Source organism: Protopterus annectens, chromosome 1.part0, assembly GCF_019279795.1.
Source record: "Protopterus annectens isolate FY-2018-M chromosome 1.part0, PAN1.0, whole genome shotgun sequence".
In the NCBI taxonomy this organism is placed as follows: Eukaryota; Metazoa; Chordata; order Ceratodontiformes; family Protopteridae; genus Protopterus; species Protopterus annectens.
This window is the reverse complement of record NC_056725.1, coordinates 1,668,000,528-1,668,288,885: the sequence shown is the minus strand read 5'-3', so window position 1 is coordinate 1,668,288,885 and position 288,358 is coordinate 1,668,000,528. Positions and strand designations below refer to the sequence as shown.

The 288,358-nt window shown below is 40.1% G+C and overlaps 1 protein-coding gene across 2 annotated transcripts; it reads right to left on the bottom strand.

Annotated features, from left to right (window-relative positions):
• Positions 1 to 57,244: 57,244 nt before the first annotated feature.
• On the bottom strand, positions 57,245 to 182,086 carry LOC122801826 (C-C motif chemokine 20-like). 2 transcript variants are annotated; one of them, XM_044071473.1, is made up of 3 exons: positions 181,845 to 182,086; positions 154,127 to 154,253; positions 57,245 to 57,707 (listed from the first exon to the last, which is right to left on the bottom strand). In XM_044071473.1, exons 1-3 carry the CDS (start codon positions 181,900 to 181,902, stop codon positions 57,536 to 57,538), a joined length of 357 nt encoding a protein of 118 aa, XP_043927408.1. In that variant the 5' UTR covers positions 181,903 to 182,086; the 3' UTR covers positions 57,245 to 57,535. The 2 variants fall into 2 exon arrangements, with proteins under 2 accessions (XP_043927408.1, XP_043927398.1); XM_044071463.1 differs by having other exon boundaries at positions 154,127 to 154,256; positions 181,845 to 182,079.
• Between the last annotated feature and the right edge of the window lie 106,272 nt (positions 182,087 to 288,358).

Below are 288,358 nucleotides of genomic sequence, written 5' to 3'. Positions count from 1 at the left end.
TCAGGAGAATTATCTCAGCACACCACTTAGGAACCTGTAGTTCATTGCATCCAGCAGCCTAAAATCTGTTACAGTAACTGCTTCAAAGTATTGCCTCTACTCTGTATTCCTATAGTGTAGCCAATTGAAACAAATTTATGTGAAGGTAGCCAGACTGGTACAGGTGATGCCAAAAACGTACTAGTTCTTGCCATAAGATATTAAACTCCATTCACCATTGATCAGCAGTGGTGTGCAATGCCAACCTCCACGCAAATACTGAGGACAAAAAGTGAAGGCTTTTTGATGGGACATTTCTGGTCACATGTGTTGCCTGTTATTCTATTTTTTAACCAGATTAAATGTGTGAAAAGGGGATGATAGGACAGCGATGAAAATGGGGGGAGGATAGGGAAGCAGAGGGTAGTACGAAGGGGAAAGATTACAGGAATTTGTGGGATGGTGGTGGAAGAGCACCATAGCTATCCACGTCTTCACAACATAAATGTAGAATTTTACACAGAATTTCATGACTTTGGCAGGTCACCATGCCAGGATGGGTGATAACAGCAGAATAATGTTGTATAGCCAGTTGAACCAAATCATGTTTGTCAAGATGACATATAGGTGAAGTGGAGAGCTATGTAGAAGGTGTATTTTTTGTGGGATAAGTGTCCATTTGTGCTTTTTGGAGAAGCTGGAGTTTTGGGGAAGGTACTTATGAAGAAGAGGGTCAGGTAGATAGGGTAGGTTAGGTAGCAGGCACAGAAATACAGGACATACAAGACAGACAGGAAAGGTGATGGACACAGTGATTAGGTATAGATAGGGAACATCGGAGGAGCATTCACATCCAGACTGAGAATGATGAGAATCTTGTCCTCACCCTCAGGACTGCCATCACTGGCTCCTGTTACAGTTGTCTGGGTCAGTGCCAGACATTGCACTTATTTGGCAATATTGCACAGACTTTTTCAACCCTGCCAATTTAGGCACCAAGACCATTCTCCATTATGCCCTTCACCAGCTCAGTCAGTTCATATTGGGTGAAAAAATTGCCACCTCTGCTAGTATTGTTCATGGACGGTACTATTGCACCAGCAGCTAGGGCACATTTACCTGACATAGGTGAAGCAGGTAGGGCAGGAATGATGGAGGTAATGCTAACAGATTGTGACTCAGGTGTGCTGGCTATCTGTGCTGCCTGTGGTGGTGCCACTGCAGCCACATGTGGAGGTATGGTGGGCCATATAATGGCAATTGTTCTGAAATGGGACACAGAGAATGATAAGAGGTCATTCTTAGCAGAGTATATGCACTTATTCATGACATAAAAGTTAAGATTATAATGTATTACTGTCATACTGCATGACTGTGAGTTATGGATAAGTTGTCCAGGATATATGATATATATATCCACATTAATCATGTTACTGCTTTTGTGTTATTGCATTATACAAAATGTCATATTTTACAACATCCATAGCACATTTTGTTATTAATAATGAGAAGAGATGAGTTTACAACACCAATAACTTTGTAGTATTGATTCACATGGACTACAGGTAAGGTTTTTAGCATTTATTAGAGACTTTAGCATGTTCATTTCATATACAACATTGGATGTCAATGTATAGTCTGAATTCAGTTATAAAAATATCTGCAAATTGAATTTGAACCCTGCATTGTTTCCTCTTTCTCTAAGCTCACTGCAATAATATCTTGTGCCACAGAGACAGTTAGCTGACAGGTGAATTTCTTCACTCAGTACTGTCCAGAGTTTTGACAAAAGTGCACAGGCACCAATCTCAATTGCTCTACTGAAGTCATTGCAAATTAAATTTGTTAGTTTTTACTTTAGGAAGTGAAGTCTCATTTATTGCTTGGGACTGCTGTCCGTCAAGAGTGTACAATGTTAAACAGCATTCAAAGGATTTAGAGAGAGAGAGAGAGAGAGAGAGAGAGAGGAAACATTATAGAACAAGCATTTAAAATGCACATTTATGGTGTTTCCTCGGCTTTGTTGTCTTGTAACACGAATATATGTTCAATAAATGTTCAAAAGCAGACTCCACGGGTTTAGTGATACGGTAATAAGCAGCTCACAATAAGGCTCCAAGCTCAAATAACAAAAGAATTTATTACAACGCTAACGCCAACAGTATATTACAAACGTTTTCATCAATAATGTGACTTCATCAGACAAAATCAGATTGGGTCCCACAGATATAAATACTCAAAACACATCACTTAACACTAATGAAATAATTGATGAATCAAGCTTAAAGACACAAGCATCCAATCCACAAATTCAGTATAGATATATTTGAATGCATCAAACCCTCTAGGTTAAAAACACCTGTTAAAATCATTTTACATAGCATAAAATGTTGTCAAGATCTTTAAAATATTTTGTGACCATAATGTTTATTAAAAATATTATGTATTAAGACATTCTTGATATATTACATATAAAAAAATTGAAAAATTAGATCCTGTCAGATTTTAACTTTAAATATGGGACAATGGATATCGCTTCATTGAGCCCAGGGAATCTCTTAGATTCCAAAAGAATTTGCCAGTGTGTCTCTCTATGGGATAATATTACCTCCCATGGTCCACCCCTGTCATCCTGAGAAACGGAATCCAAGACAAAAAAAGTAAAAGTTGCTTCGGGGCATACAGTAAGATGTTTGTAAAGTGCATTATTTCTGTCACACTTCTGTATGTCATAAAGGTGCTCATACACCCTTCTGCGGAGTTGTCTTTTGGTCTTCCCCACATAAAATGCCTGGCATGACTGGCACACTGCCAGATAAACAACCCCATAGGAAAGACAATTGTAAAAACTTTTTGAACTGATTTTCCTGTTTCTACTTTCCAAATAAACAGACTCTTTGTTAAACATATGTTTGCACTGAGAACACCTCATACCTTCTCTTTTTTAGAAAATATTCATCCTAAAGTACCCACCATCTTTGGGGTGCCTAAAATACACAAATGTATTGAAGATCCACCATTACGACCCATTGTGGCCGCACAAGGCTCGAAGACCCATTCAATAGCAACATTTCTAGATTGGAAGCTTAAACAGGTTTGGGGGAAAGGGTCTTATCTCATCAAAGACTCTTGGGAATTCTTGCGGAGAGTAACCAATGAGTTGTACAGGCCTAATCTCACGTTTTTAACAATAGACGTAGTGGATCTGTTTTCAGTAATCCCCACTGATGTGGGATTGGAATGGTTAGAGGAGGCTTTATGGGAGTGCCCTGGGATTACTGGTAATGATGTAAATATGATTATGACTCTGTTAGAGTTGGTATTACAAAACAATTACATATGTTATGCTGGTGAATATTTTAAACAAATTACTGGGGTGTCAATGGGGGCTAATTTTGCTCCAACCTACGCAGATATAATCATGGCCGTCTGGGAGAAGAAATTTGTCCACAAGAGTGGTTTTGAAAAATACTGGAATCATTATTCCAGATTCCTGGACGACATTTGCATTTTTTGGGTTGGTCCGATTGAGACCATTCAGGAGTTTATCACCTACATAAGAGGTACTACCACCTTTTTAAACTTTACTTATGAGACATCCGTGGATTCCGTCCACTATCTTGATGTGACTATTAATAAAGAAACAGCAGGGTTTACCTCTACAGTGTATAGAAAGCCAACTTTTTCAAATAGTTATTTGCATTTTTCAAGTTCACACCCAGAGTTTCAAAAGAGGGGTATTATCAAGGGACAGTTTGTCAGGGCCTCACGAATGACATCCCAGGACCACCAATTCAACATTGAATGTGACAAGCTTACTAAAATGTTTACGGACAGGGGGTATCCTGTAACCATGATTAATTCAGTTAAGGAAGAAGTTTTGAAAGGTAGACTTACAAGATTTAAGCCTATTTTGGGGCAAGAGTATTCAGTCACCGAGCAGGGCAATAGCAATTTTAATGGTGATGGACACCAGTTATTGTTCATTACAGAATATAGTGGCAATGTTGGAATGCTTCGTAGGATTATTGACAGGGAATTTAAATCTTTTCAGGAATTTACAGACCTTAATGGATTTAAGACTATAACCCTTAAAACTGTATACAAAAAAGGTTTTAACATCAAGAGAATTTTAGAGAAGGGTTCTACACAACACCAACTTGAATACCCCCGTAAGGGTACTTACAAGTGTGGAAGGTGTTCTCAGTGCAAACATATGTTTAACAAAGAGTCTGTTTATTTGGAAAGTAGAAACAGGAAAATCAGTTCAAAAAGTTTTTACAATTGTCTTTCCTATGGGGTTGTTTATCTGGCAGTGTGCCAGTCATGCCAGGCATTTTATGTGGGGAAGACCAAAAGACAACTCCGCAGAAGGGTGTATGAGCACCTTTATGACATACAGAAGTGTGACAGAAATAATGCACTTTACAAACATCTTACTGTATGCCCCGAAGCAACTTTTACTTTTTTTGTCTTGGATTCCGTTTCTCAGGATGCCAGGGGTGGACCATGGGAGGTAATATTATCCCATAGAGAGACACACTGGCAAATTCTTTTGGAATCTAATAGATTCCCTGGGCTCAATGAAGCGATATCCATTGTCCCATATTTAAAGTTAAAATCTGACAGGATCTAATTTTTCAATTTTTTTATATGTAATATATCAAGAATGTCTTAATACATAATATTTTTAATAAACATTATGGTCACAAAATATTTTAAAGATCTTGACAACATTTTATGCTATGTAAAATGATTTTAACAGGTGTTTTTAACCTAGAGGGTTTGATGCATTCAAATATATCTATACTGAATTTGTGGATTGGATGCTTGTGTCTTTAAGCTTGATTCATCAATTATTTCATTAGTGTTAAGTGATGTGTTTTGAGTATTTATATCTGTGGGACCCAATCTGATTTTGTCTGATGAAGTCACATTATTGATGAAAACGTTTGTAATATACTGTTGGCGTTAGCGTTGTAATAAATTCTTTTGTTATTTGAGCTTGGAGCCTTATTGTGAGCTGCTTATTACCGTATCACTAAACCCGTGGAGTCTGCTTTTGAACATTTATTGGGTTTATTGGTCTTTATTTCTTCCTTTGCCTTGTGAACGAATATATGTTCCTTAAATATCATTATGTTCACACAAACAGCACCGTCTCAGGATTTAAAGCATCAAACTATGGTATTAAAAGCACACACTTCAGATTATTATCACTATTTGCCACAGACATATACTAAGAACAAGAAAAACTGGATTACATATAATCAAGATGTGACACTGTATCAATTTACATTAAGGATGTAACAGAAACATGTTCTTAAAGCTGTTGTTTTGTCATTTGCCAGTAGATGTGTGGATAATTAGGATATTGGTAGCAGCTCAGCTATTATTTCCTCACACAATAGTAAACAAATATTTGCAACACTGAGCTGTTTTGTTCTCTTTATTTTGTGAGCAGCATTCCTTATCTATACTTCTTTAACAGCAATGCAATCTCATTTGCACTGCTTCTGATAGCTCCTTCAATGAGTAATGGACTTCCCTAGAATTACAAACCAATTTTTACTCAGATGCACAAAGTAAGGTTATAAACAATTCATAGATATGTTTGGAATGTTGCTAATCCCAGACTTGTAGGTAAGTCTCTTCTCCCTGACACCCTTGGTAAGTTGTCATTAAAGAGAACACACTGTAAAACACTGTTTGCTCCTGCTGTCAGACTAATGATTTCCACTTGCAAACCCTTAGCAGGTAACATTTCTCAATGCTCATCCTTGCAGCTTTAGGACATGTGCTTATAATGATATAGATCCTTACACCATGTTTACCTGGTCTGCACTTAGTGCAGATTGTGGAATTCATAAATGATGATGTCACACCTCATTTGTATATTTACAGTGCTCAGACAGATGAATCTACATCAAGGTAATTGTGTAGGTAAAGAACATGTATCATAGGAGGGGATACTGTTTGGATCCAGAGTGCTTAGTACTGCTATTTACTTTCAAAACTTGTTTATAATTTAACAACTGACTTGCTGCAAAGGTATATTGCTGTTTTTTACAAAATGTTTTATTTTAACACTAATGCTAAATTGATTTCACAATACACCCATTGGTTTACTGACTGTACTGTTTGTCCCTTACTCTTAGTATAGCCATGTATATCAGCTTATTTATTTATTTATTGGTTTTGTTTACCAGAAAGGCAGTTATACAAGATTAATATAATAAATGTACAGACATACATACATAGAATAGCAACATAATGACAGTTAATCAAAAAAATAATAAATGCTCATACATGGAATAGTAAATGAATATACATAGAGCAGTAATGATATGACAGTTAATAAAAGCATGGCAGTTAAAACACAAATACATTAAAATATTAGTTAATATTAAGCTTTTGTCAAGTTATTTTCATGTGGAATCAGCTGTAAATAGATATTAAGTAGGAGACAGTGAAGGAATTAAAGGATGCAGATGGTTACAAATTATGAAGGCGTATTGAGGCAAACCAGGTAAAAGGAAGATAGAGATAACAGTGGAGAGGGGTAGATGATAGATAGTTACAGATTGTAAAGAAGTAGCTGTGTTATGGACAGTTACATACAAGAGTGGTGACAGTAAGGGTTTGGTGATTATCCAGGAACATCACATGTAGAGAGCCAGCAAATGAGTAGATATGACTTTAGTTGAGTTTTAAATTATTTTAGAGAGTGTTCTTGTCATATTGCTAGTGGGATGAAGTTGCAGGATTTAGAGAGGTGGTGGGAGAGTAGTGATTTGCCAGCAGAAGTTTTTGGTTTGTCTATAAGTAATAGGTATTTGCCTGATGATTGTAGTGACCTGGAAAGGATGGGTCTATATCACAAAGTCGAGCTTACAAAAGTTCGATCATTGTAATATTGAACCGTTATGTTCAAAACCCAACAAAACCAAAAGCACAGAACAGAGATTTTTTTCCCAGGGAAAAAAATTGCTGTTCCGTGACAAAAAAACAAAAAAACAAACTTAACCTTCAACCTAAACTGAAGTGGGGGCCTTCGCCCCCACACCCCCAATGTGGGTTGCTGTGCCCCCCACACATCCCCTATTTAAATATATCAACTCGGAGATCACACCACACTGGAGGAAATAACAAAGCCCCAAAAACGGCCCACTGATTTTTTTTTCACTGGGAAAAAAGTCGATGTGCCATGGCTTTGCTATTTTCTACTTTCGGACTTCAGAGTTCGATATTACAACATTTGAACTTGTTTTAGTTTGACGTTGTAATATAGACCCAGAAAAGATATATATTTGTATGCGGTCAGAGATAGATGAACAGTTGTTAGGTTTATATACAATGTTATGGATTTATGGAAGTTGTGAATAGGTTAGATCATGCAAGAAGTCCAGTCAGTGTAATTCCCTTAGGGTAGTACAGTGTTTGGAAGGTTGGCCATGAATTATGCTATTTTGTAGTAACATTGCTCAAGTTTGTTTAGCATGGTCACTTGGATGTTGTTAAAGATGGGTGCAGAATACATTACAGTAGGTAAGAGGAGGGACAATGTGTTTTCTTATGGAAGGGTTTGGCTCTATAGAGAGAATGGAGTTTTGGTATAATTTTTTCACTTTACTTTCAATGTGTCCATCAGATTTTAATTGGCCCTCTAAATAGTTGTCTAGCAATTTAGTATGTGTGACAAGTTCACTTTTTGTTTTGTTGGATGAGGTAACTGAGAAGGGTGCTTTGCTGATTGTTAGCTGTTTGTGACTAAATGGGATTAATTTGGAATTACTTGGGTTTAGAAATAACTGGACATATGTCAGACAAGCGTCTAGAGGAGACAGACTTCTGGGAAAGTTCTTGTAGTTTTTTTTTTTTTTTATTTTTTGCGGTAGAGAAAACTGTGGCATCATCTGCATACTTTATGAGGGATGCTGTTTTACAGGCTTTATGTAGGTTATTGATGAAGATGTTAAACTGTATAGTTACCAGGATTGATCCCTGAGGTACACTGACTGGGACAGAGAGGAAGGATGAGATGTATTTTTGCCACTTGACAGCTTGAGCTCTATTTTGTAAGTAGCTACAGAACCATGATATAGCAGTGGTGTTGAGTTCTATATTATGGAGTTTGTGTGAGAGAATTTGTCCATAAATAGACTTAAAAGTAAAAGTAAAAGAAAAAGTCATGGACATTCAGAATTGTCATTTAGCTGAAACACCTGATATCCTTAAATGTTAATTTGCATATATCCCATGTTGCCTCTGATACAAGAGGTTTAAGGTATCATACAGTGGAAAGTCTACCTTTGCTAGATTTTTCTTTTTGTTTTTTTGTTTTTTTAACCAATTGGTTTACCTATGTGACCTTTTTACTCATTATTTTAGTTTGTTAGCTGGGATATTTTATAGAAACCCTAATGTTTATGGATATAATTTGGGTACGACAACCCTATGTTTCCAAAAGTTAAATATTTTTCTTATGCTGTGCTGATGATACCATAAGAAGGTAGACACATGCATGGCTGCACTTATCAGCTTAAAAGAAGATGTCACAGGCATTTAAAATTGCCATATAGCTGAAACACCCGATATCCTTAAAGGGTAATTTGTATATATCCCATGTTGCTTTTCATACAAGAGGTTTAAGGTATCACACAGTGGAAAGTCTACCTTTGATAGATTTTTCTTTTTGTTTTTTTTTTTTTTTAACTGGTTGGTTTTCCTGTGTGACCTTTTTACTCATTGTTTTAGTTTGTTAGTTGGGATATTTTGTAAACACCCTAATGTTTATGGATATCAGTTGGGCATGACAACCCTGTGTTTCAAAAAGATAACCATTCTTCTTATACTGTGCTGATGATACCATAAGAAGGCAGACTCATGCATGTCCACAGATAGAGTGTTAGGCTTTATTGGCCTGAAATTGTCCATAAATAGACTTAAAAGTAAAAGAAAAAGCCATGGATATTCAGAATTGCCCTTTAGCTGAAACCCCTGATATCCTTAAAGGATAATTTGCATATATCCCATGTTGCCTTTGATACAAGAGGTTCATGGTATCACACAGTGGAAAGTCTAGCTTTGCTAGATTTTTCTTTTTGTGTTTGTAAAAGGGGAATTTTGAAGAAGTGATGAGACTGACTGAATACAATTAAAGTTGAAAAAAATCAGTACAGTTATTTACTGTATCTGACTGAATGAAATGAAAGTTGAAAACATTGGAGCAATTATTTCATGTAACAGAAAGAAAGTTATTTCTATTACAAATGCTTGCAAAGAATGTTACCTGGCATTATATAAACTTTTCCTGGAAATCTGACCAGTTATTGCAGGAGAGAGTTTTATCATTTATTAGCAGGGTCAGAAGTTTTACATTTCCAGCCCACCAGATTTGTTAAGTCCATCATATATATCTGCATGCCCTCCACACAATGGGATCTCCAAAGAAAGTTTTATCAATTCTTACTTGAAAATTGTCAATTCTTTTTGATAATTCTGCAATGTACTATAGAATTTCACAAGTCTTGTCCTCCTGACATGCTTTTAGCATTGTTTTTTATTTCTATTATTTTTTTGGGAGGGAAAGTTCTGTATTTACTTCTGCATACTCACAGGGAGCTTTACTTTTTCAATTATTTTTTGCATGATGGATGCATACATTCATATGTATTTGTTTTGCTAATAAGCATTTGTTGCTTATCTTTTTTTCTTTTATGTTTCATCTCATATTGGGCTATGGAGGACAAGAAATCTTCACTCCATAAACTGCTGTACGGTGACACAGAGAATGAAGTTATCATCTAAGCAGTACATTGACATGGCTCATCCCTGTCAGACATGTTGTTTTAGTGTTGCTTAGAAATTATTTTTATTGTCAATGTGTTTTTAGGTGGATTGTCATTGCATTCCAGAGTTTGGTGACATGATGGTAGTATAATGGGCCACCAGAAGAGATTCTGGGTTTAGATATAACCAGGAGGGATATCATGTTGGACAGTAGGTCTCTGTGGTTAGTGTATGGTTTTAGTAAATGTTGTAAGGATGGATATCTGTCTGGGTGGCATATGAGATTGTGGGCTATTAAAAGTTAAGAGTAGGACAAGTATTGTGGACATTCTAGCCAAATTAATTTTTTTAGTGCTTCGGAATGATGTGTTGATTGGGTAGTGTTTGCTGCAAATGTTGGTATTTTGTGATAACATGAGTCTAATTTGGCTCTAAGGGTATATAATAGGGAGAGGAGTAGATTGGTCTCAGCAATTGCTTTTCTAGTGTTGGCTTTGAGGAATTTTTGGGACCTGTAGAGGTTACCTAGCTTTCTGTCCATTTTCTTTATAGCTTAGAGTATGTGTGGTTCATATTTAACATTATTGTTGAGTAAAACTAATAATTTGGTTTGTAAGGTGGTTTCAATTTACCTGACAAGATATGTAACATTTGTTTTTGTTCCGAGTATCATTTGGGTGCGAAGGGCATTAATGTGGTCTTTGGGGATTTAGAAGTAGTCTGATTTTGATAGACAGGATTCTATTGAAAGGAAAGTCTGCTGAATGATATTCTGCAGGTCCTCTAGTGTTGATGCTGAGCAGATGAGGGTAGCATCATCTGCATATTGGCTACATTTGCATCTTTTGAGAATGTATGAAGTTTGTTAATAAATATGTTAAAAAGGAGAAGACCGAGGACCGAACCATGGGGTACTCCAAATGTGACTGGAAGGAAAAATGAGAAGTCACATTGCTATTTTAATGCTTGCTGTTTGTTTGTTAGGCAGCTCTGAAACCAGGTAAGTGATCGGTTATTTAAACCTAGAGAGGAAAGTTCACAAAGGATTTTTTGGTGTGATACTGTATCAAAGGCTTTGGCCAAGTCTAGAAATAGGGGTGATACTAAGTTTCCATTATTCCTATAATGACTGACCATGTTGGTGAATTTGAAGAGGGCACTTATGGTGCTGTGGCCTGTGTGGAAGCCATACTTTGTGTTAGATACTAGGTTGTGATCAGTCAGGTATTGGGCTAGTTGGTAGTGAACACATTTTTCAAGGATTTTTAATAGGGGTAATAATATGGTGATTGGACTGTAGTTTACTAGTTCTGGGGAATCCACTTTTGTGGAGTGGTATGATGAAAGATTTTTTCCAGACATTTGGGACATGTTTTTTCAGTTAAGGATGTATTTATGAGGATGGATACAGGATATGCTATGCTTTCAGCTGCAATCTTTAGGTATTCAGAAGGGATGTTATCAGGAGCTAAGGTTGCTGGTTTATGGTTTGCAAGATATTTGTTGATTACTGAGGTGGGGACAGGTCTGAGGTTGAATTGAGGTGAATTGTTATTCTGGGCTATTGAGATGATGGTTGGTGAGTTGTTTTGATTGATAAGAGACAGAACAGATGTCACAAAGTGGGAGTTGGATTGGCTAGGAATATTCTCTGAATGGTTAGTGATTGAGGGAGGGGGAGTTGGAGTTTGACCAGGATGGAATAGCTTTTGTATTATGAACCAAAAGTATTTAAGGTTATTTTGACTGGTGGTCTGTAAGTCAGAGAGAAAAGATATTTTGTTATTATTAATGTGATGTTTTGCAAGGTTTCTCATGTGTCTAAAGGTCTGTGGGGTAATGTGGTTCTTGCTTTTGGACCATATTTTCCAGGAGTGGTCTCAATGTCTAGGTAGTTGCTGGGTTGATTTTGTTAACCATGGGATAGGGTTACTGACTTGTTTATTTCTGAGGGGAGCATATTCATTTAAAATGTTTGAGAAGACTTAGTTGAATTGGAACAATGCATCATTTAAAAGCATTGCTTTGAGGAAGTCCCAGTTAGCTTTGTAATTGTAGGCTGAAACAGTCAGAGTAAAACTTGATTTGGTTGTGAACTACTTTATAAGTCACTTGTTTGATGGTATTGTTCTGCTGTCAGACTACAAATGTTGCCATGTGGTCATTAATTGTATCAGGTAAGCTCATTAGTGTAGGTCAGCAATGTTTATGAGAGTCCAGTCTAATGTGGATTCCTTGTGTGTGTGTATGTGTGTGTGTGTGTGTGTGTGTGTGTGTGTGTGTGTGTGTGTGTGTGTGTGTGTGTGTGTGTGTGTGTGTGTGCGTGTGTGTGTGTATTCTAGTAGCAATGTGTACCATTTGTGTAAAACCATATAGGTTTAAATTTGTACACTTTCAGTCGAGATTTACATCCCCCATGATTATGGTCTCCTGACTAATGTTAGTGTTTAGCCATTGCAGAATTTCTTCCACAGTGGATGTATAGCTGAAGTCTGTAAAGACATAAAGCCAAGGCACTATAGAGAGAAACTTATTGAATAAAACTTTCTTTGGATTTTCTGGCTTTGTGGTTTTTAGATGTATTGCTACCTAGGGGAATATAAAGGCTAGTAATGCAAATGTTTTTCCTGATTTAATTTTTAGGTGTGTTAGCAATATTTATACATTTTGAAATTTTGGGGGAGGGTGGGGATAAATGCTTATATTGAGGGTGTTTTTGAAAATAACTGTTATTTCACTACCCTGGTTTTGTTTTCTCTCTAATCTAAGGATATTGGAGCCAGGTGGTAGTATTTTATTATCTTTGGATTCCTGTTTTAACCAAGTTTCTGTTGCCACTACTATTTCTGGAGAGTAGTGTGCAATGCAAGCATGGAAGTCCTGAACTTTATTATAGATGCTCTGAAAGTTAATATTTAGTAGTATATATGTTTCATTTGTGTTTAGGTGAGGGGGAAAATGGTGGGATGAGTGTATTAGGGATTGGAATAGATTGTGGATTGGGAACAGGTCCTGGGTTAGTGTGAATCTCACCACTAAGTTTAAGTCTTGTATCCAAGCATTTGAAGAGGTAAAAATATTTATGTTTAGAAACTTCCTTTAGGGTGTTATGATGAGTTGGACTGCTGTTTTTTGCATATTTATATTTATGTAAGTTTACTGTTGTGTTTGGTGATATGATGAATTGGATTGTTCGGTTTTACATATTTATATTCATGTAAGTTTACTATTGTGCGTTAGCACAGTTCTAGTGATATGGTGAGTTGGTCTGCTGTTTTTTACATATTTATGTTTATGTAAGTTTACTACTGTGTGTTAGTACAGTTCTACTGATATGATGAGGTAGCTGAGTTTTTGGTCAGAGTTTAATGGGGTGTGGGTTTGTGGGTGAGGTGTTATTGGATATAGCATAGTTTTGGAAGGATGCAATGTGTGCAAGAAAGAGAAAGAGTGATGCTAATATAATGTGATATTTAGTTATTTTACAAAAGTGATGCAGGAGATATATTGTGAGAGTTAGTATAATCTGTACTGTAGTGGTAATTTAGGTAGGATAGGGGAGCTATTGGAAGAGAAAATTTAGTCTAGGAGAAGAAATATATTGGATTAATGTTATAGAGGCTGAAACAATAAGTTAATTGGTGAGAAAATGTTATCTGCATTGATTAGTAAGCAAAGTAGATATTTAATTATTGTTTATTGCTATACTTGTGCAAATGATGCTACCATTGACTTACTGGTTCATATACAGTGGTAAACTGAAATGCTTGATGCGTAGTACTGGGCAAACATCAGTCACTGACGTTACTGTACACACAAAATATGTTTCATCTTGAGGACATATAAGTATTTACATATGAGAGCAATCAGTTACATATCTCTTTTTTTCATAAAGGCTCCTATTAATACTGTAGTTACAAGATACGTCCTTTTAGATTGTTTTGGTCTGATGTTAAAGGAACTCAGTCTTTACATGGTTAAGTTAGGGTTGTGGACTTTTGCAGGCATCACTTTTAATATTTGTATGTGCTTAAGCTCCTATGTTTTCAACTAGATAGTCAGTATGTGTCCTGTTCTTTGTCTCATAGCCCAAGACATGGCATATTCTGCATGCTTAGCTGTCCCAGCACCATCTGCAGCTGATTGCACTCCCTCAGACTCCTCATCTCTATCTGCTGGAGCTGCAGGTCCTGCCTGTGGCCCTGGAAATTGTGGTCCTGTCCATTGTTGTCCTTGTTGAAGTTGTTTCCTGAGAATTATGTTGTGTAACATTGCACAGACTGTGAGTATTGGGCAAAGATGACTGGGTCATACTGCAGGGTACCTCCTACTGTGTATAAGCCAAAGAACCCTGATTTGAGCAAGACAAATATACATTCTAAGATATTCCTAGTTTGAGCATGTGCATCATTGTAACTTTGTGTGGGTTTCTCATATGTGTCATGCCCTAGTGAAAAGTCACTGCTAGGAATCTTTGTGTGCAGCTCACAGGTGTGCCATATATTTGAGTTGCGAAAACTGCCTGGGTTACCTGCACAGACATTGTACATGTTGCTTTGGGCATTACAGACCACCAGAGAGTTTATAGGGTGGTATCCATTCCTGTAAATGTACCTCCTTCCCTGCTCATTAGGTGGGCTTTTATTTCTATGCATGTGCAATCTATGGCAGGCAAAACTTTAGGGAATTGTGCTATTGCATGCAATTCATGCATTGTTCCTGCCCACTCCTGTGGAGTATATGGGAAATAGAAATGTTCCCTTGCAAGTTTTATTTATGTATTGATTGATTGGTAGATTGATTGATTGACATTTGATTACCAGTAAAGTCTGACTAGCTAGGGGCCCATTTTCAGCAGAGAGCCAGGAAGAAAAACTCCAAAGTATTACAAAACATTTTAAGAACAATAATTTTACAGTCTTTAAAAATAATACAAAAACACAAATGAAGTTTAAATAATTATACCAAATTAAACATAATATGAAAACGTTGGTTAATAATAGATGCACATTCTATGACAATGATTTAATAGTTTGAGAAAGTTTAGCCAGTTTATAGAGAAATTAAAGATAAGCTGGTATAATACAAACAGGAACTGCAATATGAAGTGAGAGAAAAACAGGCATTTAGTATATTTAGAAAGAAAATAATGGAAGAGAAAATGATAGAAAGTGAGCGAAGAAGGGAGATTAAGGATGAGTTAAGGATGTTAAGGTAGGAATAGGTATTTGTCCACGTTTAAGGATATAGTTTATTCTGGTATTGAGCAAGAACAACGCCAGCTTTTGGCTAGGAAGTCTTTCGGAATGTTTTGAAAGATGGGAGGTTGGGAAGGTACTGACATGATGGATACAGGTAAGGAGATCCAGGCCTTAGCAACATGGTAGGAGTACAGACAATGCCTGGCAGATTTGATAGGCTTGTGGATGGACAGGAGTTTTTGGTCATTGGATCGTAATGACTGACTAGGGACATATTTGTGTAGAATGTTATTAGTGTTGGACAAGTAGATGGATTCTGGATAATTTTATAGGTTTTTAAGAAGCTGTGTATATGTTACTTGATGGTAAAAAGCCATGTATATGTTACACAGATTTACAAATTGTAGCATTACATTTAGAAACTGATGTAATATTCTAGAAGCTGAGGCCTGTGATACCACTAATATACCCCCTGTATACTAGGTGTAGGTGCTGATAAATTTTTCCCAGTGTTTTTATATGATAGGTATAAGATTAATCATAGTGAGGTATTATATTTGGTTGTGCAATATAATGTATGTCCCAGTGATATATATATATATATATATATATATATATATATATAATGTGGTCAACATGTTTTGTCAATGCAGGACAAGAAATTAAAGCATTTCATTACCTACCTAAGAAAAGTATTGCATGCACATTATAAGGATGATACATGGGAGTAGTCGGATAAATGCTAGAGTTATATACTCTTGCAGACATAATGAGTGTGATTATATGTCATCTGAGGATTTTCTGCTTGTCAAAAATATCAGGCTAAAATGTGCAAGATTCAATATTGCACGTGGGAGAATGTTGTTTATTTCAAACAGTGTCCATGTGGATTCTGTTATTTTGGTGAAAAAAACAGTATTTGCAATTAGGTTAAAAGAACACTGCAGGAATATTCAAAAAATAAGGAATATCACTTAGTGGAGCATTTTTTGGATTTTCCCTATGAAGACTATAAAGGTTTAAATGCTGTGGTTGGATGTTATTATAAAATGCATAATGTATATTGAATGATGTGAAATTGAAACTTAGAAAAAAATAAATATATTTTATATTGCAATACAATGCACTCTTATGGTTTTACTAAAGACTTATATTGGAATGCTGTGGTTGATTGATATAACACTGTCATAATGTAATTATTTAATTTGATGGAGTGCTGTTGGTTTTAATGTTTGCATTTACTGATGTGTGGTTTGAGACCTTACTTTCTGTAAAGGCATTTATGCTGATGCTGCAGAAGATCAATAAATATACATTATTTTGAGGCTTGTTTTATTTTTATTTATATATATATATATATATATATATATATATATATATATATATATATATATATATATATATATATATATACATACACACACACACACACACACACACACACACACACACACACACACACACACACACACACACGCTAGGCCACTTTGTTCCACTACAAAACTTTTGGTTCAATCTGTTAAAGCTAACAACCTATCTGGAGAATCTTTGTTTGCAAATTCAGTAGGCAAAACCTGGAATTCGCTCCCATCTGACCTTACTCTGAACCCCTCCCTTAATCAGCTCAAAAAGAATCGAACCCAGTATTTTAAAACTCACTGGTTATGTCTTTGCTCTAACCCTGACTAAAGCCTAATCTACTTCCATATCCCTGCAATTTTTTATTCATAGTGACTTACCTCTTACACTAAAAGGTTTGAAAAGAGAAACTGTAACATCTTTGCAGATACTCTGTATATAGCTGCACCTATAGGTTTGATAAGAGAAACTATAACATATTTTTATATATTTCTGAATATAAACTGTATTCTTCATAGGCTTGAAATGTGAGACTGTAACTTGTATGTTAATCTAATATCCCCCGGATTTACAAAGCCCTGTAGAACGTGCAAGATTAGTCTAAGAGCTATTTTCAGCAATATGGCCAACGTGCAATCCAGGAACGAGCTCCCGGGACATGCACGTGAGCTCTTAGACCAATCATGCACAGACTGAGCTCCTGTATGCAAATTATCCTCATTTGCAGGTGAAAACCATGCAAATGAGGGTAATATGTGATCCAGGAAGCTGGCAGCTGTCCATGCAGGACGAGTGTAGTGTGCAGAAATGTACTTGGTTAGTAACCGAGTATATTTCTGCAATCTACAAAACAGAGCTATGACAGCTCCAAATAAAGGCTGCATATCATTGAGGAAGCATGCTAATGGCCAAGTAGAAGGCCATTGGCATTGCAAACTGTTTAAAAAAAATAAAGAACTTTTATTTTTTTTTCGCCAGTCTCACTTGTTTAAGCATAGGGCAGCGGCACGCAAATGGGATTGGGGAGAAAATAATAAAATAAACCTAAAATAAGCATTCTAACTAAAATCAGTATTCAGCCATGCAAGTCAATTGCAGGCAGAAGACAACATGGCCAGTGAGTAATGGTTGCTAAGGGGGGAGGCTCAGTGTGGGACATGTAACTATGCATTAGCAGGCAATCCTATGCAAATGAGGGAAAGGTTAGTGAATCCCAGATTTTCCCAGGGTATGAGGCAGGTCCCAAGAGTGTAAGAGTATAAATTGCTGGGTGCAAGACTAGGACACAGGTGACATCATGGAGGGGTGTGTCAGACATACTTTAAGTGGATTGCAGACCTGTGGCTCGGGATTGCTCCTAGCTTAGCACAGCTAAGCTAGGGGTGTTTCTAAACCTACCTAGCACTCTTTACAAAATGAAAGCAGGTGTGCGTGCCACGCACTGGGTTTTACAGGAAGAAAAAGGAAGTTAAACCAGGAAAAAGCAGCTCTGTGCACATTTGAGCATTCCGTTTGCGTGGCCCACACATGGGCTTAAACAGGGAGGCAATGGGAAGGGAAAACAGCAGTAGGAAGGTAATCAAGGAGAACTAGCTTAGCTGACAGGTGAAATGTATCAGAATCAGCCAATTACACAGGCAGCAAACCAGCCCAGCACACCAGTATAAATTATGCAAACACCTTTCCTCCTTGTTTTTCCCAAAAACTCTGCACCACCGGTGTATACAGATGGGGAAATTTTACAAAATGAAAGCAAGAGAAAAAATGTTAGGGGCTGCTTTTGCTATCATAAACCAGCATGTGCAAGAGGCTGAGGGTGGTGAGGATGTGAATGCTGCTGAGCAACCCACAGTGAGGAGATGGAGAAGAGTGTACAGACCCAGGGTAACCTACCAAGGGCTACATGAGCTGGAGATAGTGGAGTGTTATAGGGTGGACAGGGACCTCCTACAGCAAATTGTTGAGCTGTGCCGGCCACACCTGACACACAGAACTAACAGAGGGGAACCCATCACAGTGGATACCAAGGTATGTGTAGGCTGAAGAATACTAGCGACAGGTACCTTCCAAAGGCCAACTGGGGATATGATGGGGATTTCACAGGCATCAGCATCCAGGGTACTCCACCAGTTCCTGGATGCCATGTCAGCACATGTTGGTGAGCACGTATGTTTCCCCATCACCCGTGAGTCATTGACCAGCAATATGCATCTCTTCCACCAAATAGCAGAATACCCTGAGGTAGTGGGTGCAATAGACTGCATGCACATATGCATTAAAGCATCAAATGGTGAGTGGGGTAGGGTCTGCATCAACCACAAGGGCTTCCCCTCCATCAACTGCCAGGTCATGTGAGATGCCCAGGGCATAATAATGAATGTGTGTGCTGGCTGCCCTGGAAGCTACCACGATTCCCACATTTGGCATCTGATGCAGCTGTACCAGACATTTGCCAGTGGGGACATCCCACATGGTCCTAGTGGGGGATGCTGGATACGCACTGGAGTCATGGCTGATGACACCCATCAGAAATGCACACACACCCGAACAAGAACGCTATAATGAGGCACATGCACAAACATGAATCATAATAGAGCATGTGTTTGGGATGCTCAAGTCATAGTTCCAGTGTCTGGACACATCCCTTGGAGCCTGTTCTTGTATGTGCCATGCTACACAATATGATTCTGTGGAAACAGCTGCAGCAGGAACAGCATGGGGCAGGGCCACAAAGCCCCCCACCAGTGCCAAGGCCTGCACAGGCGCAAAGTGACACAGAGGAGGAACAACCTGAGCCTGCCCCAGTAGGCAGAAGGAGGCATGCCCAGTATGCCCTGGCCTTGGCAAAGAGGCAATGCATAGCACATGCACTGACACAGTAGGGACCCAGGGAATGACACCTCTCTCCGACTTGCACATACAGTAAAAGGGATGCCAAACATGACACAACCTGTGCTCAACCATGTATAGGGAGTGTACTATGTGCATCCGACATAGGCAGCCATGCAGCCCCACCCTGAATACTAGGACACCCACAAGGTAAGTGACTCACTCACACATGCCAGTTTGGGGGGGGGCACATACCCAACAACAGTCACAGCCAGCAGGATAGGTGTAGACAAACACAATCAAATGCTGTACTGTGGCCTCTGAATGAGGCCTATGGGTAACCTTGCCTCCAGGCCTACACAGACAGACTACAGCAGGCTAGACAGTTGGATGTAAGTTGTGAAGGCTAGGAAGTCAGAAACGAATATGTAGGTAGTTAAAGCTAAGATCTGTAGTGCACTGGTATGCCTCTAGCCAGCATGATAGGTAAGACTACAGACTGAAATGGTGTACCCGACATACCAGTACAGTCCTAGCAAATGTGTAAAAGTGTAAGGCGTGCCCCACCATCCTACGTACACTTATAGTAACAGGTGTGCCCCACCACCCCTGTGTAGAAATGTAGAAACAGTAAGGTGTCTCTCCCCCCGCTATGCAGAAATGTATCAACAGTCAATGCCAAATGACCGATGTATACCCTGCAGACACAGCATGCTACCTGTCGGTGTACAACACAAAGGTCAGCACTGCAGTAAAAACTACCTGGACTTGATCCAATATAGATGGCCATACTGAGCATGCTCACACACTTAGAAGAATGAAGGCAATGTCAGTCAACAACATACTGAAAGGCCATACTGGGCATGCTCACACACTACATGAAGGCCATGTCAGCAAACATCAGTGGACCAGACATATCTGGCGGTTGCAGTTCTTAGTGCAGGCACATCAGTTTGCATCACTCCTGCCTTGCACACACAGTGGATAGGAATACAGACATATGTGTAAGGACAACACACTATAATAAGCCAAAAGCAGATGGACATAGATGTGTGGAAGAAGGTGACCGTGACAAGGAGCCATCTGGGCCTGTCCCACCCAGCACACAGCCAAAGGGCCCCAAATACATGAGGTGCAGATGTCACTCACTGCAGGTTCTAGCCACCAGTATCTGTCAGCATGACAGTGTGTTGCACGTGCCAGCTGTGCAACATGATTGTATAAGGAAGTAGTCACCTAGCAGCTGTATACATGTAGCTGTGGCATATGACCCATGTGTGCCCGCATGCAGCATATCAACCCCTACATGAATGGGTTACGACCCATGCACACACTGCCCTCCTCATACCGGTATCATGACAAGCCTGCTGAGGTCATCCAATTTGAAATACACCTTTGGGGGAGCTGTAGCTAAGCAATTCCCATGGTGCATCCCATAACTGCATACTGCTGTAGTGATAAACTAGTTAGGTAGTAGTCCTAACCCCAGACATGGCAACTGTGTGAGTGTGTGTTTGTGTGCATGACTCTATGTCTCTGACTGTGCAGAGAGAAATGCTTTTTAGGCTACTCACACTCCGTACAGTTCATATACACAACTTTGGCAAGGCTGCTGATGTCAGTCACATAGAAATACACCTCTGGGGAAATCATAGCCTAGTAATAAGAGGTTCATAGGTTCATAGGTAGGTACTAGGCTATCGGCCCAGGGGCCTACGTAAGCCTAGCCAACAAGGTTCCCTGACTTACACCACCCAAGAAAGTTATTTTCCTGTGCCACTGTTGAGCAGAGACACAGAAGTGATCCCCGGGGTGTATTTCCTATTTCCCATCCACTCATCAAGATTTTTCTTGAAGAGTGCTAATGAAGAACTTTGCTTGACATAGATGGTAGCCTGTTCCAGAGTATGGGAAGTCTCTGGGACAGGAATCTATCCCTCCAGCATGTCCTGTTTATTGTGGTGACAAGGTTTAGGTCCCTAGAGCATGTAGCTCAGAGGGATTGGGATTTCTTTAGGTGGAGCATGTCCAACAGCTCTGGGTTTGACATAGCTTTATATGTTAGGCAGAGATCACCTCAGAGTAGGCGATATGCTATGGAGTAAAGCTAGTGTTTTTTGAGGTGGTCAGTGTAGGGCATTTGTTTGAGGTCAGTAATCCTCTTTGTGAGGTACTTCTGTGGCCTTTCCAGCTGCTGTAGATGTCTTGTGAGGTACATTCCAAAAGGGGTGTTGTACTCTATAATGGGTCTAATGAGTGTCGACTAGAGGGGAACAATGACCTCTTTTTTCCTGGATGAGAATCTTTTTATGATGAGGTGTGCCATGTAGAAGGACTTCCTGACTACTGTGGCAATGTGACTATCAAAGGAGAGACTACTGTCCACCTGGGTCCCAAGGTCTCTTATCACGCATTCAGTGTTATGTAGATTGCTGCCTATGTGGCAGTTCATGGGTACAGAGTTTTTACCAAAGGGAATGACACTGCACATTTTGGCATTGAGCTTAACTCCATGGCTCTAACACCAGGCATCTGTCTCAGCGAGGCCCTTCTGTAGAATGTCCACATCATTTGGGGACTTGACTATGGCTCCTAGTTTGCAGTCATCTGCAAACTTTGTTAGCCAGAGGCCTTCTGTGTTAGCCTTTACTTCAGAGAAGTAGATGCCAAACAGGAGAGGTCCCAGGATGGAACCCTGTGGTACTCCACTTGTCACTGCTTTGAGGTCAGATTTGGAGTCTGCAACTTTTACAGTGTGGGTTCTGTTAGTGAGCCAGTTGGCAACCCATCTTGTGATGTGGGGATTTATACCTAGATTAGTGAGTTTAGCTATAATTGCAGAATGGGGGATGGTGTTTAAAGCCTTGGCAAGGTCAAGATAGGCTGTGTGAACCACCTTACCCACATCTACGGCTTTAATGACTGCCTCAAAGAAGTTGATCAGGTTCAAGAGGCATGATCTGCCTTTCACAAACCTGAACTGGGTGGGATACAGAGTTTGGAGGTTACCAATGTCTTTGTTTATGAGTTCCATGATGATACGTTCCATGGCCTTGCAGACCAGGCTCATCAGGCTAATAGGTCGATAGTTCCTGCGATCAATGGCGGCTCCCCCTTTGTGGAGTGGGATAACTGTTGCTATGTGCCATTCAGTGGGCACAAAGCCTGATGCAAGGCTATTATTGAACAAGTGGGGAGCCAGTTCGTTCTGAAGTTTGTGTAAAACGCAGTCTGGGATGTTGTCAGGTCCCATGGATGCTGTGTTTTTGGCTATAGAGAATGTAGCTTTTACCTGCGTAGTTGTGATTACAGGGACTCTGCATTCTTCCTGTATAGATATGGGCCCTTTAGGGGGTGAGAAGGGGGTAAAGTTAGCACTGAACCTATTTGCCAGGATGTTGGCAATATCAGTTGGTTCTGTAATTTTCGTGCCTTTGTGCTGTAACTCAGAGCAGATCTGGGTGTTGCCATTGAGATTCTTGACATAGCTATAGAATGCTTTGCACTTGTCCTTGGAATTAGTGCTGATTTTGTTTTCATAGCTTACTTTGGAGGATCTTATAATGGATCTCAGCTTCTTACTGAGACTGACCAGGGAGCTCCTCCACTCATGGGATTTTACTCTCTTTTGCAACAGTTTCTTCCTTCTGTTGTACAGTTTGTTTATGGCAGGGGAATCTCTGTAACATGACCTGTAACTGTGTACTACTGTAGTGTGATAAAGTAGTTAGGTAGGTGTTCTAACCCCAAACCTAGCAAGTGTGTGTGTGTGTGTGTGTGTGTGTGTGTGTGTGTGTGTGTGTGTGTATGTGTGTGTGTGTGTGTGTGTGTGTGTGTTTGACTGAGTATAGAGCAATGCTTTTTAGGCCACTCACACTCTGTACAAGTCATATACTCAACTTTGGCAAGGCTGCTGATGTCACTCACCTAGAAATACACCTCTGAGAAAATTGCAGCCCAGTAATCGCCATAGCATGCCCTGTAACTGTGTACTACTGTAGTGTGATAAAGTAGTTAGGCAAGTGTTCTAACCCCAGACCTGGCAATTGTGTGTTTGGGTGTGAATCTGTGTATGTCTGACTGAATAGAGAGCAATGCTTTTTAGGTCACTCACACCCCGTACAATTCATATACCAACTTTGGCAAGGCTGCTGATGTCACTCACCTAAAAATACACCGCTGGGAAAATCATATCCCAGTAATCTCCACAGCACGTCCTGTAACTGCATACTGCTGTAGTGTGATAAAGTAATTAGGTAGGTGTTCTCACCCCAGACTTGGTAACTGTGTGTGTGTGAATCTGTGTGTCTTTGTGTCTCTGACTGAGTGATGAACAATGGATTTTAGGTCACACACACTCCTTAGAATTCATATACCCAACGTTGCTGATGTCACTCACCTAGAAATACACCTCTGGGAAAGTCATAGCCCAGTAATGTCTGTAGCGGGTCCTGTAACAGTGTACTGCTGCAGTGCGATATAGAACTGTGGTAAGGTTCCATCACCAGCCATGGCAGTTATGGATGCTTTGTGTGTGTTTCAATGTCTGTGTATGGAGCAATGCATCATAGGCTACTCACTCGCAGTGCATTTCAAATACCCTACTGTGCCAATCCTGCTGATGTCATTTATTGTGAAATACAACATGGGGAGAAAGTTCCCTGTGGTGCAAGCTATAAGTGCTCCATGCTGTAGTGTGATAGAGGCCTTGGTCAGTGGTTCTATACCCACACATGACAGTTGTGGATGTTTTGTGTGTATCTCACTGTCTGTGTAAGGAACAATGCATTTTAGGCTAGTCATTTGCAGTGCAGGTGAAATTCCATGCTTTGGTAATCCTGCTGAGTTCAGTCACTGTGAAATACACCTTTGGGGAAGAAATGCTCCAGTAATGTCTGTGGCATGTACTATAACTGCATAGTGCTGTAGTATGATAAACTAGTTAGGTAGGGGTTCAACTCCCAGACGTAACAGGTGTGTGTGTGTGTGTGTGTGTGTGTGTGTGTGTGTGTGTGTGTGTGTGTGTGTGTGTGTGTGTGTAAGTAACTCGTATCCTGTGTAGAGGTGAGTGTGTGACTCCTGTGGCCAATCTGAATGGGGTTTTGCTAATTACTTTTATGGTGGCCCTACTATATATCACAATGTCAACCATACAGGGATAACAGATGTAAATTAGCTGGGAGGCTGGGGTGCAAAGCCATACCCATACATGCGATATCAAGGCCAGCCAATCCAATCCAAATTAGCAACCCCACTATTACCCAGAGCACACACTCAACCCATGTGTCATATGCACACATGCCTAGGCAACAGCCAATATGTGGGTAGCACACTGCATATTGGCCACTGATAGTAACTATGCAGTGATGGCAGTGGGCTACAGAAGGCATGTCACCCTGCCCATCTGTCCAATATGCACATACATGCAGACAGTGCACCTTCACCATATTCCCCAATGGACACTTGCACCACCTGTGGTGCCTTCACATGTGACTCACAATGGACATACTATGCCTGACAACATGCCCTGATGCAAATGACACTGACATCAGGGAATGCTGTTGGCATGCTATCAATGTTGGTGAAGGGTAAACCTGCTGCCCATTAACAGTTCCTGCCACAGGTGGGCAAGACTGGCACATCTGATGATAATCTGTGTTCACAACATGGGCCAGACACCCCAGGTACAATTCCACATGTCACTGTACATGCATGTGGGAAGTGTGCGCATCCCAGACACCATCCATGTCATGGACTAAGGAACACATACATGGCATGTGGTGTACAGCACTGGCCACATGCAATAGTCACCCAGGTGACTAGATGGGGGATGCAATACCCACCTGTGTGGGCAAATGCAGTAACTACAGGCCTGAGCCACAATACAGACCATTGTCATGTGGCCTGATGCCAAGGTATACCCATCACCTACCCTTGTACAGCCTGCTGGCACAGCTGACCACCACACACCTGTGTAGACATGCACCCATGCATGCCAGAACTGGCACCCTGTGTGTTCATGTGTGTGTGTGTTGTATGGTGCATATGTCCACATCCACACTCACTACAACCCCCCAGGGTATACTGAAGCATGCTGTCTGATGTCTGACATCTCCTCATACTCTTTGCCCATACTGCCTCCATATGACCCGTGTGGTGCATATGATACCTGCACATTGATGTGTTGTGGCAATCCCACTACTGATGAGTTGCACTCCTGGCCCTGCCAAGTGTGTCAATGTGTGTGCGTCCCTGTGTGAGTATGCCTGTGTTGACGCTGGCACCTGTTCATGCAGATGTCACTCACCCTCACTTATTTGTTCTGAGTGCTCCACATCAGGTAACCCATGTGGTGCATCCAATAACTGCATCGAACTGTGATAACACTAGATAGTTGTCAGGAGTTTGATACCCTGTGCTGGTAGGTGTGTGACACAAACATGCTTCAGTTTTACTCTCCCATCCCTCCCTGACATGTATCTGCCTCTGTCTGCCTCCCCCACTCCCTCTCTGGTGGATGTTGAGACCCACACCTGCCTTCCTTAGGCAGCAGCATGTGTATTTTACATGATGCTCATGATCAGCTGATAGCCTCTGTACAAATTGCAGCCCTCCCCTCGCTGATTGCATGTGGAACAGCTGCAGTAACAATCCCATAGCCAATTGCATGGAAACACACTCCAATACCTAGGAACATCATGGTGGTGTTGGGCCTTTGCAGTCACTGTGAGCAGGAACTAGATCTGATATTTGGCAAACAGCATCCCAGATGGATTGGAGATTTACCTCTAACAACATACACTGTGGAAAGAGGGCAACCAACAGGAGGGGGATGTGCCTGACCTGACTACAGACTGTAAGTGCTGCTATACTGCATTTGGAGTAATGTTGGTTTTACAGTGTTTGTATATGCCTGTCGTACATGTCGCAATACCTCCCATGTCAGTTCCATGTATATGAGGAATCCTCATCTGCAGGGTCATCTGCAGACTGGGCAGTGTTGTGCCTATGGTTTCATTAATTAGCCACAGTGGATCAATCTGTGGAATGCAGAAAGTAGTGTGAGGATTGCAGTTTGTAGATGGTGAAGGCCATGACAGTTACTGACTTCATATCCCTCATAGGACATATGTTGCAACAAACCCTGTTACAATGGAAAATATATGAGGTTATCACAGCAACATGTCTATACTGGCCCTGTGTATGTGCTGTCAGCCACACCTCTGTCAACCTTTGTACATATGGTGTGCATGAAGTGGTGCATATGTGCTGTACACCATAAATACTGTCATCATATCTGATAACAAGACAGTGATATACCAGATTGCTACACGTCATGTACAGTAGTGGTTATATTTCATGACATAAGCTGGACATTCTGTGGATGTTTGTACAGTACTGAGATCTGTGTAATGGTGAGTGTATTGTTAATATGTAGTTCAGCCTGTGCTCAGACTGTGGTAGATGTCATTGTTCTAGCTCCCCTTCTATCAGATGTTACATGCTGCCCCACTGTATGGTACCATTTTGCCATGCATGTTTGTAGGGCCATACACACACATGTCCCATATCACAGACAGCCATCATACCAAACTGTGTAGCAGCCCAGTATATGTAGGGTCATTCTGTGAGTGGCACAAATGAGGATGGTGTAGAACAGATAGTCCATATACTGTAATATTATGCTAGCTTACCATATGTGTCTGTGGCTGTGTTCACATTGGCTGTGGTTATGCACTGTCACACAGGTGTATCTTACCCTGTGCTGTGACATGGCTGTTGAGCCTGCTATATATGCAGGTACATGTGCATTCCCCCATACGAGATGCAGGCCAGTGTTGAGCCAGCCTGCCTGTAGCCTGCACAGTGCATTGTTACATGCCTAGCAACTTAGTGTACTTAACCAGTGGGATGTTATGTGCAGATACTTGCCAGATGTACTGCTGCTGGGCCTTCCTTAAAAGTCATGTATGTCAGGCAGAGCAGTGGGATGCTGTACACATGTATGTCAATAACTAGTGGGTGGTATGTGTCCATGGCACCCCTATACCAGCAGTCATTATGTGTCAGGCCAGACAGGAGTGTGTGAATCCAACACCTATGGTGGCAAATGTATACCAGTTGTTATGTGTTATACCCATCTAAATGGCTGTCTACATCCATATTGTCAGGCCTGGTACACATGTGGTGCACTAAAGGATTATGTGTATACCTCTGGACTGTAGTGGGTTTGTCTGAAGTTCCACATATAGTGGCCAATATCTCTGCTGCACTCCACAGGGGCATTACATGCTAGCAGTGGTACCTTACAATGATTCCCTTAGGATGTCTGTCAGTAGCCAATGGCACACATGTTATAAGCAGATGTCAGCATCCACACACACCATGTCTGTAAAGACAATCCCAAAGACAGTAGCAACAGTCTAGTAATATACCTGCTATACATACCTGTCATCCCCTTGCACTACGACTTTGGGACTGTAGGGACTGGTGTACGTCTACACTCCATGTCCAGGACATATGGTGGAAATATATGTACATATACTTATCCAGATAGCCATATATATATAATTACACATGTACTACATTGAATTACCACTGTCATGGCAACCACCCACTATAAATCCCTACAGCATGTGGGCATGGTCCCTTTACATTTCCAGTGTGATGGACATCCTTCATGTGTGTGGGCATCAGTGATACAGGCAGCAGGTAGCAATACCTCTTACAGGAGAACCTGCACATTCAGAGTGGCCACATGTTTGTAGGAGGATCAGGAACTACAGACAGACTGTGGGTAGAGTTGTGTAATGCTTTGCATAGTACTGGTGTTACAGGGTGTGTGTGTGTGTGTGTGTACATACTAGTGTACCTTGGAATGCAGTCTGTCCACTACTGTGGGCCTAATATCTTGCTGGACAGAGGTATGCCTATCATGTGTTGTCCATCCACCACACAGGTCCTATGTCAGATATTACACTGGCAGTGTGTGTGTTGCGTGCTATCAGTACATGGTTACATCCATGTCTATTTCTAACCATGATTGCCTGACTAAGGGTATGTTGCAGACTATCCAGAAACTCCACCAAACTCCACTACTCCACTTCGTCACCAGTAAAAAACAAAAAGAAATCCGCTAGCTTTTACCATAAAGGGTATCCTCGTATATTGCTCGTGCCACAAAGCAAGATGTATACTTCTCCAAAAGAGCAAATGAATCGTTCAGTTGATAAAAACGAACATTTAATGAAACACCAAGACCAATATACAACACAAACAAAGGATTGAGCGCGCTTTCATCTATTCCTTCTAGACTTCATCAGAATCCAGACCATTTCACATTGCTATCTATGGATTCTGATGAAGTCTAGAAGGAATGGATGAAAGCTCACCCAACTTTTTTGTGTTGTATATTGGTCTTGGTGTTTCATTAAATGTTCGTTTTTATCAACTGAACGATTCATTTGCTCTTTTGGAGAAGTATACATCTTGCTTTGGCAATAGCAATATACCTGCTATGGTAAAAGCATTTTTCTTTTGTATGTTGCAGACTATCCTGTAACACCAGCACCTTGCTTAGTGTATGGCAACAGTACCCCACATATGTGACTGTGTTCCAGCCTCTGTCCCCCATCTACATACCTAGCTTTGCACATATGTCATGCTGTTGGGGGTTTTCTGTAGAGGGTTGTGAGTATATCACACTGATTTTGCTGCCATTAGTCCACTGATGTTGTATCCCCCACACATACAGTGGGGCTGGGGCCATATATATATGGGTGTCACCTACACAATACATGTGCACCCTTATGCACTGCAGAGGCCAGTGTATGTAACAGTGGTATATGGGCTTGTATTATTGAGTCTAGGTGGGCAGCACCATAAATGACCTAGGCTGTTACAAAATGTGGGGGTATCAGGGGTGAGCTGCCACAAGGTATGTGGATGTACAGTACCGTATACTCCACCTATAATGACATTACTTACATGACTTGGGGTACTACAAGCCTACTGCCTCCTGCCATACAGACTGCTCTGTGCATTATGCCTTATGTACTGGGTACAACCCATTTGATCACAAAATGTCTTTGCCTCCTACAGAGTTTGTACAGAGTGTAGATAGAGGCTGGTGAACTACACACCTGCAGTACATACTGTTGATTGTGTGGTACCCTGTGGCCCAGTCTGTCTGCACTATTGTACATTCTGAAGGGCTTGGCCTGAACAGCAACAGTTGTGAACCTTTCCAGACTACTGTATTAGTGTAACTGTTTCACAGTTGCAGTACTCCAATTATATGGTTGTCAGTATTTGAACAGCTATATGATATGGCATATAGAACTGTTATAGTACACAGTTAAAGGATTCCTATTTCTGCAAACCTGTGTGTGGTGTCTTTCCTATGACCTTTCTTTGGGTATATGTTGCAGGCAACGATTGACATTAGTATGTGTCACCCATACAGTGTCCAGTTGTTCAGGTGTTAACTATAGGCATATTGGCTGTTCCATATTGTGTGCACCTCCTACATATGTATCTTACTGTACATATATCTGCATGTGTATGTGTAGTCACATGTATATATATATATATATATATATATATATATATATATATATATATATATATATATATATATCTGTATCTGCATATATGTGTCTGAGTATCTGTATCCTGGGGGCATTGATGGCTACCACACATTACATGTCCTATGGGAGGTAGACTGTACTTGGTAGTGTACTGCAGGACGCATGTGTTTGGCTGTGGGGGGATGCCTATTCGTACAAGACGTATAGTGTGTGGGGCCTCTCAACCCCATTAATGGTGCATGTGGACATAGGTGTATTTGTTAATCTGCAATTGCTATCTACAGATGTATGGCCATATATACCTATATAGATATATTTATCTGCTAACAAATATATAAGTATATGTGCATAGATAGTGATATATATGTATATAGAGTTAGTAAAACAACATATATATATTTATATATATGTATATCTATATATATATGGATATGTTGTATCCATTAAGGTTGCAATATAGTTACACACGCAGACATCTAGATGTTGGTATACATTCTCTGTACTGTTGCATGACAGGACTGGCTGATATGTTTCTGAAACATTGAATATCTGTGTATCTGTCATGGCTTAGTGGTACATCACTTTGTCTAGGGTGTGCATGGTCCTTGGAAGAGCTGTTTATTTTGTTGCTGGGCAGAACATGACCCATTGGATAGAGAGTGATTAATGTACCTTAAAGCAGTTGTAAGCAGGTTTGTGCAGGTTTGCGTGGTGCTAAGCACTGCCTACACAGGTTGTGCAATTTAGAAGCTAACTGAGTGTATGAAAATGTAACCAGCGGTTAGCAGTGCTTACCATCACGCAAACTTGAGCAAACCCACTTACAACTGCTTTAACGTGCCTTACGCACTCTGTATCCAATGGGCTGTGTTCTGCCAAGCAACAAAATAAACAGCTCCTGCAAGGCTCGAAACCAGGACCCTGCAGACCATGCACAAAGCTAACACATCATAAACCAGACATCTTATCCATCTCAGAAACATGGTTAAAGCCCCATATAAAAGACTCATAAATACTCCCACTGAACTATTCTATCATCAGAAGAGACAGGTCCCATAAAAAAGGTGGAGGAGTAGCTCTTCTCTACTCAACCTCCCTGCCAGTTACCCCCTACAACAAACCCACTCCTCAATTTAATAATGCAGAACTACTCATAACACTACTTCAAGTTAACAAACACAAACACATATGTATAGTTTCACTCTACATCCCCCCAGGAGATAATGTATCCACACTGGAAGACATCCTCTCCTGGCTTACCAACAACATTAGTAATGAGACTATAATCTTAGGTGACATGAATATTAACTGGATCTCCATTCAGTCTCCCACAAACCCACTTAACATCAACCTACATAGATTCTCACAACTAATCACCTCTATCACACACCCATCAAAACATCTCTCCACTGGCAGTATCCTGGACTGGATCTTAGTCTCTCATCCCCACTATTTCTCAGACAGTGGAACTCTTTCCGACCCCCTTGGTGACCATATACCCATCTTCACTCACCGACTCCCCTTAATCCAACATCATACCCATAACTATATTACAACACGTAATCATAAAAATTTTAATCCATCAACCTTTACTAACTCCCTAAAAACAATAAACTGGAATTGTCTAAAAACACTACCCTTAGATAACGCTGTTGCTCACTTCAACACCACATTCCTAACACTACTAGACTTCCATGCTCCTCTAAGAACAAAAAGAATAAAAACTAAAACTGCCCCATGGCTCACCAAAAACACACTAGCTACCATGCAGAAAAGAGACAAAGTCTGAGCAAAATGCCAGAAAAATAAGACCCCCCTCATCCATAATGAATATAAAACTCTTAGAAACAGGGTAAAAAAACTTATCATCTCTGATCATCAAAATTACTTCTCCATACTTCAAAACAGCAACAAAACAAATCCGCAAAAATTCTGGAAAAGCATCTCCACTCTACTTCATCCCAGTAAAACAGTCACCCCAACCCCTGACCCTAATGCCACAGATATAGACTTAGCTACTCAATTCAATTCTTTCTTCATTGAATCTATTTCCAAATTAACCTCTTCCTTCTCCAACAACACACACTCCAACTCACCTCCATCCTACCCCTACTACACTCAACCCAACACTATATCCAATGCCACACTCATATCTACTAACTCTTTACCATCCACCTCTTCTCCTACTCTCACTCCCTCCTCATCTTCTCCACCCCCTCTAATATCCACCTGCTCTCCTACTCTCCATTCCCCCTCCTTTTCAACCCCTAACACCACCTCTGCACACCCCCCCTTTTCTCTAAAACCTATACCCACATCCACCATACAAAAACTCCTTCAGAAACTAAAACCATGCACCAATGCTCCTGATGACATTCCTTCTTATTTTCTCAGCTCAGCGGCTGAAGCAATTGCCTACCCCATTAGCATACTAATCAACTGCTCAATTCAAGAAGACATAGTTCCCCAAATCTGGAAAAAGGCCTTCATCATACCTTTACATAAAGGTGGCAATAACAACAATGTTTCCAACTTCTGCCCCATTGCTATCCTATCTCCCATCTCTAAACTCCTGGAAAAGTGCATCCAACTTCAACTCCTACCATATCTCATAGATAATAACCTACTTTCTCCTACACAACATGGATTCAGACCAAATCACAGCACTATGACAGCACTCTTCTCCTTCCTTGAAACTGTAAACAAAGCCAGGGATTCTGACCTTATTGTCTCCACCCTTCTACTTGACCTCTCTAAGGCCTTTGACACTATATCACATAGTCTGCTTCTAACCCAACTCTCCAAACTTAACCTATCTTCCTCTACTTTGAACTGGTTCTCTAGCTACTTATCTAATAGATGTCAAGCAGTAAAATGGAAAAGGCAACCTCCTCATTTCTTAACACCCCAACTGGTGTCCCCCAAGGATCCATATTAGGTCCCCTCCTCTTCAATATATTTATAAATGATTTCCACAAAGCTATCCCTCTCTCCAATATCATACAATATGCAGATGATTCAACCATTATCTAAGCTGCCTCAACTATCCATACTCTCATAAAGCTAACTCAAGATGCCTTTTTGACCATTGAATAATGGATGAGAACAAATCACCTAGCACTCAACACCTCTAAAACCAAATTAATGATATTCACCCCTACTAAACTCAACTCTCTCAATACAAACACATTCTCTATTACTAGTGAGAATAACATTCCACTGGAACTAGTGACACAGACCAAATTACTTGGAGTCCAAATTGATAACCAACTAAAATTCAACTCCATCTACAACTAAACATAAAACCCATCAAAACTAGGGATGCTCTATCGACAAAGCTCTACTTTACAACTGCCACTAAAATCACTCTCTACTTCCTTTCTTATTCCCTGCCTTCTGTATGGAGCTCCACTACTAACTAACCTACAAATCTCCCTGAAAACACAAATTTCCTCCTGCTACAATAAAATCGCCAAGTTTGCTACCAACCAAAAGTCTTCCTCCCACCACTGCTCCTCTCTCCAACAACTAAAATGGCTAGAACTACCCAATAATCTCACCTACACACAACTATCCCTTGCACATAAACTAATTTTCAAACCCTCCCTCTGTCCCTCCCTGTCTTCTGTGTTCAAAATGCACATACCTGATAGAATTTTATGTTCCAACAACCAAAATATATTAGACGTGTACAAACCAACCCCTCCCCCAGGCAAACATCTTCTCTCACATGGCTTAGCATGTCTCTGGAACTCTCTACCTCCATCTATCCGTTCTATCTCTAACCATTTCATGTTCAAAAAATCTCTTCATTCACATCTACTTTCCCAGTGGGAATGCTCTTGCTCCCACCCTACTTAACTACACTGAACATCCTCATTTCCTCCTAGTCGTGCTTATACCCTTGATTTCTCTCTCTCATTATACATACCTCTCACATTCCTATTATTACCATAGAATGTGTAAGAATACTCTACACTCTACCTCTCACATGGAGAACTCTCTTTATGAAATAACTTTAGTACAATTTTAAAATTAGAATTTTGAATTTATGTATAATCCTTTTTAGTTTTAACACTGTTAAATTAATTGTAATTGTTGTGCATTGTATTTGAATTTGTCTACTTGAAAGTTTTATAATGTTTAAGTATGTATAATACCCACTGTAATCTATATTGTTCTGGAGCTTTTCTCCCCAGGACTCCATTGAAAACGGGTTCATTTTGGCTCAATGGACTATCCTGGTAAACCAACTGCAAATAAATAAATAAATAAATAAAATTACCACCAAGCCATGGCAAATATGCATAATCATGATGTTTTCACATACATATCATCCAGCGCAAGTATACAACACTACAGGGAATGTATTCCGTCATGTAGATGTATTTGTGTGTGTGTGTGTGTGTGTGTGTGTGTGTGTGTGTGTGTGTGTGTATATATATATATATATATATATATATATATATATATATATATATATATATATATATATATTCATCTTTAAATGGATATAACATATCTATATATGTAGATATAGGTATAGAAATATATGTATATATGTGTGTGTGTATATATATATATATATATATATATATATATATATATGTATATATATATATATATCAGCCAATAAATACATATAAACATAGATACGCATACATCAATAGATATATATATGCATACATCCATATATCCACATATATACAGCACCAGGAATGCATATATGTCAGCATATATATGGCTCACCTTTCAAAGGGAGAAATCCATGCGTCCGAAAGTTGGAAGGCCAAAAGTATGTTCTCAACATTGCACAATGTTGCAATACATGCATTGAATGTGCAATGAGCGAATGTCAGTATGCATTCACTCATTGCACATTAGGCTATTTGGTTGTGGATGGCACTATAGTGGGGATTGGGAATATTTGCCTATCCCCACTGTAGTGCAAACTAGGAGTTAGTATATCACAATAGGGGTGTTGTGGGGGGGCCCAGACCCCCAGGTGGGGGGTGCAGGGGGGCATGCCCCCGGCATTACGATATGTATTCCAACTTGCAGTTCGAGAGTCAGCGAAAGTGCCTTTAGAACTGCTGTGTTTTGAACTGTGGTGCAGGAAGAAATGATGGGTTTGTCCTTTTGGTTTGCATAAAGGGCCGTTCAAAGAAGTGATTGTCTCCCTGTCAAAGGTGAACACATATATATCAATATAGGTATATATGGACATACATCTATAGATGGAACTGGGAACGTAACCACAACATATATGTCCACATGCACCATTGATGGGTTTGAGAGATCCAAACAACATATATCTGGCATGGATAAGTATCCCCCCCAGCCAAACACGTCTGGCCTGCAATACAATACCAACCTTAGCAGATCCCATAAGCAGGACCCTACACAACAAGGGCAGTACATGTTAACAGCACTCCAACCCACCTGTAGGATGGCAGGCTGGCATTACTAATATATCATGTGGTACAGTCAATGATGTGTCATGCTTGGGGGAACCCCCTGGGCAGGTGCAGTAAGTAGCTGGGATCCCTCATACGATTCACTAGGACTACACCTGACAATGGATTCACCAGTGTTGGCAAGGATGATCACAAATCCACCTTGTCAGCTGGGAACTACCAACATGTAGCCTGATGACCCTGGTCTGCAGGGACATGAAACATATCAACAATGAACCCATGGCCAATATCAATGGTAATCGTAACACATGGGGCCCCGCCAATGTTGGACTTGTCAAAGGCAGAGAATACAACCTGAACCTGGTATACCACCTTTACCCAATCATGAAAGGTGTAGATGAGGGTTAGGAGGTGCACAATGCCTATGTAGATCATAGCAGGCTTTTGCACACCATCCCACATGTAGGAATGTGTGTAGTTGTTAAGGGATCTAACACCATTCACAGAATATGTTTCCACTAGGACTGCTTGGCATATGCCAGCATTCCACAGGTGCCATCCCATGGACATACAATCCTTCACAGGTCATAGATGTGTTAATGCCCTCCTCCACACTGTAGAGGTGTGCAGCACTACTGGGGTTGCTATAACTCACTGGGTGTGGCTGTTGTGGACACAACCACCATTATTGCAGTTACTGTTGCATCTATCCCCCCACATAGCTGTCTGTAATACTGTACAGTGTATGTAATCAGGTTGTTAGTTGTTGTTTACACCATTCACAGTAGTTGAGCACCTCACTCCCTCCTAAGGGTAGGGCTATGCCACGGGCATTGGCACACACATGTTACTTAGGTGAGGATTGCAGTAGAGTGGGGAGAGGGACATACACCCTGCTGTTAGCATGTTCAATGTCATCCACATTGCAGACTGCATATATAGCACTGTGTGGTTGTGCCTATCCTGTCTTGGTGTGATTACATGTGCAACAGATGTGTTACCTGCATGGGGACATAGCTCCATGTGTACAGTCTTGTACCTGTACTGCATCCAAACCAAAAGCTATGTGTGTGTTGTACCCAGCCATGGCATGTGCACCACCCACTACACTTACTGGTGTCCACTGTAGAAGGCCTGCTAACACCACTACACCTGTCAGCCATATGGCACAATGACAAACACAACACAATCAGAATAGATACTGGTGGCAACAATACAACATTGTTAATTACAGCTATGATGCATCATGGCTGCACAGCTACACCTTCCAAGATATTAGCATTTCACTTTACTGTTGAAAACATGATTCACATCATTCCATTGCTACACTGTTGTACAGTCACCCTGTGCATCAGCACCATAATAGCGTGTCCATGTATATATGTTACAGATGTTAGGGAGTGTCACAGGTATCATATGCACAGGGTGTGTTGTTGGTTTGCCAGAGGCCTAGGCTGAGCCATACAATTGACAACATGTATGTGTGTGTGTGTGTGTGTGTGTGTGTGTGTGTGTGTGTGTGTGTGTGTGTGTGTCTGTCTGTCTGAGGGGGCTGAGTACTGTTATGGGCCACTGGTGATGTCACGTGTGCAGGTATGTGGTTGACCTAGGTTTGTTGTTTATGTGTGTCTGTCTGCATGCACACAGTTCCTCCATGTGGCTGCCCTATACCAGGAATTGTGAGACAGCTGCAGACTGTACCTGGCAGGGTTTGCAGTTCACCATCTCCGGCAATGGACGGGGGACTTGTGCCTGTCAGGGGTACTACAGACATTATCAAGTACAAAGCCAGATTGAGTACTGTCTCCCGAGTTTGACAGACATCCACTGGATCCAGGTCCCTCCTGAGACTGGCCAGGGCCACATGCATGTGGTCTGCTAAGATGGTCTGTGGACAGCACCCCCCACAGTGCTGGGGCTGGTACTGCCACTACAGGAGTGGCTGTGACTGGTTGGATGTCCATGGCGACCTCCAGCTGCTGGTGTTGCTGGCATACGTCCACGTGGCCGTTGCAACCATCCCACCCTATCCGGATGCATGGACATGACATTGTGGATGACATCCAATGTCTCTCCCCACCATCTATCCATGACCTCGGATGGCACCTGCTAAGTCATGGATGCTGTCATTTACAGAGGTGTGATGAGCCCTCTGCACCCTTAAACCCTGCCTGGTCTACTGTTCCATTCATGCCTGTGCCTCCATGACAGCCTGGAGCATGCATGTGGTTGAAATAGATGTGACACGTCTGCCAGGGACATAATGACCAGCAGTGCTCCGATGAGCACCCCTGAACATCTGCCTCTGTGATACCCTTCCAGACATCTGGCTATGGCTGCTGTGTCCTGACACATGTGACATTGATACTACACTTTCCTGGCCAATGCCAATCGTAAGCTGTCCCTCAGCTAAGGCCAATGGTGATGAGGTATGTAGAGGCAGTGTGACTGTGTGCGTGGATGGGGTGGATATGTGTGGGTTGTCAATTGCTGGCCCAGCGGCAGCCCCTGACAACCCTTCCTGTGCCTCAACACACCTATCCTCATGGTCACTGTCTGTATCAGGGACATCAGATTCCCTGTGGGGGGGGACCCACCTGTGAGGGGAAACAGGGAACAGACTGTAAGACCTGTACATCACTGCTAAACAGTACATGCACACATACACACACAAACAGACACACACACACCCACATACACACACACACACACACACACACACACACACACACACACACACACACACACACACACACACACACACACGTGTGTGTGTGCAGACATGGCCACACACACAGACATACACACATGCAGTCGACATACATGGCAACCCATACACTCCACCAGACAGCACCTACAGACAGCTCCCACACCCCCATAACACACACAATAGCTGTTGATGGTGCAGTACAGTATCACACACAAACCTGTAATTACACACATGTCAGCATGCAGGACATGTGGCACTCAACAGCATGCAGTGCAACTGTAGTCAATCCCCGTTACCAACATTATACATGGCTGTGATGCATGGCTTCTGTTAGTAGGTGATGGCTCTCCCCCTGGAACTCACTACACCCATGTTCACAGCATTGCTGTGCATCTGTTCAGCACCCTGGCATGTACTATACACCATACCTCACAGGTATACACACCATTGCAGGATGTATATCTGCGTGTCAGTTGTGTTTCTGCTGATGCTCACAGCCTCTGTGTGTTTCTAGATCACATGTGGACATGTGTTTAGTGAATGCTTGATGTGTATTCACAGATATCATCATCAGTGGTGCATGTATGAGTGATAGACTACCATTAGACCGACCACAGACACAATGTACTGTACCTATGTTGAGTGTAGAGACCATTATTGACCATGATTGAGCCCTGGCTGATGTTGCCTGTGGTACACATAGGTTCATAAGTGTGTACTGGTCTATTGGTCCTGGGGCCTACATTTGCGTAGCCACAGGGGTTCCCAGACATGCACCACCCACTAATGTTATTCCCCTGTGCCCCTGTCAGGCTGTGGCACAGACATACTACCCAGGGTGAATTCCCCATTTCCCATCCAATTGTCAAGTGTTTCTGTAAAGAGGGCCAATGAGTAGCATTGCATGACATGTATGGGTAGTCTGTTCCAGAGTGTGGGGATTCCCCTGGACAGGGCCCTTTCCCTTCAGTATGTTCTGTGTAATGTATTGATGAGGTTTAAGACCCTGGAGCATGTGTTTGCAGAGGGGGTGGGATGTCTTTATGTGTAGCATGTTCAGCTGCTCTGTGTATGACATAGTTGTGCATGTTGGGCAGATGTCAGGTGTGCCTGGGCAATGTGCACTGGAGTGTAGCCACAATTGTCTGAGATGGACCGTGTATTGCATGTGTTTGAGGCTGGTAATCCCATTAGTGAGAGGTGTGCTCTGTCAGTGCACATGTACAGTATGCATTATGGATAGGTGTATTAGATGTGTACATGGCCTACAGCTTAGCTATGACATGCACAATGAATTGCCAAGCATAACCTTAAACCATACTTACCAGCATCCGGCCTCTTCCTTGCTGGTATCCCAGAGGTACCTACATTAAGATGGGATAGAGTTGATGTCAGTGGCCACAGCTGTGGCATTGTTACATGGTGGCTGCAATATTACAGTACAACAACATCTGAAGTCCACAACACTACAGATTATGCATTACTGCTTATCAGTACTACACAGCAACATACACCCCATCTCACATATGCATGATCTACCTATACAGATGCATACACTACAGTAGTCTACTGATATGTCCTGGAACCTTACCTGCATGCTCCATGTATTGTGTGTGTAGCACCCACCTCCATGACTGTATAAGTCTGTAGCTCTTGTGGGCAGGCAGGTGCTACCTGGCTCATGAGCAGCTCCTCCAGTCTGGTGATGGGGGGATGGATGTTATGGCCCCCACCTATTGCAAGGTGGTTACCCCGCACAGCAGTGGCATGGCGATGTACTTGGCGGAGCAGGCCACTACAGTGGTGGTGGACCTGCTCATATGTATGGCTGTGCATCCCCACCTCATTCACCCTGTGGACCACATCATTCCACATGGCTGTTTTCTCCTGCTGGTCCTGGCTTGTCCATGAGAACAACAGCTGGTAGTTGTGGATGAAGCTGGTGATTATAATTTCATCCTCAGCAGCACTGTATGCAGGATTCCTTGGGTGTGCCATACTCCCTGAAAGACATAATGATGGAAATATGTCTGAGCAACTCGTATGTCAAGTTTACCATAACACAATACACATATCAGTTTCCCGCCAGCATATCAGCTTCAACATAATGTTCACACAACGCTAGTGGTATGTGTCCGGTATATGTACCATTGATTCATATATTGCATTGTACAACACTTTCTGCTATGTGTTTATAGACATGCTCCCTGAGGGGACACTAGAGTTGCTGGGCTGTTACAGGTTATTTCACCTGCATGCCATTGTCACTGCCACTATGTTTCCACATATACATGTGGTAGGCCTGCTATGTGATTGCTGCACATCTGCCATTCTGTGATATTGGGGATATCTATGCATGCTGTTGGACATGTTCTGGGATTGTGTGGACTATTACAGCCCACATATGTTCCATAACAGTTACACACCAGTATGTGTAGGAGTTATTTGCCAGCAGGAACACAACTCCAACCTAATGTGCACATGTTACCAGTCCACATCACAGCCGTGACCCACCATGGAACCTCATTATCTACTGTTCCATCACTACGTTCATGTGGAACCACCTCAGGGGATGGTGTCCCCCCATGGAGCACACACAGACATATGTCTGTCACCCAGTTAGGTCGAGGGTCTTGTGCATAGGGAGCTCCACAAAGACATGGGGGTATGTGCTACATCACCTAGAGGCATGCAGTACACATACCCAAGTTTAAACATACATGTCTCTCCTGCCCAACGCGCAGCCCAGGCACCTTTATGTCCATGTAGATGCTGTTGTGACTGTCCATGGGTGGGCACCATGTTCCCTTTGTTCCCATGTGGGGGCTCAATGGTCTCCACATTCCAAATGTAACTACCCATCCACAGTGTTTAACCACCACATGTGTCATATACCAGCCCTGTATATTGTCTTGTTTGTCACCCAACCAGACCTACATACCAATATGTGCCTAATACCCTTCACCAACATATATATCCCACCTTCTCATACAATTGCGATGTGTTCCCAACATGGGTTACACACCACACTCCACACTCCATCTTGCAGCCATGTACTGATGTGTAGATATGTTATGTATTGATGTGTGATGTTTTTTCACATATGTCATGTCAGGGGACATTTATTAACATATATATATATATATATATATATATATATATATATATATATATATATTTATGTATCTATACATATATATATGTAGACACACACACACACACACACACACACACACATATATATATATATATATATATATATATATATATATATATATATATATATCGCCTACTCCGAGGTGATCTCTGCCTAACATATAAAGCTATGTCAAACCCAGAGCTGTTGGACATGCTACACCTAAAGAAATCCCAAGCCCTCCAAGCTACACGCTCTAGGGACCTAAACCTTGTCACCACAATAAATAGGACACGCCAGAGGGATAGATTCCTGTCCCAGAAACTTCCTATACTCTGAAACAAGCTGCTCATCTATGTCAAGCAAAGTTCTTCATTAGCACTCTTCAAGAAAAATCTTGATGAGTGGATGGGAAATAGGAAATACACCCCAGGGATCACTTCTGTGTCTCTGCTCGACAGTGGCATAGGAAAATAACTTTCTTGGAGGGGCATAAGCCATGGAACCTTGCTGGCTAGGCTTACGCCCTTGGGCCGATAGCCTAGTGCCTACCTATGAACCTATGAACCTATACATATATATATATATATATATATATATATATATATATATATATATATATGTCTGTGTATATATATATATATATATATATATATATATATATATATATATATATATATATATATATATATATATATATATATATATATATATATATATATATATATATATATATATATATATATATATATATATATATATATATATATATATATATATATATATATATATATATATATATATATATATATATATATATATATATATATATATATATATGGATAGATAAATATACATATGTGCATATATGTGTAGATATCATTTTGTGTTGTTTATATACCTATATAAATGTATAACTGTCTGAGGTTCTGTAAATATACACAGCTGTGAATATGTATCACACATATATGTATCTGCATGTGGGGTGCATACGAACATCTGGACCACACTCATGTACCCTCTTTATTTTATAGCTGAACTGTTCTGCCTTGCTGCAACACAGACTGGTGTCACATGTGAACACAGACAGGGGTCTATATGCTGACAAACTTTAGATAAGCATATTATACTGCTATGGCAGTTGGGCATGCTATGCTACACTTTAACATGACTGTCCTGCAGGTGGTGTGGTCTCTCACCCATGTGTCTATCATGGCAGTATTAATAACCCCACTAGCCATTGGCCACAGTAATTTACAGAACACAGATATCATGAGTCACATCCTTGCCATTCACTGCTGGTCTGCACATTTGACAGGAATGTCTCACTGCCCACAGGGACTGACACTACTGTCCAGTGCAGTTGTTAAGCAGAACATCATTACAGGAACAAGTACTGATGGCACATATACGTCCTTTCACAGTATGCATCCTATTATTCTATGCCATATACTACATGCCAGTAAATGCATATCTGTTTCACATACATGTTATGTTTTTTTCTGTTGTAACACAACCCTGAGCTTTGTGACCTTTCTTGAAAATGTTCTTTTTATTTTCTCTCTCTCTCTTTCTCTCTATCTCTCAGTCACTCCAGTAGAGTAATTGAGCTGGTTTGAATAGATTGCAGCATGCTTTTGTTGGTATTGCACATGATCAGGTGGTGGCCTCTGCACCAGTCAGTGTCCACCAGTTGCTAATTGCATGCAGCCTGCTGTGTAGTACTTCAGATAACCACTGTCATGGCAACCCTGTACTATAAATTGCTGTCTTCTGTCTGCGTTGTCCTTTCACCTTTACAGTATGGATGACATCCTTCCTGTGTGTGGACATCAGTGTTACAGACAGCAGGTAGCAATACCTCTTACAGCAGAACCTGCAGACACAGGCCAAATCCACATTTGGGTAAGGTTCCAGACCTACAGGCAGCATGAGTAGTGTTGTTGTGTGCAATGTATCTTGCTGCTCTTACAGGGTTTCTATGTACATGGTACTTTTTCATGGAATGTTGTCTGTCTGCATAGCTCTCAACTGTGGGCCTATCCATATGATACCAGGAGGATTGACTGTTAGGTTTTGTCTGTGCACCACACAGGTATTGTCCCAGATATATCTGTGGCATTCTGTCTGTTGAGTGCTATCAGTACATGGCTACATCCATTTGTATTTCAATGTCGTATCCCTGCATAAGGGTATGCTGCAACAAATCCTGTAACACCAGCAATTTCTATGGTGTGTAACAGCAATAATGCAAATATGGCCCTATGTTTCTGCCTCCGTCCTCCACATATATGCCAGTCTTTGTCCTGCCGTGATACAGGAAGTGTTGTCAGGTAATGGCCTATCATTATTTACCGCTAGCATTACTGCTATCATCCCAGTCATGTCATGGACTCCCACACCAACTGTTGGGCCAAGTCCATATATATGGGGCAACAGCTGGAGAACACATATGTGCCCTTGTACATTCCAGAGATAAGTGTGTGGTACACAGTGTTCCTTGCCCTTGTACAGCCTTTTATGGGGGGGGGTTCTATGCCATTAACCTAGGCTATGGCACCTTTTCAGGGATATAACTGTTAAGATGAGGGTCATTCAGTGTGATAGTGAGATATTAGGTTAAGCAATGTTATGTACAAGATACTATGACATTAACACAAATGCTACTTTTCCACCCTAGGGCTTGACTACAGGGTGTAATTGGAGGCTGCTGAACTACATCTGTAATTGTTGATTGTTACATATCTTGAAGGCAAATCCTGTTTCTACTGTTGTACTAATTAAAGGCCTTGGCCTGGACAGCATAGTATGGTATATATACACATTACTTGCATCTACTGTTTTGTGTGGACCTTGCATTCATGACTGATTACATATTTTAATCCTTATGTGGTGTCAGTACTGGCATACATTATTGTATAGTACACGAATAAAGGTTATCTGTGTATGCATACCTGTGTGTCATGCCATGTCATTTGAATTGTGGGTGGGTATATGTTTAATGTCAGTATTCTCATTTGTAGGAAAGATTGCCACACTACACATTTCACAGTTGCCAGTTGAAGGGCTTGTGGCTGTGGGATATACTTTGCATCCAGTACTACCACAGTATTTCTATATATGTATGGCTACTGATACCTTTTGTGTATGTATATGTGTATATACCTATGTTGTTGTTGTTTGTCTTTCAGCTTTTCCCAGTTAGGGGTCATCATAGCGGAACTCTGGTCTGCTAATGATTGGCAGTAGATTTTCACGAATGCCGAGGTGCCAGTTCGACGTCCAACCTTCAACGAAGGCACACCCATTTACGCATGTCTTTCAAATGCCCAACAAACCGCAGGGAGGATATGCAGACTCCACACAGAAGGCACTCCCCGCACTCCAGCCGAGAATCGAATGGGAGAACCTCTTGCTGTGAGGCAACAATGCTACCGCTGCACCACTGCGGATGTTATATGTGTATGTACCTATATATATCTCATATGGCAATATCTATATAGATCTGTATCTATAGATATATACATCTGTGTGTGTGTGTGTGTGTATATATATATATATATATATATATATATATATATATATATATATATATTATATATATAAAATTACATATATATATATATATATATATATATATATATACATACATATGAACATATGTATCTATATACAATTGATGTTATATGATTATTTGTGAGTCATACATATATATATAATATATATATATATAATATATATATATATATATATATATATATATATATATATATATATATATATATATATATATACATATAGCTGTCTATCTGTCTACATTTACAGATAATATATCTGTCCATATGTCCATGCATGTTCGGCTCATATTTTGGCCTGTTCCTCATACACTTGGCAATTGTCATGGATGATTGCAGCATTGAAGTCAGTAACTAGTGGCAACACTTTTGTATTTCAGACTTCATCTCCTTCTACATATGTGTTCTAATGCATATAACTGTGCAAATAACAACATTTTAACTGTATCAGAGCATTAGTTGACATATATCCCTATTTGTACCCACAGTGTGGCATACTTTGTCCAGACTTCTTGCATTAACAGGTTGTGTGGTCTGATAATAATACATTTCCTGTACTGTTGACTGATTGTGCTCCATGATATATTTGTGAAAACTACAGGTTATGTGTATCTGCCATGGTTTAGTGGTAAATCACTTTGTGTATGGAGTGCGGGATGCTGGGTCCGAGACTTGGAGAGGCAGTTTATTTTGTTGCTGTGCAGAATAAGGGACGCTGGATACAGAGTAATTAAGGCACTTTTAAGCACTTGTAAACAGGTTTGCACAGGTTTGCAGATGGTAAGCACTGCCAACTTCTGCTTATGTTTTCTTACAGTCAGTTAGCTTCAAATCTCTCAACCTGTGTAGGCATAGCTTACCCCCGCGCAAACCCATGCAAACCCACTTACCGCTGCTTAACAGTGCTTACTGCCGCTTACCCCCACGCTAATTCCTTTAAAAGAAAAGAAAAAGGGGTTGATAGGAAAGTGGTGAAAAATGGGGCACAAAGAGGAAAAGGCAGTAGGGAAAATAGCTAGGCATGTGCAGGAATGGTATAGGAAAGGTCCATAGCTGCCCATTTCTTCTACAGCAACAACTGTGCATATACACTATATTTGCAAGTACATCTAGACCCTCAAACCCCTGGGAGAGTTGTGAGGACAACATATATTCATTGTGATGCTAATTAGACCAGATTACATGTGTCCAGGGGACACGTGTGCAAAATGGACAGCTAAGTATGGGGCTAGATTTTTTTGTGAGAACAGATTGCCCTTTTTTTTTAGGTGAGAGTGGGATGTTGGGGATGGATAGTAGGTATATTTGGGGAGGTAGGTTGGGTAGGTTAACAGACAAGACACACAAGATGCATACAGGGCCGGTATATGACACATGTGGGGGTAACCACCTTGGAAGTGGAGGGGTGTTTGGAAGTCACAAGCACATGAGCCCCCAACTGGAAACAGTGGGACTGAGGTCCCCACCCATGGGCAGTCACCACTATACCTTCATGGCCCCGAAGGTGACTGTGCTGGGGGCTCTGTAGTAGGGGCAGGCTCACCCTTTAATAGCACCACTTGGCCCTCAAGCTGCTGTAGCCACTCTCGATACTCCAGATTGAGCTCCTTATGCACCACGGCCTGGACCTGTTGACTGGTGACAGGTTCCCCTCTGCGCCCACTCCAAGGGGGGGTGAGCCCCATCCCCTGCAGTGGTTCCATCTGAAGGTGGCGCAGGGCCCACAGAGGAGGAAGTCCCAGGCTGGGCCCAAGATGTGCTTGTGCCCGGTGCCACGGCCAGCTGAGGTGGGACAGGTGGGTCCACTGGGACCGGTCTTCCCATACGAGCTGTGTTGTCACAGGTTTATGACAGATATGGGTTAGTAGCAGTCAACAGCATTCAGGATTAGTTATAACAGCATGTATAGATATTCCCATTAATGCAACACACCAGATTTGACACAGTTGCAGAGCAAGCAGAGCACATGCATATATGGAACAACAGCGGCCATTACAGGAGCATGCAGGTTTCATTGATGGCAACAAGCCACCATTATGGGTGTATTTTCACATGGCACATGCATATAAACAAATGTGAATATTTATAAACCATTAGGACATATGTCCCAACAAAAGTTTGGAGTACACACATACCAGTTGAGGAGTGTCATTGGGTTATTATGCACATATGGTAGGGGTGAGAGAGAGAGTTCAATTAACAGCTAATATATCCTTGTAGTTTTCACAACATTCTTAGTCACTGCAGTGGTCTTTCCCTTACATGTATTATTACACTACACAATGGTCTTATATTGTACACTGGTATGTTTATAAATTATTATATACGTGACCTGTGTCTTACATACAGGCGTGACAGGCTGCATGTGTTAATGCAACATATGTTGAGAATTGCTGTCATAAACTTTGGGTGAGGTGCTAGAATGACAGGTTTGTTTCCATATACATTCTCTGACTATGTACACATTTGACTATCAGTTATATGTTATTGACAGCTGCCTACATTTCTTGGATCATCACACTGGATTTTCAGGGGAACAGGGTATGAAGCTGGTGATATTGGCCATTTAATTGGACATGCTGGACAGAGTTCAACAATTGTGGGGTATGAATATGCATACAACTTACAATTTGAACATTCTAGCAAATTCTGTACTGTTTTGTGTAATTATGCATACAGCTTTCTATCTGAACATTGTATCAAAATCTGTACAGTTGTGGGCTATGATTATGCATACAACTTAGTAGTCCTCCCAGGATTCAAATCCCTGCTATGTGTGACAAAACATTACAGCTAACATCACAGTACAATATGCTATCAGTGAACTGATGTAAAGCTTTTGACTGTTTTCTATCTAAGTCTCCCTAACTTGTACAATATAACTGACCTCTTGGCACTTCCAACATTGTTATGCAGGACTTCATGCCCATTTTATCTGCATACCACGGTGTGGGTGACACTGCTTAAGATATAACAGTACTATTTATAGTATGGAACAGATCGCCAAAATATGAGAGAAGAGTAAACAGAAGCACTCCAGGGGTTATACTTTTATTCACAGACTATTGCACATTTATTTCTACTGGTACAACACTTTCTAAGACTCTTATATTTATTTGTTATGACAGTACATGCAGACTGATTACTAACCTGCCTCGCAATGCAGCCTTTGCAGCCTAGCATCATGGGCTTGCTGGTTCACAGCCCACTCATCTGCAGCTGTCAGAGAAATGAAGTGATATTTAGCCATACCTATCCATAGTATACACAAGCTAGGCAATTATTTACTACTTAGAAGAATGAGTACTTACTCAGTACTGGGGCACTGGGCATCTGCCAAGACTCCTGGATCCACTGTTCCAGTACACCCCCCTCCACCACTTCAGGTCAGCATGGTGGTGCCTAACCTGCTCACCAGTCCGGGGGATACCTGGTGAGGTCACGGGCGAGACTGGCCCTGCAGTAGTCTCTGATCGTGGTGTTTATACCAGGAGCCATACCATGATTTTTGACTCCTGGATGCCCCAGTGCTGTGTTCTAAATCGAGTGCTTTCACCCACACCAGCTATTCTGCCTGTAGTAGGAAGCTACAACCAGTTATGGGTAGTATTTCCACTTGTGAGGTTTAAATGCAGCCATTTTCTCACACTTCCCCATGATTGGCCAGTTTTGAAAAGGTTAAGCTATGGGCAGACCTGCTTACATGAGGTTGGCACTGCTTAAAGAGGTATACCACTAGGCAGATTGAATTGGCTCACCTACACATTGCTTACGCTTACTAACTTGAGCTGTACTGCGGTTAGCATTGCTTAATAGTTAATTAGCACTATATTTGTCATTTGGCAATGATTTATTCTTCATTACAGGTTATATATGTGTCTGGTATCCATGATTCATGTGTACATACACTGTATGGGGACCTGGGGACTTTTATACTTTATTACAATAACACTTCAAATCTATGCTTACTGCAGTACTCCAGTTCACATATTTATGTTCTGTGGCGGGTTATCCAACATCACACTGTACATAGATTCAGTTCACATGTTTGGTTTGATTTTCCTGTGGTGAGGATTAGTTTGTTGATACCTCATTCATATCTATGACTATGATGGCTTGGTGGTTAACTACTGTGACTGTGGTGTACAGGATCCTAAGTTTGATCCTTGCAGAGGCAGTTTATTTGTTTGCTAGGCAGAACAAGGGCCGTTGGATACAGTGTGATTAAGGTACTTTTGAGCAGTTGTAAGTGGGTTTGTATGGGGGTAAGCACTGCCTACACAGGTGAAGCAATTTAGAAGCTTACTGGGTGTAGGACACTGTAATCATAAATTAGCAATGTTTAACTTCGCGCAAACCTGCACACACGGCCTTAAACTCGCTTACTAGTGCTGACATATGCTTACTACTGCTTCTTGCTGCTTAACCTAATTACTGCTTTATGCATAATGATACTGACACCTCACATGTGCATTTCCTGCAGTACTCTAGTTTTATATATATATATATATATATATATATATATATATATATATATATATATATATGAAATGTCTTATGTGGTGTCGGTGATTTATAGTTTATATATATATATATATATATATATATATATATATATATATATATATATATATGTGTTATTCCATGGGTTATGCAACATACATATTACTCATAACATGCTTTGCCATGGGAAATGGTATGTCTCAGTTACCTTCCTGTTCTCCCCGCCTTTCTCGCTTACATTCATAGGGTGGTCCCATTAGAATGGGTCCGTCCAACCCTGGCACTCCTTGACCCATAATGTCTTGCCCATCATTCCCTCCACCCCCTCCTTCCTCCACATCAATCATCCTTTCTACAGGTTCCATCCGAATCTCACCACACCACTACACATTGCCCACTCTCTACTTCTTGGGATCCATCATGTAAGTTGTCTCATCCCATGGATCTTCAGGGTTCCCACACATTTTGTCCACGAACATACATATCCTTCTTTGCTTAGCTGTAAGGCATGATATGTTACCCCAAGGACTCTTTTTAGCACCATTTTTGGGGTTGTCCTGCTAGGGATGAACATACGTTTGTTTAAGATTAGACTTTGCAGGTTGACACTGTTTCTCCATCTGGTAGTATCCTGCCAGTAGTCTGGGTAGCAGTGCTGTGCAACGCTTCACGGTGCTTAATATTCGATTTGCTTGATATTTGCCCTTTAGCATTGATGTATTCTTCATTGCTCCAGTACTCCAGTTCACATGTTTATGTTATGTAGCAGGTTATACTACTTCACACTGTACATAGATTCAGTTCACATGTTTGGTTTGGTTTTCCTGTGGTGAGGATTAGTTTGCTGATACCTCATGCATATCTATTGCTGTGATGACTTAGTGGTTAACTACTGTGACTACAGTGTACAGGGTCCTGAGTTTGAGTCTCGCCGAGGCAGTTTATTTTGTTGCTGGACAGAACATGGGCCATTGGATCCAGAGTGATTAAGGCACTTTAAAGACGTTGTAAGCAGGTTTGCACAATGGTAAGCACTGCTAACCTCCGGTTACAGTTTCTTACACTCAGTTAGCTTCTACTTTGCTTAATGTGTGTAGGCAATGCTTACCCCTGTGCAAACACACTTAGACATGCTTACTACTGCTTATTTGTGCTTAAAGCTGCTTACTAATGCCTTATTCATTATGACACTGACACTTCACATGTGCATTTCATGCAGTACTCCAGTTCACATTTAAATGTTATTATGTAGGTTATATGGCAAAAAGATGTAAATATATGTTCATATACAGTTTTCACATGGAAAAATATATGTGTTGCAGTGGGACTTAAACCGGGAATGCATGCTCATTAGGCAGATGCTCTAACCACTACACTATTGCTGTGCTGCTTCATTGGCATATATATTCCTTGTTATCCTCTTCAGCCTTTTCAGCTGCTTTAACCGTAGCTAAGCAATGGGCAAGCCCACGCACCTATGGTTAGCTGTATTCAGGGTTTTAAAAAAAATAAATACAAGGGTTTCTTCATTTTATTTCAATGTACTATTGCTGTTGAACACATGGGGACTGTTGGTGGGGATATGCGGACACCTATGAGCAGTTTTGCTAATTTATTTACACTTTTGTCTGTTCAACTTTGCAGGGGCGTGTTAAACTGCCGCTTCCATGCAGGACTAGATTAGTTCTAGACGGAAGATTAGTAAATCCGGGGGTATTTTGTGCATATACTGCAACTTGCTTGTCTTTATCCATTTGTAAGTTTGGAGCTTTTTTCCCCAGGCCTCCCCTGAAAATTGACATGTATCCAGTCGGACAATCCAGGTCAACAAATGTAAAATAAAAAATAAAATTAAATAAAAAAAAAAAAAAAATATATATATATATATATATATATATATATATATATATATATATGTATTATAAGACATATTTTGCTGTGGTTTAATGTAAGAAGCTGTGTTTAAAGATTATAGTTTCCTTATAATTCTGGTATAGGGTACGGCATGAAATGCTTTAGCTGGATTAAAGTATGAACAACTTAAGCACTGTCAACAGGTAGTGTGACCTTCTCAAATAAACTAACAAGGTTTATCAGGCATGATCTCACTTTGACAAAACCAAATTGCTGGTGGTCAAGCTTCATGAGATTTTTTAATATCATAATTACTGAGATTGGTTATGATATCCTCCATAGCCTTACAGATCAGACTTTTAAGGTTGATTAGTCAGGTCAGACTGTAATTCCCAGATCAGCGTTAGTACCAGTTTTGGGAAAAGCATCACCATAGCAGTGTGCCAGGATTTCAGTATGTAGTCTGTGGCTAGGCATAGTTTAAACAATTTAAGGAGGGTTTAGGTCAGAGCTTATATGACACTGTTTGAAAAAGCACTCAGATATGTTATTAGGATGCACAGATGAAGTGTTTTTGGTTTTTAGATAACACCTTAAGGACATGTTCTTTATTAATGTTTTGGTAATGCAGGGATGTAATGGAATCTGGGATGAGTAGTGTTGGAACAGATGTTAAACACCACAATATATTCATCAGGGCATGACTTTAATTGTATGATAATCGACAAAAGAGCTAAAACTGACAACACAACAACAATATAGTAAGTTAGGTACAGACACAAGCGCACATAATAATGCTTTCACCCATCTAAAATTTTAATGAGAATACCTTAATAGGGAAAATTTTTTGTTACAGCAGTTACTCTGATGAAGTGAAACTTTTAGATATGTAGTAATATATATATAGTTCGCCTTTTATATATTTGTTTTGTTGTGCTCCTTGGTCATCACATTATTGGTGGTTAAAGAAAAATCGTGGTCGTGAGTCAATTTGGAATTATTTTTCAGTGTTGGAACAGATGTTTCTTGGGTGAAGTTTGCAAAGAGATCACTTTTTAGTATATTTGCAATGTTATTTGGGTTGAATTGGAAGTTTCATTAAGAAGTGCAGAACAATATTGAGTGTAATTCCTTACTATACTAACACAGGATTTTTAGTTCATAGATTAGTACTAGGCTAACTGCCTTTGTGGGCCATTTTAAGACTAGCCAATTACCGCATGTGAGACTCAAATCCTGCACCTTGTGTCTGTAAACACCATTATGCTAACCTCGCACCAAGCAAATGCACCTGACAGGATTTAAACCCATATATAACTCACTCACAGTCTCCAAACAGAGCATCATTTAGGTATGCCATTGCAACTTGCAGTTATCCTTTGCTTTAGAAGCTAATCTCCATTCATGTGTTGCTTTACTGGTCCTGATGTTTTTTGAGTAATATTTTTACTATCATCATTTTGAAGATTTCTCGCCTTGCTAGACAGTGTAAGGATTTTTTTTCTTGTTATGTAGTTTGTTTATGTTGGTTGATCACCTGTGGGATTTTTTTATGTTGGTTGACCACCTGTGGGATTTTTTTTACATTTCTTATTGTACTGGGCTCTAGTTTGGACTGAGAGATCTATGTATAAGTGAGCATAAAGCTGCATAATGACGTTGGTGGATAGTATTGTGTTAATAGCAGTAATGCCATAGGTCAATTTAGAGAGTTCCACATATAATTATAAAATGTCTGCTATGAAGTAGTTAAATATGGAGTTGTTGGTTACAGGGGGTTAGTGGTTTTGAGAGAAAATGTTGCCAGTTTATGTTGTCACATAACTGGAGAAGGAGTTATGAGAGAATGGGACAGGTAGAGACAATATTAGTGAAGACCAGCTCCAGAATATTTTAGCCACTAGTGAGTTCACCAGCTATTTAGTCCAGGGAATTACTGTTTAGAAAATCCAGAAATCTGTAGGCATATCCCATATTAGAAATATAGATGCTCCAGTCTTTGGCTGGGTAGCTGAAACCACCTAAGATTATACAACTACTGCCTGAAGGAATTTCTTTAAAAACTTCCAGAAATCTAATATGATCATCAGGAGATATAGAGGGGGTCCTGTAGCATCCTTTAAGTTGGTACCTTGTCTTGTCTATGGTAAACTGAAGTTCTAGGAGCTCAATTACTGGGTCTCTGGCTATCACTCTAGAAGGTATGTGGGCCTTGACAAATATGGAAACACCGCTGCAGTCCCCACCTGGCCTGAAAGCATGGTAAATGCAAAGCCCATGTATAGAGAGTATGTTTTCTTTACATTTACAGCAAATCTTTGTAACTACACATACATGGACATGGTCCAGATACTACAGCATCTCAAGAGTAAGCAATGTGTTATTGAGATTCCTGATGCTGAGAAGAATCACGTTATTGTGATCTAGTATAGTGTTTAAAGAATTTACTAAGTTGAGATGTCCATTAGATGGACTCTTGTCTAAAAAAAAGGCACTATGAGGGCACCATTGGTTTTTGCCAATATGCAGAAACCCTTGCATGAGAGCTGCAGGCCATCCTTTGCAAAACAAATAGAACTAGCTGTCCTTTCTTCCTAGACTGATGCTTACTGGATTTTTTGGAATAACGCAAGCTATTAAAGCAATTGTTAAGCCCAGTTATCCTCTTTATTTCTAAGCATCTTTCTTGGTGAAGGAAAGATTCCACTCAGGATAAGAGTCTTACCTGCAACAATCACATTCCTGCAGAGTTTCAGCATGTCTCTTTGTATATCCCTCAAGATTTTACATCCCAGGTCATTCAATTCCATACCTCTCACCTGTCCAGATTTTCGCAGAATGTCCAGATTTTTGCATCATGTTTTTGGTGTGTTCCTCATAAAGTTTGTGGTTTTCTGGCAAGTCACTTAAGCCTTTCATTACTAAACATTTGATTTTCAGGCTTCATTTTCCTCTGAAAAATGCATGCTAATACAAAACCTGTTGTTCTAATAGCTTTCTAAATTTGTAAGAGTAATATTTAAAATCTGTCCCTATTTCTGGGCCTTTGTACCACCCCATTATTTTTACCTTTGTCCAGATTTCTTGTTTTAAGAGGTTGAAAGGTTTGCTCACTTCCACATGGATCACTACCAAACCATAGTCATACCTATTTTGAAAAAGGTTCCTGAGGACCCTTGTACTGTCTGTGATACTGTCTTGTGAGGGGCAGCTGACAGAAACCCTATCCTTGTCTAGCCTGGGGACTGGAAAACCAGTATGCCTAGCAACTGAGTGACCAATTACTAATGCATTCTCAGTAGAACTAGATTAGCATTACTTGATTGTGAGCAATAATGCTGATGGTGACTTGTTGTGAGTATGCATGGTATAGGTAGGTTCAGGAACTTCTTCTGAAGCCTGTTCTTACAAGTCCTAGTAGATTTTATAAAGGATATTTTAATTAACATAAGTTTTCGAGAAAATAAGGTCCCTTTAGTCAGTCAGGAAACAGCTATTTCATATTTGCAAAGGACTAGTTCCAGTACTAAGAACAGCTGTTTTGACCAGCTGTCTGCCTTAACCTGTTGTTAACAGTTATAGAAAAGATGATCCATAAGCAATTGTTGGAGTTTCTGAATGTGAATAATTTCATATTGGACTTGCGGCATCAGTTTTGAATGTGGAATAACAAACTCAGCACTCCACTCATTGGTCCTTAATCCCTCAGGTTAGATCTAAATGAATTTATCATTGGTGCTGTCCTCTTTCTTGACATATCAAATGTTATTGATGGCATCCCACATTATCTTGTAGTGTACAGGCTTTTGAGACAGAGTGTGGAGTAAATGTATGCAGTTTTAGTGGTACTCATTGAAATGGACGGGTGAACTCTCATTTCTGTGATGGCTGACAGCTTACTACCCAGAGCTGTGCTTAGGTGAATATGGATAACCACTTTGGCACTCTTTATGCACAACATTTCAAAGATTATAGTTGCTTGCTTTGTACTAAGGTTAGCCATTCTGCTGTTCAAGCTTTTCTCTACTAAATGGAGTTCAGTGACTAGAAACCTAACTTTTGAATCTTGAACTTCTTTTAAACATTTCAACAATCAAAGTCATATTTTTGCAATAAAATATACAGGTCTCTTTGCATGAAGTCTCTTCACTTTAGCGGGTGTAATCCTTATTACAGACTCCAACAGATTATGTTATCTTCTACATTACTATCCTATTAAATCTACAAGATAAGAAGCTGTATAAGTAGCAAACTGAATTGTAGGAAACCTGTTTGTGTTCACACATCCTGTAGTGACTAGGAGTAATCTGGTTCAATCCTCATTGATTTTCCAGTTCCATGTTGGCACCATTTAAAATAATGATCTTTTCTATAATAATGTAATGACCAAACTCGAGCAGGTGTACCACAAGCAAGCCATGTTGTTGTGCTAGACAAAATGATTCATTCATTCATCCGTTAACTTATTTTTCATCACACGCCTCACCTTGTTGATCAGTTCAGAAAACAGATGCAAGGGTGGACAGACAAATGGAATATGGAAGCTGAATGCAAGGATGAATAGACACATACAGCATGCACCACTAAATAACCTTGGAAAAACATTTGTGCAGAGTTGCATATCAGATTAAATCATGAAATTAAACTTCATTTAAGAGTACATTTTATGATCTTGTACCTTCAGTGGGGATATATATATATATGGGTCGACTTCAAATTAATGACATTTCACTTACTTTTAAATGAACAAGATGATAACACAGAACTTGCATTTAAACGAAAACTCACAACACCAATATTTCCACCAGGGAAAGGAGGCAGTCGGCAAGCATTTGGGAGTTTGTTTTTTTCCCCACTATAGTGCAATCTCCGAGTTGGTATATTTGGTTAGTGGGGTGTGAGGGTGCTTGGATGGGTTTGATATGCTTCAGTTTGGTTTCTTGTTCATGTTGGCTGACTGTCTCCTTTCCCTGGTGGCAATATCTGCATTGTGAGTGTTCGTTTAAATACAAGTACGGTGTTATCATCTCGATCATTTAAAATTTGGGTAAGTGAAATTTTAATTTGAAGTAGACCCATAGATATATATATATATATATATATATATATATATATATATATATATGTGTGTGTGTGTGTGTGTGTGTGTGTGTGTGTATATATTTTTTTAGGCTTCAAAATGGCCTCTTCAAATGTTACCTTGGCTGAACCTACATTAGTCTTCTGCAAGACAGGAGAAATGAAAAAAAGGAAATTGATATTTAAATGACTAGCTAAATCGTAACTCCCCAATCATTGGTTCTACAATTGTGAGAAAATATGATCTCACCTGAAGTAGTTTTTACAACTGTCTCCTGATCACACATCATCTAATTGACATATCATCTAACTGACAGTATTGCAATATATGCCTATACTGCTCTGCTTTGAAGTATGGTAATATTGCTGGTTTTAAATGTTTTGTATACTTTTTGCCCTCATATATGCTGACAATCAAACTTCACCCAATTCTAGAGGGGCTTTCATTCGGGTCTATGTTATATGTTCGAACATCCAAAATATCGAACATTACATGGTCGAGACCAAATGTTTGACATTTGGATGTTCGAACATCAAATAAAAAAAAAAGTAAAAAAAAGAAAAAAACACTTTAACAGCATAGGCAGGGGGGCAAGCAACCCTGCACCCCCACACTTAAATATACCAACTCTGAGACCGCACTTCAGTGCAGAAAAGGGAAATTCTCCCTATCTGCACCATACGGTGCCATTGAAAATCTATCTTCGAACACTCAAAATTTCGAATGTTTGGTCTCGACCATGTAAAGTTTGATATTTTGAGCGTTCAAAGATTTGTCAGGTACCCTTTCATTCAGGGTGCCATAAGGGTTATCCTCACTGGTTTTATATTTCATGATTTCAGGTGTTATTTGTAGACACGTAACAAGGGATTATATCCTGTAAAAAATATATAAACCACCAAAAAAAAAAAAAACAATGCCAGTAACCAATGGTGGTTTATATATTTTTGGTGGTTTATATATTTTACTCTATTTAAATCACTATCACTGGATGTTTCTTATTTATATTTTTGGGGGATTATATCCTACACATTCATGTGTTTAACTGTATTCCAAAGGCCCTTCAGGGACTGTACACATGCCTTATTAAACTCTATTTTCTCACCAGACCTCCTCTGTAAAATGGGCAAACATTATTCATGTGACCCAGAAACCAAAACAGAAATAAGTAAGTAAACAATTTCACTCATATTCTTTCGGACAAGTAATGACAAAACAGCTTACAAAAGAATTATACAATATTTACTTGTTTTATTTGGAAAGTAACCTAAGCAAGCTCAGCTAACAAGCTTCATCAAAGTGCAAATATGGTTTGGATAACTTTTGTATAAGCTGCTCTTTTTAGCAAGCAATAATCTACTTTATGGGAAACTGAATCCTGAACAACATCATGAAGTTGTCATGTGGCATGAAAATTACCACTCATGATAAACAACAATTTCAGCGTGAACTCTAAAAAACAACTTATTTATCAGATTTAAGTCTGCCATTTTGATTATTGCAGATCTATGTCATGCACCTTTTTTTGTTTGTGCCACTTTCATTTCCTTTTTCTTTGCCTGTTTTTTTTTAGGATTTCCACAGAGCTTTGTGTTTTTCTTCTTTTGTAAACGTTTCATTGCTTTTTCTACCACTTTATCACTAGGATCTCCACAAATTTTTTTTCTGCGATTTGTGACGAATCTGTAAAACAGGAGAATAACTAAATGTTAAAAAGTAATTAATTCTGAGTAGGCTTTATTTTATTTGTTAAACAGTATGCGGATGGTGCAGTAAAACCTTTCTTTCAAGGCATACTCCATGGACAGAATCATGATAAAGAAACAAACAATGAAATTGTGTAAATCTGTGTCATGGGGGGTGCTGAAAGTGTAGGCACCACAATATGTATGACTATTTGGAATAACTAAGTTACAAATATAGCATCCTGCTGATATAATCATCCAAGCTACCAGTTACAACAATTAATTAAATCATGTAATGAAAATGTAATTTAAATTGCCTATTTTAAATTTTAGTATATAATGAATCACCTTGCTTGTGGTATATTTCATCTGTACCTCTGTCATAGCCTTTCCTCTATTCAGGCATACCTCTCTCTCTCTCTCTCTCTCTCTCTCTGATGTTCTTTCAGTGTCTGTTAGTATGCATATGTGTCTCTACCTTTATCTATATCTGACTATATCTATATTTATATATATAAATGTATCTATCTCTGTCTATGTATATATATATATATATATATATATATATATATATATATGAGTATACATTACAAGAGTGACAGACCACAATACGGAACTTCAAAAGTTTGAAAATCAAATCATTAAACCGTTTTTTTTTTTGCTGGTTGCTATTTTTTTCTGGGGATCAGAAGTTTGCATTTTCCCCAATGTGGTGTTATCTTGGAGTCGCTATATATATTTTCCAGGGGTATGGGTTGCAGGGGGGCTTGCCCCATGCAAAAAATATTCTGAATGCATCAAAAAAGCCAGTTTGATATTATGATTTTCAAATGTCTGCACTTCAACATTGATGTCTATTGATCTTCTAATCTTCTAACATAGACCCATAATGTATGTACATACCCTTCAACTTTACATATACACTACCTTCACTTCAAGATCACACAACAGTGGGAAAATTGCATATCTCTAACATTTGCTGTACTGCAGTCTTGCACTAGAAAGTAAAACAGAAACTAAAGACACATTTTGATAAGATGTGCTTTGAAGAGCGCATCAATAATTTAATTTTAATTATTTTTGACTTTGATTGATTTGGAGTGTGTGTGTGTGTGTGTGTGTGTGTGTGTGTGTGTGTGTGTGTGTGTGTGTGTGTGTGTGTGTGTGTGTGTGTGTGTGTGCACTTTTAATATGGCTCCATTTGTTTCATGAAATTGCCAATTCTCTGAATGGCAACTCAAAAAAAAAAGTTGACAACCCTCTCCCTCCCCTTCGAGACACATGTTAGTGTTAATTTCCTAAGTTTGCAAACCTTGGAAGTCAGTGATAATTGAATGATACCACCCACCCCCATCTTCACAGGATCTATGTGTTGTTCTAACAATGGGGCTTAAATTAAATGCTTGAAAGTTTAACATAGTGACATTTGGTAAACCATTCCTCGCCCTAGCATATAACATAGAGAATACCCTATTCTAAAAATGAGAATGTTGTTTGAGACCTTGGTACTTGGACTGATATTTCCTCTTATTTGATCATCACATAATGACAATAGTGGAAACATAACTTCTACTTAATGCAGCTGATCACCAAGGGGTATCTTCCAGATACAAAGAGGTCATTGTCCCATTATATTCCACATTAATTGGGCCACTTACTGAATATAGTGTTCCCTTTGGGATGTACCTCACTAGAGCTATGAGACAACTAGAAAAAAATGCAAAATTTCCTAACTAAGATGATCACTACCTTAAAAACCCTAAGCTATCAGAAAGAATGAAAGCACTGTTCCTTTAACATCTTGTAGACTCCTGAGGAGAGATCTATGCCTTGCCTTCTGAGCCACTGGGGACCCAAATGTTCAGGATCTTTTGTATCTCCAAAAACTGAATAGTCACACAAATACCAGAAAAAGCGATCTAAATCTTCAGCAGCAGATAAATAAAACAAGGAAAAGAGATGTGTTTATCAAACAACCGTGTGTTCCTCTTTTGTGGAATAGACTCTTATCCCAGATTAGGTAATTCAATGCATTATCTTCCTTCAGACTGGAACCAGACATTCACAGATTCACCACTTGCTTTACTAGCCTGTCCCTCCTTGAGAGGGAAGGTTCAATCTGAGTGTGGTTATTGGGAAGGCATAAATGGCTGCAAGTCACAGTTGCATTGCTTTTCCTATGATCCTATGATGTTAGAACTCATTCCGTAGGCTCATTAGATTGGGTTTTAGGGGTTTTGTTTTGCTGAGCTGCTGAATGAAAAAGTAACTTAATGGGTAAATATAGACTATATATCTATCACACACACACATACACACAAACACACACACACACACACACACACACACACACACACACACACACACACACACACACACACACACACACACACACACACACACTAGAATTCATTTATTTGATCATTTTCACCCTCAAGTCTTTATTCAGATAACTGGGTGTGATAAGTGGTTATATTCTTAGCCACTACCAGTATTAAGTAAATTAGGTATTACAGCATGATCTTTACATAAAACATGTCAGGAAATGAAAATGTCTGGGCCCATTTATTTGTTCCTAGCGCTATGACTGTTATGCTTTAAAATGGTTGAGAGTTACAGCAGTACTGTACTTCAGCTGTTCTGAACTGTACAATCAATTTATTTTTATTCTAAAAATTCCTTGGCATCAACTCTATACTCATTCAATGGAAAACAATTAATTTTATTCTCAGCATCAGCCAAACATTTCATGGCCAAAATACACAAACTGACAAGTTACTTTGCAAAATGTTTCTGCCTCCATTCAATAAATGCATTTGTCACTACTTCACTTTTCACATTTTTCTGCCAGCAGTTGCTGGGGAATCTTGAACGCTCATCTCCATGCTGTATTTCTTCACATTGCCTATCTCCAAGATAATGCATCAGTATAAAGTGGCTCTTCTTCAGAGAATACCCGCAACAACATTTTGTCATGTAGCCTTCCTACAGCTGCTTCCATACTATGCAGCTGCAGAGATGAATTCTCATCCTCTGGCACAACCACAAAAAGCATTAGTAACAGCCTCTCTGCTTGTTCTGTCAGCATTGTCAATGTCATCCACCATCCTGGATCCTTTCTGTTTTTTTTCCTTTCTTCTGTATATTACTCCCAGTCTCTCATCTTTCCTCTAACTTCATCTTTCTGACTTAACCAGGCTCATTCTACCCCCCAGTACTCTTTCTAGGTAACTCGGCGTTCACTATATCCTATCCACATCAGTTCCATCTTTCTAAACTCTCTCATGTAACATCTTATGTTCATTTAGTCACTAATTAAGTAATTAATATGTTATGTTAAGCTCATGAACTGTGAAAAGCTTTTTTCCACCTAAGTATTTTCATTTCTCTGCTTATTATTGCATCATTATTACCTGTGTAAGATTTGATATTGTTTTGTATTTTCTTTGGCACCTGTCTAACTTGTCTTGCATCACTTATGGAGCTTTTCTCCCTGGGCCTTCACTGAAAATGGGTCTTGCAACCAGTCAGACTTTTCTGGTAAACAAATGTCAAATAAACAAATAAAATAATAAAACTAAATTTCTCAGAGACAACATTACTCTGAGTAGGGGGAATTTTCCCATTGCCCTGCCTAAATTTGCCTTAGTGATTCAACTGGTCAACAAAGTATAAATCAATTTAAAAAATGGGCTGACTGGGTGAATTGGAGTGAGGCTTGATGGTCAAACACTGGGGAAAAAAAAGTTAAAAAAAATAATGAAACAAAGAAATATGTTTCAAAGGAAGGTATTAGACAAAGCAGTACTTACGTATTATCGCAACCACATTTTTGTGATAATAACGGTTGCTTCCCGATGTTTACATCTAAATGTTAATGGTATCACAGTGTCAGACAGTGGGATTCCTTGCACAATGAAGGTTGTTTTGGGCAGGGTTATCATTAAAAAATGATAAAGTTAATGCTGCTGTTTTGGTATACACTTTGCCGCCAGCATGTCATGTAGCTGGCAGTAAAGTGCATACATGCTTCAACTGTCAGGGCTGCTGTCTTACTGTCTGCAATTGCTAACCCCTTTCCCCCATATAGAAAGGCACGGCCACAGGAATAATGGTTTTACTTCACTTTTTTTTTTTTAACAATTTGTTAACATATGTTCAGGTCCAAATTAAAAACCTGCCACATTCTACAAATGACAAGAAGAAGCACTTCATCAGCCAGTAACATGTTTTCTTTACCGTTTATACTATGTGTAATCAGGACCCCACAGTTGCCTATCAACATCATCAACCCTGACTTTTTAAAAGCATTACCATCCCTGATCTTTCACATCGCAATGGTTATTGTGCATACAGTATATTTACATTTTTTAAAGAAAATATTACTTTCCAAAAATCCTCCTTCCTGTGTGTGCATTTTCCTTGTTCATGACTGTTCACATTTTCCATTCATCAATAAGAGAGCATGAATGGCAGTTCAAGCATGCGTCTGTAATGCACGGCAAACCGGAAGAGGAATTTGAAAAGTTTTGCTGTCCCTGAAGGTAGTCCACAGGTTTTTTTTACCAGTAATGAGGAGTCTGAACAATATTTTAGTGTTTTATGTGCTCATCTGGATTCAATGATGCGAGATTCACAACCACGAAAATGTGGTTGCGATAATACATAAGTACCAACAAAGCAGCTCACCAGTTATCAATAAATAAGTAAATAATAAGTGAAACAATACTAAGCAAGCAATGCATCATATTTACTTCGACAACCTGTCTAATGAGTAAGGGAAGGCTAACATTATGCTACAGCAGAATGGAAAATAAATGACTGAATTACTTAAAAATATTCTGCTGTATCTAATACAAGGCATTATTAAATGAATAGATTGTACTATGAACAGGTAACATAAACAAAACATGTTCCACGTGCATTAAAAATAAATGTATTTTCCCAAACACACACTCAAAGCACAATACAAAAATCCCATCTACAACACAAAAAGCAGAAAACATGACACATATCCACATGCAATCATACAACACAACATAAAAATACCAAACACAATGCAAATCCAACACCAACCACAAGATACACACACATATGCACACACATACATCTGCATATGCACATACATACACACAGACATATGCACATGCACACACACTCATACACATGCAAACACACAAATCATCACTGTAAATGAACATTCAAATAATACTGTAAAGCATAACATGTACTTATACAGAAATGCAAATTAAATCCACATCTATAACACAATACCAAAGTACAGCAATATATAAATCACAATAATAAGCAAAAACAGTAAATATACACACTGCCAAAACATATGTAATAAAATACGTATTACATTAATACATGCATCTGTATTCACACTGACATTATCAGACATGTATGACTAAAACAAGCAAGTAAATAAATGAATAAAAATCCTATCAGCACTAACCACTATAACATCAATAAATCCTAAGCATGCAAAATAAATAAATAAAGAAAGAAAGAAAGAAAGAAGCAAATGTGTATGTAGATATATATATATATATATATGTGCGCACACGCACACACACACACACACACACACACACACACACACACACACACACACTTGCGTGCACACACACACACACACACACACACACACACACACACACACACACACACACACACACACACACACACACTGCACTAGAAACAACAATGCCAAACTATGAATAACTTTCCAGTACCAACTCTTTCTACTAAATCAAGCCATTGAAGCCACATCCACAGACAAAAAGGTCAGAAAACACTGCTGACCGTATTGCAATACCAAATTGCTGAATCTCAAAGCTGGTTAGATCCCACGCATGTAACCTAAACCTTAAACCTACTGATCCTGCTCTAAAAGTTCTTAAAATAAAATTGAACATTTACCCACAATATAATAGACTTAACACTGAAAAAATACCTTAATTTATTAACATCGCCATCATTAATGATAGTCATTATACTCCAGCTCTGTGCCAGAAACTAAAGACAAGCACCCTGATTAATCCAGTAACTAGCTAAATAAATAAATAAAAAATATAATAACGTTCCTAACTATAATGATAATACGTCTGTCTATGCAGAAATCCCAAAACGGTGATTCAATATTACATACATCAATCCATCAAAATCAATAGAAAACTGTATTGTACACACAAAGTTACATAGAAAAATACATACACTAGGGTGATATATGGTACTTAAATATGATAAATGAAATTTCTGAAACTCTGGCATATAAGAACTCATTTCATGGTTCGTGGTCTTGTCTCTAATTATGAAACTCATCCCAAAACCTAAAGAATTAGGCACTTTATTAATTATACCCCATACCCTATATACGGTATATATAATAAAAGTATATTTAATATGCAAGCTAAAACTGAATCCATAGTGGAGTTACATGGGATTGATTTGATCCTTCTCACTGAGGCACAAATTGTCAAGCATGAACAAATAAGTAAATTATAGTAAAAGAACCACAAAAGACTAACATTAAAAATACACTAAAATCAATGAACACCCTCAATAATATTAAAACAAATTCAGATACTGACTCTTTCTCTGCTAAATAAGTTAAAAGTCATCTTTAACTTAGCTGTCTGACTGTAACATTTAGTATCTTTGCATTTGAACAGGGCATCAAATTCCCAATGAGAACAATAAACTCATTTACAGACCATTGTGTAAAAGTTGTACAATTCATTTCTCTTTCCCTAACTTAACACTCAATATGACACCTGGCTAAGAATTTCCACAGTGCAAAAGCTATGGATGATAATGGGGGAGAGGGAGTACAGCCAGATATATTGGAAGAAATACTTTGCATTAAGTAAAAAAAAGGTGTAGAAACTAAGATCTGGCTTTGAATGTTGAATTGCTAGATAAATAGATATTGAATCTTGCCAAAAGACACTATTTATTAAAATAGTGAAAGAGGTCAGTACAGAGACTAACAGAGGAGGTCCCATAGTTAAGAATGCACTAAAGTAAATGTGTGTAGACTGAATAAGAGAGAGACTCAAGTCTTATTCTGAAGGAAAAGGGAAGGAGGTAATTCAGCATTATGTCATGGTTCTAGCAGCTACACCAAAGCAACCAATCAGTCAGAAATAGTAGTAGGACTCTAACCGTGAAGAATGTAGTACAACTACTGAAGGTGAGAAAGGGATATTACCAGTATGTTGGCACAAGAAAATTCTTTTTGGAATTAACTATATTGCAGGATGCACTAAAGCTGTACCAGTATTTACAGGTGATGAGGCCACAGCCTCCACTTCACATTAGAACACTGACAAAAATGATCCTGATCTGGCTGTCCTCCAGGTTAACCAAGTCACTTTTAAGGCAGCAGGGTAAGAAAACAACGTACCAAGTAGAGGTAGAAAAAATAATGTAAGAGCAGATGGGGAAACAAAGGAAAAGAACAGTACCAATTAGACGTGGATCATGGTCAAATGGGTCCCTAGGCAGGGTAATGGACTGCTCCCCCAGCATCATCCCCTCCCCTGCAGCCATTCCAGTGAACCAATATTTACTTGTCTGTTTCTCCCCAGTTGCCATAAACTTTGTTCCAACCTGTCGGTGCACATACTATTTTCATCTTTACTTCTACAATGGTTACAGATATTTGGATTTAATTTAAAAGTTTTATTTTAAATTTTATAGCACAAACACTGACAGAATTTACTAAACAAAGCAATACAGTTTCACAATGAAAACAGACAACATTAACAGAAAACTTTTTTGCCCTTGAAATACATATTCAAAGAAAATGCATCTGGCCAGTTGTGAATAAAGTTTACCTTTGAGCTGTCTTCAAAGCATATGCCCCTTGCACCCATTTTAGGACCATGCATACATGCATGTGTCCTTTGATTCAGCTTCCTGATTGTATTAAATTATATTCCTTGTATAATGCAGTACCACTTGCTATAGTGTGTTTTAAGTATGTAGTTTTGAACATTTTCCAGTAAACAATGAAACAGAACATATGACCCAGTAAAGATAAAACTGCCCATTTCAGGACATTTCATAGCCATAAAAGGCTACTCAGACTTCTGTCATTACAATCCACCAATATCAGTCAATATGCACAATCTCTACAGAAGTAAATGCCACAAATAATCCCACATTAAACAAACCTGTAATTAATGAAGATGCTGCTGCTAGCAACCTTCATATTTCAGTACTTCATCTACAAATGCAGTGCCTGCTGCCCTAGAAGAATAACTTGCCTATGTTACATTAACAACATTAACTGGTAAACTGGTAATATTGCAACAGGGAATGGATGGCAAACTGACAACCGATTCATAGTCATTGGACATCTCATCCAAAAGAAGACACACTCAGGACTGCAACATCCCCTTAAAGAAAAATACAGTATCATGAAACTCATCTGTTTGCTGTGGGAGTAGACTACACAGCCTACTGCATCAAAAGTAAGCATGCTATGTGTTGTGCTAATAACAGTGCTTTCATGCTTTATAGCGTAATAGTGATGACCATTTGCTAAACAAAACAGTTGCATGTTGGAAAGACACAGCATGAGCAGTAGCAAATTTTTTCTACCCTTGAAACTCATAATACCTTGAAAATGGACTGAAACTCAGTTCCTTGAAAGTTCACTGAAGCTTATTTTTTTAAGTAGTCTGGTAGTTGGTGAAGTCGATTCAGGCTCTTGTTTCCTTTAACCAAGGTACTGAGTTTCAGCCTGAGAAAATTAACTAACTTGCTAACCATAACTAGGGCATTTTATACACACACACACACACATATATATTATCTGTGCTTAATTTCATGGTGGCAGCAACAGAATTCTTCACATGGAAAAAAAGAAGCAACCAACCAACTTGTGTTGTGGAATGCAGAAAAGAAACAAAGAAGCAAGCAACGGTACATATGTCGACCCATGCAGGGATGCACAGATGCAGATACGTTCTTAAAGAAGAACACCCTTAAAGAATACATGTATTTTATTTTAACTAAAAAAGTAAATGTTGTGGCTACCACCTCCCAGCCAGCAGGCCCTAGATAACTGCCTAGATTACCTAGTGCTAGATCCAGCTCTGGCTCCAATTCATATTCATACATTGAACTAAGAAAAGACCTGCTGTCCACACTTAGCCATCTTGGCTGGTCTCATACTAGCGGGTTTTTGTTTCCTTTCCAACAGCTCCTTGATGTTTGTACCTCTACTATTGATAAACCTAGGGGACGCCCCTATTATTTTGGTAATATATTCAGAAAATATGCTAAACCAACCTGTTTCAATAATTTCCTTATAATTTCCAGAATTTTCATTGTAAGGTAGTATTAAACCTACATAGAATTGTTAATTGTGTACTTTTCCTTGGGAATGTTGACCTTTCCAAAGTTAGTATCAGACAAAATAGGTTTAAAATCTACATTTCTTCTAAGTAATATTTAATTCTTGGTCAGTATTATTAGATGGCTAAGTGTGGTAAATGCAAGGCATGTAAGTTTATTTACGATGGTCCTTACGTTACAATTGGGAACTACAAAAGAACGATAGCAAGCCCTGGATATTGTAATTGTAACACTGGTATGGTTGTTTATGTGGCAACCTGCTTATCCTGCCCTACATTCTATATAGGAATGACAACTAGAAAATTAAGACAAAGAATACTTGAACATACAAGAGATATAAAGAACAAAAAAACAACACATTCCCTAGTTATTCATAGTCAAAGATGTGTAAGTTTTAATAAATTTATATTTTTTGTTATAGATAAGATTTACACAAGAGATTTTGGGGGTGATTATCAGAATATGTTAGAAGTAAAGGAGTGCTTATGGCAAGTTAGATTGGATGCTAGTACAAAGCCTGGCATCAATGATGTTGTCTCTTTAGCCTGTATTTTAAAACAAAAGGCTTTGTTGGTATAAAATTCTAAAATCCTAAAAAAACACATTGGGATAGTAGTTTCTCTATCTATCTATTTATCTGTTTAACATATAATAACAGTTTTTTTAACGTGTAAATTTGTGAACATTTTACACAATGATATATTTTGCAAAATGATACATTACAACACTTAGTGTAGCATTATTGTGAAGGGTTAATATGTGGTGAATTAAGTGAATAATTATTGATGGCAATTATTTAATTGATGCTTATGTCTTATTGGTTATTGTCAGGTTACAAATTTCTTTAAATATGATCTGTAATCATGAATTAACTGACTCTGAAGATGCCCTTGGTTGGGTGAAAGTGCTTAGTCAGTTACAGATGATGTTGTTTTAGACCTTGGATGATTAAAGTCGTTGTGAATTTTACTTTGGGCTGCATTGGTATTTTCTTTTTACCAGTTCCTTCCTGCTTTCGATTAATTGAGCAATAGTAGTTAAGTCCTGGTTTTCTGAATGCATTTAATTCAACTGCTAGCCTAGTTCTTATGATTCCTTCAAGCTCATCCATCTCCACACAGTCCAGAATGATAAATTTAAAACCAGAAGGTCTGGGTATGCTAATAAGTGTTTGTATAAGGCGTTCCTCTGGTATTTACATCTGATGTCAGAAAGATGACCTGAAATCCTTCTTTTTAGTTTATTCATAGGTTCATAGGTTGGTACTGGGCTATCTGCCCGAAGGCATATATTAGCCCAGCCACATTGTGCGGTATTCACCGCCCCTTTAGTAGTTCCCTAGACCCTTGTACTAGCAGCTAGTACCCTTGGCCCCTATCTAGTAGTGCTGTTGGTGTGATCCCCGGTGTGAACTTTCTGTTACCCATCCACTCATCAAGGTTCCTCTTGAAGAGTGATAGTTACGGGCTCTGTCTTATGTAGATTGGGACCCTGTTCCATAGTAAGGGAAGTCTCTGCGAAGGGAATCTATCCCTCCAGCATGTTCTATTCATTGTTGTGTTGAGGTTTATATCCCTAGAGCGTGTAGCTCAAGTAGATTTGGTTTTGCTAAGATGGAGCATGTTCAACAATTCTAGGTTGGACATGGCTCTGTACGTTAGACAGAGATCGCCTCTGAGAAAGCGGTATGCAACAGAGAACAGTCTTAGCTTTTTCAATCATGCTGCATAGGGCAACTGTTTGAGGCCAGTAATCCTCTTGGTTAGGTAGCTCTGTGGTCTCTCCAGCTGCATAGTCTTCATAGTCTTACCCCCATAAAATGCAGGGCAGTCATTACACATGGCCCTATATACAACTTTTTCAGTATTACAGTTACCACCTGCTGAAGATTTCACCATCTTTTTAAGATAGGGGTACTCACATGAGTCACACTCCAAGTATTCACAGACAGTGCAGTTAGGTGGCCCACAGATTTTAGTGTTCATGTCATCCTGGTGTTCCTTACTTTTCTTTTTCACATAGCTACGTATGCTTCTGCTCTGTTTATGTAAAAAAGTAGGGTGATCTCCTAAAACCCTTACAAGCTGCTGATTGTCAGTGAGGATGGCCCAGCTCTCCTTAATAATGGCTTTAATTGTATTGAAATCCCAAGTGTCTCTGCCTCCATGTATGATTTCCCCCAGAAATTCAGGACCCAAGCTAAGAAGCAGCAGTGACTGCAAGTTAAGCGGGTAATTTCTTTATTTGTTTTTCAATCGGGTGCACCCTAATATAATGTTCAGGTCACACCCTTTTTTAAACTGTAAAGTGAAGGTAAGCAAATATTCATTTTTTTTATTAAGAAGTCAAAAACGTTAAGCAGACAAAAAGATTTTTTGGGCTGGTTGCTGTTGTTGTGGCTGGTTGTTCCAAGGAACTACATTGTTAGTGATATGGGCATACCTTTCAACTGTACCTGATTTTGTAGAATGTTTGAGTCTCTCGCAAACCACTGTGGATTATAGTCAGTCAGTAATGTCACACATTAGACTTTTATCCTTGAAAATGTACGTGATCCATGACTTGTCCTAGAACCATTTTTCGTGGATGTAACTTTTGCTACTGATATAGGCATACATCTCATCTGTCTCTGCTTTTGTAAAACATCCCTATTTTACCTCATTTGTTTCCTGTCCCTCATAAAAGTTTTGATTTTCTGGTAAAATATTGAGGATTACAGTCTGACACCAAAACAACACCCAACACAGCACATATAGACACTCCCTTTGGAACCTCAACTACAAAGCCCATATGGCCAGCCAACACATTACTCAGAGACATTACAGAGCTCTTGGACTATGTGTCCCAGGCTGGTACGTGTCTAGCATTGAGCTGCAGTCCACCTTCACAAAGGATAATGCCACAATATGAACAAAAGATGATTGACGTCAATAATTAGTTTAGTTTCTGGTGTTATTCCAAGGGGGTACGATATATGTCAGCATAAGAGGATATGGTCAACAGACCTAGTTGTCTTGCCATGGATGGTCTGCATCTGTCCCCTCTAGGCTTTTGAATATTGGCTAAAACATTATCCTCTACAATAGTGCCCTTTTGTCAATGCCAAACTGACAAACTTTCTGACGTAGCAAAACCAACCCAATAGAATCTAAAGGTGTTACTGCTCAATGCCAGGAGCCTAAACAAGAAACTCCACTCCCTCCAGGCTCTCCTCACCATGGGAATGTGGACATTTGTGCAGTTACTGAAATATGGTGTTAAGCCATGAAGAGCACCCCTGCAATGTAGGATTACAATGCCTTCCACACAGTTATGCCAGCTATTGCACAGGCAGGGACCAAAGGTGGAGATTTCTCAGTCTATATCAACAACAAACTCACCTCAAAGCTAGTCAAACTTGATATGCTCATAGGTTCACAGGTAAATAGTAGACTAGTTGCCCTTATGGGCCATTTTAAGCCTAGTGAGTTTCCTTCAAAGGTGAGATGATGCACATGAGCTTCTCTGTCTCTAGATTTCCACAGGCAAAGTCTCATATCATATCCTTGCAAGTTGTAGGTCACCCTCTATGACCCAAGTAACCCACAACTTGTACTTGGACTTATTGGAGGCCCTCACAATTCAGACCAATACCATATTCATGGGTAACTTCAACTACCCAGCTATAAACTGGGATATTTACATGAACCCAAACATACAGGCCCAAAGATTTCTAGACTTTGTCAACACCAACACCTTGGGTCAGACATGTTTTTATTTTTTATTTATTGAAATTTGATTACTGGGAAAGTTCAACTGGGTAGAAGCCCATTTTCAGCAGAGGCCCAGGAGAAAAGTTCCATATTATTGCAAAACATTTTAAGAACAATAATTTTACACTCTTCAAGAATAAAACAAAAACATCAACAGTTTAAATAAGTATTACAAATTAGACATAATATAAAAACATTGGTTAAGTCAATATTTTCACTAAGCTTGCAAACATATTCAATCTGGTACTCACAAACATGGGAAAATGCAATACCCCCCCCCCCCTTGTAGTGTCCTCTCTGATAATGTCAGATAACAAACCTGTCTCCTTTATAATCAAAATTAATTATGTGACCCTGGTTAACCCTATAACATTTAGGCACTATTCTAAGTCAAATTCCTACTACTAAGTCATGACCTGTCAAAATTTCAAGCCTCCCCCAAACCCTGAGAGCACAGCTGACTATGCAGAATTGTTCACAGAAACCCTGTGCAATCATGTAACTAAATGCATAGAAACAGGTGTGTCTACCAGATATAATCTAAGAACTAAGTCAAAAAACAAATGACTCTGGTGGAATTCAAATATAAACAGATTGTACAACAAAATATAAAAAGTCATAGCCAAGATCAGGAAGTGCTATGCCTACCATGATAAAAACATTTTCATCAATCTAAAAAAAAAATAATTAAGAGGTGAAATAAAGTTTATTAAAGCCACATTTATGATAAAGATAGCCTTCCAGGCAAAGAACAACCAGAAGACTTTTTAGCTATGTTTAAAACCTCAAAGATAGCACATAGCAGTTTGCAGAACTGGCTGTAAGTAGAGCTACCTACATGGAGCTGGAAGATATAGCAAATCTGCTGGCTGACAAATTCAGCTCCAATTTTCCCCCCTCTCTCCACCAGCCACATCCTAGAAAATAAAATGAAACAACCCCCCAACTATCACTAGGGAGCAGGTACAAGCTGCACTCTCTAAGGCCAAAAATACTGCATTGATGGCCCCAGTAACATCCCAGGATGCCTCCTAAATAGCCTGAAACATGAACTATTGGGCCAGTGGAGTCACTGTTTAACTGTAGCCTCCAGGCATGTTTTGCCGTGCAAGTGCAAATCTACAACAGTCACCCCTCTGCACAAGGGTGGGCCATCAATAGACCTTAGAAACTACAGACCAGTAAGTCTAATTAGTGTCATTGTCAAAGCCATGAAAAGATAATGGAAACGATTAATAAAGACATAGGAAACCTTCAAATACTAGATCTGACCCAGTTTGGTTTCATCAAGGGCAGATCAAACCTATTCAACTAGGTGGACTTCTTTGAGAAGGTCACTAAGGCAATGGATGAGGGCAAAATGTTGCATACTGCCTACACTGACCTGGCTAAGGCATTTAATGCAATATCCCACTTGGTCATTATCATCAAACTCATTGATATAGATATAAACCCCTATCTTACAAGCAGTATAGTCAGCTGACTCCCAGCTAAGAGCCAGGAAGTTAAGATAGGAGAGACCACCTCCATGAAATGACAGGTCACTATTGGAGTCCTCAGGGCTCTCTGCTGGGTCTCCTCCTTTTTAGCATCTACTTCTAGGAAGTCAAGGCCAATGTCAAGCACCTCTATCTGTCCAAGTCTGCAGATGATTGGAAAATGGGAGCAGTCATAGGATCACTCAAGACAGAAGCATCCAACAGGAAGTACTAACACAGACAAATGACTGGTGTCAAAGCCATAACTTAAACCTCAATGCCAAGAAATGCATAACAGGTACCCTTTGGGATATCAGCCACCCTAGGAAATTACCTCATTGATAGCACACCCCTAAGAGCAGAACCAGTAGTCAGGGATTTGAGTACGCATGTGGATAGTAAACTGGCTTTAGTAAGGAAATCATTCTACATTGCTCAACTTACAAGGGATGGCATGGCATCTAGGTTCAAGGAAGTCATTGTTCTAATGTATTTGTCCCACATCGGGCCCATCAATGAGTACAGTGCCCCCTTTAGTATGTATCTGACTGGGCACATGCGACAGCTGGAGCATCCACAGATATTCATCACAAAAAGAACATTGGGGATAAATAGCATGTCCTATTCAAATCGCCTCAAAGCCCTGACTCTATACTTTGTTTCCTACAGACTGTTGAGAGGCTATCTGTGCCTGGCATACAAGGCATCCTTGGATCCACTATGATAGACCCTTTGCATATCCACAAAATGAATAGCATCAGAATTACTGGAGCTAGGGATCTGACCTTTGCTTGGAACATAAATATAACTTGTTTGACTTCAAGGGATAGGTATGTGTCTCAGAAAATTCCTCTTCTCTGGAGCAGGCTTCCCAACCATGTGAACCATAGCTCTTTCCTAACCCCATTTAAGCGAAACCTGGACCAGTGAATGGAAAATCAGAAATACACCCCAGGACTAGCACCTATGTCTCTAATGGACAGAAGCAGCCTGTAAATCTTGCCCTACCTTACATATACCCCTTAAAATAACCTCTAAGGCACAACAGACTTGTGGGATACAATTGGGATGCTTCGCTAAGCTTATAAAGGCCCCAGTGGTTGTTAACCTATGAACCTATGAACAACATCAGCCATTAGAGAGACATGCTACTGAAAATGCATGCTGATGAATGACCTAAAGTTTTTCAAAGGCATAGGCATACAAAAGTATTAGATATTAGTGTTGTATATTTCTGAAAATTCATGTTGATGAATAACTTATGATTAAAGTAACTTTTTTCCCAAGGCTGTGACTTGTGTTAAATGATATGGGTGTACCTAATGTCAGACATTAGTGTTTTTGGATCAGTGTATGTGGCTGAGAGAAACACGTAATCATATAGAACTGTGGTCATCATTACTTTCAGTGTCACTGCAATGACAAAATGGAGGTGCACAAAGAATGTGGCTATGTTTTGGGGGAAAGCAGTTTATAAAAAAATCTGACTTTATTAACGTTGGCATTTGTATGCCTTCGGTTGTTGCAATCATAGGCACACTAAACTCATCACTGAAGCAACTACTAGTTTCAGGTATGTCACTGTCTAACATCAGAAATATAGTCAGAAGGTGATCATTACATGTGGTGGGGAGACCACAGGGCAGTTTCACGCTGTATGGTTACCAATAAATGGAACGTTATGTGTGACATTTTATGCAGAAAAAAATGAAGGTTAATTTTGTCTTGGTATGTTATTTGAAAGCATTGATTGTAATAATTCTATTAAAATGTCCTGAATAAAACAACTATCTGCAGTTCAGAATTCTGTAACCCGTTTCTTTGGTTGTTGCATGTAGATTTCTACATTTCAGCAATGGCCTGATCATGTTTGTAGACTGCTAGGGGTGCAACTGTCAGCAGCCTTTCCTTTTAACATTCATGGATGCACATCTTCATTGTCAGTGGAATAGTGTACAAGATCAGTTCAAATATATTTGTGACTCGGGTAGCTGAGGATTACCATTAGAAAATGGCTTAATATGGACTAGAAGATGAGAAGCGAGTGGCTGTTGCCAGGTCACCCATACTTGGTGGAAACAATTAGTTCTGGCTTACTGTTTGAGTGACATTTGGAGGCACTAGAAGTTCCAACTGCATAGCTTAAGTCTGGACAGTATGTGCTGCGTTGTGGCCAGGGATTAAAATGTGCAAGGATGCATTCATGTGCACCCTGGTTGGCAGGTCTAGCAGAGTTCTGTTGAGTCATGTGGGGAGTTGGGGAGTCCAATGAGAGTCTGGCATGTTCACTATCACCTCCCTCTCCAGAAGAATAAATCACCTAATTACCCCCTCCAGACAGGGAAAGAATGGGCCATAGGGATCTTACCTGAATAGAGCCCTTGTGACTGTCATCCCTGAGAAAGGAATGAAAGGCGCAGTCATGCAAGGGAAGAAGAGACATTTGGCAAGACCTACTTGACAGGGACCAAAACGTAATGGGGGGCAGGGTCTGAATCTGTCTTGTCAGCAAATGTAATTTGGATAGTCTAAGACAGAGAGCTTTTATTCTGTTTTCATGTATAACAGCTGCCATTGCAACAATTATCTCAACTTGTGCTTTTATTCAGAAACATTACAGCCATACTCCACCTCTATACCTGATCCTGTAAGTTGGCATTTCTCAAATGTGTTTTGAAGATAGCTGCAGTAATAATATTTTAATACAGGTTGTATTTACTTCTCCTGCTAGGATGGTGGAGTCAGCAATGAAAAGGAAGCAGTCATCTGTTGCCCAACAGAGGAAAGTAAAGCTTTCATGACAAAAGAGGCTGTTAATCTCTCTGTAAGTCTGGTCTCCTTCCTGATTCAACAAGTCTAGCCTCCTGCTTGATTCATTAAGTACTCAGTATGTTAACCAAGCTGTAGGTAAACTGATGGACCATACTGCTAACTATACCTGTCAACCTCTTAGCTCAAGAAATATGTACAAAGCCAAAAATAATGAGGGGATAAAGGCCCAAAAGTAGGAACAAACTTTAAATGTTGCCTTGTAAGCTTAGAAAGTTGCTAGAATAAAATATTTTGTGTTACCGTATATTTTCTGAGAGATATGAAGTATGAAACTCAAATGCCTGTCACTATTTAGGGAATCTAATGTTCACTAATTTGCTAGAAAATCACACATTTTATGAGAAACAGACCAAAAATGTGAGGCAAAAATCTGGGCATTCTTCGAAAACCTGTACAATTGAGAACTTTGCTACTGATAGTAGGTATTTATGCCATATATAATGCATTTGTATATTCCTTTTAGAAAAAGCACACCTTCCTGCTGTCATTGATAGACCAATAAGCACTGCCATCCATAAAGTGACAAGTTATATTGGACATTGGACAAAACCTCTGCAGTTGCTCTCCTTCCCTGCCCTGGAACAAACTTCCCCTATCTATTAGAAATATAAACCATCGTCAAGAATTTAAAAATGCTCTCAAAGAATTCCTAATAAACCCCTGGACTTGCAACTGTAAAGATCCTCCTTGAACTTCTTAACTGTATCTCCATCCAGCCTACCTTCATCCCTGACTCTGCTAACACCCCTTTCACAACGCAACACCTTAAAAACCCTCACTTCTCCTCCCTTTCCTCTCTCATCCTTTCTCTCTATACTTCATTGCCCCTCACTACTTATAAACCTCCCCTCATGCTTAACATCACCCCTGGCAAGTGTTCTATTATGCCCAGGACACTGCCAGAACAAACAAATTTCCTTCTTAACTTATATCCTTATGGTATCTAAAATGCTACTTTTGAACCAGGTGACAAATGGATTGTATTATACTCAGGACACTGCATGTACATACACAGCTGCTTCTAAACAAACTATCTGTTCTCCTGTTGTACATATAAATGTATCCTGTAAATAGCTTTGACAAACTGCTTTTGCCAAAATCTATGGATTCAGTTGTACAAACTGATCATCTGTCTAGCCTTGTGATGTAACTCTTGTTTTTTTTTTATTATTATTAAAGGGCCATGTACGCTCTATATTTCTTAGTACGTTAAACTATTGTATATGATTGTGGAGCTTTTCTCCCCAGACCACTGCTGAAAAAGGGTACTAGCTCAGTCAGACTATCCTGGTCAACAGATGTCAATTAATTAATCAATCAGTTAATTAATTAATTAAAAAATACAGCATACATATTTGTACATAGTAATATTAACATGATGTTATTTTTTTCCAGTCACAATATCAGATGCACTTCTGCTGCACCAGATGACCTACAAACGCCATCTTTAAACTGGTATTTTTTCTGTCTATTACTTGTCATGTAATATATCATAATATATTATGGGCAAATATTTCTTTTTCCCTGCATATTGATGTGACATGTTGCAGCTGTGATAATCAGATCAATTTTGGCTGCACCACCAAATTTTTCAGAAAAATCAATGACCACCTGGTAAGTCTTTTAAACATTGAAATCATTGTATTATTAATATGACCTGCTACTGATACACCATATAGGCAGTTCTTTATGAACACAGCTGAGCCTTGTGCTACAGTTAGTATGTTTTCTGTGTTATTTGGAAAAAGGGTCAACAATTTAGTGCAGTTCTTCTGACTGATCTACAAGTAGAACTAGCTGTAGTAAGCTTGTCTCCTGGTGAAAGAGCTATAGAAGAAGAAACAATTACTACTGAAGGGTAATTTTAGAATCCTTCAGTAACAGGAATGCTCTTGATGGACAGTGTCCCCAGGAAGGGTTGATGAATGTGATTATCAGCTTTGTAATACAGATAAGGGGCTTTGCAATTTCACGAGTGATCCCTGCAGAAGGATGATGGTGATACACAACTGTTTATCACACAAGCTATGGTGACACAAGGTTGTATATTACATAAGCTATGATGATACAGGGATGTGTATCACACAAGCCATGGTCATGCAGGGCTGTATATCACACAAGTCATGGTGATACAGGGCTGTATATCATACAAGCATCTCAGATACAGATAAGAAAAGTATTTTAAAGTACAGAGCAACCACCCAAGCATTTGCCTTTCCTAAAAAATATGGATAGTGTATGAGTGGAAACATTTTCACAGGTGTAATCCATAGTTGCTTCATGAGTTTGTCACATGGTACTCAGTGAAATTAGACACAATCTTCTTTGGCCCCTGTTTTGTATTCAGCTGTTCAAAGGACACTCTGTTGGTCTCAACACCAGAGGCTGACTGGTCTAAAGCAAGAAAGATTTTGAAGAGACAACAAAGCTGAAGAGCAATACAGTTGCCAGTTCAGAGGCATTTTTGGAAGGGTGTGATGGCAGAATGAAAATAATGTTGCACTCCATGGCATAGCTGAACAAACAAAAGCCTGCAAGAATGCAAATTATATGCCTTGAACCAAATAGTGAGGCTATTTGTCTTGTGTGAAAGGGAGAGCATTTGCAATTTTGAAGAAGATAAGCAGAAAGTGGGATCTTCAACACTTTGTTGCAATGACTTTGCACGCAGGTAATCTGCATCAGGTGCCCAGAAATGCTCTTTGTATTTCTTCACAGATTCAGATTGAGTAGTTTCAGCTCACTGACTTGCAGAGTCAATGACATGTTCTATACAGGGTGAAAGAGTTGTGGCACTTCAGCTTAACTGCAGATGACATATCAGACATCTCTCCACAAGGAGTAGATTATAGTGACTCTAAGGTATGTGCACCATAGTCAGGGGAAGGTAAAAATTCAATAACACTTTATTGAGTTTGTAGAGGCTATGGACACCATTGTAAAAGCTTTGGCAGATCTTTTCTTGCAGTGACCCATTGCACGGGGTGTGGGCAAAGGATGCTTGCATGGGCAGGGCAATGACTGAGGCAGTTACATGAAATAAATTTTAGTGGAGTTCAAGCAAGAATTTGTGCCATCTTTCTGAAAGAGCAATTACTAGCATGCAAAGCATACAACATGAGCACAGCTACTGCACATTCCTGTACAATGCATGAAACAGCCAACACACTTGATACATATTGGAGGGTAATTGCTATTTTAAATTCATCTGCATAGAGTTATGATGTGTGTCTGTCTCAGTTAAAGGGATTTACAAGTCTGCATCAGACAAAAGTACTTCTCTATGGGCAATGAGGTAGATGAGTAAGTCTAACTGTCGGCATGGATGTAAGATGAAATCTGTTGTCATTGACCACAGTTTGGAAGACACTGCAGAATTTGACAAAGAGGCAGATAGGTACCTAAATTATGTTCATAGGTGTATACTAGGCTAACAACTACTGTCACCTTTATAAGTCTAGGCATGCAACCTAAATACATCCCATAAGTTATTGTGCCTTAGATGTTATTTTAAGGGGTATATGTTAGTTAGGACATGCTTTAATGGCTGCCTGTGTCCGTCAAGGCCATAGGTGTCAGACCAGTGGTGAGTTTCTGATTTCCCATTCACTGGTCCAAACTGCACTTGAATAGGGTTAAGAAGGGGCTCCACTTCATATGGATGGGAAGCCTATTTAGGAGAATGGGGATTCTCTGAGATACATGCCTGCCCCTTCAACGTGTCCTATTTAAGTCGCAAGTAAAGATTAAATTCTTAAATCTAGTAGTTCTGTTGCTATTCATTTTGCAGATATGCAAAAGGTTCATCAGAGTGGTACCCATAAATAACCTCTCTGAAGTCTGTAGGAAACAGAGTATAAAGATAGAGCTTTGAGGTAATCTGCATTGGGTATTGTGTTTATACACGGTATTTTTTGTGAGAACCATTGTGAATGTTCCAGTTGTTGCATGTGCCTCATCAGGTAAATTCCAAATGAAGTATTATACTCAATGATGAGTCTGGTCAGGGCTGAGTACAGTGGTACAATGACTTCCCAGAACCTAAATGCCATGCACTTACTTATAAGTTCAGTGTCAGAATGATTTCCTTGCTACCTTAGACACAGGTTGGTCAAAAGCCAGGTTACTATCTACAAGAATCCCCAAATCCATGATTACTGTGCCCACATTTAGGGGGTGTTTTATCAATGACATCTTTTCCTCTGGGTGTCCAACTTCCCAAAAGGTAATATTATGCATTTCTTGACAATGAAATTTAAGCTGTGACTTTGGCATCAGTCATTTGTCTGTGTTAGACCTTACAGTAAGATGTTGGTTTCATAGGGGGTTTCTATAATTGCTCCTAGCTTGCAATCATCTGTAAATTTGGTAAGACAGAGGTCTTTGACATTGGCCTTGACTTCTGAAAAATAAATGCCAAAAAGGAGACGACCACTAGTGAATGGCCTCTTTATGGAGGTGGTCTCTCCAAACCTAACTTCCTGGGTCATGTCTGTGAGACAGCTGGCTATCCAGTGAGTTACACAGAGGTTCATGCCTAATTCCAAGAGTTTGTTTACAATGCCTGAATGGGGTATTGTATCAAATGCCTTAGCTAGGTCAGGGTAGGCAATGTGCACCATTTTGCTCTCATTGATTGTCTTGGTGACCTTCTTAAAGAAATCCATCACGTTCAGTAGGCGTGATGTGCCTTTGAGCCAAACTGGGTTGGATCCAGTGTCTGAAGGCTTCCTATGTCATTGTTAATCATTTCCATGATAATTATTTACATGACTTTGCATATGAAAGTAGTCAGACTAATCAATGGGTCTGTAGTTCCTGGGATTTGTTGATGGCCTTAGCTTGTGCAGAGGGATATCTGTTGCAGTCCTCTGTTCTTGTGACATGAAGCCTGTGTGAAGGCTGTGGTTGAATAGTGACTCTTGTAACACTGAGAGGTTGTATTTCAGGCTATTTAGGAGGCATCCTGGGATATAATTGGGGTCCCTAGATGCTTTATTCTTGGCCTTAGAGAGCACATCTAAGACCTGCTCCATACTGATAGAATTATGTTAGGTGGAGTTTCCTGGGACGTAGTTTTGGTGAGAGAGGAGTAAAGTTTGAAGTGAATTTGTCAGTCAGTAGATTTGCTATATTTGATGGTTTTTGAATGTCGCTCCTTTTGCCAACAGTTCAGTATACTGTTGTGTGCTGCCTTTGAGATTTCAGATATAGCCAAAGCAAATCTTATGGCTGTACTTGACCTGGGATGTTATTTTTACTCAAAATATTTGGACTTAGTTGTCTATTCAGTTTGTTGAAAGAATGTTTATATTTTTTGGTGTTACACTCATTAAGTTTAGCTATGACTTTTTTCTTTTGTTGTACAACCTGTTTAATTTTGGATTCTACCAGGACAGTTTGTTTTATTTTTAATTAGTTTTCAGATTATTTCTGGTAGGTACAGTAGCCTCTATGCAATCACTGACATGATTGTACAGAACTGTGAATAATTCCACCTATGCTGCTGTGTGGAAATTCTATTTTATTGTTAGGCTGATAACACTGGAACCTGTGCTGGGCATCATAAAACCTCTTCATCTTTACCTTCAGCATGAGCAGATTGATTTGGTACAGGCATCAAGAGTAAAGGTTATCATAAAAACTGTTAAAGTATAAGAGGCAATGCTAACAGCAACTTCAAAGTGCTGTATGAAGAAGTAAACAAACCCGCAGGTTATGCCTTCACTGAAGAAAGTATATCTAGTATATGTGGCAGGGAAACCATAAGGATCAAGATCATTGTTGTAGATCCAGAAGAGTTTTACAGAAGGACCGCATCCATACCATTCTTGGACCATGTAATAGCTGAACCGAATGAACAGCTCATGGTTCCTGACACAAGATTTGATGCCCAGTTCATTGTCTATTCTTCAGGATGATGGCAAAGTTGTTGAACTGTATGAGGTTTACAAGACTGACTTGTGTAGTCTATGCAAGCTATGAGACGAACTGCAAAAATGGACAACAAAGTAGAATACACCACAGAACCCACTCCTTACCACAATTGTTCATACACTGTAGCAGTATATCAACACTGCATTAAGCACTCTGATGGCAATGCCAGTCGCATCTGCAGAGACAGCCTTTAGTGCCTTGAGAAGGATAAATACATGGCTCCAACACTGCATAAGTGAGCAGCATTTAATGGGATTGATGCTGATGCATATGCATGATATAGACATCGATTTCAACCTGGTTCTGAGAGATTTCAGTTCATGCAATGAGCAGCAGAGAAATTTGATTCCAAGGTGTTTGTTCATTGCACTGAGATGCATATGAAGTGGTCCCAGTTGTGTGTGTGTGTGTGTGTGTGTGTGTGTGTGTGTGTGTGTGTGTGTGTGTGTGTGTGTGTGCGTGTGTGCGTGTGTGTGTGTGTGTGTGCGTGTGTGCGTGTGTGCGTGTGTGCGCGTGTGTGTGTGTGTGTGCGTGTGTGTGCGTGTGTGTGCGTGTGTGTGTGTGTCTATGTGTGTGTCTGTATACGCTCATACTAGAAGTAAGATTCTAGCTGGACCTTGTGATTATTTACTTAGGTTGAAGAGCTATAGCTGTCACATGGAGGTGTGCAAATACTGTGCTTGCTTTGGTAGACAGTCCTATATACTGGATAGAAAGCTTACTAATTATTGCCTGATTACTTTTTTGTGTAATTTCTGGAAAGTCACTGTTTGTTGTGAACATTTTTAATTTTTAATATTGTTAATGAACCAGAAGTAGAACACCAAGCAGCTTAAACCATTACTTGCAGCCGTTGTTTATAAAACTTTTGCTGAATGCGATATTCAACTGTAGCCGGATACTTGCTTCAGTAATCATTTTCTGACCACTTTTCCCGTTAAACTAGTACCACAGTATATAATTGACCAAACTGTTTTGCAGCCTGATATTCCATTAGAGTTCAATACTTGTCTGACCACAAGTTGATAACTGGAAGCAGCTGTTTTGTTGTAGATGTTTTACATTCTTAACAATGTAAGTTAACAAAAGTAATGCATCAGACAGCTTAAAGCAGTGCTTCTATTTCTAGTTACAAAAATATATCAGAACCTGATGCTCTACTGTGCTTGTGTATTTTCTTCAATGATTCTCTGGAACTGCCCTTTTTTCCTGTTTTTTTATATACTGGAAAGTAGCTGTTTTGCGGAACATGTTTTTATTTCATGACAATGTGAATAAACCAAATGTAGAGCAACATATAGCTTAAATCAGTCCATGTGTCCCTTGTTTACAAAACTTTTTTTACTGTGATGCACTGGATCTTATTTCTACTATGTTTCCACTTTTCATGAAAGTGGCTGCTTTGTTGCAATTTTTTTATGTGGCTAGCAATGAAATAAATCAAATGTAGAGCATCAAACAGTTTAAGTCAGTGGATCTATACATGTGTTCTCATACTAGTAGCTCATTGCACATTTGCTCGCTGCCACATGCTTGGAAAGGCAAGTATTCTAACTCCCACTAGCTCAATCTTACTTTACTTAGCCCTCCCAGCACCTAGCCTTATTAAATTGTATAGTCCTATTAGCGCCCTAACCTTAACCCTAAAACTCCACTTCCCCTTCCCTAACCAAAAATTTGATAACTCCTTAAATCTAAAACTCCACTCTCCATCCCGCACCCTAATATCCCCAATTACTCCTTAAATCAAAACTCCCCTCCCACAGCCTAAACCTAAAACTACTTTGCTGCTCTCTAAACTTACAATTTTCTCCCACTCCCTATCCCTAATGCTCCTCTCACACTCCCTAACCTAAAACTCATTTCCTGCTCCCTAACTGTAAAACTTCCCTCCTACTCCCTCACCATAAAACTCCTATCCTACTTTCTAACCTTAAACTCACTGCTCCCTAACACCAAAAACTCCCTTCCAGCTACCTAACCCAAAGTTCCCCTTCCCACTCCTTAAATCTAAATTGCCTTTCTGATCACTGCCTGAATCTACAATTCCACCCCCTCCCAACAAATGCCATGCTTACCTCAGTCTAACTCAATCACCAATTAAGGTATACCAGAGATCTATTCCACTTCTCCCAAAACACCCTCAATGACATCCTGAAAAAAATAAACTGGAGCTCATTGAAATCCCTCCCTCTTAATGAAGCTGTGGATTTCTTTAACTCCACATTCCTTAGGACTCTAAATAGTCTTGCTCCTCTCAGATTAAAAAGAGTCAAAGTTAAACATGCTTCCTGGCTAGCTAAGAACACAAAGCAAGTCATGTCATCCAGAGACAAAGCCTGGAAAACTTGGCAAAAAAACAAAGCCCCCACCAATCTCATGAAATATAAACAACTTCGGAATCAGGCTAAAATATTAGTTGTTAAAAACAAAAAAGAATACATACAAACCTTCCAAGGTCAGCATAAACAAAATCCACAAAAAATTTTGGGGAGCAATTAACACCCTCCTCCACCCAGGAACAAATTGTACCCTATGCCCAAACCCAAAAAACCTTCCTCTGAACTAGCCTCACTCTTCAACACATACTTCATTGATACCATCACCAAACTTACAGCTACCTTCCCTCTCACCAATACAGACCCATTAGGAACACCGCCAAATCTTAACCCTTCAAATCCCCTAATGACATTCTCACTATCACCCATTCCCACAGCCACCTTTCAGAAGCTTCTTTATAAACTAAAACCCTGCACAAATGCCCCTGACAACTTACCTGCAGAATATTTAAAAATGGCAGCCTCCTCCATTGCTTATCCATTCAGCATTTTCCTAAACAGGTCCATTAAAGAATCATGTGTACCAGATATCTGGAAGAAAGCTTTTGCCATCCCTCTTCACAAAGGAGGCAATAACCATGACATCTCTAATTTCTGCCCCAATGCCATTCTTCCCCCCATCTCTAAAATATTAGAGAAATGCATCCACTCCCAACTCTCAAGGCATCTAGTAAAACATCAATTGCTTTCCCCCACTCAACACAAATTCAGACCTGGACACAGCACAAATACAGCCCTCATATCCTTCTTAGACAGAGTAAACAGAGCTTGCAATGCTGGCTCCTTAGTCTCTGCTCTCTTTCTGGATTAATCAAATTTATCAAATGGCCCATCTCCCACTCTCTACTAATTACTAAACTCTCCAGCCTTAACCTATCTCCCTTCACCATACAGTGGTTTACCAACTATCTCAGCAACAGGCAGCAATGCAGTAGGTGGCAGCACTCCTCCTCCCCATTTATTAATACTAAAACAGGAGTTCCTCAAGGCTCAATTCTGGGTCCTCTCCTTTTCAGTATATTTGTGAATAACTTTCAAAATATTCTTACACACAGTACAGTCATCCAATATGCTGATGACTCTACCATCATCTACTCCTCAAAATCTGTCACAGAACTATAACATCTTGCCCAAGAAGCATTTACCTCCACAGAGCACTGGATGTCCCAGAATCACCTAGCCCTTAATCCCAATAAAACAAAACTATTTACCCCTACAAAATCTAGCCCTATTAACAAAACTCAATTCAACATAAGAGCCCAGAATAACACTATCATTGAAGTTGTCCCTAGCACCAAACGGCTAGGGGTCATCATTGATGACAAGTTAACTTTTGACCTTCACCTCCACAATAACATAAAAAAAAACACATCAAAGACTGGGTGCCTTATATAGGCACAATTATTTCCTCAGTCTCTCTTCAAAAAAAAAACCTTGGCCTCATCCTTCCTACTTCCTACCCTTCTATATGGAGCCCCTATCCTCACCAAACTCCAATCCTCCTTAAAAAAAGAAGTTGGGCATTTGTTACAACAAAGTGGCTAAATTTGCTACCAGCGCAAAATATTCCAACCACCACTGCTTATCTCTCCATAAACTAAACTGGCTTGAATCCTCTCACCACCTTAGTTACATACAACTAACTACAGCCCATAAGATAATCTTTCAACCTGAAACCTGCCCTTCCATCGCATCCATACTGACCACTTACCACCCAAATCGCCATCTCAGGTCTGAAAACAAAATGTTATTATCCATTCAGAAACCTAAACTCTCAGCTGGCCAAATGCTGTGCTCTCATTCTGTCTCCTAGTTATGGAATAATCTCCCGCCTCCACTCAGATCAATCAATAATCCTGCTTCCTTCAAAAAATCCCTCAAACTACATTTTTCTTCTCACTGGCTATGCCCCTGTACCCCACCTAACAAACCCAACACCTGAATTCCTTCTCTTACTATATTAACAGTTTAACTGTTGCAATTCACTAAAGATTTTTCTGTGTGCACTCCACCATAATTTCCCAGCACATAACTTCCTTCCCAAACTTTACAGTTTAACTATCACAAATAGTAGGAATCTTTTGTATGTAATTAGTGCAATTACTATGTCCTTCTTTACTCAAATTCTTTTTATGATAATGTAATTATAGCAAAGACAATGTCCTATTTTTTAATTTTTCAAATTATCCTATTTTTTAATTTTTCAAATTATCTTCTACTCATTATATGTATCAAGATTGTTTCTTTTACTTATGTATGTATTACTATTGAATAGTAATTATATAATTCTGTGGAGCTTTTCTCCCTGGGCCTCCACTGAAAATGGGCTCTTCTTGGCCCAGTGGACTTTCCCGGTCAACAAATGCAATAAATAAATAAAAATAAATAAATAAATAAATGTATGACAGAGCTGGGTAAAGTGTGTGTTAAGGTTAGAATAATAACCACCAAGTTGTAATATAGAGATGCAAACTTTACAAATAACCAAAACTGTACCTGACTGCAATCGAACACACACTCCAAGGTGCACCAGTAACAGTCAATAGTTTGAAGTAGTTTATTGGTTAACTGCTTTTGTCTCGGAGACTTCATCAGAACTGAAACTGTAAAGCAATTGCCACTTTCAAAATCTAAGCACCAAGTGGATTTGTAGATCACAAGTTACATCACTTCTTTTCCTTTAAGGGAGACCAAACCAATGTCCAAATGCTTAAATAAGTGTAAAAAAATGTTGTGAAAGTCAACAACCTACAACCAACAACAACAATACATCTCAACAAATGCATATACATTTTAGACACATTAGTATCCTTAACTATAAATGGGCGGCCACGGTGGTGCAGTGGTTAGCATTGCCGCCTCACAGCAAGAGGTTCTCCGGTTCGATCCTCGGCTGGGGTGCCTTCTGTGCGGAGTCTGCATGTCCTCCCTGTGGTCGCGTGGGTTTCCTCCGGGTGCTCCGGTTTCCTCCCACATCCCAAAGACATGCTGCAGGTGGATTGGACACTCTAAAATTGGCCCTAGGTGTGCATGTGAGTGTGCCTTCTGTGGAAGGTTGGGCGCTGGGCTGGCAACTCGACACCGTAAAACTCCACTGCCAATCAATGTGCGGACAAGGTGATCCGCTGTGGCGACCCCTAACCGGGAAAAAGCCGAAAGAAGAAGAAGAAGTATCCTTAACTATAAATACTTAAAATATGCATATCTTAATAAGTAATAATAATAATTCATAAAAATGCTTCTAGTCTTTGTCTTTCAGCTTTTCCCGGTTAGGGGTCACCAAGAACCTCTGTAGGTTGACCACCCAAGGGACTGTAACAAGCTGGTCAACATACAGAGGTGCATAACATAAGGAACTAGGCCTGCTGTACTGATATGTACATGTACTTTACTTTCTTGTACAGCTTTTGTTAGAGAATATCATACAAAATCATACATAATGAAAAGACAGTAAAATCATACGTACAATATCATACAAAATCAATACATTTACTGTTTTTTCATGGTTTAATCATTCTTTCAGAAAAAAGAGTTAATCTTGGTCTGTTTCTTATTCTTATTACAAAGGTAAGTGGAGGAAGCACTCTCAACGCTGGCTAAACCACTCAACATACCTGGGCATTTTTCCACAGCAATTGACATCAACTGCATTATCAGATGCCTGACATCCTCTTCTTTTGGAGTCTCTGCAATTTCTGTGTCATCCTCACTTGCTTCTTCCACTTCATCAGCTGCTTCATGCACTTTTATGCTGGTCTGCACTTCGGTCAGTATTGCTTGGAAAATTGCTTCTGGGTCAGGTTCATTACAGGTTGCCACCTCATCATCCATTGCAACAAAACCTTCAAAATCTACTCCTTTGAATTTTGCCAAGGGGAGATGGACTGTCTGATATGGCCAAAACACTGTGCTCTTGGGTTGTGTCAAATCCAGTTTTCTTGAAACACTTCTGTATCATTTCTGGCTGAACTTTATTCCAAGCAGAACTGATCCAGAGAACAGCATCCTGAGTGTTAACTGATGCAGTGAATGAAGTTGCTTCCACAGGCGAACCGCAGATTTGTGAAGACCCACTGCAGGAGCTGAGCTTGGTAGTGCATTTTAATTGTTTTGATGATGCCTTGGTCAAGAGGTTGGATTTTTGAGGTTGTGTTTGGAGGCAGAAATTTCAGTGTCACATTTGTTAGATGATTCACTTGCGGGTGGCCAGGACTGTTGTCTACTGTCAGGAGAATAGACCATTTCTTCTTCTTAATTTCTAAGTTGATACCCCTTACCCACTCCTCAAATAGGGCACCAGTCATCCATGTGCATTTGTTTGGTCTCAAAGTGATGGGGAGGTCTTCGGGCTTCAGGTACTTGAATGTGCGTGGCTTTGTGGATTTACCAGTCACCAATGCCTTTAGTTTCTCTCTGGCTGAGCTAGCGCAAAGCAGTACTGTGAAATGTTCTTTGGAAAGTTTTTTGTTGTTACATTTGTCACCCCTCATGACAAGGCTCCTGTCAGGCATCACCTTGAAAAAGAGTCCACATTCGTCAGCATTAAAGATAGCATTATCTTAGAAGCCTCTGGCAAAGTTTGGGAACTTTTTGATAAACTCTTCCACAACTTCTACTGGAACTTCATTGGACTCACCACATAAGACTTTCTGGGAGATCTTGTGTCAAAGTTTAAATTTCTCAAGCCAACCACTTGATTCTTAAAAATCTGCCACCCCAAATTCTTGTGTGAATTTTTTAGCAACTTCTTGGATCATCGGCCCGAAGATTCAGGCATTAGCTGCCCTCATTTGTTTGAACCAGTTTAATGTGGCTTTATTTACTTCAGTAAGGGAAGTTTTCCTCCTTTTCCACTCTAGGTCTCTGCTTTCCTTACCATATCTCTCCAAGTTCTCAGGTTTACATTTTTGGATGTTGATAACTGTGGTCTTGCTAACACCAAAATGTTCCGCCGTCTTTCTTTGGCTGCTGCTTTCCAGAAAATGTAGAAGATCAACCTTTTCCTTCAATGTCAGCTCTTTGATTTCTTTCCTTTGGGCCATCATGTCTCAATTAACTGTAAAAATTTTCAGTAACTGCAGGATGTACCTACAGTTCAGACCAGTCCTTCACATTGAAAAAAATTTCAGCAACACATGATAACCAATAGGACAATAGGCTTAATCCAACACGTGATAATAATAAAACATGAAAAAGATAACTTATACTAAAAAAAAATAATACAACTAAGGGGCAAAGCCCACACCTTCTACCCCTTGGTGTAGAGTGGACTCAACTAGCCAAGTTATAGAGAGCAAATTAATATTGTGTGTCACAGTCCAAGTGGTCAAGATACAACTTACAGAGGTGGTCACTATAGAGAGGTTGATCTTCCATAGAGTACATGTGGTACATGTCTGGTCTATGAAAATTAGGTCAACTTAAGGAGGGGGTCAGTGTAGGGAGATGGTCAACTATGGAGGTTCTACTGTAATTAAAAAACTCACTAAAGAGTCACTGCCCTTAATTTTAATATAGGTACTAGGGAGACTGCTTCATTTAATCCAGAGGGGGGGGGGGCTACATGTATTTAACCTTAGCTGCCAAAGCAGCTCTCTATATTCCATCAAGGTTTCCCATTGTCTACCCCTCAGATTCTGATCAACTTCTTCAATCATCAAAAACAAAATGAGCTAGACTTACAACATAATGTGTATTTATAAAGTGCATTAGTTATTAGCCACTTTTTAATATCATAATTATGCTCATTTATTTGTGCTTTCAGGGCCCTTTTGTTCTTTTCCACATAATAAAAAAACATTCTGAACAATAAACTAAATAAACTACTCTTTTTGATCCTAAGTAAAGTGGTAAATTTGCTCCCCAAGCCGTTAAGAACCTCATTTAACACTTCAAGTACTAAGGTGGCAGCCTAATGTCCCCCGTAGTCAAACTTCCATTTTCCACAAGGACATTCTCAAACCACAACATCCCTGTGGAGTGGGGTATAACATCAATTATATCAATAGTAACAAACAGGGAAGAGTATCTGAGCACATCTTCAGTTAGTTTAGTAAGAAAATCCCCAGAATCTAGTAGAATTTGTTTATATTTTTAAACTCAACTTCCTAGTCACTCATGTAGTTAGAAGTTAGTATTTTTGAGCCTGCTGTGGCCACTACTGGCATTAAGGGAGAATCTAAGAGTTTTTTATGGATTTTAGGCATTCGAAAATAGATGGGATGACTGGATCAGTTACTTTCAACAAATCATATAAAGTCCTATTTATTACACATTGCAACAGGTTATCTTCCATTATCAGGTCTATATTCCTATAGGCCACATTAGCTTCATTCCTGGAGACCTAGATGTTTCTAGAATCACTGTGTAAATGCAGTAATATTCCAGCCAAATAATCTCAATGATCCATTATAACCAGTCCTCCTTCTCCCTTATCAGGCTTCATAACTCGGACATTTTTATTTTGTAATAACTCATATTCTTTCTTACTCCAATTAAAAACCTTCTTATTGTTTTTTATACATTGCTTAATGTCTCCCTATACCAGTGCTTCAAAATACTGCAGAATGGGGTGTGGAGGGAGTTAAATACACTTTTCTTCCATATAATAACCCCTGTATCAACAAGCACGTCAATGTTGTATAAAGCCTGCAGGTTCAATTTTCACACAAATAATTTTAAATCTATTAGTGCATCACCAATGTCAATACTCTTTGTTGGTACAAAAGCAAAATCTTCCTTAAAAAATGAAAAAGTATTTATTGGTTAGCATTAAAACACTGTAAGTGAAAATATTAAAGTTATCCTGCATGTGTATAACACCGTGGATGGTAATGTTATGCTTGTCATTAATAGTAAAATTCTTGACTTGGGGGATAATCATTTCAACCTTCTCATTCTCCCCTGGTGAGAGTGGTGTTTTTTTCACTTTGTGAGAGCCCTCCAAGTGCAGTCACGAATAATTCTGCCAGTTCCACAACCTTTGTGAACATCTCAGTAGCAGAAATTCTAAAGGGTCATTCAAATCATAACCATCCCCTTCATTGGTACTGCACCCATCATTTTCTGCATGCAAATTTTCATTTTGACCACAATGAACTTCAATATTAACCCCATAGTTCATTGTTTCTACACTATATTTATTAAAAATTCTCCTCGTGCTCCCCTTGGTCTTAGGGAGAGGGTAAACTCTATTCTCAGAATAGTCTTTCCTATCCCTTTCCAGTTTAACCATTTTCTACTTTAATATATTGTCATCGTTACTGTCTACCTCTTTAATAATGTAGTAATTTTCATCTTATACTCATTAATTGTAAAAAAGCAAGTTATCATAAACTGAATTATTCAAAATAGTTATCTCGTCATATAACATTTCTAACTGCAATTCATTATTTTTTATCTGTCTCATAATGTCCAAATCACAATTGTTAAACACCTCAATCAGTTCTTTGTGGTATTGCATCCATTCTTCCACATTATTCGGATATTTGTAAACTCTCAGTCCCATTGGTGCCTGTTTTTGCACAATACTAGCCCGAGGAAATGAATTGTCCAACAACAAAGTATGATAACTAAGCATTTTCTGCTTTAACCCGTGCAACATACCTTGGAACACGGTACCATTGCCCCATGTTCAATGCTGCAAATTCAATTTTGTTCTTTAACCAGTCTTTAAATCCACATGGGCATATTTATTACAAAGTCTGTTTGGCCTGGAAACCAGATACCTGTTCAATGGGATTGAAAAAAGTCATTCAGTCCATGAACTGGCATTCGTATACAAAAATGTCAAAGGTTGGTCAACCATCTCTGAACCCTAAGAAGGAGAAGAATTTACCACTGTACTCCAAAACTGCTGAAAGCAAGGAATATAATCTGCTACATTCCCATCACTTGTACTATGTGTTCCCTCAGTTTGGGAGAACAAGTTAATAAGCTTCATTAGTTTCTCTACCAAATTAATGCTCTCTTCGGTAAAAAGGTACATTATCCGAGGCTGAATCTTGAGTTGTCATCACAATTACAGCAAATAAAAAACAATAACCACAAAGCTATAATGTAGAGGTACAAACTTTACCAATAAAAAAAACTGTACCTCAGTGACCACAATTGGACAAAGACTCCAAGGTGCAGCAGTAACAAGCAATAGTTTGAACCAGTGTGTTAGTTAAACGCTTTTGTCTCAAACACAGACTTCATCAGAACTGAAATTGTGAAGCAATTACCACTTTTAAAACCTAAGCACCAAGTGGATTGCTAGATCAAATTACATCACTTTCTTTCTCTTAAGGTCTTTCCCATATACATTCTGAACAATAAGCTAAATAAGCTACTCCACAAGTAAAATGGTGACTCTGCTTTACACTAGGTAGGTATGTTCAGAGACTGCAAATTGAATCTGTAAGGGCATTGTTTGCATAGTCCACACCTGAATGTTCCTCTCTATTTGGAAGTTCCATCAATGAAAGGTTTATGAAGTTTATAAATATTTAAAACATTTCTGTATTTTTACTAAAAGTATTAGAATGTGAACCAAAGAACTGTAGGTGGAATCTGTTTAATCAATTTAATGTCAGTTGTTGATTGGCAATAACTGTTTATTGCATATTTATGTTTACCATTTCAAATTACTCAAACAATTACTTTGCACATCTTCTACTCCTGTATTCAGTATCATACTACACTGAGCATTGGGTGCACTTTTCCTGTCACTGATAATTAGTATGTAGTCGTCTTGAGCTGGCTGAATGGATGAGTATACAGAAAAGAAACAGAGCATGGCACAAGCTTATGGGAGTCTCAAGTTTAAAATTTTTAAGTTACTTGTGTTATGGAGCTCTGTGGTGTTTACTGGTACTTGAGATTACTTGGATAATGTAGTGATATGTCTGTTTATCTGGTATACTTTTGTGGTGTGTGTGTGTGTGTGTGTGTGTGTGTGTGTGTGTGTGTGTGTGTGTGTGTGTGTGTCTCATGTAAGTCATGTGTGTCATGTGTGTTGTGTATGTTGTGTGTATCTGTGTGTCTGTGTGTCTGTGTGCATGCATGTGTATTTGTATGTGTTGTGAGTGGACATCTGTCTGACTGACCACGTTCATGTGATACAGGGGCTTGTTGTGGTTCAGCAGTGTGGTTTGCTACACTGCAACACTATTACAAAAAGCCAACTCCATTGGAGTTAAATCTGGCTGAGTGTAAATGGGAGTGTACTTTATGTTTTTCCACCCAAGGAAGATGCATCTTAGGACTAAAATGTCCTTATATGTCATCATGTAAATATTTACCATCCTGGCATATATTTGCCAGTGAACATTTCAGAGAGTAGCAGCAGTGTTGTGAGGAGACATGGCTTAGAGGCAGTTTTTAAGGTGGTGGGAAGAAAGCAGCAGCATGTGGATGTAAGACTGTAGTCTGCAAGCTATGAGTACTAATGTGAAAATACTGGCTACATCCCCTAACTTGTGTTTGTCTAATTTTCAAACTGTTTACCACAGAACTGTCAAACTTACTGCAAATTACATACTACTTACTTCTGTAGTCTATAGACTGCAGTCTAGTTCTAATTTGTCTTAACTGATCTGCATTTAAATATTATCCTATCCCAACAAAGCTGCACATTTCAATTATTAACAGGCATTGTTTTCCCTCACCTCAAGGTATTGCTCATCATATCTCAGTGTATTCTTGTGCTAAATCAGATTTTGCAAAACGTTTCCACTTCTTATGGTTAAAAAATGCTTTAAGCCGCGGTGGTGCAGCGATAGCATTGTTGCCTCATAGCAAGAGGTTCTCCCGTTCGATTCTCGGCTGGAGCGTCTTCTGTGTGGAGTCTGCATGTCCCCCTTGCGGTTGAGTACTGTTCGAAAGACATGTGTGAATGGACGTGCCTTCGTTGAAGGTTGAGAGTCGAGCTGGCACCTCAGCACCATAAAAATCTACTGCCTATCATTAGCAGACTGGAGTTCCACTGTGGCGACCCCCTAACCAGGAAAAGCCGAAAGAAAAACAACAAAAATGGTTAAAAAATGCTTTCAATCTGTATTAAAGGAAAACTCTACCTTATAACTCAAAAACATGATTTTTATTGCATCTTTGTTTTCTGACTATTTCATTGCCTCAAAATCTCTCCAAGTGCTTCTTTTACAAATGTAATGTGCTTGCATCAAAATAACAGATGATGGGGTCTGCCTTGGTAGCATGATCTTGTTTTCATACCTTCTTCCCAGAAAACATTTCAACTCCTATTTATATGAGTAATGCTAGAAATATGGAAGTGATGTTTTCTCATGCCATTAAGATAGAATGGCAGGACCGTAAAGCACTGTCATCTAAACACACCTTCTGTAACAGAGCTACTTCTATGTTTTCCTGACAGAACTTCATTTATATGTCTGTCAGAGCTTGTTCTATGCTATAAATAGCTGTTAGCTAATTCCAGCAAAAGAAAGCAGGTAAATAGCAGGCTTTTGTAAAGGAATTATTTTGTAGTTCTAAAAGAATTGACAGATCTTCCCCACACTCTAATGCTGAGGTGGGAAAACTCTCACAGCAGTAAATGATCCTTGCTATACATTTACAGGTGACAAGTAGTCGGACTTCAAACTAAGTCTATATGCAACTTCCCATTGCCTTCAGTGGGACTTTTTTTCTCTCTCATGAATGATGCAGAATTAAAAAGTGCTTTACTTGTTGCTTAATTATTTCTGCCATGTTGACCCCCATTTTTTTCTTTTTCATATTTATTTATACTTTTGTAACCAGGAAAGTGAATTTGTCCCAGGACCATTTTCAGCCACAACTCAGGCAAGATTGGCAAAGCTAATAATAAGTAATAAATGCACTTGGCAATACAAACAAAAAAAAATACTGACAAAGACATTGACAAGATTGCATGTGTAACACATAACCAATGTATGATTGTGATTAAGTAAAACATTAACCAACATTTACTGGAATGTATATATTAATAATACTTAACACTACTATGTTAACTTTATTATAAATAACAAATTGTATGCACCCATATTGCATATATATATATATATATATATATATATATATATATATATATATATAGTATGTATGTGTACATGGTTAAGTACTTCTGATTTTCTTTTCTTAATGTTTTTAATGCAAGAGCACATAGTAAATATATGTTAAAGTAAATTCAGCTGTATATTATGGTTGCCATCAATGGTCATATTTCCTTTGTGGACTACAAAATGCTCATGCACTCTACCACTGCAAGGACTGACTCAGAATCAGTGGGAATCTCTTACCCTAGATCTGCATGTATCAGATATGCATCCCCCTCTGGAAAGATGTCACAAAAAAAGCATAAAAGGCCTTTTTATGAACATTATCATTGCACCTAGTTGATAGTGTTGCCACTTGTCTCTCTTTCTGCATTTATGTGCTGTGTGTGTGGGGGGGGGGTGCTTGAAAATTGTAAATCTGTTGATACTTTACAAGAAAAAATATTTTCTGACTTTTCTCTAAATGTCACAGAAATCTTTGATACTACATTTGTTATCTTAGCATATAAACTATTATAAATAGCCACCATTTAAAGCTTAACATTTCAATACTATGTTGCTGCTTATGTAAATTTGTCAGAAGAGGTGACGCATGCCTTTAAATCCTTGACTGATATAATTGTTTTGTTCTGCTATAAAAGGGGAGTGTTAAATTCTCCTTCTCTCTGCAATAAAAAGAGTGGAAAACAGTTCCACAGCTTTCTGTCTTTTTATAGCAGCTGCTGTGCTCCTGACATTAGCAAAATTAATTGCCTAGCTAAGACTGACATCAGCATCTGAAAGAATGAACTACAGATTGATCTGTGTCTATGGTATGTCATGCAGGGGGAAATGAATTTCTCTGCAAAGTATATAAGAAGTTAAGCTTAAAAAATTAGGTGGGCTTTCACTTCTTTTGATTCCAAGGCAAAATACTGAAAGTTTTAAAAAGTACAAGCAGGTGTCTGGTACTTACAATATACTGGAACCATATTATAGGGAGAAAAGAAACCTAAGGATTGAGTTAAACTGTAGGGGAGGGTGGAGCTTTCTTTTAAAATACAGGGGATGGCTCACAAAAATGCATTAATGGTAATGTAAATTTTCACAAAAAAATGTACACCCTCTATTTTGACTTTATTTAATACACAGATTAGTGGCATGTACCGCTAAGTCTTTTCCACCTTAGACAGTATTCTAGAGCATTTCAGTTTCTGTCATTTCTTTCAGCACCAGCTCAGGCTGCAATACATATGACATTGCACAAGATTTATGGAGCACGGGGCTAACAGTTTTTTCTATCTTACTTTTGGTCTTCACAATTTGGGGTCTATATCAGTTCATCAAATGTTCATTTCTGTGAACCTTTGTTCATTGACCCTAATGGAGCGAACATTCACATCAGCAAATGTTCAATTCAATTAATGACTTACCTAGGGAAAGGAATACATTGCCCAGCAGTTTGACTGTAACAGAAAGCACAGTATTTTAAACCCACCCATCTGAGGGAATTCACCCATACACACCCTTTACTATATTTACCAACTCCGAGATCACACTACAATGGGGAAAAGGGCAAATTTCTTATGATGGCCAACTTGTTTCTTTCCCTTGGTAAGTCGTTCATTGAAGTTAACATTTGCTGATGTGAACGTTCACTGTATTAGAGTTGATGAACAAAGGTTCTCAGAAATGACCCTTTGACAAAGTGATATAGACCCCACAATTTGTAATGTTCTAAGTTCTGTGATACAAGCTTGCTTCTCAAATGCTAGCTGCTGTAATAGCATTTAACAATTGCACTGTTGCTATCATTTTGTGCTGGTGAACTTGGCGTCATAAAAAATATAATTTCATTTTTTATACCCATTTTATTTGGTCAGGCAGTGGCAACCTTCTGCTGTTATAAATGCACACGTCTACTGTTAATATTGTATCACAGTGAAATATATATATACTTATACATTTTCAGCCATGCATAGTTTATGTTTCTCACAGGTTGGGAGGGTGGCCTAATGGTTAAGGTGTTTGCCTTGCAAACACCATGTGCAGGGCTTGAACCTCACAAGGGATAATTGGCTAGGCTTAAAAATGGCTCACAAGGGCAGTTAGCTTAGTACTAACCTATAAACAGGTGCTGGAATTTTTTGTATCCCCAGGGCATGCAGTTTTCTTTTATCTGTATTTCCCATAGCGGAACACCTATGTCCATGAATTACAGCAGTGGCTTGTCAATTGATTTAAGCCATCACTGACATTTTTGGCTTTGTGTACAAAATTCCCATTTCTGAGAGGATGCTTGTTACTGAGCTGATGTGCAAGTTCTGGAGATTGCACAGTAACATTTTGGTGGAGATGGTGTTGGAGTGTTTCTCTATACTGTGACAATAGAACTGTGGTCACTCAAGGGTTCTGACAGTGCTCTTGCACTAGTGATATTTGTTGTCTGCTTCATGACATTCTAGGCCAGAATGTTCTTAATGCCACTCTTTTGGTCCTTTGCTGGTGTGGTGATCAGCTGTGAAAAGGCTAAGAGTTCTACTTAGTAATCAGATGTTTGACTATGTCTGTTCAAAGGAACATTAAAGTTATCCAAGAGGACTACTTGTTTTGAACAATTGTTAAATCAGTTAATAGTCTCCAGAAGTAATTTGCTCCTTTTGTCTGACTTTTAAGTATACACAGCTAATCACAAGGATCTTGTTATTTCATAATCGTTATATTCATTAGTAATGCTTCTCAACCTTGAAATATAAGGAGGCTGTGAACTGTCAAAGGTAAATAGCAGACATATTTATACTAGGATCATAATCCTTCCCACTCTGTTATATTTTCTGTTACTTCTGTATATTTTATATTCTGGTGGAGCAAATTCATGATCCCCTTAGATGAGGTTTAAGCCAGGTTTGAGATACTGCTAGCAAATGTGAAATTTACGCATGGAGCAGGCATTATAGACAATGCTGCATCTGCATCCAGTTCAGTTTTCAGCTTTGCCTCTGCCACCTGTAGGTAAAATATGTAATTTTCTCTATCTATGGTTACATTATATAGTTCCAAACATGCCAGATCTTTTCAGATTCTGTTTTATCTCCACTTTATGTGCATTATTTGCCTTGTTGTTACTTATCTTCACTTTTCTTAGAGTCTTCTAGAGACAGAATAGAAGGTAACCGAGTTACTGTGAAAGGGGAGAGTGTGCCATTACTAGGGCTGGTTAAACTGATGGTGTGTAATTAGGCCAGGGAACTGGAGAAGGGATACAGCAGATTCCTATGAGATTACCAGATTACCACTAGTAATTCTTAACTGTTAAGGGTGTTTTTTTCCTGAGGCTCTAGGCTATATTAGTTTATGTCAATGAGGAGTAGAGTGTCAATCTCTTTTTTTACCAAAACCATCATTATTCTCATTATACCGTTACATAAAAGGCATGTTACAGTAACTGGTGTGTAGTTATGGTTATGTTACACACAATGGTGACAGCATTTGTTTTTGTTTAAATAAGGCACCAAGGGATTATACAAAGTAGGTGCAGTCCATTTAATGCAAAGCATGCAATGGGATTACACATTGCTCTTCAGGTAGACAGGCACTGAATCTTCTCAGCGTACCTCCTATACTGCAGTCAGTTACTAAAGGTTAACAATTATTTTGTCCTAAATTCTGGTAATATACTTTGTTACAGAAGAACCTTTCATAATGCACAGGGCATTCCCACTGAGGCAAGGAACATGGGAAGCCGCGCCATATTGTGCTGCATAACCTCTAGAGTTCAGCATTTAAGATCATTTACCACAGAAGAGCTGATGACAAAGTCATGCTGCCTGTCACCCCTTACTGTTCTACCTCAAATTTTAGGTCCCCTTGAGCAGATAGCAACAACTCATTTGCTATTTATCCTTGTATGAGCAGTCATACCTCTCAACTTCTTAGAACAAGAAATCTGGACAGAGCCTAAAATAATGGGGGTATAAAGCCCAAAATAGGGACAGATCTTAAATATTGCTTTTATAAACTTAGAAATTTGCTAAAATAACAGGATTTGTGTTGACATACATTTTTCTGAGGGATATAAAGTCTGAAACGCAAATGTATGTCATTGTTTAATGAAGTCACACCTCAGTGATTTCTAGAAAACCACACATTTTATGAGGAGTAGACTAAAAATGTAAAGTAAAAATCTGGATAGTCTGCAAAAATCTGGACAGTTGAGAGATATGCATGCAGTGGCCATTTTATAAATTACAGGGTCTCCCTTAAACAAGTTATTGTTACTTTTACTGTTACATTTTATCTTTAGAATGCAGATCAAGGAATGCAAGTTAACATTAAGCAATTTTCAGAAAAAATCAGCATACAACATACGTAATGCCTCTACATATTTGAGCATTCCTATGCATTCCAGTGCTAATGGACATTTTAATGATGGTCATGAAGGGAGGAAGTATGATGCTTGATGAGATCGGTAATCTCCTCTGGTCTCTCTATATAACATGGTTAATTAAAGCTAATTTTATACATAAACAACAACATTTAATGCAGACTAGTAAAATTGTTAAATGTAAACATGCTGCTGGTCAAGTGATGGCAGAAAATATGGGGAGTTTTTCTGAAATGTGATTTAAAGGAAGATGTGGGTAATGAGATTGTAAATTACAATATACCCCACATTATCTACATTTTACAGGGACACTCAGTTTGTTCTTAAATTTTTATTCCATCTCTACTAAAATCCGAAATTGGTTTATGAAGTTCTAAATTAATTATAGCAGGATTTTAAAAAGTGCACCTAATTTGGGACCATTTCTCTAATTATTTTTTGCTTTGTCCATAATTCTGGAGGTAAAAGCTAAGAAGTATGAAGGAATGGCTGACACCAAAGCAATGTTTGCAAATGCTAAGAACATGATTTAATTCAGTATTTAAAAAAGCAACAAGGTGTTTGGAAGAGATAAATCTTGGTATTTAGCATATAGCATATTAACTGGGAAAACTACTCATGTACCAACACCTTTGCCCAACGGTTCTTGGAATTCATAAATTCTAATGCCCTGGATCAACTAATCCTTAGTCCCACCAGGGGCTCCAATATCCTAGACCTGGTCATTACCAACATGGGAAATCGATGCTCCACACCTATGGTCACCCCCTTGTTGGTCAGGTCTGACCATAAGCTAATCACCCTTGACATCCACATCCCACACCCCAGTAAGGAAACCTCCGTAAAAAAACTTCTCCAAAGCCAATTTCATGTTACTCAAGTCAGAAGTGACAAACTTCATGGCACCCATGCAGATGGGAACTGAATGTTCGACTGCTGAATCCTACACTAAGGCACTGTACGAGTAGATCCACTCGTGCATGAATCGTGCCATCCCCAATAAAACCAAGATGCTCTCCTCCAAAAAAAGGAAGCCAATCTGGTGGTCCCTTTCCATAAACAAACTTTACAACAAAAGGAAAAAACTGTTGCAGAAAAGAGGAAAATCCCAGGATGCAAAAAACTCCCTTACCAGCCTCAGTAAGAAGCTGAGATCCCTCATAAAATCCTCCAAAGCTAGTTACGAAAATAAAATTGCCAAATATTCCAAAGACATCCACAAGGCATTCTATAGCTATGTCAAGAATCTAAATGGCAATGCTCAGATCTGCTCTGAGCTACAATAGAATAGCATTAAACATACTGACTGGAAGGATATTGTCGATTCACTGCAAACTTCACCCCCCTCTCACCGCCTAAAGGGCCCATCTCAATACCAAAAGATTGTCAAATTCTGGTAATAACAGCCACACAGGTAACAAACACACTCTGCAAAGCTAAGAACACAGCATCCATGGGACCAGACGACGACATCCCAGGCTGTGTATACATGAACTAAAAAATGAATTGGCACCTCACCTAAGTGTCATGTTTAATCACAGCCTCACCTCAGGCTTTGTGCCCACTGAGTGGTGCACAGCTACAGTTATCCCACTCTACAAGGGGGGGGGGGGTCCACCTTGGATCCCGGAACTACCAGTCTGACGAGCCTGATCTGCAAAGGCCATGGAACGTATTATCATGAAACTTATAAACAAAGACATTGACAACCATCAAACACCGGAACCCATGCAGTCTGGGTTCGAGAAGGGCCAATCTTGTCTCCTGAACCTGATTGACTTCTTCGAGTCAGTTTCCAAAGCAGTGGACAAGGATAAGGTGGTCCACACAGCCTATCTGGTCCTCACCAAGGCCTTCGACATCATTCCCCACTCTGGAATCATACATAAACTTACTAAACTGGGCATTAATCCCTATGTTACTCGACGGGTTGCCAACTGGCTTACTGACAGAACCCACACTGTAAATGTAGCAGACTCCAAATTCAGCTCCAGACAAGTGAAGTACCTCAGGATTCAGTCCTAGGACCGCTCTTGTTTGGTATCTACTTCTCTGAAATACAGGCCAATGCTAAGGGACTCTGGCTAACAAAGTTTGCAGATGACTGCAAACTGGGAGCCATTACTGAATCCTCAAATGATGTGGATATTCTACAAAAGGGCCTTACAGAAACAGATGACTGGTGCTAAAGCCATGGGCTCAAGCTCAATGCCGAGAAATGTATAGTTATCCCCTTTGGGAAAAAACATGTACCAGTGAATTACCACATAGGTGGCAGTACACTAAACACTGAAAGTGTGATACGAGACTTAGGGACACAGGTGGGCAGTGGTCTCACCTTCGATAACCACATCGCCGCAACAGTCAGGAAATCCTTCTATGTGGCACACCTCATCACCAAGGGTTTTTCATTCAGAAAAAAGGAGGTCATTGTCCCACTGTACTGATCCCTCATTAGACCCATTATAGAATACAACAACCCATTTTGTAAGTACCTCTCAAGACATTTGCAACAACTGAAAAGACCGCAGAAATGCCTCATTAAAAGAATCACAGGCCTAAAGCAAATGCCCTATGCTGACCGTCTAAAAAAACTCCACCTATATTCTGCCGTATATCATCTACTCAGAGGCAATCTCTGCTTAACATACAAGGCCATGTCAAACCCAGAGCTGTTGGACATGATACACTTAAAGAAAATGCAATCCCTGAGAGACACACACTCCAGGGATCTAAACCTTGTCATCACAATAAACAAAACATGCTGGAGGGATAGGTTCTTGACCTAGAGACTCCCCAGACTCTGGAATAGACTGTCCATACATGTCAAGCAGAGCGCCTCTTTGGCCCTTTCCAAAAGGAACCTTGATGATTGGATGGGAGATAGGAAATTCACCCTGGGGATCACGTCAGTTGCCTTGCTAGACAGGAGTCCAGGGAAGTAAATACTATGGGAAGAAATAGCCAGGGAATTGTTATGGCTAGGCTTGTATAGGCCCTATGGCCGATAGCCTAGTAGCAACCTATGAACCTATGAATCAGGCATATATCAGGACTCAGTCAACAGGGTTGTTAAAATTCTCACTGGAATTTTAAAAAGTATGCTGATTGCTATTGACTTAATGTCAGAATAATCATACTGGAAACTTAGAGTGTAGTTTGTGATGATGCACAAAAAAAAAAAAAAAAAAAAAAAGAGCAGATCTTATGGCATTTATATTAACCAAGGGAAAATTAGTGTTTGGTCACCACAGTATGTAAATTTTGATTATTCAGATGTCACTTTCCAAAAAGAGACTGCAGTTTGTGGATGCCAATATGGAATAAGAATGGCATAATTTGAAATATAAGCGGACTTTCCTTGCAGTGATAATGATCTTTTGTGGTTGTAGAATATTACATTTTACTAATCAAGAGGAACTGATGGCTAAGTTAGACTGCCACTACTAACATTTCTAAAGTGATGGTGTGATTGCATGGAGATTTTAAACCTGAGAGGCTCTGTGTATTCATTGCAAATGGAAGAGGAATGGAACAAGCTGTATGTATTGTAGAGAAATGGCAGATTGATTTTTTAGTGCTGCAAGAAAAACTGATCACAGAGAGTTTATATTTCCACAGACTGCAAAGTATTATGAGCAGAAATGTCCATTAAATGTTAACTGTTATAACTTGTTCCAAAAGATAAGTCATTATAAGTGTGTGGTTTATTGTATATGTGGTATGACATAACTGTAATATTTAATTACTGAAGCAGAATGAGCTGTTATTTGAACTGCTGAACTTATAGTATAATGTAATAAGTAGGTGCCTCCCATTCATTTTTACTTTTAAATATTTACAATAGATGACAGAAGTATAAGTTAATATATACTGGTGCCTTCCACAACTAAATACATATTTTCTATGCTATTGAAGAGACATTTCGATTGGCATTTAATACATAACATAAGGGCTGCAAATGGGGGCATCCCTTTTTTTGAGTCTCAGTCATATAAAATATTGTCAGTAATATAATGGTGAACAAATGTATAATCCTACATATACCATATTTTATTTTTTATTATTCTATATTAAATGTAACCCCAGTAAAGTGTATCACCATTATGTAATTTTAATATGATATAGTTTACATTGTCCTACTTAAGTTTTAAATTTGAGGGGTTTTGTATGCCAAATGCAGACTCGGTATTTTGATAACATAAGAATATGAATATGGTTCTTCATTTCTGGTACAAATAGAAGATGACAACATTTTTAAATCAGTGCATTTTATATTTGAGTGTTTAATGACTGTCATTCCATCATTAAACACTGAAATATAAAATACATTGATAGAATGACAATTATTAAGGAATTAATGCCTAATGGTTAGTTGTGGACCTACTATTGGGTCAGTGTAAGATTTTGAATGTTGTTATATCTTTCGGCTTTTTCCGGTTAGGGGTCGCCACAGCAGAACTCCGGTCCGCTAATGATTGGCAGTAGATTTTTACATACCGACTTGCCAGGCCTGATGCACAACATTCAACAAAGGTATGCCCATTCACGCATGTCTCCACACAGAAGACGCTTTAGCTGAGAATCGAACAGGACAACATCTTACTGTGAGACGACAATGCTACCGCAGCACCACCACCGCAGATCAGTGCAAGATTTTGAATAAGACTATTAATTTCTTGAATCAAGCGATGTGTTTAAAATCCATTACATTATGCAAATTCTTAATAGAAGATGGGAGCTGAATGTTATGTCACACCGGATGATATTATTAACAGTAGTTATGAAAAGGAAATGGATGACATTTATTTAGCAAATAGTAGTAAAGAATAAAGAAACTTTGATTTCTTAATAGGAAAACAGCTTTGTTCGGTGGTGGGCTAATATAATGAAATGGGGAAAGTCTGGTAAAGGTACTGGCCCAAAAGGTCTGGAGAAACTGAAGGGAAATGCTAAGATTACTATGTGAGGGATGGCTGCTGAATGGCATCATTCTGGTGAAGTAGGATCTGGATGGTGCTTTATACCAGTTGTACTTAATTTCCTTTGATTTGTAAAGATTAAAAATGAAAATGACACAGACATTAAAAATTTACCCTGATATTAATGGCCTTATGGTAATATGTATTAAGTTAAACATCAGGTAAGACCTGGGTTTTCTGTTGGATTCCTGATGAGTGATTTAGGCAAGATGTTTGACATTAGCAGCGGCATGGTGGACTGGCAATGTATGTAGTCTGGAATTATTTGAGTGAATGTAATGACTTAATAACAACATACCAATGTTGTATTAAACAGTGGTGCAATGATAGGTGCCATCACTAGTGATCACTGAGTTAGGGGTTAGGCACCAACCACCTGGAAGAAGGATAGTGTAAGTTATTTTAGATAAGAAAGTTGTTTAATATGGAAAGGAGACACAGGGAGGACAGGGATGTGTTATCTGCATTGTTTTGTCCAAGACCAATAGGTTGGATATAATTGCCTGTACACTGGTAGAGGGCTATAAGGCTATAATATAGTAGTACATGGCATATGAAGTAACCACAGTTTAATAGATTTTATTAGTAAGTAGCAGGGGATACACAAGATGAAGTGTCTCAGACAATCTTCCACTGTCAATAGAAGCTATAAATCCACTTGTTTAATTGAAATAGTAAAATTCTCACTGTGAGCACTACACAGCAATTTTATTGTTTCAGTAATACTGCTTGGTTCATTTGGTTATTTTGTTGCTGTCATTTTTTAAAGAAAAGGTAGCAAAGGAAACACAAATGTTAGGATAGACGTATTAATATATATGTGGCTTGCACAGCCTTGCTGTGGCATACATGGATAAAGGTCTGTGTTTGGTTAGTGGCTCAGGCATCTGATCTGTGACAGACGAAAATGAGTGTGCTTATCCTGTGGGGGTGGGTGTACACCTATCTAGATGTTCATTGCATTAGATCACTGGTGAGGGATGGAGACAAATAAGGAAGCATTGTCAAAGTGAGACTAGGTGGAGGACATTGGCTGGTTAGCCATGGATGAAGGATGATAAGCCACACTCCCCCATTGCACATCAATTCATTAGATGCATAAAGGCATGTGCAAGAGGAAACAGGAAAGTTAGCGCTTGAAGGACCTGAGCTAAGAATACCTCTTGTCAGTAATATGATGGTGCTCTGAGACACCTTGATGGGTTAGAATAATCAGGAGTGGAATAAGAGAGCCCAGTAGTATATATATATATATATATATATATATATATATATATATGGGAGTGTGTGTGTGTGTGTGTGTGTGTGTGTGTGTGTGTGTGTGTGTGTGTGTGTCTGTGTGTGTGTGTGTGTGTGTGTGTGTGTGTGTGTGTGTGTGTGTGTGTGTGTGTGCATGTGTGTGCGTGTACCTGTGTGCGTGTGTGTGTCTGTGTGTGTGTGTGTGTGTGTGTGTGTGTGTGTGTGTGTGTGTGTGCGTGTACCTGTGTGCGTGTGTGTGCATGTGCGTGTGTGCATGCGTGCGTTTATGGCTTGATATTATGTACCATGAAATAAATGGAGAAAAGAAAAGAGATGTGCAACTAAGTAATGTATCTCTGACTCATTCGGTAAGATCCGTTTATTATATGTGCTGCGTATTTGGAAATAAAATTAACAAGATTTGACATCATATGCAATTGAAGGTATGGCTTCCAAGAGTTTGGAGTTAATTTAAGAGGATACCTATCTATGGAGATGGTAAACATACTACCAGTACCAAGGTAAGAGAAAAGAAGAGGCAAGATGAGTTTTGTGATAATTATTGAAAAGATCCTAGGATTAATAAATCCAGTAGCAATGGTGACGTGCTAAACAACAAAACTGGGAGAATTTTAAATTGTTCATGCTTCAGAGATTGGGGCTATACATACACTTAGGTTAAATGTTATTGCACTTAAGTGCACCTGCATTTAGGTTAAATGAATACCTAGCCATATTATCCTCATTCTGTGACACACAGACAAGTTAAAACAAATCTAGCACTTTGCCAGCATTACTGCATTTCTGAATTCCAGGGAAAATTTAGGAATGAAAAAAGAAGAGATCATTTTTAAATTGTAATAGTTGTATTATATGGTGTGATTAATACAGGTCTTCTTAAACTCATTGAAAGACCCCAAGCATTGATGCGAAAAACATTGAAACACAGATGTTACCACTTTACCATACATGTGCCCAGGAATTCCCTTGGTCCACGCAGACAATTTAAAAAAAGAAAAAAACATTATCTTTTGCAGGGGGACTGCCTCCCCATTCACCTCCTTCTAATTATGTATACTGTCTCTGAGACTGCATAATCCCCAGTTAAAGAACATATTCCTCAGCTCCCAGGGATGTTTGACCTCACATGCTTGTCATCCATCTGTTTTATCGGTCAAAGTGTGTTGACAAAACAGGTGTTGACAACAGGGACTTTTAATGAATATCACCTCTCCCATTCATATATACGTTTCTTTAGTGTGTTGTTTTATAAGATCATTAAAAAATGAACATCCTTGAAATACTATTTCAGAAGTCCAAGAACTGAATCAAAAACTAAATCTCACTTTGAGTACTACTGAGAATGCTTAACAAAAATTAAAATAGCTGCAAAGTCTATGTCAGAAGCAAACTGTGTTTTCATTGTTGCTAGTAAGTAATCTTAGTAAGATTATTACTACATAAGAAATATATGCCTTTACATAAGACTCTAATGTCATAATAAAATGAACTAGCACAGGACATATCAGAGTTTCCTTTCTTGATTTACATAATTACTTTCTAGCAGCAAAATTTTTTCTTAGATTCTGTGTTGAATTAAGTTTATAAGAGCAATATTTGAAATGCGCCCCTATTTTGGGCTTTTGTCTTCCCATTATTTTAGGCTTTGTCCAGATTTCTTGCATCAAGATATTGAGAGTTATAACTGTCAGTGTGGTTGAAACACAGTTTATCTAAGAGTCAGGACTCACATTATTGGGTCTTGTACATCTGACAGAGAGTCCTTATGCCCTATTTGCAGATCACTTGTCTGATAGTTTTCATAGGTAGTTTTACAGTTAGAGATAATAAATATCTGCATCTATGTCACAGCTAGCACCTGCTTTGGATGCTTAACTAATAATGCTTATGGCATCATCTTTTTTTAATGTGCAAGCTGTTAATTGCATGTTTAAGGCTTAAAGAAATAACAGTAAGGAACTTTACTTCATACAATGGTGGAATACCAAAACTGGTGACTAAAACAGAAAAGCAATTATTGTTTATCTCACTACTGTCTTAATGACAGTAATATATATATGGAAATCTGCTGTTGCCCTTAACACCTTATGCTTTCTTGCTTTAATGATATATTTTTCTCAAATAGAACTGTTTACAAGTTCCCTTCATTTAAAACTGCGTACTTCAGAAAATGGATCTACTGGATAGCACTGTTAGATCAAGGCTGGGATTCATAACATCAAAACACTTTGCAGTAAGTGAATTTGTGAGATGAGCAATCACACATAGGATGTGTGTAATTTAGAAACTCACGTACCGATAGTGATAACTGTGAAGCAGCAAAGCTAGGCATGGAATATGCTAATGGCTGTATAATGAGATGGTAATAAGAAATATTATTAAAATAAGTGGCCTGATGTATGCAAATGAAGCAAATCATGATGGTGGAGTGATTCAGAAATATATAAATGGCACACTGCAGAGCTACACAAGCCATGAAATTGAACATCACACATTCCCTGTATTCATGCTGAGCGAATTGCAAAAGATGTTCAGGGTTTTCAGTGCATTAGTTTGTATTTTCAGCATGTTCTGATTGCAGTCATGGACCACAGCAATTTGAGTTTTCACACCTGAAGCTACCATGTCATCCAGCCACAACTAATTATTATGCAGTACATGATAGCAAAATTGTGGACCACAACTGGTTGGCTAGGGACACTATGCAGGACATAATGGACATAGTTTTCTTTCTCTTTTACAGCTCAATGGGAGCCAAGTGGTAGAAAGATATGTGTGGCTTTGTATATGCTAGATACAGGGACCCTTCAGTGACCTACTAGGGACACAGTGGGGATCTCGCAGACATCTGCCTCAAGAATACTTCATCAGTTCTTTGATGCTATACTGCAGCATGTTGGGGACATATGTGTATTCCACCTTCCAAAGATGAAAGAAGGAATAATATGCTGGATTTGTACAATGTAGTCCATGTCCCTGAAGTTCTGAAAGTGATAGACAGTACCCATATTGAAATAAAGGCCCAACATGGGAACTGATATGGAGGTATATGAACTTCAAAGAGTATTACTCCATCAAAATCCAGGTGGTCTGTAATGCACAAGGTATCATCTACAATGTATGGACAGACCATCCAGCATTTTCCACTAATCCTATATATGGCACACCTGTGACTTGTACCAGCTTTTGGCAACATGTGCTATCCCCTAGGGACATCTTAATGGCAATACTTGACATACCATGCAACCCTGGTTGATAACACCAATCAGAAATCCACAAAAATGAAGCAAACCAGGTATACAATTCTCTTATTTGCAAACCAAGAGCATTATTGAGCATGTTTTTGGGCTGTTGAAAACATGCTTTTGCTGTCTGGATTCCTCAGATGGCAGCCTGCAGTATGACTCCAGCACCTGTACAGAAATATGTATAGAATGTGTAGTGCTGCACAATATGATACTGAAGAGGCAGATACAGGAAGGGGGCAGTTATAGGAGAAGCACAATGTAACACAGCAGGTAGTGGAGGCAGAGCTAGATGAGGGATCAGTGGAGGAGACAACTGCAAGGGATGAGCACATTAGAAGGAGGCAGGTGCAGCATGCTGTGGCACTGGCAAAGGGGCAGTGGAGCATACATAGCTTCGACCCCTAGGAAATCTTAGTAAAACATATACACTATATTAAAACTAATACAAGCAAATCAAACATCAGACTGTATTCACCAATGCTTAGGCTGTTCAAACTTTGAATCAGATATTGGCAGCACAAGTAACTGTACAAAAGGGCAGAGCACTGTTATCATCATCTGTATGGGGTGGGGGAGGGAACACATGTGGGAATGCCTTTCACAGGAAGATATGTGAGTGCAGGAGAAATGTAGGAGAAAGAGTGCATGTGTGTGTCTGTGTGTGTGGGGGGGAACTGGCTGGGAGAGGATAATGGGAAAGGCTGCAAAGGTCCACTGTTTCAGGAAGTGTGTATGTATGTATGTATGTATGTGTGTGATGTGCTATGCTGTGGGCAGTGGTGGTATACTGTGTGTCTGCTGAAACACTCTTAACAGTAGGAGCAGCACTCTATGCCAGTCTAGTGGTCAGGTCCTGGATATGCATGGCAAAGCTTGAACATTCTATGCATGTACTCTCCCATGGTTGCAGCCTCTACCAGGAATAGCACTGGTTGTATCACATCCTTGGCTACATGTTGGGGTGTGGCATGACTGTAATTGTTTCTTTCACCAGACATATCACTGTCATGACCACCATGATCCAGAGTATGTCCTTATTTGGATGTAGAGAATTCCATGACAAATGCAGTAGGGAATGTGCTAACACTGTATGAGTGGGATCTGCTTTATCCATAGCCAGGATGACATTCAGGCACTGATGGAATGACATTGTGAGTTATGCCTCATGCTTGTCAGACAACCTTGAGAGGATAAGGCATGATCCAGAAGGTGAATTGGAGTATCAAAACAATTGCACATGCAAGACATTCCTTTGTGGAAGTCATCTTGCACATTCATCCTACATCAGCCTTACCATCTCTGCCATGGCTGTGGTGATAGTGCCCTGTGAATCCCGAATGGCCTTGCACATATGCTGGGGTGTGGCCATTGACACGGAAACTTCTGGAGGCACAATAGCCATGCTATAATACCTAGTACTCATCCCCTATGTCCTCTCCAGCCAATGGCACTACCATCAAGTCTAACATGTCTGGTATGGGGTGGTGCATGTCCCTGACTGATGGCATCCTGAGTAACCTGTCATAACTGTGTGGTGTGTGTTTCCTCTGTATCAATAGGCATACAGACTTTGTCCATGGACTGTGTAGGGGATGCAGAGGACACATTCCCTGTGTCCAGCACAATCACACTGTACCCTCTAACTGCATAAGATCTAGTCTGCCATCATCCTTAGAGGTAGCAGGACCTCTAACCTCACGTGTTGGCAATTCCACAGTGGTGATGCTAGACAGAAAATCACCTGTAAACACAGCATAATATATTAAAATCTACAGTATTAGTAATTCCCAGTACCAGATGTATACTACTAAATTAGGTGTAGGAATAGTAGCTATACAAAGCCGCACAGTGAAGTACCATACCTTGAGTAGATGGCTATGCTGGTAGAATGCCTGATGTTTCAATATAACCCTAACAGACAACATAACAAATTAGGCCAAGGACGAATGGATCTGGAGGACCTACATCTGCTGCTACACAGGAAGAGCTGTACATACCCAGGACATTTTCTGTAGATATTCATGGTGCTTAGTGAAACTCTGCCTGACATCCAGTACTGCACTGGGGAACCATTTTGCAGTATCAGTGTCTCTGATGGTGATCAGAAACTCCTCTGTCTCTATTAGAGGTAGCTCGACTAACATCTCTCCACTTGTTGACCTACCTGTCCATGTTAAGTCGGCAGCTCATTGTTTATCAGCACTAATAATGGCACTGGCCTTGTGTCAGACCTTTGCATATGTACAGCATTGGTCATTAACAGCATTTATATCCACCACCAGATCTATCCAGGCATCGTTACTGTAGGTGCGGTTGGCAGCATCAAGGCCAAAGAGCCATTAGCCATGGAGACAGAGGCAATGGATAAGTACCTCATTCGCTGAATCTGAGAACCTGGCCTTCCTGGAGGTTGGCTGCAGACTCATCAGTGTGCTTCTGCTTTGAATGTTATTTTTACATTGATATGTAGGTATGGAAAGCACTGTTATGAACATCATATTTGGGAGTGTCCATCTAACATTCTTCTGTCCTGTGCTCATATACCATGCTGTATGTATGTATGGCATTCCTATTTCTCTAACCAGGCAGTGCATCCAGTGTCAAATGCCATAATATTAATGACCAAATGAGCAGGCAGTGCATCCAGTGTCAAACACCATAACATTAATGACCAAATGCCCCCCACAGTAAAAAAACAGCTGTACTATTGCAACTCTCCTAGATAACATCAATGAGGCCTGATATGTTAAAAACAGTTTATCAAATGCAGCGGATGTATAAGGTATACAACAATTGACTAGTTCAAAGCACATGTTTTACAAGCCCATGCTGAATTGCTTACACAGGTGATCTGAGGAGGTACAGATGGGTGTATTTCCCTTTAGGCTTCACAATCCTGTGCAACAATTGCCTGTCCTAGTAGTACTTCTCTCATTTCACTTTAGTCCTGTAACTTATGGAAATCTTGTTACAGTTTTATATGTGGTTAAATACCATAGCAGCTAACAGTACCCAGTATAAGTGTATAAGTTGAGTTGAAAAAGTTGGCACTTACCTTGGTAAAGGTAAAGCAGATGTTCTGTTAGAAGCAAGTGTTGAGACTTGAACCTGTTGCAGGAAATGAAATTACTGCTGCATGACTTCGTCCATAGCACAGTGGAGGTCAAAACCTTCCTTCATGCTTATATTATGTAAATGTGGGTTTCTGGGCAAGATAATTATACAAATGAGGGCTCAATGTAAAACTGTACCTGAATCAATCAATTTCTGCTTCATACTGACTGGACAAACTCTGAGCTAATGTTCAGACATCATCCTGCATCCACTGGGGCAACTGCAGGAAGCACTGTGCATGAGTAGTTAAGCGTATGGCTTGGGCAGGGGGATATCTTTTATTCCACATACCATATTCTGGAAATGGCTTCACTGTAATGCACAGTTTACTACTAGCGTATACACATATGCTGGGCTGCAATGTTTCAAACATTAAACTGCTATGATCAAGAATTGTCATACATTACCAACATGTGGTCAAGGTAGTAAGAAAATCATTCTATGTCACCAGACTTATAAGTAAGAGCATGGCATCCAAGTCCAAGGAAGTCATAGTGACACTTTATTTGTCCCTTATCAGACCCATCATTGAGTATAATGCCCCCTTCGGCATGTACCTGACCAGACATATGCAACAGTTGGAATGCCCACAAAGGTTCCTAACCAAGATAATCCAGAGTATAAATACATTGCGCCATATGGATTGCCTTAAAGCCCTATCTCTATACTCTGTCTTCTACAGGTTACTGAGAGGTGATCTATGCCTGGCATACAAGGCATCCTCGGATCCATCTCTCATGGAACTAATGCACTTCTGCAAAATGAGCAGCATCAGAGCCACTTGATCCAATGATTTAAATTTTACTTGAGACATAAATAGGACATGCTGGTGAGACAGATATGTATCTCAGAGGATCCCCATGCTCTGGAGCAGGGTACCCATCCATGTGAAGCAGAGTCCATCCCTAACCCTGTTTAAGCATAACATTGACCAATGGATGGGATCTCAAGAGTTCAACCCAGGTCTGAACTGCTTGTCTCTGATAGACAGAGGCAGACAGTAAATACGTCCAAACTAACATACCCCCCCCCACACATAACCTTTAGAAACTTTCTAACTGACATACTCACTTCTAATAAACACCCTACATACCTAGGAACACAATTGGGTTGGGTTGCACAGCTGGGCTTATAAAGTTCCTGGCATTCGTTAATCTAGTATATACCTATGAACCTAAGATCATATATTGGGCTGTCATGCTATCATTTCTGCAAGTGAGCTGCTCCACATTGTGAGACAGTTACACACTTGAAAATGGTGTGATCATAAATGTCCTACCGTTTTTTCTGCAGTTTCACACCTTATAAACCAAGGCATATATGGGAGAAAGCAGTGGTGCTTTTCATGCATAAAGGTGGTGTGTGGAGGAATCTAAGATATTCCTCCACCTATTATACCAGAATTATAGTGAGAGGCTTGGATTAGTCTGTTCCAGGCATTAACATCTGCAACAGGGATCCCCTCATGGAGGAACAGTGCTGGCACCACTACAGCTATCTAAAAAGATGCAGTCCTAACCTCCTGACCTAATGGAAGGCTGAGGTTGGTGGGCATCCATCACCTATGCTTTGCAAGTAATCCTTGGATTACCTCCACATGCCAACTGATAGAGTGTGCCATGCACATATCTAACACACTCCCATCTTTTTTCCCCACAGCCACTGAAGCTATTTCAGAGGATGTGCTGCTGGACAAAAGGAGGATAGACTAGAAATCCTTAGAGATTCCAATGCGAGTATACCTGTTACACACAGTAGAGATAGAGAAGATGTTATAGGACAAACCATGTCTAGAATCAGTGCAAATGACTGGACCTCACTCATTGTCTAAATAAAAACTTGTAAGAATACAAGTTGTTTCATAAAATGCTAAGATGTTACATGTACAAAGGTATTCATTTTATGCATGTACAACAGGAATCCTAGGAAATATTTTTTCCTATTATTTCAGAAGGTTTGCTATTTTTCTTGTTTTATTTTCACAGAATGCAACTGCTCATATAAACATTGTCCTGTATAAAGAGAGACAGTTGGTAAAGGTTTTGTACAGTATTGGCCTTTAGTTGCAAGTTCAAAATTCAAAGGGAGCAATATGGATGGCTGAATGTATTTAAATCTGTGTGTGGATGATTCATTGGTGTTATACATAGAGCTCATCATGTTAAAACATTGCTTTTAGAGTTTGTCTTTTTTTAAACACCTTTATTGTAGTCGCGGTGGTGCAGTGGTAGTGTTGTTCTCTCACAGCAAGAGGTTCTCCCGTTCAGTTCTTGGCTGGAGTGCCTTCTGTGTGGAGTCTGCATGTCCTCTCTGTGTTCGAAAGACATGCGTAGAATGGGAGTGCCTTTATTGAAGGTTGGGTGTTGAACTGGCACCCATAAAAAAAGTCTACAGCCAGTCATTAGTGGACCGGAGTTCTGATCTGGTGACCCCTAACCAGGAAAAGCTGAAAGAAGAACAACAGCATTGAATTATCACTTGTAACATAGGCACATTTATATAAAGTAATCAAATTGTATTAACAAACATTATGCTTTGCATATAGCTTTTATAATTTGTCTTATGATGCTAGTGGATTTAGTTCCCATCTTAGTTGACTATTTTAACATCATATTTGTTTGGCCTTTATGTTTGCTGTACTTTAGAGTTTGGCAGATGCAGCATTTAATGGGAAAATTTGTGTGAGCTGCATTTTTCCATTTCATTGGTACATTTCTCAGACAACTGCTTTCTCAGTATACCTGGTCTGATAATGTTACTGCTTGTTTAACTAAAGCTATCAGAAAGATTGTGCAAGTGTCTTAACAAATTGAAGCTGAGATATACAAGCTGCATAAGCTGATAACTGTAGGTTCAATTCCCCATCATTGCTTGTGCATTGAATCCACAATCATCAGCATATGCAGTTTATATGGGGAATTGAAGCCCCAGTCATCATCATATGTAGCTTGTGGGTTCTATTCCACATTATTGCTTGTGTATTGTGCCAGTGCAATCAATTTCAGATCAGTGTTTGTTGTCATTTTGAGTAACATATCCACCACATTTTTATGTAAACATTGTATAAGATGCATTTTTGTGACACACACCATTATTTGACTGAAAGTTTCAGAGGGGCTATGCAAGTAGCTCAACACAGTAATGTATTGTCTTTGGGTTTTCATATGATAATAGCTGTGGGATCAAGTCCCCTGTGGTTGGTTGTTGTGCTCTCACTGGTACTTCACAGTTAGTGTTTGCTCTTCTTTCATCATCTCTACTACTTGTAAGCCACAAGTATGTCTGAACTCTATTGTTTCTTCATATGGTACATTTTGTCACAAACACACCTTTACTATCTGTTTGACTGGAGTCTTTGGTGTAGTTGTAGACCATGAGGCCTCATAATGCAGACAAGGTAAACTTGTCCATGACCGCACCCACCATCTTTCCTAATCTCATGGCAAATGTGCATTGGTAAAATAAACTGACCCATATTTAATTGCTGTTCAACTCAGTATATTCCTCTAGCTGAAGACCTCACTTTTTGTTTATAATTTATTCTTACTGATCTGTAACTGCCAAGCACGGGGCACAGAAATAATGGTAGGTATAGTATTTTGCTATTAAACTAATATCCCATTTTTGAAATCTCCTTTGATGTTCCACTGCTAATACCAATCTATGCTTAGTCTGTCAAAATATTTAAAAACTTTAAAAGATAAATTGTGAAATACAACATATAAATATAAGCAGATAAGCAGATACAAACCTAATTTGGAAGGTAATAAACCCTTAACATAAATAGCAAAAATATAAAGGCTGACATTTCAAACTATAAATGCTTTTTCAGGGGGAGCAAACACCCCCCCCCCCCCATGTGAGGAGCACACCCTCTGCACTCACTGATCTCATATATATGCCAACTCCACAGTTGCACAAACATGAAGAGGGGAGAAAACTCCAAAAGCAAATGATATCTGCTAGCATGTACATACCATCAGCTCTTTCTTATGGAAAATGGCAAACAGAATTTGCATTCCATGGCATATAGTGATTTGGGCAGTTATCTATCATGGAATTTGACCTGAGCCACATGTAGATATACACATTCAGAGCTTTAAACATGTACAATAAGTTTCCATGACTGACATGTGATAGCTTAGTGAATGACAAACGTGATCACAAAACAGAAAGTTTCAAATGCACACATCAAAACTCAAAACTGCCTCGAACACTTGAAAGTATGATGCCCCCTGTTCATCCTGATGTTCACATCCTGACTACTTATATATACTAAGTCTGAGACTCCTTTACCTTGGTGGCACTCTGAGGTGTTCAGTTTGTCTTTTGAAACACACTTCAATCAATCCTGCCATTGTAATTGAACTTTAGAGCTTTGATCCCAGATGTTAGCATTCCTGATTCATACCCATACCATACTAAAACATCTGACACTATCTTACGCTAAGCATCTCCCTAGAATTTAATAGTGGAGTGTCATTATTTCAGTTGGTGGACAACAGTCAGATCACTGTGATCCGAAATTAAATATTCTGCCTTATTCAATACTGGTAATTTCTGTAGTGGCTATTGTTTCTGATTGTTTGCAATCAGAAAAGATCTAGACAGCTACAAACTCTAGATATGCTACACTAATCAATAAAAATGTGTAGGATCCCATCTTTTGCAATGCATTTCTAATTTTAGTTCTTTTATATTCTGTCTTCTCACCTTAAGCTGCCATCACAAAATTCAAAATCAGCTATCATTGCAAGAGTTGACAATACATTTGTGCAGTTTGGAGTTTTGGTTAACCTATCCAAGTGGGAGTCATGAAACTTGCAATTTAAATTCACTGAGATGTAACAGAAGTAGGTTTTGTTGCAGTATATACCATACAAGGAATACATTTTTACTCTCATGCTCAGCAGAAGTGCAGCATACCTTTTACCTTTATGCCGTGAGCTTTGTCTCCTGTCAGCTCTAAGTGCATTGCTCTGAGATCTCATCATCAAGAAAGTAGGTACATTTTTTGTGTTCTGTGACTGCAATAGTGTTTTGTGAAACAGTCCTTTGAATTTACATTATTTTACAAAAATTTATTTGAAATTATATAATTTGTAGCTGAGTATAATGACCAACACTGATATTTCTGATCTCCTCCTCACAGAAACCCTTGATGTGCTGCTCGTATAGTTAACATGTCAGGATGCATGGAAAGTATAAATGAACTCTGTGTTTCTGTTAAACAGAATTGTTTTACTTGACTATTGGAATGTTTTATTTCTGTTTAGCCCAATGGGATATAGTGATGTCCTACAATCTCAGGACATTTGCCATTTGTTATATATTTTGTCAGGACACAACTGCCCAAAGAGGGACTGTCCCTTGCAAAGTGGCACAGGTGGTAACCCTACCCCAGGTCTGCCATAGGGGTTGCAAACACAGAACAATGCCACCACCCGCGCTGATGCTGGCAGTGGATATCCAACAATGAAGTGCCACAGCAGGATAGGACATGTATGTATAGTGTCACAGCACACATGTGCATGGGCATATACCGTCGATGTCATCGGAATGCGCGCGACATGCCGTATCCCACGCAGTAGGGCGACTATGTCAATTATGTGTAATGCAAAGCTGTCATGATGGATATGTTCACAAATCATAGACAGTATCACAGGCATAGCATGCATGATGGAGGGATGGCCTAATGTTATGTACATACACAAGATATGTATGGCCTGCACATATGGGACAATGTAGTAGCAGAATAGGTACCGAAATGGAGGAACAGCAAGTAACCATGTCCAAACGTTCCATAGCAGGTGCAATGTGTGCCACAATGATGTCCAGCGGGGCCGTGTGTAAACACATGTGCAATGTACACAGTACTGACACCCCCCCCATGGTAGTGTCCTCTGAGCGGCAGAAGTGGATGTCAACTGTCATGTCTATACAGTCGTCCGCTGTGGTGGTACCATGGGTCTGTGTCACCTACCAGCAAGGCAGCTATCACATGACTAGTGACACAGTGTGCCCCTGTGGGATGTGCACAGGACCTATGTCCCACAGCATGGTGTGTGTCCAGTCTGTGGATGTCACACAGACGCCCGGGCCGAGCAATGTGGCATGTGTGCACACATGCAGGACTGCTCCTCCCACCCTGCCCACTGCAAACGCCATGTAGGAGTACTACATGCATCAGTACTGCGGAGAACATGGCCCATGGCAGAGTAGATTACACCCCTGTGTTAGTGGCATGCAGGTGAATACAGATGTGTTACATGACTATCATTTGTATATGTAAACTGTCTGAGCCGGGTAGAGAGCACAGCATGACTATACTGAGACATGTAACGTTGTATCCATTGTGTAAGGTACACCACACATGTGTTATTGTAACACGGCCTGCGTGTACATGTGTGTATGGCACAGGTACAAGGGCACCCAAGGTATCAGCTAGACATACGGTCCAGAAATCGTGGTCCTGCATATGTGTACCCACGCCATGGTGTAATATGGCAACCACAGCACCATGTGGGCCATGTGTGTGTACATCAACCATGTACAACGTGATATGCCTGTATAGGGACAGTATCCATGTGATACACACGCATGACTGTCAGTATGCAAGGTGATGTGTATGCACTATGTGTGATGTAACTGATGCAATGATATCTACATGATATATCTGCCACACTGACACCTGTATGGGTGTCAGCAACATAGTAGGATGAGCTAGAATGCTGCCAGGTATGTAGAAGTGGTATATGTAGGCATGTACAGTACTGTGTGACAGCAGGTAGTGTGCGTATGCAAATACTGAGCATGAGGGCCACATGTCTGAGGACTGTGCAATGTCTACGTCCCTGACATGTTGTAGTTAGCATGATATGCCTGCACCACTGTGTGAACTGTACAGAAGGCACATGGCGTAACATCCTGATACATAGTGCGATGTGATGCTGGATGTGTACACTGGCAATAGCATAAAGTGGAATGGTGCTGAAGGGCAAAGGCGGATCATGTCTGATGTGATACCCTCTGTACCACCCCAACCACCCATGCAATAATATGACAGGTGGCCAGCATGGGATGTGGTGTGCTGTGGCGCACAGAAGCCCAACAAGGGTGCCAGGAAAGGCATGCAGGTAGTCAATGAGTGTGTGAAGCATGTATGTCAAGATGTGGCCCAGTGCCATACTGAATGGCCCAGTCATGGGTGTAGAGATGCAGCCCCATCGTGCAATGCAGTACCATCCATGTGTAGTGTGATAGATGTGGTAGTGTGGTGGTCAGGGTGCACAATGTACATGAATGGGCTAGCAGTCACTGACGTGTGCTGCTGCAGAGACATGTAACAGCCAGGTTGGCGGGATACAACAACTCGGTTTGAGGTGACATTGGGACTGTGTTCCCGGACATAACATGTGCATGGCAGTACTATGTATGTGTCCACAGGGTTAATACAATGTCAGCCAAGGATTGGAACCCTGTAGTGAGTGAGAGTGTGTATTGTTGGTAGGTACCCCATTGGCAGGCACGATGCCAGCAACATCTGTGTCGTCAATGCCTGCATGACCGTGGTATGCTGCATTGAATGTGGATGTAGTCAAACAGCAGAGACATACCACCACACTGCGTGAGGGCCCACACTGCAATGTCTGGCAGTCATGTGTAGGTAGCTAGCTGTGGAGTATGTCATGCACCATCAGGACCCACCATGACTGTCAAGTGACACACAACACACAGGTGAACATAACTACCGTGCAACAGCCTGCACATGTGCCCATACAGCGCGTGTGCATGGAACAGGAATACCACTGTGGCGTCTGTGAAAAGGCCAGTACCACCATGTCTCAGTGTGGAATAGCATGGTCCCTACCAGTGTGTAAATGTAGCAGAAGTGCACTGTGATCAGTGTTGGCATAGGCACGTAGACTGTCCATCGTACGGGGTGCCATGCCATCAACTACCTCTGTCAGTGGATGTCAGTAATACCGGCTGTAGTGTGTATGTACCATGCATGCTGCTATGGTTGTGTGTTTAGGGTGTGGCTAGCAGGGATGGTAAGCATGGATGTTCAGCAAACAGAGGGGGGAGGTGTGTAGGCCTAGCACACAGACACATGGAGGTTTGGTGCATGCTGAGGGTAGTGTAGGTATGGTATGTGTCGTGTAATGTGTCACCCAGCTATGCGTACTGCATGGCCAAGCATGTGTGGGTACATGGGAGTCCATACTAGGGAAGGTGTGTTGCTGGCAATACATAGCAGTAGCAACTGTCCTAGGTGCAATGTACAGTATGCCAACCCGACTGGCATGTAACCTGTGGTGTACAGTGTATTCACTGTCGCGTGTCACAATGTGCGTAGCGGCCACGAACATGGGTATCTGAACATGGACTACCTATGATGCAATGTGTCATGGGAATATACAGTATGTGTGTAAATCACGGTGTGGTGTGGGAACCACCCACCGTGTGTGTTACAGTCCAGGTATGTGCCTGTGAGGTATGATCTGTGTACAATCTGGACTGGCAGGTGTGCCGTGTAGGGCATGGAGGCAGGTCCCAGGCACTGCAGATAAATGACATGTGTGCTGTACTGTGTGTGCAGTGCTGGTGTACAGCACAGTGGATGGTGTAAGCATTGTCACACATCACTGCATGCTGTGCCTACCTGTGACAGCCCTGCGGAGACAGACATGTGACACGCTGCACAGGCAGCATAGCATGTGAAGATGTACATGTGGGCTGCACACCTTAGGCAGATGTCCACCGTCATGTGTGCCGCGGTAGTGTGGTTGAACCGACTATCAGACTGGACAAACAGCACATGCCTGCATAACAACAGTATGACCATAGTCAACAGTCCCAGTGACAGAGTAGGCCAATGTAGACTATCCCTGCATGCAGACCACTGGCTACTGGACACCTGGCTAGACACACACCTGGAGGGTTAATTCACCATTGAGCCATCACATGTCCAAGTCCATCTGTGCTGTACAATGTCATCACAGGGTGGTCACAATAGCAGGTGGCAAGGCAGACACGGTGTACCAGGTGATGTGTCATGTGTGCATATGTCGACTAGCACAGCCGTTCACATGTCTGCAACATACTGGTGCCACGATGTATACTGTTACATGATGAATGGAACTGCACTGTCACCCACTACAGGGCCATCTGACACAGGTGTGTTGTGACTGGTGTAACCCATGTTTGCACAGGATACACACTGCTGTTGTAGGCAGCCATGCTGGTGGCCACCAGTGATATATGCAGTGGTCATACAGACATACCGTACACAGTGTTCATGCAGGAATGTCCATTGTCGTGGGCGATGTGCTGCTATGTGAATGTGGGTTTTTGTTGTGAATGTCACACATCCAGAAGACACCATCTGGTGCGGTCATGGTTGTCAACAGCGGTACACACAGCCACAGCAGTCAGAACCCAGTCCTGACAATGTGTGTCAGTCACCCTCGTACCGTGTGACATATGTGCACATGGCGGAACACCTCCCACTGTCATCTAAGCTGGCTACATGATGGCTGGAATGTGCTGTAGAAATGTACAATGCTGGTAGCCCAATGAAGTACCTGGAATCAGACACAGTACACTATGTCAGCCATGTAAACCATGCACAACAATGACCGCCCAACAGACACAAACAATGCATTGACACATGGAACATGTGCACATGACAACCCCACTGGTATGTTGCACATATTGATGTACAATTGTCATCTATGGCCATAGCATGGATGCAGACACACATACTCCACAGGTAGTACCATGTGATGTAGGTAGGGGGGCATTGCTCGTGTACATGTCACAGTAGATGTACACAGACATGTCCTGCATAGCCGTCATGTAGGGGTAGCTGTGGTATGTCACTACTGGACATGCCCATACAAATTACCATGTCCCACAGGAGATGTGTTAGGTGTGTACCACATGTGCCGTGCTGGCAACAAGCTGCGATGTGTATGGCTGCGGTGTACCTGTGTGACAATGTCTGTGATGGGTGCAAAGGCACATAGTATCGTATTGCATGCACACAAGCCCCACATAGGTGCATAGCCTGAACATACAGTACAAGGAGTGTGTGGGATGATAGCAACCCACAGGTGGAGCTGGAGTATGGACGGCAGCCCACAACCACATGTGTGTGTGCGGTGTTCCGTCCACGACACATGAGCATCTGAGAGGCTAAGCGTCACAGCTGTACAGGGTCGCATGCATATATGTTCAGCAACATCCCTGTATGTCCCACCACTGGCCCGTGGACCGATGGACACCAACCAAATGTGCAGATATGAGATGTGCACAGCACATCACAGATGCCTACCGTAGAACAGGCCTACCATGTAGACATGTGCACAGTAGGTCTCGCCACCTGCAGTCAAACCGTTAGGTGCCAAACCACACCAATAGTCCAGGCAATGACACAGATGGACGTGCATGCCTCTGTGTATGTATGTCTGTGAATGCCTCCGGCATAGCAATATAGCTGTGTCACCGTTGTGAACAACAATATGAATGGGTTGTATGTGTGAGGGTGCATCATATGTGTATGGTCAGATCGGCGATACCATCAGTGGGCCTGCTATGTGAACATCCCTGTCCCCATACATGGATACCTCTGCTGAGCACAACACCACATTCACAGAGGGAGGGATGGCGGTGTGTAGTGCAGCAGCAGACATGTGGGTGGCAGCGGGCACTGGATGTACACATATGTGTTACCCACATCAGTTCAGGCAGCCATCCATGTGCATGGGATAGCGGTGTGTGTACACATACAGCACTGTGTCGATCAACATCCCAGCACATAGCACCTGCCAGGGCTACAGTGTATGCATGGATGTGTGATACCTGCATGCACCACACACACCCTCAACAAGCAGCGTGCAGCATACCTGCTCGAGGACAGTGTCCACACCATGGTGATAAACATGTTGAATGTCCATATTCACACAGCTATGACATATGCAATGGACAGCCACCCTGCCAATACCGTCAGCCCCGGGTGGGTCACACCCAGTGCCATGTATGTGGCATACCCTGCCATATCATGCAGAGCTGACCAGCAAGGCTGCATGAGCTATCACAGTCCCACATGGTGCAATGGACAAAAGGCACTCTCACTATCAACCATACACAGTAGTAATGTGGCGGCGATGCACCCTGTCATGTTACAGGTGCTGTGTGATGCTCTGCACAATGTGTGTGTGTACATGCTATGCATGGCCTTTCCTGCTAATGTGTCATGGTTACACATTGCTCCATGTCTATCACATATGTAACACAGGTGAGCTGTGGCAAGTTGTCCAGCACCCGTACAGTGCTGTGTGGAAGTACATGGCACAACACATGCATGTGCAGGTGTCCATGTGTATGTGTACAGTGCCGCTGCTGACGTTCACAATGGACACAGGCGTGATGTGTACTGACATATACACAGCGTCCAGGTGAACAGTAGCACAGGCGTCACATGGGGACCTATGCCAACTGATATGGACATAGGTGCAGCCAGGTACACATGTCCATGGCAGGCTAACATCTACATGGTGCGTGCACAGTGTGATGGGGTGGCACACAGATATGATGTGACACCCAGTGCTCAATGGTGTGAAGCCACAACATCGGCTGTGTCACTGCCACGATGCCCTTCACAGATCACTGTGCAGATGTCGTACATGTCATAGCAATGTATTTCCAACAGTATGCCAGCACAGCAGTGTGAATGTGACCTGCCACCATCATTATGTCTTCCAGATAATGCCACGTTCCTGGCTTCCACCATTTAGCCGACAGGAGGAGGAGGTGATCATACCATACCTTCAGAGTAACCACGCCCTATTTAGCCATGTGCCACAGCAGGCACAGGAACGGCAGGAGATGTGGGAGGAGATGTGCAGGAGGGTGAACAGCGTGGGCGGAAACAACCGCAGCTATCAACAAATCCGCAGGCACTGCACAGACCTGATCCGGCATGCAAGACAGCGTGCGCTGCAATCGCCAGGCAACAGCGTGGGACAGGTGGTGGGCCACCAATCCAGCCCCACTCACAGCTACGGAGGAGCTCCTGGCCAGTCTGGGGACACCCGCGGAACAACCGCAGAAACACTTGCGTCCATCGTGGAGGTGGGTGTCTCGAGCTATGAGCCTGGAGCCGCATGGTAAGTCAGTGTTGCATGTTTGTATGATAGGCGGCGTGGGTGTGGGTGTCATAGTACAACACATGATATAGCAATACATGCCAGGTATATGGCCACACAAGATGCAAACCATTGTATGCTATGTTGTGTTAGCAGACATGTGCATAGCACATGCTACCACACATGCATGATGTGACATGCACAGTGCTGACCGTGGAGATAGTAATGGCTAATGTGTATACCTTTGTGTAATGCCTTTACAGATGCGTCTGGCGTGTCGCAAGGACAAGGGTCTGTTGCAGGTAAGTCTGTTGCTAGTCAAAGGCATGTTCTGCTGTATTGATATTCCCCATGTGTCTAGGCATGACATGCTCACCTGTGTGTGCCCCAGTCACGGTATACAGCTCGCACCACCGACACACACCACCCATGTACAGTAGATACACCCGTTACCGTAGAGTGGTATGACACCACACAACCTATTGGTGTGTTACGTGCATTCAGCTATGCATACAATGGTGTAGGTGTTACACAATGGCTGCATGTGTAGTATGCATTGGTATGCCAGTGCAGTATGCACACAGTACCACATAGTGAGCTGTGATCTGGCCAGAGCACAGGTGTTACCAATGTGACCCATGCCCTGCATCGGTGCACCGCGTTGTGACATGGCACATGCCATGTCCCATGCGTGGATGTCTGGCTGCAGCATTGTCTCTCCATGATATGACCTATGCACAACTTAGCTGACATCCACACTGTCAGCATATCCGTTGTGAATGTGACACCTCACACTAGTATGGGTGTATGTCACATGGGCCACCACAGGGCCGTGTGCACGATGTCTACCACACACAATTGTCAATGACTCAGACAGACAAGGCCATGGTTGATACCTACAGGCATGTTGCCACACAGCACATCCACAGTGGGTACTCACCGTTGCACCCTGTACACACATAGTGGGTTCATCACTGTAGTGGACCCCCTGGACATCTGATGTAGTACACCAGTGACATGGAATGCCTCTCCACAGCTACTACAGGTGCCTCCAATGTCCACCATATACGTGCTGCTGAGCAGCTGAACTGACTTACAGACATGGCAATGTAATGCGTCCAGGTCACGCATCGCACAGACACATAGCTGTGTCCTGCTACTGTGCAGTGGCACAGAGCCCGCACTACACACCATACAGCTATGCACACAGCTCACAGCAAACGTACCTGCACAGACATCACTGTTACCCATACATTGTATCTGTAGACTGTACACATAACACTGCACCGTGACAGCCATTGTGATGTGGTGCATGCGGTGGGACACCATCTTCACATGTCCACATGATACCCCACATGTTTGCGGTGTACATTACATAGTGTCGGCAGCCATGTGTACTCCCAACTTCGCCCCGGCCACGGTGTATCACGCTGATGCATGCAAACTACCATGAATGTGTGTACTGCATGCCTACTAAATGACACCTGCCTGTTGTACTGTCCCCACCAGGGCAGTGTACATACTGCCACTATGAATGTCTGGTCTGCATTCACTGGTCTGTGTTGTGTGAATGCTGCATGCCACCTGCATTATCACATGCATGCTGTGTGTGTGTGTGTGTGTGTGTGTGTGTGTGTGTGTGTGTGTGTGTGTGTGTGTGTGTGTGTGTGTGTCTGTGTCCGATGGTATGTCTTTGTATTGACAGGTGCTGTAGGTGAGTTCCCCTCCTGCGGTCAATCTGATGCTAGTGTCCCCACAGATACTAGTGGTGATGACCATGTGCATGAGGCACAGGCAGGGTCGTCACAGGCAGACTCTGTGCCACTGGAGAACATCACACATACGTCCCTTTCATCCCGCTTTACGGTTCAGATGCCGACACATACCCCAACACCGTTGCCCATAGATGACGGTCAGTCAGCGTCTGTTGTCCCGAGCAGGAATGTGTGGTGGCTGCAGAAGGTGTGGGTACACTGCGATGTTGCCAGTGTAAGGACTGGTGCAGTGCCGCGCAGGCATGTGGCAGGTGCTGCTTTCGTGGGGAGCACCGCTAGACATACACCTGCCGTACAGGGTGCAGCAGCTGGTATAACCAGGCGCATGTTCCAGACTGTAATGGCGGCGCAGGCGTGCGAGCGGCAGAACCAGGAAGGGCAGAGGCTGCAGAGGTCCGCAATCCGTACCCTGAATGACAACATCCAGGCATTGGCGAATGCACAACAGCATCTTGCCGATGTTCTGGATAGGAGATTGGGTGACATGGCTGGTATCCTCGACCGAGGCATGGCCATCCTTGGCGTCGCAGTCCGTGCAGGAACACCAGGTAGGGGTGAGGCATAGGGCGTGGGCGTGTGCCAGCAACACCACCTGCTGCAGGTCAGCGTGTGCGTGCCACCTCCATGCCCACCCAGACGGTGCTGGTAGCAGCAGCACTGCAGCTGCTACTACACCATCCACACCAGGACAGAGCAGGCCGCGTGGGCGTGGCCCTGGGCGGCCCGTCGTGGACGCGTTTCCAGCGGACATGTGACATCGGAGAGTGGACAGTCCGTACCTCCACCCGGTCGTGCCCGTGCGACCCCAGGCAGTAGCGGGTCAGGTCGCCCGGCAGACACAGTGAGCCGTAACACCTGCACTGTACAGTCAGGGGCTGCCAAGCATACCCGTGTAGGCATCACAGATGACTGAACTGTGTACACACACACCCACACACAGCAGACACAACTGTAGGGCTCCACCACACCCACATGCAATCTACATAGTCATGCCCACTCAATGCACTGGCCCTTACACACACACATGATGTCATCCATTGGTACAGCCCATGCCTGTGGCACATATCACCCTGTGCATATGATGAAGTCTCTGCCGCATAACTGTGAGCTACACCATCACTGCGCGGTTAAGCTAACATATTCTGATGCACAGGGTGGTCACGATAGTGAGAGGTGAATGTGATACCTGTGTCCGCATACTGCGTGATGTGTATGTTGTGGTGTGTGTGTATGGCTGGTGACAGGTATGTATGTGATGTGGGTTGTGCACGGACATCATGCAGCAGACATACCATGCAGGACAGGTGCAGCATTCATTGATATGTGTACACAGTATGTGTGGTGGTTGCATGTGTAGCACCATGTCGGTGCAGTTAACCCGTATGATACTGATGGTGTACTTGCGTGCCTACTGGGAGCACTGTAATTAGTTCCCCGCGTGTAGTCGTGGGGTACCCACAGGCATGTCAGGCTACATCAGCATAGTACAGATACCCGCATCCGGCTTGGACCCATACATTGGTACATAGGCGCACATGAGCGTAACAGGATATGTGCCCTACGACATGTGTGGTCCTAGCATGACTGTGTGTGGCGTCTAACACCCCTCAGGATGGGGATGCCATATCCATCAGTCCCCAGTCCCTGGTCTAGCAGTGACACACAGATGTTGCCTGGCGCATAACTATCGTCACACATCCACCGTCATTAGCAGTCCTGGACAAAGGCAGTCAGGGCCTTTCCTTCACATGGCCTGGAACTCCTCCACGTGTTGTAGGGGGTGTCTGGCCGTTAACCCTGTTCCCCAGCACGTCCCACTCATCTTTGTGTTGAGGTGTCTGACAGTCGCTTCTGTGCCCGTGTTTGCATGGAGCCTGGGAGGTGGAATGTGCCCATGTCACCCAGGTCAGACATGGCGTGTATGTCAGGCACAGATCACCATGGAGCAGCTGTGCTGTGAAGATCCACAGCCGGTGTCCCCTTGGCGTGCAGCTTGTGACACATGTCCTAGCACCGTCATCCCCGTCTTGTGGAACGTTTGCGGTCCTCCCGAGTGCTGCAGGCGTCAGGTTAGCTACAGGCCACATCTGCCATTGTTCGCAGTCATTGCTCTGGTGTGTGATGTGTACAGGGGTACAATGAACACCCCTGATGTGGTTGCGATTCCATCCAGACCAGGAGGCCACAATGGAATGTCTTCACACCCACATTGCCATTGTGTGTGTTGACAGAGGTTGCCGACAGGTGTGGTAGCCATTTCCTGAACCGTCCACCATCTTTAATGGCGTACCACCTACATGTGACATTGGGACGAACATGTCCTTCACACTGGGTAGGGCTGCACCTTCTCTGGCATTTAGTAGCAGGCCATGGCTCTGGCACCAGTCATCCATGTCTATGTCGCCCTAGGTGGATGTCCGTGTAACATGGGGTGTTGGGTATGTTGGCGGTCGCGTAGTCATCTGCATACCTTGTCTGCTACAATCCCCTATGATTGCATGCACATTGGAAGGTCGGATGCCATATGGCAGGGGCCCAGGAGTGAGCCCTGTGGGCCTCCACTGGGTCCAGATATGAGTGTGACAAGGCACCTTGAGCACCAACCCTGTGTGGTGTGACCTCCAACCTGTCTGAGAAGCATCGGGTGACATATGTCCCCACATGTATGCTGGCGAGCCTTTCCATGGGTCCCATGTGTAGTGTGCTCTGACCGCTCCCACCAGGTCATGGTACTGTGTGCAAACCCACGTATCCCCATCAATGGCCTTGGTGACCACTCCAGACTGGACGAGCAGGTTCGGGAGGCAGGATCCGCCCTTGACTATGTAGTTGTGGGTATGTTCGGTATTGGCTGTACACGCTATCTGTAACCATGGCCACCTGTATGGACCTCCCACAGCTTTGCAGACAACACTTGTCAAGCGTATAGGGTGTGGCTGTTGACAGTCCATAGGAGCACTACCCTGGCATAGTGGGACCACAGATGCCATATGGCATCCATTGGGGACATAGCCCATAGTAAGGCTAACATGACACAGTGGCGCATGTGTGGGCCGAGGGCCTCAATGAGGATGGGTAGCACACAGCCAGGGACACCATCGGTGCCCATTGCTGACGTGTCAACCACCATAGAGATATGGGATCACTCCAGGCCATATGAGATGTTTGGGAGGATACACTCTGGTGGGATGGATATGTTCCCTGTTGGGGGATGTATGAATGGAACATGTCCTGTGGTTTGCAGACAATGTCTGTGGGTGCAGTGACTGTTGTACCATTCTGGACCATTTCCAGGCAAGTCTGTGTGCCCCCCAACCATGTCCTTACCACAGTTAGGGAAGGCCCTGTGGTTGTCTCATGTGCCCTCTGCAGTACCACTCCCTGGCGGCCGTGGATGATGGTATGTGGGGCCGTATGGTGGCGCCGGTATGAATGGGTGATGGTTTCCCTGGTACTGTCATTGCTCTGCCATGTATTAGCTCCAACTGTTGATGTACAGGTAGTCAGTGGCTGCGGTCCACCACACCATGTGCCTACCTGTGGTGGACAAGGTCCTGATGTCATCATGTTTGCCTGTTGCAGACATGCATGTGGAGTGGTCGGGGAAGGCATTCGTTAGGCGTTTGCGGTCTGGCCTGTGTTCAACACTGGCATGGAGGACTTGTAGGGTACCACACGGTCATATGATGTGTGTGGTTTTCTGTGGAGAGGTCATCACTGAGGTCCCCATGCTGGTGTTGGTTACAGGAGTGGATGACCAGTGGATCCACTATACGGTCTTGCATCACCATTGAGGGCTGTACATCCTGTGTGGGGCATATCCTCACCATGTGTGATGGGCAGAACTGTCAGACATCCCCTAGTATGTATGGTGCATGGCTGTTTAACAGTGGCCAGGTGTGTGAACACCTGGGACTGCTGGCGTAGTGTGTTGTGCCATGGGTAATGTTCCCAGGCTATGTATGGGTGGTTCATGTCACCCAATACGGTGCTGTTGTGAGAGCATGCCCACTCACCAGTGTCCTCAGGACATCTGTGAAGGTATCCTGTGTTTGGGAGGGTTGTCTGTAGCATGCAACAAACTGTAGGCCAGTCCTACACATGGTTAATTGCACCTAGATATTCCCGCAGCAGCGGCCACGTCTGTGGCATGGCGGGTTGCTGTTGTGTGGCTGGACACACAGGACGGTCCGCATTCCGCCACCCATGCCGTCGCACCATGTGTATGCATGTCTGCTCTGTGCCGACTCTAAGTGTCTGAGCATGCCCAGTAGGCAGCTGTGTAGATAGACACACAGCACAGTGCACACCGCCCGTCTGCAGTTATACCCGGGTGCATGCCTGTATCCCCTACATAGCCACGTCTGTGGCATGGCCAGGTTTCTGTTGTGTGGCTGGACACACCGGCGGTCCACATTCCGCCACCCATGCCGTCGCACCATGTGTATGCATGTCTGCCCTGTGCGAGTCTAAGTGTCTGAGCATGCCCAGTATGCAGTGATGTACTGATCAGTAGTTACTTGTTATTCCGACTGCAGCACTAGCGTGTTAGTGTCTGGCGACAGGATGTTAACAGACTGCGTGACTGCGCACTCTGTCGAACTCGATCGGGCGCATTGCCTCTGCAAATGATACCACTCACGTGGGGTATGCCTCCTGACAGCGCTCTGCTCAGTAAACTTCGGTAGCGTTCTGTAAATGCTTCATACTGTAGTGTGTTCATGTAGATAGGCGTAGGTTCGTCCCCGTCCCTTCCGTGTGTGTGTGTGTGTGTGTGTGTGTGTGTGTGTGTGTGTGTGTGTGTGTGTGTTTGTTTCCAGCTGCCTCTGCGACTGATTATGCTTTTAGACGCTCCGCAACACATGCCTTGGCTATTGCCAACTATTGTCTTGTGGGTGACGTCAGTAGCCTACAAGTATGCGTGTGACAGCGCTCTGTTCAGTAAAGTCGGTGGCAGCGTTCTGTAAATGCTTCATACTGTAGTGTGTTCATGTAGATAGGCGTAGGTTCGTGCCCCGTCCCTTCCGTGTGTGTGTGTGTGTGTGTGTGTGTGTGTGTGTGTGTGTGTGTGTGTGTTTCCAGCTGCCTCTGCAACTGATTATGCTTTTAGACGCTCCGCAACACATGCCTTGGCTATTGCCAACTATTGTCTTGCGGGTGACGTCAGTAGCCTACAAGTATCGTGTGACAGCTCTGTTCAGTAAAGTCGGTAGCGCGTTCTGTAAATGCTTCATACTGTAGTGTGTTCATGTAGATAGGCGTAGGTTCGTGCCCTGTCCCTTCCGTGTGTGTGTGTCTCTGTGTGTGTGTGTTTCCAGCTGCCTCTGCGACTGATTATGCTTTTAGATGCTCCGCAACACATGCCTTGGCTATTGCCAACTATTGTCTTCGCGGGTGGCGTCAGCAGCCTACAAGTATCGTGTGACAGCGCTCTGTTCAGTAAAGTCGGTGGCGTTCTGTAAATGCTTCATACTGTAGTGTGTTCATGTAGATAGGCGTAGGTTCGTGCCCGTCCCTTCCGTGTGTGTGTGTCTCTGTGTGTGTGTGTTTCCAGCTGCCTCTGCGACTGATTATGCTTTTAGACGCTCCGCAACACATGCCTTGGCTATTGCCAACTATTGTCTTCGGGTGGCGTCAGTAGCCTACAAGTATCGTGTGACAGCGCTCTGTTCAGTAAAGTCGGTGGCGTTCTGTAAATGCTTCATACTGTAGTGTGTTCATGTAGATAGGCGTAGGTTCGTGCCCCGTCCCTTCCGTGTGTGTGTGTCTCTGTGTGTGTGTGTTTCCAGCTGCCTCTGCGACTGATTATGCTTTTAGATGCTCCGCACATGCCTTAGCTATGCCAACTATTGTCTTCTTGGTGGCGTCAGCAGCCTACAAGTATCGTGTGACAGCGCTCTGTTCAGTAAAGTCGGTAGCGCGTTCTGTAAATGCTTCATACTGTAGTGTGTTCATGTAGATAGGCGTAGGTTCGTGCCCGTCCCTTCCGTGTGTGTGTGTGTGTTTCCAGCTGCCTCTGCGACTGATTATGCTTTTAGGCGGCTCCGCAACACATGCCTTGGCTATTGCCAACTATTGTCTTCGCGGGTGGCGTCAGTAGCCTACAAGTATCGTGTGACAGCGCTCTGTTCAGTAAAGTCGGTAGCGTTCTGTAAATGCTTCATACTGTAGTGTGTTCATGTAGATAGGCGTAGGTTCGTGCCCGTCCCTTCCGTGTGTGTGTGTCTGTGTGTGTGTTTCCAGCTGCCTCTGCGACTGTTTATGCTTTTAGGCGCTCCGCAACACATGCCTTGGCTATTGCCAACTATTGTCTTCGGGTGGCGTCAGCAGCCTACAAGTATCGTGTGACAGCGCTCTGTTCAGTAAAGTCGGTAGCGCGTTCTGTAAATGCTTCATACTGTAGTGTGCTTATGTAGATAGGCGTAGGTTCGTGCCCCGTCCCTTCCGTGTGTGTGTGTGTCTGTGTGTGTGTGTGTTTCCAGCTGCCTCTGCGAATGAACATGCTTTTAGGCGGCTCCGCAACACATACCTTAGCTATTGCCAACTATTGTTATCGCGGGTGGCGTCACCAGCCTACAAGTATGCCTCTGACAGCGCTCACGTCAGTTAACTTTCGGTGGCGTTCTGTAAATGCTTCATACTGTACTGAGTTCATGTAAATAGGCGTAGGTTCATCTCCCGTCCCTTCCGTGTGTGTGTGTGTGTTTCCGTTGCTTTCGCAAATACAACTGAATAAGCAAATTCTTAAAGTGTTCACAATCAACAGTGTGATATTTAAAATCATGTTAAGACTCACATTGTTGATTGTGAACATTCTTAGACATAGCATTTTTCCTGCTGCGTTGTGGAAACAAGCGTTGCATGTTTTAATGAACTGTTTAAATGTTACGAAGACTTGTGTTGTGTCGAACTACGGGGACTATTCTTGCTGCAGGTTGCTGGTTTGTTTGTGTTTCATAGTACAATATCATGTAATAAGTGTGTTCATAGTATGCTTTCTGTGATGTTGACATGTGTGTGTTTCGTTAGCGATGCGTCTCTGCTTTCTATGCTGTGGCTACATCTCCATTGCTCGCATAGAAAGTGACAAATGGAAGTGTAAGGGTGGACATTTAAAGCCTGGATACTTCCATGTTATGTGTAAGTCTCACAGGGCCAGCGGGTGATAAGCGCATACATGTCTATGAAGTACCTTTGGATACCATATCGACCTGTCGTGGGCCGAAATGTTCGTTGACTGTTCCATCTACCTATGTGTGACATGGTTTGTGGCCATAGGGTGCCAGCAAGTCTTCCCTGTTCATTGGGTGTTTGCCATGGTGTATTGACATCAATCCTATTAATTCACGAAGGATGTCTTTCATTGGTGGCAGCGCCATAGTTTGACCATCCTATGTCATTCCCAGCAGGCGTGGAGATTGTGCCATTGGTATCTTTACACAGGTGACCCATCTGTTCCACTGTATGGGCGTGTGATCCCCATAGATGTGCTGGCACATTGAGTGTTGTGTCGCGGTATCTGCCCAGCGGTCTTGCTTTGAATGGGGAGTGTGTACTGTAGACCGTATCTGTATTCCCTGGGTTATGCCTTGCAACAGCTGTGGGATTCCCCCAGGTTTGCAGCTATGAGTGGCATCTTGGCGTCGTTTGTCCATCCATGGGAACTGCCTACTGGACACTAGTATCGGGCTGTCAACATTTCACAGCTGCATTCTCCATTTCGGTGGATGATCGGTATTAGTATTGCGAATGCGCATATGCCATGGCCGTCCGCTGCAGGCGGGACAACGAATCATCTGCCAATGCACACCGACACCCATATTTGCATACCCACGATCCCATGTCTGCAACCCTCGACAGTACCCTTGCACACCCTTCATGTGTGCGGAAATGGGATGTGAGCGTGTATGGGCGCAGCAGCCTGGGGAGTCCTATTCATATGTCCTGCATTTCATGGGCGGCTGTCATCACCCTTGAAGGCGGCTTGTGGTGCATATATCTACCTGTGCGTAGTCACGGCTGTCACCTCTTTCGGTTCACACTATGTTGCCCACACTTACTTAAGGAGTAATTTTTGGGTCCTGCAATGGACACCGATGTGCATATGTAAAGTTTAGAACATGTTGGACTGTGTCCATTCGGCCAGTGGGTTTGACTGCGCGTATGTTCCCCATTCCCGGATGTCTGTCCGCCTACCCATATTATGTAGTGCTACGTAACCCGTGTCCTTCCACAATTTACCCATATGGTGTTACTGTAGTCCTGCAGGTTGGCAACTGCTTTAGATAATCCTCAGAGGTACCATTGTGAACTATCCGCCACTGTATTGTCAGTATAACACAGCGGTACATGTAGAACCTATTTATTCATGACAGTATGTTGTTTATGTGTGGGAGCCATATTTTAGCGATAGTATGACCTTCCTAGTTGGCGTTGTTGGTGTGCCATTAATATGTGTTCCACAGGTCGCGCGTATGTTCCAGAGTGGGCGGGTGATCCCCACATGCGTGATAGCACCTTGGCTGCTGTATGCGCTGGGATTATGCGGCAGGATGGATGTCTACGGGTGTATCTACTGTTGTTTCCATCTGTATGTCCTGTGTCATGCCCTACAACGGCTGTGTGATTCCACCAGGTTTGCTATTATGGGTGCCATCTTGTCCGTGCGTTTGTCCATCCTTGGGAAATGCCTACTGGACACTGATGTAGGGCTGAACACATTTCACACCTGCCTTTAGCATTACCCTATGGATGCTTTGCATCCTTACTGAGGACTAAGGCCGTCCTGTACCGCAGCCCTCCCGCAGGCGGGACAGCGGATTATCTGCCAAACAACACCGAGCCCCATTTTGCATACCCAGGATACCATGGCTGCAACCCCACGATGCGCATGACACATCCTTCATGTGTGCGGAACTGGGATATGGGCCACATGTATGGACACGGCAGTCTGGGGACCTCTGTTCATATGTCCTGCATGTCATGGGCAGGTATCATCAACCTTAAACACGCTGGTGGTGCATATGTCTAGCTGTGCCGTAGTCACGGTTAGTACTCTGATTGGCGATCCGGTGTATAAAGGAGCAAGCCGTAATTTTTGGAGTCCTACAATGGACACCGATGTGCATTTGTAAAGTGTAGAACGTGTTTGACTGTCACCATCTGGCCAGTGGTATTGACTGCCGCTGTATGTTCCCCAATCGTGGATGTCTGCTTGACTACCCATCGTTTGTATGACATGGCCTATCTATATCCACGTGCCAGTATGCGGAAATACAGCAAACCTTGCGTCCTGCCCATCTTCATAAGCGACATTATGGAACATATATCGGCAAAACAGACACTGTCAAATATGATAGACTCCACAGTGAAAGGATACTGAGCTCTCTCACCTACTAACATGGGGCATCGTCGGATGCGGAATGCATGACATAGCCGTCCCTTATACACTTCCTTCAGAGTCGGTTTAAAGCGAAATAATCAATAAGCCTGCTCATAGTTAGGTGGACAGTGCTCCAAGTCTTGATTATAACGTGACATATACATATCAGTGTTGCATGCCTTACTTCATGGAAACGATACGGCAACAATGTGTTAATATATATACAATATTGGTAAATACAATAAGTATCCGGACACATAGTTGATAATTGTTGTGAGTGCACCTTAGAATGTAGTGTGTTGATCAGGATATTGTATATCAATGTGTATAATAGTAGCATTACGATAACAAAGCATGGAATCAATAAGTACTATTTAAGCATATATTTTACAATTATGAATGTAAATGTGTGGAGGAGACATCCGTAACCTTCCCTGGTTCCACTGGATCACACACGCACACTTTCGCATGTCGGATTGTGGGTTCTGCGCGCGCACATGCATATCCGTAGTCCGTTTATATATGTTTACAGTGTCTGTGTGGTTACGTGTTTTGCGTTACTTGTGACTATTCGGTAACATATGTCTGATCCGGTTGGCGGGCGTGTGCAGAAAGCACTTACAGCTTTATATATGTAACAGTCTTTGCAGCATGGGCGCTTTAGGTACCGTGCACATCTATATGTTCTATAGTCGTAATTCAAGCGTGACTGCATTCACGTTTGCGGTTACTGTGACCAGTACCGTTAGCTGTTCGTTGTCATTAATATGCATACCCATGGTACCTATGTACATTTACATATCCCCGCACACGCACGTCACAGGCATCCATTCTCCTGCTGGGAAAGGTGCGGTACTGCATGTTGAACATTCCTAATTCCCCTCGCTCATGGCCCAGGATGCATATGTCGTCACCGCAGGGCTGTTCAGATGACAGCTGCTTATATCCCATCGCATACAGGCCTTGATTGTCAGGGTGTTGCTGTGGTGCTTTGGGTTTGGTCTTGTCCGCCCACTGTGCGGGACTGCCCTGACCCTGTACGAATGTTAGATGAGTCACATGGGCACGTTTGTCCGTGTCCATGGTACCATGTCACGCCCCCAATTATTCGTAACCGTGTGCATCGATTGGCGGTGTACCCGTTGTAGATCTCGTTATACTAATTGCACACGGTCTGGTCGAACTGACCAATTTCCATTACTAACCCTCCGTATGTATGGCCTGTGTCGCAATATTACAAGGGTTTAACATTGCGTGGCGACTTTCACTGAGCCACAGACATGTCCGTTGCTTTGTTTGGCCCGGTTCCGCTGTGCTACACACATTTAACATGGCGGAACAGGTTGAACAGCTCAGCCACGAGGACATCGGGTTGTCCGTCGCTGTCTATTATTGAATGTCTATGTGGAGTTTGTTTCACAAAGCGAGACAATGTCGACATTGTTAGCGGACATCTCGCGCGATGCGTCCGCACCGCCCGGGTGGCGTATGTCTGCCTTTGGCCGGTGAACAGGCATTATGCTGTGCCATTATGTCTGGGGATATATGGTTTCCTGACATAGATGATATGCCATACTAGCAATGACCCTAGCAATGACCAGCGTCTGGGTGTGGGTACTGCTGTATTACCCACGGGAAGAGTGGCCTTAGGGTAAGTGGTGACCTAGGCAGAAGTTGCCACCGATACATCACCGCTACCCCTCCTGGTCTACCTACACCAAATAGAGTCTGGAAAGGTGCCCGGTAGAGCAACACCCTAGGCGGCTACCTACTTGGCCTATGCCTAAGGCCGGCTATGTGTGTGGTCCCTTGGGCATCGGACTCGGTGCCACGTGCCACGTCTGCCGTGGGTATGTCCAGCATTACCCACATCCAGCCCCAAGGCAGTCAACACAGCATCCATGGGTCCACATGGTGTCCCAGCTGTGTACTCCAGGAACTCTATGGGGAATTTAACCCACACTTAGGACAGCTGTTTAATCTTAGCCTCACCTCAGGATCGTACCTGAGTAGTAGCACAGGCGACTGTAGTCACACTCCACATAGATGGTGCCTCCACTGACCCTGGTTATTACCATACCATTAGTTTGACAAGCCTTATCTGCAAAGCCATGGAGATGGATCATAATGGGACACATAGATAAAGACATAGGGGACTCGCATACTTTGGATACAACCCAGTTTAGCTTGGTCAGAGTCAGATCATGCCCTTTACACGTGTTTCACTTTGTAGAATCAGTCACCAAGGCCATTGCTGAGGGTAAAGCAGTCCATACAGCCTACCTCAACCCGGCAGAGGCCTTGACACAATACCCCTCGGGTATAATTGATAAACCCGTCATCTTGAATGTAAATCCATACATCGCCATATGGGTTGCAAACTGGCTAAGTCACAGAACACACATGGCCATAGTTGCTGGCGCCATGTCATACTCACAGCCAGTCACAGGTGGTGTCCCATGGGGCTCAGTCCTGGGTCCACTATTTCCAGCATCGTTTCCAATGTACACGCATACACAGGGGGGTTATGGGTGACAATGTTTGCAGATGACTGCAAACCGGGTGCCAAAGTCAGACACACATCTGACACAGATATCCTTCAGGAGTGCCTCACAGATGTGGATAAGTGGTACCAGAGACATGTCCTACAGCTAAATGCCAGGAAATGCATAGGCATACCCTTGGAAGAACAAGGTTACCCCGAGCTACCATATAGGTGGCAATCCACTGAGCACAGAGGGGGTTACCAGTGATCTGGGGACACGTGTTGTTGTTAACCATTCGTTAGACACACATGTTGCTAACATAGTTAGGTAGACCTTCCACATTGCCCACATCATCATGAAGGGATTCACATCTAGATCAGGGGAGGTCATTGTCGCCTTGTACTCATCACTCAATAGACCTATGATTGGGTACAATGCCGCGTTCAGAATGTATCTGACCCAACACCTGCAGCAGCTGGAAAGGCACCAACAGTTCTTCGACAAACAGATGCAGGGTCTCAGGTATATGTGTTATACTGACCGACTGAAAGAATTCCAGCTGTATACAGTTGCATACCACTTGCCCAGAGGTGACCCGTGCCTGGCATACAAGGCTATGTCGAACCCAGATCTGATGACTATGCTTCACGTAAATAAGTTAGATCCCTCAGAACCACAAGGGCAGCTGGCGTACACCTTGACACTGTCATTAATCGAGCGTGTTGTTGGGACGGATTCATCACCCAGACACTCACTATGCTGTGGAACAACATCCCAGTACATGTGAGGGCAAGCACCTCGCTGGCCTTGTGTTAGTATTTAGACATGGATGTCTGAATTGATTTATTTAAGTAACCTTCTAAATGAATATTTACATTAGCACATTGTGAATCTTTACATTTCGTTGGTCTATTTTACAGTAGTCATAATCATACGGTTTATGTGTATATATTATGGTTCATTTATATTACTAGGTGTCTGCAGTTCTGTTAATATATTGGCACAATCCGTAGGACATATATATGTATCTTACACAGTCAGACATTTGGAAAACATTTTATGTTGGTTCATCTTTCATATATGTACATATATTTCTATTTTCCGATGAAGACTGTACCTTCGAAGCAATGTCTGATGTCCTCACTGTGTGGGATCTGTAACCCAAGTAAGGTTTGTTCGCTTGTCTGCCTTTAAGGCATGTAATTAGTACCTAGCACATCTAATGTACTGACCAATTAATGCTTTTAAATGTAGTAGGTTGGACTGCATTGTATGTATTCTGAATAAGTCTGCTTATGAAGCAGGCGAAGTGGGCTCAATAGACTATGGTGACTGCCTTTAATTCTTGCTGTGCTCTGAGTGGTCACTGACAGTCCCTACAGTACCTCGTCTTTGCTTTGGACTTCATCGGCTGGTTGTCTGTGTTTGTTGTATGGGGAATGTCAACTGTAGTCCCTATGTGTATTACTTGTGTAATGCCTTACTACGGCAGTGTAATTCCACTGGGTTTGCAGTTATGGGTGCCATCTTAGTCATCGCTTGTCCATCCATGTGAATTGCCTACTGTACACTGGTATAGGGCTGTACACATTTCACACCTGCATTTGCATTCTCCGGTATGGTTTGCATTATTAGCGGAGAGTGGCATGTGCTACGCACGTCCCTCCCAGGCGGGACAAAGGATTGCCTGCGAAACAACACGAGGCCAGATTCTACATACCCAGACTCCCTTGACTGCAACAGTGGACAGTACCCATTACACATCCTTCATGTGTGCGGGACTGTGATGTGGGCGCAGCTGAATGGACCCGATACCCTGGGTATTTCTGTGCATGTGTGCTGCATTTCATGGACAGCTATCATCAACATTGAACACGCTTGCGTGCATATGTGTACCTGTGTCGTGGTGACGACAATGAGATCACGTGAGTAATGCAGGAAGCTAGCAGGCATTCTCTAAACAGAATTTTTGGGTCCTACAATGGACAACGATGTGCATATGTCAAGTTAGATGTTGCTGGACTGTGTCCACCTGCCCAGTGCTTTTCACTGCTGGTGTATGTTCCCCAATCGCGGATGTCTGTTTGACTACCCATTCCACATGGTGCTACATAACCAGGTGATTTAGTACTGTGAACAAATGACATACATCCAAAGATGCTGGTTAGCAACTGCTTCATATAAACCTCAGACATCCCAATGGGACATATCCGTCACTGTATTTCCAATATAACACCATGTTGATTACCTATGTATTCATTTAACCATGTTGTCTTCGTAGGTGGGAATGCCATAGTTTACATATCCTACGTGACGTTGTGTGTGTGCCATTAGTATGTGTTCCACAGGTCGCACATCTGTTCCGCTGTATGGTAGCGGGTGCTCCTCAGTCTGTTGCTGGCAGATTGAGTGCTGTATGCCGGTGTTGGCACAGCGGTCCGACTTTGTATGTGGAATGTCAACTGCAGTCCCTATGTGTATTTCCTGTGTTATGCCTTACCGCGGCTGTGTAATTTACCCAGGTTTGCCGTTGTGGGTGGCATCTTGGGCATACGGTTGTCCATCCATGACAATTGCCTACTGGACACTAGTATAGGGCTGTACACATTTCACACCTGCATTTAGCATTCTCCAGTGGATGGTTTGCATCATTAGCGGATAGTATGGCAGGTGCTACACACATCCCTCCACAGGCGGGACAAAGGATTGGCTGCGAAGCAACACGGGCCAGAGTCTACATACCCAGAATCCCTTGACTGCAACAATCGACAGTACCCATTACACATCCTTCATGTGTGCAGGACTGTGATGTGGGCGCAGTTCTATGGACCGGTACCCTGGGTATTTCTGTGCATCTGTGCTGCATTACATGGACAGCTATCATCAACATTGAACACGCTTGCAGTGCATATGTGTACCTGTGACGACAATGGGTTCAGGTACGTATTGAAAGAAGACGTGAATCTGGTGTGATGTCAAATTTTGGGTCCGACAATGGACACCACTGTGCATATTTAAAGTGTAGAGCTTGTCGGACTGTGTCCTTCTGAGCAGTGGGTTTCACTGATGCTGTGTGTTCAGCAATCGTGGATGTGTGCTTGACTACCCATACTGTGTTGTGCTACAGGAACCATGTCTTCCGACACCAGAAACCAATGCTATACATCCAATGTTGCAGGTTAACAACCACTTTCATACCATACCCAGAGGTCACGATTGGGAGGTATTGCCACTTTATTATCGGAACAACACCCCCAGACTGTGTACATCATGGGAACTTTAGGCCAGTCTTACTGGCCATTTCCAATTGTAATTAGCAGACACATGTCAATACATGTATGATAACACATATTGTCATGCAGAAGTTGATCTATGTTATTTGGACATTGGCTTCTGCTTTTGGCATCCGTTGCTGTGAGTGTTGCCAGTTACCATACACATTGCTTGCTCAGAGGCAGACTACACAATTCTGCACTACTGTGGTCTCCTTTAAGGACCCTGAGCCAGTGGTTGATGTGCGGCAGCCACTGCATCAATCACATTGCCATCTACCAGTACCTACAGGACTGCATGAGCCAGTCATTCACTTACCCAACTGTGGTTCACTGTACCAATGCCAAGCATCCAGTGTGGTGTACCCCAGCCATACACAAAATGTACAACACGAGGAGGTGGCTACTACAAGGTGGAGCAGACACCTTGTGAGGTATGACACCCTTGGTCATCATATGTGTAGACTTACACACTGTCATGAAATAGTCCAGGGCACATTCCACAGATATACCTACATGGACCTGGCTAACAATCATACCACCTTCAGTTGCTATGCTGGACACCTGGGAGCTCACTCCCACATATGCTCTGACTGGGTTCACATAGAGGTGGGGTTTACTCAACATACACACATTGCCAACATACAGGCTGACAAGTCCAGTGAGGACATCTCCACACCCTCCCCGACACATGAGGAGATGTGTGTACCAGTGGTTTGTGGTCACCAAATGTTCTGTGACACACAGGTGGGACATGCTCTCTCAGGGTAGTGGACATAGCATCCATGAGACCAGCTGGTGACCCGCTGTGTACTCCACTATCTCGGTTATGAATTGGACCCACAGTTAGGACAGCTATTTCTTTGTAGCCTCACCTCAGGTAGGGTACCCAGGTTGTGTCACATGGCAGCTGTAGTCCCACGTCACAAGGCCAATACCTCCACTGAGGCTGGTTATTACGGTCCCATTACCTGAGGAGACCTATCTGCAAAGACATGGGGAGGATCATACTGTGGCTCGTACATGACTGCATAGGGGACATACTTACTTTGCCTCACACACGGTTTGTCTTGTTCAGGAGCGGTTCATGCCTTTAAAGCATGGTTGACATTTTCGGGACAGTCGCCGAGGCCACTGATGGGGGTGTTGCAGTCCATACAGCCTACCTCAACCTGGCAAAGCCCTTCATCACATTACCCCCCTCAGGTATCGTTGATAAACCCATTGGCTGGGATGTGAACACGCACATCACAGAATGTGTTGTAAACTGTCTATGTGACACAACCCACACGGTCATAGTTGCTGGCAGCATATCAGACCTACTGCCTGTCACAAGTGGTGTCCCATGGGGCCCTTCCATGTCTGCACTCCTGTCATACACCTACATTTTCACGGTACAGGCACACACAGGGTGCTATGGGCAACAGTGTTTGTAGATGACTGCAAAACAGGTGCCATAGTGGGACAGACATCTGACACAGATATCCTTGAAGGGCCTCCCAGGTATGCATATCTGCTGTCAGGGACATGTCCCACAGCTAAATGCAACGTCATGCAACATCATACCTGTGGAGAACTACTAGGTCACCCTGTCCAGCATATAGGTGGCTGTCCACTCAGCACAGGGGTGATTACCAGGAATCAGGGGACAGTGTTTGGCGGTCACCATTCATTCCACCTGCGTTGCTATCGTGGTTGTGTGGGTCTTCTACATTGCCCACCTGTTGGTGCAGGGATTCACATCTACATCAGGCTAGGTCATTGTCTCCTTGTACCCATTACGTGTTACACCTATGATCTACTACATTGCCCCATTCAGACTGTATCTGACCATACACCTACAGCAGCTGGGAAGCCCACATAGGTTGATTGTTGTACAGATGCAGGATGACACCATTTTGTGTAATGCTGCCCCATGTAGGACCCCTGCCACATCCGTCACATACCTGCTGTTTAGTGTTGACCTGTGCCTGACATACAAGGCCATGTCAACCCATATGTCATGTGTATGCTTCACCTACTGTATCCGCATCCCTCAGAATCACTAGGGCAGGTGACATTTACCTTGTCACGGTCATTAATGGGATGTGTTTGGGTGACACATATATCACCCAGACACTCATTATGCTGTGGATGTACATCACAGTACATGTGAGACAGACATCCTTCCTAGCCTTGTTCGCAGCTATGTTGTCCATTGGATGGAGAATTGCAGGTATAGGCCAGGGATTACATCATTATCACTGCGTGGCGGACATACAGCAATATCATGGGTATTTCATCTGAAGCACAGAAGGTTGGCAAAGTCATCCTAACTATGGTGTAGTATTATGGCTGGGCCTGGGACGATGGCCTACCCTGTACCTATGGACGTGTGAACCTATATTCATAGTTTGTCACATGTACAATTGTCTATCCACTATACTCTTCGCCACTGTATATTTCTGTGGCACATGATTGTCCTCTGTATTACATGCAGGTATGCTGTGTCGTTGCACATCGTCACAGTTGATGACAGTGTATCTGTGTCCCTAACACTGTGATACTGAGGACTACCACACATCCTTCACAGCATTACATGCATATGTCCATTCTATTCTTCTTTGGCCTATGGGGGGGTGTTAAGGCAAACATTACTCAAGTCCCTGTTTGTGCATGCTTCATGTTGGTGTTTGACCAGGCTCCGTTGCAGTCATGTGTTGGACAGTAGTGTGTCTGTGTGTTTGCCATGTGTTTTTATTGCCAGTACATCTGTGGGAGGTGTAGTTGGCACATGTTCCTCTTTGCAGGGACACCCATCCTGGGGTTTGTGTCATGCATCTGCACTGCACGTGCCATATGTCCTGTACTATTCCCACAGTCGTGTATGCCTTCATGCACTACTACTGCGTGTTACTGGCTGTGTGTATGTGGTACACATGGACATTGTGATGTTTGGCTTGACCTATTCCCATGCTAGAACGTAAACATCTGTCAATTAAGTCTTTTAAATCAAACTGTAACACTCATTCGTATTTTCAAAATGACACTCAGTAACACAGGAAGCTGGGATTAATAACATTTTACTACTGTGCAGCAGGAGGCAAAGGAGTATGCAGTAAAAGTTTAGACATTTGTTCAACTCTATACATGTTACATCTGTATGAGCATTCTGTATACTATCATCTTTTGCACACATTAATGATGTGGCCAGTCACAAGGCATTTACATTGCTAGAGTACAGAACATTGTATTCCTACAACAGTGCTCAGGTAATGCTTATTACATGTTTTCCCATGAGGATAGCCCAACCTTGCGAGCCACATATTCAGTTAGACTGTACTTTGGTAAATTCTGCTCTGTCACGGTTCCAACACTGTTCATATCCAGTCCTCACTCCGTGTCCTACTAGGTTCCTGTGTCTCTCTGCTGAGCAGCTGTACTCTGTGTTACAGCTCACAAGCCTATCCTCCTCAGTGGAAGGATGACAGATATACCTGTACATACATGTATTATTCTGTAACCGAGCAGATGAGTAATGCTGACTGACATACACCTGCTGCACTGGTTACTGCTAGGGTTAGGGTTCAATCACACTGCAGCTACACTACAAGCAATTACATGCATGAGAAGCTGTACTGCTATATTGTCAGGTAGAATAATATGCATTATACACTATTTGCTTCTAAAGTTGCACGTCATATCTATGTTTAAATATGTATTTTGCTAACATTCTCCCTCCTTTGATTGCTTCTACTCTATCCAGAAACATATACAACATTATTTCATTCTCTAAGCGTCTTCCTCTGTGGAGCGTTTAACTAGGCAAGTAATTTGATGTACATTGCAAGTAGGATTGCATTTTCTATTGACAAATACCACTACAGGTCTTGATACATAGTCTCGGGTACAGGTATGTCGCCAGAGTCCTGACTAATACTTACATGCACAGTATCCTGCACTAGACACATGCTCCCAATATGAGCAGAACAACACAAATGGCAATCATGATATTCAGTATGACTGACCCCATCCACCCAATGGTTTGTGGAAATGGTTGGCAGTGGGTTTGGGCCTGGTTCCGCCATGGATGACACCTGCCATATTACCTGTAGGTGGGCGTTGCTTTTGGTCTCTTCATGTGGTAGTTGGACACAGCGATCTTCTTCAGTAAGCGCGTACCAATTCTCAGCGCCACGGTGCAGTCGTGCACTATTACATTTTGTGACACAACAGTTCTCATTGCATCCAGTTCATCAGTCACATGTTCAGGAGCGGTAAGTCACATTCATCCTTCCTCCGACAGGTTTTGATAACTTCCTCTGTTCCTGATTGATTTCACTACTCCAGAAGCTGGGGTGTTCCAGCCCAGGTTGTGACGCTGTCACTGAAGTCCATATGAATCGATATTCCTTTATCTCTTGCAGAAGACTGACATGTCAGAACAGCTTCCATTTCACCCACTGGATTAGTAGGTTTCGACTGTGTTCCCAGTTCTTGAGCTATATGTGTTATAGTTCGTTTCGCACCCACAGGCAATTGTACAGTATGTCATGTGACTGGAGCCAGATAACCCAAATAACAACTGCGGACCAATTCCCAGGTAACCATTGATATGCTTATTTCCCACAAACAACATAACAATATTCTACTTTATTACTGATGCGGGTTACCTCTGCATGTAACAAATTCCTGTCTCTAACAGAGGACTGTTTATACAATTCAGGATGTTTCTGCACATCCTTCAACATTGTTCTCATGATGTTTCAATACAAATTAGGGATGGTGCTACAAGTAGTACTGTGATCTTTGGCTGTTATATGACATTCGTAAGACACAGTTATGTTACAAATACTCCCACCAACTGAAACTGTATCATGTTTATGATAACATACAATTCCTTTTTGTGTAACAGGTAAGTACATTGCCACGTTGTCCTGTGATCTCACAGAACCTGTATCAAAGTGTAGATATTCACAAGTCTCAATCTATCCCCAAGGGGACAACATGCATCGGAAGTCCTCCATATGATGTAGGTATGGCAGTACAAACACAGCAATTTAATGTGTTCCTAGTCTCTATATGCACACGCATCATGCCTAGGTATCTGTTGAAGTGTGGAAGACACTCTGTGGCCAGTTCATCACGTATCAGTATTTGTATCCGTGTAGTTATATGCAGGTAATGTCGGAAATTGTAACATAAACACAAACATGGTTAATAGGTGTATAATCATTAGGACAGCAAACATAAATGTCTTTGGGGTTGCTTTGTATTGTTATACAGTCTTCGCGGGGTGATTCGGGCTCTTTGGTATATCAGCTACAAGATGTCAATCAGACCTGATATCCTTTACCAGTTTGAAATGTGAGGTGGACCCAGGACGACCTCTCTGCAAACTTTACTGCGGTAGGCGTTGACAACAGTACCCAGTACAGACATTCGCACTGTCCACTTGGCAATAATGTTCTTTGGATAACAGTGACATACACACAGGATACTGGTGTCAGCTATGCTTCCGTCTTCGTTTGCTCTTATCTGTAACAGACTTTAACTGAAGAACAGTGTTACTAGTTAACAATCCTCTCATGTCACCTACTACTGAGTCATCGACCTCCGGCTCTGCAGGCATGACAGCTTTCCACTCTGGCACATGATATGCCATTCCACATACTACTTCAAAGTGGGTGCAGCACTTTACATTTGGAACTGTTGTCATGCTCAGCAATGCTAGAGGTAGACAGCTCATGTAACTCGTCTGGATGTCACCCACCAAACTCCTCTACTTATTTCTCGGGATCCCATTCTATGGCGCCAGCAGTCGTGCTGAGTGTGGGTTGTACATGCAATTGACATTCATGGTATCTGAAGTAATCCCCAGGTAGCGTGATTGTCTGGTTAACTACATGTGTTCTATTGTCACTGTAGCTTCTTTACAGCATGCCAGATCTAGGGATACTTAATTTTACTGGCACCTTTGCCACTGCTGCTGCATCTGGATTAATGGTTGGGAATGCTTCTACCCATTTTGATTATATATATGTGTAATCGCTAAACAGTATTTGTTCCCTTCACATTTATGCAGATGTATGAACTCCATACAAATAATGCGGAGCGGTTATGGTGGTGTAGGTAAACTCACTCCCTTGGTTTAAATACTCCCTGTGCATGATATCTCGGCAAGCGTGACACGCTGCTCATGAGGTTTGTATGTGGTTAGTAATTCCGTATGTTAGGGGTATTCTGTTAACCAAATGTACCATCCCCTGTTGAGACATGTCTCTACCCATGGCTCCACAAAGCCGCATATCTGAATATATTAGACGTTAATATTGGCTTTCTCACTGTGGATATGTGCAGTCCGTGTTCAAGGATTGCTCCTCGTCATAACCACGTCGGCTTTTCTGCTTACGTAGTTGCTGTTTGCATTGTTTGTACAGTTTCTACATCTAAACTGTCTGAGGTTTGTCATTCCTCATTCACACAGACACTTTCCAACTGTGGCTGCTTGTTTTGCAGGTGCATGAGCTCATGCCTCAACTTTCCTACTGTTATCCTGTTGCTTTCTATGCCCTGCACATTTACAATTACCTACTTCAGTGGGTAACTGCATGTAGTCTAATGCATTCAGGTTCGTATGCGCATGATTAATCGGTTTACCAGTGGATGTTATCATTCCCCTATTCTTCCACTGCTGCTCATAAACATGCACTGCACAGACAACAGAATGACTATCGGGACATATGTCCACACATCAGTTTTCTGCTACAGTACAAGCACGTGTTAAAGCTATCTATTCTGCTGCTTGAGCAGACACGTTATGCTGCAGGGTTTGGCCGTCTACAATGTCATTATCAATAACTACTGCATAAACTACTTCATTCGTTCCTGTAGGACTCTGTCTACATGATCCGTACACATTAACTGTCACCTCTGCATCATCTAAGGGTATATCAGTGTTATCATGTCTGTGTGTAGTTATTTAATCCATTTCGTATAGGCAACTGTGTGGTGTGCCATACACAGGTGTCGGACGTGACGTTGATAGGTTTAATGTTGTACAACGTTCAATCACCATGTGAGGTTGACTCAGTGGTATGGTCAAACATGACAAATGTCTAGCACGGGTCAGGAATGCTATCTTCTCTTGCAGCAGATTGATCGCAACTGCATGAGACATTCTCACAGTGAGAGGGTGGTCTAGTAACATTACGGCCGGGGCCTGTACTGCCATGGGTGCTACAACAACTGCCTGTACACAATGTGGCACTGACCATGCCACAGTGTCCAACTGCAATGAGTAGTCAGCTATTTGTTGCATCAAGACTGACGTCATATATCTCCGCTTACAATCTACGGTCTGACAACATGTGTTATGATTATTCACGAGACCTACTACAGCTGTTGAGGCTATCAATCATTCTAGTCTGCAGAACGCTGTTTCTGCTACTGTAATCCGGTGTACTATGTGTTGTGCTGCCATAGGTGTATTAAAGGTTAAGGCAAACAATACAGCGGATTCCACAGCATTGTTTGGTATCCAGATTTAACAAGTGTTAGTCGGCCCAGACAGGACATCATTCCCTTCTTGTTAGTTGGCTTGGGTGCTTATTATATTGCTACCTTCCTATCGTCATGTGATGTTCTACCCTACTTGGATACCAGATATGCCAGGTACTTGACCTGTATTCTCTGTAGTTGCAATTTATGCTTGCTTACTTTATGTCCCTGTTCTGCTGATTATCTCAATAATGCTATTGTATCTTCCATACATTGCTGCTGGGTAGGGGCCGCAAGCAGAATATCATCCAATAAAGTAGAACTTGACTGGCCCGGGTGGAGTTAACACGGAATGTAGCTAGCCATCCCTGTGAGAATATCGTTGTACTTTCACAGTAGCCCGCGATAGCGGGTATGGCTGTATCTGTCACCCTGACTGTACATGCAAAGCAATACGGACTATGTGGATGTATAGGTATTGCAAAGTAAGCATAGCTTATATGTACCACGGTAAGATACTTCTGTGGCATGTTCATAGCATTGAATATAGTGTGTGGGTCTGGCACCAACGCTACCCTAAGTATTCTTACATGATTTACAGCTTGTACATACTGTACCATCCGCCATTCCCCTTTTGGTTTCCGATCAGGAGATACAGGGGTATTGCATGGTGAATAGCGATTACTTTGTGGATGGGGAATTCCCTCTATGACTTTACAGATATCTTCTGGTGTCCACGGTCTATCGCTTCGGGGTTGGGTCCTGGCCTTCCTGTCCTGCATGAGGGTTCGGTACTTCAATTAATTGACAGATATCCTCACTCTGTTTTAGTACTGTGTTCTTACTCGGGTGTCCCTAGGTATGTTACGTGTTCAGGATGTGGTTTCAATAGCTTCTATTACATTTGTTCGTTGTGCTACCTCTGTTGCCACAGGATAGCGTGTGGGGACTAGCCTGCCCTCCGCTTAATATCCTGGATGTGGTATCGGAGGTGGTAGGGGTTGTGGGGGCTATCGGTACTACTGTATTATGATCTTCTCTGTGTCGTATGATGCTTAGCCATTTGTAGTGTTCTATTCCCTTGATTACACTACCTCAGTCCACCGATGTGCATGACGGATACCCAATTGTCGCTGTTTTGTCGCCTGCACATCTTAGGGCTGCCACCTTTTCAATGCACAATGTGGGACATTAGTGTTGAACGTTTAATTTGCCTGGAGAATGCATACCCACGGCCAGTACATAGGACAGGAATTCACGTTTTGCCAGGAGGCGACCAATTGTTGTAGCATTTCAGTTGCTTATTCTGTTTATTATTATATTTTGCTGTTCCACATACAAATTTACTGTTTTATGCTACCATTGTGATATATATCTGGGAAATGTTTGTCCTGAGATATCAGGACATTTGACATTGTTCGGTTTGTTTACAGGACACGGCTGGCCAGAGAGGGACTATCCCTCTCAGGGTGGAACAGGTGTTTACCTTGGAACATATGCATCAAATTTTCAGGGATTACAATGTTTCAGTAACGATATTTTGCGTAATATACCATCAATGCCATATTTATTACCCCATTTTGCTGCGTAACTCACATTATGTGCTCTCTGCGATTGCATATTCTTCCGTCACCCGTCAAGCGCGGATCACATGATCTGTTGCTTCAATAATCTCCCATATCCTCTACCGACTGCTCGTGCCCTTCTGTCATACCACGTGGTGTCTCCTTCCCTGTATCCACTGTAGTGTCTACAATCACTGTTTACTCTGCTGTGTGTTCCCCTGACCTATGTTCAGATTTAACAGTATGTGGGTAGGTCTTGACCGATATCACTACTGTTAACAGAAACACAATGTAGTCTGGTCCCTGATCTACAACAGACACAAAAAGGCAGACACTCCTTACCTGGGCCTCCTGTTTAAGGCTGCACGTTTTCTTCTTGGGATCCAGTTTCCGCTTTTCAGCCACAGATCAGACAGTAAACAGCCTCTTTACACACAACAATTCAGTCGGAGGTCTTTTCATTCAAGAAGAACCATTTATGCATATTCTCCAGTGTACATGTCTAACCAGCCATGTACTCTGACCTGTAGCTTACCAAGGGAATTCCGGATTACAAGGATCACAATGTGAAATAAGTTGTTACAACCAGACTGTAGTTATCAGTAGGCTTTTCTAAGTGACAGCCGATAACACAGGAGGCTCGGGTTCGGAAAGTTTTAGTAGTGTACACAGGCAGGCTAAATAATATACAGTCCAAGTATGAGAGTTTTGTCTGACTCTTTACAGTAAGCAGTTTCTTTATATAGTGTTTACAATCAGCTTTTGCCCACCTTACTGACGTGGTCGGTCACAGGGCATTTCCATCACTATGGTCCGCAATAGTCTATACATACGTGGGTGCTGGGGTCGTGCTTTTAAAATGTTTTCCCATGGGAATAACACAGCCTTGCAAGGCACCTTGTACATTACAGTATCCTTTTGTGATTGTAGCTGTTTCAAGGACCCTAGACTGTTACAATACAGTGGACAGTTAATTTCTTAATACGTTGCTTTGTCTCTCTGGTAAGGAGTTGTACTGCTATCTTCGATAGAGCTCACAAGGCCATCCTCCTCTGGGGAAGGAGTGCTGTTATGCATGTACATACATTTATTGTTCTGTAACCCAGCAAATAATTAATGATGACAGACATGAGCCTGCTGTACTGCTTACTGCCAGGTTCAGAATTCCATCACAGTACAGCTTAGCTTCACCAATTACATGCAGGCTTAGTTCTACTGCCATATTATGCGGTACAATTCAATGCATTATATAGTATTTCGAGTGTAAACTGGAACTTCATATGTGTTTCTATATATTTCTGAACAACATCCATCCGCCATATGCATGTTGTTCCGTCCTTTACCTTGACCGTGTGTATTTGTCCATCCAGCTACGCTAATCTCCACATGTGATGTCCCAGCTTCCCCTTCTTTGCCTGTAGCACCCTGTTAGGGCGTCCTGTTTGGTAGGCACCTGTTCCGCTATATGTGATCGACTTCACTGCATAGATAATCATCGATGCGGTGGTCCAACGACCGACTTGTCCACATGTGTACAGTTATGTGCACCGTGTCGTATGCAAACCTAGATGGTTTGGGCGGTACATACTACATGCGGGATGTACACATTCTGCTGACACATTCACATGCAGCCATTTACATATCTGTACCTGCGGTGGGTTGGTGACATGTGGTGCGTATTTGCCCGCGTGGCATTGCCTAACACAAACATCTTACCACAGTTCAGGTATGCACATTGTGTGTGGTTGTATAGCTGCACACGGATGCTAGCAGGTTTGGGTGCAGAGGTATACATGGGTGGGACTGACATGTACAATGAGGCTATTGTGTAGTACATCCGAATGCATGGGTTCTGCTTCTGGATATTACACTTCATCATCGCCATCCAGTGTATGCAACAGAGCGTTGCTGGGTGTGGGATATGTTGCTATGCACATGTTTGCCTGTGTTTGAGGTATCTTGCTTCCTTACTGTTGTTATGTGAACACAGCTACCTGGCTATGTACTCTCACTACTGCTTGTGACCATTATGGTTGGCACCTTTTCCAGTGCCCATAGTGGGGCATGTTATGTGGAAACCGGGATTTGCAGGACTACACATACCCACGGCTAGTGCGGTTGACAGATCTTCACTTGTTTGCCATACTATAAGCTTATTCTGTAAGCATTTGGGTTCCTTATTTATTTTCTTATGCCATGTCTGTGTTTCATATCGTAATGTATATGTTTTATGCTACTATTACATGTATATTGCGGGAAGTTGCGTGGCAGGGGATCGGAGGTCATTTTCCATTTTTACGATTGTTGCAGGGACACGACTGTCCAATCAGGGACTGTCCATGGCACATTGGGACAGCAGGTAACCCTGGTGACCATGCCCATGTCGCTACTGGGGTTTCCACCTTTTCCAGTTTCCGATCTGGGATATTTCCGGGACTCACATCTGACTTTACAGGCTGACACATACAAACGGTCACTATATAGCATAGAACTTCACTTGTTTGCCTAAATAATATGCTTATTGTTGTGGCAATTTGCTTGCTTATTCTGTTTCTTGTGTCATTTAGGTATTTCTGTTACAGAAATAACCAATTCATGCTACCATTACATTAAATACGGGATATCATTGTGTCCTACAATCGTAGCACATCAGCCATTTCTAATACGTTTTTTCGGGACACAACTGGCCATGGAGAGACTGCCACAACCAAAGTGGGACAGGTGGTGACCTTAGTCGCTGCTCCTATGTCGGTGCGGTGCGCTGACATGCGGCTGTACACCTTCTCTGAGTGTAAACACTGATGGTGCATTGCGGGACGAGCAGCGGTCTTATCGTATCCTTTGCTCCTTGGACGGGTACACTTATGCCTTCGTGGCTTCTATTTGCTTCTCCGTTAATTTGGGACGGGGACTATGTCGCATACTGTACGTGCGTTTCATTCTGCACAGGACCTGGCTGCTGCCATTACTATTGTGGGCGGACCGTGGCTGTCAGCACATTAGGTTGCTCACCTCATGCCGGCTTAGACACGCCTCCAGACGCATCCTACCTGGGCTCGCTCACGTACACTACGCACGTGTCTGTGATTCCGGTGCACTCTCATTAATATGTATATGGCGCTACTGCGCCGGCTATTCCATGCACCGCCGGCGCAGGCCTTACGCCGGCCTTGCGCCGAGCTTCATGAATCCCGGGGTGTATTTTTCTCATCATGCCATACAGCTCAAGTGTACCTTATTATGAGGAATATACCTCATTTGGGGTCTTAAAAAGTTTGTGTTTCTCAAAGTTCCACTTTGAAATGCTCTGTCACACATTCATTGTTAGGAATTTTTTAACTGATATCCATGGTAAATAGAAAAGAATCATATTCATTCATTAAAAGTTTTTTTGTGAGAGTAAAACCAGAATATGTTAACCATTGTGTGACCTTACTAGTTAAAGTTAGTAAGCTGTTTATATGTGTTTCACATTTTACTCATTTGTTCCACATTATGAGGGCTGGTGTCCCTCATTTCAGAGATGGAAGGTTGAGAGTTCTGGTGCAGGCTGTTCGGGTGAGGAGAGAGCAGTTACTTGTTCATGAGTTAAGGTGGGAAAGAGAAGGACACTGATATGGAATGGGATAGCTGTGGTAGCATGGCAGACATTATACTGCACTGTGGTGGGAAGTGAGAACTGAGTTCTAGGATGAACAACTCATTTTGCCATCAGTGCTCCCCCCCCGCGCCACCTGTGGCCATGAACTTTAGATGAGATCATAGGTGTATGCAATATGTGCTGATGGGATCACTCTATGAGGCTCAAGAATCCAGGAGTATCTTTGAATACAGCCTCTGCTCCTCAGCATTGAAAGGAGCCATTTGAGATGTTTTTCAAACTCAGCTGTATGCTCCCTGGGTGCCTCTCATAGGATGCAAAACAGGCACAGCATACTGAAAGATAGTTTCAAGGCAAACTAATTATGTGCTGGAGATATTATTTTTCAGCTGATGTGGAAATGTCTAAGCATCCCCTGAGATAAGTTCTAAACTATTGCTGTGGACAGAAGTTTGGTCTACCCCTGCTCAGCTTGTTATGAGTGTGACCCTCACCAGTATTTTAAAAATGGTTATTGGATGGATGCATGGATGGATGGATGCATGCATGGATGGATGGATGGATGGATGGATGGATGGATGGATGGATGGATGCATGCATGCATACATGGATGGATGGATGGGTGGATGGATGCCTGGATGGATGGATGGATGCATTCAGCTGACTAATGGTATGGGTGCTTGGAAGGTGCCTAAAGCTTTGGATGCTGGCTGGCTGTTATATCCTATGCAGGATATAACCCTTATCATTTAGGCTACTGTAGCAGTGATCATTCAAACATCTACTGTTATGGTAAGTTTACTGTCACAACTATACTTTTCTTGGGTTATGTTATGTGTGTATGTATGCATTTGTTTTCTTATTTTTCATAAGGAATTTTTTTGAACTTTTACATTTTTCTATTCAAGGTAGAACTTCACAGAATTTGATTAACATGCTGTTAATTAACATTTTACTATTTAAAAAGAATTTAAAAATATCGCCATACTCACACAATAGCCGCGATCCTGCATTGACCATCACTTTTCTGAATAGTGAAGCTGACCAGATTATTAATTGGAATTGTTTTATTTGTCACTGATCGACAGCAACTGTGGGGAGCGGAATTTATACCTTGTGCTTCTAAGACAAAAAATAAACCACATTAAGTACAAGAAAGAGCTAGACAACATCTTCTGAAAACAAATCATTTCAAGGTTTCATTACGAGATTCTATTTTACAGAAGCAATTGACATATACCTTGCAAGTGCATATTAATGTTACTTACATGACATTGCACAACATATTGTTTAAAAAGCAGAAAAAATAAACATAATTTAAAACACTTCTGATGTCTTCTTAACGTGTTCATTGTGTGGGAAATTAAGCAATATCATGGAAACCATAAGGAAGAAAAAACAGCAATGTATTTAAAACAAATCACTTTGTCATTTTCTACATCTAAAATAAATGCTTTTTTCCTATAAGGCATAAGAAAGCCAAGCCTAGAAAGAACTAGTCACAATATTTATAAAAAAAATAAATAAATAAAAACTTGTGTATTATACAAGGCTATACATGGTGACCTTGTGTTTTATAAAACAACAGAAACCAAAAACTTATGAACTCCAAAAAAATGGTGATACTGGGAAAATCCACACAAGTTTATTGTTGGTTAGGACATTCGTACAGACAAATTCATGTACTTCTTCAGACATCTTTCTCACAGAATGCAATCATTTTAAAAGCATATTAATTAAGATAAATCAATTAATGAATCAAGTTGCTTGATGCTTAAACAAATGTACCAGTCAATTACTATAAAAGCCTATTGATTAAAAATGTGTATATATATATATATATATATATATATATATATATATATATATATATATATATATTCACAAAGAATCAGGTCCCAAGTAGTGACAAGATAAAATATAAACAACCCAATAATTCCGTGGAAGAAAAAGCCTAGATTTGTTCAAAAGTAATCCAAAATCAATGATTCAGTAAGCCAAGAGTTGAAAAAGCACTTGAGTAGACAAGTTTAGCAAAAAACAACCAGTTTATTCGAACGTTAGCGCTTTCACGGACAATTACTTCCGCTTCCTCAGACATAATCATTGAGCATTCAACAAAAGCATTTCAATTAAGCAATAAATTATTAATTCATTGATACAATTAATTAAACAAAATTAAATATAGAAAGCACATAAATATGATAAAAATCTATGTTTAGACCTATAGTTGCGGGCTCAGGTTGGCTTACTGAGCCTATATCTATTTACCTAGATTATGAGTTGAAGAATGTGTTGTCTAGCTTTAGTTATGTCTTAAAGGACACTGAACAATTTTTGATAGATCTTTATGCATGTACTACTCAGCTTGATACTACAGCTAACATTCTGTTAACAACTATGGATGTCGTGTCTCTCTTTACCTGTATCCCTAATGAACAGGGTGTGGCCATGGTCAAGGGTATATTGCTTGAATTTATGACAGCTAATAAAGCTGATTTAATTTGTTTATTACTAGAATTGGTATTAGACAATAATGTTTTCCTGTTTCAAGAGAAATGTTATAAGCAGACACGAGGGGTAGCCATGGGCACCAGTTGCGCCAACACTTATGCCAATTTGGTAATGGTGGCATGGGAGAGGGAGATCATGCTGAAACATTCTAACATCATCTTTTATAGACGTTTCGTTGATGATCTCTTTCTCCTGTGGAAGGGGCCTGGTGCATCCTTGGCTACCTATGTCCAATATATTAACAGTATGCCATGCTTCTTAAAATTTACTATACAGTTTTCAGCTATTGAAATTAATTATTTGGATGTGACCATCTATAAATCAAATGATAATTATTTAACAAAGGTCTATAGGAAGCCGTGTTATAGACCTGCTTTTTTGCACAGGACAAGCATGCATAACCCTAGTATATTTAGTAACATAGTTAAGGGACAAGCGATGAGAATGTCCAGACTCTGTAGTGAAGATGATTCTCTGCAACAAGAGATAAATCAGCTTAAAAATAATTTTTTACAAAGGGGTTATTACCCTAATGAATTAAATAGCATATGCACTACAGTGGGTAAGTTTAGACGTACTAAGGCTAGACCTTACTACTCCAGTAGTGATGGAGTAGTTCGTAGCAGGACTAATACTGATTTTTCTATGAGGCTACCTGTGGTTTTACCTTATTGTAAGAACATTTCTTATATTCAACAAGTTATTTCCACCAACTGGAACATGCTTTTGGTTGACGACAGGACCAAAGCCATTGTCCAACTTATGCCTATAAAAATATGAACAATCTTAAGCAACAGTTACATTTCCCGGACTTGAATCCCCTGAATGAAAATTACTTAGTATATTCTCATTTTGGTACTAGAAAATGCGGCAATTGTATTCAGTGTAATGCTATAGACGAATCTAGTTATTTTAGACATCCTGACACGAGGAAATTATGGGAGATTCGTTGCCACTCTAATTGTGGCACCAAGAACATTGTTTATGTAGGATATTGTAAAATATGCTTTAGTTTTTATGTCGGGAAGACTAATAGAACATTTAGGGAACGAATACGAGATCATATGTATTGCTTAGCCAGATGTCAACATTATAGTGCAATAGCAAAGCATACACTTTTGAATGGTATGGAGCATGAATTTTTATTTCAAGTTTTGCATGTTCAGGGCATTAATGCAAGGTTAGGTGATATTGTTAACCAAACAGAGTTAGCTGAGTTGAAGTGGATACTTCGGTTAGCAGCGCATAGGGGGAGGGGTCTAAATGAGAATGTTCCCTTAAAACCTATGCTTAAAAATAGACCCGTTAAGTAATATATTATGTATTTTCATTGTAGATTTTTATTATAGATTTTTATCATATTTATGTGCTTTCTATATTTAGTTTTGTTTAATTAATTGTATCAATGAATTAATCATTTATTGCTTAATTGAAATGCTTTTTAAACTGAATGTTGAATGCTCAATGATTACGTCTGAGGAAGCGGAAGTAATTGTCCGTGAAAGCGCTAACATTCGAATAAACTGGTTGTTTTTTGCTAAACTTGTCTACTCAAGTGCTTTTTCAACTCTTGGCTTACTGAATCATTGATCTTGGATTATTTTTGAACAAATCTAGGCTGTTTCTTCCACGGAACTATTGGGTTGATTTTATATATATATATATATATATATATATATATATATATATATATATATATATAATGTTAAATACACAATAACCATTGCATAAATATAAATAATAAATAATACAAGCTATAAAGACCAAGCTTATTACAGTACTAAAAAATATATTTCAAGACATGTTCAGAGAATACATATGTATACATATAAAAAAATAATCTTTCTAAAGCTTTTGATTTTAGAAGGCATTTGATGGAACACATTTTATTGAGGCCAGGATAGATATGGGCATTAGTCTGGAGTTGCCATATTAATGAAACGTGTTCCATCAAATGTCTTCTAAAATTAAAAGCTTTAGAAAGATACTTTTTTATATGTATACATATGCAAATATGCATTTTCTGAACATGTATTGAAATATATTTTTAGTACTGTAATAAGTTTAGTCTTTATAGCTTGTATTATTTATTATTTATATTTATGCAATGGTTATTGCGTATTTAACATTTTATATATATATATATATATATATATATATATATATATATATACATATATATATGTATGTATATATATATATATATATATATATATATATATATATATATATATATATACATTTTTAATCAATATGCTTTTATAGTAATTGACTCTGGTATATTTCTTTAAGCATCAATCAACTTGATTCATTAATTGATTTATCTTAATTAATATGCTTTTAAAATGATTGCATTCTGGGAGAAAGATGTCTGAAGAAGTGGGTTCAATTTATATCCTCAAAATACTGAAATGTCAAAATTCAGTATATTGAAGCTATAAAGTCGAATCTTTAAAACATAGAAAACTCAAAACCGTGAAATTCAAAATCTCACACACCAGAAATTTAGAATTTTGCGGTACTACTGCACACACACACACACACACACACACACACACACACACACACACACACACACACACACACACACACACACACACACACACCATCCTCCCCACACACAAACACAAGCTCTCTACTACATAAAAGTAGGGAGGCAAGCCCCCATGCACCCACCATGTGGGGTGCTGTGCCCCCACACCCCCCCTACTTAAATATTCTAACTCCAAGGTCATACTACACACAAACACAAACAACACCACCACACAAGCTACATTCTGCTCACACACACATACATCACAGCAACAAAACACACTAACACACACCACAGCCCCTACCCAAATCCCTTAACACACACACACACACACACACACACACACACACACACACACACACACCTGAATCCGTAACCATAGAGGAACCTCAGAAGTGCAAAATTCAAAACCTCCAGTGTGACGATTGGGGCAAGATGGGTGAAGGCTGCCAGCCTAGTCAAATAGAATTTGATATCTAATTCTGGCATTTGTAAATAAATGTAAAATACAGGCATGTTTTCTTGATAATAAATGTAAAATACAGGTATGTTTCTTGAGTGTAAAGAAAACACTGTAAAATGTAAACTTCAAGATTGTTACAACATTGTCCCCTTGCTGTAAAGAAAAAACTAAGTCTAGCCTTTCAAATTTGTCTTTTGAAATTGAAATGATTTTATGACATTCTTTGATCTTTAAAGTTGGTTCCGGTCAGACTGGCTGAAGACATTCTGTCTATTGTGTTAACTAAGGACTAATTGCAACTCAAGTTAGATGCAGGTAGGCCCCCGGGGTTAAATGGCACACTTAGCATAGGCTCAGTTTTGAAGCTCAGAAGGGCCAGGTTATAGCATGTCTCATAACATTTTCATCACTTCCAATATTGTTTTTTGCTTATTTAACACATTTGACCCAAGTCACTAAGCAGCTGACATTTATGTGCATCACAACATCTATTCCCAAGACCAACAAAATAGCACTACATTGATTCTCATATTACACAGGACTGCTGATCTTAAACCCACTTGGACCACACACAGCCTCTATTTATATTTCTATTTGTATTTTTATCAAAACTTTTTGGATTACCCAAGTTTTTAATCCCATTATAACACCCACTTGGTCTACCAGTTATGTGTAAACAACGCATATGTTTATTTAATTTATGTACATTTTAATTATTTGTTTGGTTATTTGCCCTTAACATTTTCAATTGTTGTTTTAATGCAACTCAGCTCTAACCAAGCATGTGACTAATTAACATCTCTATTTAAACAGTCGCCTCACTGTAGGCAACTGTTTTTGACTTGAAAAAGCTTGGTATTTTCCAAGCGAAAGCGCTTGTCTGATTTTGCTGTTTTGTACCAACTGACTTTGGATTTTTACCACTTGGCAACGGAATAAAGGACTTACCTTTTTTACGAACTATTGTCTTCATTTTGCGGTCCTGGAACTACTCTTCTTGGTGTAATCAGTTTTGCTTTCATTTTTCTAAGGACTAATTGCTAACGTGTATATGTGAAATGCCTTTTATTGTTGTATTCTCCTGTGCAGGTGTTAGCTTGCTAAATAATGTAAATGGAGCTTCTATTAGCCTGGGAACTCAGAGCAGGTGTCAAGATGATGCAATATGAATACTGGGAAAACCTAAGTGTCAAAAATGATGTAATCTGGGGAGGACCCAGAGACATGTTTGTTAGTAATGTTTAAATACTATTTCTCACAACAGACCAGGAGGCATTTTGATCTTGATATCCAACTTACCAGCACTCTGCTTATGCTCACATGTAAGTTTCTAGCACTGTGATTTCTTGTAGGAATAGTTAAAGCTAGTGAAGATTAATTAGGTATTTTTCTTTGAAATCAGACCTGTCCTACTGTATTATTTTACGTTTCTGTGTGATCTGTGAACTCTTAGATATCTCTGTGGTGTAATAGTTTTGTCTTGTGTTTTAATTATTTATTATTAAATATTTTTAAAACCTTCTACCTGTGGCTGCTTTATGTAGAGATAAGCTCTCGAGTACATTGAATATTTATAGAGGTTACTGTAACAGGCCACTCCAAAGTAAGCCTTGACTGTTAGTCATACTACCATTGGATAATAATATTGCACAGTAATAATTAGACACCCTTTTAAGGACCTTTTAATAGCTGATATTATTAACTGGGTGGTGGCAGTAATTACTACCGTATAGCCTGGGTAAAGGGGCACAGCTGGAGAATCTATGTCAGCCTTTCCCAGGAGTGTTTGTGAAGTTGTATAAATACTTATCTCAAAGTGTGTGTGTGTTGTGTCAGCTACTTGGCAGGGACACAAAGCACTGGTTAGACAAAGAGGGTACTGGAGGTTTTAGCTTGCCCAGTTAGGCTGAGACCTGGACCCTATAGCTGTGCCAGTGGGGAGTCTTATTGGGGACCTGGTGAGCAAGGGAGCAGCCAGTCCCAGGCTGACTATGATCTCTGTGTGCACTTAAGGGAAATTGTACTTTACTGTGTGTATTAGTTATCCTTTTCTCTTTTATGAGTCAACCTCCCTGGTGTTAGTGGTGAGGATTAATTCTCCTTGATTGCTGAGCCAGGGCATGGTCATCACAAGTGTTTGGCAGTGGTGGGATCTACTTCACATACTAATTGGCTTGTAGTGGTATGGGTTGAGCGAATTCCTGTAGCTTATGTACAGTGATCTCTAAAAGTGTTTTGTACTCTAAAACAGCCATGCAGTATATAAACAAGAGTTCAGATCACAATTGTTTTATTTCTTTTGTTAGCTTAATGTTAGTCAGGGTGAGGAGGCAGCATGTCAGCAGAAGAGTATGGAAAGCTGACAAGGAACCAGGTGGTGGAGATGTGCCAGGGTAGGGGACTGGCGCATGGAAACCTGACTAAAGCAGACCTGATGGCAGTCTTGGTTACAGCTGCATCAGAAAACAGCAGCCTGGAGGACAATCAGACTGACAGTGGAGATACAATATACTCAGAGAATGGACAGCTCAACATTTATGCAGTGGACTTAAAAATCCAGCTGGAGCTGAAGAGACTTGAGTTGGAGGCCAGGCATATGGAATTAGAAGCAGCCGAGAGAATGAGAAGTCTAGAAGCTGAAGAACAGGAATGGCAGAGAAAGCATGAGAGGGAAATGCTGTCACCACCAGAGTCATGGAGGTAATGGAGAAGGGAGTAACTGGACCTCAGAAGCACAAAATTTCAGTAAATTTCTTCCACAGTTTAAAGAGGGGGATAATTTTGATAGCTTCATTCATATGTTTGAGCGGGTATGTAAACAGTATGAAGTTGACCAAGGGCTCTGAGTGTGGTTCCTGACCCCCTTACTCCATGTTAAAGCTGTAAATTCTTTAGAAAAAATGCATGACACTGACTGTTTTGATTATACTGCTGTAAAAAGACATTTATTAGAATGTTTTAAGCTAACACCTGAAATGTATAAGAAAAAGTTTTGTGAGCATAGACACAAGGCAGATGAAAATGTATGTGAATATGTTGCTGAACTGAGCACTTATTTTCATAGCTGAGTGAGTGGGTGTCAGGTCACCACTTTTGAAGGTCTGGCAGATATTTAGGTAAGGGAACAAGCCCTTAGCACTTTGCCTGAGGACATGAGGATCTGGTTTGCTGAAAGACAGTGTTCTACTTCAGTGGAGTTGGGGAAGAAGAGCGACCTATACCTAGCAAGCAGGGCAGCCCTGCACAGGAAAGGGACCCCCAGTACTGCTCATGGGACTAAAGGAACCCATGGTGGGCAGCACAGACTGCCCCAACAGAATCCACCAGTAGCAGGGGAAGCCACTAGTCCAGGTACACGTCCAGGACCTAGGGTTAAATTATTTGAATGCAACCAGTGGGGCCATGGGGCATACAGATGTCCATGGAGGCAAGGTGAGGAACCAAAGGTGAGGGAGCCAGTAAGTGGGAAATACAAAATGCCAATAATAGGTTGTCTTGAGACAACAGGGGTATGGAACTACCATCCTGCAGATGTTCTGAGAGGGAAGGATTTGGATGAGGCAGTACTATGTACTTACGCAGTTACATGCAGTGAGGCTAGGAGACAAGCATGTGGGTCTGGTAGCCTGGGGGAGACCCAGACAGACTGCATACTTGCAGCCAGGACTGCTGAGGTGGATACTTCAGGGAGTGAGCTACACTGTAGCAGTGAGACTGAATGTGAGAAACAGCTGCTTGTGGGTACCGATGTTCCCTTGGACAGGGTAACTGCAAAGAAAGAGGTGAGTAGTAGTACCCAGGCTGACAGTGAGGCACCGCTGTCAGAGGATGCCAGACTTCCTGTGGAAGGGGAGCTGGGAAGGGTTACAAGGAGAGACTTGAGACAGGCTCAGCTCTCAGATCTTACATTGCAAGGCCTGAGGCAGGTAGCTAGGTAGGCACCTGATTCTCAAGGGAAGGGGGAATCTGTATACTGGAACAAAGGGTTACTATACAGAGAGTGGACCCCCTGAGGGAGGGCTAGAAGGTGAGAGAGTACAGCAGTTGGTAGTGCCCAGAGCTTACCGTCTGGTGCTTCTAGCCATAGCCCATGATATTCCCTTTGCAGGTCATATGGGCATAAAATGTACAAAGGCATATTATGCAAAACTTCTATTGGCCTGGAATTTCCAGAGATGTAACAGGGTACTGCAGGACCTGTGAGCAGTTCCAAAAGGTAGGCAAGGCAGGAGACAGGGTGAGAGCTTTTTTGATGCCTTTGCCTGTGATTGAGGAGCCATTTCAGAGGGTAGCAATGGATATTGTGGGTACTCTGAGTACTCCAAGTTCCACAGGGAAAAAGTATATCCCAGTGATTGTAGATTATGCTACACGATACCCTGAGGCAGTGGCTTTGTCCTTCATTGAGGCCAAGAAGGTGGCAAATGCTTTGCTAGAGATTTTCAGCAGGGTAGGTTTCCCAAAGGAAATACTGTCTGATAGAGGTGCCAGTTTTATGTCAGACCTGCTGGCTTGTCAGTGGAAGTCCTGTGGGGTGAAGCACATGAAGACCACCCCCTACCATCCCCAGACTATTGGTCTTGTTGAGGTGTTAAACTCTACAATCAAGGCCATGTTACGGGCATTTGCAGATCAGTTTAAGAGAGATTGGGACAAATATATGCCCCATCTGTTGTTTGCTTACAGAAAGGTTTCCCCAGGAATCAATGGGTTTTTCACCCTTTGAGTTGCTGTATGGGCATAGGGTGAGGGGATCTCTAGATTTAATTCAAGATGAGTGGAAAGGTGAGTGTGAGTCTCACAAGGAGTCTGTTGTGGCATATGTCCTGAACCTCAGGACAAGGCTCAGGGAACTCATGGGCTTGGCCGAGGAGATACTGGCAGAAGCCCAACAACAGAAAAAGGTGTGGTATGACAGGAATGCTCGAGCTTTAGAGTATGCTGTAGGGAAGCAGGTGATGGTTCTCATTCCTGTCAGACACAACAAGTTGCAAGAAGCTTAGGAGGGACCCTACAAGGTGGTAAGAAAGGTATGTGATGTTAACTACATTGTGGAAGTGCTAGGCAGATGGCAGGGGCACAAACTGTACTATGTTAACATAATGAAACCTTACCATGATAGGGAGGCCCTTGTGCTGAGCATTTGCAATGGATTGCAGGAGGAGTCTAAGGGAGATCTGGGGATTGATCTCCTCAGTGAGGCTTGGGCTGACACCTCAGTGGAAGGGGTAGCAATGTTAAACCAAATGCTGTGCACGTGAGTACTGCACGGCCGGAAAGTACCATTCAACAAACACAATTGGCCAGCAATATTAGCAGTCAAAATGCAGTCCAAAATCAATAGTGAATAAATAAGACTTTATTTGCATTTATAAACAGACCGGTTTTGGCAAATTCATACCTTCTTCAGTGTTAGACAAACGGACATACAGAACATAAATGACTATACATATTTATACATCCTGCTAACCAATGAAAACACTGGTATGCTCCTGTCATTCATGAATAATACATGAAATGTCAGAACTAAAACAGAGACCAAGGCAACTATTCAGACTCATATCAGGATATCATAAAAACATTTAACATATACTTGACCTACAATAAGAGTAGCATATGTAAAAAGATAAATGTATGCACTTATACCAAACACTTAAACATATTAATAATAATTAGACCACTATATATACACACATATGTAAAGTGTAAATATTTTAACCACACATAATAGATCCCAACTGATGAAGATCAAAACCCAACTATGGCATGCATAGTTGGTAACCAAAAGAACTAACATATATCATTCCTCATAATAAATGTGGTAATTAAAGTATTAGCAGGTATATTGAATCAATAATGAAAGTGATAGAACCGTACTATACCTGACACAACTGATGTTAACCAATACTATAGCAATATGTCCTTCCCCATAAAAATTGTGTCCCAGCAGCTATCTCCTACCCAGCTTTCTGAGAAATCCGAGCAGTGTTGCAGGAATTTGGGGGTGTGTTCATTGGAAAACCAGGGAGCACCCACTTGGTGCAGCACCAGGTGGATACAGGACCCCAAAGGCCTATCAGGCAGGCCCCTTATAGGGTGCTTGAGAGAGTCAAACAGACTCCTAGGGAGGAGGTACAGGAGATGTTGGAACTAGGAGTAATTCAAGAGTCCAACAGTCCCTGGGTCTCACCAGTAGGGTTGGTGCCAAAGAAGGATGGCAGCACCAGGTTCTGTGTGGATTAAATGAAATTAAATACTCACACAGAGGCAGATGCTTACCCCATGCCTAGGACAGATGAGACCCTAGAGCAGCTAGGTGGGGCTAAGTATCTTACAACCACTGATCTTATCAAGGGTTACTGGCAGGTGACCTTGACTCCCAGTGCTAGATAGAAGTCAGCCTTTGTGATCCTTTTGGCTTGTATGAGTTCACAAAGATCCCCTTTGGGATGAAGAATGTCCCATCAACTTACCAGAGGCTGGTAGATCATATCTTAGCAGGAGCAGGAGGGTTTGCCTTTGCTTACATGGATGATATTGCTATCTACACCCATTCCTGGCAAGAGCACCTTCAGCATGTCAGGGAGGTGCTGGGCAGACTACAGAGGGCAGGGTTGACCATTAAGCCGAGCAAATGTCAGGTGGGTATGGCAGATGTCTCCTACCTAGGACATAGAGTGGGGAGTGGTAAGATAAGGCCAGAACCTGCCAAAGTGGAAGCTATTCAGGCATGGCCTGCACCTGTTACCAAAAAGCAGGTGAAGGCATTCTTGGGGACAGTAGGGTACAACAGAACATTCGTTCCCAATTATAGTACCACAGCTGCTCCCTTCACAGACCTGACAATGAAGAACAGGCCAGATAAAATAGTGTGGACCCCAGCATTGGGCAGGCATTTCAGAAGCTTAAGGAAGCTTTGGGAGGACCCCCTGTGTTAGCCAGTCCAGACTATAGCAAATAATTTGTTGTGCAGGTGGATGCTTCAAACTATGGGGTGGGGGCTGTACTTAGCCAGATTTCTTCAGAGGGAGAAGATTACCCAGTGGTTTATCTCAGTCATAAGCTCCAACCCAGGGAGGAATGCTATGCAGCGGTAGAAAAGGAATGTCTAGCCATAGTGTGGGCACTACAAAAACTTCAGCCTTATCTGTATGGAAGAAACTTCACTGTGTTGACAGATCACAACCCTCTAACATGGTTAAACAGAGCCAGTCAGCAAAATGCCAAGTTGCTAAAATGGAGTATGGGGTTACACGCATATGATATATCAGTGCAGCAACGTAGTGGGCATTGTAATGACAATGCAGACGGGCTCTCAAGACAGGGAATAGGGTGAGGTACACCCAGATAGACCTGACACTCTCAAGCGATTTTTCTCAAGGGGCACTTGAAAAACTTGCTTGAATTCCCCGAGGGGGAAGAGATGTGACAATTCGGGAGAGAATGGCGAAGGCTGCCAGCCTAGTCAAATAGAATTTGATATCTAATTATGGCATCTGTTAATAAATGTAAAATACAGGCATGTTTTCTAGATAATAAATGTAAAATACAGGCATGTTTCTTGAGTGTAAACAAAACACTGTAAAATGTGAACTTCAAGATTGTTACAACATTGTCCCCTTGCTATAAAGAAAAAGTAAGTCAAGCCTTTCAAATTTGTCTTTTGAAATTGAAATGATTTTATAACATTCTTTGATCTTTAAAGTTGGTTCAGGTCAGGCTGGCTGAAGACATTCTGTCTATTGTGTTAACTAAGGACTAACTGCTAGAGTGTATATGTGAAATGCCTTTTATTGTTGTATTCTCCTGTGCAGGTGTTAGCTTGCTAAATAATGTAAATGGAGTTTCTATTAGCCTGGGAACTCAGAGCAGGTGTCAAGATGATGCAATATGAATACTGGGAAAACCTAAGTGTCAAAAATGATGTAATCTGGGGAGGACATAGAGACATGTTTGTTAGTAATGTTTAAATACTATTTCTCACAAGAGACCAGGAGGCATTTTGATCTTGATATCCAACTTACCAGCACTCTGCTTATGCTCACATGTAAGTTTCTAGCACTGTGATTTCTTGTAGGAATAGTTAAAGCTAGTGAAGATTAATTAGGTATTTTTCTTTGAAATCAGACCTGTCCTACTGTATTATTTTAAGTTTCTGTGTGATCTGTGAACACTTAGCTATATCTGTGGTGTAGTAGATTTGTCTTGTGTTTTAATTATTTATTATTAAATATTTTTAAAACCTTCTACCTGTGGCTGCTTTATGTAGAGATAAGCTCTAGAGTACATTGAATATTTATAGAGGTTATTGTAATAGGCCACTCTAAAGTAAGCCTTGACTGCTAGTCATACTACCATTAGATAATATTACACGGTAATGATTGTACACCCTTTTAAGGGCTTTTTAGTAGCTGATATTATTAAGTGGGTGGTGGCAGTAATTACTACTGTATAGTCTGGGTAAAGGGGCACAGCTGGAGAATCTGTGTCAGCCTTTCCCAGGAGTGTTTATGAAGTTGTATAAATACTTATCTCAAAGTGTGTGTGTGTTGTGTCAGCTTCTTGGCAGGGACAAGATGCACTGGTTGGACAGAGAGGGTACTGGGGGTTCTAGCTTGCCCAGTTAGGCTGAGAACTGGACCCTATAGCTGTGCCAGTGGGGAGTCTTATTGGGGACCTGGTGAGCAAGGGAGCAGCCAGCCCCAGACTGACTGTGGTCTCTGTGTGCACTTAAGGGAAATTGTACTTTACTGTGTGTATTAGTTATTCTTTTTCTCTTTTATGAGATAACCTCCCTGGTGTTAGTGGTGAGGATTGAGGCTCCTTGATTGCTGTGCCAGGGCATGGTCAAATGCCTTCAAAAATTAAAAGCTTTAGAAAGATGATTTTTTTATATGTATGCATATGCAGGGGTTGGGAAGGTGGCCTAATGGTGAAGGCGCTTGCCTTACAAACACAAAGTGTGGTGTTTGAATCTCAGAAGGGATAATTGGCTAGGTGTAAAATGGCTCACAAGAGCAGTTAGCTTAGTGCTAATCTATGAACATATGCATTTACTGAACATGTATTGAAATATATTTTTAGTACTGTGATAAGTTTAGTCTTTATAGCTTGTATTATTTATTATTTGTATTTATGCAAGGATTATTGTGTATTTAACATTTTATATATATATATATATGTATATAGATAGATAGGGTCTATATTAGAACACCAAACATTCAAAATGTCAAGTGTTCTAAAATCGACCCATTTTCAGCGAACGCTGAAAATATCGAGGAAACAGAAAACCAAATTTTTTCCAAGGGAAAGACTTGGGTTGTCCGTTTCTGTTGCTTCTGTATTTTCAGCTCTCTAGTGGAAAGTTACGAGTTAGGTTCAGGTAAGTGTACATTGTGTGGACGTGAGGGTTAGAGCGGGTTAGGTGAGTTAGGGTTAGGGCATGGGAGAGGTGACTGTGCGATAGTGACGGACCTTAGGGTTAGGGTTTGGGTTAAGGTAAGTGGATAGTTAGTGGTGTATGTATAGTTTAGTGTGGGGTTAGGTGTAAGAGTTTAGGTATATGTGTGTGGATTGCTGTTTGTTTGGTGTGCTTGTGTTGTGCGTATGTGTTTTGGAACAGCAAATTGTTTCCCTAGGAAAAAATTCCCTGTTCATTCGATATTAGAACACTTGACATTTTGAATGTTCGGTGTTCTAATATAGACCCTCTATATATCAATATATATATATATATATATATATATAGATATGTATATACATTTTTAATCAATAGGCTGTTATATTAATTGAATCTTGTATATTTCTTTAAGCATCAATCAACTTGATTCATTAATTGATTTATCTTAATTAATATGCTTTTAAAATTATTGCATTCTGGGAGAAAGATGTCTGAAAAAGTGGGTTCACTTTATATCCTTGAAATACTGAAATGTCAAAATTCAGTATTTCGAAGCTATAAAGTTGAATCTTTAAAACATAGAAAACTCAAAACCGTGAAATTCAAAATCTCACACACCGGAGATTTTGAATTTTGCGGTACTACTGCACATATACACACCATCCTCCCCACACAAAAACACAATCTCTCTACTACATAAAAGTAGGGGGGCAAGCCCCCATGCACCCACGATGTGGGGGGGCAAGCCCTCCACACCCCCCCTACTTAATTATACTAACTCCAAGGTTGCGCTACACACAAACACACGCACAACACCACCACACAAGCTACATTCTGCTCGCACACACCACAGCCCCTACCCAAAACCCTTAACACGCACACACACACACTTACCTGAATCAGTAACCATAGAGGAACCTCAGAAGTGCGAAATTCAAAACCTCAGGTATTCAAGGTTTTAAAATTCACGCTTCTGGGCTTTCACTCTTTTCAGGATTCCACTTTATAGGCTCAAAATACTGAATTTCAACATTTCAGTATTTTGAGCTTCTAAAGTGAATCCCTGAAGAAATACATGAATTTGTCTGTATGAAAGTGCTAACCAACTAAAAACTTGTGTGGATTTTACCAGTATCGCCATTTTTTGGAGACCTCGTGTTTTATGTAAGAGAAGAACAATTCAGACAATGTCCCCGCTCTGCTGTGCACCAACTTGCCTATGAGCACTGACATGCTTTCAGAGCAGCATGTAAATGTGGCAGTCTGTGAGTGAAAAGTATGTAAATGAAGTTCATGCACAACCTTGTGGATTATTCTGCATGTATTCTAGCTTAATATGGTTATTTATTGCAAGGTTGTGGGAAAGCAGTGTCGAAAGTGTGCAAGTGCCTGCAAAATTTAGCCATGTGCAACCATTCTGCTCTATGGGACTGTCTGAGCAGGGAAACTGTGCTTCTTTTATAATTGTCTGTACTACGTGCCTGTGCAGGTTGGTAAGGCACCCACCCGAAGTGCTTTTGCATGCATATTAGCTGCTACTGTGATTTACTGCCATGCAGTATGTGCAGAACTATTTACCATATAATTGCCGAACAGAGGAAAGCAGCATACCAGAACAGCATGGCTTGTACTGCTCAGCGATAATAATGTGCCTAGATATCCTTATGGATGTAAGGTAATCGGAAAACAGTGTTTTACAATTCTGTCAAAAAAATAAGCATTATGCAAAACATCAGTGCATATATTTTTTATTAAATTAAGTCTGACGTTTCTGAATATTATACCTACCTCTTCACTGAAATAAAAATAGTCTATAATTAAACTTAACTTCTTTCTTAGGATGGAAAAGACAGAAGGCAGAGTTATAAAATATTATATATTTCCTTGATAGCAGAATCATAATCAGCTTCATTTCTTTCCTAGGTAAAATGTATTTTCTGAAAACAAATACCATTTTTAAGAGATGAAAGTCTACATAATTTGAAAACAGAATGCAGGAAAAGACATATAAGGATGATAAATTACATCTCAAGGAGGCAAACTGTTGGTTTGCACTAAGGACACATCTCTCTCTCCTTTTACTTTCCAACAGTTACCTTCACCAGTTTACTTCTCTTGCTTTTGTAGTTATCTTTACTAGTTAAATTGTACCATTTTTAACTATCAAATATAAATTCTTCTTTAAGAAATTTTAGAAATGTCTTGTTAAAATCTATTATTTTGTTTTCCAAAATGTAACATCAAGAAGCCCTTCAATCCTGCAGTGTCTGATAACCAGAATTATTAAGGAAGTTAGATAAAACTAATGTCTCTGCTGGAAATTAGCAGAGGAAAAGTGACTGCTACCATCACCATTAACTTTGTATCACTGAGCTATTTGCAGAATTTAGAAAGATAAAATCATATCAAATACTGATCCAACAGTCATCCACACTAGCTGCTGAAGTGTGGCACAGCGACAATATCTCAACGGTATCACCCAAACGGAAAAGAAAAAGTCATTCATGTACTGGCAACTTTCACTAACAAGCAGAAGGAGAGGAATAAAGGAAAAATATAATTAATCCAGAGTAGGTTTAAAAAAGAGCAAGCAAGGAATTAATGCAATATATTTACACTTTATACCTATATCTATATCGGTATCTATATCATAGGTTCATGGGTAAGTACTAGGCTACCTGCCATTGGGGGCCATTTTAAGCCTAGCCATTTTCCCTTTTTGTGTTCGAAATAAAATATCCCATTTGATTAAAGATTGGCCTTACCCATCCCATTGTGGATAATTATATATTACACCTAATGAAAATAACTGGGATTATACCATAAATAATTTGAGGGGATCCATGTACAGGACAAAGCATTTAGGAGATGCATTTTTCCATTAGTAGAACAGGGGACAGTCCTGGGGTAAATTTTCTGTTTCCCATTTATTGATCCAAGTTGCCCTTTAATATGGACAGGAATGAGTTTTGTTTTATATGGATGGGGAGTCTATTCCACAGTAGTGGTATCCTCTGCGAAATATACTTGCCCCTCCAAACTTTTCTGTTGATATTGCAGAAGAGCTTTATTTCCCTAGACTATTTCTGATGCCATTTGACTTGCTGATGTGCAGTAAATACATCAGTAATGGGTCAGAGGATGCTTTGTATGCTAGACACAGGACATCTGTTAGCAGTCTGTAGGATAAAGAGTACAGTGACAGGGCTTTGAGATGGTCCATGTAGGACATGTTGTTTAAGCCTTGCATTCCTTTAGTAAGGTATCTCTGTGAGTGTTCCAGTTGTTGCATATGTCTGGACAGATACAGGCCAAAAGGGACATTATATTCAATGACTGGCATAATAAGGGCTGAGAAAATCAATGTCTATATTCATACATACACACACACACACACACACATATATATATATATATATATATATATATAGCATATACTATATATATATATATATATATATATCTATATCATATATATATATATATATATATATATATATATATATATATATATATATATATATATATATATATATATATATATATATATATATATATATATATATATATAAAATATAATATCATAATTTGTATGTATGTCTGTCTATTTATATATATATGGGATAACTTAATGTTTTTGAATGTCACTTTGGCTGACATCTGTTTATTTGCCATAATTTGGTTGACTAAGCTGATGGTTGACAGGTATGTAAGATCGCGCAATGTTCAGGGTAGGGGAATATGCTCTTTCCCTGACATTGTGCAATCTCAGAGTTAGCATATATAATTAGCAAGGGGTGTTGAGCACCCCCCCATATGGGGGAGCTACAGAGGTGCTTGCCTCTCTGCAAAAACATTTTTTATGTTTTATTTTTGCATGCATTTAGGCTGTTGCTAGGAACATGTTGGTCCACTTCTTAATTTCAAAAGATCACAATCTCGAGGTTGTAGAATTTTGAGAGTAAGAAGTAAAAAAAAAAACAACTGCTAAAACCATGTTTGCACCCCCCACACCCCCTGCAACTTAAATATACTAACTCTGAGGTCACGCTACAGTGAAGAGAACGGTAATGTTCCCATTCCGTACTGTATTGCGATGTACATCAACATTCTCTTCACTGTACAGCGATATCGGAGTTAGTATATTTAGGTTGCAGGGGCTGTGGTGGGTGTAGGGGGACTTGCTCACCTAAAAAAATATGGTTTTAACACTTGTCATGTTTTTTTTTTTTCTTCTTACTTTTCAGATTTCACAGTTTAGAGATTCTGGGTTCAATATTCTGAATCTTGAGATTGTGATATTTCGAAATTAAGAAGTGGACCCATAGTAGCATGTAGCAGTGTGCTGATATTTGGAATGTCAATGTTTTCTGACTGACATTGTGAACGTTGAAATTTGGGTCAGTCAGTCGATGATATTCAGACCCATGTGTATATAAATATATATATATATATATATATATATATATATATATATATATATATATATATATATATATATATATATATATATATATATATATATATATATATATATATATATATATATCTACACACACACACACACACACACACACACACACACACACACACACACACACACACACACACACACACACGCACACACGTGTATTATGGAAGGTTGGAAGGTTGGATGGGTACTGGGTTGACATCTGTTTGGTCAGTGCCAGTTGACCAAAACAGATGGTCAACATGTGCAAGAATATTCTCTTTCCACAGGGACTGTGTGATAGCGGAGTTGGCATCCATAATTTGTAGGGGCGTGTGGAGCACAGCCCCCCACTTGATGGATGCAGGGGTCTTGCCCCCTTGCAAAAACATTTGTTACTGGTTTAGCCTGCTCCCAGGTAATCCTCAGAGCATTTGATCTACATGTTTTTATACTGACATTACAGATATCAACACAAGCATTTGAACAGCTGTATATATATATATATATATATATGTATATATATATATATATATATATATATATATATATATATATAGATATATATATATATATATATATATATATATATATATATATATATATATGTGTGTGTGTGTGTGTGTGTGTATATTTAAACAGCCATCCTCTGAATATGAGTAAATGAGCAATGACCTGTTTTCTGAGACTTTAAGACACTAGTGTTTGAGTCATAATGGTTAGGCAATATAATAATAAAGCATTGTTATTGTACTACATCACCTTCTTGACTAGAAATTCATGACTGGGGTATGAAGATGTTTGAAAAGCTGCTTCTGGGAACCTTTATTACAACACCTTTTGTGACTGAAGAGAAATTACTGATAATTGCTGATACATTGATCCCACTTGCTAAAGAGCCTCTCAACCTCTTTAAAACAATTTGAACCGATATTATTAAAGATGTTTGTAGTTTTTGAGCTGTGAAATTCTTCAAGATGCTGATTCTGTTTTGTACTTCATATATACCAGTATCCCTGACACCATAATATCCTTTAAAACACATGCTCCATCCCTGAGCAACTACTCCCTAGTTGCATTTACCATTACCAACCTCAGTGCATAACAAACGTGCTATAGTAATATTCACACCTCAGTCTCAGAAAAAATATTAATAACTTTAAGGCTTACCTAGCAATCACTGCTATGTCCTCAGTTCTGAAGCATGCTTACAAATACCGTTAAAACATTGCAATATAACTTGTGACAGAACTTACCATTCCCCATAATCTCCCAAACAAATGACTAACAAAAGTGTTAAACATAGTTCTAAAACTCAGATACCAAGCCCAACCTAAATGGAAACAATTTCCAGGTAGATGGGAGGGTCAATATAAGGTTCTTAGTGAATGAGTTAAAAGCAATGTTTGGACTGGAAGAAACAGACTGGAAAAACCCTAAAACAACTTGATGGTTTCCTAAAATAGTTGTCAAGACAGTGGCAAAATGTCAAATGACAATGCAGGTGGATAATGTCTAATTGTTAAATGATAACAATTGTGCAAAGATGTGTAGAACCAGCATAACAAGGCTCTGCTCGACAGTGGCACAGGAAAATAATTTTCTTGGGTGGCAAAAGCCAGGGTACCTTTTTGGCTGGGGTTATAAAGGCCACAGGGCCGATAGCCTAGTACCTACCTATGAACCTATGAAAAACAACAAAAGTTCAATAACCTGGATGAGGTTAAAGAACAGATGGGAAGACATTCTTCTCAACTGTCCGGATTTTTACAGACTATCCATATTTTTGACTCATATATTTGGTTTGTTCTTCTTAAAATGTTTGGCTTTCTGGCAAATCTCTGATGACTGAAGTCAATAAATAATGAGAGACATTTGAGATTCAGATTTTATATCCTTTGGAAAATGCATGTGAATGCAAAACCTGTTATTCTAGGAAGTTACTAAGTTTGTAAAAAGGAATATTTAAAATCTGTTTCTGATTTTGCCTGCCCCCCCCTCCCTATTATTTTAGTTCTGTCCAGATTTCTTGTACTTACAAGTTGAAAGGTATGGAAGAAGAGGCTGAATAGGTGGGATGACTAGAGGTGGGGTGTGGGGGAGGGGGGTATTGGAGATGCTAAGAAGGGTAATAAGTTTTTTCCTATTTGCAATCAACAGATGCAGACATATCATAGAGGGTGCTTCAACCACAGTAGGTTGGAAAAAGATGGGTGGGTGATGACAGTAAATTCTGGAGGTATAATCAAAAGACTATATGCCTCAGCCATATGTTCTGGGACTGCAGTTTAGAAATGTGCCATGAGTGGAGTAGTTTGGACAGGAAATAGAAGATAGACTGAACTTCTGGTGCATAGGGAAAGCCAGACAGTTGCCTGAGATGTCTGAATGGGAGATCAAGGAAAGGTTCAAGGACATTGTTGGCTGATATCAGATACCTGCAGTGGGAACCAACAAAGAAAGTTTACCAAAATGGATTGCAAAGTGTTTGTAAGCTATTTTTAATTTATAGAAATAATTAAAAAAAATATTTACATACAAATATTGTGAAACACACACACACACACACACACACACACACACACACACACACACACACACACACATATTAAACCAACAAAAAGTTTTTCAAATCTTTCAGTTTACACTAGTTCTAAGTTTAGATAGTGATTAAGACAGAGTGCAGTAAACATTCCCAATGTTTCTAGGACTGCCACCACTGCTGGCATGGACCCACGCTCCATTGTATACACTGAATGTCTCAATGAAGTTCTGATATAACATAATTACCAATTCATTTTGACATGTGTCATCAAAATTGTTAAAATATATAGGAAAAGATGTGAGTGGAAAACTTTCTCTCTGAAGCTTGTCTTATATCCAGTTATATCCTGATCATCACCAACATGGGGACTCTATGCTCCAAACCAGAAGTGTATCCCTCACTGGATATTCACATCCCGACCCCACCCCATGCCCAGAAAACCACAGTGAAAAACTTCTCTAAAGCAAATTTCACACTCCTCAAAACCAAGGTGGAATCCTTCAAAGCCCCCGGGCCTGTGGATAATACGGCCCAGACTGCAAAATCCTTTATAAACGCATTCTATGAACACCTTCAGGAATGCATGGATAATGCAATCCCAAATAAAACCAAGACCCAATCCTCCAAAGGCAGATGTCCTGTCTGGTGGACCCCAGCCATAAACAAACTATACAATAGAAGGAGGAAGCTACTACATGATAGAGCAAAATCCCAAAAAGGGAAGGCATCTCTGATCAGTATTAGCAAAAAACTACAGGCACTGATAAAATCGTCTAAGGCCAGCTTCAAGAGAAAAATTGCACAGGACACTAAGGATAATCAGAAGGCTTTCTTTAGTTATGTTAGGAACCTGGGTGGGAATTCCCAGATATGCTCAGAATTAGTCCAAAATGACAAAAAATACACCGAACCCACAGACATTGCCAACATCCTAGCTGACAGGTTCAGCACAAACTCCCCCCCCCTCCCCACCAAAAGGGCTAATATCTATCCCAGCAGAGTGCTGCCCCCCTGACATCTCAGATGCTCAGGTAAGAGCTGCTCTCTCCAAAGCAAGAAACACAGCATCAATGGGACCAGACGGTGTCCCAGGCTGCATCCTACATGAACTCCAAGAAGAGCTAAACCCAAACCTAAAACTACTGTTCAATCTCAGCCTTACTACAGGATATGTACCCAAAGAATGGTGTACAGCAACAGTGGTCCCTCTCCACAAAGGTGGTAGCTCAAAGGATCCTGGAAACTATCGCCCCATAAGTCTCACTAGCTTGGTCTGCAAAGCTATGGAAAGGATCATCATGGACCTTATAAATAAAGATATTGGGGACCTGCCGACACTGGATCCTACCCAGTTCAGCTTTGTTAAGGGCAGATCCTGCCTCTTGAACCTGGTCAATTTCTTTGAAACAGTCACCAAGGCCATTGACAAGGGGAAGGTGGTCCACACAGCCTACCTGGACCTCGCAAAAGCCTTTGATACAATACCCCACTCGGGCATTATAGATAAGCTCACCAGCTTAAATATAAACCCCTATGTCACTAGATGGGTTGCAAACTGGCTCAAGGACAGAACCCACATGGTTAGAATAGCTGGAGCCATGTCAGACTCCAAACCAGTTACAAGTGGCATCCCACAAGGCTCAGTCCTGGGACCTCTCTTGTTCGGTATATATTTCTCGGAGATACAGGCCAACATGGAAGGACTGTGGCTGACCAAGTTCGCAGATGACTGCAAACTGGGTGCCATAATAGACTCTCCAGCCGACACAAGCATCCTCCAAAAGGGCCTCATAGAAACAGACAACTGGTTCCAGAGCCATGGCCTCAAGCTAAACGCCAAAAAGTGTATAGTCATCCCCTTTGGCAAAAACAAAGTGCCCACAAATTACCACATAGGTGGTAATCCATTAAGTACAGAAGAAGTAATTAGGGACCTGGGGACCCAAGTTGATAGCAATCTCTCATTTGACAACCACGTGGCCAAAGTGGTTAGAAAAACATTTTATATAGCCCACCTAATCATGAAGGGATTCACATCTAGATCAGGGAAGGTCATCGTGCCTCTTTACTCATCCCTCATCAGGCCCATAATTGAGTACAATGCCCCTTTTGGGATGTACCTTACCAGACACCTGCAGCAACTGGAAAGACCCCAAAAGTACCTCACCAAGAGGATCAAGGGGCTCAAACAGATGCCGTATGCTGCCCGGTTAAAGAAACTCCAGCTCTACTCAGTGGCATACCGCCTGCTCAGAGGCGATCTGTGCCTGACGTATAAAGCCATGTCCAACCCGGAATTAATGGACATGCTGCACCTCAGAAAATCCAAATCCCATCGAGCTATGCGCTCAAGGGACTTGAACCTCAGCACTGAAATAAATAGGACATGCTGGAGGGACAGATTCATAACCCAGAGGCTCCCTTTACTCTGGAATAAAATCCCAGTCCAGGTTAGGCAGAGTCCCTCATTGACTCTCTTCAAGAGGAATCTTGATGAGTGGATGGGAGATCATAGGTTTACCAAGGGTATCACTTCTGTGTCACTGTTAGACAGAGGCACAGTATACTAACCTTGAAAAAGGGCATAGCAAAATTAATTTAAAATGGGTGGCGAAAGCCATACACACTCTGGCTAGGCTTATAAATGCCCTAGGGCAGATAGCCTAGTATGAACCTATGAATCTATGAACAACCCTGTAGTTCATAATGGCTGCCATCCATTTCCCACACAGATGGTGTATATGTGATGCTGTGTACAAGCTGTTCAGCTTCCACTTGAGTCCTGAACTCTTCATGGTATTTAAGTTACCTCTGTGTAGCACATGTTTGCCACCATTTCAAATAAGTTCAAGTTACTTTTATAAGAGTTTATCATTTCACTCCTACAGTATATCAGGTGCATTTCAGACAATATGCCTGAATGGGGTCTATATTACAATGTCAAACTCACAGGACTTCGAATGTTGTAATATCGAACCACGAAGATCAAAACTCAGTAATTACAAAAACACAGAACAGCGATTTTTTTTCCCAGGGAAAAAAATCGCTGTTCCGTTACAAAAAAAAAACAAAAAAAACACTGAACACTTTAAACTTAAACTAAAGTGGGGGGCTTCACCCCCCCACACCCACCAAGGTGGGTGCTGTGACCCCCACCCCACCTCTACTTAAATATACCAAGTCCAAGATTGCACCACAAATAGCAAAGCCCTGAAAACGGCCCACCAATTTTTTTTCCCTGTGAAAAAAAAATGGTGTGCCATGGCTTTGCTATTTTCGTATTTCGGACATTTGTGTTCGATATTACAACGTTTGAACTCCTGTGAGTGTGACCCACCTGAATGTGCACAAGCTATTCCTTTAAAGGTTTCAAAAAGAAAACAAAAGGGATACACTGCACACTTCTAAAGAATATGAGTGTTAGTGCATCTCCTTGTAAGGACTGGGGACATTATCATACTTACTGTAGGCCCTTTGAAAATCAAGCACTATGTTTTCTGAAAGACAGGAGATTGTTCTAATAAGTTCAGTGTTTGCCGTTTTGGGGGCTGCATACTGAGAAACTGAGTGAAGGACAGGACCACACATCATATCAGAGTCTCTGAATTAGTTTTTATTTTGTTCAGTAAGAGAACGATAACAGTGGGCAGGATTAAAAGCTGCATGCAGGCCATTACTCCTTCCTAGCACACGGACACTGCAGCTGGTACACACTGACTCATTGCCTGGGTCTTACACATTATGTGTAACTTCTTTTACTGCTTCTGTGCACAGTACCTTATGTCCTGTGCCAGGTACATATTACCATATCATGTACTGGTGAACTGTTTGGGTAATTTACACCTGGAATATCATGAAGCACAATATTTCACTTTTGCTATAAAATATCATTAGGTGGCAGTAAAATATTTACATGCCTTTTTTACTTGAAAGGCATGTACTTGCTAGCATATTATAATAAAAATAACTAACACTTAGAATGCATAGCATCTTAAATCATGCACGTCTAGTGGTGATGCAATAACTCTGTGTGCGCTCCACTTGAAAGAATATCAAACAGGAGTGCAGCAAGTAATTTCCATTTTGTACTCACAAGCTCTTAGTACTACCCCGTCCACCCCAGACACCTATCACTTAAAAATGGATATATCTCTCAAAATGCTGCCCCCCAGCACTTAATAATTATAAGTAATATTTTCAACTGTTCCCCTTAAAACTATTAATGATATTGTTTTAGATTAACAATATTGCACTTGTTGTTGGAAGCATTCATTTAGACAGTTGTAGACATAATATGACCTGGAATAAAAGTCATATTGATGTGATACTCAGAAAAAAATGTACTCACTAGAGTACAAACAGTATGCCTGATATCAAATAATAAATAGTGTCACCAAACATTGAGAGTGCATAACTGCAAGTACTCAAGAATGATATTTATAGTTGTGGAAAGCATAGTTTTTGGTATGCAAAATAACCAGATTCTCATGAAGTAATTTTGTTATTTTCACAAAGCAAGACACCCTCATGATAAGGTCAAGAGTGTTAATATCAGTGTAACATCTAACTATAATGATGCATATATAAACATAGTGAAAATAAGAAGCAACAGAAACACAGACATGCTCCTATAGTTTGGCATACCTGACAAGGGGAAACAACTGTTCACCTACTATGATAATCTACTGAGGTCAGTTCAGAGGATTATTATTACTTTATCATAATACCTAAAAGTAAGTCATAACTCAGGGCCAAGAGTTTGCAGATTACAGATTTTTTTTAGAAAGCATATAATAAAAAACGCAAATGTGTATATACACACACACACACACACACACACACACACACACACACACACACACACACACACACACACACACACGCACACACAATATACCTCTCAAGAGTCTTTATTTCTACAAGAACAACAATAAGATATCAGGCCTTATCAATGTTTCTATGGTCTCCCAGACAGGGTTCATTTACAGGAATGTATATTTACATGATGAACTTGGACCATCAGCTGAACATGATGTATAGGTGCTATGAACTCATAGGCTATAGTGGTGACACAGTTTACAACTGCATGTCATTCTACCTGACATCTTCCATTGGGACAGTTTACCTGAATGAATAACTTTGATTTTTACCAGCACTATAGAATTCAATAATATCTACATTTACAATAATGTTTCCCAGTTAAACTGAGAAATAACTAGGGAATGGTATATTTATCAATTGCAATGGAGGTATCCTAATAAAGTGAGGATCTTCAATGCATTTACATCATTCCATTAGTGTGCATTTAACTCAGTGACACCATACAGCTGAACACTAGAAAAATATATCAATCATAGTAAAATCTTTTATTTGTAAGTTACATTTAAATGGTGCCATTGTTCAGCTACAAACACATTGAATGTTACATAAGAGTAAATGCCAATTTATTTATTTATTTATTTACTTTATTTTATTTTACATTTGTTTACCAGGATGGTCCGACTGGATATATGTCCATTTTCAGCGGAGGCTCGGGGAGAAAAGCTCCAAGTTAGTAGACTACATTACATTAGTAACATTTACAAATTAACAGTTTACACTCTTCAGTAAGGTTACAAACATTTATAGAACATGGTAGGCAGCTGAGAGTTTCACACAGTGAGCACAATGAATTACAAAATCCTAAAACCAAAAAGACTGAAACAACATTTTCCTATAACATTAAAAAAGAAAATCCTCAGGAAAAATCTAGCCCACTTTTTCTGGGACATCATCTCACTAGACCTACATTAGCCTGAACACACGTTATTTCATTAAAATGATAGTTTACTGTAGGCCACTTTTTTCAAAACCTGCCCATTCTCCAAAAACAGTACATCCCTTCTGTTGTTATATTTAAGTTAGGGGGCTGTGTGTTACAGTTGGTGCAACCCTTTGCAAAAATATATTTCTTAGGTATGTTTTAAGTAGTGCTTTCAATGAAAGTGGCTTGACAGAAGAAATAATATGAATCCTCTTAACATATCAACCCCTTTGAAAACATTATATCTAGTTAGTCACTTTTTGAGATTCAGTGTTTTCATATTAAGTTTTAAAAGGTGCACCACAAAATTCACATTTCTACCATTACTTTATGAAAAATGATGATATGAGCTTTAAATTATCTTATATCATCTTTTAGATTATTCGGGTGATGACTGCAGATGTTGAGGCTAATTTCTTGTGATTCTATAGTTATATTTTACATTATTGCAATTTAGCAGCTGAAAAAATTGATCACAATTATCATACAATATCAATAAAGCAAGTCTACTTGTATTCTGCTAGGTAGTATCGTGATAAGTTAGTAATAGCAGTGCAGATAGATAATGCATTTTATAACATTATTTCCTGGTTGATTGTGTTTTGCTCATTGACAAGTTGCTCATTTAAGCTGCTTATAACAAGCAGTCCTAAATAAACTGGTAACAGCACCCCCATAAAAATGCTGATAGGCTGGATGACCACTTCAACTAGAACCATTGTTTCTCCTTGATTTCTTTGTAAAGTGAGGATATGCTTGTCCTGAGAAAAGTAACACTTCAGCTTTCTCCTTTGCCAGGATGTTAACTTTACTTAGCAGCAAATAAAAAAAAAATTTGCAAGCATTATCAATTTCAAAAAAGCTGATAAACATTTTAGATGTCAGTTTGTTTTCATGTTTCTGCTTTATTTTTCTGTAAATAAAACAAAAAAGCTACAATATAATCTGCACAGTATATGATACAAATATGTAAAACAAATGAAATAATAAATTAATACTTACGTATTTTATACAAGACAACTATGCCAAGACAAAGAAAGATAGCAAATGACAGAGCCATGTTTGTAAAGGTGTTCTGCAGGCAGACATTCAGATAAATAATATTAATGTGCAGACTTGTTAAATATTTTGGTGGTCACAACATTTCCTGCTGTCTGGTTAAGCATCATCTCTATGCAGTTGCATATGGGAAAAAGTGGTGAACATATCATGGTTCAAAATCACTCTGCTTTGTCTGTCTAGGGCCAAGTTTGACTATGATCCACCTCTGACTTTGTGCACACTTGGTTGATATGAAATCTACAGAACTGTAACCACCAAATGTTGCAACCACTATCTAGATGAGTCAGAGAAGTGCAGTGAAGACAAAAGAAAACATTCTAACTCAAGAATTTGTCCAGAAATGGGGGAAAGGCAGGAAAACAAACAAACAAACAATAAAAACAATAGTGCTGGCTTACCACTGGCCTCTTTATTCTGTTGGACTGAACCTCCCTGAATCTCCTTCCACATGTGTTGATAGTCATGCTTTGAGGGTGTAACAGTGTTGAGGTAAAAAAAAAAAAAAAACTTAAGGTCTACTACTCCTTCACAAACAGGGACACACACACACGCACACATGCACACACACACACACACACATACACACACACACACACACACACACACACACACACACACACACACACACACACACACACACACACACACACACACACACACACACACACACACACACACACACACACACACATATACATACCCAAACATACACATACGTACACACCTGACATTTACAGGAAACTGCTCATTTAGAAACTTGCCTACTGAAGGATCAGGTAGGCCATGTCACTTCTAGCCATTAACATAGCGTTAGATTTACAGCATAAGGAAATTAGTGTTTTATCTCTCCTTTTATCTTCACAGTTACCAGCTGGCTATCATGCACTTGGTTAAATATAGTTACAAAGTGTTTTTTGTTTTTATATGCATATGCATATATGTATATATATATATATATATATATATATATATATATATATATATATATATATACATATATATACATATATATATATATATATATATATATATATATATATATATATATATATATAAAATGCACTTGGTCAAATATAGTTGCAAAGTGTTTTTCAAGTCCCCCTGTATAAAACCCGCTTTAGCGCGGCTTTGCGCGATTTTGCGCATAGCGCAGCATCGGGCAGCGCCGCTTAATTGGGTTTAAACCATTCTCGGCTCCACAAAGTCTGCTCTTCACTTTTTCCCTTAGAACTGATTTAGTTCTCATAATAAACACCCTATTCCCACTCTAAAGCCTGGCACTTGCTCACTAAAGCAATTATATAAGTCAGCACTAAAAAATTAAAAGCACTACACCCTCACAAACTCCCCTTGAGTACTTTGTTCCCCATTGGCCCTTTTTTTCAATTATAAAGGAATTCCCAATACTATTCTAGCATGTCCAAAGGTCAGTTGTCAATCTCCTCATCGGTCCAGCTGGTGAATCTGGGAATCTTGAGGCAATGTTACAACTGTCTCATGTACACAGACAACCCTCTCCTTCTCCCAACAAATTCCAACACATGTGAGAGATGCAACCATATAGCCAAACTGGAGGCTAAGCTCTCTCAACTCAGTACTGGCGTAACCAGTCAGGAGGAGAAGGAAACCACACTCACTACAATTCCAGTCTCACATAGACCTACCACGACAGCAAACCAAACACATAAACACACAAAAACATACTCAGAGGCTCTAAATAAAAATCTGCCTAAGCAGCAGAGACCTCCAAAGCAGACACCCAAGCAACCGCTACCCCAAAACAAAACACGTGCAACACATAGCTCACAAAGCCAGTGTGCCGAACAGTCACAGCCCTTAAGGCTAAACAACACACCTGATACACTTGGAATAGGTGACTCTATCGTCAGACACACTGATGTCCCGCTCACCAGGCTGAACAAGGAGAAGGTCACGGTGAGCTGCCTGTCGGGCGCTAGGATCCGCCACATAACACAAGCACTCAGGTCACTCCACGGCAAGTACAAATATGACTCAGTCATTGTCCATGCTGGTGTGAATGACCTGAGACGTACCTCCCTGGACTACATGAAAAGAGACAGAGGAGCTCTCTGAGCATGTGGCCCAGGCCGGTATGACCCTGACCTTGAGTAGCATCTTACCCTCACCAAGAATGATGTCACAATATGAAGACAAGATGATCAATTTCAACAATTGGCTTAAGTATTGGTGTCATTCAAAGGGGATCCAATGCCTGTCTGCCTGGGATGACATGCTCGACAAGCCACGATGCTTCGCTAGGGACGGCTTGCACCTGTCACCCCTGGGCTTTCAGATATTGGCAAAGGCTCTTGCCACCCCCATAGTGCCTTTTTTAGGCAAGGCTCAAAAGACAAACCCACCTCCATAGGTATCACAAGAGATAAGAAACTAAGAGTAATGCTACTCAACGCCAGAAGTCTAAACCTCAAGATGCACGCACTCGAAACTCTCCTTAGCATGGAGAATATCGATATCTATGCAGTAACAGAAACCTGGTTCAAGGCTCCCGAGAGCACCCCAGCACTACCAGGTTATACCTCATACCATGTTTTTCGGCCCTAAAACTTGGACCGAACCACAAAAGGAGGGGGAGTATCAATATTCGTCAAAGATACCCACACCTCCAGGTTGGTGGCACAGCACGAAGCATCAGAGACTATCCATGTGCAACTAACAGTGGGTAAAACTGCCTTCCAGTTTATAGCCTGCTACAGGCCACCCTCCCAAACCCAGAAACCCCACTCGGCCTTCCTGAGAACACTGAAAAATATGAAGGTCTCTCCAAACACCATTACATTGGGTGACTTCAACTACCCTAACATAGACTTGGAGCATTACTCTAGCTCCAACACCCTAGCCCAAAGGTTCCTAGAATTTATAAACTCAAATACTATGGAACAACTTGTTGCCACTCCCACAAGAGGGGAAAACATACTGGACCTGATCATCACCAATATGGGGACTCTATGCTCCAGACCAGAAGTGCATCCCTCACTGGTAAGATCAGACCATAAACTAATCTCACTAGATATTCACATCCCGACCCCAGCCCCTGCCCAGAAAACCACAGTGAAAAACTTCTCTAAAACAAATTTCACACTCCTCAAAACCGAGGTGGAATCCTTCAAAGCCCCCGGGCCTGCTTTATAAACGCATTCTATGAACACCTTCAGGAATGCATGGATCATGCAATCCTAAATAAAACCAAGACCCAATCCTCCAAAGTTAGGCGTCCTGTCTGGTGGACCCCAGCCATAAACAAACTATACAATAGAAGGAGAAAGCTACTACATGATAGAACAAAATCCCAAAAAGGGAAGGCATCTCTGATCAGTGTTAGCAAAAAACTACGGGCACTCATAAAATCGTCTAAGGCCAGCTTCGAGAGAAAAATTGCACAGGACACTAAGGATAATCACAAGGCTTTCTTTAGTTATGTTAGGAACCTGGGTGGGAATTCCCAGATATGCTCAGAATTAGTCCAAAATGACAAAAAATACACCAAACCCACAGACATTGCCAACATCCTAGCTGACAGGTTCAGCGCAAACTTCTCCCCCTCCCCACCAAAAGGGCAAATATCTATCCCAGCAGAGTGCTGCCCCCCTGACATCTCAGATGCTCAGGTAAGAGCCGCCCTCTCCAAAGCAAAAAACACAGCATCAATGGGACCAGACGGTGTCCCATGCTGCGTCCTACATGAACTCCAAGAAGAACTAAACCCAAACATAAAACTACTGTTCAATCTCAGCCTTACTACAGGATATGTACCCAAATAGTGGCGTACAGCAACAGTGGTCCCTCTCCACAAAGGTGGTGCCTCAACGGATCCTGGAAACTATCGCCCCATAAGCTTGACTAGCTTGGTCTGCAAAGCTATGGAAAGGATCATCATGGACCTCATAAATAAAGATATTGGGGACCTACAGACACTGGATCCTACCCAGTTCGGCTTTGTTAAGGGCAGGTCCTGCCTCTTAAACCTGGTCGATTTCTTTGAAACAGTCACCAAGGCCATTGAGGAGGGGACGGTGGTCCACACAGCCTATCTGGACCTTGCAAAAGCCTTCGATACAATACCCCACTCGGGCATTATAGATAAGCTCACCAGCTAAAATATAAACCCCTATGTCACTAGATGGTTTGCAAACTGGCTCAAGGACAGAATCCACATGGTTAGAATTGCTGGAGCCATGTCAGACTCCAAACCAGTTACAAGTGGCGTCCCACAAGGCTCAGTCCTGGGACCTCTCTTGTTCGGTATATATTTCTCGGAGGTACAGGCTAACACGGAAGGACTGTGGCTGACCAAGTTCGCAGATGACTGCAAACGGGGCGCCATAATAGACTATCCAGCCGACACAAGCATCCTACAAAAGGGCCTCATAGAAACAGACAACTGGTGCCAGAACCATGGCCTCAAGCTAAATGCCAAAAAGTGTATAGTCATCCCCTTTGGCAAAAACAAAGTGCCCACAAATTACCACATATGTTGTAATCCATTAAGTACGGAAGAAGTAATTAGGGACCTGGGGACCCAAGTTGATAGCAATCTCTCATTTGACAACCACGTGACCAAAGTGGTTAGAAAAACATTTTATATAGCCCACCTAATCATGAAGGGATTCACATCTAGATCAGGGGAGGTCATCGTGCCTCTTTACTCATCCCTCATCAGGCCCATAATTGAGTACAATGCCCCTTTTGGGATGTACCTTACCAGACACCTGCAGCAACTGGAAAGACCCGACAAGTACCTCACCAAGAGGATCAAAGGGCTCAAACAGATGCCATATGCTGCCCGGTTAAAGAAACTCCAGCTCTACTCAGTGGCATACCGCCTGCTCAGAGGCGATCTGTGCCTGACGTATAAAGCCATGTCCAACCCGGAATTAATGGACATGCTGCATCTCAGAAAATCCAAATCCAATGAGCTATGCGCTCGAGAGACTTGAACCTCAGCACTGAAATAAATAGGACATGTTGGAGGGAAAGATTCATAACCCAGAGGCTCCCTTCACTCTGGAATAAAATCCCAGTCCAGGTTAGGCAGAGTCCCTCATTGACTCTCTTCAAGAGGAATCTTGATGAGTGGATGGGAGATAGTAGGTTTACCCCGGGTATCACTTCTGTGTCACTGTTAGACAGCGGCACAGTATACTAACCTCGAAAAAGGGCATAGCAAAATTAATTTAAAATGGGTGGCGAAAGCCAAACACACTCTGGCTAGGCTTATAAATGCCCTAGGGAAGATAGCCTAGTATGAACCTATGAACCTATGAACCTATATATATATCTATATATATATATATATATATATATATATATATATATATATATATATATAAAATGCTGTTTCACCCACACATATAGACCAAAGTCTTAAAAGATCGAAACACCAGTTTACCAATTTTTCGGTGAAACAATAAAACACAACATACCACTTCAAGTATTTCAAAGTGGGGGGCTTTGCCCCCCCCCACACCCCCTAACTAAATATACCAACTCTGAGATTGCACTACAGCTGGGTAAAGGGCAATGTCATGGCTCAGGCCAAGTGATTTCTTTCCATGGGAAATTGCTGACCTGAGCTTTCGCGCTTTTCTGATTTCGGTCTATACGTGTCGGCGAAATGGCATTTGCTGTAATGCCGTTTTGCTGACATGTTATAGACCCTATATGTATGTATATATGGGTCTACTTTATTTCACTGAAAGCTCATTTCACTGAATTTGAATTCACCCTGACCAAATCACTGAAAACTGAAATTACTGAAAACTCATTTCACTAAATCTCATTTCACTGAAGTGAAGTACTGGCATAGCACCCCCCCCCCCACACACACCTAGTTTGGTTTTATATTATATTTTACCGAAAGCTTCAAAACAATACATTTTAAACCATAGACATACATGCTTACAACATCAATGACTAACTCTCTCCAGAAGACAATATATACATAAACTAACTAGGAGGTTATACCCCCCTCACCCCCGCTAACTATATATACTAACTCCAGGATCACACTACAGTGGGGAAAAGGGCATATACCTTTTACTTGCCTTACAGTACTCTACACAGTGCCAGTACTTCACTTCAGTGAAATGAGATTCAGTGAAATGAGTTTTCAGTAATTTGAGTTTTCAGTGATTTGGTCAGGGTGAATTCAAATTCAGTGAAATGAGCTTTCAATGAAACAAAGTAGACCCATATATAAATATATATATATATATATATATATATATATATATATATATATATATATTTATCATGGTTCACTTAAAGTAAATCCATTTCTTTTGCAATTACAGTTCTACTGTTTGTGTAAGACTGTTGTGTGCTGTTAGTCAGGATGTTCATTGCTCTCCGCCATTGTGAACCATGGAGTTGGTTATCCTACTGGTGGATGAAGCCTGACCTCTCAAGCCTCGAATGCCTGGGCTTCAGCCTGATGATGATCGGAGTTCATGTATATGTCGGCAAGTTGTGTAAGATGTGATTCCTTTTTTTGAGGAAATTTCCCCATTTTTTGAGTAAGTGCAAACTTGGAGCTGGTATATATATATATATATATATATATATATATATATATATATATATATATATATATATATGGTTCCCATTCAGAAGCCTGAAACATCATAAGCCTGAAAATCAAAATCCTGAAACCAAAAGCCTGAAAATTCAGAATCCTGAAAACTCAAAATCCTGAAAGCCCAAAATCCTGAAAGACCAAAATCCTGAAACTCAAAATCCTGAAAACACAAATAATGCTAATATGTCACTATAAAGACACTAATATCTACCAACTGACCCTGACCCTAACCCTAACCCTAAGGTCCGTCACTATCGCACACTCACCTGACCCGCGCCCTAACCCTAACTCACTTAAACCGCCTAACCCCAATATTTGTCACTATTGCATACATGCCTAACCTGCCCTAACCCTAACTCACTTAAACCGCCCCTAACCCTAAAATAAAACCAACCGCACACTTACCTGACCCCAACGCATGACCTAACACCACAGGGCTAACAATAGCAAAGCCACAATGACATCAGTATGTCTATTTTGTGTTTTCAGGATTTTGAGTTTCAGGATTTTGGTCTTTCAGGATTTTGGGCTTTCAGGATTTTGAGTTTTCAGGATTCTGAATTTTCAGGCTTTTGGTTTCAGGATTTTGATTTTCAGGCTTATGATGTTTCAGGCTTCTGAATGGGAACCATATATATATATATATATATATATATATGGAGGTATGGGGGGATTTGCCCCCCACACTGAAAATTTTTGGAAGGAAGTGTTTTTTGGCAAGATGTTTTTGATGAATGCAGTTTGGGGATTCTGATCCAAGATGCATTCACTTTCATCTGATCATATTGAAAGCCATATAGTTGACATAATGGTTTAGCATAATGGTTAAGGTCCTCCCCTCATAGATACAAAGTGCAGGGTTAGTTCTGACCTTGGGATATTGGCTAAGTTTAAAATAGCCCTTCAGGGCAATGAGCCTTGTATTCACATATGAAACATGCCAAGACTTTGAAGATCTGGTTAGGTGCATTTCTAAAGTCTTAACATTTGACTAACACAGCTAGGGGTTAGGTTTGATTCTGACTCCTGGTTATTAGTGAGACTTAAAATTGTTCTTCAGAGCAGTTAACCTATGAACCTATCTGCAATTTTGGTGGGTGATAAGGTCTTACCACTCTACAAAAATGGTTATTTTTATGTGTTTGTTGGACTTAAGCTATGTTTCATTCAGTCAAAAAACAAAATGCCACAAAAACTCATAGGTCAGTGATTCAAGCTAACATCGGTGAAGAGCAACTGCTACCTCAACAGCAATGTATGACAGCATATCCTATGTTGGATATTTGTACATTAATTCTTTTTTTCTGTCAGAGATTGGTCATTCTGGAAACAAATTGATTGTATATGTCATTACAAATTGAAGGGGGATCCATTTTATGGTGGCCTATATAACATAAACAGTTTTCTTTTTTATGGGGGTTTGATACATAAGTGAAGCCACTCAACACAACATAAAGTATATATGATCTAGTGCTGTGATGCTGAAGAAAACACACCATGGAGGGATTCTATACTGAAATACACAATAGAAAAAATAAAATAAATTATCAAATACATAAAAGTTGACATGCCAATAGAATTACACTTTTACAATCCAGGATTTGGTAATCCTGACTTTCAGTAAGTTTGCAGTCAGTTCCTTACTGCCATATTGCTTTTATCACAATTCTGAAAACATGTTCACTTTAGGTGATTTTTGTTCATGTTCTGTTGCTCACTTGATACAGGAGTTATTTGTTGCTGCTCAAAGTATATTGGTTTTCTCAGTTCTCTAGGAGTGCAACCTCCTAGTGAAGGGAGACATGTTTTTATTCCTGTGTTAGTAACTGCTCTTTCTCTAAGGTGCAATGACCTTTGAGTGAGAATAACAAAAAAAGACGGTGTGGGAATGCCTTAACATGGACAATACAGGAGGGTTTAGCCTCTGCAAAAAATGCTTTTCAGTATTTTGGTGCATTTACTTAATTGCTTTACAGACTGTGTATTTCATGGAACTGCACACTTGAGTTGTCAGTTTTGAACAGCTTTTGCTGAGCAATTGTGTACTGAGATTGTCTCAAAAAATGTTAGTGAGTTCATGTAAATATCAACATCCATCCACTTTAAATATTTATAACAGCAATAAAACTTAGATATGTTTATTGTCTACAATGTATGTGACTTAGAATGGTAGCTATCAAAAGTGGCTTAACAAACGTACACTGTGTCTAATTTTTAACTTTTTAAAATCTTTTAACTAGATTGGTGGATTGCTCCTTGGGCCCTTTTCATACATGACCTGTGCATACTGCCAAGGTACATTTTCAAATTAGTTACTTAAACTTCATCAGAAAAGATTTTACATGTAAGCATTGCAGCTGAAATCAGGTAATACAGAGAGTTTATAAATATATCCACACAGCAAATGCAAATAATGATATATGAATGTATGTATAAATGTATATATGTTTTGTTTGCATGCAGTTATGCTAGTTTTTAAAATATTCATTTAATTGTTTTCTGATTTCATTGCTTTAAACTTTCATAATGTAATGTTTAATATGTCACTCAATACAATGCATGCTGTTGCTGTTCTATATGATACATTAATATAGTGTTTGCAGTTGGTATTTCAAGCATAATTTTTCATCACCATCTTCATTAACATAGTGGGTAAAACCATACCTGTCAACTTGCTTTGCACAAAAATTCTGGAGAAAGCCAAAAATAAGATCAGGGAACCTTTATTAATACTTCTCTAATTTACATAAACAGTTAATCAGAGCTATAGCGGGCTCATCAAGCACCCCTGAGCTGGTGCTCCTCGGGTTGTTCTCCAACCTGATGGTCTTCTTACTCCTCACCTGTCTAGGTCCTAGTGGCACATCAGATGTTTTGCAGAAAAAAAAGAAAAACAAGGTTTCTACTGTAAAATTGTAACAAACTGCTTGCCAGATTTGCTGCAAGTTCTACCACATGTGAAACTCTGATGCAAGAGCTTTGCTTCCATCTTGACCACAAAAATCATATTTCTATACTGACATTCAGAAATGTCAGTACAGAAATTAATGCACAATCAACTGATCAGCTTCTTTCAATCATGTCCTATAATGACTTGTGCCTAGGGTGGCTGTCCCCTTCACCCACCCTAGCTATGCTTCTGAACTTAAAACAACAGGCTTGCATCAGCATGTATTTTTGGAACAAAAATCTCTAATTTATGGCATTATTGACTAACTTTAATTCTCAGTGATTTACAAGAAAATGAAAAATGTTATGAGGGATGGAGCAAAAATATGAGACAAAATCAGGGACATTCTGCAAACTTCTAGACAGTTTTGATGTCTGGATAAAGCCCTAACTACAACCCAGGTGACCCAAGTTCAATTAGTGCCTTGGGCACCTGCTGGAGCTACCATGTGGAGGAGAGAAGAGGGAAAGAATGACACCCCACTTTAATTGCACAGGTGTTTGTTTTTGATGCATCTTTCAATGGCTGTCTGTCTCAGTAGGCACCTGTCCAGAGAGGGGTCAGAGAATGCAGGAGTCCTGGAAAAAATACTATGCTATGTCAATTGAATACCGCTGCTAAAAAACAGCCAAATGTGTAGTAAGGGGATAGCTGTGTCAAACACATCTAGCATTTTAAAGATGAGGCTGACATTAGGGTTGGCACAGGGTGGGTGCTGTCTATTGACGTGTATTGCAGAGTGTGTATGTGTGTGCGTATGTGTCTGTGAATCCATATGTGGTACATGTGTGTATGTGTGGGTAAAAGGTTAAAACAAATAGAAAAGAAAAAGAAAACAAGAAAATAAGAAGAGGAAAAGGAAATTAAAAAGTTAGGCACTTAAGCATGTTAACTGAAGGTTTACATTGCTTTCTATACTCTCCCAATGAAACAAGGTGTTGAACAATAACACAGAAAAGAGAGACGAAAAAGTCAGACAAACTGAAGAGTACATACGTTTCACCACGAGAACATAGCATAGAATATAATTTTATATATTTATCTATCTAATCTATTTCTTTATGCATGTATGTATGTATATAGTTAGTTAGTTATTTAACTTATTGGGAAGATGGGCTGGTCCAAGGATCCGCTTTCACCAGTGACCTGGGCTTAGCTTGTAAACAAATAACTGGCATCAGTCACAGAACTTTATGGAAAACTGGACAAGAGTTCTTCATCAACCTAAGTGATGTGTATGAGACAGATCTGTAGGACAAAGGGTATCAGTATGCATAAAACTTCAGAAAAGTTTTTGAAAGCCAATATAACCTAGAGAAGTAAGTTAGAGATTACCCAACAACAGCCAACAAAGCACAGACATAACACACAGACACACACACACACACACACACACACACACACCCAAGCAAAGGCACCTACAAAAAAGCATTGTGCGTGAAATAATTATATTGAATGATGTGATGTTCAAATTTTTGAAATGTTCAGCAAAGGGAGTGAAGGTCACCAAGCAAATCTCTCAAGAGCTCTACAGCTGGCAAGGCCATTATATGTTTTTGTGTGTGTGTGTGTGTGTGTGTGTGTGTGTGTGTGTGTGTGTGTGTGTGTGTGTGTGTGTGCGTGTATGTGTGTATCTCTGTTATTTAACTTTTGGAGTGTTGCTGTGGCGGAGATACTAACCCAGACAAACTGTTTTCCCACTGAAATGTAGATGGTGACAAGGCAATAACATATTACAAGACAACACTTGGTTACAATCCTAGCACCTAGATTGTTGAATAAATTAATGCCTGTTTTGCATTCAGACAAATAATAATGAAACTGCAAAAATGTAGCCGAATGACTGGCATTTAATGGTACACAGATCCAGTAAATAAATTCTCAGTGCAAAGATAGTGTCATGCATTAGGACACAGGATGATTGCAGACTGAAAACATATGCACACCAGCTGTGAGATTAGCTATCCTTTGTTTTACAACATACAGTAAGGGAATGGCCACCTGGTAACATGCAGCCTTGTAAAAATTCTCAAGATTTAGTGAAGCCACTGAGAGAAAAAAAGATAAAGATTGGAGTAGACATGGGCAGTTATTACAGGGAAAGAGACTAGATGCAGCAAGCAGATATTTGCACTTACACTGAGTCAGCATTATGTTTATAACTTAGTAGTAGGCTAACTGCCCTTGTGGGACATTTTAAAGCCTAGCCAATTACCCTATGTGAGACTCAAACCCTGCACCTTGTGTCTATAATGTAAATACCTTAACCACTATGCTTTGTAACACTGTAGAATACTGTGATTTATTAAAAAAGGAATTCCCATGTCAGGACTATGTACAGATTTGTTACACTGGTTACTAAGCTGTAGAAAGGTGATTGTAAAATGATAAAGGCAGCGATTATAAGCAGATAATCACAAGCAGCTGTTATTGAAAGAATTGTTCTGTTATGTCACTTTGTACCAGTGCAAACCATTGCCAGTGTCAACCTCAAAAAACATATATCTGTAGGGCATATTGTGGTCTGTTAAAAACACATCTCTGTAGGGCATATTGTGGTCAGTTAAAACACATGTCTGTAGGGCATATTGTGGTCTGCTAAAAACAGATATCTGTAGGGCATATTGTAGTCTGTTAAATACATGTTTGAAGGGCATATTGTAGTCTGTTAAAAACACATATCTGTAGGGCATATTGCAGTCTGTTACTCAGTCTTGCTGATTGCTGGGCAGTACATCTGATTCTCAGTACTGAGCCAGTGGTCACTGATGATATTTTGAAAAGGCCTGTTTCCATAAGCTAATATGATCTTGTGACAAAATAACACTCCCAAAATCAATTAAAAATTCTGCTAAAGCTCTGTAACAGCAGTAGGTAGGCTTTTTAATGCTTAAGCCTGATGTTACCTTAAGTGTCAACAACAGAAAAGAAAACACAAAATCTCAGTGCTCCTGGTGGAAAAACACACTATAAGCCAATCTGGTGGTCCTCTGCCATAAACAAACTGTACAAAAGAAGGAAGAAACTGTTGCAAAAGAGAGTAAAATCCCATGAGTGGAGGAGCTCCCTGGTCATCCTCAGTAAGAAGCTGAGATCCCTTATAAGATCCTCCAAAGCTAGCTATGAAAACAAAATTGCCACTTATTCCAAGGACAACCACAAAGCATTCTATAGCTATGTCAAGAATCTCGATGGCAGCAACCAGATCTGCTCTGAGTTACAGCACAACGGCACGAAAATTACAGAACCAACTGATATTGCCAACATCCTGGCAGATAGGTTCAGTACTAACTTTACCCCCACCCCACCCCCTAAAGGGCCCATATCTATACAGAAAGAATGTAGAGTCCCTGTAAGCACAACTACGCAGGTAAAACCTCCACTCTCTAAAGCCAAAAACACAGCATCCATGGGACCGGACAACATCCCAGGCTGCATTTTACATGAACTTCAGAACAAACTGGCTCCCCACTTAAGCACCATGTTCAATAATAGCCTCACACCAGGCTTTGTGCCCACTGAATGGTGCACAGCAACAGTTATCCCATTCCACAAAGGGGGAGCCACCACTGATCCCGGGAACTATCGACCTATTAGCCTGATGAGCTTGGTCTGCAAGGCCATGGAACGTATCATCACGGAACTCATAAACACAGACATTTGTAACCTCCAAACTCTGAATCCCACCCAGTTCGGGTTTGTGAAAGGCAGATCATGCCTCCTGAACCTGATCTACTTCTTTGAGACAGTCACCAAAGCCGTAGATGAGAGTAAGGTGGTTCACACAGCCTATCTTGACCTCTCCAAGGCTTTCGACACCATCCCCCATTCTGGAATTATAGCTAAACTCACAAAACTAGGTATAAATCTCTACATCACAAGATGAGTTGCCAGCTGGCTCACTGACAGAACCCACACTGTAAAAGTTGCAGACTCCAAATCTGACCTCAAAGCAGTGACAAGTGGAGTACCACAGGGTTCTGTCCTGGGACCTCTCCTGTTTGGTATCTACTTCTCTGAAGTACAGGCTAACACAGAAGGCCTCTGGCTAATGAAGTTCACAGATGACTGCAAACTAGGAGCTATAGTCAAGTCCCCAAATGATGTGGACATCCTACAGAAGGGCCTTGCTGAGACAGATGCCTGTTGTCAGAGCCATGGCCTCAAGCTCAATGCCAAAAATTGCACTGTCATCCCCTTTGGTAAAAACTCTATACCCATGAACTACCATATAGGCAGCAATCTACTTAACACTGAATGCGTGATAAGAGACCTTGGGACCCAGGTGGACAGTAGTCTCTCCTTTGATAGTCACATCACCACAGTAGTCAGGAAGTCCTTTTACGTGGCACATCTCATCATAAAAGGGTTCTCATCCAGGGAAAAAGAGGTCATTGTTCCCCTCTACTCGACACTCATTAGACCCATTATAGAGTACAACGCCCCATTTTGAATGTACCTCACAAGTCATCTGCAGCAGCTGGAAAGGCCACAGAAGTACCTCACAAAGAGGATTACTGGCCTCAAACAAATGCCCTACACTGACCGCCTCAAAAAACTCCAGCTTTACTCCGTAGCATATCGCCTACTCTGAGGTGATCTCTGCCTAACATATAAAGCTATGTCAAACCCAGAGCTGTTGGACATGCTACACCTAAAGAAATCCCAGTCCCTCTGAGCTACACGCTCTAGGGATCTAAACCTTGTCACCACAATAAACAGGACATGCTGGAGGGATAGATTCCTGTCCCAGAGACTTCCCATACTCTGGAACAGGCTACCCATCTATGTCAAGCAAAGTTCTTCATTAGCACTCTTCAAGAAAAATCTTGATGAGTGGATGGGAAATAGGAAATACACCCCGGGGATCACTTCTGTGTCTCTTCTCGTCAGTGGCACAGGAAGATAACTTTCTTGGGTGGCGTAAGCCAGGGAACCTTGTAGGCTAGGCTTACATAGGCCCTTGGGCCGACAGCCTAGTACCTACCTATGAACCTATGAACAAAGGGAATGATTGCTTTTGTCAAATAAGCTCTTTACAAGTGTTGGTCATGTACTCATTATTTTCTACCACATTCTCTAATTTAAAGTGACTACAATTAATATACCAGATGCACATTAACATCTATAGCATTAATAACAGTGCTTTAAATAAACGTTGCTGTTATCCTTATTATATGCAGACGCGCATACTTTGTTACAACTGGGCATATCTTGATGGGAAAACCAATATTATGTCAGATTCTCGTAGTAAATAAATATTTTATAAGAAAATCAGACAATGACTGTGCTTATTCACAATTTTCAGATGCTTTGTAAAATGTAAGATAGTCATTTTGTTTAGTAACAGGTAGAAGACAAATCAATGCATTCTGTGAATTAATAAAAGAGTTTGCTCAGGCACTGTCTTTCCACTGCCATTTTCTATTTTATTTATATTCCTATAGCAAAATGTCTGAGAAGAAATATGCTTAAACCTAGGCACTGAAAGTTTAAGCCACAATAAGAAAAACACATATCTTATTCTTTTTCTTGTTTGGGACTAAATAGTTCAGGTAGACTGTAGATTCGTTTTCTGACAACAGGTTCTGTATGAGCAGACAACAAAAAAAACAGACATGAATGGGGTACTAATTGGGGGCATTGTTTAAAAGACTGCAGGTTTTAGAGATACACGAGAGATTGGCAGGCTAGAACAGATTCAACATTTCAGAGTCCACTTTAATAGAAAAGCAACTTGTCATCAGATCTAAACCTGATTAGTCACAAAGCCATCCAGAAGTTCATTTCCTAACTAAACTTAGAACAACAGAATCAGAGCAGAACCAGTGGGAAGCAGTCACATAATGTGAGCCATACATAATGTATAAAGCTTCACTTTCTGGATTTTCTCTTGATTTAGTTCTGGTCTGATCTAGTGATTGTATGCTTACTCAGTCATGAACCATCAGTATTTCCTAATGAAAAAATTATCTTCCAGGCATAGGCTGAATTTTTCCTCTTTCAGCAGCTAGAATGGTGCTTGGTGTTTGGATCTTATTTCAGGCAAGTTGTGGTTATGATTGCAGACTAGCAGGCACCTTTACTTCTTTCACTATGAACTTAGTACAGATGTCAGATCTTTTAGTGAAAATTAACAACTCTTTTTGCACTGCATCATCCCCTTTTATATGGGGAGTAAAGATCATTTGCTACCATTCATACCACAGTTGTCAATAGCTATTATGTCTGGTACCATCTCGTCTTTATTCTAAGAGTCACTTCCAGATACAAAGATTTTAACGTATCCAGCAAGGCCTCACTAGGAGCACTTTTCATGACTGTGCCTTATATATCTTATGTCTTTACACTCGTAGAATCCTGCTTTCATGCAATTGAGCTACCTAGTGCAAGAATGAACTTATTTGTCATACTTAGTGTTTACCTGCTCTTTTTTATAGCATACTGCTTCTGAACTTTATATTGGGCAGCTAACTGAATTTGTAATCCCTCTAGAGCAGGGGTCTGCAACCTGTGGCTCAGGAACCACATGTGGCTCTTCCACCCCTCTGCAATGGCTCTTTGCAGCTTTGAAAAATAATGGCCACACTGCACAACACACACACACACAAACTGAAAGTGATTGAGTGATGGACTTCAAGTACTGCTCTTATAAACATAGAAATTTGCTAGAATAACATGATTTCTGTTGCCATGCATTCCATACACATTGAGAGTGATTGAGCGATCCCCTGGCAGCAGCAGCATCTCCTGAAAGATTTCCATACCTCTCATAACTCTCAAAGTCTTACTACAAGAAATCTGAACAGAGTCACAAATAAAGGTGAACAAAAGAACAAAAATAGGGACAGACTTTAAATATTGCTCTTATAAACTTAGAAACTTGCTAAAATAACATGGTTTCTGTTAACATGCATTTTTCCACATGCACACACACTCACACACACACACACACACACACACACACACACACACACACACACACACACACACTGATAGTGATCGAGCAATCCCAACAAAGGAACAAAACTAGGGATGGATTTCAAATATTACTCTTCTACATTTAGTTCTTTTATATTTAGTATAATAACTATATATAAAACGTTATATGCTGTGTTATCTTCATTTTAGGGGTCAGATAGGTTTTGTGGTTCCCGATGAACCTTATTTGGTGGGAGAGGGGCCAAAAATGGCTCTTTTGATAGTGAAGGTTGCAGACCCCTGCTCTAGAGAAATGCTTTTTATGATTATGAATTAAATAACTTATATCTTTACACTTTGGTGTATTGCTTTCATTGAGTTCAGTTATCTACTTCAGGAATAAACTTACTTTTCCATCTCTTGTGTTCATTTGCCCTGCTATAAAGACTTCTGCTTTTAAATTTCACTTCTGGGAGGCTAACTGAATTTGCAATTCCTCTAGTGAAATTTAAGAATTAGTGTTCTTCAAAATCACTTGATTAGACTTCCTTAAATATATGTACATACAATAAATTATAGATATTTACTTCTTTTTTTCACTTTATTTGTAAATGTAACAGAAATCCTTATGCATTTGTGAAATAAAAATAGCCTTGTTATGGACACTGTAGGCACTATTAAGGTCAGGTCTCATGCTAAGCATTAACAGTTATTAATAGGTACATCCTGAATGGAAACTACAAAAGTTCTGGAAACACCCAGGTGCAGCAGCCATACACAAAGGCAGTTATTGTACTACTTTAGGTAACTACAGTCTTATAGACTTAATTCTCCACTAATAAACATGTTGGAAATGTGTAATATGCTCATTAATTGCCAATGAATCAATAACACAATCTCCAAAAACACATGCTTTGTCTCCCTATTACTGCCACAATAGGATATCTGGTTTTATGTTACATGTAATAGCTTTATAACAAAATTGCAATGTGCATTCCATTGGATTTGTCATAAACATTTGATGCAGTATCATGCAACCATTTCTTTTTTGAATCCCTTAAATAATTTGATTTGGTTCATCCTTTGTGTTCTTAAACAGTTTCCTACTTATCTTTATGAACTAACTGAAGCTGTAAATGGAATCATTATAACTTTCATATGTCAACATTCTGACACCTGGATGTTAAAAAAAAGATTGTCTCATAGGTTTTCCATGGTTTCTCACTAGACTTATATGTAAAGACATGGAAAGAATTACCATGGAAATGATCAACCTCCAGACTCTGGACCCAACACAATTTGTTTTCATGAAGTACAGATATCATGCCTGCTCAAATTGGTGGACTTCTTTGAGAAGGTCACCAAAGCAATGGGTGAGGGGAAAAATGGTTCCCACTACCTACCTTGACCTGGCCAAGCCAATTGACACAATACCCCACTTGGAAGTTGTTGACAAACTTAAGAGGTTAGGTACAAACCCATATGTCACCCAGTGGATGACCAACTGGCTCACAGACAGGACCCAGGAAGTTAGAATTGTGGAGTCCACCTCTACAAAGACGCCAGTCACAAGTGGAGTCCCTCGGGGATCGGTCCTTGGAATGCAAATTTTTGGCATTTACTTCTCTGAAGTCAAGGTCATTGTCGATGGTTTCTGGCTGACTAAGTTTGCAGATGATTGCAAATTAGGAGCTGTCATTGAGTCTCACACTGACATAAATGTTCTCCAGGAAGGGCTGATACAAACAAACAACTGGTGTCAGAGCCATGGACTAAAACTAAATGCCAAGAAATGCATAAAAGTATCCTTCTGGAAATCATCCACTCCTGATAACTACTGTATTGAGAACACACCCCTTAGAGTTGACCCAGTAGTCAGGGACTTAAAGACACGCATAGACAGTAATCTAGCCTTTGACTATCATGTGTCTACAGTAGTGAGGAAATCATTCTATTTTGCACAACTTATAGATAAAGGTATGGCATCTAAGTCCAAGGAAGTCATTGTACCACTGTATTCTCCATTTATCAGACCTATCATTGAGTACAATGCTGCCTTTCCAGGCACATCCAGCAATTGGAATGTTCATAGAGGTTCCTCACTGAAAGAATACAGGGCATAAGTAAAATGTCCTATGCAGACTGCCTCAAGGCCCTATCCCTGTATTCTATCTCCTACAGGCTTTTGAGGGGAGATCTATACCTAGCATACAGGGCATTGTCAGACCCCACTCTGATGGACCTCCTGCATATCCACAAAACAGACAACACCAGAATTTCTCATTATAAAGGCCTAAACCTTACCTCTGATATAAGTAGGATCTGCTAAACAGACAGGTATATATCCCAGAGACTACCCCTTCTCTGCAGCAGGCATGTGAAGTAGAGTTTCTCCCTAGCCCAATTCAAGTGCAACTTAGACAACTGGATGGGGAACAGAAAATTCATCCCTGCTTTGGCACTTATGTCTGTATTGGACACTGAGGCAACCCATAAATGGTTCATCTCCAGGGCCACGGCTTGTGAATATTTCATGTCCCAAGCCCCTGCTTACACTTATCAAGGGTATCAGAACTTGTGAGAGATTTAGGATGCATGGCTAGGCTTAAAAACTCCCTTGTAGTCATTAGCCTAGTAAACATCTATGAACATATGAACATATAAATAATATGAAGTAGCAAAGTATAGGCTGAAAGGAAGTAATTCAGTTCCCTTCTAATTGATTAAGTCAGTTTAAGAAAACTTCCAAGGCCATCCTATCCTGAAGAGCCACTGTATGGATAAATGAATAATAAATATTGTTTTTATATGCAATTGGTGGTATGAAAGAACATAAATCGATATGATGTCTGAATTTTCTAATTCCTCACTCCATCCATATGCAAGCCTTTGGTTCAGAGACAAGGTTTTCATCTGTACTGCTGGCAACCCAACTTCTGGAAGGGACTCAGGTTGCTAGGAGAGCTGTCTGGTGGATTATGGTGAAGTAACTGACAGAAAGTTATCCTATCTTGGAAGGTGGGTACAGGAAACTCTAATGCCTGTATGACTTCTGCTGGAGAACAGAAATCTTCTAAGTCATCTCAGGTTGATACATGGAGCTGGTGACAATGTCCTGATTATTGTGATAGTCACTCTCACTGATAGGGAACATGACTGGCTGCCATATAAATGATAGCTTCCAGGCCTCAGACCTGTTGTTCTATAACAGATCTACTCAAACCGGTAGAGTGACACAGTCATTTCAGTACAGATGTTATTTAGCAACAGACCGGGCGCTGGATTAACTGACGGATGATTTAGGATAAGTGGAAAGGTTGAAAGGAAATACCATTCTTAAAGTGTATTGGTCACATTTATTTGCAAGTGCCTTTGCTTTACAATTAATTTAATTTCCTGTTATAATCCTCATAATAATGTTGTGATTTTGCAAAAAAATAAAGATTATAGCATTCCATCTGATTTTTTTTGTTTCACTGTTTACCCAATTTTTCTCTAGAACTACATCCATAAAAATTATGTCATGATGGGTATTGAGCAATGATTTACATACAAATGCAAACCATTATGGTTAATCACAATTAACTTACCTCTATAGAGGAGTTACCTCTTATTTATATTGTTGTTTCACTATTGCATCATCATGTGTTAATTTTCAGTGGGAGGTGTTCTATCTGCAAGAACTAGCTGACAAGTTGTCTTAATAAGAAGTGAAAAGAAACTCTGGATACATTTAACATGGAAATACAGTAGTCTATTACTTTAGATAGTGAGATATCATGGATTCAGTTGTTCATGATTTCATGGCAGAGATTTTCAGCTCTGAGAAAAATATTCAAGAGGCCATACTCACCAACAAAATAAAATGCAAAAACAATACAATTTTTCAACAAACTGTCCAGTTTGGTGGTATTGATGGTAAGGAGGTTATACACCATTCCAATCTGTTAGTTAGACTTGCTTTAGAACATATCCAATGCACTTTATGGTCCTGTGTCATTGTAGAGGTATAATAATAGACTAAATAGACTAAGGAATGTGATTCCTGTTGAGACTGATGACAATATACATATATATAAATAGCTGCAGGTAAATTGCAAATGATGTAACACGATTATTTAAATTTAAAGTGCATAATAAAATAAAATACGAATAGATGAGCTATGTCTTGCCTAGACTAAGCAAGAACACTAAGATTATACCCTTACAAAAATAAGATTAAGGATGTGATGTTTAGCTATATAAATGAAGGCAGAAATGTTAAGAAATAGAATGTATCTAGAGCGGTAAGGAAAGTATGATTACATACGAATAGTCTGAATATGGTCACTGTTTCTAGTTTTATAACTTTTTAATTCAAGAGTTATCATTTTTTAAACAGAACAACACTTTCTAAATAGTTCACCTAAGTGTCATTGAAATTCAACTTGATGCCAGTTTTAACATGCTGAAAACAATATGCATTAGGCCTCTGATGTAACCCAGGAATGTCCAGCTGCCATTTCACTAGAATAAAAGAGCTATTTGATCAAAGGTAGAGGAGCTATCAGGCAATGTCGGGGGGGGGGGAGTGGCTCAAAAAATGCACTTTGTCATTTCTCATGATGTATGTCTTAGTTCTTGAAATTCTACAGATATGCAGATAATGTTGCAAAGGATTGAAAGGACAAGTAATTGTGGTCTGTGTGCTAGTTAAGTGATTTGAGATCTTAAAGGAGAGCGTCTCTCCACAGAGAAGCAAAATAAATTATCTATAGTCCAATGAATATAATTTTTATAAGTCACTTTGTTCAATGGTTCTTACTGTGAGCTCACACTGTATGATGAATACCTAAATGGCTACCACCGCCATTCTGAAGCTGAATTTTAATGTTATTAAGGAATGTAGTATATTATCATTCTGTTAGAAAAGCTGTCAAATTCTGGAACATTGGTCTATGAACTATGTATCAACCTAGTGATATGCTCAGAAAATTATTGAGAGCTTATGCTTTGATTACAAAGGCAAACTTTTTTTTAATTGATCAAATCTTCTGTCATTTTTGTTACATTAGACATGTCTGTGATCGTTATATTATCTTACATAATGGTTTGTTAGTGGTTACAATAATCGTCATTCTATTTCCAAGAACTGAAAACAGCAGTATTGTTCACTGCTGTATGGTCTGTGGTATGCTAGTAAGCAACTTCAATATTTCAGAAACCACTAGTATGTTAATGTGTTTCTGAAAGTATCACAAATTGTAAAAGTTTTAGCAGAATATTCATTATGACAGCACAAGATAATGTTTTAATTAAGGGAAAACACATACCACAACATTTCTATTATGACCGAGCACAGTTTAAGTACAAACCGCATTCCAATAATACTGATGAAACCTGAAACTATATGATCAGTGCTACTATATTTATGCAGTGAAAATTTACTGAAGTATTTTTAACCATTTGTAAGCCATGCACACAAGATGATAACACATTTCTGAAAAATCATATAGAGTACATGAGTAGTTATGCTGCAGGTAAGTTCTGCAGGGTCAGTTCTGTATCATTTTCAGCTGCAACATTTGCTTGTAGAATTTTTAGAAAACCTTGGTAATTGCTTTTACCCATCTATTATTGCAACACAATTGCTCATCAGATGTAATCCTCCTTTTCCCAAAACATGCATATTTTAATAGTAAGTACAAAATACACCCCCCCCATACCAAGCACTGCTGGTCACCAAAGCTAGAAGGTGCTTCACTTAGAAAATGTCCTCATGTTCTTCATTTGGAGATTAACACAGAAAAAACACTGATATTTTTTTTACTGTGTATATCAAATAGATATCTATTTAGTAACTATGCTTACTTAGTAAATCAATTACAAACTGCAGAATAAAACTGTGGGTAACAAGTTTACCCAAAACAGTTAACATGTCATACAGATATTGTGGCATGTTTACATTTAACAAAAAAGAAAAAAATAATTAAAAAAATCAATAAATAAATTCATACAAAAGACAAATTAGATTGTTAGCTGTGATGTGATTTCATTACTTATTTACTATTATTTTTCCATATATTTGATTTGTTAACTGGATATGTGAGGTGGTCTATGGTTCTTTTTCAGTCGGGGCAGGACAAAGTTAAATCAGAAATGTCAAAATACATATCATGCAATTGTGAACAATAAGAATGCAAAGATTCAAAAGAAAATGCTACTTCTAAGATGCACCAATATGGATGTATAATAAGGAAACAAAAAGTATACTGAGTAAAACTAAAACGATAAAATTTGGAGTAAAAGCAAAAAAAAAAAAAAAAACTTCATAGAATTTTATAATGACTAGGCTGTAGTTCAAAGCTTCAGAAAGCAGAGATAGGAAAGGAAAGCATGTGGACAAAGAGAGAGAGATATAAAGTTTTAGAGAAATAGTTTATGAAAGAGGATAGGCAAGATTCAAGGTAGTTAGTCTTTTGTCTGAGTGATAAGAGATATAAATAATATTATGGTCAGCATTCTTACTGGTAGAAGAGTTGATCCAGGGTCCTTAAAGCATTTACAGGAGTGGGACTTTTTAAACAGTCTTGTATGCATCTTTTTTTTTTTTTTTTTTTTTTTTAATTAGGAAAGTTCAAATAATTTCTAATCTTCTAGGACAACGATTGTAGTTCACAGAAAAATCTTCCTGTAGATTCTTTCCATTCTATGTAATAAACTGATATCTTTTGTGTGAAATATTCATTAACATTGTTTCTTATGTTAATGATGCAAATCTGATACTCAGTTTATGGCTCAGTGATGATCAATAATTGCTATGAATTAATTTGATGTTACAAAATTTTGAGAAAGACAGTACCAGCTGTAACAGGTGGCCAATTGGCTTTTTTGTAGGGGAATGCAGTGGTGTTGCTTACTGGGAATATGTTTTGAGAATTGATAGATTTTATTGTCATTTGAATTCGTGAAGTGCTGTGGCAGGAGTGATGAGTTACAAGTGGTAAGGCATTGTCAAACTTAGTGATGAGAACATTCCTGGTTATGGAGCTTCTGGAAACAGAAGTAAGGCAGTTAGATATTAAGCAGCAGGTTTTTAGCTGCTATATGACCTTGTCAACTATGGGTTGAATGTAATCTTTAAATGAAAGAGCAGGATCTAATCATAGTCCTAAAAACTCATATTTATCAACTTTATGAACGAGGTTTCAAATTAGGTTTTGTAGGATATTTTTTATCAGGGGATTTTTTTTATTTTTATTTCCTACCAGTCCCCAAATGCATGCATACATTGTTTGTTAGCGTTATTGGGAAGCAGGCTGTTGCTAACCCATTTCCAAAGGAGAGTAATATGTTTATGTTTTTCTGAAGTTGTTCTTACGTTTTCTGCAGTGCTGGGCAGACCTAAACATGAAGATCGTATCAACATCTAGTGTATTAGAACACAAAGGGAAGGCCCACATCAAATCATTTATGAATATTGGGAACAGGATCGGCACTAGTACAGACTTCCTGATGCTATAAAAGCACCTGTACTGGAAAATTATTTCTTGAAAGACCCTTGTAAGTTCTGTTAGTTAAATAGTTTTCCATCCAGTATAAGATGTAGTCTCCAGTGCAAAGCAAGCAGAGGTTATGAGTGAACACTTTATGGTTGACACACTCAAATGTTCTTTTTGCATCTATGGAAATGCCTCCTATAAGATTAGTCTTTTCTGATGTGGTAAATTGGATTAATTGCAGTACAGATTGCAGTAAGAATATGCTACCCCTCTCTGAAATTATACAGTCCATATCTTTTAGTATTTCTCTATTATCTTACAGTAACCATTTTTCAAAAATTTGAGTGATGAGATAGGGGTTTGAGGCAATAGGGTGAGAGATTTTGGTAAACAGATAATTATGAAATATTTAAATTGGCTGTGAAGAATTCATGTGGATAAGGATAAAAACATGCTGGAGTGCTTTAGATACATTTGAGGCAGTTATACATAGAATGGAAGGGTAAACTGAGTGTAGGTTAGAATTATTCCTTCTGTATAGCTTTTTTAGTTGTTTTTGACTAGACTTCTGTTAAGCAGAATGAAGTAAGAAAAGATGTGGTTTGTGGAGTTGTGATTAGTGCTATGAGGTCTGTATAAGAAGACATAAATATGTTTGTAGTGTTACTAGTGATAACATTTTTTATATTCAGTTTTGTCTAGGGTATTAATACTAGAAGAAGTAGCATATATATTTGTAATGTCCTTCGTGAAAGTTTAGAAGTGCTTGGTCTGTGAGGAAGGGATAGATGGCTCACTTCTAGATAATACGCCTTAGCTTACTTTATTTTTGACAACATAATTTGCATAGGACAAGGAAGTTGTTCTAGTGTTGTGATCTGCCTGTTTTTTGTCATGCCAAGCTTTATTCCAAAATATAACTTCTTTGCAAAATTCAGAATTGACCTATTGTCATCATTTACACATTATTTAGTTTCTTGTCAGTGAAAGGTACTTGTTGATGATGCAGTCAATAAAATATTACAGAATGTGTAGGAGCTTTCAGGGGTCATCTTGTAAACAGAGACACATTTGCAAGGCTCTGTGTTCATTTACAGAGAAGTCTGCAATGCCTTTCAAGTGTTTCACCTATACCCAGATAAGATAAGGATATTTTTTATTTACTACACTTGTACTTACTTTATGCAGTGATAATTACTGTGTTGGGCATTTTAAAGCAGTAATTTAATGTTGTGGCAAAAATAGCCATTTCTTAGTTAGGACTTAGTTGCATGGTATTTTTTGTGTCTTGTTTAATCTGTACTTGAGAGCTGCTTTTGCTATGTTTTTACATTAAGAAATTCCTAAGTCCTCCATCTTGTGGCAGAAAGTGTTTGCCTGATTTCTCTGAGTTGGGAATCACTCCAGACATCTCAAAAGGTGTTTTTTTTTTTTTTTTTTTTTTTTGCTTAGAGGGTATAGGAGTCGATTTTCAAACCCCACTGGTAGAATAATCATCTAAACAGAGTATATAATAAAATAAGAGAATGACCAAAATCAAGAAGAGCAGCTCCCTTAAAGATAAATGCTCTCACACATCTAAGCAAGAAAACTAAGAGATCTAATTATGTCCAACAAGGCCAGCTACAAGGTCAGGGTAGCCTCACAGTCTAAGGACAATCACAAGGCCTTCTTCAGCTATGTCTGGAACCTTAAAGGTAATGCACAGCAGTGTGCTGAACTGGTGGTGAGCAGGGCCACCTTCACTGATCAAGGTGACATAGCAACTCTACTGGCTGATAAATTTGGCTCAGAATTCACCCCCCATTCCTCCTCAGCTCCACCAGGTAAAATCCTCTCCAACATACTACTCCAAACTGTTAGTCGGAACCAGATGCTGGCAGCACTTACCAAGAATGCCACCTCCAGGGGTCCCAACAACATCTCCGGTTGCATCCTGAACAGTCTAAAACATACCTACCTATCTGGACCACTTAAGGCACTGTTCAACTATAGCCTTGAAACAGGCTATGTCCCATGTGAATGGATGACTGCAACAGTCATTTCCCTCTACAAGGGCAGACCATCAATTAACCCAGGAACTACAGACCCAGCTGTCCAACAAGCCTAATATGCAAAGCCATGGAATAAATTATCATGAAAATGATAAGCAAGGACACTGGCAAACTACAGACACTGGATCTATCCCTATTTGGCTTTGTTAGGGAAGGTCATGCCTACTTAACCTAGTAGACTTCTTTGACAGAGTTACCGAGGCAGTGGATGAGAGTAAAATAGTGCATCCTGTGTATCTTGTACTAGCCATGGCATTCAATACAATACCCCATTCAGGCATTATTGACAAGCTCTCTATGCTAGGCATAAATCCCTACATAATTTACTTACTGGATTGCCAGCTGGCTCACAGACAGGTCCCAGGAAATCAGGATCAGTGAGACCACCTCCACCAAGAGAATGGTCACCAGTGGAGTACCCTAGGTTCCATGCTGAGCTTATTCCTGTTTTTCATCAATTTCTTGGAAGCCAAGGCTAATGTTCAAGGCCTCTGCCTCACCAAGTTCACAGATGACTGTAAATTGGGAGCTATTATAGATTCCTCCCAAGATACCAACATCTTGCAAGAGGGTTTAACACAGACAATTGATTGGTACCAAAGCCATGGGCTAAAACCCAATGCCAAAAAATGCATTATAATCCCCTTTGGGAAACTCTCAACCCAAGTTTATTTTATTTTATTTATTTTATTTTACATTTGTTAACCGGGCTAGTCTAGCTGGATATATGTCCATTTTCAGTAGAGGCCCAGGGAGAAAAGCTCCACGCATGAACAGTGACAAAATTAACAATGTATAGAAACAGGATTACAGTACAGTCTAGTATTAGTCTAAAAGGAGTAATAATAATACATTTTTGAACTACATCAGTTAACAATGTGTAGAAACATACAGGAATACAGTACAGAATAGTATTAGTCTAAAAGGAGTAATAATAATACATTTTTAAAATATAGCATATTTAGTAGAAATTCTACTAAATAATTATACAAAACACAGTAGAAGGTATGAACAAGTCTCAGGTAGGGAAGAGAACACAAGTGTTATTCTCATAATTCAAAGAAAGAGTAGCAACTTGTTTTGGAGACTTAGGTTACAGGAGTAGGGAAAGGGGGAAGTGACAAAGTGAAGAAAATATCAGTCTGGGTTAGCGCACGGACAAAGCCAATGAGTTTTTAGATGTTCTTTAAGATGTTTTTTAAAAAGAGAAGTCGAAGCAAGGGTAGATAACTCTGAGGGAAGCTGGTTCCAGATTTTTCCTGCAGTGTTTGAGAAGAGTGAATCCCCAGCTTTGTTATTAGCTTTATTTGAGGAAACTAGAAGCTTATTAGCAGAGCAGAGTGTGGATAGATTTGTATAGGGTGTAATTAGATTGGTGAGGATAGGGGTGTTGTTAGGGTGGTATAGGATCTTTTGAGTAATAAGTAATTGTTGACAGAGTATATGGTTTTTCAATTCTAGCCATCTTAGCTGTTTGAAATTAAGGCAGTGGTGAGTTTTAAAGGGGGAACTTGTGATGAATCTAGCTATGCTATTATAACAGGTGGAGAGTTTAGAGAGGTTGTTTTTGGAAAGGTTAGTATATATAACACAGGCATAGAAAAGGGTAGAAATGAGGTGGGTTTGGGCAATACTTTTTCTTGCAAAAGGGGTAAGGAAGGGGTTGATTCTATAGAGGGTACCAAGTTTTTTGTTAGCAGACTTTATAGTGGAGTTGATGTGTTCATCAAAGCTGAGACTATTATCAATTGTTACACCTAGTAGGTGGGTTGTAGTATCTGGGTTAATGTTGGTACCATTGTTAGAGGTTATAGTGAAGAAAGGAGTAGGTGATTTGTGAGTAGGGGTAAAAAGCAGTAGTTTAGTTTTTTGGGGATTTAGGAGGAGACAGTGTTGCATAAACCATTTTTCAACATTTTGAAAAACAGTTTGGTTAAGGGAGTTGGAGAGAGGCTATATTCTTAGCTGTACAGATTAAGGTGGAGTCGTCTGCATACTGAATGCAGGTGGCTTGAGGTATGTTCATGTGTAAGTTGTTAATAAATAAGGAGAAGAGTAGGGGACCTAGGATAGAGCCCTGGGGTACTCCAATATTTACTGGGAGTAGTGAAGACAGATTGTTCTGCCAAAGTACTGCTTGCTGTCTATTTTCCAGATAAGACCTAAACCATTGTATAGCTTGAAGGTTGAGAGAATGTGTATTTAGTTTGTCTAGTAGTAAGTTATGCTTAACCATATCAAAGGCTTTCGACAGGTAAATAAATAGTGCAGAGGAAAAAGAGTTATTGTTCCGATTTTTATTTATGGAGTCGGTAAAGGATAAGAGGGCAGTTGAGGTGCTGTGGAATGGTCTAAAGCCGTGTTGGCAGTTTGCAAGTAGGTTATTTTGTAATAAGTGGTTAAGTAATTGTTTGTGAATGCACTTTTCCATGATCTTAGCTAAAGGGGAAAGTAAAGCGATAGGGTGATAGTTTGAAAGCTCCGTAGAAGGACCACCTTTGTGTAGAGGGATGATGTGGGATATCTTCCATAGAGCAGGGATTTTGCCTTCTGAGATAGTTCTGTTAATAAGGATGGAGATGGGATAGGCTATGGCTTTTGCGGCTATTTGTAGGAATTCAGATGGGAGACAGTCAGCAGAAGGGGTGCAAGGTTTCAGTTTTTGAAGTAGCTTATAGATGAGGGATGTAGATACAGGTTGTATCTGAAAGGTAGGCAGTGAAGTATTGCAGGTATTAGTTTGGGAGGTAGTGAAAGGTGGTAAAGAATTAGCCAGGGTTAGAATGGCTTCAGTAAAGTAGTTATTAAAGGCATCAGGGATCTGGTTGAAGTTATTATGGTTGAAACCAGCTGGGTCTGGAGTAGTGGTGTGGCCTGGCTGAAGAAGTGTGTTTGTTCCAGACCAAAATTTTTGAGGAGTTTGTTGGTTGGTTTGTTGTAGTTGAAGATAGAAATCTTTTTTATCTCTAAGAATATCCTTCTTGGTGGCATTTCTTAGCTGTTTATAGTGAAGGTGGTTTGTTGGGCATTTGGTAGCTCTCCATTTATCCCAGATTTTATTTCTAAGGAGTATCTCCTGCCTAGTTTGTTTTGTGAGCCATGGGGCAGAATTTGTTCTTATTCTAGTAGTGCGATAAGGTGCATGGCAGTCAAGGATTTGAAGAAAGTTAGTATTAAAGTAAGTATTGATAAAATGCCCCCAAGAGTCAACCCAATAATAAGAAATCTGGGAAGATATGCAGATAGCAGTCTGGCATTTGACGAACAACATTCTATGCTGCCCAACTTATAGGTAAGAGTATGGAATCCAGGTCCAAGGAAGTTATAGTACCACTGTACATGGCCCTTATCAGACCTATCATTGAATGTAATAACCCTTTTAGCATGTATCTCACCAGACACTTGCAACAGCTGGAACTCCTACAAAGACTTCTCACCAGGAGAATTTAGGGAATAAAAACCAAGTCCTACACTGATCGCCTAAAGGCTCTTTTTCTGTATTCATTCTCCTACAAGCTGCTGAGAGGGGACCTTTGCCAGGCATACTGGGCATTCTCAGACCCAGCCCTGATGGATCTGTTGCACATGTGCAAAACAAACAGCACCAAAACACTAGATCTAGGAATGAACTTCATTTGTGACATAAAAAGAACATGCTGAAGAGATCAATATGTGTCCCAAAAGATTCCAACACTATGGAATAGGCTCCCCATCCATGTAAAAGAGAGTATATCCCTGACTCTGTTCCAATGAAATCTTGACAATTGGATGGGAAATTGTAAATTTACATCAGGTCTGGCCCCCATGTCTATTTTGAACAGAGGACATCAATAAGACACCCCCACACACACACACACACACACACACAAATCCTTCATTACCTTCCTACTATCATAGTTCCCTCTGTATACATTCCCATGATACTTGGGACCCACATGGTTTGGGGTGCATGTCTAGGCTTGTAAGGGCCATTGTGGTTGTTAGCTTTGTAACAACCCATGAACATATGAACCTATAGATTATCAAGATCAGAAAGGAAGTCACCATTGTTTCGGAGATAATTCTAGCAGTTATCAGATTGGTTGCATTTTGCTAGTTTTAAATAAGAAGATAGTAAGGGTGGATGGTTACTTAATGAGTTAGGTACATTTCTAATCAATTTATATCTATGTGGAATCTGTGACAATTAGACTAAATGATGTGCAGTTTTCTTTTCTAAGGTTTTTCCTAGTGTTTGTGCATGCCATCCGAGATAGATAATTCAGAGAAAGAAATCTGAACTTAAAGTTTTTAATGGGGAATCAAGAAGGTAAACAAAAGGGTGATTTTGTTACAGCTAGCACTTTTAACCCACCCTTGCACCCTGTATTAAAAGCATTTGAGGAATTGTGTGAAATAGAAATTAGGGATTTGTTAAACAAAAGAAGCAAGAGAAATTTTTATAGTATGACAGCAGAACAGCAAATGATTTTCAACTCCATTAAGGATGATATTTCCATCAGGGTCATGCGTGCAGACAAAGGGGGTTCAACGGTCATAGTAAATTCTGATGATTATGTGAAGGGAATGCAATTATTATTAGCAGATGAAACTGCATATAAAAAGGTTTCCAAAGGTGATGTCCTAAAAGCGTATACAAGAATAGACTCTTGACTTTTTGGGGTTGGGAGGGTGGCCTAATGGTTAAGCTGTTTGCCTTACAAACACAAGGTGCAGGGTTTGAGTCTCACAAGGGATAATTGGCTAGGCTTACAATGGCTCGCAAGGGCACTTAGCCTAGTACTAACCTGTGAATCCTGTGTATATTTCTGAGATTAAAAAGGGGGTTGGGAGGATGGCCTAATGGTTAAGGTGTTTGCCTTACAAACACAAGGTACAGGGTTTGAATCTCACAGGGGATAACTGGCTAGGCTTAAAATGGCTCGCAAGGGCAGTTAGCCTAGTACTAACCTATGAAGCCTTATCAGAAGGTTTGATTTCTAGGAACATGTATAAGTTTTTTGTAGTAGACAAACCCAGGATAGGGCACCTCTTTGGTATTCCAAAGATACATAAGGATGGGCACTGTCCCCCTTATAGACCCATAGTTTCTTCACCAGCATCGAAGTTAGAGCCATGTTCCAAGTTTATAGATAGAACTTTGCTTGAGATCGTGCAGAAGACAGACTCCTTTATTAGGTATTCTTTTGATTTTTTAAGTAAAATCAATAAAATTAAGGTTGAAGCTGGTGATTTGCTGGTGACAGTTGATGTGGCATCTTTATACACCTGCATTCCTCATGACATGGGGTTAAAGTGGGTTGGGAATTTGTTAATCAACAGTGGAGAATATGAATTAGAAGAGTGCAGGTTCATGTTGGAATGTATGGATAATATTATTTCATACAATTACTTCATGTTTGACAACGAACATTTTTTGCAAACGAAGGGGGTGGCGATGGGTGCCAGTATGGCTCCCAGTTATGCCAACTTAGTTCTGGCTTACTGGGAAAACAACATTATGTCCAATTTTACCAACAGACAGAAAATTGTGAGTTATTATCGTTTTATTGACGATTTGTTTTTTATTTGGAGAGGCACACAAACTGAGCTCTTACAGTTCATTGTAGACATGAAAAATAGCACCTCTTTTTTACATTTTACTGGTAGCTGGGATAATTGTAAGATGTGTTTCTTAGATTTAGAAGTTATTAAAGAGGAAGGTAAAGTTTTTTTGGAGTCCTGCATCAGTTATAAGAATGTGGCAAGCAATGGTCTTTTGAGTTACTCTAGTATGCATCCCACTTATGTGAAATATAACATCATAAAGGGGCAGTTAGTAAGGCTTAAGAGACTTACAAGCGATGAAGCACAGTTAGATTTGTTAGTGCAGGAATTGCATTCTAGATTTAAAAACAGAGGGTACCCTTCTAAAATAGTCCAAGACATTATTAGTACAAGTGAATGGGAGGGGCTTAGTGGAAACAGACGAAACAAGAAGGATTGGGTAACGTCCATGTTGTTAACCTTTACCTTAGACAGTAAAGAAATTAAAAACATAGTGTCCAACAACTGGAGAATATTAGTTTCAAATAGTGATCTTCAGATGGTAGTGGGAGAAGCCCCCATGTTTGTTAACACAAGAGGAAGGAATTTCAAAGAAATGATAGAATGTGGACAAAGAAAAAAGCCTCAAGGCAACATAGGTACTTTTAAATGTAAAAGTTGCAATTTTTGTAAATACATTTCAGAGGGAGCATATTTTAATGTTGCAACTCAGAGCAAGATGTGGCACGTTCCAGGCTTTTTTAATTGTAAATCTACATTTGTGGTATACATGGCAAAATGCTCCACCTGTTCTTCATTCTATATTGGGAAAACCAATAGGCAACTTAAAAACAGAATGTATGAACACTATTATGCCATCAAAAAGAAAAAAATAGATAATGCTCCTTACAAGCACACTTTAAACTGTGTGAATAGCAATAACAGTGTTAAGTTTCTTTTTACAGATATAGATCATTCTCCATTGGGCTTTAATGGAGACAGAGATGGGGAACTAGATTTTAGAGAGTTTAAATTGCAGGTTTTATTTGATGCATGCAGGGTATCAGGGCTTAACAATGGTGTCAACTATAAAGCTGTGTTGAAAAGAAAAGCTTATTACAACAAATGTAAATAGTTTATGTGTTTGTTAGAAATGTATGCTTTATTTAAAATGCATTTTTATTTAAACACATTTTAAACAGTTTTTACATTAAGTTTAAGTAAAATGAGATTTGATTGGTGTGATGTGTATTGATGATGATATAAAAATGAGACAGGTTTTTAACATTTTGTTCTGATGAAGGCCTAATTCTTGGGCTGAAAGCGCTAAACCAGTGGATTAAAGTTCATTTTGTGTGATATAGTGCTCCATTATCACTTGTGGTTTTCTTTTTAAATTGCAAATTTACATCAGGTCTGGCCCCCATGTCTATTTTGAACAGAGGACATCAATAAGAACCCCCCCACACACACACACACACACACACACACACACACACACACACACACACACAAATCCTTCATTACCTCCCTGCTATCATAGTTCCCTCTGTATAAATTCCCATGATACTTGGGACCCAAATGGTTTGGAGTGCATGTCTAGGCTTGTAAGGATCATTGTGGTTGTTAGCTTAGTAACAACCCATGAACATATGAACCTATAGATAATCCAAATCAGAAACAAAGTCACCTTTTGTTTCAGAGATAATTCTAGCAGCTATTAGATTGGTTGCATTTTGCCAGTTTTGAATAAGAAAATAGTAAGGGTGGATGGTTACTTAATGAGTTATGTACATTTCTAATCAATTTATATCTATGTGGAATCTGTGACAATTAGACTAAATGATGTGCAGTTTTCTTTTCTAAGGTTTTTCCTAGTGTTTGTGCATGCCATTCGAGATAGATCATTCAGAGAAAGAAATCTGGCTATCTGAGATTTAGAGAGGGCGAGGAAGCTGGTGATAAGATTCCCCTACAATGGCTAGATTACGTGTAAAGTTTATTTAATAATTTACAGTGCTGTTTCCTCAGATAGTTTTGAAACTTCAAAAACTGACTACGGAGATCACAGTACAGCATGGAATAGGAATATTCCCTTTTCCTTGCTGTAGTGCAATCATACATGGATCTCTATCAGTTGATCGAGTTTTCAGAAACTTCAAATTCCTATTGGTGCGATGATACGATTGAATTTCTGAAAAAATGAAGCTTTTGAATGGGGATCGCGGTACAGTGAGGAGTGGGAAATTTACCTTTTTCCTCAATGTAATGAACTCTCGGAGTAGGTATATATAAGCAACAGGGGGTGCAGGGGGGGGGGGCTTGCTCCCTGCAAAACTGTAAAAAGATCGTTGTGTTTTTTTTTTTTAATGTTTGTGTTTTCAGAAATTCTGTCATATCATTTCACCGATATAAATTGACAGATCCACACACACACACACACACACATATATATATATATATATATATATATATATATATATATATATATATGTCAGGTAGAACCATATATATATATATATATATATTTATATCACACAATAAAACTGTCGGAACACTATTGAAGAATAAACTAACATAAAATAGAACTTCAAAAACGGACAAAACTGCAATGGAGCCTGTAATAAGCTTTCATCTTTTGATACTAATAAAAGACAAAAGCTTATTACAGGCTCCATTGCCGTTTTGTCCATTTTTGAAGTTCTATTTTATATATATATATACATACATTCACACACACACACACACACACACACACACACATATATATATATATATACATACATACATTCACACACACACACACACACACACACACACACACACATATATATATATATATATATACATACATACACACACACACACACACACACACACACACACACACACACACACACACACACAGACATATATATATATATATATATATATATATATATATATATATATAGACAGAGAGAGAGAGATAGCTATATAGATGCAGATATATATTAACAAAAAAAAAACAGCAAACATAATCAGCTGTGTCAGTTTAATTAGATGTATCTCCAAGGCGTACCCAGATTAGCTTTGCTAAATGCTTCATCTTTGGGATAATGCCAAGAGCAAAAACCTTTGTAATAAATACCCTATCATGCATCATATGATAAAAAGTGCCAATCAAAGAACTCACTGATATCACGACTACCTGCTTAAAAAATTAATCTTAAAAAGAACATGAAAAAAATACAAACATAATACATATCACCAAATACAAGAAAAATGTCAAAAACATATTAAATGATTTGATGATATATTATAACTTACCAGTGTACCACAGCATGTGGAGCATAAACTGCTGAAAAGTAATTCTGGCCATCTGTTTTTAGCTTTTTCTTCATTTGTGCAAAATAGTTTAAAAATATATATTTTCCTTACACTGATGTCACTTAGAAAAATAATAAACTTTAACCTCAATGACATCAATGTAAGAATAACATATGTTACGTCCATAGGCTATAATAGGTAACCTAAAATGAGGTCAAGATAAAAGATAGAAATGAGGTTTGGCAACAAACCAATTTGTCCAGGGACATCTTCATGGGGGGGGGGGGGTGAATATAAATGGGAGTTAAGATGGTAAAGGGGAGGTAAGGGTTAAAATGGGAGTGAGGATGGCTTGAGAAGAAATGAGGTAAGGGTAGGGAGGTGCTTAAGGAGTTTATGCCAGAGTAACTGGATAAGGAGTAACATTTTGGTGTGAACTTGCCAGAAAGCAGCTTTATGTCCAAGACAACCTATGGGTACACTGGTAGGTAGGCCGTGGTCTTATAGTGGTAGAGGTGAGTAATGGCTAATTTTTTTTGAGTTTAGGCATAGTTGGGTGAGCTTGGGCCACGGCACACCTATCAGATACAACGGACGAGGTAGTTTTTCGCTGAAGGTCTGAATTTTGCCTCATAATTTTGATCTGTTCTGTGGTTGTGGTTGTTGCTATGTCTTTGGCATGGTTTACTTTAACAAGCTGCAGGGTCTGGTTGGAATTTTCCTGCTTTTCTGCATCTCATGCTTCTGTAATTCCAGTGGTGGTGAGTAACAGAAGTTTGATGCAGCTCGAGGTTTTTATTTTATAGATATGGGCGATCTTGTGGGAGGGGTGGTCTATTGGAAGAGTGGAAAAACTGAAAGGTGATGAGGAGTCCATCAGAAGTGATGAATGAAAACTAAATGGAAATGAGTGGATATACCCTTAAAGTTTAATTGTAATCAAGGCTGTTGCAGGGTGATGAAGAATGCCCCAATATGTTGCTGTCGGGAGGTATAACATTGTAAACCTAATATTTCACCAACATATTACAGTGGATGCTTATGGCATCTGTAGTAGTTAAAGGAGTTTTTTAGTTGCTATGCTTACAAAGGCATTTGGTGTGCTTGAGGGGACCCACAGCCTTGAAATTCTTTTACCTTGTTAGCTGCCTTGTTATAACCTGCTGCTGTGACTTGACCAGGTTTCTTGCATAGAAAGTCGAGAGTTATGCCTTTTGTCAGAGTTTTGGGGATGAGTGGGTTCTGGTTCTCTGAGTGGCGGTAGTCTGTGATGCAGCATTTTCATGGGTTTTGTAGCAGTCATGACTGTTTGTTGCCGTGCATGAGCAGTTACAGCGAGAGCTGCTCTATGTTTGTGTCGAGGGTGTTGTAGGAGTTGAATATCTAGGATCAGAGCCGTACCTCTCAGCTGTGTGGATTTTAACATGGTGTCTAGATTTTGCTTCATAGTTTGGTATGTGTTCACAAAATTGTAGTTTTCTGGCAAATTAATAGCAAATCATTAAACACTTCAGTTAGAAAATAATGAAAGATACTTGAGTTTAGGATGTCATACCCTTTAGGAAATTCATGCTAATGCAATGCTTGAGTTTAGGATGTCATACTATTTAGAAAATTTATGCTAATGCGATACTTGAGTTTAGGATGTCATACCATTTAGGAAATTCATGCTAATGCAATACTTGAGTTTAAGATTTCATACCATTTAGAAAATTCTTGCTAATTCATGCTGAGGCAATAACTATTATTCAATCAACCTCGTGCCACTGCGCATGTGGGTGGTGGCAATGGTTGTCAGAGTAGGGCCCTATTGCTAATTGTGCAATTTCTTCATGGACAGACAGGGAAGGTAAGGGAGTATGTCCGGGTTGTACAGTGTTTTGCAGTATAGCCAGATTTGTGCCTCTTATTATTGTGTGTGGGGGGGTTTAAGTGGTGATTATGTCAGATCGCAGTTTTGAAATCAGGACATATAATTGAGATCAGGCCTCCTTCCTTCAGCATAGCATGATAAGGCAAGACCTGTTCTGTGAACTTTTCTAATTTTCATGAGTTCCTCTGGCATTTGACTGAGTTAGGACAATTTTGGTGAAGTGTTCCTGACTAGGGTTTTTTTTTTTTGCAGCCCTTCTTGCACTGGGATATCGGGTAGGGCTGCCGATGTTATAGCTTAACATACTGTGCGTGTGTGTGTGTGTGTGTGTGTGTGTGTGTGTGTGTGTGTGTGTGTGTGTGTGTGTGTGTGTGTTTGTGTGTGTGTGTGGAGGGGGACTGGCTTAAGAAAGAATGACAGCTTTGGCCTGCTGGAGGTGGATTTGCATGATGGTTGGATGCTTGCATTCAGACGCAGGGCATGGTCTTGAGGTTGCCACTATTTGTTGCATAAGTTGCACTAATGGGTATGGGGGTGGGAGGTTTTGGTTTGGCGTGCTTTCGTCCTTTGTTTCACCAATTGTCGTGGTAGACTTGGCATTATGCATGCATTGTTTTAGGTACAAATAATCTTTGCATGGCATGACAAGTGTTCTTTCCAGTGATATCATCATCTGAAGCTTAAGAACTTTCATTCCTGGTTCCTCTCAGTGGCACATTTTATTTGTACAGAGTTACAGAATTGATTGGATTTTGTTTCAGATTTTGGCTGTTGATAACATTGTGGATTTCTGGCAACTAATGGTGATTCCTCAAGGACTGCACTTAGAAAATAAGGGCAGACATTTGACTTTTAGATTCAATACCCTTCAATCATTTCATGCTAATGCAAAATTTTATAGCCCAGCTTCCTAGTAGTGGCTGGCTTTGGTAATATTTTCTGGTGCTGCTGCATCATTTGGTGGCTGGGGGCTGTGCAACCTCTGTTTTTTGGGGAGATTTTAGATGGATTTCAATTGGTACAGGTGATGCCATGGGAAGGTTCAGAGGTGGTGTGTAGGCAGGGCTAGGATGCAAATGGGGTAGCATACTGAGGTTGCATGGGAGGTGGATTACAGTTTCAGTGGCAAAATTAATCTAGTCCAGGCTGGTGAAGCATTAATTGAGGGAAAGAATATTAGAAATTCATAATCCAGCAGTATTTCTGGTATGATACACAAGTACCCAAGTAAGAACGCTAAATGCATTGCTCATCGATTACTAGGTCATAGTTTCATTGGTAAATGTGTTAGGTGGGTACTGGAATGGTTCCTTTTGCCTAGTTGGCAGCATATTTAAGTTAGACCAAGTATAAAAGATGGTGGTCTACTACGATACTTAGGACCATGGCAATACATTTTGTCCAAGAGTACACCTATTGAGATATCTACACTTCACCAATAAGTTGGATTTCCTAATATATTTCACCTGGTCATTGCATTGTTAGCATCCATTACAAATCCCATTTCTATTGGCATTTCGGTTAACTTGTTAGGTTTTAAAATCTGTGAGACACTATTTAAGATTAGGCAGGATAATGTAATGAGCAGAATATTAGGATGTAGGAGAAGTAAACCCTAATAAAAGATGTCTGTATTTTATGATAAAGTTGTAATTTTACGTATTTGTATGTAAAGGAATAAACTGTTTTTCACAGGATAACATACTGTTACACGCCAAGTATGGGTTTTAATGTCAGTCAGACTTGTGTAAATTGTTTTCAACAGGCAGGAAGGAGATGGTGTTTCAAGGGGAGGGCGGTAGGCAGAAGGTTTGGTATGTGTGTACTGAATTTACATTTTATTTCTTTCATAGGTCTGGGAAGTGCAGAATGGCAGCAATCAGTGGCCTGGAGGATGTAAAGGAGGGAAGAGTAACATGGGCTCTGGCCAGTGAGCTGAAAGCTGAAAGGCAATGAAGGTTCTTGCGGTAGAGGTTTCAGTCACTAGAGTGGTGTGAAATTATGTCCTAGACAGGGGAAGTGCAGACTGCGTAACATTCTGGCCTAAAGAAGTGGATTTGAAAGTTAGCGGTGCTGCTGGGGTGTGTTTTTCCTGCTGGAGTGCTGAACATTATGGTAGCTGGTTCATACTTCAATTGGTACTCAATAAAACACATCAGATTTAGTGCAGGTGGGGTGATGTAGGGACAAGGGAGGAAACCTTGTGTTGGGATCAGGGTATTGCAAGGTGGGGGATTGTTTATGGGGAGTCTGTGAGTTTCCACTGGGGGGGAAGAAGTCACACCATTTCCAGGATCAAGGGTAGTTACTAGCCTAATGGCTCTCTGGGGCTTTCACCTTCAAGTTCAGGTAGTTAAGGTTCCTTATTTTACATGCAGCAGATGTTGCCCTTACTCAGGAGGGACATGGCCATGAATTGTGTGGTCTTTCTTGGGATTGAAGTAATTAAAAAAGGAGGTAGTTTTAGTTGTCAAATGTTTGTTGCTGTATAAGGGTAGTGGATATGAGGCTAGGATGACTATGCAACTGATTCATTAAAAAATAATTTTCATTTAATCATTAATAGATCAGTTGGGTGAAAAGGGGAGTTGCAGTTGGGCATGATGGTATGTCAGTTACATGGCCTTATTTGGGCTGCATTGGACTTCCTAGATTTATGGGAATTACATGGTAGGTATACACATGGATATGGGATATCAGTCGTTTGGATGGTGGTTTGTTGGTCAGGACAAGTAGGATGACATTAAATGTTGTATCAAAGTTGGTAATGAGGATTGCTACAGCATTGATTGAAAGGGGCTTTTCAATTTGAATATTAATGGGTACATTGGGCAGTTAAACAGGGCTGCAGTTGCACATGATATTGCAATTGTTCTTGTGTGTGGTTTCATGGTGTGGGTTTAGTGTTTGGGGTGTACATGGCAGATAATGAACTGGGAATCATTGTGGAACTATTACTGGTAATTACATGAGAGTCTAGTTAGGATTCAGGGGTATGCTTCATTATGAGGTTATGCCTGGTAAATTTTTCATTGGTAAGGGATCTGGGTTTTCTTTCAGCCATTTAAAAAAAAGCAAATTGGCAACACTGGATAATTATGTGATAAGGTTTGTGAGGTGTTGACACAGATATAGTTTGGTTGGAGAGGGGGGCTGTCCACTGAATGATGCTTGGCTTTTGACCTTTTAATGAGCTGGTGGGCTGTCGAAAGTTTGGTATGAGAGAGGGGGAGGAGCCTGGTCAGGCTGGTGGGCAGAGTAGAGGGAGAGGCTTGCCCTCTCCTGTTCCCCCTCTGGTGTTGGATGTTCATTTCAATGAGTTGGAAAAGGAAAGGAAGCAGTTGGACACTGCTTGGCAAATAAAATAAGTGAGTGGAGGTAAGGACGCTGCTTATTTGGTTGGATGTGTAACTCAATAAATGATAAATGAAGTGAGTATTGGGACACTGCTTCATAAATAAAGTAAGTGAGTAGAGGCATGGACGTTGCTTACTGGGTCAGGATGAGTGCACGCTGTCCTGATTAACATTATCTGGATGTTTATGCTGTGATTAAATCAAATATACTATGTTCCAGTTGTAATTAATAAATGTTGGTTAACAAGTTATGTTTATGGAAGTTTAATAAATGTCATCAAATGTCATTCAGTGTGATGTGTTTATTGAAGGGGACCTGGACAAATGAGGTTTGGTAACAAACCAATTTGTCCAGGGACATCTTCAGTGTGTGTGTGTGGGGAGGCAGATGAATATAAATGGGAGTTAAGATGGTAAAGGGGAGGTAAGGGTTAAAATGGGACTGAGGGTGGTTTGAGAGGAAGTGAGGTTGTTAAACAATTATCTGATTATGAATTTTTTGTTCCTTCCCTCATAATACTACTCAAGACAGATAGCCTAGTATGAACCTATGAACCTATGAACCTATAAGATTTTAAAGTTGTAGTGGATTCCATTTTGGATGATCTGGGGTCATCTTTCAGGAGCTATATAACAAACTTTTGGTTGAATTTCCCTTCCTCCCAATATTTCTATCTCCTGTCCAAGATACATAAAAATAAGACTTTTCTTTGTAGACCTATTGTGGTGTGAAAGGTTTATTGACTGAGCCACTGTTTGTTTTTTTTGCAAGTTTGTTTGAAACCTCTTTTGCCCCATATTACATCTAGACTACAGGACACTACCCCCTTTTTATAGTTTATATAGTTACATATAAGTGGATTAGCACTGGTATCTCTGTACTCTTGATATGATTTCCCTACACTCTACTATTCCCCGTGAAGGGGGCTTAACTGGTCTGAGGTATGGGCTTGCAGTATATGATTTGTACTCATTTGTGTTCACTGATTTTATTGTCAAACTGGCTGACTTGGTTTTGATGTATACATTTTTTTATTACAATTCTTATAATTTGCACCTTATAGGAACCACTACTGGAGCAGCTTTTAATGCTGATATTTTTATGGAATACTTTGAAATACAACTCCTTTATGATGAATCAAGGAATATATTTTTGTGTCATTCTCATATGTTGTGATGCCCACATAATTGCATGGTTATTTGGAGGGGGTGACCAACCTTCTTTCTAGAATTTTATGGAATAAATGAACTCCAATTATTTTGACATAAGGTTTGCTGGGAACTGTCACATTTGCACTATTGCTTTTTTTTGTGTTTCAGTATTGCCAAAATACTGCATGACAATCTATTAACACATCACTATAGTAAAGCCTTTAGTAAGAATGTCTTGTTACATTTGGAGAGTTGTCATCTTAAGTATATTTGAAAAGCATGTCAACGTCACAATTTGGTTTTATGAGATGGATTTGTAGCAATGATTCTGATTTTACATCCATCTCCTCTCATTTGGTCCATAGATTATTTCACAGTAGTTATGATATGAAAAATGTCATGAGTTAGACAAGTTACTTCTAGACTCAGGGCTGATTTTGTACATTGCAGTGAAATGGTTTTGGAGAAGCCCACCAGTCCCTGTTTTATCCTTACTTATGGAAGCGTTTTTTGGAATATAACAAATTATCAATCAACATTAGGATTAGTTGATTTTCAGCAATGTCTTAGCCTCCAGGTTGACTGACAGATACAAATTATCATTTAGAATGAGGCTTTAATTTGAAACAAATGCTTGGTTATTTTGTATCCATGATAGTCTGAGAAAATTTTGGAATGTTTAACCTGTGGAAATTGTTCTTTTTGTTGCCATCTCAAGTCTGACACATACTTTTCTACCAGGGATACTTCCAAGGTATTTTGTATTTAGGTTACTATTAAATGCAATGCCACAGGGGTAGTCAATATTGCTACATGCGTTTGTGAACCTTTTATGTTGGTTGCACATTACATATGTTCAAAGAAAGGGTTAGTCTTCATTTAAGTGACAAACATCATCAGGAAAGGAGTGTTCTTTTAAAACACACAGTTCTCATCCCCAGGCTTTGTTTATTTTTATGGTATTTGATTGCATTTTTACATACACACACACACACACACACACACACATATATATATATGATATATATATATATATATATATATATATATATATATATATATATATAAAATTACAATTAATTATAACCTTATTCTCAGCATGTGAGACTGCAGGTTTACATGGCACAGATTTTTTAGGTGCCATATCCCTATATGGAAGTAATTAAAAAGTAGGCATCAGACAAATCAGCAGGAGATGTGTGCTTACAAGATTATCTTCACTGGACAGAAAAAATACACATTCATGCAGGCTTCATTAAAAAGTTGCACATAACTAATCTATATGAATACACACACATCTAAAACATAACAGAAACCCCCACCTCAACCCCCCCCCAGTAAAAAGAAATAAGAGAACTAAATAAGAAAAAAGAAATGTGTTAGTACATAATATATAACAGCATTGCCATAGATAGGTTCATAGATAAAACAATAAAACAAATGGATAAAATGATACTTTTAAATTAGAATTATGTATATTCAGACATCTGTTAACAATTCTGAGGACATGTGGGTAGAACAAAATCTTTGTCTGTGATACAAGTAAATGATCATTTTGTAATAGAAACTGTTAAAGGTTTCTTACAAAAAGAATATTGTGTGTTGCAGACAGTGCTCAGCTATATAATAACAATGAAATACCCCCCTACAAAAGAACCATTCCCCCAAACCCAAGAAAAACAAATGTCAAGAACATAACCCTGCTAATGGGATGATAGTTGTTTATGTCAAGCATATACAACAGCCTTGCCATAGAATATTTTCTAAAATGCCACTTTCACATTCCTAATTCTATGAAGTTTGTAATGTATCTGCATCCTCAGAAAAATGTTTCTATAAACCCATGTAACATAAAATGAGGATCATTGCAATAGTAGTTGCTTTACCTTCTATATAAATACAAATGGGCAATGTGCAGACATCACTTTCAACTTTCTAGGAAAACAATAATCAAATCAGAACTGTTGAGTACTTCTTGTAAAGAACACAAGATACTTTGACAGGATTTGTAAAATGTTCACCAAATTTAATTCAGTTGTTGCACTTTAACTCACTCAAACAGCAATGTCTTAAGTTGGTAAATTCAAGAAATCTTCCCTACTATGATACACGTTCCTTAGCCCCAGGTTGTATTTAGATAGTGTAGATTAACCCTTGTGAACATGTAAGCCAGCTGTTAGCTCATTATCATTCTTGAACCACTCATTCTGCTCAGAGTGCTGACCAGGTAAACATGGTGTGAGGACCTACATGATGCCAGACATACACCCTAGCAGTTCAAGAACAAGTATTCTGAACTCTGTCTAGCTCGTGGCATGCAAGTATGGCTCAATATTATTGCTTGACTTATTAAGTGTTTATGACTTCTCTACTTGGATGTACACTTACAGAGAGTATGTCAGGGAGATATATTTACAGCAAAAGTCTGTGATTATATTGACTGACTTAGGAGATAACCTTTTTACGATCATTATGAATATAAGGTTAAGAGGTAAGTCTGCTTCTGACTGAAGTGTCTGTAAGTTATATCAAGTAAATAAATCTTAAAACATGCAAACAAAAAGTTGTAAATAAATGCAAAATATAATGCAACAATGTTACAAATACAACAAAAGTCAGTTATGCTCACAAAATAAAGGGAAAACATGCTGTTGCATTACATATATTTGTTGGCACTGTGACATGTTTCAGTATCTTTACTGGTGCAACTATCCCATTCATCAAGACATCTACTATGAAAAGACAAAGGACAAGTGTGAGAACAGGAGTATATAAATATATATATATATATATATATATATATATATATATAAATATATATATATATATATATATATATATATATATATATTGATCCCTAAATGTAAAATGCTAGAATTACAAAGCTTGTGCATGTATGCTGTACTTTCTCTAGCTCATAATATTTATGTTTATGTGGCAAACACTGTTAAGCTTGTCAATGTTTCAAGCTAATGCCATGGCTTTATGTTTCATGTCTTGGTTTTATGGTTCATGTCTAGAGAGGGAGATGTCTGTTTGAAATTAGGGATCTTTAATGTTCACATTTTAATGCTATAATAACAAAGGGTTGAGACATAATCACACAGAAATATTTTTAAAAATTTGTTTGGCTTCATCCTTTGCACAGTGCTTCACATTGCGCATTGATGACTGCTGAAGGTCACTAGCAGTGAATGACAGTTAACTTGCCAAGGTAAAAATTTTATTTGGAATGCCATCAGTAGTGCAAATGAGACTCGTGCCATTGGGCTTCCATCAGTTCTCTGATAATTATTGAGTGTCAAAACAATACCTGCTCTGTAACTTTATCTGTGGCCCAATGTGTTAATACATTAGGATATAAATACCAGCAACAAAAATGTTGAGTTTGATTCCAGCTTTTTATATTTTGAAGTTAATATTCAGAGTTAGAGAAATGGTTTTGTCCTGGAACCTGAACTATAGGTAACAATAATAGCACAATTGTATATGCATGATATACAAAAATCAGCAACATAATGAATTTAAATATATGGATACTTAATCAAAATTATTGTAAATCCTGAGATTTGGTTTCCATGTCCAGTGATCTAGCAGTGAATTTGCTTAGAATTTTCAGGCAAGACCATCATGACTCTTCCCAACGCAGCATTGACCAATATGCTGTACAGCTGGGTGAATCTTCTACAAATTGCAATGTGACTTCACGTGAAACAGAAGTAACCAGACCATGGGAGAAGTTCTTCATTGATGCAAATAAAAATAGAAATACTAATCCTTTCTCCTTTATCAGACAATGCATGGCAGGTAATTTAACAATGGAGATGCAGCAAATGTATGAGAAATTAGAGAAATATATGCATAAAGAACTGTCTGTACATTTTAACATTCTGAGCCTGCAATGTTATCTTGAGTTAGATGTGACACCTTGAGGCTTGACAGCCTTTAAAAGCCCTACCACCCAGTTTGACAGGAGTGATGAGGAAGATGTTAAATTTCAGAAGAGGTGGGTAATGGCAGTTCACAAATGTTCTACTGAGTGGATATCCATTTTAGTAGAAAGAGATCTACTCAAACAATGTAAACTCAAAATGGAGATTTCAACAGTATGTGGCCAGTTAGCAGCTGACATTTCAACTAGCACATTAAATACTTTTCTAAGTGATATCAATATTAAACTTGCTGAATTAGAAAAACAGCTTTTAGCTGTTAAAAAGAAAAAGCTGTATAGAGACTTAGAGGATTATAAAAGAGGTTGTGCTTTCCTGTGGAGAGCTAATAAGAATGCACGTCGCAAGAACATCCATTTATATGTTGCAGGACAGCAGAACAATCAACTAGAAGGTGCAATGGTGCTTTCTTAGCATACAGAGGAATCTATAGATTGGGACAGCGACCATGCAGACTACCCTGGGTTACCAGCAGCAAAAGAACTGTGCTACATGCAAAGGAATTTTCTGAGGGAAGGAAATAATGAAAATAACAGAAAACAGGTGAAGAATATATATGAGTCATACAGAGACAGTTCCTATCACCAGTATCCAGCCCCACAACAACAACAGCAACAAAGGTACAAGAAATTTAAAAAGAACTGATTTAAAGACTTGTAGTAATTATGCGGTTAAGTTATCTGGTTACATTCTAAATGACCAAGAAGCTACTGTTTTAAGTCTAGGTTTAAAATTTGTGCCTACTATCTTTCCTAGACTTTATCTAATTAAGAAAGATGTTTGCTGCCTTGTGAGAAAATTACATTTATGGAACTTTTTTCAAAAAGATATAAATAAAAATGGTTTAGAAACTGTTTTTGAAACTTCTTGTGATACTGATATAAGTTTTCATTCTTGTTTGTCAGAAATAGAAAGTTTTGGTGAACTGAATGCATATTGTCAGTTGAATGCTAGTATGGTGCCTTTTAAAACCCAGCTTATTCCTCCCTTTACTTATGAGGGTGTGCAGCAATTTTCTATTATGGCAAATGTTGCTATTGAAAATGCTTTTCAACAATTTTTAAGCACTAAGGATCAGATAAAAAAATAATTTAACAAAATCTAAATGGAAAGCTTTAAAAACATTAAAAAATAAAAAAGAGATTATTTTCAAACCAGCTGACAAAGGTAATAAGTTGGTCATGTTAAGCAATAGTCAGTATTTAAAGATGTGTTAGGACCACTTACAGGACATTAATACATACAGGATAGCTGGTGTTGAAGAATATAAAAAAATCCATTTGTAATTATGAGTAACTACTTTTTAAAGGGAATAGATTGGGATATTTCACAGAAGATGACATATATAAGAAATTTAATACAGGAGGATGTGAACTGGCAAATTTTTATTGTCCACCTAAAATACACAAAGACTGTCATAATCCACTTGGAAGACCTATAGTGTCAGCATGCCAATATTTCTTGACTAAATTAGGTGTATTTTTACATCATTGTTAATTAGATGTAGTTAAAAGACAAGTCTCATACATTAAGGACACTTTTGATTTTTTAAATAAGATTAAGAATGTGCATTGGAAGGAAAATATGTTCTTCCTGGTTATAAACGTTCATAGTCTATATACCACTATTGAGCATAACTATGGAATAGAGGCTCTGAAATTTTCTTTGGGTGACAGCCCTGCAGCCACATATATTATTAAATTAGTTGAATTTAGTTTGAAAAATAATTATTTTGAATTCAATGGAACCTTATATTATTAAAAATGTCGTACTGCTATGGGTGGCCCCATTTACACCAATGTATGCCAACATTATGATGGATTATTTTGAACATGAATATGTGTATAAGAGTAGTTTCTTAAAGAACATACATACTAGTATTATAGATACATAGATGACCTGATATTAATTTGTCAAGGTGGATATGAAGAAGCTAAAAGGTTTGTTGGAGAATTAAATGCTAATAGGTTTGATTTACAATTTGAAATTTCAGCCTGTGGATCACAAGTGTTTTTTAGATATAGATCTTAGGGGAAATGCTAGATCAGGCATTACTACCACAATACATAGAAAATTTGGTGACATTAATAATGTTTTACATGGTACTAGTTTTCACCCACCCCATTTGATGAAATATTTGCCATTTGGTGACTTTACATGCATTAAACGACTATGCAATGATGATATGTTTCTTGAAAGGGAGTATGAAAAAATGTTTGAACAATTCATTTCCAGGGGATATGATGAGATGGAAGAGCTGAATGCTTTGCATAAAATAAAAAAAGAAAATGTTCGACAAATTAGACATCCTACTTTTTTTTTTTGAAAATGAAGAAAAGGAAAAGATTTATATGGTTATTACATATGACTTATTAAGTGACAAGGTAGTTAAAATTGTTAAAGAGAATTGGAAATATTTATTTAGATTTAAAGAATTTTCAGAGTTGTGTAAGATGCTTACATTTTCCTTCAAAAGAGATAGGAATATTAAAGATGCATTGGTACATAGTAACTATATAGCCCCCTGTCAGAGTATATACAAAACACTTAGTCCCAAAGGTACACAACCATGTGGAACATGTATTTCATGTAAATATGCGGTTCAAACTTTTAAATGTATAAATGGTCAGAAATTTGATATATTAGAAAATTTTAGTTGTAACACAGCATGTGTAGTGTATGCTCTGCAATCTCCCTGTAATAAGTTCTGCATGGGAGAAAGTAAAAGAATGTTTAAGCTCTATTTGCAGGAGCATATCAGAGACATCAAACATCAAAAAATTGAAAGCCCCTTAGCACAACATTTTTTAGAATGTCATAGTAGTGATCCTACTGGCTTACAGGGCACCATTTTAGAGAAAATAGAAAACTATGGGGGACTTATTGATGTTAAGATGAAACTTTTATACAAGGAATCCCTTTTGATTTTAAAGTATGGTACCCTGACCCCTGCTGGCATTAACATCTCTTGCAATTGGAAAGTTTTATTATAATGTGTTAATAATTATTTAATTGTTTAATTACATTTAATTGAAGTGTTTGAATGTGTTCTTATAGTATATAAGGTGTGTTTTATTTAGTAGTTTTTACTCCATTGACGGCATTTCATGCCGAGGTGCTAGAGGGAAAATATTAAAATCTACCTGTTGGTTACTAGATTGTCATATTTGCTTCTTTCTTCATTTTGGTGTTGTTCCTGTGACCATTGTAAATATGTCTGAACAAGTAATTGTGAGAGTAAGATATTTTCTTAAAACAGGTGCAAATGTTACTTGTGCAGGCAATGTACAAAAGTACCTTATGTAACCTCATGTGTGGTCCCATTCTCAATAAGTGTCATTGCTTGGGGTCATGATGATGTGTAACCAAAACGCAAGTCATCATGTAGCAAACACTATTAAAAGAGTGAATGTTTCAGGATAATGTCATAGGTGCTAAGTTCAATTCTAATTTTTTTAGAAAGCCACCACTTGAATAAATCAGCACGCTGTTTTTTTTTTTCTTTCTGCCTTTGTATAATGCTTGGCATTGCTCACTGTTGAATGTCAGCAGTCACTAGCAGTGAATGACAGTTAACTTCTAAAAGCAAAAACTCAAAAAATTAATTTGGAGTGCTGTCAGTAGCACAAATGAGACTGGTGCTTGTGTGCTTCATTCAGCCCTCTGGACAGTACTGAGAGCTGAAAGTACACTAGTTGTATAGCTTTTTCTGTTGCTCAACATTTTAATGCAATCAGTTGTAAGTAACAGCAGAGGTAATGCAGGGTTCAAATCCAGATTACAGAAAGTTTTACTGAGTGAATCAAAATAACTATTGTCACAAACTTTTTATTTGTAATTGAACATGAAGTACAATTATCAAATTTCAAAATGAAAATTGCAACACAACTCTATGTCATGAATGCTAAATAATTAACTATACTCTGTGTGAAGTGTGTTAGCCATGACAGTTATCATAGTTAACATTTAAAAATGCATATATGTATAATTTTAACAATATTGATTGTAATGAAATATGACTCAACACAAGTAGTGCTATTAGGTGTGTAGGTCAGTATGTCATGAAAGATATGTATGCCCCTCCCCCTTCTCAATATGTATGCAAGACATACATTTTTTTCATTATGCTTCTTTTTACTGTTTTCTGTTCTGTACAGCTGCTGAAGAGATAGTCAGGAATAGGGATGCACATCGGGAATGATTGGCATACCTTAGAAAGGCACAGTATGGCTCAGATATAAATGCAAGCAAAGGGCATCAGTCCATATGAGCTTGAGACACACACAACTGAGTAGGTACACCTTACCTACTTAGAAAACATGCATGCCAGATCCAATAGCTCTTGGTCATTGCATTTGGCAGTGTGTAAATCAGCTTAGCCGCATGGAGGTTCAGTTCCAAGCAGTAGTAATTAGCTTTTATTATAGAATAATGTATAAAATCTATTCTCTGCAATCATTAAATAACATTAAATGTTCCATCTTTGTAAATGGCAGTCTTTAATTAGAATGCATATATCATAAATTACATAGTCACCCAACTGTTTGCCTAATATCTATAATAACACTGAGACAGACACATTTATTGGTACATTCATATTTGGATGTGCCAAAGGTTACTGTAGATATGTGGAGATTTGTTTATATTCTGAAATGTTAAAATAACATTGAATTGTCGGTTTATGTTTTCTCTCACTGACCCTGTAACTCTTTTGAATTTTTTGTTTTCTTTTTTTCCTTTGAAAACATTCTTGCTGCAACATAAATGGCCATCAACATGGGGAGCTAGATTAACTGCTGAGGACTGGCCTACCATATCTCCACAGGTGCTTGCAGCAGCACCACCACAGACAGCACAGACTGCCAGCACATCTTTGTCACAACCTGTCAATGTTGCCTCCTGAATGTCTGTACTATCTGCTCCAACTGCTTCAGGTAATGGTGCACACTGGGAGTAATACTAGTGGAGGTGACAATTTTGTCACAAATCAGGAGTTGAAAGGCTAGTGGAGGACATTATGGAGAGGGGCCTTGGTGTCTGAATTTACAGAAACTGAGAAAGTCCTGCATTGAATAGTCATGTCAATATCCCCTCCAGTACTGACCCAGCTGTCTGTGACTGTAGACAGTGATAACAGCTCTGAGGGTGAGGACTTGTTTTTTTTCTGTACTCATGCTATATGCAGATGCATCTGCAATGTTCCCCTACCTGTCCCCCCAATCATGATGTCACCCAACTGATTATGTCTATTGTCATTCCTGTCTGCCTTATATGTCCCATATGTTTCCATCACCTGACCTACCATACTTACCTAACCCTGATTTCTAACCACCTTCCCCAACATTCTTCTTTTGACAATAAAACAAATAAAAAATGGACACATGTCCAAAAAATACACCCTACGTATAGCTCTCCACTTTGCCTATGTATCAACTTGACACACTTTATTTGGCCAAATTGGCCATATAACTATATTCAGTTGTTGCCACTCACCCCCTGAGAGGGTGACTATTCAAATTTATCAAATTATTGTTAAAAGTATACATTTATCTTGTAAAGAAGTGAATAGCTATGGTGCTGTCCCATCATCCTACTAATTTTTCTATTCTTCCTCCTTTGTTCTACATTCTGTTTGCTCCTCATTTGTACCAGTGTCCTATCAATCCCCTTTCACAAATTTAATCTGCTCAAAAAATAAAATCACACACAACAAATGACCGGAGATGGCCCATAAAACAACTCTTCAAATTTTTGCCCTCAACATTTGCATGATGCTTGGTATCCACACATCTCAACTTCAGAAGAAGAAGTCTGTACAAAGAGAAAAATAATGGGGGATGGAGCCCGAAAATGGGGACAGATTGATTTTAAATAATGTTTTATAAACTTAGAAAATTGCTAAAATACACTTTGTGTTAGCATATAATTTCTGAAAGATATACAGTTTGAAACTCAAATGTCTGACATTTTTTAGTGAATTCAGTCCTGAGTGATTTGCCAGAAAAACAAAAATTTTATGAGAATCAGACCAAAAGTATAATGCAAAAATCTGGACATTTTGTAAAACTCTGTACAGTTGAGCGGTATGTTGGCATTGTGCACCAATGGTAAATGCCAGTAAATGTTTTATGTCCTGTGAAGACTGGTAGAGATGGGTGAAGGCTGTCAGCCTAGTCAAATAGAATTTGGTACATAATTCTATCATTTGTAAATACTGTGAAATGTTGAACTTAAAACAATGTGGCAACATTACCATCTGCTGTAAAGAAAGCTAAGTCAAGCATTTCTTGTTGGTTCTTTGAAATTAAAATTATTTCATTACTGCCTTTGATGTTTACAAGTCAGCTCCAGTCCAGCTAGATGAAGACTTCCTGCCTATTGTTTTAAGGCTAAAGTTAATGACCAGAATTTACATATGGAATGTCCTTTATTGCTCTAAGTGTAAAAGAATGTAAATGCAGTTTCTGTCAGCCTGGGAACACCAGGAAAGTGTGAAATGATGTAATATTTTATCAGAATTGCAGTTTCAATTTAAACAGAGAGAACCAGAAGGCATTAAACATTTTTGACTTGACTATCCAACTCACAGCACTCTGCCTGTTGCTCTATGTAAGTAAGTTTTTTAAGAAGTGTGTTTTCCTGTAGCAATAGCTCGGAATTACAAAGTGTAGTCTAAGTGTTTTTATGTGATGTCAGAACTGTACTACTGATATATTTTAAGTATTTCTGTGTGACCACTAAACTCTCTTGACTAGCACTAAGTGTGTAGTGGAAAGTATTGTCTTGTGGTTTTAATTATTTATTATTAAATATTTTAAAACCTTTTAACTGTGGCTGGTTTGTGTAGATGTAAATTAAGTTCTAGAGTAAATTGCACATTTATAGAGTATATTGTACAAAGCCACTCTAATAAGCCTTGACTGATTACTCACACTTGTACTTCCACGGTGGTGCAGCGGTAGCATTGTTGCCTCACAGCAAGAGGTTCTCCCATTTGATTCTCGGCTTGGGTTGGGAGTGCCTTCTGTGTAGAGTCTGCATGTCCTCCCTGTGGTCGAGGGGGCGTTTGAAAGACATGCGTTGAATGGGCATGCCTTAATTAAAGGTTGGGCATTAGGCTGGCAACTCGACACCATAAAATCCAACTGCCAATCATTAGCAGACCGGAGTTCCGCTGTGGCGACCCCTAACCGGGAAAAGCCAAAAGACAAACAACAACCAATTGGATAATAATATTGCACAGTAATAATTGGACACCCTTTTAAGGGCCTTTGGGTAGTTGATAATATTAGCTGGGTGGTGGCAGTAATTACTACTGTATAGTCTGAGTAAAAGGGGCACAACTGAAGAACCTGTGCCAGCCTTCCCCATGAGTGTCTGTGTGGTTGTATAAACTTATCTCAAAGTGTGTGTGTGTCAGATACTTGGGCAGGGACATGAAGTACTGGTTGGACAGAAAGGGTGGTGGAGATTTAGCTTGCCCAGCTAGGCTGAGATCTGGACCCTATAGCTGTGCCAGTGGGGAGTCTTATTGGGGACCTGGAGAGCAAGGGAGTGACCAGCCCTGGACTGACTGTGATCTCTGTGTGCTCTTAAGGGAAATTACACTTTACTGTGTGTATTTGTTATCCTTTCCTCATATACGAGACGCCCTCTCTGGTGTTAGTGATGAGGATTGAGGCTCCTTAATTGCTGGGCCAAGGCACGGGCGTCACATGTCCTATTGCAAAAAATGAATATTTTTGCTTTGACTCCATTAGTATGGTTGCTGCTCTAGAGAAATACAGACTGAGGACATAGTTACTCCCTTCTGTTTATTGTTGTTTATAATTGTTTATTAAGCTGCAGCATGTAAAGTATACCTTATGGGATGCTATAGACATTACTGTGATGAAACCTGATACCTACAGTTTGCCGATACAATCTTTTGTCATTGTCCCTTCAAATGAGTGATTTTTTTACTATTTGAAGTATGACTTCCTGTGTCATCTTCTCAATTAATGTCTAGGTCTGTAGACTGCTTTTGTTCAAATCCAGAAGTAAGTCATACAGTATTTATTGCTATTTTCACATTAATATTATGTGCTGAACTGTTGGCTACAAATGTTATACCCTACCATCATCCTGTTTATGTTCTCATCATTGTCATAGGATCATAGGAAGTTACTAGACTATTGGCCCTGAGGCCCTTATAAGCCTAGCCAAGAGTTTAGCCCATGTTTAGACAAATCAGCACCCAATGCCCCTATCCAGCAGGGGGTCCCAACATACTACCCTGTTTGCTTCCTATTTATAAACACTTCATTGTACACAGTGTGACAGAATTATTATCATGACAAACTACAGATTAATACACCAGAAGGATGTCCAGAAGTGATTCATAAACATTTTTTTATCTCTTATTCCCTGTCTCATTTTCTCTCTTCTCCCCTTCTGTTTCATCATTCTTTATCTTCAGTATTTGCATGATGCATGGCATCAAGCAGCAAAGTAACTGATGGCAAATGACAGTTCATGCCTTACAGAAAGAAATGGTGAGTTTTTGCCTTTGACTGCATTAGTCTGCTGCCCCTTTTGCTACTGTGCTTAACCTCATTACTCTATGGAAAGCCAGACTAATAGTAAAGTAAGGAGACAGCTATTATCATATGTTAAACAAACTGCAGAGTTTAATTTGCACCATATGAGATGTTTCATTTGTAACTACTGTTATGAAGTATACTCCATGAAAACTTCTTTGTTTCACAGTGTTTCTATAGTTCCTGTGAATGTGTGTGTTTCAGCACCTGACACTTGACTTGTGGTATGACCAGGTAATTATCACATCTATAAACTGTCAATAAGGATTGGCAGGCATTTAAACCCAGTATCAAGTCTAAAATTATGAGCATGATCATCTGTCATTACAGTTTGCACTGCTAAATTATGGATACATATGTTAGTCCACCAGCAGTACCCTGCTTAGTCCTTTATGGATTTCACACTCATCACAAATCTGCTTGTACCTTAACAGCAATAAGCGCAGGACTTCTGGTCAAATCAAGGATTTATGTTGTGAATATACAACATTAGGGACAATTTAAAAATATTGCTCCTATGCACACAGCAGGTACTATGATTAAATCTTTAGCATTGTCATGTATTTTCTGAAGTATTTTAAGTCTGACATGCAGATGTGTGTTATCATGTAGTGACTTTAATCATCAATTATGTGATACTCAAAGCAGTATGAAGAGAAAGACATGTCCCAGATGACTGAAGAAGAAATGTACTAGTGCCTATGTACAATAAGAAAGGGAACATTTACAACTGTGGGCATCATACAGGCATCATGCTCCTGTCAAACTGCATGAAAGTTCTTGATAAAGGAATATGCAGAGTAGTAAAAAGCAAGATGGGAGATGAACAGTTCAGATTCAGATCAGAATACAGCACAAATGACTGGAAGTTTGTAGTGAGATAGCTGAGAAGAAGCTACAGTTGAGGAAAGAGTCCAAGAGAACATTTTTATACCTGGAGAAAACATATGACAAGGTTCCAGGAAGCTGATTTGGGGAGTTATGCTGTGGTTAATAATCCCAGAATCATTGGTAAAAATTAAAGCAGGCTATGTAGAAGGACACCATAACTCAACTACAAACAGTGTTCAGACTCACAGAGGGGTTCTCAGTGGGAGTGGATGTACATCAGGGTTTGGCTCTGAGCCCACTACTGCTCATAGTGGTTATGGACTACATTAACAAACAGATAGAAGGGGACAGATCAACAAAGTTGCTGTATGCAGATAATATGGCATTGGAGTCAGACTCTGAGCAAGAACTTTAGCATAGAATAGGAGAATGTAATACAAAGCCGAAAGATCATGGAATGAAACTCCATACAGATAAGACAGTTGTAATGATAGCAAATGGGGGAAATTGGAAGAAGATGAGAAGTGAGATAGAAGGGAAAATAGTGGAACAGGTTAATAGCTTCAAGTATCTGGTAGGGTTGATTGAGAAGAAGGGAAGTCTAAATAAGAAGGTAAAAGCTAGAATCAGAGGGCTGCAGTCATCTGGCACAGTGTGTCAAAGGTAGTGTATGACTGAAGAATGCCAAAGAAGCTAAAAAGTAAGGTGAACAAAATGGTGGTGTGACCAGTATTATTGTGTGGTTTAGAAACCTGGACATTAAAGGCAGTTGAGGAATCTAGAGGTGATGAGATGAAGTGCACATTATGGGACAGATAAAGAAATTAGGAAATCAGAGCAGACACCAAAGTAGCCCCAATTGCAGAGAAAGAAAAAAGAACAGATTATGGTGGCCTGGGTACATGTACAGAAACACAGAATGCAATGTGGTGAGGGAGATTTGGGGCAGATATGAACATGGCAAGTGGTAACCAGGACATCCAGCAAACAGATGGATGGATTGTGTGAGATAAGACCTGCAACAGTCAGGTAAGATTGTCAAAGATGTTAGGAGAGCAGCACTGAATTGAGAGACATGGTAACAATTGACATGACACCCCAACCTCATGTAGAAAATAGGGAAAAGGGGGGTTGATGATGATGATGATGATGATATGATTATGTGATAGAAACAAATACAATTGTGTAAGGAACACTAAAACATGCCTTAAATATTTGGCCAAGCAGCAAATATGAAGACAGCGTAAGCATTCACGTGTAATACCCATATAATGAATACTTAACTGCAATGATCATGATGTGTAAATGATGATGCAGAAAACATTAACATGGCACACATCTGTTATGTAATGGTTCAGTATCAGATCTGTGTATATGTCTGCACTTCTTATTTGTGCAAAGCTTAGCATGGAGCACTACACCTCTGCTAATTTCGAGTCTAAGTTCAAAAACTCAAAAAATAACTATGCGTGCACTAATACGTTGCCATCAGTTGTGCAAATGAGCTTGTCAGTGGTGCACTTCAGTAAACAGTTTTGACAAAGAAAAAATTAATGCCAATGGACTATATTCATTGTGTATTTGTTAATCGCGCATTGTACTCAAGATATAATCAGTTCACTCTGATTTTGTCTAAGCACTGCATAATGTAAATTATGTTTGCACATCAACATGTTATACTTGCAAATGATGTACAATGGTGTGGGACCTTTGCACATATACTTGATGAGTGGTATTAAGTAGTGTCCTTTTATATGTTGGACATATAAGCTTTGCATTTGCATTGCACATTGTACACACATTAAAAAATATTCACAGTGACACACCAAGTAATGAATACTAGCATACAATGATCCTTTGCTAAACAGTCAGCAATACTTGGTTGATACTCCATGGTTTGATAGCTGTTATTATCATCCATCATTGATATGGTCAGTGTACTGTAATGTGCAACAGCAACATCTTACACTACCACAATTCTCATGAATGAAAGGTTATTTAACTAATCTAAGCAGTATGTCATTACTTGTGATCAACCAATTGCTGTGTTGTCTGCTTGCCAAAACGCATTCCTTTTCACCCAAAGATTTGATGCACACTACCTGCTCTGCAACACTCTAATGATTCCATATTTTCAAATGTGCTCTATCTTGCAATTATAGTCACATTTATCATGTAGGGCTTGCAGTTGATGCAGTGTACTCCAGATTATACTATGCATAAAGGTAAGTGGTTTGAATCCAGCAGTGAATAACTCACATGAGTGTGTGTGCAACTTGAGTGGTAGGTAGAAATGGCTTCACCCACAGATCACATGCGTACACTACCACACAAGAGAAATATTTATGCTGGGAGATCCCCCATTAATTTCTTCCCCGTTTAACACAAGCAATTATTATGTAACACGGTGAGGATGTCATTCTTTCAAATATTCACTATCTCAGACTTGTATTCAAACTTTGCCTGTGGAACTTGTAGTTGATGCACTATACTTTAGTTTGTAGGCCTAGAAAGGTAGGTGGTTTGAAATCTACAGTAGCTGACTATTATGAATGTGTCTCTCTAGTGTTAAGTAGGAATGGCTTCACCCACAGATCTGATGTGCAAATTTACAGGGGCAGGGCCACTCGCACCAGTTTTAGAACTCAAATCTCATCTGCTAAACAATGATGATATCATCCTTGCAAATGTGCACCATCTGACATTTGTAAGCAAACTACTCATGTGGTACTTAAGGTTACTATAATGTGCTCTATATTGTGTAACTAGATAGATATGTGGTTCCAATCCAGTGATTAGTGTGTGTGTGTGTGTGTGTGTGTGTGTGTGTGTGTGTGTGTGTGTGTGTGTGTGTGTGTGTGTGTGTGTGTGTAATTCTAGTGGTAGGTGGAAATGGTTTCACCCCAAATCACATGTATACACTTCCTCTCAGGAATAACTTTTACACTAGGAGAGGAATCCTCTATCAATTTCTTCTCCTTTTAATACAACTGATCTGCAACACTGATGATGTCATTCATTCTAATGTGCTCTGTCTCACTCTTCTAATCATACTTCTCTTGTGATATTTTGAGTTGATACAATTTAGTCACAGTTATATATATATAGACAGGTAGGTGGTTCAAATCCAGCAGTGAGTGACTACTATGAATATGTGCCTCTAGGGCTAGGTAGAAATGTCCTCACCTACAAATCTGATATCTAACTGTGCAGTGGAAAAGGGCTCTCCAACCACTTCCACTTCTTTTTAGCATGCGTGCACACACACACAAACACACACACACACACACACACACACACACACACACACACACACACACACACACACACACACACACACACACACATATCTCCTTTACCAAACAGGTGTTGTCATTCTTTCTAATGTGCTGTATCTCAAACTTGTAACCAAACTTCTCATGTGGCACTTGCTATTCATTCAATGTCTTTTAACTTGTGACCTTAGATAGGTAGGCAGTTTGAATCCAGACATTAAGCCATAGTATCAGCTGAATCAGTGTGTGTGTGTGTGTGTGTGTGTGTGTGTGTGTGTGTGTGTGTGTGTGTGTGTGTGTGTGTGTGTGTGTGTGTGTGTGTGCACCTGTGTGTGTGTGTGTGTGTGTGTGTGTGTGTGTGTGTGTGTGTGTGTGTGTCTGTGTGTCTGTGTGTGTAGGAGTGACTACATATAGATAGGAATACTGTCACACACATATCTAATTTGTAAATGTATACCCAGAAAAGTCTCTTTCACTACTTTCTGTCCATTTTAGCCCTGACAACTTCTTTGGTAAACACTAATGAGGCCATTTTTAATGTGCTTTACCTAATTTATGTAGACCTTAGGTTGCCAAATATTTGAATCTGATGTTCTATAAATATTTTAAGTGTGGGTGCTTCTTAAATCACAGTATGACTGGATTATCCAACACTTGTGGTTATGTATGCATTCACTAATGCAAGATATTGACATGGAGACAAAACTCACACTACTCTTTCAATCAGTGGAAAGCCACATACATGCCTTGCAATACACTGATGATGTCATTCATTCTAATGTGCTCTGTCTCACTCTTCTAATCATACTTCTCTTGTGATATTTTGAGTTGATACAATTTAGTCACAGTTATATATATATAGACAGGTAGGTGGTTCAAATCCAGCAGTGAGTGACTACTATGAATATGTGCCTCTAGGGCTAGGTAGAAATGTCCTCACCTACAAATCTGATATCTAACTGTGCAGTGGAAAAGGGCTCTCCAACCACTTCCACTTCTTTTTAGCATGCGTGCACACACACACAAACACACACACACACACACACACACACACACACACACACACACACACACACACACACATATCTCCTTTACCAAACAGGTGTTGTCATTCTTTCTAATGTGCTGTATCTCAAACTTGTAACCAAACTTCTCATGTGGCACTTGCTATTCATTCAATGTCTTTTAACTTGTGACCTTAGATAGGTAGGCAGTTTGAATCCAGACATTAAGCCATAGTATCAGCTGAATCAGTGTGTGTGTGTGTGTGTGTGTGTGTGTGTGTGTGTGTGTGTGTGTGTGTGTGTGTGTGTGTGTGTGTGTGTGTGTGTGTGTGTGTGTGTGTGTGTGTGTGTGTGTGTGTGTGTGTGTGTGTGTGTGTGTGTCTGTGTGTCTGTGTGTGTAGGAGTGACTACATATAGATAGGAATACTGTCACACACATATCTAATTTGTAAATGTATACCCAGAAAAGTCTCTTTCACTACTTTCTGTCCATTTTAGCCCTGACAACTTCTTTGGTAAACACTAATGAGGCCATTTTTAATGTGCTTTACCTAATTTATGTAGACCTTAGGTTGCCAAATATTTGAATCTGATGTTCTATAAATATTTTAAGTGTGGGTGCTTCTTAAATCACAGTATGACTGGATTATCCAACACTTGTGGTTATGTATGCATTCACTAATGCAAGATATTGACATGGAGACAAAACTCACACTACTCTTTCAATCAGTGGAAAGCCACATACATGCCTTGCAATACAATGATGATGGCATGCCTTCAAATATGCTCTGTCTCACAGTTGTAAGACTTCTGTGGTATGTGCAGTTGATATAATATTGTCTAGCTTGTCAATTTAATAGATACGTGTTCAAACCCAGCAGTGATGGAGTAATCAGTGTGATGCTAGTGTTACAGATGAATGACTTCCACTACAGTTCTAGTGTCTAGATTCACAGTGGGAGATGGCTGCTTCATTAGATTGTGTCCCTTTTATCCCAAGCAACTGCTTTGAACCACAGTGATGATGTCATGCTTTCAAATATGTTCTGTCTTACACTTAAGTTAAGACTTGGTATGTGCTGTTAGTCTGCAGTTTTTGAGATTGTGAACTCATATAGGCAGCTGTTCAAATCCAGTAAAGGACAATATAATGAGAGTATAGTGATACTAAACAGTGCCTCATCCAACATTGCATCAAATGTGTTTTCTCTCCTTTTTATGTCAAACATAAGCATTTCAACAAATTGATGATTTTATGCTATTCAAATAAGTGTTCTCTAACCTTTGTGGTGAGAGTTCTGTGATGCATGCACTTAATTCTGACTTCTATAGCATGTGTAGTTAGGTAGTGGTTCAACTCTTGTAATGTGCATGTGCAAAACAATGCTGACTGACAATACTGGCTTACACAACCGTGATATGGCTAACATACACTTGTGTGAACAGTAAAATGGCTTAATTCTTTTGATCCCTCAGAAGAATTTTTAGTGGACACATGACCATCAAAAATGTTTCTTAGTTTACATATTAGAAGTGTGTCCTTTCTGATTCCTGTATATTACAATCTCCTGTGATAGAATCAGTTAATGCACAAATCTATAAAGTATGGAGCATGATTGACAGGGCTTAAAATCTGGTAAAGTATGTCTGACAGACAGTTGTGACAGACAAGAATGGGTTAACCCACAGAATGGTGACATGGCACAGTAACAGGACCACATTTTTAAGGGCTTGTACTGCATGTTAGGGGAGCCATAAACATTCCAAATTTATACTGGTGTAATTCCTTCAAGTGAGTTATTCACGACACATCGGATATGCTTCTGTCTATGAAATCAATGGTTGATAGTAATCTCTATGAGGTTTAACTTCAGACGTGTTCTAGTTTGGCAAGGTATAACTGCTGAGCATGTCAGACAATAGTTAAAGTCATTATTTACTTCTCCAGAAATAATGGGCTTTATTCCATAACTTGATAAAAGCATTTATGTGTGCATTTTATTATTTTGTTCACAATGTAGGGGGTTTAAAGGCAATAATGGCTTATTCATCAGTTCTTGATATCTATGTGCCATGCTGCAAAGTTGCCACACAGTGTGAGAAGAACTGTATTATAATACTTTCTTATGGTTTTGCAGTAGGTAGTTGATGTTATTGCATTCGTTTTTGTATTTACTTATGAGCATGCCCAGTATAGTGATGTTTTAGGTGAGCACCATTAAACACACAAGCCATTAAGTAATCAATGTTATGAGATGGTTCTTGTCATTTGTTCTTATTTGTCAAAACTTAACAGAATTAGCCTCTGGGAGGATGACTTTGTCAATGTCTTCACAATGGAGTTAGTGATCTAGACACAGAGAGTAAGATCAGTTGTTACAGGCCACTCTACAGTTGTATGACAAATGTCAATTTGCAACAGTTTAATTAATAATAGATGATAATGTTTCACCTGTTTGTGATTTATGTTAGTGTACTGTCATATGGGTGTTACTCACGTGTTCAACAAGGCTCACATCAGGGAAAATGTAATGTACAACATAATACTATATTGCATTCAGAGGTGTAGCTTGATAGACTTTTATTTCAACATGCATTGTGTGACAGTTGCAGCAGGAATGAGATGTAATATGATTGATTACACTCACAAAATGAATTATGCTTAAATAATTTTAAAATGACAGTTGATACATTTTCCCTATAGCTGATATAATTATACAATTCTGCTGGCATGTAAGTTGTTTTGGGCTAAGTCTTCTATGGGCTACCCACTGATTTGTGGTCTTTATATCACACATACATACATAAATCATATACATAGGGATATACTAACATTCCTACACATACAACCCAATTGTCAAGGAGATGACTACACATGAGTTTTACCTGATTTATGTGCATATTAGTATATAGCACATGACCATGCTCTTCATTTTGCAACTATGTACATCTCACATCCATTATATATGGATAACTGTAACTATGGATAGCAACACACGATTCTGTTGCTACACTGGCCAAAGTGATGGTTCTGCAAATTGTCAAGTCCTTCTGGATTGCATTACAAATTACAGGCTGCTGCAACAAATTATTGTTTCCAGAATTTATACTATTATTGGTATAATTTTGCAGGTGTGCTTGATTCTTCTCTGTATGTTCCCATTTTTACATATGTACACTGCCATTATAACTTCATCATTGTTTCTTTCACACATACAAGGCAAAGAAAGGGTTAATAGTATTTAACCTAAATGCATCTCTGTATGTTCCCATTTTTACATATGTACACTGCCATTATAACTTCATCATTGTTTCTTTCACAGATACAAGGCAAAGAAAGGGTTAATAGTATTTAACCTAAATGCATCTCTATATGTTCCCATTTTTACATATGTACACTGCCATTATAACTTCATCATTGTTTCTTTCACACATACAAGGCAAAGAAAGGGTTAATAGTATTTACCCTAAATGCATTCTGTATGTTCCCATTTTTACATATGTACACTGCCATTATAACTTCATCATTGTTTCTTTCACACATACAAGGCAAAGAAAGGGTTAATACTATTTAACCTAAATGCATCTCTATATGTTCCCATTTTTACATATGTACACTGCCATTATAACTTCATCATTGTTTCTTTCATACATACAAGGCAAAGAAAGGGTTAATACTATTTAACCTAAATGCATGTTCAGATATCAGTCATGTATGTAAACAATTTATTTTGATTACTTATACAATATACACAAATTGCTAGTGTAGTGCTATAAATCTGCATCAAAAGTGTAGCTAGGAATACTCACTGTATTCAAGTGAGTTATTTTTTTCTTAACACCACTACATAATTTTTTAGAATTGTCTGCACTGTTGTCTACTGTACATTGTTATACAAAACATGCTTTTCTAAGAAAACATGTACCTCTAAAATAGCCTTTTTATTGTTACAAGTTGCAACAATTGAAGACAAAAGTCCCTTTCTGAAGTGCATAGACCAGTAGTTTCAGAGCTGTATACATTTTTAAATGATAGGTAGGCAGTGGAGGGCAACAACATAAGGTTACAAAATATAAATTTCTGGTTACACCCCTGATGTGCATTACCTGCAGTAAATGCAATATCTCCTAATGTATTTTCTTTCCTTGCAAGCTATTATCTCACCTTTTCACTTTAACTATTATTTTACATGTATGACATTTACTCACTTTGTTACACTATAGCTGTGTCCCTTCTCAAGTCAACATTTCTTTTTATTTAGGTAGACAGGTCCCTGAGTGGACAGGATCACTTCTATAGTTATCAATGATTCTAATTAATCCTGTTTGTACAGTAATCTCTTTATATATAACTGCACATTTCTTGTTAAGCTTGCCCTGGCTCTTAATTATGTCCTTCAAGTTGCCCTTGCCTTGTATTGTGCTGTCTGCATGTGCTCACCTACTGAGGTTAAGCTTATGTGCTACCTGTTGTTTATACTGTGTACTGGAGCCTATCTGCACCTTGACATAGTCACTAGTAGGTGTTTACTTGCTGTGCTAATGAGCAGACATGTAGGTTGAGCATGACGTGTTCACAATTGTTACTGTATCTGTGGGTAGGTAAATACATTTGCATGGTTTCCACAAAAGAAAAAAAAGGTATATTCATGTATTTAGCTATATTTATTTATTTATATGTGTGTGTATGTTCATTTTGCTTTTGTTTACTGGGTTTGCCCAATTTGGTTTAGTCAAAAAACCCTTCTCAGCAGAGGCATGGGGAGAAAGCTCCAACATATTGCAGACATTTTTAAGCAGACATTTTGTAATATGCATTAAACAGACATTACATAATATATATTAACAACTACAAGTACTTTGATAAATAGATTACATTCTTATGAAAGTAGAGGCAACCATTACAATGCAAACAATAGTTATAGATTAGTATATGTTTAATTCTAAGCAGTTGAAGAGGTGTATTAGTGGGCTTGTCAAGTAGACAATGGATCACGAGATTAGTGCCTAGAAACTCAAGGGAATGGTGATGAGGGAAGGAACCAGGTAGGGCAGAAAATGTTAATATTGTAGTTAAGAGTTAGATTCTAGCACCATACAAAATGTCAGAACTGCAGTAAAATGGACGATTTATTCATTCTTCAGTCTCATTACATCTAAATGACTAAATTATTCGGCACAGTAGTGTCTTGCAGTATGAAAATGGAATATGCATGCATATACCATTTATTAAGCAACTTAATCACTCTTTGCATGAGTGTTTTGTTTTCATTATGGAAAGCACAGTTGTTCTGAGGTGATATGTTTGATAAACTAAAGACTGAATAAATATTCAACTTGCCTGCCACCTCAGATGTTTTGACTTGCTTTTTGCATTATTGGTCTCTTTGGTATTTTCAGTCTATATACTAGAACAAGCAAGTAATGTGGCCTCAACACTAAAGGGTTCTCTCTATATGTTTTATAACGATAGCTATCATAAAAGAGGTGCAAAAGATAAAGGTGCACATATCAATGGAAACTGATACAGGACATCTGATAATTTTTTGAGAGCAAAGAGAGTAGCAACTCCCACTCTAATATCATCCACCCCATCCAACCACTACCTTTCCTTCCACTCCACTAACTACCTTGATTATAGCAAGCTCAGATGCTCATAAGCCTAGTACTTATTATACAGCAGGAACTTCTCATTGTAACATTTGTTAATGTCTGTTATGTACTTCACAGATAAAGATTCTAGTTGTCTACTGATGTACTATGTTCTTCATCTGTAAATATGTTGTAAGTAATTGCTATGTTAAATTGTTAATCACTATGTAATCCAATGTAACTACTGTCTGTTTATTTTACTGTGGAGCTTTTCTCCCCGGGCCTCCGCTGAAAATGGACCTACGTCCAGTCGGACACTCCCGGTCAACAAATTTAAATAAATAAATAAATAAATAAATATCACTAAATGTGAAATAATAATAATAATATCACTAACCATTTCCACCCTTCTGCTACAGTGCCAGATTATGTCAACACCCAGTAAAATTGTTGCATAATCAAGTACAAAATAACTTTGTTTTATTGTATTTTTATGTATTTATTTATTTATTTATTTATTTATATTTGCTTTGTTTTAAAACAAAGCTATTGTTCCCACCCTCATATTAGAGTATGGCTAAATGATTCATCAATACAATTAAAGCAACAACAAAATGATTACCCTAAACTAATTAGCAATGATCACTATACAAACTCAGAATTGAGAAGACATGATATTAATCTGTATGCACTAATTCCTCCCAACATTCACAGTAGTAATAAGTCTTGGCAAGGCCGTCCAAGGCCTGTCAATATTTGTTGCATGATGTCCCTGTTAACACAGTACTGGTCCACTATATCAGTATTGTGGGGGCATGAAATGTTCAGCACAATCAGATGACTTCAAACCAGTGGCAGTGATGTTGTGCACTGTAGGGCATAGCAGCTGCAATGAGAATCTTCTGCTAATGTACATTTACTATGGCTGTGACAACCCCTAACACAGTTGTGGAATGTACGGAATCTGAACATAGTCAAATATCTGAGTTCAAATATAAAGCGGGTGCAGCTCCGTTGCATGGCATTTAAACATTTTTGAATCCCTTTCATTTTATTTTGTCTCATTATCATATGTATTACCTCATTATACAGTTATTGGCATATAGCATGGCCAACTACATTATTTGTCCTAGCCACGTCATGTAGCTGTGTTTTCTGAATCACACACACCCTGCACATGTCCTGTCATTATGCAAATTTGTTAAGCCTCATGTGGCAAAAATCCAGCTCTTAAATAAGACTGAAAATTGCTTGCCAATCACTGGTGATGGTGCAGTTGTGTGTTTGCTAGGTGAGAAAAAAAAAAGAATTCTATATCATTTAAAGTATAGATTATCCATTGCACCTGTTGCAGTATGTGATGCCTCCATTGTATCTCTGCATGTATGTATGTATCACAATGTGCATTCTTGTCACTTCTTTGTTGCATGCTTGCTTGTGGTATTCTTTTTTTGATGCAGACATTCACCTTATGAATATTGCTGACAGATGTGTTGTGCCCTAAAATTCCAGTTTAGTATACATATGCTTATCATGCTGCTGCCATTTGTAGATTGTGATTTTAGGGTTATTAGCCTGTGTTGGGTGACATGTCACAGATTATGACTATGAACTTAATCTGAGATGCACTGCTATGTGTTTGCACAGTACTGCATGCATATTGTATGTGTCAGCTATTTGTGACTGCTTTGCAGGTTGCACAGATCTGCTTTTGTGAGTGTGGTATAGACCACAAAAAGTTGTTCTGCATCCTGGCCTATTACTTTATTCTTGCTTACTTTTAATATATTATGTGTAGTTGCATGGACAATTTATAATGTATGCTGTCTTTCTTAACACTGTATACAGTTGCTTCTGAGTATCATGGCTCATTAATTTACTATCAAAATGTTCTTTATGGTGGATATGTTTTGGCCTGGTAAATGCACTTCTTACATCCTGCACTGGTACACTACCTTAGCACATATACCTCTCCTGCAAATATGATTGATATGGGTTAGCCTGAGTGATAGTCCACAGTCTGACCAAATGTTACTACAATGTAATTTAATAAGCTCCACATTTCATCTCCTGTCACTAGATGATACCACAGTGTAATGTAATATACTCCACTGTTCATCTCCTGTTACACAGATGATACCACAATGTAATATAAGCACCACAACTGGACAGAGCAATGGATATCCAAATTAAGGGGAAACCAATGAAACAGGAAACAATTGGTCAGGCACCATATGAAGATAATTTGGAGCCTTCCATAGAAAACCAGTATAAATGTTCACTTGAAGCTAGACAGCAAGGGAAGGAACATGAAACTGTGAAAACTCTGATGCAGTCAGTGTTGAGGAGTGATAGGCCAGTGAGTTCCCATATGACAGAGCAATGAATGGCACAGGATGAAACTGAAGAGAATGTGCCACAGGAAGATGCTATAGAACCTTCTATAGAATGCCCACAGGAAATAGAAAACAAGGGGTGTGCCCTCAGTTTGGAAGAAAATGAGCTACGAGAAGAGTTGTTTGATTTAATAGACATAGACAGATATATTAAGATCAATGAAAGAAATAGACTACAGAAGGTCAATAAAAGTAAAAAGTCAGACGTCTGATAAAAGAAATGAACACAGTACTTAGGACTGCTCATAGAGATCCATGCGATATAACAGAAGTAAACAGGATATATTACTGTGCAGCTAAATTAATAACTGATAACATTCTACCACAAGAACACAGGGTAGTGAGGGAAAGGAAGTGGAGAAATCGAACAGCATCATGGAAATATGGAATAGAGAAAACTATAAAGCAGTTAATACCAGAAGTGTCACTTTTAGAATAGTATAGAAGAGGAAGCAGATCAGCAAAAATACAAAGAAAGATAGATATGATAAAAGCAATGCACAGTATCAGAATAGACCAGGATCTATCATGCACTATTGCAAATAACAAACTAAAAATTTTCAGCACAGGCGGAAAAACTTAGATCTGAAGATAAATATAAAATAAAAGTACAAAATAAGCAATTTATTGATGATCCAAAAAAGTTTTATGGAGAAATGGGAAACAAGGAAAAAGAAATTGAAAGACTGCCAAATAATAAGAAATAGATACATTTTGGAGAAGTATCTATGAAGATCCTGTGGAACATAACAAAGATGCTAAATGGATAGAAGAAGTTAAAGATAGAATAAGAAGTTTAAAGGTACTAGATATAAAATAGGATGAGGTAACAGTCAGAGAGAGTGAACAAAGTTAAGAAAAGCCTCTGATTGGAAAACCTCAGGCCCAGATGCAGTACTTAACTTTTGGCTGAAAGTACTGACATCTTTGCATGAAGATTTAGCCATGCACACCCCGAACAGACAACAGCAATCTGGTTAACAACAGGAAAAACAATGCTTCTACTTAAGACTGAACCTGCAAACTACCCCAAAAATTAAACACCAATAACTTGCTTTCCGACGACATATAAACTATACATGGGAATTGGTACTGACAGAGTTTATAGTCATTTAGGAGAAAACTCAATTATGGCAGTAGAACAAAAGGGCAATAAAAGAAAGTCATTTGGAACAAAGGATCGTTTGTTGTTAAATAAAGTCATAGTGGAGAACTGTAAAAAGGGGAAAAATCTAAGTATGACATGAATTGACTACAAAAAATCATTTGATAGTATTCCATATTCATGGATAAAAGAGTGCTTAAAAATGTATAAGATACACCCTACACTGATTGATTACATTACAGTGACCATGAAACAGTGGCAGACCACTTTACAATTAAGCCATGATAGTGGACAAAGTATTATCCCAGGGATAAAAATTCAAAGGGGGATATTGCAGGGTGACTCTTTGTCACCCCTGCTATTATGCCTTGCCCTTAACAATTAAGCTGTCTACTTAACAGCTTAGGCCATGGCTATAAATTGGCTCCTAGAAAACAGTGTAAATACTTCTCATCTTCTCTTTGTCGATGATTTAAGACTGTATAGCTCATCAAATGAGGAACTGAAAGCACAACTGCAAGTTGTGAAAACCTTTTCAGATGATATAAGAATGTCATTTAGTCTTGATAAATGTGCAAAAACAACCTGTAAAGCAGGAAAACTGCAACACCAGGAAAACATCTGTTTGGGACAAGAATATGATATAAAAGAACATGAGGAAGAAGGAGTGTATAAATATTTGGGAATTGATGGAGGATCAACAATAATACACAAACAAATGTGAATAAAACCTAGTAAGGAATACTTCAGATGATTTAAATTAATCCTGAAAACAGCACTGACATCTAGGAACAAAATCCAAGCTGTAAACCAAGTTGCTCTTCCTGTCCTAACTTACAGTTTTGGAGTGATTGACTGGACCCAAAATGTGTTAGTTAGATAGATTACATAGGAAAACGAGAAGGATGCTTCATACTCACCAAATGATTTATAAAAATCAGTGCATACCAAGATTATATATTTCCTCATTCCGAAGGAGGGATGGGTCTCCTTGAAACTGATTACATATATAGATCTGCAGTAGTGGGACTCTACACACATCTGCTGACTTCATAAAACCCAATTGTAGTGAAAGTTTTGAAACATGAGGAGAATAAATCTAAGATGACTTATCTGCTTAGTCTAGCAGAAGCATATCGGTGTCAAGCAGGAATGGAAATCAAACCAGGAGTAGATAAAAATCAGGCAGCAACTGAATGCGCCAAAAACAAAAGAAAGAATATAAGGTGAAGGACCAGATGAGAAGGAAAGAAATATGGAAAATGCATAAATATAGTTGCAAGTATAGAAAACTTCTGGAAGAACCTCATGTTAATCAGGAACAAATTCAGGAATGGTTAAGGAGAGGTGAATTCAAACCAAGAGATGAAAGGTTAATATTGGTAGCCCAAGATAGTGGGCTCCATACACGTTGGTTTACAAAGTCCATTAAACATGTGGGAGAAACAGACAAATGTAGGTTTTGTAAAACCAAATTGGAAACAGTTGCACACCTCGGTGCTGGTTGCAACATACTAATGGCAGAAGGAATGTATACTGAAAGGCATAATAATGTGGCAAGACTGTTGCACTGGGGATTGTGCAAACATTATGGTATTGAAGTGGTTGAAATACACTGGAAACATGAGCCATAAACCATCACAGAAAATGAAGAAGTCTACATCACATGGTATCGTCCATTACCAACAGTTCAACAGATAGATGCTATAAAACTGGATATAGTGGTCCAAGAAAAGAAGACAAAAGTAGCATTGATCATTGAAATTGCCACACCCAGTGACTACAGTGTCTTGCATACAGAGAGACCCAGAGTCATAAAATATCAAGATTTACAGGCAGAAATGAAAGCAATGTGGAAGAAAGATACCCAGACAGTTCCAATAGTAGCAGGAGCAACGGGTCTTATAAAAAAGAATCTACAATTGTATTTAGATATGCTACCAATACATGTAACTCCAAACAAATTGCAGAAGGAGTCATTACTGGACACAGTGCGGGTGCTGCAAAGAGTACTTTTGGCTGACATCAAAGATTGAAACAATACTAATTTCATGAACTTTAATCATCCTTTGACTTAGGAATGGGGCCCATTCCTGTCATGGTGTTAGAAACCCAAAAGATTTGGTGAAATTAAGAGAGAAACCATAAAAAAATAATATAAAAGAACTTGAACAAGAGGGAGTGTATAAATATTTGGGAATTGATGAAGGATAAACAATAAAACATGAACAAATGTAAATAAAACTTAGTAAGGAATATTTTAAAAGACTAAAATTAATATTGAAAACAACCCTGATATCTAGGAACAAAGTCCAAGCTATAAACCAATTTACTATTCCTGTTCTATCTTACAGTTTTGAGGTGACTGACTGACAGGGGAAAAAGAAAAATGTTGATGCTTATCAAATGATTTTTAAAAATCAGTGTGTACCAAGATTATATATTCCCCGCTCTGAAGGAGGGATGGGCCTCCTCAAAACTGATTACAAGTATACATCTACAATCATAGGACTTCATACATATCTGCTGACTTCACAAGACCCAAACATATTAAAAGTTTTGAAACATGAGGAGAATAAGTCTAAGATGACTTTGCTGCTTAGTTTAGCAGGAGCATATCAGAGTCAAGCAGGAATGGAAATCAAACCAGAAGTAAACAAAAATCAGGCAGCAAATGAATGTGCCAGAAACAAAAGAAAGAATATAAGGTGAAAGATCAGATGAGAAGCAAGAAACGTGAAAAATTTATAACTATATTTACAAGTACAGAAAACTCCTGGAGCAACCACAGGAATGGTTAAGGAGAGGTGAAATGAAATCAAAAGGCAAAAGGTTGATATTGGCTGCCCAGGATAGTAGACTACATACACTTTGGTTTATAAAGTCCATTGAACATGTTGGAGAAGCAGACAAATGCAAGTTTTGAAAAACATAATTGGAAACAGTTGCACATCTTGTTACTAAGTGTGATACACTAATGGCAGAAGGCCTGTATACTGAAAGGCAAAATAATGTGGTAAGGTCTTTGCACTGGGAATTGTGCAAACATTATAATACTGAAGTAAATGAGAAGCACTGGAAACATGACCTACAAAGCATTATAGAAAATGATGAAATCTATATTACATGGGGCCATCCATTACCAACAGTTCAAATAATAGATGCGAGAAATCTAGATATAGTAGGACATTAAATGAAGACAAATTTAGCATTGACCATTGAAACTGCTACACCTAGTGATTACAGTGTCTTATGTACAGAGAAATAAAAAGTCATAAAATACCAGGATTTGAAAGCAGAAATGAGGGCCAAGTGGAAGAAGGATACCCAGACAGTTCCAACAGTAATAGCAGTAGGAGAAATGGGTCTCATAAAAAAATAATTTACAGTTGTATTTAGATATGTTACCAATACATGTAACTCCATATGAATTTCAGAAGGAGTCAGTTCTGGGCACATTGTGGGTGCTGCAAGGAGTGCTTTTGGCTAATATCAAGATTGAAGCAATACTAATTTATGAACTTTAACCATACTTTGATTTAGGAATAGGGTCTGTTCCCATCATGGTATTAGAAACCCAAAAGAGTTGGAAAAATTAAACTGAGAGAGATAATATAATATGCTCCATAGATCATCTCCTATCATGCAATTATTGAGCCATTTAGTATATGTGCATATCACATTACATACTGGGCAAAATACTATCAAAATCATTGCTTTTGTAAGTGAAATTTCCTAGTTGCAATTTTGCAAGGTGATCTGCAGCAAAATGGAGATGATAATGTCAATCCAATCCCTGACAGCTGTGGTACTTTTACCAAATTGTGGAACTTGGCTAAACAATCCATATGGAGGCAGAACCCAAACCATCCCAAAACTGAGCAACTGTCCCTTTTAAACCCCAAAAGGTCTGGCCTGATGTAAATCTACTCACTAGAATTAAATACATTGAGAACAAATCCTGTTTTAAGCTAATTCAAACTAAATGAAGATCACTCACCTGCTCTGACTTTGTCCCAGAATTTAGCCACCCTCCCCAAGTTATCAGTAACATCTTAATTGCCCTCTCATCTCTCCAAGAGCTTGATCCCTTTATCTTTCTTTCTAATCCATAAACATCTCACATAAAGAAATTAGTAATCTACTTCAAGACTTGCCTGCAAACTTCCCCCCAGGCTTAGACCACACCTTTCCTGGATTTATCTTCCACCACAGGGAATTTCTAACCCAGCCTCTTATCATGTGTTTAACCTTTGTCTGACACAAAATATAATGCCAAACATATTGAAAACAGCACTCATTACCCTACTGCCCAAACAATGTAAACCTCAAAACCCCACACACATTCAACCAATGTCCATCCTACCTACTCTTGGCAAGGTGCTAGAAAAGTAATTTTTATCCAACTCTCAAGCTACATTCAGCAATCTCCTTACATTAAAATGGCATGGACGCTGGACAGGTGGTTGTACAATAATGGCACTCTGTTGCCTAACTGACAACATTTTCCTCAACATGGGCAAAGGTAACTTGTCCGAAACAATGTTTACTGGCCTCACTAAAGCCTTTGCTGTAATCAGCCACCAACTCCTCCTTTTCCCCTCTTCAAACATTGGCGTTAGTCGCACATCCATTACCTGATTCCCAGACTTCTTGTACATGCGTGTTCATGAATCCCAGGTAGGTAAATACTTTTACTTTATATCTGCATACAGATTCTATGAAGTTAAGTTAGGATCTTCCTTCCCTCAGTTCATACTTCTTTCAATCGGGGTAGCCCAAAGTTCTATCCTAGCACCTCTTCCTCTCTCTATTTTCATGAACAAACTACCTCATGACCTTTCTACTCCACAAGCCACCCTCTGCACTTATGATATGATGACCTTTAGGTCCTGCTACAATTACTCTGTAATTGAAACACAACTGCAAAAAGACCTTAACTCACTCATTTCCGGGCTCATTAACCACAAACTTTTACTGAACCCCACAAAAGCAAAAAACATGCTATTTTGCATCACCCACATAAAAAATTACCAAAGTTACTCAGTATCACTACCTTTTGTGGCACACCAGTAAAAGTAACCATCTCCTTTACGTATCTTGGTTTTTGGCTAGACCAATCGCTAAAATTCCATGCATCCTCACACCCATACTAGGAAATCAAGGGCAAAAGTTAACGCACTCCTCTTCTGTGCTAGACAAATCTCAACCTACCTATACAACCCAATCAACCTACCTATACAACCCAATCAAAGCAGCTATAGGCAAAGGGGTCCTTCTGGCTCAATTTTAAAATGGACTACCTGTAACAGCCACAGCCTCCAAGAAACACTTCTCCACACTAGAGGGTATTGAAAACAAAATCTGTTGCTTCCTCACTAACTCCCTCTCTAAAGAGCACGACTGCCTTACCATCAAGAAAGCCAAATGGTTCCCAGTGCAATACAGAGTTTGCTGCTAGACTCTCTTATCTTCATACTTTCCACCATAATTCATTCAAATCACGAGCTACAAAACCTTTTACCAAACATATAGTACAAACTGCAGATTCTTCTCCCAAACAAACCCCACTCCAACCTCCACAATTCAAGCTACACTACACAAACCATTCTTTCTCCATCCTTGCTCCTAAACTATGGGAATCACTCTCACTTAAAGGAGCTACAACACTCCTGCCCAACCATCAGAGCTGAAAATTTCTCTACACCAAATCAAACTGTTTCTGCCACACAGCAGGCCACATCATGTAAGGACCGCTCAATTTCTAACCTCACTCTCTCAACTGCTAATATCTTTTAACTCCACCTTCTTCACAACCCTGCCCTGAATCTCATTACTCCACAGCATTTCCACCATGATGTAACCTGAAATATAATCATGTAAAATTGTGACATTACATTTCTGTCATAAATGTTGTTACATCTGCTAATTGCTACTGCACAGTTTTGTTATATATCCTCACTTTCTGTTCTGTTTTGATATGTATAGCTTACTGCCTCTCTGTTCATTTTTTTTCCTTCTTTGGGAAGTATTTCACACAGGCAGTATCAGAAAATAGTAAGTTGTGATCAGTGTACTACCCCAGTAAACAAATGTAAAATAAACATTAAAAAAATAAATAAATAGTATGCCTTCTTTTTAACATGATATGCTCTCAGTTTGAAGTTTATAAAGATAGCTATATTCAGGGAATGTATGCATGCAAGATGATAGCTGTGTCTGCTGCAGTGTTATACAGCTCCAAAGAATTTAAGTGTTTCAAGGGGAAAACAAGGTCTCCAGTGTTTTGGTTCCATCTCCTTAATCATAGTGGTGACTTAAACTGAGAACTGTTCATAAATTAATTCATTATTGTGTTGGATTTATTAGGGTAGCACTGTATTCTAGGTATACTATCGTATACCTTTGCCACAACCATATATGGTGGAAAAGTATTAATGATGGATATAACAAATAGCAGCCTTTATTCCCTTATGATGGATTGGCTAGAATATGTGCATTCAAATGGAATAATTGAAATTTTCCATAATTGACTTGTTTCTGACATATTATTGCTGTTAATATTTTAAAAATACTTATCCAGTGATAAAAAGTAATTATTGTTTCTGGGTATTGAGCTCACACACATTTAATCTGGTGTTCTCATTGTCTAATGCAAGCAGCAAGAGTTATTGGGAAGGCTTGCATGTATGCTTGAGATCAAGGTTGAGGTATGCCTGCTCAAAATGCTAGTGATTGAGATAATGAAAAAGAAATCCCTGACTTGAATTTGGGTCTGAGTTATACTTACCCTATCGCCAGGATTTACTAATCTTCCCTGTAAGACTAAATTAGTCTTACACGGAAACGCCAGTCTATGAGTATGATGGCAGCGCGCCATGCATATTAATGAGGGTGCACTGCCTCAACTCTAAAGCTTACATGGAGCATGGACGAATGTAGGGGACGTGTCACACTGCCCAGCAGTCCAAAAATCCACACCCCTGCAATGACGAAACTCCAGAAATGTCTAGTTACATGAGCGAGTCCGCTCACAAGTGTACATTGTAACACTGCACTCCCCCATATGTTAAACCTCGTACAAATTTAAAAATTAAAAGAAATTTATTTATTTTTTTGTTTTATTTCCGATATAGCTGCCTGTATTTAAGCGTGTTTGTGTGGGATTGCCCATTGATTAGCTACAGTTAGCAGCTTAGACACTGAAGAGGATAATAAGAAAAAAATATGCAAATTAAGCAAAATAGCAATAGTGTAGTGGTTAGAGCCTTCACACAAAGAGGAGGCATTCCCAGTTCGAGTCCCACATTGCATTTTCTGTTGGAAATCTGTATACAAAAATATTTCTTGACATTTATCATGTATAAGTTTTGTAAAATGCATTCAAATGTTATATGTAGTGAACGGATTATATATATATATATATATATATATATATATATATATATATATATATATATATATGTGAAGGTGAAATGGTTATGCATTCTGAGGCATGAGTAACTTATTTTAAGCAATATAAAGCACTGCTAAGCACAGTTTAGCAGTATTTAGCATATTTAAAACCAAATGCTCATAGCTGAGCACCGCGTTAACAAGCGCAATGTATTTGCGTGTAGCTGCTTACCGCACTAACCAGTGCAATGTTGGGCAATGTCGGGCAACGTCGAGCAACGTTGGGCAATGTTGGCAAAGTCAGGCAAAGTTGAGCAAAGTCGGCTAAACACGACCACACCTCCTTTACTGTACCTTAACCATTCAGGTCTGGTCAGTAAGAAAATAAAAGCAGTGACAGGGCTCTAACTCAGGATACTGTGCACTATAGTCACAGTACATAACCACTAAGCCATGACAGCATTTCATACCCATCCACTTTCAATAGCCACATATCTATCAAAGGAATATTAAACATTGCCAACATCAGCTAAGCAGGTGTGCCTACAGCTGAGTTTTTTCAAAACTGGCCAATCACAAATAAGTGTGGGAAATGAGGCATATTTAAGCTCCACAGGCGGGAATACTTGCCATAACTGGTTGTAGCTCCCTTCTGCAGTCAGCATGGCCAGTGTTGGAGAAGGCACTTGATTTTGAGTGCAAAGCTGGGGCATTGAGAAGTCCAATGTAATGGTTTGGCTCCTTGTCCACAATCATGAGGAAATACTCTTGTGGGGCCAGTACCAGGGCACCTAATATAAAACGGAGGCCTGGAACAGTCTTGCTCATGATCTCACCAGTGCCACTGGCGTTCCTCGGACTGGTGAGCAGGTCAGGCACCATTATTCTGACCTGAAATGACGTAAGGAGGATCAACTGGACCAGTGGATCCAGGAGTCCCATGTCCCATACGATGCCTAATGCCCCAGTACTGAGTAAGTAGCCATTGTATTAAGTAGTTAAGAATTGCTATGCTTGTCTATACTATGGATAGGTATGTCTCAATATCACAGCATTTACTTCACAACTGCAGGTGTCCGAGCTATGAATCAGCAAGCCCATGAAGATAGGTTGCAAAGGCTGTGTCATCAGGCAGGTTAGTAATTATTCTGCATGTACTGTTATATAAAATAAATCAGAGAGCCTTCAAAAAGTGTTTTAACCCAAAAATAAAGGTGTAATAATCCTTTAATAAATGTATAATTCCTGGAGTGCGTCTGTGTCATTTTCGATATGTTGTTGTACTGTTGCATTTTACAAATAGTACTGTTGTATTAAGCAGTGTTAACCCATACTTTGGTAGGCCCCTATAATGTGGATGAAGGGAGTGCCAGTAGCTTTTATGCATATTTACAGCCCTCAACTGTTGGTTCATGCCCAGCATGTACAGGTTAATCTGGCACATGAGTAGCTTGGTATTGTGTTCCCCAGAAATGTCAGTGTGCTGCCAGAAATGTAGGGAGCTGTTAACATATAACTGATACTTTCACCTGAACATATCTAGATAATTATATGAAAGTAGAGCTGGCAGTGTACCATCTTAGCAGTAGTGCGTGCGAGCAACTCTCAAAATATGTAACAGTAGCATCTGCATCTTGGACAGTTTGTATGTAAGATACAGCTCATGTATAGAATGATCTAGCAAAATCCAATTGCACAATATAAGGACATTGGGTAGTGTAATAATACATGTAAGGGACATATAACTGCAGTTAATAGGAATGTAGTGAAAGCTAGAAGGATATATAAGTTGTTAATTGAGCTGTCCTTTTCCACCCTACTGTATGTGCATAAAAATGCAATTCCACACCTCAATCGGTATGTCTAATCTCAAAACATTTGTTGGGATATATGTCCTATTGGTGTATAAATATTTGCATTTATTTCTATGCATGTGTCCTGTTAAAATACCATAATATTGGTGGCCTGTTGCCATCAATTCAACCTGCATGCTGTCGTAATGTCCACTATTGTTCTATATATGCATGTGTTATGCTTGCTTTTCAACTATTGAAAATCTGGTGTGTTGGGTTAATGGGAATACTTCTTCATGCTGTTATAACTAATTGGGAATGCTGTTGACTGTTACTAACCCATATCTTTATTAAACCCTCCAAAACATAGTTCGTATGGGAAGGCTGGTCCCAGCGTTCCCACCTGTCCCACCTCAGCTGGCCATGGCACCTGGCACCAGCAGGTCCGGTGCCCAGCCTGAGACCTCCTCCTCCATTGGCCCTGTGCCACCTTTGGGTGGAAGCGCTGTAGGGGATGGGGCTCGGACCCCCTGTGGAAGCGTGGGCAGAGGAGGGCCACCTATCACCCTTTGAATGGTCTGGGCTGTGGTGCATAGAGAGATTGAATGTTCTGTTGCAGAACCTCTACGGCAGCTTGAGGCATGAGTGGAGCAACTCCTGGGTTAGCCTGCTCCTCCTACACAGCCCCCAGCACAGCCACCCTCTGAGCTGTGGAGGTGCAGTGGTGACTGCCCATGGGTGGGGACTTCAGTCCCACTGTTTCCATCTGTAGGCTCATGGGCTTGCGATTTCCAAACATCCCTCCCCGTCAAAGGTGTTCACCCACCACATGTGTCATATACTGCCCCTGTATGCGTTTTGTTTGTCTTGTCTGTTTTCCTCCCCAACCTACCTCCCCAAATATACCTACTTCCCCTACCCCACATTCCATTCTCACCTGAAAAAAAAGGGCAATCTGCTACCAAAAAATAAATTACGCCCCATACATAGCTGCCCATTTTGCATACGTGCCCACTGGATACATAAAATGTAATTTAATTGGCATTACAACATACTTTGTTGTCCTCACCCCTCTCTCGGGGGTTGAAGGTTTCATATCTACCTCCAAATTTATTCCATACGCACAGCTGTTGCTGTTAAAGAAATGGGCAGCTATGGACCTTCCCTACACCCATCCTGCACATCCCGAGCTACTTTCCATACTGTCCTCCCCTCTTTGTGCCCCTTTTTCACCACTTTCCTATCTCCCCATTTCTTTCAAAGAAATGAGCATGGGAGTTAGTGAGAGTAAGCACTATTAAGCAGTAGTTAGTGGGTTTGCGCAAGTGTGCGCTTAGCTAAGCATTGCTAAGCATTGTGCAAACCCACACAAACCCGCTTACAACTGCTTAAAAGTGCTTTAGTCACTCTGTATGTGAGGCCCTTGTTCTGCTCAGGAGCAAAATACACCACCTCTGTCAGTCTTGAACCCCGGACCTTGTACATACTACACAACATGAAGTACCACGAAGCCACGGTACATATACAACAAGCTGGTGCTGAAATAAATATATCATGCATCAGAATGAGTGAATGTAAAGGAAAAATAGGAATGCCATACCACACAACTTGTTCTGTGGATCTTTACCAACAGTTGTTATGGGATTACATTACATGACTGTGATAAGAGAAGCAGCCATTCTAGCAGGAAATAATGTTACACCATCACTTTACAACCCCACACAGTATGACAGCAGGACAAACACTGGCATATCTGTTTAGGGCAGAGGCCATACCTCCTAACTGTCCCTAATTTTCAGGGATGTCCCTGATTTTGACACAAATTTTAGCTCTGTCCCTCTGAATCCCTCCTAAAACTATTGACTTTGGCCAGAAAGGTGGTGAATTACACTTAATGAATAATGACAATAATTAAGAGTTAGACATTTCTTTTACTTCATAAAAGGTGTATTAATTCATATGCTCTGATTCTCTCAATGTTTCAACTTAATGGCACTAACATTTTAAATGTGTCCCTGACTTTTTCTTTACTTTTCCCTGAGTCTGTTCAAATATGTACCTGAGTGTTTGAGAGGTCTGACAGAGGCAGAAACACAGAGGTATATCAGCCTTTCTGCTGTTACACACTGTGCAAATAGCTTTGGAAGGAGTTTCGGAAGCATACCCTCATGTAGGAATACAACACTGAAATACAAATGGATGTAGCCATGTACTGGTAGCAACCAACTGTAACAATGCCATTGCTCTATTGCCGAAAAGACCTGTGTGGTGCGCAGACAAAAAATAACAGGCTATTCTCTGGCAACCATGTGGACAGGTCCACAGTTGGGAGTTACGCAGACAAACTACTTGCCTTGATAAACTAACACGTACACAGCAACCCTGTAAGTCCAGCAAGGTAAAATCCACACAATAATATTTACGCTCTCTGTACTTCTGCACCCCTCAAAATGCTACCCCAAGATACATGGAAATATGTACGTTCTTTTCAACTTTTACAATTAACTGCCATACAAAGCTAGTTATTGAGATGTATTCCTTTGGCACAAGAATTGTCTGTGAACTGCTATACTGTGAATATTCATTTACTCAGTTCTAAACATTTTGTGTTTTTTTAGTGTTGACGTTAGCACAAGCTGCTCAGAAAAACTGGACACATTTCTGTACTGTGAGTATGCTGCCAGGTACAGTCTGTAGCTGTCTCACAAATCCCTATATATGGCCGCCACATGGTGGGACTGTGTGCATGCAGACACACACACATAAACCAGGAGCCTAGGGCAAACACATACCCGCACACATTACATCAACATTGGCCCATAACAGTACTCATGACCCTAACACACACACTCACACACACATGTCAATTATATGGCTCAGTGTTGGCCTCTGGCAAACCAGCAACACACCCTGTGCATATGATGAAACCTGTGCACCTCCTGTTATCTGTAACATTGATGCAGGAACAGGCTAACATGGTGCTGATGCACAGGGTGACTTGATGAAAGTATAGCAATGGTTGAATGTGTAGCATGTTGTCAGCAGTAAAGTGTAATGATATCCTTGAAGGTGTAGCTGAGCAGGCATGATGCATTAAAGCTGTAATTAGCCAAGAAGGGATAACCTCTCTGGTCAGTATCATTGGGAAAATACAATCCCTCAATAAACATACAAGGCAAGCTTCAAAATACAAAATGGCAAGGATTCCAAAGACAACACTAAAGCTTTCTTCAGTGTTGTTCATAATCTACAGGGGAAATCTCAGATCGGGTCACAGTTAATGTAAATGGTCACAAAGTACACTTATCTGACTGATATTGCCAATTCCTTGTCAGAGAGTTTGAATGCGGATTTCACCACCCTGTCATTACACAAGGACCACATTTCCAGACCTGAAGAGTGTAAAACCTGATGATTCACAGACACTCTAGTTAAAACATCTCTTTAACAAAGTACACACCACAGTGGCAATGGTACTAGACAGTGTCCCTGGCTGTGTCATACACAAGCTGACATATGAAGTCACCACTCACCTAAATGCTCTGTCCAGATGCAGCCTCTATGCAGGTCACATACTAGTGGAATGACACACGGTAATGGTGTTCACAGTCCACAAGGGTTGAGCTACAACGTCTTCTTCTTCTCTTTTCGGATGCTCCCATTAGGGGTCGCCATAGTACATAATTTCTTCCTGCCCTCTGCATATTGCGCTGTCACACTATCCACCTGCATGTCCTCTCTCACCACAGCCATAAACCTCATCTTAGGCATTCCTCTTTTCCTGCTACCTGGTGGCTTCATCCTTAGCATCACAATATACTCTGCATCCATCCTCAGCACATGTACAAACCAACTTAATCCTGCCTATCTGGCTTGGTCTACTAACCTTCAAACCTGGCCTGACCCTCTAATATACTTATTCTTAAACCTGTCCACCCTCATCACACCCAGTGCAAATGTTAACATAAATTGATTAAGGGTAGAACTACAACAGATCCTGGAAACTCTCACCCTATAAGCCAGATAAATGTTATCTGGAAGGCTATGGAGCACAGCATTATGGAACTCATTAACAGAGACATTATGAACCTGCAAACACTGCACCATACTCACTTAGGTTCTCTAAAGGCCAGATCATGGCTCCTACACCTAGTAGACTTCAAGCCAGTCAACAAGGCTATAGGTGAGGGAGGGGAGGTCAACACAGCCAAGCTATAGCTCACCAGCAATTCATACCCATCCCACATACTGGTATTATACATAACCTCAACAGACTGACCATAAACGATTGCTAGATGATGGCTTCACTGATGCACAGATGTAGGACACACAGTAACATTTGCAGCCTCCATGTACTATTCTATGCCAGTAACAAGTGGTGTTCACCTGCACTCAGTCATGGGACCACTTCTGTTTGGCATATAGCTTTCCTAGGTACAAGCAAACACAGTAGGGATATGTCTGCCCACATTTGATGTAATTGCATACTGTGGGCTATACTTTTTTCTCTAGATGACACACACATCCTCCAAAAGGGTATCATACAGATAGATACCTGGTGTCAAACTCATGCTGTAAAGCTATAAGCCAAAGAAAACATAGTTATCCACTTTTAGAAAACAAAGTATCCCCAGAGTACCACATAGGTAGTAGCCCCCAAAATGTGCTACAGGTACTAATGTATACTTAGAGCCATGTGTTAAGTCATCTGTCCTTTGATAATCACATTACCAAAGGATTTTGGAAATCCCTCTTCTATGGAGCACATAAGCAATAAAGGGTTTGCATGCAGATACACAGAGGTTGTTGCACACCTATAATGATTAGTCATCTTTGTCAGACTTTGCTTGCTTTGGAACAGGTTTCAAATATACCTCAAGCATAAACCCTCACTCACACTCTTCAATAGAAATCATGATGAGTGGATGTGAAACGAAAGACGTAGCCCAGGGATCACTGCAGTGGCTAAGCTTGTCACAAGCATACAGAAGTGACCTAAGGTATGGAAAGTGCCAGCATACTCTGGCAAAGATAACAGATGTGTTCATGGAGAAAGCCGAGTACTCACCTATGAAATAATTGAGGTCACGTGTATGTATATGGATTTGCCCCACCGCTACCTTACATTTGTAATGCACATACAGTTATCATTGTGATATGTCATACACTAGAAAAATCAAAACCCACTCCATATTGGCCAACAGTATCACACACCTGGAACACACACACACAGTCAGCAAGTGCAAGATTCAAACTCCTTCCTAACTGCATTCTGACATGACAGTAGCATGCATTTGCACAACACACCATACACATTACTGGGATTTCCCTTTTCCACAGGTATATTTGTAGGATCAGATTTGTCAAAGATAAGTATACCACTTTTAAGGTGTGTGAGTAGTCTCCAAAAAAGTTACTCTTTCCCAGGGAGACATGCACACTCAGTTGGCAAATACAGGATTCAAACCCCTACCTAACTACATTAAGATACTACAGCAGCATGCACTGACACCACGCACTTCTCACATTACGGAGGTTGTACCTTTCCACAAGTATGTTTGTAGGATGGTGAAATCATCAGATTTGTCAAAGATGAGTATACCACTTTTAAGGTGTGTGAGTAGTCTCCAAAAAGGGTGCTCCTTCTTAGGGAGACACACACACAGTTGGCAAACGCAAGATTCAACCCCCTCCCTAACTATGTTATAATACTATAGCCGTATGCATTTACACAGCGCGCTATACGCATTACTTGGATTTCTTGTTTCCCCAGGTATATTTGTAGGATGATGACATCACGAGACTTGACAACAATGAATATACCACTTTTAAGGGGTGTGAGTAGTCTCCAAAAAGGTTGTTTCTTCCCAGGGAGATGCACAGTTGGCAAGTGTAGGATTCAAACCTCTACCTAACTACATTATAATATGCCACTACTACACATTTACACCATGTGCTATACACATAAATGAGATTTCTCTTTTGCACAGGTATATTTGTAGGATGGTGACATCATGAGACTTGATAAAGAGGAGTATACCACTTTTAAGGGGTGTGAGTAGTCTCCAAAAAAGATGCTTTTTTCCGGAGAAACATACACACACAGTTGGCAAGTGCAGGATTCAAACCCCTACCTAACTACATTATGATATTTCAGCAGTACACAGTTGCACTACTCGCTATATATACAACTGCAATTTGATATTTCCACAGGTATATTTGTAGGATGGTGACATCATGAGACTTGACAAAGATGAGTATACACTGAAGTGATCCCAGGGGTAAATTTACCATTTCCCATCCACTTGTCAAGATTCCTCTTGAAGAGAGTCAGCGAGGGGCTCTGCCTAACATCAACTGGGATTCTATTCCAGAGTGAGGGAAGTCTCTGGGACAGGAATCTATCCCTCCAGTACATCCTGTTTATTGCTGTACTGAGGTTTACTTCACTGGAACGTGTGGCTCTAAGAGATTTGGTTTTCTTGAGGTGGAGCATGTCCATTAATTCCAGGTTGGATATGGCCTTATACATCAGGCATAGATCACCTCTGAGCAGGCAGTAAGCAACCGAGTAGAGCTGGAGTTTCTTTAGTCGAGCTGCATAGGCCATCTCTTTGAGGCCCATGATCCTCTTGGTGAGGTACTTCTGTGGTCTTACCAGCTGTTGCATGTGCTGATTAAGGTACATACCAGATGGGGCATTGTACTCTATTATGGGCCTAATGAGTGATGAGTAGCGGGGCACAATGACCTCTCCTGATCTAGAGGTGAACCCTTTCACGATTAGGTGGGCTACATAGAAGGAATTTCTAAACACTTTGGCAATGTGATTATCAAAGGAGAGACTACTGTCCACCTGCGTCCCAAGGTCTCTTATCACACTTTCAGTGTTAAGTTTACTACTGTCTATGTTGTAGTTCATGGGTACAGAGTTTTTACCAAAGGGGATGACAATGCACTTTTTGCCATTGAGCTTAATGCCATGGCTTTGACACCAGGCATCTGTCTCAGTGAGGCCCTTTTGTAGGATGTCCACATTGTTAGCAGTTTCGATTATGGCTCCTAGTTTGCAGTCATCTGGGAACTTCATTAGCCAAAGATCTTCTGTGTTAGCCTATACTTCAGAGAAGTATATACCAAACAGGACAGGACACAGGGCTGAACCCTGTGTACTCCACTTGTCACTGATCTGAAGTTGGACTTGGAGTCTGCTACTTTCACAGTGTGGGTTCTGTCAGTGAGCCAGTTGGCAACCCATCTTGTGACATAGGGATTTATACCTAGTTTAGTGAGTTTATCTATAATTCCAGAGTGGGGGATGGTGTCGAAAGCCTTGGCAAGATCTAGATAGGCTGTGTGAACCACCTTACCCTTGTCTACGGCTTTAGTGACTGCTTCAAAGAAGTCTATCAGGTTTAGGAGACATGCTCTGCCTTTTAGGTTGTGGTCCAGAGTTTGGAGATTATCAATGTCTTTTTGTTTATAAGTTCCACGATGATACATTCCATGGCCTTGCAGACCAGGCTCATCAGCCTAATGGGGCACTAGTTCCTGGGGTCCATGATGGCTCCCCCCTTGTGTAGTGGGATAACTGTCGCTGTGCACCATTCAGCAGGCACAAAGCCTGAGGTGAGGCTATGATTGAACATGGTACATAGGTGTGGTGCCAGTTCATTCTGTAGTTCATGTTGAACGCAGCCTGGGATGTTATCTGGTCCCATGGATGCTGTGTTCCTGGCTTTGGAGTGTGGTTTTTACCTGTGCAGCCATGATGACAGCAACTTTCCATTCTTCCAGTATAGAGATGGGCTCTTTCATGGGTGAGAGAGAGGTAAAGTTAGCACTGATCCTATCTGCCAGGATGTTGGCAATATCAGTTGGGTCTGTATATTTAGTGCCATTGTGCTATAACTCAGAGCAGATCTGAGTGTTGCTATTGAGATTCTTGACATAGCTATAGAATGCTTTGTGGTTGTCTTTAGAATCAGTGGCAATTTTGTTTTCGTAACTAGCTTTGGAGGATTTTATCAGGGAATGCAGCTTCTTACTGAGGCTGACCAGGGAGCTCCTCCACTCATGGGATTTTACCCTTTTGCAACAGTTTCTTCCTTCTGTTGTGCAGTTTGTTTATGGCAGGGGATCACCAGATTGGCTTCCTTTTCTTGGAGGATAGCGTCTTGGTTCTGTTTGCAATATCACGATGCATGCACTCATGTAAGTGCTTATAAAGTGCAATTGTGAAGGATAAAATAGTCGTAACTGTATTGTCCATCAGCATGGGTGTCCTGAAGTTCACCACTTCTGTCTTAAGAAGCATGAAGTTGGCTTTGGAGAAATATTTTAACATGGTTTCCTTAATGGGGGGTGGGGCCAGAATTTGGATATGTAGGGTAATTAGCTTATGGTCAGATGGGACCAATGAGGCATTGGCTTCAGGTGTCACTCAGGACAAACCAAACCCCATAACCAACACAAATAACCACAAAGTGAGCTAAATGCTACTCATTGCCAGAAGTCTCAGCCTCCAGATGCACACACTTGAGGCTCTTCTCAGTATGGAGAATGTTGATATTTGTGCAGTAACAGAAACCTAGTTCAAGGCTCCAGAGAGCACACCAGCACTACCAGGATACTACTCATTGCATACCTTCCGGCATCAGAACCTGGATCATAGCACATAGGGTGGGGATGTATCCATATTCATCAAGGATACCTACACCTCTCTCTACAGAATATGTACCTATAGAAGGTTGCACAGCAACGTTCTTCCCACTCCACAGGGGTGGGGCCACAAAAGACCCTTGGCATTCACGCTCTATGAGCTTGATGAGTCTGATCTGCAAGGCAATGGAGCCAATCATAATGGAAGTCAACAATAAAGACATTGGGAACCTTCACACAGTTGAGCACACCCAGTCTGGCTCCATCAAATGCAGATCACGGTTCCTGAACTGGGTGGATTTCTTCCAGACAGTTACCCAGGCTACAGATGATTGAAATGAGCTCCACACAGCCTACCTATACCTTGCTAAGGCCTTTGACACCATTCCCCGGTTAGATATCATAGATGAACTCACCAAACTGGGCATGAATCCATACATCACAAGATGGATTGCAAACTGGCTCACAGATAGATCCCAAAAATTAAGAGTTGCTGGCTACATGTCAGACTCTTCACCGGTAACAACTGGTGTCCCCCAGGGTTGAGTCCTGGGGTCCCTCCTGTTTGGTATAGACTTCTCAAAAGTACATGCCAACACAGGAGGGTTGTGGTTGACTAAGTTTGCTGGGAACTGTAAAGTGTTTGCCATAATAGATTCCCCGGATGACACAAATATTCTCCAGAAGGGACTCTATGAGGCAGATGTGTGGTGTCAGAATCATGCCCTCAATCTCAGTGTGAAAAAATGCATAGTAATCCCCTTTGGTGAAAACAAAGTACCCACAAACTACCACATAGGTGTTACCCCCTAAAAACTGACAAGGTAATAAGGGATCTGGGGACACAAGTAGATAGTCATCTTTCCTTTGACAACCATGTTGCCAAAGTGATTAGGAAATCCTATGTGGCTCACCTACTCAACAAAGGGTTTGCATCAGGATCAAAAGAGGTAGTGGTGGCCCTCTACTCTTAAGTCATCAGACCCATCATTGAGTACAATGCACCATTTTGGATGTACTCGACTAAACATATCCAGCAGCTGTAGAGACCACAGAGGTACCTCACCAAGAGGATTACTGGCCTCAAACAGTTGTGTTATGCAACACAACTGGTAAAACTAAATCTGTTCTCTGTTGCATACCGCCTACTCAGAGGCACACTCTGCCTAACATACAGAGCCATGTCCATCACATAACTGTTGAACATGCTCTATCTACGGATTACAAAATTGAGTCACACTACACACTGCAGGGATATGAACCTCATCACAACAATGAATACAACATGCTGGTGGGATAGAGTACCATCCCAGAGACTTGTCTTACTGGGGAACAGAGTCCCAATGTACATCAGACAGATCCCCTCACTGACACTCTTCAATAGGAACCTTGATGAGTGGATGGGAAACAGACAATTCACGCCAGGCATCACATCAGCAGCCCCACTAGAAGGGGGCTTAGGGTACTAACTATTAGAACTAGGGCTTAGGAGACTACCCAATGGGGTAGTGAAAGCTGCACAACTTGCCTAGGCTAATATATGCCTTCGTGAAGATAGTCTACTACATACCTATGAACCTATGTGACAGGTGCATGTCTACAGATAGTAGATGTGTACTTCATTGTACAGTCATGTTGTACAGTAGGCACATGGACCACATACACTGTAATGCTTACAGATACTGGTGGCTGTTATGTACAGTGGGTGAGATGTGCACCTCATGTCTTTTGTGCCATTGGGATATGTGCTGGGTGGGACAGTCCTGGATGGCTCCCTGTCATGGTCACCCTCTTACACACATCTCTGCCCATCCATCTTTGGCTTATTATACTGTGTTCCCCCTACATATATATAGGTACATAGGTGAGTAATGGGCTATCTGCCTGAAGGCATCTATTAGTATGGCCAGAGCATGCACCTGGGGTTAGTTCCCTAGGCCTCTGTGTAGTAGAGCTGATGAAGTGATCCATGATGTGACAGTTCAGTTTCACATACACTCATCAAGGCTCCTCTGGAAGAGTGTCAGTGAGGGACTCAGCTTAATGTAGGTTGGGAGCCTGTTCCAAAGCAAGAGAAGTCTGTGAGTTAGTAATGTATCCCTCAAACATGTTCTAGTTATTGCTGTGATGATGATATCCCTGGAGCATGTGTCACAGTGAGCTTGGGTTTACTTCAGACAGAGCATGTACATCTGTTCTGCATTGGACATGGACCTGTCTGTTGGGCAGAGTTCACCTGTAGACAGTATGCAACAGAGTACAGATTGAGTTACCTTCAGTCTTGTTGCATGGGGCAACTGTTTGAGGCCAGTAATCCTCTTGTTGGGGTACTTTAGTGGTCTTTCCAGTTGCTGAAGGTGCCTAGTCAGATTCATCACAAGTGTGCCGTGATACTCTCTGATGGGTCTGATGACTAATGAGTAGAGGGAACCTCCTTTGACCTACATGCAAAGACCTTGGCAATTTGTGGGAACACATAGCATGATTTTCTAACCACTTTGTGAATGCGTTTCTGGAATTAGAGATGACTATCCACAATGTGTCCATAAATCCCTTATTATTACCTCCATATTTAGGGTGTTGGCACCTATGTGGTATTTGTATGACTGTAGCTCGAGGCCATAATTTTGACACCACATCTGTCTGACTGAGACCCTTTTTAAGGATGTCTGTGTTGTCCCAAACATCGATTATGTCAACCTTTTTGCAGTCATCCACAAACTTTGCTAACCATAGCCCTCATGTGTTTGACTATATTTATGAAAAGTATACACCAGACAGGAGGGGTCCCAGGACTGAGCCATTGGGGGACAGCAGTTGTTACCAGCTTACATTCCAACAGGGAGACCACAATTCTTACCTTGTGGGATCTATCTGTGCCCCAGTTGGCAATCCATCAGATGACATACGTGTTTATGCACAGGTTGTTGATTTTGTGGATGCAACATGTGTGTGGGATGTTGGAAAAGGGATTTTAAAGGTCTATGTAGGCCGTGTGTAGCTCATTTCATTGATGTATGTCCTTGGTAACTGCCTTGAAAACTGTCTAGCAGGTTTAGGAACCATGATCTGCCCCTGACCAAACCAAAATGGGTAGGATTGGGTGTTTGTAGGCTCCCAATAGCTCTGTTTATAAGTTCCATAATGATGGACTCCATGGCCTTGCAGATCAGGCTTATTAGGCTTATAAGACTATAGTTCCCATGGTCTGTTGTGCACCAACACTTGTGGAGTGTGCCAAATGTTGCTGTAACCCATTCAACAGTTTCATATCCTGTACAGAGGGTGAGTCTCAACAGACTGTTCAGGTGCAGGGCCTGTTTGTTTTGGAGTTCACATATGACACAGCCAGGGAAGCCATGTCACCCCATAGATGCCATGTTTTTAGGTTTGGATAGAGCTGTTTAACCATTGTATATGTGATTTCTGGGTTTTCACAATCTCCAGGTATGGTAATGGGCCCTTTTGTCAGCGAGAGGGGGGCAAATATGTATGAACCTGTCTGACAAGATGTTGGCAATGTCAGTCATGTACATGTATTCATTTACACTTTGCACTGACTCGGAACATATATGAGTTTACATAGATATTTATGACATAGCGAAAGAAAGCTTCATAGTTCTCTATGGACTCTTTGGCAATATTTTTGCCAGAACATGGCTTGCGTAATGTTAGGAGTGCTCATTGTTTCTTGATGATACTGATCGGAGATTTATTGATCTTCTTTGGGTTTTCACTTTCTTTGAACAACTTAAGTACTTGTAGTACATAGTTTGATTATGACAGGGGTCCAATATATTATATGGGTCTGTTTTCATATCGCTGTATGCGCAAGGCAGGATTTGTGAATAGTGACAAGTGTCTGGAGTAAGAACTGCAACTGCCAGATGTGTGTGGCCCACTGCTGTACTCAGACTCAGACATGGCCTAAGTGTGTGAGCATGCCCAGTATGACCTTTCAGTATGTTATTGACTGACATTTGCTTCACTTGTTTAAGTGTGTGAGCATGCCCAGTATGACCTTTCAGTATGTTGCTGACTGAAATTGTCTAAATTTGTTTAAGTGTGTGAGCATGCCCACTTTGGTCATATATACTATATGTGTGTGAAAAATCAAGTTGTTTTTTACTTCAGGGCTCACCTTTGTGTTGTACATTGACAGGAAGCATGCTGTGCCTGTAGGGCATCCATGAGTCAATTTTCATAGACTTATCAATATTTTTACATACAGGGGGGACAGCTATTATTTGTACATTTCTACCCGGGGAGGGCACACCTGATAGTTACTGTGGGTGTACATAGGATGAGGGGTACACCTGACACTTATACACATTTGCTAGGCCTGCACTGCTATGTCAGGTACTCCATTTCAGTCTGTACTGTTGTCTATTGTACTGGCTTGAGGCATACCACTGTACTACAGACCTTAGCTTCCAATTACACACATATTAGTTTGTGACTTCATAGCCTAACCAACCCACATCACACTGCCTGGCCTGCTGTTATCTGTTTGCATAGGCCTGGGGGGAGGTTACTCATATGCCTCTTCAGAGGGCATGATACAGCATTTGTGTTTGCGTTTGTCTACAATTGTCCAGCTGGCTGTGACTGTTAGGTATGTGACCCCCCCCCAACTTGTATGTGTGAGTGACTTAAGTTGTGTCTGCACCAGTGAAATGCTGTCATGGCTTAGTGGTTCAGTACTGTGACTATAGTGCACAGTATCCTGAGTTCAAGCCCTTTCACTGCTTTTTATTTTCCTGCTGGGCAGACCTGACTGGTTAAGGAACAGTAAAGCAGGTGTGAGCGTGCTTACCTGACTTTGCTCGACTTTGCTCGACATTGCCTGACATTGCCCAACTTTGCCCGACATTGCCTGACGTTGCGCTGGTTAGCACGGTGTGCAGCTATGCACAATTGTATTTAAATATGCTCAATACTGGTAAAATTTGCTTAGCAATACTTTATATTGCTTAAAATAAGGACTCATGCCTCAGGTGGTGCTGCAGGGTTGCCTATGTAGGATGCACATATTACACTCCCTATACATGTTTGAAAACAGGTAGTGTCAAGTTTGGCATCCCTTTTACTGTATGTGCGAGTCAGAGAGAGAGGTGTCATTTCCAAGGTTCCTACTGAGTCAGTGTATGTGCTATGCGTTACCTTTTTGCCAAGGCCAGAGCATACTGGGCACGCCTTCTTCTGCCTACTGGGCAGGCTCAGGTTGTTCCTCCTCTGAGTCATGCTGTGCCTGTGCAGGCCTTGGCAATGGTAGGGGGCTGTTTGGCCCTGCCCCATGTTGTTCCTGCTGCAGCTGTTTCCACAGGATCATATTGTGTAGCATGGCACATACCATGACAATTTGGGTACATGTAGTTGGTGAGTACTGCAAGGCTCCACCAGATGTGTCCAGGCAACAGAACCATGACTTGAGCATCCCAAACACATGCTCAATTATGTTTCTTGTTTGTGGGTGTGCCTCATTATGGAGTTCTTGTTCGGGTGTGTGTACATTTCTGATGGGTGTCATCAGCCACGGCTCCAGTGTGTATCCAGCATCCCCCACTAGGTGACCATCAGGGATGTCCCCATTGACAAATCTCTAGCACAGCTGCGTCAGATGCCAGATGTGGGAATCGTGATATCTTCCAGGGCAGCCAGCACACAAATTCATTATTATGCCCTCAGCATCGCACACGACCTGGCAGTTGATGGAGGGGAAGCCCTTGTGGTTGATGTAGACCCTACCCCACTCACCAGGTGGTGCTTTGATGTGTTTGTGCATGCAGTCTATTGCACCCACTACCTCAGGGTATTCTTCTATTTGGTGGAAAAGATGCATATTGCTGGCCAATGCCTCATGGGAATTGGGGAAATATACGTGCTCACCGACAAGTGCTGACATGGCATCCAGGAACTGGTGCAGTACCCTGGATGCTGATGCCTGTGAAATCCCCATCATATCACCAGTTGGTCTCTGGAAAGTACCTGTAGCTAGTATTCTTAGGCCAACACATACCTTGGTATCCACTGGGATGGGTTACCCTCTGTTGGTTCTGTGTGTGAGGCATGGCCAGCACAGCTCAACAATTTGCTGCAGGAGGCCTCTGTCCACCTTTTAGCGCTCCACTATCTCCAGCTCATGTAGCCCCTGGTAGGTTACCCTGGGTCTGTACACTCCTCTCCATCTCCTCACTGTGAGTTGCTCAGCAGCATTCACAACATCACCACCCTCAGCACCTTGCACATGTTGGTTTATGATAGCAAGAGCAGCCCCTAACATTTTGTCTGACTTTAAAGTTTTTAAGCTTTCCCTCTTTATATATTGCAGTGTTGCAGAGTTCTTGGGAAAAAACAGGGAAGAATGCTGTTTGCAGAGTTTAAAGTGCTGGGCTGGGCTAGTCTACTGCCTGTGTAATTGTCTGATTCTGATATATTTGCTAGTTCTCCTTGGTTAACTTCCTACTACTTCTTTTCCTTCCTTTTCCCTTTCTGTTTCCGCTCGGGGCAGCACCGCGCAAACATGCGCACACATGTGCACACGCTGTGTGCACGTTTGCAAGAAATTTCAGATATTTCCACAGTGTGCACCTTTGTTTTCTGGTTTTCAAAAAGGACAACTGTAGACATGCCTCTTGCAATCCTGAGCAACTCATGGCAACCACAAGACACTGTGCTCCAATTAGCTTACAGCCTTTCTGACACACCCGCTCCTGATGTTACCTATATTCTACTCTACTACTCACGTACTCCTACACTTACACTCTTGTGACATTGCTCACATGCTGGGGAAAATTGGGATTCATTATCCTTATCCTCATTTGCATAGGATTGCCTACTAATGCATGGTTACATCTCTCACACTGAGCCCCCCCCCCCTTAGCAACCAGTACTCAGTGGCTATGTTGTCTTCAGCCTGCCATTCACCTGCATGGCAGGATAAGCTTTTTAGTGAAAATGTTTATTTTTGGCTATTTTTTAATTATTTTCTTGTTTTTTAAAGTGCCGCACATTTGCGCAGTGCTGTGCTATGCTTAAACATCAGAGATCGTTTAAAAAAATGTTAGATTTTAATAATTTTAAACATTTATAAATGCCAATGGCCTTTTATTTGGCCATTGGCATGCTTCCTCAACTGTATGTATCCTTTATTTGGAGCTGTCATGCTCCGTTTAGCTATTTGCAGAATGGTACTCCGTTAACAACGGCGTACATTTCTGCAGATAACAGTAATCTTCCAAGGACAGGTTAGTGATTCCTGGATTGCAAATTTACCTCATTTGCATAACTTTCAGCAGCAAATGAGGTAATTTGCATACCATGATGCTGTCTGTGCAAGAGTAGCTTTAGAAGCTCTCGTGCACACCCCTGCTGGCGGTACCTGGATCGCATGGCAGACATATTGCCTCCGTGAGCTCCTACACTCTTCTTGCACTCCATGCAAGCTTTCGTAAATCCGGCCCTATATCTTTCTGAGGTGAGTTAATCTCTCCTGGTCTGCCTCACAATTTACAGCTATCTCCTCTACAGCTGTACAATGCAAAAAGAAAAGAAATATATATGAAAGCATAATGAGCTCCTAAATTGGCAGGCTAGATCATTAATGCCTTATCTTAGACAGGTTATAGGTCAGCATACTTACAGAGCTGAGGCGTGTTTATGGTCCTAAATTCAGCCACTCATCATCTTAGTGGTCCTGCTTACACTTATTAAGGTCACTATAGTGGTGATTACATTGTTCTCCAGTGCACTGAATGCCAGCTGCATTGAAGACAGCCTTGGCTAAGCTATTCCAAGTCTCAGCCTTATTCTGAGATCTTGGAAAATATCATTGCAGCAGCATTAAATCTGTAGCACTTCCACAAATATCCTGCATTCCTCAATATACAAATATCCTGCATTCCTCAATATCTCTGCTTTTTTTGTAAATTTAGCACCATTCTCTCCCTAGCCAGCCACGTCTGCAAAAGTCAAACTAACAAAATATGTCTAAATCAGCACCCATTTCAGATCTTGCATGTAACTGGTTGTGAACAAAGACACAGTCTTGCCAAATGCATTTGCACAATTGAAAACATGGATTCCTTAGCAGACACTTTGGCACTACTTACATCTTGACCATATGAAGTTCAAAATTTTGAAAGTTCAAGCTTCCAAAGTAGATGCGTGAAACATGGCATTGAGCTTCACCATGTGTGATGCTAAACCTACTGACACAGATTCCAATGATCAACAATGAAATGCTTAATGGCATGGCTTTTAATCCTTGCAGTTTGGAAGGAGAAAGAGGATGAATTGTGACATTGTTATGGAGCTTAAAGAGTGTTAAAATATTGTTGTACTAGTTTGGAATTGAACTCATAAAATAAAGCATGCCAAAATGAAAACTTGGCTTATTAATTGATATTGCCACAGAAGAACTATCTTTTTAGCATGGATATTAGAGATATAATCATTTCATAATGAATGGAGATGCACCTCACAGCAGCCTACATGTGTGTGATTTTAATTAGTCCTGGGAATGCATACCTATGTAAATCTCAGTATTTCCATTTGCAAATATGTTTCAGATGGATGCATGTAAATGACCTGACTAATACAGGTTGGGGTATTTTACATACATACTTCATAAGACATAACTGTCCTAAACTATTATTAGGATATGTGCTGAGTCATGATGATGATTATAAAAAAGTATTGTGTCCATCGCTCATATACAGGTGAATTTATTATTAAATATTATCATTGTCATGTTTAGGAAATTGAACACACATTAACTTGAGGTTAAACATTAATGATATACGCTAAATAGAAAGGTTTACTTATAAAAGCATTACTGATACATTGCTTGCAAGAAGCGTGTCTAACATTATCATTTTTATTTAGTGTTACAGTCTTAATCAAAATGTTGTGAGAAATGGGATTCTTACACCCTTTGTAAAAGTAACTTTTAACTGGATTTGAACCCTTCATCAGCTGCATTCTTTATCTAAGCTCACTGTATTCACACCTTGTGTCATAGAGATAGGTATCTGATAGGTGGAATTTTCCCACTTAGTACTGTCCAAAGTGCTGAGGAAAGAGCACCATTCTCAGGCATGTTTGCACTACATGAGGCAAGCTAAACTGCATTTTTCACTTTTTTTCTTAGGTAATGAACTGTGTTTGTGCACTGCAAAACAGAGAGCAAATGCAACTTAAAATGAAAAAAAAAAACTACATATTTTGACTACTTGCAATGCACTCTAAACAGGATTCAAACAATGCATCATGTGCCTTATTTTTCTCAGTCTCTAACTCCTCAATAATCTGGTATGCAGATGATTCAACAATCATCTACTCAGCTTACTCCCCCTATGACCTACTTCTAAACACTCAATCAGCCTTTTTTAAATCTGAATCCTGGATGCAAAACAATCACCTGACCCTAAATGCTAATAAAACTAAACTGATGATATTTTCCCCCCTCTAGAAACTCCCAAATTGACAAAAACTCATTCTCTATACTCAGTAAGGACAACGCCCCCATTAAAATTGTATCTAATACAAAACTCCTTGGTGTCGTTATTGACGAACTCTTACAATTTGACATCCATATTCAAACCGCCATAACAAAAAAAAAAAAAAATCACTAAAAGCTAGGACTCTTATACAGACATAACTGCTATCTCTCCCCCTCCACCAGGAAAACCCTAGCCTCCTACTACCTTCACCCCCTCTCGTGTATGGCACTCCTCTGCTAAACAATCTCCAACTTGGCCTACAATCCAAACTCAAATCATGCTACAATAAAATAGGCAAATTTACTACCAACTCAAAAAACTCCTCCCACCACTATCATTTTCTCCATACCCTACAATGGCTCGAACTACCCAATCACGTAATATTCCTTAAACTCACCAATGCCCACAAGATTATCTACAAACCGTCCAGCTGTGCCTCTCTCTCAACCACATTAACCCCCTATATTCCCAACTGTTCACTCAGATCTGAAAACCAAAACCTCCTATAAATCCACAAACCCTCACTACCCACAGCCACATCTTGCTATCCTCTGCCACACCTAAACTGTGGAACTCTCTCCCTCTCTCCCTTCACAATACACCTAACTACACCAAATTCAAATTGCTCTCTTGTTCTCTCATCTTACTTCAAATTGGCTGTGCCCATGCCACTCTCCAACATAACTTCCCCCTCTAGCCATTCATATCTCCACCCTCTACTACTCCTACTTCTCATATTCTCACTCACCCACTCTGACACTCCTTTAAAACCTTACTGGACAGTTTCTTACCATACCTTACCTTAAACATTCTCATATGGAATCTATAGCCTAACTCTGCATATACAAAACTTCTACCTAAATCTCACTAGCTGTATTTGTTTACACTTGTTTATTTTATCGCATTCTATTTTTATATTGTATTTCTCTAATTATGAAAATGATTGTATAGATCTGCATGCCTGTAATTGTCTGTAATTGTCATTAGAGCTTTTCTCCCTGTGTCTCCCCTGAAAATGGGCTCTTCTTGGCCCAGTGGACTTCCTTGCTTATCAAAAAGAAAGAAAGAAAGAAAGAAAGAAAGAAAGAAAGAAAAAGAAATTTGCATCAGTTATACCTTGGGCCACAGAGAAAGTAAGATGAAAGGTGTGCTTTCTTCACTGAATACCATCCAGAGTGCTGCATTATGCCACCAGGATGTTTTGTGCTATATAAGGCAGCCTAAGCTAAATTTTTCACTTTTTTTTCCTTAAGAGGAGAGCAAATGCAGATTTAAAAAAAAAATAAAAAATAAAACATTACATATAGAAAGTAAGTCCAGTGTGATCTTTGAACAGGATTTGAAAAATGCCTCTTGTGCCTTATTTCACTCAAATTACTTTACTTATGCCTTGTGCCACAGATTTGGATATCTGTCAGGTGCAGAGGGCCTCGCACCGATACCAGGCATATTTGCTCTACCAAAGGCATCCTAAACTAAATTTTTCACCTTTTCCTTAGGCAGTGAACCATGTTTTTATGCCGATGAGGAGTGGAAAGCAAATGGAAAAGACTTTAAAAGAAAATGTATGATAAAGAAAAAGCTGACAGAAATGTAAATGCAATCAATTGGTATATGTAGCAATAACTACAGTAAAAAATGTATTGAAGTGACACTTTCATCCTTCTCACATCTCATTGCAACATCAGAAATATACTGTGTGGAACACATTATCAGACTTGAAGATAATGGCAAATAATGTGAAAGGAGACACACAACAGCTCACATGTTAGCAAAATCACCAATATTTGATTTTTAAACAACAGCACAATGGTATCACAAAATGTGACTAAATATGTATTCAGACTGCCCTCTGCAAAGTTATTAGTTAAGTGGATTTGAGACATATTTCAGCAGTCCTTTATTGATAAGCTCACTGGACTTATACCTTGTGCCACAGGGAAAGTTACTTGACATGTATTTTCTTCACTGAGTGCTATTCAGAGCTTTGAAGGCCATGCAATGCCACTAGGATGGTTTTCACTATGGAGGGCAACCTAAACTAAATTTCTCACTTTTTTCTTTAAGCAGTGAAAGTTCATTTGCACTGCCTAGAGGAGCACGAATGCAGAATGCAATATTTATCAGCTGCATTCACAAATTTTTGGAATAACAACTTGAAGAAACATGAACCACAGTGTATATCTATCAACGAGCAATGCTACTACTGCAAGAGACTGATACATTCAGCCTTCTCATATCTCTTTGCCACATTAGTACCACCATGTAAATCTCACAATATTAGGGCTTTCATTTCTTAATTTCCTTGGGAATGGAGAAGGGCATAGGGAACAGAAGAAATGCTTTTATTGTTCACACAGCACACACAATTAATATTGGCATCATTTCAAATGATTTATCTGTCACTTTTAGCCAATAATGAACATGGAGAGTAATGCCAAATGACATGAAAATGATATTGGAAAAAATGAAATTAAGTAATATAAATGTACATTTCCGATATTTAATCATCTTTGTTATCTTGCAACAGGAACCTGTATGGATTTAAACCTCAAAAAGAGTAGCAAGAATAATCATCAAAGAGTATTTCCCATATTTCCCACAGACAAGGACGTTTATTTGCAAGAAGAAAAAGTGTTTAGATGACCTGATAATGTGACATTGTATCAAGTCACATTGAAAGTGCAACAAAAACAAGTTATGAAAGTTTCCTTTTCTCATTTGAGAGTAAATGTCTGGATGATTGTGATTTTGCCAACAGTTAGGATATTCATGAATTCACACAATATTAAACAAATACTGCAAACACTGCACATGTATTCCTGTTTTTCTTTATGGTGCCTTATTCCCTTATCTATGCTTTCTTCAGAGCAATTATATATCTGTTTCATTGCATATGTTATCTATATCAGTGGTTAAAGTACTCCTTCAAATATAAACATTTCTTACTTCTTCTTTTTCTTTCGGCTGCTCCCATTACGGGTCACCACAGCAGATCAACTGTTTCCATTTCTTCCTGTCCTCTGCATCTTGCTCTGTCACACCAACCACCTGCATGTCCTCTCTCTCCACATCTATAAACCTTATCTTAGGCCTCCCTCTTTTCCTGTTACCTGGCAGCTTCATCCTTAGCATCTTTTTCCCAATATACTCTGCATCCCTCCTCAGCACATGTCCAAACCAATGTAATCCTACCTCTCTGGCTTTGTCTCCAAACCTTCCAACCTGGGCTGACCCTCTAATATACTTATTCCTAATCCTGTCCATCCTCATCACACCCAGTACAAATCTTAACATCTTCAACTCTGCCACGTCAAGCTCTGACTCCTGCCATTTTGTCAACATTTCTTACTAAGGTGCAATAATTGTAGCCATTAAAGATAGCATTTGAATATTAGGAATGCTGCTCTACTAAATCAACTAATATACTTTCAAACTTTTCCGTAAGTCTGTTCTCCTTGACATATCCTCATCAAGTGTATGTCAAAGAGGAAAGGCTTTGATACCCTAATTGTCCCTGCAGCCAGATCATTCATAGAGACCTCCAAGCCATTAGCAGGTAACACTTCACAATGCTCATCTTTGCAGTGCTAGGGCATCAGCATGTAATTGTGTAGCTCTTTAAACCATGTTTACATTTTCTACGCTTTGTGCAGATTGTGGTATTCAGCAAAGCTAATGATTTAACCCCTCATCTGTATATTCACAATGCTTACAGGGCTGACTCTGCACTATATAAAAGTAATCACATAGCTAATGCCCTTGTACCATAGTAGGGAGAACTGTTTGGATCCAGAGAGCTTGTCACTGTTAAACAAACACAACTTTTGGAGAATTATCTACATTCTATACTGCTTTATTGTCAAGGTATGTTGCTATTTCTTACATAATGCTTTTAGTGTAACATTAAAGGGTAAATTGCACTAGATACTCAAAACCATTTTTATCTTAATGTTTTTTTCTTTATCCCTTTCCTCTGGCATAGTTATGTCTGAATTATAAAAAGTATGCTACAGAATGGTACCTGACTTGTATTTTTTTGTTTGTATTCAATTACTTTTTTGCACAGTTATTTCAGATGAGTGCATTATAACTTTGTAGCAAGGTCTGGAATGTTTACCTGTGTTATCAGAAAGAAAAGTGTGTTATGTTTGTGGAGTTCTACCTTACTTCTCTCCACGACAGTGGAGATGACACTTTAATACAATAGTTGTTTTACATTTCTAATGCTACATTGTGAATTTTTATTGTTAATGCTGAGATTGATGTATTACACAATTAAACATGTGTTGTGTGTATTACAGAAGTGTTATAAACTGTTGATGATATTTAATTTAGAACTTTTTTGGGGGGTTGTCCTGCCTTATGTGTAGTCGTATTAAGCATTAACTTTTAAATTGTTGTGTGCATGATGGGTACATGAATTTATACATAACTGAGTTCACAGCCATCCTGCCTGTGTCTTATATACTTACTTATGTTTTGTTTTCTGTTTCATTTCATACAGGGATATGGTACCCAGGAAGAAATCTGTACCCCACAAGCCACAATACACTAATGCAGAAAATGAGGTCATTATTCAGGTGTTACATTACCATGGAGCTTTTCTGTTAAGGGATAAGTAGAGCTGACCAATCTGCTCAAGACTGGATATGGCAGCAGGTGGTCAATGACATCAATGCAGTTAGTGGGTGGACAAGTGATATACTAACCTCTGCCCACTGTAGGGTGGCTGCAATTGCCCAAGAGTAGGTGGTTACAGGAGGTGATCCTGCTACCGAATCTCCACTAACTGAAACTGTCAGAGATCCAGACATCTCAGCAGAGGTTTCCTACAGATTTCTTGACATTCGTGCTGATTTGGACAACAGATCCAGAGTGTCTCAAGTAGACCTTTGAGGTATGCCGATGCAAGCATCATTGTTATATCTTTATATACCTATATATTAGGTAATTAGGTATCTGATATATATATATATATATAAAGAGAGAGAGTCTGCGATATGTGTGAGTCAGACAACACTTTCATAGAGAAATAGAGAATGTTTGGAGAAGGAATCCAACTGTTCACTACATTTTTGTATGAAAACATTTCTAATCTACAAGTGAAGGGGACTGTTCTCTTTTTCTTGATTAATTTCCACTGTAATACTAATCCACCCTCTTTCCTTTCCCTTCATCAAATATAGTGACATCCAGATGTTAGGCTTCCAGCCCACCTGCACATGGTAAGCACACATTTGGTCATTGTTATTACTGTATTTAATGTAGATTTAGGCCTATATAAGATTAAAATCTGTGTATCTTTTGTATAAGTACAATGAGAGATCAGTTTTATTCTCTGTTTCTCTGTTTGATGTGTTTATTTTTTTGTTATCTTAGGTGATCCTGAGAGCGTTATTGTTGAATTTCTACCACCTGATGTCAGAGTATAGGTAGCCTCTGATGGTGATGGTGATGATGAAGAGGCATGGTCTGGTGGTTGCAGATGGTCAGTCTGATTCTGAGGCTCTGGTTCCCACATCCCTTGCCCATATTGCAGATACAGCCAATCTGCTGATGCAGTCCCATGACACAGAGACCTCTGATATAGGATAGTTTGAGGGTTTCACATTTAATCAGGGTAGTATGGTTACTACAGTTGCAGATCTGATAGCTTCTCCCTGTAGCCATCATTAGGGTGAGGTACCACACAGGAAGGTTGCTAGAGGGTGCTCAGACAAGGCTTATTGTTCACACTACTCCTGATGCTAGTGTGCCATTAGATGCCACCAGATGTATTTGTATGGCTGTAGTGGAGGTACAGACATGTTCCACCAGGATCTCAGAAGAGATAGTGGAACTACTAAACATCATGCATTCGGATGTGCATGACTCCCTGAAGAATCCTTGGACAGGATGAATGATACTATGGATCAGGAAGCATCTGTGATGGAACATCTGTTGAAGGAGTATGGGCATCCACATGGCTGGAGAGCTGCTACATCTTCTCCTGTTGACAGATGTAATGGTGCAGGACCCTGCTCCTGTAGTGATGTTACATCAACTGCTCTATCAGTAATTGTGGTCTTCACATTCAGACACGGTAGGCCACAGGGTTGTCGTGCTGGACTTAATCATTAGGACAGCTCTTCCAGCAGACAGCATGCACATTCAGGTGGCTCGCTAACATCTAGCCAGGGCTGTGGAAGTAGCAGTGCATCTCTTGGCAGAGGTGGTTCTTCTAGTCTGAGGCAACAATGCTGAACTGACTATTCTACCATGCACTGCTCACACCTGTCTGAGATGCACAGATGTAATGGTAGCACAATGCTTGTGTTCATGCAGACACACACACACACACACACACACACACACACACACACACACACACACACACACACACACACACACACACACACATATTGAAGAATAATTTCTCTTGCCCATACCACCTCACACACATTCAAGCTATCTAAACATTACTGTTGAGTGCTATACTGCTGCTTCTAGTGGCCCTGAATACTGGATATTTTGATAGATGCATGTGTTTCTTACTTACACACACTCACTTCTTTGGTGTCAACCTTGCCTGTCTACCACACATTCACCCTGTGCAAATGATGACGACTGTGCCCTGGTCTTTGCATATCTCTTTGTAACTTATGTCTGATTCACACAGTGGTTTGTCAATGCTTACTTATTCACAAACTTTCATTTATCAATATGCACTACAGAATATTTTTTTTTTATTTTTTGTTACTATTCATTTGTGAATGATTGCTTCTGTAATTGTTGAATCTGATTATATTTCAGTTACTATTGTCAATAAAGCAGTGGAACCATTCACTACTTCAGTCTTGCCTCTTTGTACAGTTGTACAGATGAAGGTATATGTGACCTGTTCCATGTTTTATAGACAGTGGTCAATTGAAATGCTTGATGTGTTTTAATACATAAATGTATATTGCAAAAATCTAACATAGGAGATATTACTTACATAACTGTACACCTCAGACAAATGCTCTGCTTAAGGACATATACATATTTCTATATGAGAGTTTTATAACTTTTAACTTTTCTTTAGAGGTTCCACACTTACCTTGTCTTTACTGCAGATACAAATTGTGTCCCTGGTGGGTTGTCCCTGTCTGATGCTATCAGAACACTGCCATTACATGGTTAAGTAAATGTAATGGAGGGTGACAGGCATCCATTTTCCTATCTGTATGTGTGTGAGATTTTAGGCTTTGACCTAGGTAGTGATTATGTGTGCTATCCTTTGCTTCCTAGCCAGAGCCAGGGCATACTGTGCATGTCTCCATCTGCCTGTACCATCTGCACCTGGTAGTCCTGCCTCAGACTCTTCTGTACCTGCTACTGCTGCTGGCCCTGCCTGTGGTCCTTGAAGCAGTTACCCTGCCCCATGCTGCTCCACTTGAACCGTTTCCTGAGAATTATAGTATGTAACATGGCACAGATTTCAAGAGGTGCCTGGAACATACTGCAGTGCACCTCCTGATGTGTCTAGACACTGGAACCTTGACTTTGGCAATCCAAACGCATGTTCTATGGTACTCCTAGTTTGACTGTGGGCCTCATTGCATCCTTGTTCAGTCAGTGGGTTTCTCATAGGTGTCATGGTGCCTGGGCTCAAGTGCATAACCAACATTCCCTACTAGAGACCCTTGAGGGATGTCATCTCTAACAAACCTGGTGTACACAGGTGTGCCATAAGTGTGAGTTGTGGAAACTGTCTGGGTTACCGTCACAGACATTGTAGATGATCCCTTAGACAGTACAGAAAACTTGATAATTTATGGAGTGGAAACCTTTTCTGTTGCTGTACCTTCTTTCTTGCTCACCAGATGGGGCTTTCATATTTATGTGTGTGCAATCTATGGTCCTCAGTACTTCAGAAAAGTGTATGACTGTGTAGAATTCCTGCATGGCTGTTGCTCTCTCCTACTGGGTGCATGGGAAACAGGTATGATTCCTTACATGTAGTAGCATTGCATTTAAAAACTGATGTGATATTCTTGAAGCTGATGACTGTGATAGCCATAATATATCCTTTGTGGGTCTCTGGAAAGTACCAGTAGCTAGTATATATAATGCTAAACATACCTTTGTTTCCACTCACATGGGATCTCCACTATTTCCCTGAACCCTGGGGTAGGGTCAGCAGATGTTGAATATTTCCTCTAGTGTTTCCCTCTCCAGCCTGTATATCTCACCAATTTCTAAACCATGCTGTCCATGACAAATAAAAAGGGGTCTGGACACCTTTCTTCTTCTTACCCAAGGTCTGGTAACAGCAGCAGCCTGATATAAAGTCTGTTTCACATAGTGCACAATAAGAATGGCAGCAACCCCTAACAAAAATTTTTTTAAGTGTAGTTGTGCCTGTATTCCAAGGTGTTTTGGTGTGCAGGGTAAAAGTCTACACTGTGTGTACACAATTGCTTTATAGCTCCACCATATTGGATTGAATAATTAAAAACTTCTCCAAAGCTGACTTTGCACTCCTAAAAAGAGAGGTGGCTAACTTCACAGCACCCAGCTTTTTGTTACAGGAACTAACAGGAATTATCATACACATCACTGTGTCTGCTGTGGTATAACAAAACCTCTTTTAATAGATGGCACTGCATAACACATTTAATTTAATACAATGTTTTCCTAGACACTTCTAATTGAGGCATCTCACATGTCCACATATTCCGCATGTGATGTCTCATACCTTGATTGAGCAAGATATGTAACATAATATTTTATATATGACAGAGCATGGTTTATGTGCAAACTGCACTGCAAAAATACAGTCAGAACTTCAGACTGTGTTTAATGTTATGGTATTTATCTTGGAAGGCTACAGTGAGTCAATTTTTAAAATCACATGTTGCAAACAAACACAAACAGGTAAGTAGACTCTTGCAAGAGCAAAATGGTCAAAGTTCGTTGTGCAGCAGATATAACTCTTCTACGCCATCATCGCACACTGATTCCCTGATTATGTACCGAATTCTTACATGGGATTCCAAAGCCCTGGGTAAGAATTACTAGGGTACTGTTGTATGTACTGATACAACAAAAAGTAAAAAATAAAAATTAAGAAAAACAACAAAGGCCAGATAACCAGATGTATTAACACAAGGAATAATATCACTGTAGTGCCTCAGCTCAAAAAAGCCTTCAAGAAGTAAAGACACCACTAAAACTCACACCTTAAATAGTAGCAAAATCACACACCCTATTTACTATTTGTATGTAGTCATTTCTTAAGGTCATGCAAGATCTTTACCTGAGTTTCATCACCACTTGTGATGTTAGCCCTGGAAAAAAAACTAGTTTGTATGATTTCTGATTTATTGTGTATGGCAGCTTGCTTTAACAATGATGAAAATGATCAACTGGAATAATGTGACAACAAAACTGTTTTTTGAATGTTTCATCATTTTCACATTTTTACCCATACCTGCTGAGCATTAAGCTTCCTTCTACATCTGTAATTATCTGTTCCCCATCACTGCTATAACAGCCAGTCTCTTTGTTGATTTCTTGCCATATATCTCACCTGGCAACTGGCATTCACACTATTAGATGTGAGAGTCTGCTATGCCTTTTCCTGTAAACATGCACATTCTGGGATATCATCCATGAAGGTTACTATACAAAGACAGCTTGGAAGAGGCAACCACACATCCCTAGCTCATACTCTACATATCAGCTACCTCCCTTTTCAGTCAATATTATTAATGCTGCATGCTGAACCACCTCCCACAGGACAACCAAGGTGGTATCAGTTGCACATACCCATCATCCTTAATCAGCTTCTGCAGTGACCAGGTAACCAGTTGATCCCAGGTCATCTGGATCACAAGAAAATAGTGACAATATTAGACAAGTGATCATAGGGACCATAAGATGCCAAGCCATTTAAACCTTTAAGCAATCACACTTAAACAGTCTTGCCATTCTTTTCAAGCACTTTAATACTTTCCTCCCAAGCTAAGCTGGGCGACAGAGGATAGCACTGAGTCATTTTAGGTGCCTGGGTGAGTCTGGTAGTACCCTAGTGTATGTCCCAGAAACTGTATTCAGAATGTTTACTGCATGTGAGTTCTGCACAATGTGATCATGCACCAGTCTTGTGGTTAAGTGACCCATGTTGTTATAGCATCTGATATAACTAATGGTGACCAGACAGCAGCAGTAGTAAGGGACCAACATGTACATGCACAAAGCCTGCACAATGTTTACATTTTAGTGCAATGAACAGCAGAGCTAATCACATATGTATGCTGCTCATTATGCTAACATGAATACAAGCACATTTCCATGACCAGCAACAGTGCTGGCAGCCAGTAAACTGTGTTGAGCAGCACAAGCACACACAGTAAAGAAACAGGCTTATCTGTGGGTAAACCTGTTAAGTGTTCTCGCACAGACAGCACAAAGAGCTACATAAAGCAAATACTGCATGCTGTACACAAGTAGGAAAAGTGTACTGAGTGTACTGTGTGCAATGAAACATATGGATACAGTAATAAGTAAGAGGTGAAGGGAAATTGGCAAGGGCAACTACAATACATGGGATACCAGACATGAAAAGTGTACTGAGGACAATATGCACAGAAATCAAAGAGATGTATACAGAGATATAAGATGGGAGGATAAATGTTCAAATTCTAGTGCGATAATTAATGTGAAGGTACTTATACACATTCACAAAGACACATTTATATTAAATACATTTTTGTAATACATATATAAGAATAATTAATGGTGGTCACAATTCCTTAGTGAATTTAGGTAAATAAAAGCAGACATGATATTACAGGATGTGGCAGTTACACAAAATCACATTGTAACAGAGGGGAATTACATGACATATGAATGTCATTGGCATGCTGAGTTGAGACGACAGCTCACAAAGACAGTACATACATAATGGGACATTTGCACAACATAAATTTAATCAATATAACAGTTTGGAAAAAAAGAATGGCCCAGAAGCCGCAATCTCCTTTTGCAAGAATTGAACCCATGTCATCAATGATCTGTGTATTAACTGCGCATGCCATAGAAATAGACCTAACACATGTATGAGGAGGATCACACTTGAAGGGAATTATGTACCTCAATATTGT

Coding starts and splice junctions, on each gene's coding strand:
- LOC122801826 (XM_044071463.1), bottom strand. CDS start 181,902: ATGGCTCTGTCATTTGCTATCTTTCTTTGTCTTGGCATAGTTGTCTTG. Junction 154,257..181,844: donor AGTTGTCTTGTATAAAATAC/GTAAGTATTAAT, acceptor TTTTTGTCTTAG/AAGCACAAGGTATAAATTCC. Junction 57,708..154,126: donor TGCAGGATCGCGGCTATTGT/GTGAGTATGGCG, acceptor CCTGTTTTACAG/ATTCGTCACAAATCGCAGAA.